The sequence below is a fragment of the Nicotiana sylvestris genome, chromosome 11 (assembly GCF_000393655.2).
Source record: "Nicotiana sylvestris chromosome 11, ASM39365v2, whole genome shotgun sequence".
NCBI classification, from domain to species: Eukaryota; Viridiplantae; Streptophyta; class Magnoliopsida; order Solanales; family Solanaceae; genus Nicotiana; species Nicotiana sylvestris.
The window spans coordinates 88,549,458-88,837,815 of NC_091067.1; the positions used below are offsets into that span (position 1 = coordinate 88,549,458).

At 40.6% G+C, this 288,358-nt stretch overlaps 2 protein-coding genes across 2 annotated transcripts; both read right to left on the bottom strand.

The window, feature by feature from the left end:
• Positions 1 to 157,275: 157,275 nt before the first annotated feature.
• LOC138881303 (uncharacterized) lies at positions 157,276 to 158,247 on the bottom strand. The gene has a single exon (XM_070161516.1). The coding sequence runs from the start codon at positions 158,245 to 158,247 to the stop codon at positions 157,276 to 157,278; it is 972 nt and encodes a 323-aa protein (XP_070017617.1).
• An 84,652-nt stretch (positions 158,248 to 242,899) lies between these two features.
• Positions 242,900 to 244,059, bottom strand: LOC138881304 (uncharacterized). The gene is made up of 3 exons (XM_070161517.1): positions 243,829 to 244,059; positions 243,502 to 243,568; positions 242,900 to 243,282 (listed from the first exon to the last, which is right to left on the bottom strand). Exons 1-3 carry the CDS (start codon positions 244,057 to 244,059, stop codon positions 242,900 to 242,902), a joined length of 681 nt encoding a protein of 226 aa, XP_070017618.1.
• Positions 244,060 to 288,358: the final 44,299 nt, after the last annotated feature.

Consider the following 288,358-nt stretch of genomic DNA (forward strand, 5'->3'; position numbering starts at 1 on the left):
TGATCACTAATGATATGCCTTGGTAAGCCCAATACTTCGCCACATTCTTAAAGAATAGCTTGGCGGCTTCCTTGGTTGTGTAACCCAGTAAGGCGGGCATGAAGGTGGCATATTTAGAAAATCTATCTACGACCACTATAATAGTACCATAACCATCGGACTTCGGTAGGCAAGTGATAAAGTACACAATCATTCTCTTCATGGACGCTCTGCAATTGGTAGTGGCTCCAAAAGTCCTCTATGTTGTTGCTGCTAAACCTTGTCCTGCTGGCATACAAGACAAGTCTGCACATAACACTCTATGTCATCTTACATGCATGGCCAATAGTAGACTGACTCAACCAAGGCCCTAGTGCAACGTTGGCCTGGATGACTAGCCCACATTTTGTCATGACTCTCCCTTATGATCCACAATCTAATGTCTCCAAACGTAGGTACATAGACCCGCCGACCCTGGTAAGTAATATGCCGTCTTCGACCCAAAACATCTCATTTTGCCCTGTTGGCTAAATCAATAAGTTGTTTGGCTACTAGATCATGCTACATGCCTTCTTTTATAGCCTCGCGAATGTCCCAACTTGCTGAAGTGATGGAAGATAGCTCGACTTTCCGGCTCAAAGCATCGGCTACAACGTTACCTTTGCCAGGCTTATACTCCAGCATATAATCAAACTCGGCCAAGAAATCCTCCCACCTAGCCTTTTTTCGTGTGAGCTTCTTCTGCGTTTGAAAGTAGCTAGTAGCCACATTGTCATTCTTGACCATGAACCTTGATCCAAACAAATAATGTCTCCATGTATGAAGGCAATCCACAATGGCAGTTATTTCCTTCTCTTACACTGTGTAACGCCGCTCCATCTCATTTAACTTGTAGCTCTAAAATGCTATGCGATTTTTATCCTGCATTAGAAGACTCCAATGGAAACGTCTTAGGCATCCGTATGCACCTCAAATGTCTTGGAAAATTCAGGTAACGCCAAGACTGTCTCCTCTATTACAACTACCTTAAGGTCATCAAATGCCTTTTGACAATGTTCCGTCCAAACCCATGGCTTGTTCTTCTTTAGCAACTCAATCAATAGTACGGCCTTTGCTGAGTAGCCAGTGATGAACTGACGATAGTAGTTAACAAGGCCAAGGAAGGATCTCAACTCGGTTACCTTTGTAGGTGCCTCCCACTCCTGGATAATAGGTACCTTTGCCTCATCCATGTGTAGCTCTCCATTGCTAATAACATGGCCTACGAAGTGCACTTTTGATTGTGCAAACTCGCATTTCTCCCTCTTGATATAGAACTCGTTCTCCCGCAAGATATGAAAAACCTTCCTTAAGTGCTCCATGTGATCCTCCAAGGTGTTATTGTAGATGACTATGTCGTCTAGGTAGACTACCACGAACTGATCAAGGTAGGTATAGAAAATCTTGTTCATAAGGGTGCAAAATGTGGTCGATGCATTGGTTAAGCCGAAGGGCATCACCAGCCACTCACAGGCTCCATATCTTGTCACACATGTCGTCTTTGGCTCATCCCCTTCTGCAATGCAAACCTGGTAGTAGCCTTTGCAAATATCCACATTGGTAAAGTACTTGTCTTGCTCAAGTCTATTGAACAAGTCAGCAATGAGTGGGATCGGGTACTTATTTTTCACTGTGACCGTTTTAAGTGCTCGGTAGTCTATGCACAAGCGTAGTTGTGGAATAATATTTGTGCGCCGAAAGGTGCCTTTGATGGGCGAATGTGACCAACATCCAGCAACAATTTCAATTGTTCCTGAGCTCCTCTAGCTCAGGAGGTGCCATATGAAATGGGGTGAATGCGGGTGGCTTAGCCCCTGGCTCCAACTCAATCTTGTGATCTACCATTCACTGAGGCGACAAGTTCTTAGGCAACTCGTCGGGTATTACGTCTTTGTTTTCCTCAAGAAACTCCTCTATTCAAGGCAGCATTGTCTCTGGAAAACTCTTGACTTCCTCTAGACTTGCAATGGTTTCCATGAACGTCGGCTACCCCTTCTTGATCCCCTTGACAACCTGCATAGCTAAGAGTTGTGCTTGGATCTGTCCATGTGGCATAGTCACTACAAGTACCATGCAAGCTCTTTCTCGCTCCATAACCAAGAGACGTTATAGGTAGGGGTCGATCAAAGTATGACAATGCGTAAAGAACTCTTTCCTCAGTATGATGTCAAAGATATCCATAGCGGTTATGGTAAAGTTTGTCCTGCCTTTACAAGTTCCCAATTTGACACCAACTCCATTAGCTACCCCACAAATATTTTGTACCCCGGCATTCGCGATCTTGATGCAAGAGTTGGTTGGACCAAGCTTCAATTCTAGTCTATTTACAGTAGCCTCAGTCACGAAATTATGAATTTCTCCAGTATCTACCATTACACGAGCGGGCTTGTTGTTGATGGTGAGATCCATATACTGATTGCCATTCTCGGTAGGTTGGATAGCTTGCTTTGTCATAGCACCACATAATCTGATCATATCCAACTGTGCGGTTCCCGAACTCTCTCCTTACGGCTTCTCCTTTCGTTCATGGACCATGGTGCTGAGGCTCTTTAGGTTGGGACAATTCCTGAAGTCGTGCGGCCCACCGCATATGCAGCATCCCTTCTTCTCGACTTGTGCCTCCTGTCACACCTCATTTTTACATACCCGAAGGTAGTATAAGGGAGTTTTTCCACTTTAAGTGACATTATTCAAAATGGAATTATTTTATTATCAGAGTCACCACTTGGAATTTTTTATTGGTGTCCCAAGTCACCGGTTTATTTTTAAATCCCGAATCGAGGAAATTCAACTTTCCTTTTGAAGTTTGCGAACTAGAAATTTTGAATAAGGAATTCTGTTAACCCGAGGGAAGGTGTTAGGCACCCCCGAATTCTGTGGTTCTAGCACGGTCGCTTAATCTATTATAACTGGCCTATTATCTGATTTTAGTACATGTTTTAGCCTATGGTAAACATTTAACTTATTAGCCGCTTTTAATTAATTTTAGGAAGATTCAACGTTATCTAAAACACGTCTTGAACCACGCCACATGAAATGCACCCACGGTCCACGACATATTTTATTTAACATTGTTGGGATTTGGATTTGGGTCACATGAAATGCACACCTGGTTTTAGGAAAGTAATATTTAAAATAGCGCGCCTAAAGCAACTACGCACTTTTAAATTTGCGAGGGCCATGAAAAATTCAACTAAATGGCCCGCCTTGATTTCTAAGGATTCAAATTAATTAAGTGAGGGCCATGCATAATGAAATTTTTACTTGGCACGACATGCCTTAATTTATTCTAACCAAAAAGGTTTCTATTAGCTCATGAGGGCCATAAATTATACATTTGGCTAATATGGCACACCTTAACCCATTTTAAAGAGTCTAGTTAATTAAGGAAAAACCTAAAGGAATTCAAAATACCTTCTATGCTTAAAGTTCGAACTTAATTATCTACCAATAGGCGTCTTATCAAACAAGCAATTACCTAAAGAGACATTACTTCCTCAACAACCAACAAACAAAGGAACTGGGCCAACGGAGCAAAATAGGCCCAAATGATACAAATTACATAATTTCAATTTTTGCAGGTCTCTTCAGACTTAGGCTCAAGATGAGCCCAAATCTTTCAGGATCCTTTGAATAGTGAGTACGAGACTCGACTTCGAATCCCTAAAGCACCCAAGCTGTGTTTGAAAAATCACAGGGTGCCGATGTGAACCTAAATTACTATCAACAAAACACCAATGTATATGCAATCGATTTTCAAATTAGCTTTTAACTACTTAATAGACAATTTCATGAGATTTTTAATAGTGACATGATTTTGAAAACAATTGAAAGTTCAACTTTGATAGCTATACAATATGCAACTTTAAATCTCAAGGCCTCAAGCTAACTTGAAGTAATGACATGGGAATTTAAACCTCAACTAAGTCTCATATTAACAAAACTTATAAGATTGACATTGAATAGCCATGACCTTAAAACAAATCAAGTCTAACCACATAGCATTCAGACAACATCAGACAATCCGATATTGGCCTAAAGGTTATTGTAAATACACCCAAAGCAATTCTTTCACCTAAACCAAATTCAAACAAAACTGATAACTGAAAAGAGAAATAAATCACTTGAAGTTTCAATCTCACTCTATCCATGATTAGTGTACTAGTCAAAACAGTTCAAGAGCTAAATATTACAGCTATTTTGAGATTAAAAGAAGAAGAAATGAGATTCAGACTACAAATAACATCAACTTTTCATATTTCTAAATCCAAACTTCATGCTACACTTAAGTGAAGTCCATGGTTCCAAAAATAGCTAGAAAATGCCAAAAGAAAACAAGAGAGTGGGGGAGTTATCAGCAGCAACAAGAGCAGCAATGGAACAGTGCTGGAATCAGCAAACTAAGCCCCAAAGAACCCAGCTAAAATAGCAAATAAGTAGTAACCCAAACCAGCAATTCCAACCAAACTTTTGGATTCCCAAAATCAAACCATCTTCTACCCAAGTGCAAAATTTTGAGGTTTTCAGAAGTTCAAACTAATGAAGAGGATCAAAAAATCAAAACTGAGTAGGGTTTTGAGCAATTTCCACAAAGAAATGCAGGAAAATCAATGTTGTTTCAAGAGTTTTCAGCCGTTTCAGTGTTTTGCAGAATTTTTACCTCTTAATTTCTAACTTGAGCTTGAAGAAAAGGTGCCTTTATAGGCAAGGTTTTAGGGAAGCATAAAAGAATTCAGATTTGTACTTCTACCCTTTTGATATTTTCATTCTTGCTTAGATATCCCTAAGTTAAAAAAATGGGTTTTCACATTAATCCCCACCCCATCTTCCAGGAAGCTTCCTCAATCAGTTATTCAGAGATTCTCTACCTAGACTTCCTAATTTACCCTTCAATACCCCGGTTATCACCCCTAAAGCCAGATAGAATATGGGTCAAATTGACCCAACTCAATTTGGTATGGGTCTGTATAACCCAGGTCGAATCCCCTATTGGGCTCTCTGACTTCAAAACATAATTCGAGCCCCAATCAACAATCAAAATTTAATGGGCTAAACAAAATTTCCAACAAGAAAAAAAACTAGCAAGCTTTTAAAAAATAGACCAAAACAAAAGAAAAAGGGACATGAACTGATTAAGAAAACCATTAAGCTAAGCTCGTCATTAGGCTAATTATGCAACCAGAACAAACGAAAGATGAACACATTCACGGGGTGTAATGACTCATTTCCTTTTCGGGAATTGGGTATTTGAAGAGTCTCCACCTAACGGATTATGATGCGTTAGGACACCTAGAGCGATTAACGCTTGGGTTGGTTTACATTACTAGAGATTAGGGTAAGGGATTGAAGTAACCTCGAGGGGAAGGTGATAGGCACCCCTCTTAGTCCACAACTATGGGTCCCGACCGAACTTATATTCACAAATTAGCCCATATAAATAGTTGAATCAGATAAACTAAAAATAAAGCACATTGGATAATTCAAGTAGTAAGATAAAGGTTTGAAAAAGTTGTAAAACAAAGGTTTAAATAAAGAAAGGATTTGGCAAGGAGGGGTCCTAGGTTGGTTATTTTATAAGATCACCCCACGCGATTTTTGGTAAATACTCCTCAATGAGTGGCTACATGTGAAATTAATGCGTAGTCATCATATCCCATGTCTACCCTTCACATTCCCTTATTGGTCATGCAAAGCGAGTGTTCAGTCAACGATTCCTATTGCGTGCTGCTACCCGTTCCTCCTTAATGGTCCTGGAGGGAGTTAGGACCTCTACCTATAGGTAGTTCTAGACGTACTCCTAAGGTTTAGAAAGGCAAAAATTCTAAGGAGATAGTCAAAAACATTTAGGACTTTCACACATAATGGGAACAATTAAGAGGCTAAGAGTTTCCTCCTCAAACAAGCACACAAGCAGCACGACTCAAACACAGTTAAGGTCTTTTATTAGACAAATGTCCTAAAGCAAGATATCTAAGTGAATATGCAGAAACTGACAAACCCCTTTTTAGACTCAGAAGTTACACCCTAGTAGTTGCTTAGGGACTCTTTTAAAAGCCTGTTAGGATCAGAAAATGTTAAGCGATAAAGACAGTTTCAAAGAATGCAGTTTTAAAAACACCCTAAAGGCTTGCCTATACGCAGAATACTGATGTCTATATTAGTGTAGAAACAAATAGACTCCTTTAATACCTATAGGCATGATATCTACTGCGACAGTTTGAAGGAACTCGTTTCAGGAAATACTTAACGCTTAAGAAAACCAATTCAGAAATGAACTAGGCGTGGTTAAGTTGATTTATTAGATTAGATTAAACTATCAGACAGTATTGCGAGTAGAGGTCCCTATAGGCATGATATCTAGGCGTATTACTAATTTTAATCAATTTGTAGCAACATATAGAAATACTTGTTATAACTGAATCGGAATTAAGTCCTATAGGCATGACATCTATTATTGAACTAATTTAAGACATGATTGATTGGAACCTATATGCATGGTTTCTAAATATGACAGAATGTAAAATCTTATAGACATGGTTTCTACTTTATGAGTAAACAAACATAAAAGTAAAGCCCTATGGACATGATTTCTATTAGGCAAAGCAAACAGATTGAAGAGTAAAGCCCTGTGAGCATGTTTTCTATTTAGGCAAGCAATCAGACTTTAAAGAAAGGTCCTAAGAGCAGGATTTCTACCCGTATTATCCCATAAAGTATGCATCTACCCACCCATTTTTACTAAATACCCAATATCTGTTTACAACATATTACAGGCCAATGAATGAATTACATAAGTAAAAATAGAAAATTAAGAAACTATTCTATAGGGAGCCTTCAATTATGCCCAGATTTCCCAAAGCCTCCAATGGCCTCAAACACCTCAATTCCATAGATAAATCGGAGTCTTGGTGCATCAAAGTTCCATAAGGATCTCATGGATCCCGGGCAGTACTTACACCTAGACTTAGTAACCAAAGATTGAACAATTGTAGTATGGAAAGGCCAGCCTCAGTATGCCAGATTTCAGAGGGTTCTCAAAAGAATCTCAAGACAGTACACATACTAGAGGGGGCAAAACTTATTGACTAAGAGTAGAGTGAGAAGTGATGGATGCAGGTTGAAAAGGTTTTAGTAAGAAACTGTATTTAACCAAAGTCTTTTCCTTTGAAAATAATGTAGTGAAACAATAGAGACTTGTTTGAAGAGATGAACAGATGTCAAAACACCTTAGGACAAGTTTACACATAGCTAGTTCACAAAACCAAGTAAATTCAGTAATCACACTCAGGGGTCAAGGGGTTTGGGACACATAGAGCATTTGACTGCAAACACACAACCCAGCAAGGGTTTAGGACTGATTTAGACATGCTCAGAAGCAACTGACACTAACATTGTCACAAAACCAGGCATGAAAAACACAACCACATAGAGGGGTGATAGGGATTTGGGGATTCATGGGATATAGGATGGTAAGTACACAACCAGTAAGAGATAAGACATGCTCAGAAACACACATAAAGGGGAACACACTGACCTAAAGGGAAGAGGAATGCATAATATCATGCTGATAATGTAACTCTTAATTACAAGTTTCACAACTGAACCACAATAGAAGCAAACCAGAATCAAGAGAAACTGAAACAATAAGAGAAGCATGTTGTTGTTGGAACTTTGAATTGAAACTAGGACATACCAGTGAAGAGGAGAGTAAGCAGAATGAAAGAACAAGAGAGGACAAATGGTTAGCCTTGGCTTGCAGCCGGCTAACAGTAGCAAATAGCACAAGAGAGAGCAGAGATTTTTAAAGTATAAGAGATAGTTTTTGAACCCAAGTGTTCATGTCAATGCTAATGAAAGACTAGAGTATTTATAGTTTGAAAACATGTAGTAAAATAAGGTAAGAATCAAAGTAGTATGGTAATTAAGGAACTCAGAATCAGTCAGTCAGAAAATCAAGGCAAGTACTCTCTTAAGTTAAGGGAATTAATTCAAATGGTAAGAACCAATATATAAGGCAAGAAAAATTAGTGCATGATTACTAAGGAAAGAATCAAAGTTCAGGAAGCATAGAGTAGTCAATTAGGACTAAATTCAGAAAATTCTAATTAAGGAAAGGATTCAGTAAGAATAAAGTACCACAGCAAATAAGAAAATGGAATCAGTCAATATAAACAGACAAGGTAAAATTTTAGGGTTTCAAAAGAAAATCTTTCAATCAAACCATCAAATAAGGAAATCAGAATCAATCAAGAGGGAGTCATGATTCTATACTTCAGCATATAAATAGAGAAGAACAAACAGACGTAGCAAACAGGCAAAGTCAGCAATATCGACAGAAATAGGCAAGAGATGAACAATCAAGATGAATACAATCACACAGAGGTGATATAAGCAGGCTAAGGACTCAGTAAAACCCATTCGAAGAATGGTAACCACAGAACTTAATAGGAATCGAGTGGTCATGATAACACACAGAACCAAAACAAAGAAGATCTAAAAAATTAGGGCTTTTAACATAGGCGAGTTGAAAAAGCAGTAAGAACATAGAATCAGTCAAGATATGCAAGGAAAGAGGTTTAAACATAAAGAAAAATCAATTTAAACAAGTGTAGAAGAAACTCTAAGAACCCCTAACTTTAAAGAAAGTAAAAACGACTTAAAGTTGATGATTTTTCAAAAGAAGTTTGAGAATAGTGTAAAACATAGAAAGAAATAGACTTAAATCGTTAAAAAGAGCATAGATCTGAGAGATACAAACGAAAGTTAGGGTTTCAAAGGAAACCCAAATGGAAACGGAAGAACCTGCTATAAACTTCAAAGATTGTAACATATATGGTGTGACTTTGCCCAAAATCACACAAGAAAAGCTATGAACAACCAAAACAGCAACTCTAGATACAAGTCGGCATGGCCCAGGGTCCTTGAAGGCCTCAGAGATGATGAGCAAGGCGATGGAGGAACCATTAGAGGCTTGGGGTTGAAAGGTGGTCGCCGGAAATGACCGGAGAGAGAGGCGGAGGTTGAAGAGGGATTAGGGTTAGGTTGAGAGAAGAGAAGAGACGAGAGCATCTGAAGGCGGCGGGGGTATGGAAATGATTAGGGTTAGGGGGCCGTTTGTAATTAAAAAGGAAAGAACAAATGTGGGTCGTTGATCTTTTAGATCAACGACCAGGATCTGATGGGTTCTTGGTCGGGTAGGAAGTGTTTGGGGCCTGGGTCGAGTTATTTAATAGGAAATTGGGCTGGGGAGTGAGTTCAATTTGGCTAAAATTGAAAGCCAAATCTGGCTATAATTTAAATAGCCAATTTTCCCTATTTTAATTTATAATAAATAATAAATAGTTTTTTGAAAATAATTTTTCTATAATAAAATGATTTAAAATATATAATTATAAATTTAAAAATATTGGGACCAATTTCACACATATAAAATATAATTATACATTAAAATGAGCTAACATTTTAATTATGTGCAATTTAGCTTAAAAAATACTAAATGTAATTATAAAAATGCATGAAAAATATATTAGTCATATTGTGGCATAAATATAGAAATTAGATGAATAAATCATGGTAACGATAAATTTGGAAATAATTATTGGGGATTTTGTAAATAAAATGAGAGAAAATAAATCAATTTAAACCCTTAAAATTATGGAAAAAATTATAAAAATCTTGTGTATACTTATATATGCATATATATTCTATTTTGAAGGTATTTATGCATATTTAAAATATATAGGGCAAAATTATGTATCAACAACTCTATCTTTACCTTCATAGCATCGATAGTACTCAAAGCCTTTGTGAGTCTGCACTCTAAAGCAGTGATTGTTTCCCTTCGTTCCATATAGGTCTGTGTACGTCCCTCCAAGTCATTTCGGATACCCTCAATCTCTTCAAAAGTGTGCCCCTCAAGAACCCTATGGGTGCCCTCCACCTTCCCAAAGCGTTGGCCAAAGATGTCCACGGCGTCCATCCCACAGAACTTAACAGGAATCAAGTGGTCATGCTAACACACAGAAACAAAACAAAGAAGATCTAAAAAATTAGGGCTTTTAACATAGGCAAGTTGAAAAGCAGTAAGAACATAGAATCAATCAAGATATACAAGGAAAGAGGTTTAAACATAAAGAAAAATCAGTTTAAACAAGTGTAGAAGAAACTCTAAGAAACCCTAACTTTAAAGAAAGTAAAAACGGCTTAAAGTTGATGATTTTTCAAAAGAAATTTGAGAATAGTGTAAAACATAGAAAGAAACAGACTTAAATCGTTAAAAAGAGCACAGATCTGAGAGATACAAACGAAAGTTAGGGTTTCAAAGGAAAACCAAATAGAAACGGAAGAACCTGCTATAAACTTCAAAGATCGTAACATATATGGTGTAACTTTGCCCAAAATCACACCAGAAAAGCCATGAACAACCAAAACAACAACTCTAGATACAAGTCGGCATGGCTTAGGGTCCTTGAAGGCCTCAGAGATGATGAGCAAGGCGATGGAGGAACCATTAGAGGCTTGAGGTTGAAAGGTGGTCGCCGGAAATGACCGGAGAGAGAGGCGGAGGTTGAAGAGGGATTAGGGTTAGGTTGAGAGAAGAGAAGAGACGAGAGAATCTGAAGGCGGCGGGGGTATGGAAATGATTAGGGTTAGGGGGTCGTTTGTAATTAAAAAGGAAAGAACAAATGTGGGTCGTTGATCTTTTAGATCAACGGCCAGGATCTGATGGGTTCTTGGTCGGGTAGGAAGTGTTTGGGGCCTGGGTCGAGTTATTTAATAGGAAATTGGGCTGGGGAGTGGGTTCAATTTGGCTAAAATTGAAAGCCAAATCTGGCTATAATTTAAATAGCCAATTTTCCCTATTTTAATTTATAATAAATAATAAATAGTTTTTTGAAAATCATTTTTCTATACTAAAATGATTTAAATATATAATTATAAATTTAAAAATATTGGGACCAATTTCACACATATAAAATATAATTATACATTAAAATGGGCTAACATTGCAATTATATGCAATTTAGCTTAAAAAAATACTAAATGTAATTATAAAAATGCATGAAAAATATATTAGTCATATTTTAGCATAAATATAGAAATTAGATGAATAAATCATGGTAACGATAAATTTGGAAATAATTATTGGGGATTTTGTAAATAAAAGGAGAGAAAATAAATCAATTTAAACCCTTAAAATTATGGGAAAATTATAAAAACCTTGTGTATGCTTATATATACTTATATATGCTATTTTGAAGGTATTTATGCATATTTAAAATATATAGGGAAAAATTAGGTATCAACAGCTGCCCCTCTTTACCCGGGAAGGATGAAAGAGTTTTCGGGTAAAGAAATGATGGTCAATTTTGACTAGATGGGATGTTTTGAAAGACAGAGACCGAGCTCCAGTTTTCGAGTTGTCTACATATCCCTGGTTTTATAGGTATGAGGCCATGTGTAGTTCTGGATTCACCTGCGGAGTATGCCGATGAAATTATTGTAAGAACGGACACGAGATGTGGAAGCGGCTACGATGAGTGGTTAAGGCTCGGGACGGTTGGAGGGATCTTGGAGCGAGATCGCTCCTGCTAGGTTAGCGGTTTCTTTCTGGTTACCTGCAGATAAAAGATGCTACAAATGTATTCGTGAAAATTTAAACATGATGCAAATTCCCTTTGGACCATAAAGGTTGTCTTCGGATGGTTAAAGATGACGTCCTTAGACCATGACGTCCTGGGCCATGAATTGTTTAGTAAGGGATTCGCAGGCCATGAAATGGTATTCTCGGGCCATGAAAATGGTGCCTCCGAACCATGACGCCTTTGAATAATGATACGCAAGTTCGAGAGATCCTCAGGCCATGGCATGGTGTCTTCCGGCTATGAGGATGGTTCCTTTGGACAAATTGGCGATATTTCAGCCCATGAGATGCAATAATATGATGTAACAATACATGTCTTAGTCTTGTGAAATGGAGGACAGAGCTTAGCCCGATTGAAAAGCAAATAGATAGTAGTAGAATTGGAGCAATATCTGTGCAAAGAAGGGACAATGCTTAGTCCCATGCAAGCGGGGAGGCAAGGACTAGCCTTATGCAAGTGGGGAGGCAAGGATTAGCCTTGTGCAAATATGGAGCCAAGGGCTAGGCTCGTGCAAATATGGAAGCAAGTATTAGCCTCATACAAGTATGAAGTCAGATATTAGACTCATGCAAGTATGGAGTCAAAGATTAGACTCATGCAAATGGGAGGAAGGGGTTAGCCTCATGCAAGTATGGAGGTAGAGCTTAACCTCATGAAAGATTTAGGACAGGGCTTAGTCTCATGCAAATAGAAGGCAAACTTAGCCTTATGCAGCTATGGAGTCGGGGATTAGACTCATGCAAGCATGGAGACAGGGCTCATGCAGAGAGAAGGCAGTGCTTAGCCTTGTGCAAATATGGAGGTAGAACATAACCTCATGCAAGATTTGGGATAGGGCTTAGTCCCATGCAAATGTATGGCAATGCTTAGCCTTATGCAGATATGGAGTCAGGGATTAGACTCATGCAAGTGTGGAGATAGAGCTTAGTCTTATGCAAATGTGGAGTCAGAGATTAGACTCATGCAAATGTGAAATAAGAGATTAGACTCATGCAAATGTGAAGTCAGAGATTAGACTCATGCAAATGTGGAGTCAAGGATTAGACTCATGCAAAGAGCGAATAACAGATAAGGGTAGGGTATGTCTTAGCTGGAGGTATATTCAGTGTCTGAAGGCCGAATGGATGGTGAATATGCTTTGCGTACAAATGCTACTGTTACGTCAAATGTTCCTGCATTCAAAGAAAAAATCATAAGTTTTATGAGGGGAGGTTGGTTTTTGCTTCCATCTGCCGGCCTTGCTCTGCTCCACTCTGGAAGCCCCCCTTCAAGTTCCCCTAGGTAGCACCTGACCGTTATAAAAAATAGAATTTTCGAAAAATATGCATTCATTGATAAAAAAGAATTATTTTGGAAGCGTATCGATATATCAAATAATTTTGATGAGCTAGCGACTGTGACACATTTCAAAGGCATTGCAGCTCTCTTATGTTAGAATTTTGAGGGTCCTCCTCAAAATTTTGCCCCAGTTTGGTAGATGATTTTTAACTGTTTGCGGATGGCGGACCCTGCTGAATCTTCTTCAGAATTTTGAGAATCCTTCTCAAAATTCTGCCCCAGTCCTTGACTGATTACTAACTTCCTGGCATGTGGTGGCGCTGGCTAGACTTGCTCAGGAATTTTGAGGACCCTCCTCAAAATTCTGCCCCAGTTTTTGATTTTGGGGAAAATGAAAATTTTATTATGATATGACCGAACCCATAAGGCTGCTTACGTACCCCCTCTTAAACGGGAATTAGGTCAAGCATAGTTCAATTACATCAGAAAAGAAACATGAGATAATCTAGGCATAGTATCTCTTGACTACGTCTGAATTGATTGGTTTTGGCCAGATTTCTCCATCCATTTCTGCAAGTATGAGTACTTCTCCTGTTAGGACCCTGTGAACCATGTATGTACATTGCCAGTTGGGAGAGAATTTCCCTTTGGCTTCGTCTTGGTATGGTAAGATTTTTTTCAATACCAGCTGCCCTGGTGTGAATTGTCTTGGTTTGACATTTTTGTTGAAAGCTCTAGACATTCTGTTATGATAAGGTTGGCCGTGACATACTATGTTGATTCTTTTTCCATCGATAAAGGCCAATTATTCATAGCGGCTCCTTACCTATTCTGCATCGCTGAGTTCAGCTTCCTATATGACTCTTAAAGAAAATATCTCTACCTCGGCCAGGATGATAGCCTCAGTACCATAAACCAACATGTAGGAGGTTGACTCGGTTAACGTGCGAACTGTGGTACGGTACCCTAACAGAGCAAAGGGTAACTTCTCGTGCCACTACTTGTGATTTTCTACCATTTTCCCTAGTATCTTCTTAATGTTTTCGTTGGCGACTTCTATGGCTCCATTCATCTGAGGTCTGTAGGCGGTGGAATTCTTGTGCTTGATTTTGAAATTTTCACATATAGCTTTCATCAAATCACTGTTGAGGTTGGCGGCATGGTCAGTAATAATGGACTCAGGAACCCCGAATCGGCAGACAATATGATCCTTGACAAAATCTGCGACGACTTTCTTGGTTATAGCTTTGTAAGATGCAGCTTCTACCCATTTTGTGAAGTAATCAATGGCTACCAGAATAAACTGGTGTCTGCTTGAAGCAGTAGGCTCAGTCGGACCAATAACATCCATTCCCCAGGCGACGAATGGCCAAGGTGATCTTGTTGCGTTGAGCTCGTTTGGCGGCACTTTTATCATGTCGGCATTCACTTGACATTGAAAGCATTTGTAGACATACTGAATACAATCCGTCTCCATGGTCATCCAAAAGTAACCTGCCCTAAGTATCTTCTTGGCCAGAACAAAGCCATTCATGTGCGGACCACATGTCCCAGCATGCACATCCTCAAGTAGCTTAGAAACTTCCTTCGTATTGATACACCTTAGTAAACCCAAATCCGGGGTTATTATGTACAAGTTCCCTCCGCTGTGGAAGAAGTGATTTGACAATCTCTGGAGCGTGTGCTTCTGAGTGTGATTTGCATAATCCGGGTATTCTTCTTTTGATAAGTACTCCTTGATATCATGAAACCAAGGTTTTCCATCTACTTCATCCTCGACATGTGCACAATATGCCAACTGATTACGGATCCTCACCGGAATGGGATCGATATAGTTCTTATCTGGATGTTGTATCATGGATGACAAAGTGGCTAATGCATCGACAAACTCATTCTGGATCTTGGGCACATGCCGAAATTCTATCTTTGTGAACCTCTTTTTCAATTCCTGCACATGGTGCAAATATGGCAATATCGCGGAATTCTTGGTGGCCCACTCTCCTTGTACCTGGTTCACAAGCAAATCTGAATCACCAATCACCAGCAACTCCTGAATGTTCATGTCGACTGCCATGTTGAGCCCTAGTATACAGGCTTTGTATTCCACCATGTTGTTGGTGTAGGGAAATCTGAGTTTAGCAGATATGGAATAATGCTGACCCATTTCTGACACCAAAACTGCTCCAATGCCTACTCCTTTGAAATTTGCAGCTCTATCAAAGAACATCCTCCAACCATCATATGCTTCAGTAATGTCTTCTCCTATGAATGATACTTCTTCATCAGGAAAATACGTTTTCAAGGGTTCGTATTCTCCTTCTACCGGATTTTCAATGAGGTGATCTACCAATGCTTGTCCCTTGACTGCCTTTTGAGTTATATAGATGATGTCGAACTCACTCAGTAGTATCTGCCATTTAGCCAACTTCTCGGTAGGCATAGGCTTCTGAAATATGTACTTTAAGGGATCCATACTAGATATGAGGTATGTAGTGTAGGCACATAAATAATGCCTCAATTTATGGGATGTCCAGGTCAAAGCACAGCAAGTGCGTTCAAGCGGAGAATACTGTGCTTCATAAGGTGTGAATTTCTTACTCAGGTAATATATGAATTGCTCCTTTCTTCCTGTCTCATCATGTTGTCCTAAAACACATCCAAAGGTTCCATCTAACATGGATAGATAAAGTAACAAAGGTCATCATGGTTCTGACGGGACTAGATTTGGCGGTGTGGACAGGTATTCCTTGATCTTGTCGAAAGCTTTCTGACAATCCTCGGTCCAACTTGTCTCAGCATCCTTTCTCAGCATCTTGAAGATGGGTTCACATATTACTGTGGACTGTGCTATGAATCGACTGGTGTAGTTGAGCCGTCCTAGGAAGCTCATCATGTCCTTTTTGCTTTTAGGTGGTGGTAACTCCTGAATAGCTCTGACTTTAGTTGGATCTAGCTCGATCCCTCGGCAACTGACGATGAATCCCAATAACTTTCCTGTAGGAACCCCAAATGTACACTTCGTGGGGTTCAACTTCAAATTGTACCTCCTGATCCTGTCAAAGAATTTCATAGAATCTGCTATGTGATCTACAGCCCTCTTGGATTTGATAATGACGTCGTCTACCTACACCTCTATTTTTTGTGTATCATATTATGGAAAATGGTTGTCATTGCTCTCATGTAAGTGGCCCCAACATTCTTCAGACCGAATGGCATCATCTTGTAACACTATACACCCCAAGGCGTAATAAAAGTTGTCTTCTCAGCATCTTCCTCATCCATCCAGATCTGGTGATAACCTGCGAAGCAATCTACAAAGGATTGGCGCAGTTATCGATTAGGATGTGTATAATTGGTAGTGGAAATCATCCTTGGGACTTGCTCTGTTTAAATCCCGATAATCAACACATACCCTGACCTTCCCGTCTTTCTTCGGAACTGGCACAATGTTAGCTAACCAGGTTGGGTACTCAACCACCCTGAGAACTTTGGCTTTGATCTGCTTGGTAACCTTCTCCTTGATTTTCAGGCTCATGTCTGGTTTGAACTTTCTGAGTTTGTGTTTTACTGGCGTATACATGGGATTAGTAGGCAACTTGTGAGCCACTATGGAAGTGATCAACCCGGTTATATCATCATACGACCATGCGAAGATGTCCTCATATTCCTTTATAAAATGGATGTATTCTTCCTTCTCTATTGGCGATAAGTGAATGCTGATGCAGGTTTCTTTGACGGTCTCGGCGTCTCCTAAATTTACTGCTTCTGTTTCGTCCAAGTTAGATTTAGGCTTGTTCTCAAAATTCTCAACTTCTCGGACAATTTCCTCAAGTATCTCGTCTTCTTCCTCTGAGTCACTATTCTCATGTTGCGTTGCCTCATTACCTGTCACAGTCAGTGGTTCATGAGGAAACGTAATAATAACACTGTAGAAGGAAAAGTATAAAAATAGTAATGAATAATGATAAAGGATGAATGCATTTGATTAAAAATGAGAAAATTGTTCAAACAAAGCTTGGCTCGGTGGATCGAGAATTTAATTGAAGCAAAGAAATCTTAAAACAAAATTGCTAGAAATTTATAATGCCTAGAACGGCTATAAATTCTGCCAGGCTACCCAAGGACTCAGCGGGCTCGGGATGGTGTGGCGGTCCAGTTTCTGAGAATAGCTCCCTCTACCGCAGTCTGATTGGTGAAGCCTTCTTCCTCCTCCTCCTCAATTATGGCACAACAATCTATGTCCTCGTCTTCCAAGAGCAGATCCTTCAGCCCAACTAGTGCTTCTTCTTCTGCAGTTCCCCATATTGTGTCAGCCTGATGGAAAGCTTCTTCCAAACGTGGTACCGGTTGCTCAAGAGGGTAATACGGTCTATGCCATGGAGGCGACCACTCCCTGTACTCTTGCCATGTTTACTGGTATCCTAGCCCAAAGGTGGTACTATGATTTTTCAGCCATATCAGTTTGGTGATACCTTGGAGGTTCTTTCCCAACCCTTTGCCGGGTTCATATCCGGACCATGCTAGTATACTTTCTATTTTGTTACTCCGTCACTTATCCTTCTCGACAACATTGACCCATTCAATATGATGATAGGTTTCCCCTCCTAGCCTCCTTCTATGCCTAATGGCCGGGATGGGTTGACTGGTGTAGATGGGATTACTCCCATCTCCATGAATGATTACCTCCTGACGGTTCCATTCGAAATTTACGGCTTGATATAGTGTGGAGGGCACGGCTCCAGCAGCATGGATCCATGGGCGGACCAACAAAAGATTATATACGGCTGGTATGTCAAGCACTTGGAATTCAACATCGAACCAAGTTGGTCCCATCTGTAAGCAAAGGTTGATCTCCCCGATCGTGGCCCTCTAGGTCATCGAAAGTCTTCACATTCATGCTTCCGGTCTGTATTTCATGGAAACCTTTGTCCAACCTTTTCAGGGTATCTAGTGGACAAATATTTAGACTCTAACCTATATCAACTAGGACCCTGAAGATGAACTTGTCTTCAAATTGTACCGTAATATGCAGTGCTCGATTGTGATTCAGACCTTCGGGTGGAAGCTCATCTTCGTGGAAGATAATCTTATGGCTCTCCAGCACCTGACCGACCACATTGGCCATTTCTCCACCAGTGATATTATTGGGTACATAAGCCTCGCTTAGTACTTTCATCAAGGCGTTCTTGTGTGCCTTTGAATTCTGTAATAGTGACATGATAGATATCTGAGCAGGGACTTTGTTCAAGTTGTTAACAACAAAATACTCTTTTGCCTGTACTTTCCGCCATAGATCATCCGGCCCAGTCTCAATGACAGGCTGGCTAGCAGTGGAATCATTACTTGAACCTCCCAAGTGTTCAGGTGTGTAGACTCTTCCATTTCTAGTCATTCCCTGTGTGGCGTCTTATTCCTCTATCTTAGTCTTTACTTTTCGCCGAGCCTCGGCAACATAATCCCAAGGTATTGCTTTTGAGTTGAATAGGGGTGTGGTTGACACCGACACAGTAAAAGGTGTGACCACTTCTACTTCAAATGGAGCAAAGGTGACTGCGGGCGGAGCTACTTCTACCTCGAATGGAACTGATGCAGTTACCTCAACATAAATCGGTGCCTGAGTCTAAACCACAATAAGAGTAAGTGTAACTGCAACCTTAAAGTCATCGCCTTCTTGGATAAGCTCGATTGTCCCCTTAGGGTCCTATTCCTCATTTGTTTCTATAACATGTACACTATCACCTCTATGATCAGGGAGTGGATTGTTGCAGACATTAGGTGCGACTTCCTTCGCTTGTATGACCTTGTTGTCAATGAGTGTCTGGATCTTATCCTTCAATGTTCGACACTCAGCAATGGTGTGCCCTTTCATACCGGAGTGGTATGCACAGGTTTTGTTCGGATTGACCCATTGGGATGGATTTTCTAGTGCCACAGCGGGAACAGGGGTGATGTAACATACGACCTTTAAACTTTCATACAAATGGTCGATGGGCTCAATAATGGCGGTGTATTGTCTGGGCGGCTTGCGGTCAAAGTTGGGCCTTGGTATTGGATAATTTTGGCGATTTGGTAGTGATTGGAAGTGGGGTGGTTGGGAATTATAGGTGTGATAGACAGTGGCTGGTTGGGAATATATGGGAGATGAAGGTTGATATGTAGGTGGTGATGCTTGGTATATGGGTGGAGGTGTTTGATATATGGGTGGAGGTGTTTGATAGGTGGGTGGAGGTGTTTGATATGTGAGTAGAGTTTTTGGGCCCTGGGCCACCATTTCTACCCCGACATCTCTCTTCTTTGATATGCCGCCAGATTGTATTGCCTTATTTGTGGCTTGTAGTGCCTCAAAATTCATTACCATTCTGCTCTTGATTTCTTCCTCGATCCTTTCCACGAGCTTGATGATATCAGAGAATTTATAATTTTTGATGACCATCAACCTCTCATAATATTGTGGATCTTGTGCCCTTACTAAGAATTTATTCATTTATTCTTCGTCCAAAGCGGGCCTGACCTTGGCGGCTTCCGACCTCAAACGAGTAGCATATTTGCAGAAGTCTCAGTAGGTTTCTTCTTGAGATTCTGAATGTAGAAGACATCCGGTGCATTCTCCTTGTTGAACCTGAACCGGTCCATGAAATCCGATGCCATTCTTACCCAATTGGGCCATTTCTTGGGATTCTAGCTGATATACCAAGACAAAGCGTCCGCAGTAAGGCTCCTCATAAAGAGCTTTATTCGAATCTTTTAATCCTTTCCAACCTCGACAAGCTTGTCATAGTAGGTCATTAGGTGCACCCTGGGATCACCTGTACCATCAAACATTTCGAACATGGGAGCTTTGTACCCCTCTGGCAATTCCACATCGGGCTGTATGCACAGATCTTCATAGTTCTAACCTTCTATTCCTCTATCACCTTCAACACCTTGAACTCGGCTTATTAACTTCTTGAGTTCTTTGGCCATGTTATTAATGATCAGGTCCTTTTCGGAGGGTTCCGGTGCACAGAAGGTGGGTTGGGTAGAATGTGGTATAGTTTCCACGTATATGGGGTTACTTTGATGGGTGCCAGGGACTTGGGTATAGTGATGGTCGTTGGTGGAGTTTTGTGGATCGGGAATGAGTGGTAGCGTATTTTGGGGAGTGTGGTAAGTGGTGGTTGGTGGGTACAGGATTGGTTGATGATGATGTTGTGGTGGAGTTGGTGCTGGCAACAGATTGATATTTTGGGGTGGAGTTGTATATTGAATTGGTACGACAGGATTTTGTGGCTGTTGGTTTTGTGTGTTCTGAGGAGGTGTTGGGTTCTTTGTGTTCTGTTGGTGGATATTAGGGACAATGAGGGTGAGTGACAAATTTTCCAAATTGCGAACCTGTTTAAGTTCTCCTTGCAGTTCTAGTATCTTTTGTTCCAGTCTCAAAACCAGGTCATTCAGGGCCGGAGTACTATGGTCGTTGGAAGTCTCTACGTTCCCACCATTTTCCTTTTGTAATCCACTTAAGTCGTCCATATTTGCTTTCCCTCTGCTTTTTGTGTTGCTTGGAGGAGGAGGATGTGGAGGGCCTCTAGATCTGGTATGATATGCTGATGAGCCCAGTATGGATGAACCAACCTAAGGGGATGGGAATAATAATAATAATAAACAAAAACAAAAAGGTAACAAGTTAGTGAGGATTCTAAAATGTTTGCAGTATTTAAACACATATTGCAAAATATAAACTTGTATTCTAATTTAGGAGCCTCGTTGTACCCGAGGTAGGCCCAGCGACAAATAAATTTGGACAACTTCAAATTCCAATAAATGCTTCATTTCATAATATAAAAGTAGACGAACCCAAAAATGACACTAACATAATAATAAAACAAGTCGCTACTAGCACTTGGCCTTATTACATTTTAAGAAAAGCAAGTAAACCTAATCTATTTGGTCGCAAAAGTACCTTCCCCAGATTCGATCTTCCGGACTCCATCAAACAGATCTCCCAGCTCGCGTAGTCCCAGCAGCAAGTAGACTCAGGTCAGATGTCCTCCCTCAGCTCCTTCAGCATTCTGGCAGTTTTCAATCCTCTTTATGACTTTGCCCTCCAGCTCCACTATTCCTCGCTCCAGATATTCCAATTTCTTGTTAGAAGTGACTGCCATCTCCTTCCATTCCTCAATCAACCTCACGTTCCTCTCATGTATTTCCCGATGCTCATTCTCAAAGTCGTGGACCCACTTGCGCAGCCTGTTGTATTTGACTTGGTTTTCAGCTTCCTCGTCTACGATTCTGTTCCCTCGACCAGTCCATGGTGTCACCATTCCTTTCATATTATCCTCCAACCATGCCAGGTAATGAGGCTCGCACCCCACATGATATCTGTCTGGCTCAACAATGCTTTTCTTCACAATGATTTTGCAGTGCCACATGTGCTGAGCTTGACACTTGTAAAGCATGTCGTCATCTTGGAAATCCGCCCTGAAATGACTCATCTTGACGACCCTTGGTACAACCTGTTTTCTGCCTGCTTGCCTCATAACTCGCATAGGGACATATGGATATATCTCTCTCAACCCGATCAACACTAAGTGCGGAGCATCCCTAGACCTGATAATAAACTCGTCTGTTTAGAACCATTCAACCATCCACTACACCTATCCCTCGGTCAGATTGTCGAAGAACTCTACCCATTCGCTGGCACTTTCCAGCTGAGCAAATCTGTCCGGAATGTAGGTCATCTGCTTAGGGTGATGGAAGGCGATATGGTCGTTCCAAGCCCTTCGCGGAAATTCTTGACGATAGCGACCCTTTTGGAGATACTCCAACAACCATAACTGCAGCAATAAATTACAACCCTCGAAATGCTTGATCCCTCTTTCACAGCGCTCCAGGGCCCTGCAGATGTCAGTTATGATCATGGGGACTATGGTATATGTCTGTCTATTAATCCCTTCCATCAGAGTTATGGCTATCATGGCCAACCTAGTGTGGATTCTTCCCTTTTTTATTGGGAACACTATCAGCCCTAAAAAGTACACAATGAACACTAACACTCTGCGGTGGATGTGACCCAGTGAAGTGAGGGCGATCTCATCATAGTGAGTGCGGAAAGACTTGCTATGGTCATACCTCTCGTATAGATATTCGAAAGGTATGTAGGAGTCCTTTAAGCACACTAGGTCGACATTCTTTTTCAGCCCCATCCTCTTCAAAAATCCTCTGCCTGCACGGTTTTCTGGCACCAAAAGCCCAGGACTGTCCCAAGCCAAACCTGCAAGTCCTCCTATTTCCTCTAGAAGCGGTGTCATCTCTATGTCACCGAAACGGAACACAGCTCTTTCACTATCCCAGAATAGGGTGGCAGCCTCAATCAATTTGTTGTTTGGTTCAATATCTAGCAGGGAAGGCAAGTTACCCAGGTACTTTTTCACATGCTTCTTGTCACTTGAGGAAAGATCCTTCTACCAATCTAGCAACAATGGAGGGATGTTGCTAACCATACCGAATATGGGGACCTCGTGCCTCATTTTCTACAAAACAAAAGGGTTAGACCTTACCCCCACCGGACTCGACTATTTATACATTTGTGATCAACATATAAGCATTTAGTTCTCCAAATTAATGCACAGAACGTGGCTGCGTCCGTTGGGATTGTGGAAAACCCGATAAACTTTGGATAAGGCTTATCTTAAAGGATCATTATGTGGACAACATAGCTGATCCGACTAGGTTTGACCATGATGCATGCACAATTTAAATAGAGTAAGGTTTCTATAGGGTTTTAGACTGGTACCCTCAAGAGAACAACTTGAGGGGAAAGGCACGAAATTGTCAACTGCACCACTGATCGACTGGTTTTACCACAAATAAGCATTTCTGAATTTAAGGGCAGTAAATAGGAAGAGCGCAACCACTCATTAAAATGTTGCTATAGGATTTTATATGCACGAGTGGCATATGATGTGGAGCATAATTTATGCAGTAATTAATAACATGTAGGCAAGTATTTTCACATAGAAAAAATAAATACAACATTTAAATGATTGAAAGATAGTTACAGAAAAAAAAAAAAAAACAAAGAGACAAGTCAGTTTCAGGGCAATAAAGAAATCATAAATGCTTGAAAAAATAGATAGTTAAATCCAAATAAGGGAGAAAGGTACGGGATAAGCATGCCTGGACTAATTAGTAAAAGACAAGTTCGTTATGATAAGATCCTAACTATATCCCCGGCAGAGTCGCCAGACTGTTGCGCCCCCTTTTTTACCTCCCCTTTTTGATGGGGAAGAGGTTCGGGTTTCGACATTCATGGGGTATAATGACTCATTCCTTTTTGGGAATTGGGAATTTAAAGAGTCGCCACCTAACGGATTATGGTGTGTTAGGGCACCTTGAGCGATTAACTCTTGGGTTGGTTTGCATTACCAGAGATTAGGGTAAGGGCTCGAAGTAACCTTGAGGGGAAGGTGTTAGGCACCCCTCTTGGTCCACAACTGTGGGTCCCGACCGAACTTATATTCACAAATTAGTCCATATAAATAGTTAAATCAAATAAATTGCAAGTAAAGCACATTGGATAATTCAAGTAGTAAGATAAAGGTTTGAACAAGTTGTAAAACAAAGGTTTAAATAAAGAAAGGATTTGGTAAGGAGGGTTCCTAGGTTGGTTTTCCTATAGGATCACCCCACGCGATGCCCGGTAAACCCTCCTCAATGAGGGGCTACACGTGACATTACCGCGTAGTCATCATATCCCATGTCTACCCTTTCCATCCCCTTATTAGTCATGCAAAGCGAGTGTTCGGTCAACAATTTCTATTGCGTGCTGCTACCCGTCCCTCTTTAATGGTCCTGGAGGGAGTTAGGACCTGTACCTATAGGTTGTTCTAGACGTACCCCTAAGGTTTAGAAAGGCGAAAATTCTAAGGCGACAGACAAAAACATTTAGGACTTTCACACATAATGGGAATAATTAAGAGGCTCAGAGTTTCCTCCTCAAACAAGCACACAAGCAGCACGACTCAAACACAGTTAAGGTCTTTTATTAGGCAAATGTCCTAAAGTAGGATATCTAAGTGAATATGCAGAAACTGACAAACCCCTTTTTAGACTCAGAAGTTACACCCTAGTAGTTTCCTAAGGACTCTTTTAAAATCCTATTAGGATCAGAAAACATTAAGTGATGGAGACAGTTTCAAAGAATGCAGTTTTGAAAAGGCCTTAAAGGCTTGCCTATACGCAGAATATTGATGTCTATATTAGTGCAAAAACAAACAGATTTTGAAATAGACTCCTTTAATACCTATAGGCATGATATCTAATAAGACAGTTTGAAGGAACTCATTTCAGGAAATACTTAACGCTTAAGAAAACCAATTCATGAATGAACTAGGCGTGGTTAAGTTGATTTATTAGACTAGATTAAACTATCAGACAATATTGCGAGTAGAGCTCCCTATAGGCATGATATCTCGACGTATTACTGATTTTAATCGATTTGTAGCAACATACAGAAATACTTGTTATAACTGAATCGAAATTAAGTCCTATAGGCATGACATCTATTATTTAACTAATTTAAAACATGATTGTTTGGAACCTATATACATGGTTTCTAAATATAACAGAATGTAAAACCTTATAGACATGGTTTCTATTTGATGAGTAAACAAACTTAAAAGTAAAGCCCTATGGACATGATTTCTATTAGGCAAAGCAAACAGATTGAAGAGTAAAGTCCTATGAGCATGCTTTCTATTTAGGCAAGCAATCAGACTTTAAAAGCAAGGTCCTAAGAGCAGAATTTCTACTCGTATTACCCCATGAAGTATGCATCTACCCACCCTTTTTTACTAAATACCCAATATCTGTTTACAACATATTATAGGACAATGAATGAATTACATAAGTAAAAATAGAAAATTAAGAAACTATTCTATAGGGAGCCTTCAATTAGGTCCAGATTTTCCAAAGCCTCCAATGGCCTCATACACCTCAGTTCCATAGACAAATTGGAGTCTGAATGCATCAAAGTTCCCTAAGGATCTCAAGGATCCCGACAGTGATTACACCTAGACTTAGTAACCAAAGATTGAACAAGTGCAGTATGGAAAGACCGACCTCAGTATGCCTGAGTTCAGAGGGTTCATAAAAGGATCCCAAGGCAGTACACATACTACAGGGGGCAGAACGTATTGACTAAAACTAGAGTGAGAAGTGATGGACGCATGTTGAAAAGGTTTTAGTAAGAAACTGTATTTAACCAAAGTCTTTTCCTTTGAAAATAATGTAGTAAAAGAACAGAGACTTGTCTGAAGAGATGAACAGATGTCAAAACACCTTAGGACAAGTTTACACATAGCTAGTTCACAAAACCTAGTAAATTCAGTAATCACACTCAGGGGTCAAGGGGTTTGGGACACATAGAGCATTTGACTGCAAACACACAACCCAGCAAGGGTCTAGGACTAGTTTAGACATGCTCAGAAACAGCTGACACTGGCATAGTCACAAAACCAGGCATGAAAAACACAACCACCTAGAGGGGTAATAGGATTTGGGGATTCATGGGATATAGGATGGTAAGTACATAATAAGTAAGAGATAAGACATGCTCAGAAACACACATAAAGGGGAACACACTGACCTAAAGGGAAGAGGAATGCATAATAACATGCTGATAATGTAACTCTTAATTACAAGTTTCACAACTGAACCAGAAATAGAAGCAAACCAGAAACAAGAGAAACTGAAACAATAGGAGAAGCATGTTGTTGTTGGAACTTTGAATTGAAACTAGGACATACCAGTGAAGAGGAGAGTAAGCAAATTGAAAGAACAAGAGAGCACAAATGGTTAGCCTTGGCTTGCAACTGGCTAACAGTAGCAAATAGCACAAGAGAGAGCAGAAATTTTTAAAGTATAAGAGATAATTTTTGAACCCAAGTGTTCATGTCTATGCTAACGAAAGACTAGAGTATTTATAGTTTGAAAACATGTAGTAAAATAAGGTAAGAATCATAGTAGCATGGTAATTAAGGAACTCAAAATCAACCAGTCACAAAATCAAGGCAAGTACTCCCTTAAGTTAAGGGAATTAATTCAAATGGTAAGAACCAGTATATAAGGCAAGAAAAATCACTGCATGATTAATAAGGAAAGAATCAAAGTTCAACAAGCATAGAGTAGTCAATTAGGACTAAATTCAGAAAATTCCAATTAAGGAAAGAATTCAGTAAGAATAAAGTACCACAGCAAATAAGGAAATGGAATCAGTCAATATAAACAGACAAGGTAAAATTTTAGGGTTTCAAAAGAAAATCTTTCAATCAAACCATCAAATAAGGAAATCAGAATCAATCAAGAGGGACTCATGATTCTATACTTCAGCATATAAATAGAGAAGAACAAACAGACGTAGCAAACAGGCAAAGTCAGCAATATCGACAGAAAGAGGCAAGAGATGAACAATCAAGATGAATACAATCACACAGAGGTGATATAAGCAGGCTAAGGACTCAGTAAAACCCATTCGAAGAATGGTAACCACAGAACTTAACAGGAATCGAGTGGTCATGCTAACACACAGAACCAAAACAAAGAAGATCTAAAAAATTAGGGCTTTTAACATAGGCGAGTTGAAAAAGCAGTAAGAACATAGAATCAGTCAAGATATGCAAGGAAAGAGGTTTAAACATAAAGAAAAATCAATTTAAACAAGTGTAGAAGAAACTTTGAGAACCCCTAACTTTAAAGAAAGTAAAAACGGCTTAAAGTTGATGATTTTTCAAAAGAAGTTTGAGAATAGTGTAAAACATAGAAAGAAACAGACTTAAATCGTTTAAAAGAGCACAGATCTGAGAGATACAAATGAAAGTTAGGGTTTCAAAAGAAACCCATATAGAAACGGAAGAACCTGCTATAAACTTCAAAGATCGTAACATATATGGTGTGACTTTGCCCAAAATCACACTGGAGAAGCCATGAACAACCAAAACAGCAACCCTAGATACAAGTCGGCATAACCCAGGGTCCTTGAAGGCCTCAGAGATGATGAGCAAGGCGATGGAGGAACCATTAGAGGCTTGGGGTTGAAAGGTGGTCGCCGAAGATGACCGGAGAGAGAGGCGGCGGTTGAAAAGGGATTAGGGCTAGGTTGAGAGAAGAGAAGAGACAAGAGCATCTGAAGGCAGCGGGGGTTTGGAAATGATTACGGTTAGGGGGTCGTTTGGAATTAAAAAAGAACAAATGTGGGCCATTGATCTTCTAGATCAACGACCAGGATCTGATGGTTTCTTGGTCAGGTAGGAAGTGTTTGGGGCCTGGGTCAGGTTATGTAATAGGAAATTGGGATGGGGAGTGAGTTCGATTTGGCTAAAATTGAAAGCCAAATCTGGCTATAATTTAAATAGCCAATTTTCCTTTTTTTTAATTTATAATAAATAATAAATAGTTTTCTGAAAATAATTTTTCTATACTAAAATGATTTAAAATATATAATTATCATTTTAAAAATATAGGGACCAATTTCGCGCATATAAAATATAATTATACATTAAAATGGGCTAACATTGCAATTATATGCAATTCAGCTTAAAAAATACTAAATGTAATTATAAAAATGCAAGAAAAATATATTAGTCATATTTTGGCATAAATACAGAAATTAGATGAATAAATCATCATAAAGATAATTTTGGAAATAATTATTGAGGATTTTGTAAATAAAGGGGGAGAACTATCTTTGCCTTCATAGCATCGATAGTACTCAAAGCCTTTGTTAGTCTGCACTCTAAAGCAGTGATTGTTTCCCTTCGTTCCATATCGGTCTGTGTACGTCCCTCCAAGTCATTTCGGATACCCTCAATCTCTTCAAAAGTGTGCCCCTCAAGAACCTTATGGGTGTCCTCCACCTTCCCCAAGCGTTGGCCAAAGATGTCCACTGCGTCCATCCCTGCGTTCATTTTCATCACCCACACTTTACCAAGCGAGACGTCCTCGGGCAGGACCTCCACTTCATCCTCGCTCTCCTGGCAAATGGTTCTTGGGATGTAAGTCCTTCGTTGGACACAACTTCGGGTGGCACATCTTGGCTCTTGTTGGCGTCATTCCTCTTTTTGTTATGGCCCTTCTTGCTAGCAGCATCCCGGATGACATTGGCTTGGGTGTTGGCAGCGTTAATTTTTCCATCGTTCGGCATTCCCTTAGTTATAACCTGGTTGTCACATCCTTAGTCGTTAACTAAGTACACGTGCGACACTTGACAACTCTCTCACGATTTTGCACAACTTGCTCACGTTCTTCCTATGCCAAGTCAACCTTACTATACTCAAGGTCGCTAAGAGAATGGTAGGAAGAACACAAGAGAATTGTTAAGGGAAGCTTTATATTAGAGAGAACTTGAATTGTTTTCTTGGTGAATTATAAATGAATGACCCCCTTCATATACTAGTTACCTAGGGCCTAGTGTGTAAATATTAATTGTTACACAAGTCCCTTATTATTTATAAGTAAGTCCTTCTCTAGAATTTTCTATATAGTTAGAATCTTTTAAGGACTTTCTAAGCAAATCTATAGGAATATAGGGTCTTTCTTCCTAAGGAAATGTCAAACTTCTCTAGAATCTTCTCATAAAAGCTAGACTCCTCTTATGTAAGCTTCCACATGACATTAATATATGCCAAATAGCGTCTATGTGGCATGATGACATAGCGGGTCATCACACTAAACTGTCATTTCCCATTGTAATAAGACAAATCGTTAAATTCAAACCCATGACTGTTAAAAGCATACACATTATTCGAAATGGAAAGGTAGAATTATACTGGCAGTAATTGAATCCTGACGTAGAAAATCTCGTGCTGGAATTTGCTTCGACTCTTCACTAAGGGTTCTGAAATTTGACATAACTTACCTTCCTTCAAGAATGTCGTGGCGCCCAAGACTATGATTGTTGCACGATTCTGATAAAAATTTGTCCGCCCTGATATTTACTTCAAGCCGAGTTAAATTAATCATAGAAAATAAATTAATACACCTTAATTAAGCACGATTCCTTCCCTTAGAAATTATTCATCACACATAAATTTTGGGGGATCTGGTGAAGACTAGTTTTGGTATAAGTACGAGGTGTTGGTACTGGGGCGGCTCTAAAGGTTAGGCCAGTGAGGCCACTGCCTTAGTCCCCGAAACTTGAAGGCCCTAAATTTGCTTATTCTCTTATTATTATGATTACTATATACTATAAAATTTATATAAATAATTATTATAATTAAAGTGTTACAGTACATTTTTTTGTTATTTGATTGAGGTTATTTTGTACCAAAAAATTTATAAATTATAATAAATTTTCACTCATTAATTAGTATATTTAATTTGCTTCACTTTTCAATTTTAATTTTACCTCTTTTATTTAGGAATTAAGATATATATCAACAACAACATTATGAATTTCTTTTAAAATCTTCTTTGAAACTGCATGAACACGAGCATTCATGCACCGATTTTCTTTTCGTGTAACTCAACATATTATATTAGGCTATTCTCAATTTATTTTAGATATTCATCAATAAGTGCTACTAATTAATTCAATGAACTACAATTATCGTTTAATTAAATTGATTAGGAGTAAATATTTTTGGCGCTGGCAATGCTCAAAGTTAAGCTATTACGTTATGTACGTTTATTTCTTTTTCTGGATGGTGATGATAGACAATTCAAAATTTTCGTTTTGAGTTCTGGACCTCAACATCCCATAATCCACCACTTTATTTTTTATGCTCTTCTTCCTTTTTTCTTTAAAAAAAAAATCATTATTTTTTGTCATAAATGATTAATTTATTGTTTAGAAAGTAAATTTTATTGTTAGTGTAAAAATTTTGTAAAATAAATTTAAGGGCCACTCAATATGGTTTTGCTTTGGGCCCCAAGATCTGTTGATCCCCTGCTCGGAGATAAAAGAGAGATCATTTTATCTGAACCATTACCTAGTGAAAATAATAAATTAGTCAGAATAATTTGGTAGACTATGCTTTGAACCATTTATTCTTTCTAACAGTTTGTATATTCGTTCAAAGACTTATTTTTATCACCATGTGTATGTCTTTTTTTATGTGTGTTTTTATGTGTCAAGCCCCTGACTCTTTTAGAAGCAGTCGCACCTCACGCTCATATATATGATGGACTTTCTAATTTTTGCCGGGTGATAACCGCTTTAACTAATACTACAACAAAAAAGAGTCATTTGATATGATGAATATTAAAAGTGGGAGCTGGTAGGAAATTGACGCCACGTTAATGTTCAGATAAATGCCTGGAGATAAAAAAGACCACTTTGTTGTCAATTAAAAAATTGTATAGACTCAAAAAAGAAAATTCACTATCAATCCGGACAGATACACAATTTCATAGAATAACTAGGACATATTTTTGATAAAGTCCAGAAGAGACAGATCGCATTGAGGTATAACCCACCCCGCACCCGCCTCACATAGTTTTGGAAAAACTGAAGTTTCATCCCGCCCCACCCTGTCTAGTCCAGCACCCGCATAAGCACATCTCCGCCCCATACCGCCCCATACCATCCCTACTGTATTTAATGGCGGAGGCAGAGTATTTGCGAAGGGGGTTCAAAAATTTTAAAAATCAAATACACAATGAAGCTAACCAACCAAAACCAAAAAATAAAAAAGATGCTAACATATTTCATTAATAGAAAGAGAAGTTCTCACCACAAAGATAGTGTTAAGATAAACAAATCATAGTAACGAGACTTTCAAAAGAGAAAATACAAAAAACAAGTCTTGTGTTAGTTACAAGGACCTAATGACTAATGAGATCAACAAAAAACAACTAAGTACATTATTACAACTGCACTCGACGAGGTTTCATATCTTGAAATATTTTAATAATAGTATCATTAGAAATACTATCAAACACATTTTTTTCTACATAAGGCACCAAACAACCGCTAAAGAACTCATCATTTATTCGACTTCATAAGTCATTCTTGATAAACTTCTTCAACAGATGCAGTGGCAACGGGCAGAAGCAAAGCAAGTTTCACTAAGAGAAATACAAGAGCATAATTTGAATGCTTCTTTGTCTGAACTAATCTTTTTGAAAGATCACAAAGCCCATGTAGATCGGAGAATCTTTCATCAACATCACGAACATCAATAATAAAACTTGCAAGCTGATTCTCAAGAGTACCCATACTAAATTCATCAAAGTCATCAGGATATAACTCAACCATTCCCATTATTTTCCTGATGTCAAAACTTGAAAATGAGTTAATTGGATTCAAACAAGCAACTCCATGAAGCAAATAAGTTGTCTCTTCGTCAAAAATTTCATTAAGTTCTTGAATTTTCCAATCAATAATTTTGCAAAATACATCAATCCGATAATGATGTAAGACTGTACAATCAGAAGGTTTACAACGTGATCTTAAAGAACTAACATATGGCTCATCAAAGCGAGGTATCAAAATATCATATTTGATACAAAATGCAGATATCTTAGCAATAAGAGATTCTCATTCCTCTTTCCTTAACTTTTGCAACCTTTTCTTTGCTACTTCAACAAGTAGCATGGCATTTGCAATATCTTGCTCTTTTTTTGTAAGCATTTATTGAGCTCATTTGTGATTGCTAAAATATCCCTTATCAAATGTAACATGAATGCAACCTCAAATGTTTGACAAGCCCTGAGATATTCCATTGCCTTGGCTGTTTCATCTCTAGAATGTGCATCAAGAACAGGTGATTCAAGAACATCAAGAATAGAGCCAAACATCAGAATAAAATTATTAAAAGATTTAAAGTGAGATCCCCAACGAGTATCACATGCTCTTGAAAGACCAAGTTATTGATTCAAGCCCCCTACTGGTTGTAAGCTCACCCATATCTAATGCCTCTTGAATTCATTCTTTTTGAGATTCTCGAAATTCATCCATACGCTTAAAAGAAGATCCCAATATATTCAAAATATTTGAAACCAACACTACAAGTTCCCCCACTTGAAGACATTTCTTAGAAACCGCAACAAGGGTAAGTTGGAGTTGATGAGCAAAACAATGAATGGAATTAGCCGATCTACTTTCTTGCTTAATCAACATTTTTAAGACCATTAATTTCACCTTGCATATTGCTTGCCCCATCGTAACATTATCCACGCACATATGATAGACTTAAGGAGTGTTGAGCAAGTAAATTAACAATTGCACTCTTCAAAGATGAAGCACTAGTATTTTGGACATGAACAACATCAATAAGTCGCTCCATCACAAATCACATTCTATCAACATACTGTAAGACAATAGCCATTTGCTCCTTGCAGGACGTATCAAAAGATTCATCAACTAGCAAGGCAAAGTAATCACTATTTAGTTCCTCAATTATAGCTTTAGTTGTTTCTATCTTACATGCAGTAACAATGTCTTTCTGAATCATTGGAGAAGTCATTTGATCATTTTGCGGAGCATGTTCCAGTACATAATCACGAATGTTATCACACACTTTTGCATACCATGAGAGAGTTTGAAGAAAATTACCCATACTAAGTGAAGACTTAGATTCATCATGACCTCGAAATGCTAATCCTTGAGTTATAAGAAGTCTTACTACATTAACTGAAGCAGTTAAGCGGATCCAATACTCATGCTTAAGTTGACTAGATTGCCTCTCAAATAAAGATTGAATAGACCGTTGTTGCCACAAATCTTGACATTTCTTTTTTGACTCATTGTGAATGCCACTTGACCCATGTTTATCAAAACTATTCTTTTTATGTCAATTCTTAAACCTTATACTTGAAAATACATCACCTCCACCTTGAATGAATATTATTTTCTTTAAATAGATAACAATACAAACAATAGGCTGCATCTTTATTTACACCGTACTCCAACCAATCATGATATTCATCATCAAACCATTTAGGGTTAAATCGACGCATTGATCCAGTAAAATTTGTTTTAGGAAAGTTATGAAGCCGAGGTTGACAAGGACCTTGTTGAAGGAATTCTCTTCTAATAACATCGCGATGATTTGGATGGAAGTCCAAGATTTGAGTTCTTTCCCCCGAGTCAAACTTTAAAGAATCCAAATCAAATTCATCCGAAGATGGTACTTCTAAATGGTTGATATTCTCTTTCCGGATAGGTTGAGTATGGGAAGCCAAATTTGGTTTTGGTGCTTTGGTAAAATACCTCTTGTTTGAGACTGAATTATAAAGTAGGAACATAGTTAGAAAAATTGATATATGAATGTTGTATCGAACTAAACTTAAAGAAGAATTAGTTTAGTGTATACTTGTCACACCTCCTTTTTACATACCCGCGAGGGCGCAAGGGAGTTTTTTCCAATTAAAGGACAATCGAAACGAGATTTGTTTATTTATTTCAGAGTCGCCACTTGGGAGGTTTAGGGTGTCCCAAGTCACCAATTTTGATCCCGAATCGAGGAAATGAATGACTCCATATTACAGTCTGCGTACCAGAAATCCGGATAAGGAATTCTGTTAACCCGGGAGAAGGTGTTAGGCATTCCCGAGTTCCGTGGTTCTAGCACGGTCGCTCAACTATTATATTCGGCTTGATTATCTGATTTTATACAAATATGAACTTATGTGCCAATTTTATCTTTTAACCGCTTTCATAATTATTATTATTTTTTACAAGGAATTGCAACGTTGTGAAAACATACCTCGAATCACGTTACATCAATGTACACGTGATTGTTGACATATCTCAACTCGGTTGAGATTTGGATTTTGGTCACATAAATGTGCACCCGAGTTAAGGAAAATAAATTATTAAAGGCGCGCTTAAAGCAACTAGCGTATTGTTATTTTTGGGAAAAAGCCATGAAATTCGCTAAACGACATGTCCCGAATTCTAAGTATTTTTATATATATACATTTAGAGAGCCCCGCACTTTGTACATCTTTGTTTGTCGAGGCTCGTCTCATTCCTTATGAAAAGAATTTGCAACGTCATGGAAATGCATCTCAGACCACGCCACAATCAATGTACCCGTGGTTAGAGACACATTTCGATTCCGTTGGGATTTGGATTTGGGTCACATAAATGTGCACCCGAGTTTAAGAAGATAACATTATTAAGTACGCGCTTAAAGAGACTATCGCGTTATTATTCTGGGAGGGCCGTGAGATTTGCTAAACGACCCGTCCTGGAAACTGAATGCTTCGATAATATACATTTAACGAGGGCCCCGCAGCTTGTGCGTTTTATTTGTCGAGGCTCATCTCGTCTTTATTTTAAAAGGATATCCTCTAGCAACTACGTTTTTTGTCGCATTTGTCTCTACTAATTGAAAGCGGAGATAGTCCTAGTTAATTATATGCTTGCAGGTTTATTTATAGCAGGATTCAAAATGCTTTTACAGAATAAGTAAACGTCATTGCGCACACGGACAACTGATTGAACATTACGAGCCCAAATAAAGCTCATGCGTGATGGGCCAGACCTGGGCCACTGCTTGTTCGATGCGGGCCTGCTTGGTCTGTTTTGACCTGGGCTCGACCTTCATGAGGTTGAGATTGCAAGTTTTGTGTTCTTTGTCTTAACATGTGGTTTACTAGTTATATGAGACCATTAATCAGAAGAGGAAGAACTTAGCCAATGATGTACAGTTTTCATGCTTGGCATACATTACGGCACATATTACAAAGTAAAACTAAGTCTGAGATGCAACCTATTTCATTGAGAATATTTTCACCTATCAGCATACATATGTAAACTACCATTTAGCTAATCTATATTGATATACACTGGGCATACAGGCTGCTTCTATTGTCAACACAGGAATGAAAATTATCATACAGTACATGATATCTAATATAACAATCTATGTATGAAAGTCAACTTCAGGTCTTTTCTTTTTGCATTCATGCTCAATGTTCCAATTACATTTGATAGTGCAATGGTTGTGTACCTGGTATAGAGGACAAAGAAGAAAGGAATGATCAGCTGGGCAGTATGCAGTAAACACAGCAACATCAGATACACAGCAACAACACAACAACAAACCAACAATCACAAGTGTTTTCCACAGTCCACAGACAACCAGCAACAATTTCCAGAACAAAGAAAACCAGCAGATGGTCGAGCACCAAACAAGTAATCCCAGAAAGAGTAATGAAACAAACAGAAGTAACAGAGTGTTCTATGCAGCAACACCAGCAGTCCAACAATCACAAACAGCTCAATCAGTGCAAACAACAGAACTTGGCCCAGACAGCTTGACCAATACGAACCCTTATATAGCTTTCAGACAATGTTTGATTACAGTACTTACTAGAAATTTCCTTATGTTTTCAGTTTTCTTTAAACTCATAAGACCTCCCTTAAGACTCAATTTTCCAGCCCTTTTTTAAGTTATGAAATGGCCTATTTATAAGCCAAACGACCCAGTGCAGCTAAGCTGCCTGGATCCCCCACTTGCAGACTGCCCATTCCCTTTAAGCCCATGCCTAAACATCTTTTGGTGCCAGCCATTTGTTCCCCACGCCTGATTTATTCTTTAATCAAGGATTATGGGCTCATTTTAGTATTCATTTTAAACCCATACTCTTGTGTCTTGTTCCCCATTGGCATTAGTTTAATCCTAATTTAGTACCCTACTTGTCAGCTCATTTAAACTAAGCTTTTTCTGTCCTTTTCAAACCCCAGACTACCCCTGTTAAACCCTGATTATTACTGCCCTAAACCCATCGTAGCATCAGGGCATTTTGAACTTCTGAAAGTTCAATTTCAGAATTGCCCTAGCCTGATTCTTTTAATTGTTTTTACAATGCAGTTACAAACTAGCATTCACAGATAATGTCCAATATTCATTTCACAATACAGGTTTGTTCAGTCATGTGAGGTTGTACGTATTAGCATATCTGAACATTCAGTCGTAGGGAGTTAATCGACGACATTTATCAAGTCGACTATACTAATTATAATAGGTAATAATCAATCGCTCATATAAACTACACATACAGGGTCCCGAATGACTTCAAATATCTTTGTTCAATTACTGGGAACCTATATGAGTTAACTTATTTGACGATTAATCTAATTGACGAGCATGTATATCACAGAGTACATTCAGAACACACATAGAAAATCAAACGACCAAATAAAAGGTCTTTGACAGAGACGGAAGAAATTAAGAAAAACATCATACAATAACACACAGTCACAACAAAGCATGCTAACAACTCAATCAAAAACTAAAACAAAGAAAGGGAAAACTTACTGAAAAAGTTTAAACTAAACTGAACCAAATTCAACTTAGCTTCGACCATTTGAGGCCGAACAAACTTTAATCAGGGTGTTCTCACACGAGAACACCTTGGTTAAGGTCCATTAGACCTCAAACCCCTGTCAAGATCGGCCGGATTCCCCAGGTGCATGTGTTCTGAGGTCTGGATTTTCAGATCTGGTTTTTTAGAAGTTGTGGGTAGATTCGGACCAAACCAAGCTTGGGTTGGTCACGAGGAGGGTCAGGGGAGTGTCTGGTATGAAGATGGGGTGGTTTGGTATAGGTCCGGGTTCGACTCGAATCTTCAAATGAAGATTCGAGACGAAGGAAGGTGATTCGAGGCTAGGGGGTGACAGATCCATGTTCAGGAGAGTGAGGGGGTCTTAGGGTGTTCAGGAGGTGGTCACCGGCGTTCATGCCGCCGGATTTAATGGCGAGGGAGACTAGGGCGGCTGCTAGGGTTCGGGGGGGGGGGGTTTCAGTGTTTGGTGAAGACGATGAGTGGAGGTGGGGTTTGGATAGGGGGCGTGGGGTGTGAAGGGAAGGCTTATATATGGTCTAGGGGTTTAGATCTGAGCCGTTGGATCAGATGATCTCAACGGCTTGGATCTGATGGTGAGGGGTGAGACGAAGCCGTTTGGTATTAAAACGGTGTCGTTTGGGTTTAAGTGATGGATTGGGTTGGACCGTCTAAACAGGTCAGGTCACGGGTGCGTATGTGGACCGTTGGATCAAGAGGCTTAGACGGCTCAGATCGACTTGCCTAAAACGGCGTCGTTTCGGGAGGTTCCTGGGCAGGCCTGGTCTGGACCGGGTCCTTGGTCGGTTTTGGGCCTATTTTCATTTCATTTTCTGGGCCCAAATCAATCTTTTCTTTGTTTTATTATTTTAAAACAAAAATGAAATAACAAAAATAAATAATGAAACAAAAATGAAATTAAAACAAACAACCATGTGACACTTCAACACAATTATCACACCAAATTAAAATATTTAAGTAAGTTAAATCACAACCTAGAACGAACGACGCCTATATATTTTTTGAATTTTCGTTCTTTTTAACGACCGAATTACGATTTTGACTACACTGACAGACATGCTTTTGTATTTTGATCAGTAAGATTAAATGCAAAATGGGCAGAACCACACATGACTAACAACACCTGTCACGGAAAAACGACAAATTGTACAGTGAGGTCATTTATCACTATTTTTGTTTTCCTTTTGGAGTAATTGCTCGTGAAGCAAAAATCACGTGCTTACAGCTGCCCCTCTTTGCCCGAAGAGACGAAGGGTTTTCGCGCAAAGATAAAGCAAACGATTTTTGCCTGTCCGAATACTCCGTGTGAAGCATTTTTTGAAAAAGATTTGACCGAACCTTTGCTTCAGAGGTTTCCTACATATCCTGGGCTGAGCAGGAATCAGGTCAATGTAGTTCGGGAAGTTTTGGTAGCTGGGACTACCGTATGATTGTAGTGTTTGCTGCTATTGTGTGCTGTTGCACACTGCTGTAGCATGCTACCGCTCACCGATCTCCTTGTTACATTGTTCTAAAAGGAAAAACAAGAATCCAAGCTAGACTATGGATCATGAGATCTCATCCATCTTCAACTCGTTCTTGTTGCCTTGCTTTCTTGTCGGCTAACGCTTTCCTCTGATGCCCTTATTTTGTGAACTTGGGAGATGATGCAGGTCCTTCGCCTTTTCTGAATGCCAGTTTTCATCACTTTGCTTGATTTCCTGGGAACATGGCTTTCTTCTTTAAAACCTTCAATGGTTTCTTCAGTGGTATGACTTTCTTCATCAAAATTGTTATATTGGGCATGCTACAACGTTCCCAAATTGCTTCTTCTAAGACGCGTTCCTTCTTCCTTTTGAATCGCGCGCTTGCTTTTGCAGCCTTCAGCTTCTTGGCGCTGGGGATTTTATTGTTTCCTGCTTGGGGATCTCCGTTGTAACCTTCCGTCTTCAGGTGGGGTTACTGATTCCAAAAGCTAGAGCTGAAATGTATTCCCGCATTATACTGGTGGGTGACCTAGAACTTAAATGTATTCCCGCATTATACTGGTGGGCGACCTAGAACTTAAAAGTATTCCCGCATTATACTGGTGGACGACCTAGAACTTAAAAGTATTCCCGCATTATACTGGTGGGCGACCTAGAACTTAAAAGTATTCCCGCATTATACTGGTGGGCGACCTAGAACTTAAATGTATTCCCGCATTATACTGGTGGGCGACCTAGAACTTAAAAGTATTCCCGCATTATACTGGTGGGCGACCTAGAACTTAAATGTATTCCCGCATTATACTGGTGGGCGACCTAGAACTTACATGTATTCCCGCATTATACTGGTGGGCGACCTAGAACTTAAATGTATTCCCGCATTATACTGGTGGGCGACCTAGAACTTAAATGTATTCCCGCATTATACTGGTGGGCAACCTAAAACTTAAATGTATTCCCGCATTATACTGGTGGGCGACCTAGAACTTACATGTATTCCCGCATTATACTGGTGGGCGACCTAGAACTTAAATGTATTCCCGCATTATACTGGTGGGCGACCTAGAACTTAAATGTATTCCCGCATTATACTGGTGGGCGACCTAGAACTTAAATGTATTCCCGCATTATACTGGTGGGCGACCTAGAACTTAAATGTATTCCCGCATTATACTGGTGGGCGACCTAGAACTTAAATGTATTCCCGCATTATACTGGTGGGCGACCTAGAACTTAAATGTATTCCCGCATTATACTGGTGGGCGACCTAGAACTTAAATGTATTCCCGCATTATACTGGTGGGCAACCTAGAACTTAAATGTATTCCCGCATTATACTGGTGGGCGACCTAGAACTTAAATGTATTCCCGCATTATACTGGTGGGCGACCTAGAACTTAAATGTATTCCCGCATTATACTGGTGGGCGACCTAGAACTTAAATGTATTCCCGCATTATACTGGTGGGCGACCTAGAACTTAAATGTATTCCCGCATTATACTGGTGGGCGACCTAGAACTTAAATGTATTCCCGCATTATACTGGTGGGCGACCTAGAACTTAAATGTATTCCCGCATTATACTGGTGGGCGACCTAGAACTTAAATGTATTCCCGCATTATACTGGTGGGCGACCTAGAACTTAAATGTATTCCCGCATTATACTGGTGGGAGACCTAGAACTTAAATGTATTCCCGCATTATACTGGTGGGCGACCTAGAACTTAAATGTATTCCCGCATTATACTGGGTTCTTTCGAGAAATTTTTTGACAATCGGCAGAAAATTTTATGCCCCGGTTTTTGGTGATTTCCCTGGCGTTGCATCTCGCTGCCATCATCAATCCTTTGTTTTCCTGCAGCAGACAAAAGGATTTAATTAGTTTTAATCGTGGTGGTAGAGGGTGCCTTTCCGGCGGATGATTTTTCCTCTCTTCCCCTTTTCTTGCTCTATGTCCCCATAATTGGTTAGTGGACAAAATTGCCTGCTGGGGGTCTCTAGCCTGCTGGGGCTGGTTTTCAATTTGTTCCCTTTTCTGCTTTCTCTTTAAGCACATGCTGTGGGAATCTGCTTTTACTCCCGAAACCATTCCCTTTGGAGCTTACTTCCTCCAAAACTGCCGGGCACGATCACTGCATTGCCTGGGACCGGCCTTTAAGACTGTTTGTATTATCCTGCATTGGATGAATTCCCCTCCGGTTTCTGGTAGTAAGCTTTGAAAAATCCTTTCAAGACAAATTTTAGGAAAAGAAATAAAAGATAGAAAGGGAGAAAATCTTTCTGAACCAATATTTGGTGGGAGAAGAAACTCAGAAGAACTTATCTGGAGGACATGACTGGTTCCCGTGATCATGACGTGCACCATAGATTCCCGACCCAGTCTATTTGTATCAATCGATTTGCCCGATGGTCTGACTTGATGGGGATGATAAATGAGTGTCCATTTCGTTTCGAATGTGGTAGCTTTTGTTGATCTGTCTTGTCGCCTCATAGTGCCCTTCGAGGGGTTTTCACTAATGAGACTCTCTCTTTTCTCTCATCTCCCGGCGCCTTATGGTGCCTGTGAAGGTTTTCACCAATAAGACTCTCTCATTTCATATCCCTCATCTTACATCGCCTCTCGGTGCCTGTGAAGGTTTTCACCGATAAGACTCTCTCATTTTATTTCTTTCGAGGAATCGGGGTGTTGTAGTTACGACCCTCTTTTCTGGAGATTCCTTTGACCATCAATTCATTCCCAGTCTTACGATCCTCTTCTTTGCTGGGGATCGGTGTACTATTCTCGGCCTTATTTGCCTGACTTGGCATCTCTTGGACATTGATCGGGAGGTCTTTTGGACGTTGATATTGGTTTTGGTGTGGGGTTAAAGAAAGGCTATAAAAATGAAAATAATTTGATGGGTGATGTGCTACAACTTTTGGAATCAAACCTTTGTTGGAACTTAAAACATAACCTCTGCCCCAGTTTTCTTGCTTGGGGAATTTATTTTTTACACTTATGTTGCGCTATGTGCGTTACGCACACTGTGCCTATTATGCACACTATGTACATTATGCATCCTATATTCACTATGATGCATACTATGACCGAGCCGTGAGGCGCCTACGTATCCTCTTTGAGGAATCAGGTCAAACGTAGTTCCTCTTCGAGGAATCAGGTCAAACGTAGTTCCCAGATTTTGGTATTTCTTATGATTTTATCTTCCTTTTTTCTTTTTCCTTCTTTTCATTTTTCTTTTTCTTTTCTTTTCTCTTCTTTTTTTTTCCACGTCTTTTCCATTAGTGATTCCAAAAGAGGGGTATGAAAGAATAACTTAAGGCTCAAAGGGAGAAGCAAGGGTTAAAAGTGTTTGGATAGAAGAAAGAATTGCCTCCGTCATCTCATTATCCAATAAATGCCAAATACAAACAAATGAACCAAAAATTGCCATAATTAAAGAAATTACGCATAATATCTCTTGACTGCATCTGAATTGATAGCCATGTCGACGCATCTACCTTCGACATCTGTCAAACACAAAGCACCGTTGGACAATACTCTGGTCACGATATACGGCCCTTGCCAATTTGGTGCGAATTTGCCTTTTGCCTCGACCTGATGTGGGAGGATCTTCTTCAATACCTGCTGCCCTACTTCAAACTTCCTGGGGCGCACCTTCTTATTATATGTTCTTTCCATTCTCTTTTGGTATAGCTGACCATGGCACACTGCTGCCAATCTTTTCTCATCTATCAAGCTCAACTGTTCCAATCGAGCTTTGACCCATTCATCATCATTAATCTCGGCTTCAGCGACAATCCGGAGGGACGAAATTTCGACTTCTGCTGGTATTACGGCCTTAGTTCCGTACACCAACAAATAAGGAGTTGTGCCTATGGAAGTTCGGACGGTAGTGCGGTAACCTAACAAAGCAAAGGGTAATCTCTCGTGCCATTGTCTGGACCCTTCCACCATCTTTCGCAGTATCTTCTTGATATTCTTATTGGCTACTTCGACCGCTCCATTCGCCCTGGGATGATATGGGGTGGAATTGCGGTGTGTAATCTTGAATTGTTGGCATACCTCTCTCATCAGGCTGCTATTAAGATTCGCACCATTATCCGTGATGATCACTTTTGGGATCCCAAATCTGCAGATGATATGGGAATGCACAAAATCCACCACTGCCTTTTTAGTTACTGACTTGAAGGTTTTAGCCTCAACCCATTTGGTGAAGTAATCAATGGTCACTAGAATGAATCTATGGCCGTTGGATGCTGCTGGTTCGATAGGTCCAATGACATCCATGCCCCATGCTACAAACGGCCAGGGTGCTGACATCGTATGTAACTCTGTTGGCGGAGAATGAATCAGATCTCCATGTATCTGGCACTGATGGCATTTCCTCACGAAAGTGATACAGTCGTGTTCCATGGTGAGCCAATAACACCCTGTTCGAAGGATCTTTCTTGCCAATACATATCCGCTCATGTGTGGCCCACAAACTCCAGCATGTACCTCTGCCATAACCGTCGTTGCTTGACTGGCATCTATGCATCTCAACAATCCCAAATCCGGGGTTCTTTTGTACAATACTCCTCCGCTGAAGAAGAAACCATTCGACAAACGCCGAAGGGCTCTTTTTTGGTCTCCAGTGGCATGTTCTGGATATATCCCCATTCTGAGGTATTCCTTGATATCATGAAACCAGGGTTCGCCATCTACTTCTTCTTCTATGGCATTGCAGTAGGCGTGCTGATCACAGACCTGGATGTGCAGAGGATCAACATACATTTTGTCAGGGTGGTGCAGCATTGATGCTAAGGTGGCCAAGGCATCCGCAACCTCATTGTGAACTCTCGGGATGTGTTTGAACTTCACCGATCGAAATTGCTTGCTCAGATCATGCAAGCATTGTCGGTATGGTATGAGTTTTAGATCTCGTGTTTCCCATTCACCCTGAATTTGATGTACCAAGAGGTCCGAGTCTCCCAAGACCAAGACGTCTTGGACATCCATGTCAGCAGCTAAGCGCAGACCCAAGATGCAAGCTTCATACTCGGCCATATTATTGGTGCAATAGAAGCGTAGTTGAGCCGTAACAGGATAATGGCGTCCTGTTTCAGAAATGAGTACTGCTCCTATTCCAACCCCTTTTGCGTTTGCAGCTCCATCTAAGAAAAGCTTCCAACCCGGTTCCTCAATTAATTCCATCTCATTAGTATGCATTACCTCCTCGTCGGGAAAGTATGTTCTTAAAGGCTCGTACTTTTCATCAACGGGGTTCTCTGCCAAATGATCGGTCAGCGCCTGGGCTTTCATGGCTGTCCTCGTCACATAGACGATATCAAACTCTGTGAGCGGAATTTGCCATTTTGCCAACCTTCCCGTGGGCATAGGTTTCTGAAAGATATATTTCAATGGGTCCAAACGGGATATAAGATAAGTAGTATATGAAGACAGGTAGTGTTTCAACTTCTGAGCTACCCAAGTCAGGGCGCAGCATGTTTTCTCGAGTTGAGTGTACTTGACCTCATGCACTGTGAATTTCTTGCTAAGATAGTAGATGGCCTGCTCCTTCCTTCCTGTGTCATCATGTTGCCCCAGTACACAACCAAATGAATTTTCCAAGACTGTCAGGTAAAGGATTAGGGGTTTCCCGGGCTTAGGCGGGACCAACACGGGTGGATTAGACAGATACCCTTTGATTTGGTCGAAAGCCTCTTGACACTCTGTCGTCCAACCTTCTGCAGCATCCTTTCTCAGTAGCCGAAATATGGGCTCACAAGTTGCTGTGAGTTGAGCGATGAACCTGCTGATGTAATTGAGTCTACCCAGCAAACTCATTACCTCTGTTTTGTTCCTTGGCGGTGGCAAATCTCGGATGGATTCAATTTTGGATGGGTCTAACTCAATCCCCCGTCGACTGACGATGAATCCTAGCAGCTTTCCTGATGGAACCCCGAATGCGCATTTGGCCGGGTTAAGCTTGATATCATACCTCCGGAGTCTTTGGAAAAATCTCCTTAGGTCTGCTACATGGTCCTCCTGACGCCAAGATTTGATGATCACATCATCGACGTACACCTCGATTTCTTTGTGTATCATGTCATGAAACACAGCAGTCATTGCTCGCATGTACATTGCCCCGACGTTCTTCAATCCGAACGGCATTACCCGATAGCAGTAAGTTCCCCATGGCATAATAAACGCTGTCTTTTCCGCATCCTCCTCGTCCATTAGGATCTGATGATAACCCGCATAGCAATCTACAAAGGATCCGATCTCGCGCCCAGCGCAATTATCGATCAAGATATGGATGTTGGGCAATGGAAAATTGTCCTTGGGACTTGCTTTGTTGAGGTTGCGGTAGTCGACGCACACCCTGATTTTTCCATCCTTCTTTGGGACTGGTACCACATTGGCCAACCACTCGGGATATCGAGTGACCCGAATGACCTTTGCCTGCAACTGCTTAATCACTTCTTCTTTGATCTTTACACTCATTTCTGTTTTAAATTTCCTTAGTTTTTGCTTGACCGGAGGGTATGCCGGGTCAGTGGGCAATTTGTGAACCACTAAATTGGTGCTTAATCCAGGCATATCGTCATATGACCATGCAAAAACATCTTTGAATTCCACGAGGGTTTTGACCAATTCTTCCCTGACATTCGGCTCAATGTGGATGCTGATTTTGGTTTCTTGGACGTTATCAGCGTCTCCTAGATTTACAGCCTCAGTGTCATTTAGGTTAGGCTTGGGTTTTTCTTCAAATTGGCATAGTTCTCGGTTTATCTCTTCGAAGGCTTCACCTTCATCGCATTCAGATTCGTCATCACAAACGACCTCTTGCATCATTGAGTCAGATTCAGATTGATTTATTAGACTAGGTCGAAGATCCGCTGTGCATGCCATGTCGTTAGAACCAGTAAAAAGAGAACTGTTCAGAAAGAAAAGAACAAAACAAAATTAAAATGGGACAAAAGAAGAGAACTTTATTAAACTTGCGGGATAAAAAGGTTCACACTTTTACAAAACGAAAGTAAAATTTGGATTACACCCTTGAATAATCCGAACAAACAAGCAAACAAAACATAAATCAAAGCCTACTACCATGACTCCCATCGGACAGGAAGAGGAGTAACTGTCCAATTGTTGGTCTTGGCCTCAGGCCCCAGAAACTGTATCTCTGTTCCGCTGGAACCTTCTCCAGCTTCCACCATACTGACATCAGCGAATAGCCTCTCAAAACTCTGATTCAGGTCCTCATTTATACCGATCAATGGTCCTAGAATCTTCGGGACCGGTGACCCCCTGGCACTTGCTTTGACAAAAGACCTTGAGAGACGTGGCACTGGTTTGGGTAGAAACCAAACCCTCTTCTTCATTTTTCGTGCTTGCTTCCTATCTGCTGCGGTTGGTTTGAACCCCAATACGAAAGTTTCCAGATTTTTAGGTAAGGGAGACAGGTTGGACAATCCCTTGAAGCTCGACTCCCAGGCCTTTTCCTGGCACAAATCCATTACCCAGCATTTCTGAGACCATCATGACTGTTGCGGCAGCTACCCTAGGGTGCGGGATGATTTCTCCTTCAGAAATTTTGTTGGCCGACCCTGTATCGAAAATCTGGTAGACCCAAGGACCTTTGTCATCAGCGGTCTCTATGAAAGGTACAATGGCTCCGCCCGTGGTGCACGTTGTATCCTCGCCATGTAACACGACCTCTTGTCTTTCCCACTCGAACTTCACCATCTGATGTAGGGTGGAGGGCACTGCTTTGGCTGCGTGAATCCATGGTCGTCCCAACAGCATGTTGTAAGATACTGTGGCGTCTAACACCTGGAATTCCATGGTAAACAGGACTGGACCAATGGTCAGTTCAAGTGCAACATCCCCTACAGTGGCTGTTCCGTTTCCGTCAAACCCTCGGACACAGATACTATTCTTGTGGATCCTTCCGTGGTCGATCTTTAACTGGTTCAAGGTAGATAGTGGGCAAATATTGGCGCTTGAGCCGTTATCCACCAATACTCGAGTTACCACCGAGTCTTCATATTTGACAGCCAGGTATAAAGCTTTATTATGCTCCGTACCTTCCGTCGGTAGGTCATCATCTGATAACGTTACCCTGTTCACCTCGAAAATCTTGTTGGCAATGGTTTCCAGGTGGTTTACAGAAATCTCATTGAGTACATGAGCTTCGTTCAATATCTTCAACAGCGCCCGACGATGCTCCTCAGAATGGATCAGTAATGACAACAGTGAGATCTGGGCCGGTGTTTTTCTCAGCTGTTCGACCACGGAGTAGTCCTGCACTTTCATCTTCCTCAGGAACTCCTCAGCCTCTTCTTCGGACACAGGTTTCTTGGTTGCAACTGGGTTGGTTCTTCTTAGCTCCACCGGAGCAAAACATCGACCTGATCGAGTCAGCCCTTGCGCTTCACAACTGACTTCTTCCACCTGTTTTCCTTTGTACATCACCACCGCCTTTTCATATTTCCAAGGCACAGCCCTGCTGTCAATCATCGGCAGCTGGACCACAGGCTTTATGGTCACCCGTTCTCTACATACCCCTTTCAACACAACTGCAGGTGTGGGCGGAATACCTGATATTACCAACTTGTTTGGCTTGGGTTTTCTTGTTATAGCGGACAGGCTCTTTCCCAATATCACTACTGGCTTAACGCCTTCTCCCTGCGACTGTACCCTCGTTCCTCCACTGGTTGAGACTTCTTTCGGGGCGGCCTGGATCATCATCACTGTTTGTGAGGGTTTTCTCAACTCTCCTCCCTCACACACCAACTCAATCATGTGAGTTTCGTGGTGCGCTGGCAGTGGGTTTTGGTTGATGTTAGGAGCTTCTGGTGTCTGGACCTCGATCTTATTGGTGTCGATAAGATCCTGTATGGCATGCCTTAACTTCCAACACTTCTCGGTGTCATGCCCGAGCATCCCTGAGCAGTATTCACAACTTATTGATCGATCCAAATTCTGAGGTGGGGGATTTGGTTCTCGAGTCTGGACAGGACTAACCAAACCCAATTGCCTCAGCTTGTGGAACAAAGCGGTGTAGGTTTCTCCCAACTCCGTGAAAGTTCTCTGTTTCCGCAACCTGTCATTCCTAGCATCTGGATTTCCCCGAAAACCTGCCCCTGGAGGGTTTCTATACGCCCTTGGTGGAGGATAGGTGTTTTGTGGTGGTGCATATATGTTCTGGGGAGCCGGCGCGCGCCATTGCGGGCGAACCGGAGGCTGGGTGTATGCTTGGGCCTGGTGTACGGAACAATGTGGTTCTCGAGGTGGATAGAAATTTTATGGTGGGTTGTACGGGTAGTTTGACCTGTGAGGTCTGGGTTGGTTGTAGTGCGGCCTGCCAGCCCTGGTCCAACTGCCTGCCTTGATCGTGGCAACCTCTTCTTTCTTTCTTCTCAGCGCACCTCCCGTGCCGCTTTGAATAGCCTGGGTTGTGGCCTTGAGTGCCGAATAGTTCAAGATCTTGTCAGACCTCAGACCCTCTTCTATCATGACCCCTATCTTGACCACCTCGTTGAAAGATTTTCCAACCGTTGTCACCAAGTGACCAAAGTAGGTTGGATCCAATGTCTGCAAGAAATAGTCCACCATCTCTCCCTCTCTCATGGGAGGATCGACTCTAGCTGCTTGTTCTCTCCAACGGAATCCGAACTCGCGAAAGCTTTCCCCTGGTTTCTTCCCAGTTCTCAATAATGTGAGACGGTCAGGGACTATCTCGAGATTGTACTGGAAATGACCTGCAAAAGCCTGCGCCAGATCATCCCACGTGTACCACCTGCTGGAATCCTGCCTGGTATACCATTCTAGTGCAGATCCGCTCAGACTTTGGCCGAAATAAGCTATCAGCAGCTCATCCTTGCCGCCTGCCCCTCTCATTTTGCTACAGAATCCCCGCAAATGTGCCATGGGATCACCGTGCCCTTCATATAAATCAAACTTAGGCATCTTGAACCCAGCCGGGAGTTGGACGTCTGGGAAAGGGCACAGATCTTTGTATGCTACGCTGACCTGGTTGCCCAAACCGTGCAGGTTCCTGAAGGACTGCTCCAGGCTTTTGAACTTTCTCAATACTTCATCCTATTCAGGGGCCTTGACATGCTTCTCAATCTCTGCTGGCACTTCCAAGTGTGGATTGTAAGTCTGTGGCTCGGGAGCATGAAACGTAGGCTCGGGGGGATAGTATTGCGTATTGTGATCCTGAAACAATGGCTCACTGGTCGTTCTTTGCAAAGGGGCTGATGTTGGTCCCACAAAAATGGGAATATTGGGTGTTGGGAGAGGTTGATGGGGTGGTGGAGCTTGGGAATCATGAGGGCTTCTTTCTTGATGATAAAGGGGATTTGGGCGGCTTGTGGAAGGGCCGGAGTGAGGGTATTCTGGCATGTGTCCCAGTGTTTCAGGGCTCTTTTGTGTTTTGGCTATGGCTAGCTGCATTGCATTCATCTCTAGTCCCATCCTTTCAATCTTTTCCATCGCTTCTTTTAACAACTGGCTCATCGGCCTCTCTTCCTCATTACTATTATCTGAAGTAGTCATGCTTGTTGCTATCGGTCCTTTGGATATGGTTTGATAGGAGTGTGTTGCCAGAGTTCTTTAACAACTAACTTGTCTGGTATCAGACAACAACAAACTTTGTTAGCGTTAGAGTTTAACAGATTTGATCATAACACATAAAAGGATGCCATGCTCCTAGGCAGTTAACCGTTTCTACATGCTTTGCTTCGAACAAACATGCGTCATCCCGGCTTGCTCATTTGTCCTTTTATTGTTATTTTTGTTTTTTCTTTCTTTATTTATTAAAGCGGTCGAATCTTATGGGGATTGCCTACGTATCACGTCCCCGCGTGAATCAGACCAGGCGTAGTTCTGCCTTAAGGCTAACATTTATAAAAAAAAGATGAACAAACATTACATTTGAAAACTTTGTAAAAACAATGTCTTGAAATACACACATTCAAATTGAAATAAAAAGATACAATTCTTAACATCTCATAACGTGCCCCACTTTCCACTTGTGTTGTAAATTATTAGATCATTTGCTCAAGGCGGGGCTTGACCCGGATGACCTCCCAATGTTCGATACATCCTTTCCAACTCCACTGCTAGATGAAGGGCAAAGGTGGGTGCATGCTCTATAAACCTTTCATAATCCATTCCTTGGCAGTTTACATAACTTTGGGAGGTGTAGACCGCCAGGTCGTGGATCTGTGCCCTGAAATCTTGGAGATGTTGGCCTTGATTCTGCAGTTGCTGCTGGCGAGTGGTGGCTATATCTCGGATACGGCCTTCACGATCTAGGGCTGACTCTAATAGAGCTCGGAGTCTGGCCTGCTCTAATCTCATCTGCGCTCTTTCTCTATCAGTGTCCGCTTGTTGATGCTCTCTGTACCTTCTTGCCTCTTCTAGTTGTGCACGAAGTTGGTCTTCTGATCGTATCCAATGGTCTTTTTCCTTCTTGAATTGTGCCCTGTCTTTCTCGGATTGCCTATCTTGGCGTTCCTTATCAGATCTGGCTTCTTCGTTTAATTGTTGGATCCTTTCTTTTGCTTTGCTCAACGCCCTTTCTTTTGCAGCAAGAACGGAATCATAATCTTGCATTTTTTCAAAAAGATTGGCGATGGTTTTTTGATCCTTCCAATTCCTCATTGGCGTTTCAGAAGCCTTTTTCATTCTCAGAAATCGAGCATGAAGACTTTCATTCTCACAGGCTAGACTCTTCTTCTCGCCTTCAGCTTCTTGTGCTTGCAAATTTTTCTCCAGACTGAGGTTCCTTAGATTTTCCTTTAGGGCATGGATAGTTGCTTTGTACCCCTTTTCTTTTTCTCCCCAGATCAACCGCTCTTGGATTTTATCATTAAAGTTTTGAATATGGGGTCTTTTGGTTGGCCTTCTTAGCTCAGGTTCTGGTACATCATCCACGCGAGACCGTTTCTCGAACCACCTTGCATATCCAGGATTTATCTCGCCCTTTGTAGTGTCTGGGACTTGAGTATCACTTTTCAAGTATCGACATCCATTCCACATCTGCTGAAGTAGAGCCTCAGGAATAGTGGCTTCTGGATGTAATTCGATTTCTTGCGTACTCAAATCTTCATCATCAGGAACTACTTGATATCTCCCTAGTTGTCTTAGGACTCTCAATGCCGCATACGGCTGGATGCTTCTTAATCCCAATAGTAGCAGATAACTATTTGAGGTTGACAAGTGTATCACTTCCCTCATCGAGAGCCATCCCAAAGTCCATTCAATTTGATTTGCCGTTAAAGCCCTTAGATGAGATACCCATGCTTCTATCCCTTCTGGAACCTGATAATTTTTTACTCTTTCCTCATAACCCTCGATGCGATTATCGTTGCTTGGCCCATACTGTATGATCTTGGGCTGTTGTTGGAGATGTTCCATCACCCATATTTGCAACAAAATTTTGCATCCTTCGAAGACTTTCGCTCCTGCTTTACATAAAGTTAAAGCCCGATAAATGTCTGAGAGAATGATGGGGACAAGGGTGTGGTTTTCTTTGGTGGTGAGGATTTGCACAACCTTTGCGGTGCGAATATCGATTGTTCGCTCTTTGTTTGGGAAGACCATGATTCCTAGAAAAGCCACCATGAAGGCGAAGCGACGGTGAACCTGCCATGCGTCTTTGTCTTGCTTGTTAGTAAGGCCTTTCTCATGAATTTCGAACCCATCTGACTTTCCGAACCTTGAATACAAAAAGTTGAAAGAACAACATCCATTGATGACATTGCTTTTCCTGATTTGACTGCTGATGTTCAGAAGACCGAAGAATCGATGTACCGAGGGAGCCTTTGTGAATATCAAACTTTGATTCCTTAAACTTCTGTCAAAACCAACATATCCAGCTATCTCCTCTAATGTAGGAGTGAGCTCGAAGTCAGAGAAACGAAAGACATTGTGAACAGGGTCCCAAAAAGTTACTAATGCCGCAATCAGATCATCACGGGGTTTAACTTTCATAATATCCGGGAGATTTCCCAAATGCTTGATGACCCACTTTTGACCATCTTCGCCTAATTCACACCACCACATTTGAAGCTGGAATAGAAACTCTTCTGTATTTGTGGATGAGGGGTTTTGTGTGGTGCTCATTTTGTATCTGAAATTTAATTTAATAAAGTCAAGACTCATTTTGAAAATATACTCTAATCATTTTCAGTTAAAACTATTTTCAAGATTTAAAACTATTTTGGGAATTTTTCAAACTATTTTCAAAATTAAATACCTTTCAAGATTAAATACCTTTATTTCAAGATTTGAAACTATATTTTCTTTTTTTATTTTACTTTTTTTTTTAAAACAACCCATTTTATTCCTCGGTTCTCACAATGATTTCAATTAAGCTGGTCAACAAGCATGTTCGAGGCAAATGAATGCACAGGTAGCAAGTAGGATGCATCAGGATGGTCTTTTTATTTCGGGTTCACCTGTCCTAGACAGACCCAACCCCTGTGTTGAGTCTCCAAGGTCAGATGTACATGATGCAAATAGACGTTCCTACTAGGGATCCGGTACATGGCTGAGTTATTCTAGGTAAAAACCCGAGGCGTATTGTTCCAAACCTGGCTTACTCAAACGGACAGTTTGAGCCGAAGCGGGGGCAACGTACCGGGAGCACGAAAGTCTACCCGGCCTAGTTACTTGTCCCAACTTCATCTTATTTGGTATGACTTTAACAGAAAGGTGGGTCACGTGCACGTGTACACCATAAATTCAGAAGACTCAGAAAGAAGGGGTTTCGTAACAGTTGTATATATTCACAATTCAAATAATATTAAAGCGGTAAAAGCATCATTTAGCACATTAGGCATATATCGTGTCAAAATCAGATAATAAATAAAGCCAACTATAACAATTATTCTAAGCTCGAATTCTTAAACCTGAACCAGTGGTTCTGGGTGTAAGATCCCCAGCAGAGTCGCCAGAGCTGTCACACCTCCTTTTTACATACCCGCGAGGGCGCAAGGGAGTTTTTTCTAATTAAAGGATAATCGAAACGGGATTTGTTTATTTATTTCAGAGTCGCCACTTGGGAGGTTTAGGGTGTCCCAAGTCACCAATTTTGATCCCGAATCGAGGAAATGAATGACTCCATATTACAGTCTGCGTACCAGAAATCCGGATAAGGAATTCTGTTAACCCGGGAGAAGGTGTTAGGCATTCCCGAGTTCCGTGGTTCTAGCACGGTCGCTCAACTGTTATATTCGGCTTGATTATCTGATTTTATACAAATATGAACTTATGTGCCAATTTTATCTTTTAACCGCTTTCATAATTATTATTATTTTTTACAAAGAATTGCAACGTCGTGAAAACATACCTCGAATCACGTTACATCAATGTACACGTGATTGTTGACATATCTCGACTCGGTTGAGATTTGGATTTTGGTCACATAAATGTGCACCCGAGTTAAGGAAAATAAATTATTAAAGGCGCGCTTAAAGCAACTAGCGTATTGTTATTTTTGGGAAAAAGCCATGAAATTCGCTAAATGGCATGTCCCGAATTCTAAGTATTTTTATATATATACATTTAGAGAGCCCCGCACTTTGTACATCTTTTTTTTGTCGAGGCTCGTCTCATTCCTTATGAAAAGAATTTGCAACGTCATGGAAATGCATCTCAGACCACGCCACAATCAATGTACTCGTGGTTAGAGACACATTTCGATTCCGTTGGAATTTGGATTTGGGTCACATAAATGTGCACCCGAGTTTAAGAAGATAACATTATTAAGTACGCGCTTAAAGAGACTATCGCGTTATTATTCTTGGAGGGCCGTGAGATTTGCTAAACGACCCGTCCTAGAAACTGAATGCTTCGATAATATACATTTAACGAGGGCCCTGCAGCTTGTGCGTTTTATTTGTCGAGGCTCATCTCGTCTTTATTTTAAAAGGATATCCTCTAGCAACTACGTTTCTTGTCGCATTTGTCTCTACTAATTGAAAGCGGAGATAGTCCTAGTTAATTATATGCTTGCAGGTTTATTTATAGCAGGATTCAAAATGCTTTTACAGAATAAGTAAACGTCATTGCGCACACGGACAGCTGATTGAACATTACGAGCCCAAATCCAGCTCATGCGGGATGGGCCAGACCTGGGCCACTGCTTGTTCGATGCGGGCCTGCTTGGTCTGTTTTGACCTAGGCTCGACCTTCATGAGGTTGAGATTGCAAGTTTTGTGTTCTTTGTCTTAACATGTGGTTTACTAGTTATATGAGACCATTAATCAGAAAAGGAAGAACTTAGCCAATGATGTACAGTTTTCATGCTTGGCATACATTACGGAACATATTACAAAGTAAAACTAAGTTTGAGATGCAACCTATTTCATTGAGAATATTTTCACCTATCAGCATACATATGTAAACTACCATTTAGCTAATCTATATTGATATACACTGGGCATACAGGCTGCTTCTATTGTCAACACAGGAATGAAAATTATCATACAGTACATGATATCTAATATAACAATCTATGTATGAAAATCAACTTCAGGTCTTTTCTTTTTGCATTCATGCTCAATGTGCCAATTACATTTGATAGTGCAATGGTTGTGTACCTGGTATAGAGGACAAAGAAGAAAGGAATGATCAGCTGGGCAGTATGCAGTAAACACAGCAACAGCAGATACACAGCAACAACACAGCAACAAACCAACAATCACAAGTGTTTTCCACAGTCCACAGACAACCAGCAACAATTTCCAGAACAAAGAAAACCAGCAGATGGTCGAGCACCAAACAAGTAATCCCAGAAAGAGTAATGAAACAAACAGAAGTAACAGAGTGTTCTATGCAGCAACACCAGCAGTCCAACAATCACAAACAGCTCAATCAGTGCAAACAACAGAACTTGGCCCAGACAGCTTGACCAATACGAACTCTTATGTAGCTTTCAGACAGTGTTTGATTACAGTACTTACTAGAAATTTCCTTATGTTTTCAGTTTTCTTTAAACTCACAAGACCTCCCTTAAGACTCAATTTTCCAGCCCTTTTTAAAGTTATGAAATGGCCTATTTATAAGCCAAACGACCCAGTGCAGCTAAGCTGCCTGGATCCCCCCACTCGACAAATTGTACAGTGAGGCCATTTATCACTATTTTTGTTTTCCTTTTGGAGTAATTGCTCGTGAAGCAAAAATCACGTGCTTACAATACTTTCTCATAATTCTTCAACAAAAGGCTAGGATATGCAGATTCACGAGCTTCATTTTAAACCATAACACAAATGTATATCGGGAAATAGAACACAAGTACGTAGTTATCAATCTGAGAATCCCTAAACAAAGTTGTATATCGGGAAATAATGCTTATCATGTTCATTTCCTTGCTTTTAACAAGCAAATGATTGTTAACAAGCAGAAAATGGTTGAGCCAGAGATACATTCTTTAAACTGCAGCAATTAAAAAGATAAGCTTAGACATGTTAATAGAATCGCAAGGGGGTTTGGATAAGCACATAAGCTTTTTGAGTTATATTCAATAGTAACAAAGGTATATACAATTGGTCGCACCCCTTCCAGATATGCCCTATGGGGGTTAACAAAAGTAGTATAAGAAGATATGACAGATGAATTGATTGCGTCAGTTGACATTTTCGAAGGATATTGCAAATGTGCTAATAGATCTCTTTATGAGACACCTAGATGGCGCACTCTAAAATAGTGCAGCTAGATATGAGTACTACAAAGACATGCAATATAAACCTTGAAGGGATAAATATTACCTTAGTGTGGCACGTGTCCCTAGTAAAGCGAGAACGTTAAGCAACTTGAAGAGCCACTGGATGGAGCAAAGGAAAGCTAAAAGCGAAAGAATGTCGTATAGAAGTTTTCACAAGAAAAGGGATATGCAAAAATATTATTAAAGTAATGAGAAGGGAGATAAGGAGGCATTATGAATAAGGTGTGATACATGGATGAAAACGGTAGAGTGTTATAGAACCTATAGTCAAATGAAGGAAGAGACGAAAGGTGATGGACCTTAAGACAACAAAAGAGTATATTCCATAAGGTTATATCCTCATTCGAGAAATAAGTTTGTGACTCCAACACGACTACCTGAGGGGAGAGTTAATCCCCAGAGTAACAGAGATTAGTATGGACTGCTAAACAAGATAAACTAAATTTGAATTAGGGATTGAATGATTGGAAAATACTCGGTATCATGGTAATTTAAGAGTCTATTCCGGCGGTAATAGAATGGACCACGGAAGAAGATTCATGATGAATTCAGAGAATGGTCATTCTGGGAGACGCTTCCCTAAAGCAAGCAATGTGAGCAAAGTTAAGCTTAAGAGACTATATGTGCCAGTTAAGCTAAGTGTCACCCTCGCGACTAAGGGAATTTGTCCTCCTTGGTATAGAAGGATTGTCGCAAGGCAAGTAAGGATAATTGATGTTGAGAAAACGATGCCAAAAATGAAGAGGTAAAACATCTATAGGTAGATCCTCGTGGCTTCAACTTTTAGTACACCTCTAAAGGGAGGAATATGGAGTGATGTGGCATTAAGTCAGAATTAAGTGGTTCTAGTGACTATGGAATGGGAAAGAAAGAATGCGATAAATGAAAGAGGAATGAGATGGCACTTATCCAAATCTTACAGATATGCTACGATTCAAGAATATTTTGCAAGCATGACAACAAGGAAAAGAAGTAAAGGTTCCTGCCTGAGCTGTTATTAATAAATAAGGAGACAATGCGAGATGTAAGTTAAGACAAAGGAATAACCCAAGGAAGATTACGAGGAATATTGATATGAGAATGGGCCAACGAGTAGTTAGTTATTAGTTAGGAAGATCCTAGTTATGGCTATACAAGAGGTTACAGATGAGTCATCAGATCGTGTAAGGTAAACATAGTAGAACCCAACATGGAGAATTCAGCCTAAAAAAATATCATTATAAAACTTGAAATATATTCAAACACGAGTCGGGGTAATTAATGGTACCGTATGAGTGTTACGAGGATAAAAGAAAGTGTCACTGGGAAGGCAGTCAAAATATCAGTTCAGAAGCAACCATACAAGCACAAGGGCATGGAAGTAAGCAACTACGGATGATTATTGGCAAGTAAGGATATCAAAAAGGTCCGTAATAAGCTCACAACTTTATGAGAGTCAAGGGTTCTCCCTAAGTACTACAACGAAAGGCTAGTTGAGGAGATAAGAAAGAAGGCGTCAACCTAAGCACAACGACCTAAAGAGAAAATGGTCGTGTAACAACAATCTCGCAACAACATTGTAAGCATTTCAAAGGAAAGTGGCACCTACCGTGGCTAATGAATGGAAGTAAGAATTAAAAGTAATATTCAAGATCAGATGAGTTGTATGAAGACTCTGGCAAGTGTGGGCACTAAGATAAGCTAAGTATGGACGCAACAAGGGGCAGAAAGACCAGGAAAAGTAATAGCTTACGTTGAAAGAAAGCTAAGATGGAACGAAAGAATTATTTGATCAATGATCCAGAGTTAGTACGTTATGGATACACTCAAGGTTTTGGAGCATTATCCGGGCAGCATATTTGTTGTCAATCATACAACCATAGAAGATTCTGGTATAAGTTAAAAGAAAGAATTGAGCCCAGGGCATAGACAAAGAATTGAATTGTTAAAAAAATTGTATCATGATATTTCATAACTCCCATGAAAGGCTAAGGTAATAACTGATACCATGAGATACAGACCGGAAGATAGCTTAAGCCTATGTAAAGGCTGATCAGAAGGAAGAGGAAACTAAAGAATTACATCACCCAAGTAAATCAGGAGTCTAATTATTGGACCTAGAAAAATTATAGAAGTTGTGCTTGAGAACATGACCGAATCACTCTTAATATCAGATGTTCAAGAGAAATCACAACAACCATAATCTATAATGGCTCTACAAGGAAGCCAATTAGAAAAAGTACCAACCTCATAATAAGTCAGTACGAAGCTCCCACCGGATTTTGTATGTACTAGAGGTGCTAGTTTTATAATAGAGCTTTAAGTTATGGGCGTGAATTATACCAAGATGGAAGGGAGGTTATGAAGGAGATAAAACGTATGATATGAGATTTTAAGTATGTAAGGTAAAAGTGAATATCGTACGAGATACTCAAAGGCAGAATATGCGAATAGTCCATACTTCGGATAGAAGGCTAGAAGTGTCGTGATTCAATATCCAGGAATGATAGCGGCATAGACAGTGGCATATCTCATAGCCTATGGTTTCTAGGTATCGAGGAGGCTAATTAAGACAGTAAATAATAGTTAGGGACGATGTGATATCTCGCTTGATGTCCTAGAATGACAAAAGGAAATCTATGATGCAAACAAGTTTAAAGGTCACAAGTAATATAAATAGAGATGTGTAGGTCACAAGTTATTATATGGTGAAGCGACAAGGTTCTAGAAGACAGGAGAAAGGATAAGAATATGCGAATGGGAAAGTAACAAAATGGATAAGTCCTCAGGATTAAGCCCATGAGAACAAGAAGAGCAGATGGTTTCTCTAAATTATACAAAGTTCACTATAGCCTAAATGAACTCAAAGGAGTCTAAGACTAATACCATTTAGAATGTCACTGTTATAATAGAATGATGGTGTAATTGTGATAGATAAAAGATGACGTTTGGGCCTTCGATTGAGTAATGATTCAACGAAGAAAAGAAATGGATCTTATGAATTGGACAGGATTAAAGTACCCACGCAAGGTGAATCGCATTGGGATGCTATGAGGTACGGTTATGAAAGTGCTGGGTATCGCCCCGGGTGGATCAATCTAATTATTTCAGACATTCCCCGATAAAACGTGAATCCTAGAAGTAATATTACATAAAAGGTTAAGTTATCAGTGGTATATTGTAGATCAATATTAAGGTGAATCAACAATGGATGGACAAAAGTTACAAAGTATGAGATAAGATTAGGCCGTCATTCTAAAGATGGATAGTAATAAGGAAACATTAAAGGACTTAAATATATACATATGGAATGAGCAATGAGAGTGAGTTGGGATTTGGTAGCAGACCACAACAACGATAACTTAAAGTAAGAGTTATGGCAGTAAATTCATACGGATGGTTAAACGGACCTATGCGATGAGATATAACAATATTCGTGAATTCAACCAAGTACCGAGTGAAGAACTTCAGTATACTCATAAATGACCAAAGGGACATGTTATCAAGCTCTACATGTAAATCTTAGAGATTAGACACATTTACAAGATCAAAACTATACAGGCTGCATGATGAAAGGTAGCAACAGTTACGGGATTGGAATGATTCTGACTACAAGTTATGGTGTGAGAAGGAGGCCTAAGGAGGGATGCCCTAGACTTTGGACCTATTCATAGAACAGTCGCCTAGATGGCAAGGAAAGTTCTAAACCATTCGGAAGATATAAGTTAAGAAAATGATAAGTGCATTGGCCAACATTTGGTGACGAATGTTCCAAAGGGGAGAATGATGTTACACACTGCAATATTACGTCAATATTATGTCCCGCAGCATTATATTACGATAATGTCACCCTCTGCAGTATTACATTACAGTGATGTTACGTTTCGCAATAATAAGTTGCGACAGAGTTGCACCCTGTAGTATTATATTACGGTGATGTTATGCTTCGCAGTAATAATTTACGACGATGTTGCACCCTGCAGTAATGTACGTTGAATTTATCGTAAGGTAATTGACATCAGTCCAAGGAAAAGATTATTTGGTGATTATAAGGATTATAAGTGATGAGTAAATTCGTGAAGGTAAGAGGGTAAGTAATATCGAAGAAAACGAATTTTGTCAAAGTTTGGCATGGTGGGGTAAACTACAACCTGAGCTAAAATACCCGATATTTATGGATTAGTGCGATACAAGGTACTACATGATCGTAAGGTGTACAAGGTATGTTATAAGAGAGTAGTATTTAATTAAGTTGGGATAAGTTTTTTAATTATACGGGTAATTGGTTAATTACCGGATAGCGGTATACTACCTAATTGATTATTGGATAAAGTTTAAATTTTCCCACAAAAGAATTATGTGGCAGCAATATATTTCATAGTGGATGACTCTTAAGCATTTAGAGCAAGGTGGCAAGATGTAAAGAGATGAGCATCTCATTACATTTGATTAAAAGAATCTTATCAAAACAAAAAGTGAATTTATGAAAACTAAACCTCCGAAAATTTTGAACCCTTTTTCTCTTGCCTTTGAATGTTTATATTATCAATTCGGTAAGTCAATATATGCAAGTTTTTTCTGAATTTTGAAGAATATGAGATTAAACCCCTTTTCCCTTTTTCCTTCATTATGGAGCTTTATGATATAGTAAAGGAGTTGGGTCCTTGTAATTTTGGGGTAGCCAAGCTTGTTAGTGACAAGAAAATCAATGAGCTCTTTGCTGTCAAGTTTATTGAAATAGGCCAAAAGATAGATGAACATGTGCAAAGAGAAATTATGAATCACAAATCATTGAAACATCCAAATATAGTTAGATTTAAAGAGGAGCAGAAGCAAAGTTTATTACGCAAAAGCTTCCAACGAGAATCGGTTGGAATTGTAGCAACGTAAAATTTTACGGTTCTAAAGGAGTACGGTATAATCTTCTACAGGAATATTATACGGAGTTTTCCCTTCTCTAGATATATTATGGTTATCCCTTCTTTCTTTTGGCATGGTCCATATGATACGAACAAAACGTGCAAATGCACAAATTCCATGAATGATTCTATTCATAGAAGTATTAGAGATATCTATGTTCTTGAATTTCCATCTGTCATAATATTTTATCATCTGTTCACGGGTCTAATAAAAATACAAAAGTTGAAAAGAGTTTACTTTATGATATTACTTAAAGGCATAATGGTCTTAACACATTCCGAAAGATTTTATTAACGTACTTTTTATGCATTGCATTCTTGTGCATTGACCCATGACCAGATGGCATTATATATGCGTTTATATGTATGTATATGTATATATGGGATATGGGAAAAGATTACGGCGTTATATACGCACCATCACCTGATCAGCTGGTATATGATGATGATGTTGCCCACAGTGGCTGAAATATGATTCAAACGGCATTATATACACGTATATATGTAAATATGATTCAAACGGCGTTATATATGCATATATATGTATGTATGTATGTATATATATGTATATGGGATATGGGAAATGTTATGGCGTTATATACGCACCACCACCTGATCAGCTGGTATACATTGATGATTTTGCCCACAATTGTTGATATGATATGATGGGATGCCCTCAGAGGCTGATGATGTTATGAGACATGTACCTATGCACGACATGACATTCATACGCATATGCATGACGTTAAAAGTATTTCATGATTTACAAAGTTATTCAAACTTACAGGTTGAGTCAAGTACTCTATATTTCCGTTATGTCTGTTATGTAGTTATTTATGTGCCTTACATACTCGGTACATTACTCGTACTGACATCCCTTTTGCCTGGGGACGCTACGTTTCATGCCCGCAGGTCCCGATAGACAGATTGAGAGCCCTCTAAGTAGGCTATCAGCTTAGTGGAAGATGTTGGTGCGCTCCATTTGCTTCGGAGATGCTCGCTTGGTTAGTATGATTTAGACGTGTATTGTTTGGTAAAGCGGGACTTTGTCCCAACCTTTACGATATTTATGTACTCTTAGAGGCTTGTAGACATATGTCGTGTATATAAAAGATTGTATGGCCTGGTCGGCCTATGTTTTGAGTTTATAAATGATCATGTTGGCCTATTAAGCCCGTATGTCATGTGTATATAATGATGTAATAAGAAAGATACGTTACGTTGGTACTCGGTTGAGTAAGGTACCGGGTGCCCTTCGCGGCCTATCGGTTTCAGTCGTGACAGAGTTATTGCTTATGCTTCTCGTCAGTTGAAGCCCCATGAGAAGACCTACCCTGTTCATAATTTGGAGTTGGCTGCCATAGTTCATGCATTGAAGATTTGGAGGCATTACTTGTATACCGTATCTTGTGAGGTGTTCACTGATCATCACAGTCTTCAGCATTTGTTCAAGTAGAAGGATCTCAATTTGAGGCAGCGGAGATGGTTGGAGTTGCTTAAGGATTATGATATCACTATATTGTACCATCCGGGAAAGGCCAATATGGTAGCCGATGCCTTGTGGCAAAAGGCAGTGAGTATGGGTAGTTTGGCATATATTCCAGTTGGGGAGAGACCTCTCGTATGTGATGTTCAGGCTTCGGCCAATCGGTTTGTGAGATTAGATGTTTCGGAGCCCAGTCGGGTATTGGCTTGTGTAGTGTCTCTGTTTTCCTTATATGATCGCATCAGAGAGCGCCAGTATGATGATCACGCCCTATGTTGTTCTCTCAGTATCCTTACTATTTCAACGACGTGCTCATCTTCAGCACCGTCAGGGGTTGCCTCCTGAACTTGTCAAGGATATTTCTTGATGTGAACTGGCGTGGCCTCATTTCCCTCGTTGTGGGTACCACTGATGGAATCTTCGTGCTGAGGCTGGTTTCCTTGGGCTACAACGTATATGTGTTGTTGACACCATTATCTGCAATTTTTATTGATTTTTGCTCGGAACAAAGAATAAAAAAGTTAGTAATAGATGCAGGGATAAATTCAATTGCACGATTGTCTATGCCCCACGGTGGGCGCCAAACTGTTTACCCGTAAAAGTAAAGTTAAATTTATACGTCGTTTATAGACAATTGAATCGATTTGATCAAAAAATAATAAATGAATTAGATACAAATTTAAGACTTAGCATTGAAATTAAAGTAAAACGGAAGATATCTTAGTCCCGGGCGCAAAGCATCCGAAGGACGTAAGAACAATATAAATAATCAAGAAGGTCAAATGCTATTGAGCTTTTGATAGAATATAGTGTATGCTTGCTAGAAAATTTATATCCCTTTCGATGATAATTGAGTTCACTATTTATGGTTGTACTTAGGGAATAAAGTCGTAGGATCAAGCCCCTCTTAAATGACAATTATGAGAGTCATTGATGAATGTGTAATGGTGGGTAGTGAATGTCATATTCTCTCTAACAGATCATGCACTTAATGCTATAGAATATTCTTCATTGAATTCTACCGGATGACAGACATTTATTTAGCCTTTATGAATATTATTCTTCCCGATCACAAGCGAGATCATTGCATTCAGATCCGACTATCTTCTGTCTTCGGCTCCACATATTGCTTTCTCATGTAATTATTAAATGAGCAAATTTTACCCCATACAACTACAACCAAAAAGAGTCATTTGATATGATCAATATAAATGTGGGAGATGGTAGGAAGATGAGGCCACGTAGTGGACATCGTATAATGTTTAGATAAATATGACAAATATATATATATATATATATATATATATATATATATATATATATATATATATTACGATATAGATACAACAACAACATCAACCTAGTTAAACCCCACTAGTGGGGTCTGAGGATGATATAATGTACGTAGACCTTACCCCTACCCAGGGGGTAGAAAGGCTATTTGCGGGAGATTCTCAGTTCAGACACAATAGATCCATAACAACAAAGGAAACCAGACAAATAATATCAGCACCGTAAGAGACAACAAATAAGTGGATGAGCATTAATAATGATAATAATAAAAAATAAAAATAAAAATAATGTGATGAAACAAAAACTGCTAGCAGTCCTAGACAAAACACCATCAAACTAGTCGGTACAAAGAGAAAAAATGTTCGACTACCTCCTAACCTACAACCCTAATTCTCGAGCTCCACACCTTCTTATCAAGGGCCATGTCCTCAGAAATCTGAAGTCGCGCTATGTCCTGCCTGATCATCTCGCCCTAATACTTCTTAGGCCGCCCTATACGTCTTCCATAACTACCAAAGCCAACTGCTCACACCTCTTAACCGGGATATCTAGGCTCCTCTTTCGCACGTGCTCGAACCATCTAAGTCCCGCTCCCGCATGTTGTCATCCACGGGAGACACGCCCACCCTCTCCCGAATATTCTCATTCCTAATCTTATCCAGCCCAGTGTTCCCGCATATCCATCTCAACATCCTCATTTCTGCTACTTCCATCTTCTGGATATGTGAATTCTTGACTGGATTGGCAACACTCAGCTTCATACAACATGGCCGGTCTAACCACCGCTCTATAGAACTTACCTTTAAGTTTCAGGTGACACCTTTTTGTCACACAGGACTCTATATGCTAACCTCCATTTCACCCACACCATCCCAACATGATGTGTGACATCCCCGTCGATCTACCCATCTCCTCTGATAGTTGACCCTAGGTAGTTGATGCTCTCTCTCTAAGGGATGACTTATGAGCCAAGCTTCACCTCCACGTCCGCTTTTCCCGACACGTCGCTGAACTTGCACTCTAAATATTCCACTTACATTAGTCAATATCGGGAATTCTTTCACTTAAAAAAGAAATTGGGGAAATTTTACAATGAAAAAGGACATCCCACGTGATTGAAGTTATTTAATATCAATGAATAATGTGATTTATCTTCAATTGTAATATCAATTTATTAACTTACATTGGTCAATATCGCAATATATCATAACTTTTCATCAACCCATAACTGATAGACAACTTCAATCAGCTTTTCATCGATTCTGTTAAATAAACAGTATAGATTCTTTTTTTAATATTATAATATACAGCAAATGATCATGAATGCTGTTATACTATTAGAAATAGATCACTTTTATCCTCCGTCAAATTTTGGTATAAAAAAATATCCTCGCTGCTACATTGTTGGACCACACCTAAATATCAAAAGTTTTGTAATGTTCATGGCGTGAGAAAAGGATAGGCACAGTGAAGGATGGCATACAAACAAATAGTTCAAATTTGAAAATCTGATGTCCTAATCTCAAAATCGGAATGATCATTTTAAACAAGGAAAAGCGATTATTGTATGTGGTAATTACCATATAGTAACATTTACACATGGCGGAATACTTTCACTCTGGTTTTGCTCCAAATATTTAAGAGATCAATAGTTTCACTTTGTAATAATGACCCGACTAGTTGTATTGAATATTTACATTCAGTTCGGTAATCTGAGGTCATGAATAGCTCCATGCGGTATATTATGACTTGAGTGTACTATCGGTTCTGATATTCGAGTGGTTCGTGATTAAATTGTAAAAATAATTCTCATTCTAGAAGCTTTATGTTGGAATAGTTGACCAAGTTAAACTTTTGTCAATTTGATCTCGGATCGGAGTTTTATCATTCAGTTACGTTCGGATGGTAATTTTGAACGTGAGCGTAAGCTCGAATTTGCATTTGGATGTTTCTAAAAGGTGTCAGCACTATTTCGCTAAAGTTGCCAATTTGAAAGTTTGGAAAGTTCATAGGTTTGACCGGAAATTAACTTCGATGTTATTGGGTTCATATTGTTATTCCGGTAGTTGGAATAGGTTCTTTATGTTACTTGAAACTTGTGTGCAAAATTTGGGTTCATTCCGGGATGGTTAGGCTTGAATCGAGCGTTTGATTCGAAGTTTGAAGTTTATGAACTTAATTAAGAGATTGATCTTGATCGATGATTCGTGGTTTAGATGTTATTATGTGTAATTTGAGTCCTCGAATAGGACCTTGTTATGTTTTGGGACTTGTTGGTATGTTCGGACGCAGTCCTGAGGGGCTCAAGTGAGTTTCGCGGTGATTTCGGATCATTTGGGATGGGTTTATGTTGCTGATTTCTGATGCTTCAGGCGGTCTTCGCGATCCTGAAGGAGAGGACGCGATCGCAATGTGTAATCTGGATCAAAGTTTTTTCCTCTACGCGTTCGTGATTGAAGGATCGTGTTCGCGGAGCTTGAGTGGTTAAACCATCGTGTTCGTGGAGCTTGAGTGGTTAGATCATCACGTTCACAGTAGAAGGTTCGCGATCGCGTTTCAGTGTAGTAGTTGGGGGAATTCCTCATCGTGTTGGCATGAGCAAGGTCGCGTTCGCAAAGACTGGTCGTTGTGTTTATCGGGTGTTGATTTGCGAATGCGACGTATATTTTTCTGGAAATATATTTTTCTTGTACGCAATTGCGAGGGCTATGCCACGATCGCGATGTATATAACTGGGCAGTGCTTATAAGTACTCTATTTCGAAGTTTTTGGTTATTTGATCAGATTTTGAATTATAAAGCTCAGATTTGAGTGATCTTGGAGGGAATTTTTACGATTTGGGTTGGGCTAATTACTTTTGACTCTAATTTAATTACATTACATAATTCCATCATTAATTTTGGCATCTGCTTGATGAATCTAATAGAGATATTCGGGATTTTTGTCTAAACTTTCTAAAAGTGAATAATTGGGTTTTGAACGTTGATTCAGAGTCGAAATTGGATGAAATTAGTATGGTTGGACTCGAATTCGGATGGATTATTAAAATTTATGAGTTTTGTCGGATTTCGGGGTGTGGACCAAGGTTGACGTTTTTGTTGAGTTTGAGTGTTTTATTAAAGATCTGACATTTATTGTTTGGGTTAGATTCTTGTGGTATTAATTTATGATTTTGAGTTGCTTTTGGCTAGTTTCGAGCCGTTCGAAAGTCGATTCACGCGGGATGACTCTTCTGGTCTATCGATTTCGCTTGTTTGAGGTAAGTGTCTTGCCTAGATTTGTTGAGGGAATTTTTCCTACTAAATAATATTGTTTGTTACATGTGGGGGTGAATAATAGACGAAGTGATGAGCGTATATGCATGTTCCAGGGTTTCCATGCTCGAGAGGAGGAATTATATGCTTCTTTATGCCTGTATTAAAATTGGTGATCCTTAAACTTATGCCTAATTTAATTCGATAACTAATAAACTCAATTCACTGTGTTGGAAACTATGCTAGAATATACAACATCTTAAAAAGGATTTAATGTGATGTTTTGAGATTCGTTTTCATAATTAACTGGATTGTAGTAGCACGAAGATATATCTATACCTGTTATCTTTATGCTACTTGAGCTTCTTTATCTGTAGTAAGAGATGATGATTGGAGCCTTAAGGCTATGTTTAGCACGAGGAGTATTTGCGTGCGGTTGATATGATGTTGGCACGATGGGTATTGTTGTGCAGTGTAAAATAAGATTGGCCGGTTAGTTGTTACTGTGTGAGAAGAATGAGAGTTAGATTCTAGTTATGATTACTCATCCGTTAAAACTGATGACCATCGCAAAAAACAACACGAAATTGATGCTCACTAGCCAAAGATAGCATAGTTTAATTATCATCTTCACGAAGATTAGATTTAAATAATATTCAAGTAATTTCTGATTTAACGCTATTTAGGATGATTAACACTTTGATTGGAATGATTATGAAGTAAAATTAACTATTACAATTAAAGCAATCTACAAATAATCATAGAGAACTAAAGAGTAAAACAATGGGTTATTATCAAAACGAAGAATAAGGGTTCTGACATGATAGCTGCAAGACTGATATTCTAAATATGACACAATTATGTTTCACTATTGAGATTCTATCGATTCTCACGGATTATATAGGTGATTAGCTTATATTTCCAATTAAAACTCCTCCCTGATTAAATCTTGATCTTTCAAATAAACTAATGTGAAATGCGATGAAACATACAAGAATATATTGATAGGAATGATCCAAGAGAAATTTCTGGTGAATATTTCTCAATCTTAATTTAAACAGAAATTCAAAAAGCTCTCTCGATTACTTCAAAGAATCACCAAAATAAATGAATATTCAATATGATATTCCTCTTTAGATTAAGCACTATACAGAATAAAATCACAACTAAAATTAAAGATCCTCAAATAATTTCAAGCAATTAAACAGTAGTCAAATTCATAAACAATAACCAAGTCACCAAATCATGTCAAACCCTAAGGTAAACTACTCCTTATATATGGAGAAAGTCATCGCAAAAAGAGTTAAAGAATAAGAAAGCATTAATCCAACGTTACAATCCAAAATCGCGTATTGAATTGGTAGAAGGATGATAATTCTAGTGTCTTTAAGTCTCCAATGCTTTCCAAAAGCCCCCAAGGTCAAAACTCCCATAAAATCATATTTTTGGTGTATTTATACCATGCAGGAATGAGCCCAGGTAAATACCCTTTCCTAGTCGAAACAGGAAAATACTCTATAAATATTGCACAGGCGTGACGCACGGTGCACCGCCATACGCGGTGTGTCAGTAGAGAAGTTCAAAGAGCGATTTCTGATGGACAAGAGAAGAATACCCATTCGGCGCGACTATATAAAATTTCCAAAGTTATTCGCTTTCTTCAATTTTTGATATCCATTCTCGGCTCTTGACCACTAAATGCGATCTCAATTTAATTTTTTGCACTTTTACTCAGACCTCAAAGCTCTAAGTCATTCAATTTAGCTCCATATTATCTTCTTAACTAGGAATAACTTTCCGCAAAGCATAAAACATATAATAAGTGCAATTCATTATCATTTGAGCTCAAATACATGTAAAATATAGTAATTAGAGTGCAAAACTATGACTAAAATACAGATTTCTCTCCTACCATTTATACCCCACACTTAAACCATTACTCGTCCCTAAACAATCAAACTGTACTTCGTATAGAGATGACCTTCTTATCAAGCAACTTCCCTAACACATATGCCAAGAATATTTAAAATAGACCAAGCAACACATCATAACATCCTAGCCTCAAGACTTGACTCAAAAGCACCATGCATTTTTCACAACCTGCTCACTTACTATAATACAGAGGTCAAATACTTTACCTTACATTCACAAATCATATGCCTTCACACAAAGAATAGAGAGTATTTCAACATATAATAAATTTCAAGAACAATTAGGAACTCAAGATAGAAATAATTAACTCACTCTGAGAAATAAAATTCAAGTACCACAAGAAGACGTACCATAAGCTTACCCGTAGTGTAATACTCTACTAATTGAGCTCCTTCGGTCCAGGATCAAGTAGGACATAATTTGATTGTAATGTAGACTACGCTCCGGGTAAAATACATTTGGATATAGCGACTACACCTCCCTAAGTACTTTAGCACTTTAAACCCCACACTTATGTTGAACCAAAACCCAACCTTCACACATTATAACATCAAGCTCCCAATATCTTTAAGCACAAATAAGATGAGAACTGACACTAGAAATGACTCAATTTTTTTCTATTCTAATACATACATAACTTTCTCTTCTGTTTTTTTTTCAATTTCTTACGTGTGGCTCTCACAAATTTTCAACTAGTACACCTTTCTCCATTATTTTTAGTTCCACCCAAAAGCCAACCATACTTCAACTTAACTTTTAACAAGCTCATAACAAATTCATATGCTCAAGAGAGGTAAAAGGTTTAAATATATAGTTAATTCAAACAAAAAGGGGTCAAGCTTGTAGTGTGGTTTCCAAAGAAAAAAGATTACAGTCTCAACAAGGTTAACTAAGATATATCACACTTAGGCGGGTCACAGACATATTATTGGCTCAATAAAGAAGTGTCTTTATCACTTCCAAGACTAACAAGACTGGTATTTTATTTTTGCAAACACATAGGGAAAGTTCTATACATCAACTAATATGCACAGAATATCATAAAACCTCACACAAACCATGACACATAATTTACTTAGGATCGGATCTATCTCGACTCTCTAATTAAAGCAGTTAAGCCAAGTTTAAATCAAACAATTTAATGCACTACAATATAGGAGTCAAAAACTGAGCCTAAAAGTCACAACAAAGGCACTCACTACTCTCAAGGCACAACAAAGTCAAGAAAAGTCATCTCCATTTAATATCAATCACAAGAATTCAAATTTCCTGACAAAAGAAAATCTAACTACACCTAGTTCAAGAAAAACCCTTGAAAAAAAACCGTGACACAAATAAAAACCAATGAAAATTTTTACATTACCTATGAAAAACAAAATATTATTTTTCTTCAACTTTGATCCCTCAAGAAGACAATCGATGAAATCCATCGTCGGGAAAATTCAAAATTTGTTTTCAAACAAAAGAAAGAAAGAAAACACACATGTACATATATACATTCCCCACCCCACACTTTAAATTGTGGCATATCCTCATGACACACAAATTAAAAGCAAAAAGTAAAAGAAACTCCCTTAATTCATTTAGTCGGGGTCTGAATCGAAATCAGGATCTCATTTGCACGCCCGACACAATGCACACATCCATACTGAGAGCTTCTTCTCTGTCTTCTTGGGTGTTACACCCCACACTTATCAGGCTAGCTTTCTCCGGTTCACTCTTTAGGGTCCCATTGCTCTTTCTATCTTGAATATCACTCTTTCTTCCCTACTCTAAACATGAGCTGCCTTTCCTGAATATCCTGAATTGCTCTACCAGTAGCCAAGAATGGTCTCCCGAAAATCAGAGGGACCTCTCTATTCTCTTTCATGTTCACCACAATAATATCCATATGAAACACAGATTTATCCATCCGAACTAGCATATTTTCCACTATTCCTCCGAATATGATTGTGGTATCATTCGCCAGCTACAAGGACACATGGATAGGCATGATTTCTCCAATCCCTCCCTCCAATTTTCTAAAAATAGACAAAGGCATAATATTAATAGAAGCATCCGAATCACACAATGATTTTTCAAATTTATCACATCTTAAAGAGCAAGTTACAGTAAAACTCCTTGGATCTCCACACTTTTGAGAGAGCTTATTTTGCAGAATGGCACTATAATGCTCTGTGAGCTTGACAACCGATGTCTCTTTCACTTTTCTCTTGTTGGACAATATCTCTTTTAAGAACTTAGGATAAGCTGGCATCTAAGAGAACACCTCTGCGAATGGTAGACTAATATGTACCTGCTTGAGCGTATCTAGGAAACACCCAAATTGTTTGTCAAACTTCTCTCGTCTCTGCTTCTGAGGGAAATGTAAAACATGCATATATTAACTCCATTCAGTCACCTCATTCATTGAATTTCCATCTTTCTTCTTCTTCTGGCTCTAGTCTTTCCCTTCTTCTTCAGACCATAATCTACCATCAGCTCACTTTCTTGAGTTTTGCTATTTTTATGTTCCTCTACAATTTCTACATGTCCTTCAATCAACATCTCTTTGCTTTGCCCTGGGATCCTCCAATACTTTCCAACTCCTTAAAGACACTACATTTATTGTCTCTTTTGAATTTCTCTTAGTATCAACAGGGAGTGTTCCTGGAACCCTCTCAGACAATAAATTTGCAAGTTATCCCACCCTTATCTCCAAGTTCTGGATAGCGGTGCCATGAAGTTCAAGTCTCTCATCTATTTTAATAATCATTCGATCTTCCATGGTAGATTGATTGGACTGTTAAGACTGGTATTGCTGTCGATGCTGAACTAGATAACCTGGGGTTTGGAGTTATTATTTTGCTATGCATTTGACTACAACTGGGTAAGCTCAAAGAAAAGCTTGGGTGCTTCTTCCCCTTGGAGTTAAAATTATTGCCACTTTGGTAGTTGCCTCTATTAAAAATCCCCACAACATTTACCGTTTTATAAATAGTTAAGGCTAGACACTCATGCGTTAGATGACCCATTCCACAAAAATCATAGACTGGTGAAGGCTGGATCTGGACCTCGGCTAAGGTTAAATTTCTTATATATCTAGCCATAATGTCTATTTGGGTTCGAACTGATGTGTTAGAGTCCACCTGGTAAACCCCAATTGATTTTCTTCTATCATTACTCTTAGTTGGCCATTGGTTAGCATCTTCAGAGAGCTCATCAAGAATTGCAATCCCCTCAAGAGTCTTCTTCATTAAAGGACCTCCAACTACAATATTGAGAGTTCATTGTGAGGAAGGTGTCAGTCCATCCCAAAAGTCCTGTAGTTGCATCCACAATTCGATTCTATTGTGCTAACACTCACGATCTTTTTAACTATTTCATAAGCTTTGAAGACCGTTTCAGCATCATTCTGGCAGAAATTGTGGATTTTCCTTCCGAATTTCAATATTTTTGTAGCTGAGAAGTATTTGTCAAGAAATGAAGCTTACCAAAAGTATTCGAAGCTAGTGGTTTGCATCATCCTTGAGTTAGAAGGGGAATGCCCTTAAGTTGACTACATCTTTTGACACTCTGTTGCACTGAAATGTGTTCATGATTTCACCAAATCCCATCAAATGAGTGTTCGGATCGTCATTCATCTTCCATTTGAAAACACAAATGTTATTGATGGTTTGAAGAAAGCCTTGCTTCAAAAATTATTTGTTGCTGCGGTTGCAGGTCAGACACTTGACAGTCCCTGATGCATAATCAACTAATGCTCTTCGAGGCCTAGGCATATTATATTCAAATTCATTTTCGACCAGAAGTTGGTTTGGGTTGAATCTTCGTTGTCCATTCCCGACAACTGTTTCATTAGCTCTAAGAGCTTTCTCAGAAGTTGCATGTGCGGATACTTCCAGTTGGACTGCTTCTCATGCAACCAAATCAACTACCTGCTCACCATTTTTAGCCATGTTCTCTTGAGTTGAAGATTTCTCTAAGAATTTTCTGGTGAGTTCTCTCTCTTTCCTCAACTATCGCAAAAACTTTTCCACCTCAGGATTGTATGGAATCAATTATTTTGAAGAAGATTGAGTCACACACCACAAAACCTAATATGTTTCCTGCACATGGATGATAAAAACTGTTTAGAATAAATAAAATTGGTTCCTAATTTAGCACCAAAATATAATTTTAACACTATTGATCACCAAGCCACGAGACGACGCAAATATTTTACGAGCGCAAAACACAACAGAAAATTGATGCTCGCTAGCCAAATATTGTATAGTTTAATTATCGTTTCCACGGGGATTGGATTTAAATAATATTCAAGTAATTTTCGATTTAACACGATTCATGATGACTAACACTTTTATTAGAATGATTTTGAACTAAAATTAACTATTAAAATTAAAACAATTAATAATTTATCACAAGGAACTAGAGAGTAAAGCAATGGGTTATTACCAAGACAAAGAATAAGGGTTTTGACTTGATAGCTGCAAGACTGCTATCCTGAAAATGACACTGGTATGTTTCACTCTTGTGGTTCTATTGATTCTCACGAATTCAATAGCTGATTAGCTTATACTTTCAATTAAGACTCCTCCCTCGATTAAATCTAAATCTTTCAAATAAACTAATGTGAAGTGCGATGAAACTTCTAAGAATATATTGGTAGGAATGATCTAAGAGAAACTTTTCATGAATATTTCTCAATATTAATTTAAATAGTAACTCAAACAGCTCTCTTGATTAATTCAAATAATCACCAAAATAAAAAAAGATATACGCTGTAATAATATTTAATAATATGCTCCTCTTCCTATTAAACACTATAAAGAATAAAATTGCAACTAATAGCAAAGTTTTTCCAATAATTTCAAGCAATTAAACAGTAGTCAAATCCATCAACAACAACCAAGTCATAAAATCATGTCAAATCCTAAGGTAAGCTATTCATAGATATAGATAAGTCATCACAAAAAGAGTTAAATAATAAGAAAACATTAATCCAACATTACAATCCAAACTCGCGTACTGAATTGGTAGAAGGAAGAATGATTCTTGTGTCTTTAAGCCTCCGATGTTCTCCCAAATCTCCCAAGATCAAAAGTCCCATAAGAATCGTATTTTGGTGTATTTATAATACGCAGAAATGGGCTCGGGCAAAACTACCATTTCCCAGTTGAAATAGGAAAATACTCTATAAAAATTGTACAAACGTTGCACACGGCGAGCAGCCCCATGCGGTGTGCCTTTGGAGAAGTTTAGAGAGAGATTTCTGTCAAACAGTAGCAGAATACATTGCTGCGTCGCCCGACCCGGTGCAACTGTGTAAAATTTCTAGAGTAATTCATTTTCTTCAATTTTTGATATCCAGACTCGGCTCTCGACCCCCGAACGCGATCCTGGTTTAATTTCATGGACTTTTACTTAGACTTTAAAGCTCCAAATCATTCGATTTAGCTTTAGATCATCTTTTTTCATGACCAAAAATCTCCCCACCTTCAGGATCTTGATGACACCTAATATTTCACTTGCTAGGCAAACCAACGTTAGCTATATATGTTACCTAGTTTTAACAATCCAAATTAAATGATGACACAAAAACAACTGAATAGTCTAAACTAATGTGATAAGATACTGAATGACGTAATCCAAATACAACCCAGAACTGGATTCACGAATATATGAACGTCTAGAATAGTATAGATAATAGTCTGAATAAAACACAACTATTTGAATCATAATAAAATGTAATCGTGACATAGAAGGAGACTTTAAGGTTGCAAACACTATGCAGCTCTACCTCAAATCTCTGCCTGTAGCTAAATCCAAGAAATCTCACTAATCGCTGATTGGACTAGCCTTGATGAAGTAGTGACGAGGTTAGTCCTACCCCATGTACTCTTTAAGTGCCGATCCTAACCTTGATGAAGTAGTGACGAGGCTAAAGCGACACTTACAATAACCTGTATGCAATAATAATGATAATAACAGGAAAAGAAACAAGAATTAGAAGTAAATTAATTAACTCATTAAAATGAACTTAAACCTCATTATCAGATAGAACGGAATAACACGTCTTATAATATCATATAAAAATGCCGAGGCCAACTCAACTATAACAACAAGCACAACATATGCAAATTGTTGCGGCGTGCAACCTGATCCCACCATATCATAATTTATTAATGTCAAGTACAACATATATAATCTGTTTCGGTGTGCAACTCGATCCTATCGTATCTTCATTTATCAATGTCAAAATCCATCCTTATTCATCCATTTTAATTCATTACCTTTCAATTTCTGTTGCTGCGTGCAACTCGCTTCCCTAAAAATTTCAATTAACATAAACAATCTGATAGCCCAATTTACAAGAATTTCTACCTCAAGAGAGTAAAGGTACACTAAAGGACCACATAATAATGAAAGGGTATCTAACAATTCAAAGGTTCAACTTTACAAGTTTATCGGTATCAAACAAACTAAATAAACTCACGCAAATAAAACTACAGTATAGAATGCAATAAATATTACAAAAATAATAGAACAAGTAGAACATGTGACAATCAAGAAGTAAAAGTAAAGCAGTTAAAGGTAAGTAGCAAATAAGCATGGAGTTATGGAAGGGACGAACAATTTCGTACGAGAATAATTAAATGACAAATAACACTCATGGCATAGAAGTCAAATAAATCATGTAATAATTAAGGCATGGAATAAAATAATTCATTAAATAATGAAAAACCTGGAAACCAAATATCTTGATGGCTTATATACACTCGTAACCTCACAAATACAATGTTTTCTCACATAGTCTAAACAACACATAGTTCAAAAATTTCTAATTCCCTCAAATCAAGGTTAGATCCAACACTTACCTCACTCAGCAATCAAATCAAATCAAATCTCAACTGGGGTCTTTCCTCTGGAATTAGCCTCCAAACCAATCAAATCTAACCAAATATAGTTCAAACAATTCAAAATAAGCTTTAAAAACTAGCCACGATGTAACGATCATGCCGGTTGTTTTGAGTGTTGTAGCCTCGTTCCCCATTTATTGCTCATTTTATGCCTAATGGTTGTTACGTGACTTTCCGGGGTAGTTGGTTTGGTCCTGGGGATGTTTCGGAATAAGATGAGACACTTAGTCTCAAGATTGGAAGCTTAAGTTGAAAATGTTGAGCGAATGTTGACCTATATGAAAACATCTCCGGAATGGAGTTTCACCGATTTCGATAGCTGCGTAGGGTGATTTTGGACTTAGGAGTGATTCTGGATAGTGGTTTGGAGGTCCGTAGTTGATTTAGGCTTGATATGGCGAAAGTTGGAAAATTAGAAGTTTGACCGAGAGTTGACTTTGTAGTTACCGGGCTCATATTTTCGTTTCGGGAGTTGGAGTAGGTCCGTTGTGTTATTTATGACTTGTGTAAAAAATTTATGGTAAATCGGACGTGATTTGATAAGTTTCAACATTGATTGTAGAAGTTGGAATTTCCTAGTTTTCGTTAGGCTTGAATTGACGTGCGATTCATTTTTTTGATGTTGTTTGATGTGATTTGAGGGCTCGACTAAGTTTGTATTGTGTTTTAGGACTTGTTAATAAATTTGGTTGAGGTCCCGGGGCCTCGGGTGGGTTTCTAATGGTTAACGGATGAAATTTCAGACTTGGAAGACTGTTGAAGATTGCTGGTGCTCAGTTCCGATTTCCTTATACACGATTGTGCGGGAAGGTCCGCGATCACATAGGCTAATTTAGGCAGCTGAGGGTTTTGTACTATGCAGTCGCCAGGGTTAGTACGTGATCGCGCAAGCTGGTAACACAATGGACTGCGAGCGCGTGGGCTAGGCCTCGTTCGCAAAGAGCAAGTGAGGTAGCAGCTGAGGTCACGCGTTTGTTCTTCACGATCACATGAAGAGTGAAGCAAGCGCGTTGGTTTAAGGAATAAGTTCTTTGTGTTTGCGTGAATTTTGACGCGTTCGTGTAGGGTTAAGTTATTGGGGAGTTTAGTTGTTTCGTGATCGCGATTAAGGATGTCTAGGTAGAACTTAAATATTTCGAAAATGAGGGTTTGAGTTCATTTCACAAGTTTGATTATGGGAGCTCGGTTGGAGGCAATGTTTTTGAGAGATTTTTTAAGGGACTGATTAGGGTATGTGATTCTTACTTAGTTTTGGTTAAATTCCATGATTATATCTTTGATTCATCATTTAATTAGTGCTTTGGATTGGAAAATTGGGGAAAATGAAGAAAACTTCTTAGGCCGAATTTTGGGGATTTGAGCGAGATTTTGGTATCGAATTTGAGAAATTTTGGTATGAGTGGATTTGTGGTTGAATGGGTGTCCTAATTTTATAACTTTTATCCGATTCCAAGACATGGGCCCGGGGGGTTGACTTTTTGACATTTGATTTAGAACTTATCATTTTTATATAGAATTGATTCCTATAGCTTGAGTTGATTGTATCGAATTATTTGTTGCTAGATTCGAGGCGTTCAGAGGCCGATTCGCAAGGCAAGGGCTTGTTGCTAGATTATTTGGGTGCGTACATGCGTGGGGATGATACCATGTGCGAGCACCAAGATTGTATATTCATGTTTGGGTTGTGCTCGGGCTCTTATAAACACAGAAATGATTGTTAAGCTTCAAAATTTGATATTTAACATGTTGTACCAGTTTATGTGATCTAATTGAGCTGTGATGAGACTACTTAGAGGTTTAATCCCTGAACGAACTTGATAAATGCTTTTCATTGATGAAATTTCCGGTTTGGGCTACGATAGCCTACTTTTCACATGCCTGCACTTTAGCATGTTATTTACATCCGTCCAGGGACATGCGAATCTTATTTCATTCATCATATACATGTATACTTGCTTTATTGCTTTTATATGATATTTTGGACTGAGCCTGCGGCTATGATGGGCGTATTATGTTATTGGCACTTGACTTGTCTGTACAACATGTGAGTTATCCGTGTGGATCCATGTATTGATATTATTTGCACGTGTGTTGTCCGTGCAGATCCATATATTGATATTATTTACACGTGAGTTATCCGTGTAGCACATGAGTTATCCGTGCAGGTTCCATTTGATAGTACGTGAGTTGTCCGTGCAGTGTGTGGAACTTGTATTTCCCTAATCATTTATCTGATATACCCGTTTATTCCCTCTAAATTCCATAATATTGTTTAAGCAGGGTATTTGAGAAATAGTGCACATGCACACACGGATATTCTTCTCACGAAGCCTGATGAGTTAACTTTAAATATTGTGTTGAGTTTGTCAATAAGGGCAGAATTACACTAAAACAACTAACATCCTCAATAATTTAAGCTTCTCTTACCTTGCCTTGTTTATTTGAGATACTTATTGAGTTTGTTGTACTCAAACTACACAACGCACTTCGTGTGCAGATCCAGGCATTTTCGGGCACGTCGGTTGTTGATCGTGGAGTCTTACCTATTCGGAGATCATTGAGGTAGCTGCTTTGGCGTCCGCAAACCGTGACTCTCCTTTCCCTGTCTTTGAGTTTTATTTATTTAGTCATACTTTCTAGACAATGTATTAGACTATGTCATCACATATAGATTCTCATGTACTCAGTGACACCCATGTTTTGGGGATATTCTATATTGAGTTGCGACATTTCATCTGGTTCTATGAGATTTGTTTTATTTATTTAAACCTGTTTTAGTATATATTTCCATTTGAAATGTTGGAATATGTGAGTTGTCATCTTTCCTAGTGTCATGATAGGCGCCATCACGACATGTTGAGTTTGGGGTCGTGACACACGAGTGAAAAAGATTCAATCATTAATAATTTTGGGAGAAGTCAACATCAGTCTTACTTGGTTAAAACCCGAGATTTGAACTAAAAAGAATTACCCATTCACCCCTGAGTCTGGTTATGTGATTAGTTTCGAAATCCGACCACAATTTGAAGTCTAAATCTCAAAATCCCAAATTTCTACATAAATTTCTAATTTCTACCATAGAAAAACATAGATTAAATGTTAAAAATCAATGGATGTTTATGGAAATGGAAGAAAACAAATTAAAATATATTAACCTATGAAGTTGGGATGAAAAACTTCTTCAAATTTGCCTCTAGGCCGAGCTCAAACATGAAAATGGTAAAAAAGGGGATAAATCCCAACATTGGGAGATTTAAATCACTGGGCGTTAGGCCTTCTTCGCTTTCGCGAAGGGCCTGGCGCGATCGCGAAGAGCAGCGACCCAAATGGTCTTCTCTTTCGAGATGGCCTGCCCCCTGGCCTTTGCATTTATCATCCTGGGCTCGCGTTTGCATAAAGCATCTGACAAACTACCTCGTATAATCCCATAAACCTAAGCGTTCGCGAGAGGCTCGTCAAGTTCGCGAAGGGTAAACACCCTAGTGCTTCGCATTCACGAACAAGCCATCGCTTTCGCGAGGAAGGATATCCTCCCTTGTCCCCTTTTAGTTCCTCCCTTGTTCCAGTTTCCCTTTCTCGATCGCGGGATAACCCTCGCGATCGCGAAGCACAAAATGACAGACACCATCAACAACAAAACCTATAGATTTCTTAAGTCCAAAATCGATTCGCAGCCTACGAGCCCCTCAAGCTCCAAACCAAATATGCACTCAAGTGTAATAACATCCTACGACCTCGCTTGCACGATCAAAACATCAAAATAACACCTAGAACTACGAATCAAACATCAAAATGCATGAACTTTTCGAAGAAACTTACAAACTTTCAAATTCAAAATCGAGCGTCCAAATTATATCAAATCAACTCCGTTTTACATCAAATTTTGAAGACATGTTGTAAATGGAAAATGAACCTATACCAAGTTCCGAAACCAAAATCCGAACACGGTAGCAACAAAGTCAACCTATGGTCAAACTTAAAAGTTTTTGAAACCTTCAAATTACTACTTTTCGACAAATCACGTTAAATCAAGTTAAGGACTTCCAAATTCAATTTCAGGCATACACCTAAGTCCAAAATCATGATACAGTTCCACAGGATCGGTAAAATATCAATCCGGGTCTATTTATATAAAGTGTTGACCGTAGTCAACCAAAATCAATAAGGCTAAAATTCACATTACTTTCAATTTTTCGCATAAGGTCTTTCTAGAAAAAGACACGGATTGTGCACGGAAATAAAGAAACACTAAATTGAGATAATCGAGGTCTCGAATCATTGTAATAAAGGATAAAACATAAATGACCTATCAGGTCATCACATTATCCACCTCTAAAATAAACGTTCGTCATTGAACGAACATAGGATGGTACCTGAACTGGTGAAAAGGTAAGGGTATCTAATCCGCATATCAGACTCGGACTCCCAAGCAGCTTCTTTGATCCGTTGACCTCTCCACTGCACTCTAATAGATAGATAACTCTTAGACCTTAACTTCCGGACCTACCATGCTAGAATGACCATCGACTTCTCCTCGTTAGTCAAATCCTTGTCCAATTGGACTGAGCTAAAATCTAATACATGGGATGGATTACCGTGATACTTTCAGAGCATGAAGACATGTAACACCGGGTGAATTATTGTTAATCTAGGTGGAAATGCAAGCTTGTAAGCTACCTCACCAACTCTCTCAAGAATCTCAAAGGACACTATATACCTAGGGTTGAACTTGCCTTTCTTTCCGAACCTCATCACACCCTTCATGGATGAAATTCAAAGCAAAACCTTATCTCCAACATGAATGCAACATCACAAACTTTACTATTAGCATAACTTTTCTGCCTAGACTGAGCGGTCATAAATCATCTTGACATTTCCAAGGCATCCTAAACCAAATCGGTATCTAATAACTGATCCTCTCTCATCTCAAACCAACAAACTGGCGAACGACACCGCCTCCCTTATAATGCCTCATAGGGAGCCATCTGAATACTCTATTGATAGTTGTTGTTGTAGGCAAACTCCACAAGTGGAAAGAATTGATCCCAAGAACCTCTAAAATCCATAACACAGGCGCAAAACATATCCTCCAATATCTAAATGGTGTGCTCGAACTATCCTCCCTCTGGGGTGAAATATTTTACTCCACTCAACCCATAAACCTAACCCACAATGTACGAACCTGTAGAAGTGCGACGAAATTGTATACCCCGATTAGAAATAATGGACACTGGCACACCGTGAAGACGAATGATCTAGCGGATATAGATATCAACCAACCACTCTGAAGAATAGGTATGTGCTACTGGAATGAAATGTGACAACTTGGTCAACCTGTCCATAATGACCCATACTACACGTTAAATTTCTCTGAAGTCTGTGGGAGCCCAATAATAAAATCCATAGTAATACGCTCCCACTTCCAATCAGGAATCTCAAGCCTCTAAAGCAAACAGCCAGGCCTCTAATGCTCATGCTTTACCTGTTGGCAATTCAAACACCGAGCCACATATGCAACTTTATCCTTCTTCATTCTTCTCTACCAATAATGTTGCCTCAAATCCTGACACATCTTGGCGGCATCAGGATTAATGGAATACCACAAATTGTGGGCCTCCTCAATAATCAACCCATGAAGCCCATCCACATTGAGCCCAAAAATTCGACCCTACATCCGCAACACCCATCTTCTCCAATAGTAACCTTCTTGGCACCACCGTGTCGCACCATGTCCTTAAGGACAAGCAAAATGGGGGTCGTCATACTGATGCTCTCTGATGCACTCTTACAAAGAAGTTTGTAAGACCATGTAATCCAGAACCCAGGTAGGCTCCAAAATATCTAACTTCATGAATTGATTGTCCAAGGCTAGAACATCTGATGTTGACGGTCTTTCACAAACTAGAGTATATGCAAGGCTACCCACACTCACACCCTTTCTACTCAAGGCATCGTCCATCACATTGGCCTTCCCAAGATTATATAAAATGGTAATATCATAGTCTTTCTATAGCTCCAACTATTTTCGCTGCCTCAAGTTGAGATATTTTGTCTTGAACAAATACTATAGACTATGATGATCCGTGAATACCTCATACGACATGCCGTAGAGGTAATGCCTCCAAATCTTCAATGCATGAATAATGGCTGCTAACTCTAAGTCATGAACATGGTAATTCTTCTAACGAACCTTCAATTGTCGCGATGCGTATGCAATTATGCTACCATCCCGCATCAATACTGCACCGAGCCCAATACACGATGCATCACAATACACTATGTAGGATTGTGAACATGTGGGAAACACCAACACCGGGTTGTAGTTAAAGGAGTCTTGAGCTTTTGAAAGCTCGACTCACACTCATCGGGCCACCTAAATGGGGCATCTTTCTCGGTCAATATAGTCAATGGTGTTGGTATGGATGAGAACCCTTCCACGAACCGGCGATAATAACCCACTAAACCCAGGAAACTCTGAATCTCTGTAGTTGAAGTAGGTCTAGGCCAAATCTCAACTGCCTCAAATGGAATTGAAGCATCTCTATGGCAACCTGGAATAATACCTGTGATGAATTCAATTCGATTTTCTTACCTATTTATAATGGCAACAAAGAATCAAATTATCACTATATCTATTCCTTTTTCTACTTCTTCTTCCAAGTGCAGAACAACCCAAGGGGTTGTGGGTTTTTTTTCTACCAATTGGGTCTCTTCCATAACCACCCCTATAGAGATGGTCTAAAGGTTTCATAACTACTCCTCTTACTAAAGGACGCTTACCTAGCCAACGCACATAAGATGATTGGACCTCAGGTCTATTTGGGAGTGCACAAAAATGCGGTTGGGCGCCACCACTCTAACCTCCGCCTCTTAGACGACCTCTAGATGTATGGCCTCCATATCTAATGGTCTGACCTCCACATTTATTAGCTTGACCTCCACCTCTGCAGTCTGACCCCTGCCTTTACTGGCTGAGCAGGTGGTGAAGAAATTAGTGCCGGAACCATGGCACGAGAACTCTATTGCGGCATGCTACTCAACAATCTAGGGCAATACCTCCTGATATGATCGGTACCCCTACACTCAAAATACCCTCTCAGCTGTTGTGGCTGTTGAAGCCGAGAGTGACCTGGACGGACTGGATAACCACTATGGTTGCTCTAGACCGAGGCACACTAATATGAGCTGATGGAGCACTATAGGCTAGCTGCTCAGTATGAGATACATAAGGACCATGACTACACAAAGAATTATGGGATGCCTGAAGCGCTCACAAGAATGGCCTAGGAGGATGGCCTCTACCAAAAGTACCCCTGCCTCCAGATGAGGCACCACTAAAACAACAGAAATGACGAGGCCTCTTGTCAGACACCAGCCCCCTCTGCTGACCATGAACCATCACGATCCGTCTAGCAATCTCTATGTCCCTCTAAAAAGAAATATCATCTCAAGTCTCCTTGGACATCTATAGTCTGATACTGAAAGTGAGTCCATCAATGAATTACCTTACTCTATCCCTCTTAGTAAAGAGTAAGACAATGGCATAGCAAAATAGGTTGAGAAATCGAGTCTCACACTAGCTGACGGTCATGCCACTTTGATGAAGGTGCTCAAACTGCGTGCGATACTCCTCTCTCAAAGTAAAAGGAATACACTTCTTTAGAAATAACTGCGAAAACTGGTCCCAAGTAAGTGACAGTGAACTAGTTAGTTTGGTCAATACATAATCTCTCTACCACCTCTTGGCAAAATCGGTCATCTAGAATACTAAAAAGTCGACTCCATTGGTCTCGACAATACCCATGTTGCACAACACCTCGTTGCAATGGTCCAAGTAATCTTGTGGGTCCTTTGAAGGTGTACCACTGAAATAAACAGGAAAAAGCTTGGTAAATTTATCCAACCTTATCAAAGCCTCAAAAGACATGGCGGTCCTCTCCCCGACCTGTGCCGCATCACCTTGTTGAACTACTCCAACTAACATGGCTGGTGGAGTCTGATATAGAGGAGCCATATACTCCAGAGTGTGAGTAGCGGGAGTCTGTGCACCTCCCCTAGCCTGAGGGATGGCTGGTGCCATTGGAAATGGTCGGTCTTGGCCACACTCTTCATCAAACCCACTAAATGGACTAGAGTGTCCGTAAGTACTAGAGTGGCTATAAATCCCTCTGAAACCTAAGTTGGCGCAATTGGTATTGTAGGAGCTGGGATATCCTCCTCATGATCAATCACGTGCTCCTTAGGAGGTGTTGCTACACGAGCCCTAGGCTGAGCCCTTCCCCTGCCTCGGCCTCTAGCTCAACCTCAGGCTCTGTCCCTGGTAGTATCTACAACAGGGGCTCCTGCTTAACTGTAGATGTTGTGCATGTCCTCACCATCTGTGAGAAAACAAGAATGGATTGATTGAAACATTGATGATAGAACAAAATTGCACGATAGAAAGAAAAAAGTGAAATTTTTCCTAATACTTCATAGCCTCTAGAAGATAAGTACAGACGTCTCCGTATCTATCCTCCAGACTTTACTAAACTTGTTCATGAATCGTGAGACCCAAGCAGCCTAGTGCTCTGATACCAACTTGCCACGACTCAGATTTTTCTCACTTTAGGACCGTGATGGCACCTAACATTTCACTTGCTAATCAATCCAGTGTTAGCTATACGCGTTACCCAGTTTTAACAATCCAAATTAAATGATAACAAAAAAAAGAACTGATTAGTCTGAAATAATGTGATAAGCTACTGAATGACGTAATCCAAATACAACTGAGAAACTGAAGTCACGAGTACATAAGCATCTAGAATAATATAGATAATAGTATAAATAAAACACAACTATTTTAATCACAATAAATAGTAATGGTTACATAGAAGGGGACTTCAAGGCTGCAAATCTGTGCAACTATACCTCAAGTCTCTGCTAGTAGCTAGATCTATGCAATCTGACTACACACTGGTGGTACCAACTCCGACATCTAAGAAGAAATGCAGAGTGTAGCATGAGTACAACCAACCCCATGTACTCTGTAAGTGTCGAGCCTAACCTTGACAGAGTAGTGACGAGGTTAAAGCGGGTCACTTATAATAATACGTATGTAATAATAATGACAATATAAGAAAAAGGCAACTAGAATTGGGAGTAAAGCAATTAACGCATAGAAATGGACTTAAACCTCATTATCAGAAAGCACAGAATAACATGTCTCAAAATTTCACATAAAAATACCCAAGCCAACTCAACAACAACAACAAGTACAATATATGCAAACCGTTGCCTCCCACAATCCTAATCCACTACTTCATAATTTATCAATGTCAAGTACCACATATACAATCAGTTGTGGTACGTAACCCGATCCCACTATATCATCATTTATCAATGTCAAAATTCGTCCTTATTCCACCATTTTAATTCATTGCCTTTTAATTTCCATTGTTGTGTGCAACCCGCTCCCCAAACCATTTCAATTAACATAAACAATCCGATAACCCAATTTAAAATAATTTCTACATCAAGAGAGTTAATATACAAGGCAATAAAAGTGACGAGCGCAAAACACAACACAAAATTAATGCTCGCTAGTCAAAGATAGTATAGTTTAATTATTTTCTCCACATGGATTGGATTTAAACAGTGTTCGAATATTCTTTAGTTGATTACAATTCAGTAAAATTAACACTTGATTTGATGATTATCAATTACGATTAAATACTAAATATTAAGCAATTAATAATTGATCACAAAAGATAGCAGATGAGCAATGAAGAAATATCAATGACAGAAATAAGGGTAGTTGACTAGACATGTGCAAGATAATTGACTCGAGATCCAATTCCTGAGTTAGTTCACTCTATAATAATGTTGATTTTCATGAATTCAACAGATAATTAGATTACGCTAGAAGTTAATCTTCCTCTTTCGATTAGACATTAATTTAAGTAATTAATCTATTTTAAGCACGGTAAACAATTTCAATGAATAAAATGATGGTTATGGTCTATGGGTAACTCCCCACAAATATTTTCCTATTTTTTTTGTTTCATTAGCAATTCAAGAGGCTCTTTCGATTACCTATTTGAATAACGAATTTAAACTATAGCATAAGATGTAAAGAAAGTCAATATCAAGCTCCTCTATCGATTAAGAAAAATAAGAAATAGCTTCAAATATGAATTAAAACTCCATCAATTAATTCCAAAAATTATCAAGAATTGAATCCCTAATCAAATTATTAAAATGTCGAATCTGTCAACACCCTAATGGAAATTGCTCCATAGCAATGGAAAAAGTCATAGCAATAAGGTTTAAAAACAAAGAAATTATCAATACTACAGCTAAAACACGTAAAATGCAGTAAATAGAGTGCAATACTGCAGCTAAAACACGGATTTCTAGCCTACCATCAACACCCCACACTTAGACCATTGCTCGTCCTGGAGCAATCAAACTACACTTCACGTAGGGATGACCTCTTCATCAAACAACTTCCCTAACACATCATTCCAAGAATTCTTAAAGCATACTAAACACCCTATCATAACATTCTAGCCTTAAAGATCGGCTCAAAAGCACCGCACATCTTTTACAACATGCTTACTTACTCTAACACAAAGGTCAACGTCATTACCTTTCTTTCAAATGTCATGTGCCCTCACACTAAAAAATAAAGAGTAGTTTCATACATAATAAAATTTATGAACAAATAGGAACTCAATATAGAAAAAATTCACTCACTCTCAGAATAAAAAATTCAAGCGCAACAAATGATATACCATACACTTGCTCGTAGTGTAGTACTCTACTAATTGAGCTTATTCAATCAAAGATCAAGTAGTACTTAATTTTGGTTACAATATAGGTTGTGGGATGGGTATGATAAAATTTGGATAATAGTGGCTACACCTCCCTGGTCACATTAATACATACAATTTAACAAATTCAAACCCCGCACTTACGTTGAACCAAATTCACATCATACTAACATCAAGCTCCTAGTTTCTCTAAGCACAGACAAAGCGAGATTTACCAGTAGCAAGGAATAATTTTCTTTATAATATACACAACCTTAACTTTATCCTTTTTTTCTCTGTTCTGAATTTCTTTTCTCTTGTTTTCTTTTTCCAATTCCCTACAAGTGACTCTCACAATTTTTTACCTTTCTCCTTTTTCAATAGTTCCATTCAAAGATCCGACCATACCTCAACTTGGCTTTTACAAGCTCATAACAAATTCAAGTGCTTAATAGAGTTAAAAGGTTCAAACATATAGTCAATTCAAATAAAATATATCGGGCATGTAGTGTGGTTGCTAAAGAAGTAGGATTACATGATCAAATGGGCTATTAGAAAACACAACAATTAGGCAGGTTATAAACATATAATTGGCTCAACAAAGAAATGACTAGATCACTTCCTAGACTAAACAAAGCTACTATTTCGCTTTGCAAACACACGGAGCAAGTTCTAGACATCAACCGGTATGCACAGAATATCAACAAAAACCTCACTCACACATTGGTACATAACTCACTTAGGATCGGGTCTATCTTGACTCTCCAGTCAAAGCAATTAAGTGAAGTCACAGTCAACCAATTTAAGGCATTTATCTATGAGTCAAGACTGAGCCTAGGCATTACAACTAAGGCACTCACCACTCTCAAGGCATATGCAATCAAGGGAAATTGTTTTGAATTAGCAATGTAACTCAAGATTCTTTATTCCTATAAAACTACCAAAAAACTAACTACACTCAGTTCAAGTAAAGCCCTTGAAAAAGAACCACTATACAAAGAAAAACTAAGCGGGAAATATTATACCACCTAAGAAAGCAAAATAAAATAAAAGATATTTTTTTGAATTTTTATATATTGTTTTTTGATATTTTTGTATTTTTCTCATTCAACTTCAAATCCCTCAAGAAGCTAGTCAACGAAATCCATCGTCGGGAAGAGTCGAAACTAAACAGTTATGATTACTAACTATTATAGGACGATATAATTTAGAGTTATAATTACAGACCGCATTGTCTAATAATGCAAGAAATAAATCAAATAAAACCAATTGGAAAATACAAAACAAACAAATACAACCAAATAGGAGCACCCTGCCCCACACTTAAGAAATTACATTGTCCCCAATGTAAAACAATAGAAACAAGAGTTAAAAATTAACTCCTTGAGGCCATTGGCCTAATCATCATCAACACCCTCAAAGGTGCGCAAATACTGCTCATCATCGGAGTGAACAGAGTTTATGTCCTCATCCGATCACATCTATTCTCCATCTACCAATCCTAACCACTGTTGAGTGACCACGGAGAAGGGGTGATCCTTTTGCAGCTCCGCCAAGCCAGTCTCCCCCTCCTCCCCGGAGCAGCGCGAAGGCGCATATCAGCAAATAACAGCTTTATTGTCTCATTGACATGAAGCAATCTATGATCCACAAGAACAACATCAGAAGGGGAGTCTGTCACAACTGTTACATAAAAGTCCTTAGGAGGCTGCGTCACCGGAATCGTCCGATCATAATGGAACTCCTCCTCCACATGGTGCGTCCGCAGAAGCTGAGTGATCATGCTCGAAAAATACAGGTGGCGAGCCCTAAGTGGTCGTACTCGAGCCATGTGCTCAAGAATAATATCGCAGAGATCGAACTTCAATCGAGTCAAGATGGCATAAATGAGACACACCTTCAACCTGGTGACATCAGTGTCACTCTAGGTAGGCATATCTTTGCAATAATAAACCGGAGAAGAACCCTGGCGGGACGCAGGAAATTGCTCTTCTTCTTGCCTTTTTGGAACTCATTAGCATCCCACGTCCATGTAGGAAGAGATTCAGCTCCACACAGTTGGCGCCTAATATCAGGATAGTTGGGCCAACACAGCAACCTCTGGACAACTTATGATAGTGCTTTGTAAACCCCATGTTTAATTAATCAGCCGCAAGTAAAAGGGGATCAGCTTGCCTCTCATTAGCAGCTCATACATTATCTTGCCAAAAATCACACCACAATTATAGGTAGTGAGGCGGTCAAAGCAATAATAAAACCCAAGGCAAGTAGGGGTCGATTCCTCAGGGAGTTAGAAATGAGATTAGGTATACACCTAGTGTAATTGTATAATGTGCCTCACTTTGTATTTCCACATTCTTGTTAGTTGTTTCTATTTCTACTTTTAACTAATGATTGCAAATAATAAACTAGAGACAATGTTTTTGGTTTTGGGTGTTTTTCAAATGGTAAATGATCAAGGGTTGTGACTTTTACCTAGGTGACTATCTAACGGTTTGTAAACTATAGGGCAAGTTTAATTAATCGGGATCACAATACAACAATTACATGCAATTGCTCACTGTATACCTCTTAGTAGTTTGAGTGATTTTTCCCAATTTGGTTTCTCAAGTCCAAATGAGTATTGCACAAATCAAGTGATATATACTCAAGTAAGGTCTTACTATCTCTAGATTTGACCCTTTAATTGGGGCTATCAATTTCTTGACTTCACCCCAATTCCTTATTAGACAAGCTTTCCTAAACTTAGTCTTTCTTTCTCAAATAAAGACTAGGTCAAATAGGCATGAATCAAAGTTTGCAACCATTAATTCTAGAATTCAAGCATCAACAAGGCTAAATATCACTAATCCAATCACAAACTTGCCCTAAAATTAAATACCCATTAAGTACCCACATTAGGTTTGAGCCACTACCCTAGCTAAAGATTTAGCTACTTATAAAAAATAAAGAAATACAAGAAGAAATTATTTACCGTGAAAATGGTAATAACAATTAGATTTGATTTTGTGGTTCTAAAAATATGTGATCTATTCTTATGCTAGTTGTTAGGTAATAGATGCTAAGCGAGGGATTGGAAAAATAATATAGTAGCTTGTAAATAGTGAAATAATCAAACCGAATGGCGGGAAACTGGGGCCTCGAGCTTGTGTATTTTGGGCCTCGAGGTCGAGTTGGGCGCCCAGTTAAGGGTCGTCGATGGAGGATTAACAGTTATGAAAAATTCCATGGAAGCTCTCTATGATCAATAATGAGCAATAAATAAGAACAATAAATAGAACACAATAAGTATAAGCAATAAATGTAAGTAGTGAGATCAAGAAAATATGTTGAGTTAAGAAGCATAGAGAATATTCTTGTATTTTCCATATTGAGTATCAGATCCCTTTAGAAAATGACAAGGATCCCCTTTCTATATGTGAGGGGAATCTCAACATAGTACAAATGCATTTATTACAAAGATATATGGTTGGTACAACTATTTAATGCCACGATATGAGCTCATGCTAGCCTAATAGACCTAGGTCAACTTTAATCTTGTCTTTTGGGAACCTACCGCCTGTCAATCATAGCCTTTGATTTGTACTGCCTTGTGGTCGACCATTGAGAACCCTCTGGGCGAACTCCGAGCTAAACTTCGAGCCTTCCGGGGCTGGTCTCTACGAGGCGCCCTAATGATCATAAAATCGAGCTCTCCGATTTTACCGTATACAGATAATCCCCATATTTCCTAGAATAAAATGATAGGAAACGGTTTTGAACTCCTACTCCTTAGGCACTATCATCATGACGTCAGCCTATCGGAGCATTAAATGCCATAACTCAAAAAGCCGGGCAAGGGTCACTATCAAACGCGACTATCGAGAAGCCCACGAACCATTATTGGTTCGTCCTTTTCGCTACTCATACGGCTTCTATAAATACCCCAGTCATTTAATAATTCACACTTTTACAACATATTTAGACTTTTAGAGCCAAGTCCATCCCCTTTCACATTCCTCGTTCTTCCGTTCTTGGTTCCTTAGTTACTTTCTCAGAAAGGCCTTTCCACCACCATGGCTAGAACCTCTAAGACAGTGCCTCGAAAAGAGGATGCTACCTATATGTCTCAAACATCCAAGGGAAAATCAAAATTGGCACCCACCATTGAATAGTGTACCCCTACCGAGTTCGATATTGTGAACGATTTTTCTATTGCGAGACCCTCATCTACACCGGGCCGATGTGAACATGTGTCCCGGTATATCGACATTGTGACTAATATACAAAAAGTGAGGGATGACTGTCGATGGAAGAGGACAGTACTGGTTGAGATTCCCAGTTCTAACAAAAGCATAATAGATCACAAGGCCGGCTTTCTTCATGCATATACATACCCATTCACTTTGGGCCCCATCGATTCTTTAGATCCTTTTTCTCCGGCGATAGATCCAATTATTCTTAACTTCTGCCATAATTTTAAAGTGACGCTTGTCCAGGACCTGTCGAGGTGGATTAGGCGGTTGGATACTTCTTTCCCATATCTCGAATATTCTTGGCCCAACTTGGCTAATATGCGGTGGTCGGCAAAGAATCACGATAAGCCTTTTTGTTGTCGTCTCTACCAAGTTTCAATATCTCTTTCGTGTGGACAAGCTTGGATTACTATGCTTGCGCAGGCCTTGGCGATGGAGTGCTGATGAAACCGCCTCCCAATGGCGAGGAAGAGGCCTCGAAGCCTTATAATGGAAAGAAGAGGAAGAAAAAGGCGGCTGCTAAATCTCATGTGGCTAAAAAGCCCAAATCACGCAGGCGTTGAGCTAATGCCAAGGCCTCGGCCTCAGCTTCTGGAGCAAGTCCCAGTACTGGGGATGAATATGACGATGATGATTAGTGCCGTTTGGTACAAAGCATAAAGTCGTGCACAGATGTCCCGCAGGTAGCTGGGCTGAGGGCCACTGAATTAGGAACAGTCGATTCGGTTCGAGCTCATGTTATAGAGACCCTCGAAGAGGGATGGATACGATCCCCGAGTTCCCAACCAGACGTGGCATAGTCCTTATTGAGGAACCCGTTGCTGATGACTCCGAAAGGCCTGGGCCCGGAGCTTTTTGAGGATAGGATTTGCCCTTTGGAGATATCGATATCCAAGGTGGCCTTAATTTGGGTCATCGATTCTCACTCGGGGAATTCAAGGATGCACAAGACCCAAGTGTCACCAATTTGGGGGGCCCTCATGATGGAGGAGACGTGCTTGAGAACTTTCTCGATGATGTTTGTGAGGACATTGATATCAATGCTCCCAACATTATCGAGGAAGTAGAGAAGCTCTAGCAGTAGGTGATACCTTTTTACGTATAGTTTTCATGTCTCAAGTATTTTTCCTCGTTTTTCTGACACATCTGTTTTGTTGTAGGCTAAGAAGATGTATGATCATGCCTTCTCTAGGATCCAAGATGAGCTTTCATGTCGCGGAAAGGAGCTCGAGAAGCTTACTTCAGGGCTGAAGTAGTCGGAGGCCCCCTCTGCCTGAAAGGAGGAGGAATTAAGAGGGCTTCGGGCAAATTTGGAGTGAGTGCTCCAAGAAAGGGCTGGCCTCGCTGAGCTGGTAACTCGGTACTCATAAACTCTTTCATCATCCACACAATTCGATGCTTACCGACATATCTTTTCCTTTGCAGATCAGGCAGAAAGATGCTCTTGCGGGGCGACTTAAGGAAGAAGTTGCTGCTATGAATGTGGAGATCCTCGGGCTGAGGAGATGAAACGAGGTTTTGACCTCGGAGTTGACATCAGCCCATGGTCTTCTCCGAAATGCTCGGGAAGAGGCTACTGCACTATCCGCGGCCAAGTCTGAGGCTGAAGAGAATGCCGCTACATACCTGAAAGACGCCTCTACTGCGAACAAACTAGCTCGAGATATATCAGAGAAGGCCGAGCAGAAGCTTGCTCGGACCGTAACTTATGCTCATCCAAAGGCAAGGAGGCAGGCCCTAGAGGAAGCCAGCAGGAAAGGTGCCGATCTCTCGGCCGAGATCAAGAAGGCCCGAGATTTGGAGGAAGAATTGGCATTCTCGGCCACTTCGGATGAGGATCTCGGAGATTGTTCAGAGCAGTGGTGGGGAAGTGTAGACCTACGTCGTCTTTCTTTTTTTTTTAATTTCTTTTTGTGTATATATTTCCCTAGAAAGAAAGTCTTGTAAAGATGCCCCTTATTAACATATTTTTTGGTAATGTAACAGAATTTTTCTGCTTCCAGTCTTGAATTCTTTATTTTTCATCGATCACGCGAAGTTTAGCCTTTGAATTTTGATGTCGACTCTTAGGAGTCCATGTTTGGGGCAATTGGGACCCTCGATATCGGGAACCATCTCGAGATTAGGTCCATAGCCTTTTGGAGTCGATGCTTATAATAGTAGAAATCCTCGGGGCCTCAATATCTCCCGAGCGCTGTGTGATAGCATCATTTATACGACACAGTTGTGAGGCGACTGGGGTGGTCCCACTGGTACATTTCCCAAAAAGGTGGCACTGACATGGTTAGAATTAATTGATCTTAAGGATAGGCAAACAATCGCTGCTTGTCCCTATATATGCATGTGCTTATTTCTTAACTGAGGATTCCGCTACTTTGACTAACTATCTCTCTTATAGAACTCTTATTCTTTGTGCTAGTTCTCTTATCATTTCAACTCAAAGCTTTCAGCAAAGACTTCATCCTCCTCTTCCTATTTTACTGTAACCATTTTTGCTGCATCAAAATCCGTTCATCAAGGAGAGGAGTGTTCTGCCTCTATTTCGCGCTCGGTCGGTGATACACCGTTGGTGTCTCGTGACCTGACCTCGAGGTGCTTTGTATTGAGGAGAAACTTTACACCGTAGTAACCTCCTAACGTTCAAGGCCATTGGGAGCATGTATTGAGGTTCATCTCATTAATATGGGAGGAACATCTCGAGATGGTTAGGAAGGATTGCGGATGGGGAGAAGAAGTGGTACTGCAGGTACCATCCCCAGAAGAGAGCGTAATGGCTCATGTCGAGGGGTTTTTGAATGTATATACGAATACCTTTACTTTGGGCCCTATCGACTAGGTTGTGCTTGAATTTTGCTGAAGATACCAGGTTACTTTGGCTCAGATCCACCCATCGTTCTGGAGGATAGTGTTGATGATAAGATATTTTGTAGATAAGGTCGGACTTGAGTTCACCTTCAGCCATCGTATTAGGTTGTATCGGCCTCTGTATTATCGAGGCCTGATTGATCTACAACATCAATCCACCAGGCTCTTTATTGCTTGCAATAAAGAGGATGGGGACCGTGGGTGGATGAGCTGTTTCGTCCGTGTGTGGACTGGCAACATTATCCCTGCAGAGTTTCTTCCATTTCCAGAGAAATGGAACCTTACACGTAAGTGGTATATGCGTGTTCTTACTGCTTCCCTCCATGGCGGATGTGGACCTAGTAAAGATGATTTCCTTTCCTTTTTTGAAGTGGTCCCGTGGATGCCACATGAGGTTTCTGACCTGGCTGATTGTCTCGGAAACTGGCAGCTTGCTCGACTTACGACGATCGTACATGGCTAAATCTGGCCAAGGGTAGATGGGAGGCAAAACATCTTGGTATGTGGCGTGTAGGTTGCTTTATTTGAAAGGTACTTTCTTTTACGCATGCTAACTCTATCACCACAAACGTTGGAGATTTTTCTAAGATGAGGCTGTGCCCCCTTGGGGAGGAGGAAGAATCGTCATCCTTGAGGTTGAGGACTGTAAATAAATGGAAGGAGTCGTCGAAGAACGAGGGTGATTATAGCGAGGCAGGATCTACTCAAAGGCTTAAAAGAATTGTATCTGCCGAGCTTGTGACTTCCGAGGCTTCTCTCTTTGGAGAGGTTGTTCCTCCCTTGCCGTCGTCTTCATTTCCCGATGAAGACACTTTTGGGGATACAGGTGCTTAGCCATTGTCCTCGACCCCCATCAAAGGTACTTCGAGGGCTGATCGAGATTAGGGACTGCCTAAATCAAGCGGGGTCTCGAGCGACCATATCACCATCGAGATCAGTTCAACTTGGGCCTATAAGACCGGGCCGGTGGATGCTCACTTAACCTTTGAGGAGGCTTAGTGTATTTGTTCGGTGGTGAGTTTGGGTTGACTTTGTAGATCTTTTGATCTTGTTATTTTCGTTTTCTCATTGAGCTTTATTTTCATAGGCCTTTGATAAGCTTAAGTCTGAGTTACTTCGCTGTCAAACTCGGTTGAGGAAAGCCTTGGATGGGTGGAAATCCCTCAGCCTTCTTTATGACCAAAGGGGGAAAGATTTGAGGCAACTTCGATACAAGGCGAATCGGAGCCTGAACTATGAAAGCCTCCTCGAGAAACAGGTAACCTTCGCTTGGAGGGGATGCATGCTTCTTTTTCTTTCCTTAGAGATTAACATTTTGATACTTCAGTTGCAGAACAAGGGAAAAGATCTGAAACGCCTTTGGGGAGAGGTTGGCTAGGCTTGCATGAGTGTGATGAACTAAGGGCTCAGATGGACGTCCACATTGCGGCCAAAGAGGATGCTTTGGCCAAGGCTTCCACGCTCGAAGTGCAGCTCCGTAACGCTCGTGAAAATAGCTTGGTCCAGACTAGAATGATTGTGAGGCTCGAGTATTAACTTCAAAAAATGAAGGCCGAGGTTGTAGATGCTCGAGCTACGGACGAGGAGATATGGACCAAGGCTGATAAGAAAGTGGCCATCTTTTTGCAAGACGCTATCGACAATCGAGCAGAGCTGAGAGGGGCTCTCGGCCAGGAAAGTAGGAGCAAGGAGTATGTTAGGTGTAAATCTTGGAAGGAAACCCTCGAGGAGATCCACGCCAAGGGCTTCGATCTCTCGAAAGAGATAAAGCAGGTGAAGGCGGACGAATATGACGCTAAGTTCCTTCTGTCGAATGCCAAAGGTAGCGAGAAAGAAACCGATAGGCCGTAGTCCCCGAGGGGGACATAGATTAGGTTTTTCTTTTCTAATTTCGTGTATAGTGCTTTCAAAGAGCATTGCAAATGGAGCTTTGTATTTTTTCGCATATACGTATAAAAGGAAACTTTGTGGTTTCATTTTTCATGTTCACCCCTTTAGTTTGATGTTTGTCAATCATTGGTCAGATGAACTGGTCTCCGAGTAAAAAGAACCCTCAGGTTTACAGTACGACCCAAGGGCTCGTTAGGCTGGCCCGTAGGCTCTTATGCGTTTGGTCGGCATGACCTTTTAGTGTAAGCCGGCGTTTAAGCTCTTGTGCTTTAGTTCCTAGGCATATTCAATTAACTATTTCGGGTTCAGTCTCCGAGTCAGGTTTCGACTCGAGCTTATTGACCCTTAAGTTTTCGAATTTAAAGCTGGCCCTTAGGTTCTTATGCATCGGGTCGGTACAACCTCTCATAGGGGCTAACGGAAATGGCTCTTACGCATTAGGTCAATGCGACCTTTATATGGGCTGGCGGTAGTGGCTCTTATGCAAGGGGTCGATGGGACCTTTAATAGGCTTTATTTTTCTCTCGTTAAAGACTTTTTGAAATTGTGTTTGCCTGACTCTTCGATGGTTTTATAAAAACCTCGATTGCGAGTCATTGTGCGGCGATGCACGAGCACCTCAGGAGGTTTTGCTCGGTGGCTAAGTGTTTCGAAGCCTATGGTCAAAGTTCTTCTGCCTATGTCGAGGGTAGCCTGTTTAATCAGTTTTTATAAAGTACTTTCGAAGTATTTGAAGGCCTGTGATTTTATAGCGACGGTCGGGCATCCCCGAGTCATGTTGGTTTGGTTGGTACAGCCTTGTGAACGTAGTCCCTGTGTTTGGCCGGAGCCATTCAGTCCCTGAGTGAAATAGTTTAGGTGTCTATATCAATGGTATGCCTTTTTAGGGGTCTTACAAGTTCGAATATATAGCCTTAACTTTAAGGTCAGGATAGTGCCTTTTTGTAAGGCTTATAATTTTTACATGCCTTTAAGGTCTTATAGTTTTGGTTACTTGGTACAAGTATAGTTCGTGCCTTGCTTGAGGTCTTATATTTTTTGGTGTTGTCTTATAAAGGTCTTACGGGGTCGAGGTTGCCCTTATGGGGTCATATGGCCTTGGGAGTCCCCGGGATATTGAAAGTTTTGTTGGCCCTAGAGCTGTTTTTGTAGACTTAACGTTGCCCCATTGAGGGCTTACGAGTTTGAAGCTTCTAAGCCTGGGGTCATGCGGTTTTGATTTTTTGATGCCAGTCCCCGAGTGTTCAGGACATTTTTGGCTCTGGAGCCGTTTTTTGTACAAAATACTGAACTCCTTCTAAATGATTTGATGGAAGGGAAAGTATTCTTTGATTTACTTGGTACAAGTATACATGTTTTTTGCTGTCAAGGGCTCCGTTGTTCTATACAGACACGGTTCATTCGGCCATGTGGCCTGGTACATTGATTTCTTATCAAGACCCTATTTACCATATCTTGGCTTATCCGAAGAGGTGACCTTCTGTAGGGATGCCCCTAGTATTCGAGGTTGATTGAAGAGAAGTCTTGAATACCTGTTGAGCCTTCCTTAGGTAGTATATGGACGTTGCCTCGTGAAAAACATTGCCGGCAAAAACCCTTTTCGGGATAAAAACCCGGTTGAAGGAAAATAGTGAAATGTATGCTTTGAAGCCTTAAGGTCTTCGAGCTGGATAGCACTTTGACTATCCTGGCCGGAAACCTGCATGAAGGTTAGTGTAAGATGTAAACAAAAATGAGGAATGGCCATACTTTTGTGGTGACGGTGCTTTGAGTTTGCTTAGGGGATGCGGTACGGTCCTTTGCTTTGTTTGGTCGGGTGTAGCCGAGAATAAAGCTTGTTATTGCTACTTTACTGTTTGCTTATCCATTGGATCCCTCGATGATGGTGGTATTGGCGTTGGTGCCACATCATGCACTACAAACATCTTTTTTATTGCATGTTGTTCCTCGTAGATGGTTTTTATTCCGTCCTTTGTCGGAAATTTCATCATTTGATAGAGGGTGGATGGTACTGCTCTCATGCAGTGTATTCATGGCCTTCTAAGCAATGCGTTGTACCTCATGTCTCCTTCGATGACATGGAATTTGGCATTTTGGATGGTGCCGGCCACATTGACCAGGAGGGTGATTTCCCCTTTCATTGTTTCGCTCACAATGTTGAACCCGTTGAGGACTCGAGAGGTGGGCATGATTTGGTTAAGCAGTCCGAGCTGCTCCACCACCCTTAACCTAATAATATTGGTCGAGCTACCTAGATCAAAAAGTACACGTTTAATTTGAAATGTATTTACAAGGAAAGAGATTATCAATGTGTCGTTATGAGGCTGAGACAAGGTCTCGATGTCTTTGTTGTTAAAGGTGAGAGCGTCCTTGGGTATGTAACCTCGAGTTCACTTTTCCGTGGTGATAGATATCTTTGTTCTACTGACTATGGGTTCTTGTAGATCATCGATGCCTCCTAAGATCATGTGGATGACATGTTATGGCTCATCTCTTTCTCGGAGTTATCGGTAGTCCTCGGTTTTGTGACCGTGTGTGCCATGAAATTCACACACTAAGTTATGGTTCTTTTGCGAGGGATCTGATTGTACAGGCCTCGGCCATCCGTTGTCTCTGATTTTACTGATGGCAAACACGATATCTGAAATAACAATGTTGAAGTTATATTCCGACAAGCAAGGTGTCTCCGTCATCCCATGTGCATATCGAACCCAGCTCTGTTAATGATTCACCGAGGATTCTGGCCTTGATCCATCCTTCGGTCATTGCAGGGTATGTTGCACCTTGAGGTGTATCTTCTATCTTCAGTGTATGGTTGGGATCTTTCTTTGTTTGGCTTTGGCTCATTTGCCGAAAGCCTACTAGGATATACCGAGCCCGAGGGGGCTCCTAGTTGGTCGTCTTTGAATCTGATCTTTGATTGGTATCGGTTGTGGACGTCTAACCAAGTTACGACGGGATATTCGACTAAGTTCTGCTTCAGTTGCTTCGAAGCTACCGAACTTCGCTCGTTCAAACCTTGAGTGAAGGCCTGCACTGCCCAGTCATTGAAGACTGGTGGTAGTTCCATTAGTTCCATTTGAAAGTAAGATACAAACTCACGCAGTGTCTCGTTCTTCCTTTTCCTGATTTTGAAGACGTCGGATTTCCTTGTAGCTACCTTGATGGAACTAGCATGTGCCTTTATAAAGGAATCTGGGAACAGGCAAATGAATCTATCGAGTTTGGGGCCAGGTTTTAATACCACATCATCGCCCCTTTCGAAAGCGTCTCTGCGAAACATTTTTAGTAGGACAGATTCGATCTCGTCGTCCTTTAGGTGATTGCCCTTCACTGCACAAGTGCAAGCAGTGATGTGCTCATTGTGGTCCGAGGTTCTGTTTTACTTCGGAAGGTCTAGCATTCTGAACTTCTTTGGAATAGTTTTTGGAGCCGCTTCCTATGGGAACGGCTTATGTACGAACTTCGTGGAATCCACACCCTTCAGGATCGAGGTTGCGCCCGGGATTTGGTCGACCCTGGAATTGTACGTCTCTACCTTCTGTCGTTGGCTTTATCTTCTTCTTGCCCGACTCGATCCTCTTTGTGAAGTCCTCGAGCATCTTTAAGATGGCGGGATTGGCTGCCGACCCATTGTTGCTTGATCTTTTTGGTACCTGCTCGGCTTGGGGAGCCGTTTCCGATGCTACAGTACTAGGAGTTTTCTGGTGGCTTTGTAGCTAAGCAATGCTAGCTGTTGTGCCTGTAACATTTCAAAAATAACGTGAAGGCTACCGTCTCATTCTTCCCTAGCTGGGGGTTTTCTGAGCTTCTTGTTGGTCTCCTTGGCGTACGCTCCTGTTAGTATGGGAGCTTACATCGACGTATTGGGCATCGCGTGAGACCACTTCTGCAGGGATTGGCTCCGGCACGCCATTAGGCTTCAGCAGTGGTGCGCCAACACCTGGAATAGCTATACCATTCTCTCCATGATCCTCAAGACCGTTGTTTTCATATGCATTTACTGAGTAAGACATTTTGACCTGAAATCGAAGATTCTTGGACAAGAAGAAGCGTGAAAGATAACTTGTGTTATGTAGTAAACCAACAAGAAAACAATTACTATTATTTTTAGCCCCACGGTGGGCGCCAAACTGTTTATCGTGAAAATGGTAAAAACTATTAGATTTAATTTTGTGGTTCTAAAAATATGTGATCTATTTTTATGCTAGTTGTTAGGCAATAAATTCTAAGTGAGAGATTGGAAAAATAATATGTAGCTTGTAAATAGTGGAATAATCAAACCGAATGGCTGGAAACCGGGGCCTCGAGCTTGCGTATTCTGGGCCTCGAGGTCGAGTCGGGCGCTCGGTTAAGGGTCGTCGATGGAGGATTAACAATTATGACAAATTCGATGGCAGCTATTTATGACCAATAATGAGCAATAAATAGAACACAATAAGTATAAGCAATAAATGTAAGTAGTGAGATCAAAAGAATATGTTAAGTTAAGAAGTAGAGAGAATGTTCTTGTATATTCAATATTGAGTATCAGATCCCCTTACAAAATGACAAGGATCCCCTTTATATATGTGAGGGGAATCCCAACATAGTACAAATGCATTTATTACAAAGATTTATGGCTGGTACAACCATTTAATGCCATGGTACGGGCTCATGCTAGCCTAATAGACCTAGGTCAGCTTTAATCACATGCTTTAGGAACCTACCGCCTGTCCATCATAGCCTTCGATTTGTACTGCCTCGGGGTCGACCTTTGAGAACCCTCGGGGGCGAACTCCGAGCTAATCTTCGAGCCTTCTGGGGGTGGTCTCTATGAGGCACCCTAACGATCATAAAATCGAGCCCTCCGATTTTACCGTATACAAAAATTAAGATAGAATGCATAATAATCGATTAGACAAAAAAAATCTAGTGTTTAGAAGTTAATCTAGTACAAAATTACTCAAATAAGTAAAGAAAATGGTTTAGTGCACTTCTGAAAATCGAACATAACCTAAAAATGACAAAAAGTTTTATTTATACTAAGAAGAAAATATCGAACAAAAATTTCCCTGCGAAGGTTGTGCGGCCATATAATTCTAGTGCGGTCCACACAATGGGCTTCTGCGGTCACATAATTCTTGTGCGGTCCGCACAATATGCTTCTGCGGCCTCATTATTATCGTGCGGTCCGCACTTCTGATTATGCGGCCGCACAAAAGTGATACGGTCCGCACTCTTCTGCTTTTGGACTTGAAACAGCTCTCTGATTCTTCAATCTTGCGGACCATATAATAATGAATTCGGCAGCACAATTTTGGTGTGGTCCACACTCCTTGAGCTGGCCAAAACACTACTCTCTGAAACTCCCTTCTACGGCCGCACTAGAATTGTGCAGTCCGCACTGCTAGCCTTTTTGCCCTGTTTTGGTTCTTGTTCCCTTTTGACTCTTTTATGAGTTGATTTTGACTTCTTTGGCTCGTTTTCCGATATTCCTGCAAGTAACCACATTTCATTAGATTATGAGAATACCATTAAGCAGTTTTGAGCTAAAACGCAAGTAAAAGAGAGCAAATAAGCAGTCAAAATCCCTACTTATGAACTCCCCAAACTTAAGTTTTTGCTTGTCCTCAAGCAAATAAGGCAATTCCCACCTCCATTAGAAAAAGCAATATTTCTTCTAGCCTAAGGTTAATCAATTATACATCAATTGGGACCAATAATTACCCACAATACATATGAATTATCAACAATGCAATGATTTGACTTTTTGAGTACAATCGTTCTAGTGTGACACTAGAGCATAAAGAGTTGACTTTATTCATCAAGGAAACTCACTCTTTCATGTAGGTCATTGTGGATCCCAAACTCCTCCTCTTCTACTCTCCATTACCAAATCTCACTTTCGAATGTAACACTCAAGGCAAGGATTGTGAAAAGTTCGTTCATCTCTCACGAAAAAATGTCACAAGTCCGTCTTTAAGTACCATAATCTTGCCCTTCATGTAAATCACCACTAACGCAAGCTCATTCAACCTTAAATCATGTAGGGATTTTACGGGATGTAATGAAGGCTTTCGGATCAAGGTAGGACTTGTTGGATAGAATGGTTTCATCTTTCCGTAAACACTCCATTTTCTCGTTTCGACACATACTTTCTCGACTCTTTGAGTCATTTTCTTCTTCCTCGGGGGAACTAGAGAGACGTAACGTCACTCTTTCTTGAGCATGACATTCATTTTTTCTCCTTTTCTATCTACTTCAGCCTTTCCCCCTTATTTTCTTTTGAATTACCTTCAACTTTTTACTTTATTCACTTTCATTTTGGCATTTTTATTTTTATTATTCTTTTCTTCGCCTTCCCTTTTCTTCTTTTATTTCCCTTATTTGTACCTTTCATCACTTTTAAACTCCTCTTCTCTTCCCCAAAATTATGTTTTTGCCAATTGTTCCTCCAGAATACTAAGGAAAGATTGGGTGCCAAGGGATGGTCACTACAAATTGGATGAAGGCTTGTAACGTGGTTATTGAAAGAAAAAGGGCTTCAGATCAAAGGGTTTGACTAGGTATATCACATTGGTAGGATATGAAAGATTTTAAATTTCAATTTGGATTAAGGAGAGCCTACAATTATTTCTTAAGCCAAGCTACACTTCGAATTTTGCCTAGAAAAATCATTTAGGGCAAGTTCTAGCCCAATAGCACGGTACGTGGACTTGTAACTAAACATCTCACCTCTCATGCTTCTCGATTGCTAAAGATAACAGATTCAAGGGCCCACAACAAATCCTAGCTAAGATTAAGAATCACAAATGGTTCAGTTTGAACTAATCGATGACCTCTTAGGTCAACACAAGAATCAAAATAGTCACAACTAAAGCTATTTTTAGCCAACAACTTATTTTTAACCATACGATCATAGGTATATATGTTGGTACCAAGTGAAGCATGCTTGAGTCCCCTTTTATTCATTAATACTATTTTTGCCAAAACATAAAAGAAACGGACACAATCCCTTAAGAAGGTTGTCACGCTATCCATCATTGGGAAGAGCTACCCAGTTCATACATAATCCACCTTTGGAAAGAATCGTGGCATTAAGATAACCAAAGGCTTATTGTTAACTTAAAACGTAAAAAAATCTAGAAAATTAAAAAGAAGCTACTAAAGTAAATAAGAAGTAAGGAAAAACAAACTAAACAAGGTATGAAAAAAACTACGAAAAGCGAGATAAATGAATATACAAACCGAAGTCAAATGAATATATACATAATGGAATATATATATATATATATATATATATATATATATATATATAAGGAAAATGAATATTTACATCAAATGGAGAGAATATATACATACCAAAGGAAAATAAAGATGACAGACAAATAGTATCAGAGTTATTACAACCCAAATATCAATTAATCAAAATAGACCACCATCCCCCTTAATGAAAACAAGCATTGTCCCCAATACTTAACAAAAATAACAGCAGGGAAAGGGTAGAGAGTTAAGAGAACTCCCTATGTGGTCTCAGTCTGCATAGGATCATTAAAAACCTTGGCCTCAAATTGTATCTCATCATCACCTAGATGATGGACAACTAGGTTTCTAAGAATTTGGATCATCTCCTCAGTAGTGTGGGAAGTGGCAACTGGCTCCTCAGACTGGCTGGTTGCTGCCTCTGGTGCTGTGTGTGTTGATGGTGGTGCCTGTGATACTTGGGGTGCTGTATCCAAGAGCAAGTCCAATGGTAAATCAACAGAAGATGTAATCTTCTCAATCTCTTTTCTCAGCTTATCCACTGACTTCTTTGATGCCTGAGATCTCCGCATCTTCTTGACATGTTTGCCCAAATCCTCAATAACTTTCCCTTTGGCCTCCACTTTATCTATGATAGTCTTCTGGTCTACCATAATCTTCTTCAATGCTTCCTCCAATAATAGAGATACTTGTAGCTATGGTGGGGTTGAGGACTATGCTGCAACAACACTGGATATATAAGTCAGCTTTGTAGTAGTTGCCTGCATCCAGTTGTTGAGACTTGCCAATGATTGGGAGAGTTGCAGCGTAGTCTGAGGATAAGTAGAAGAAGCTGGCACTGGTAATGACACTAATAATCTAGCAGAAGCTAGTGGTCCGGAGGATGAAGGTAGCATGGCTACTATCTCGACAGAAATATCGGCTGCTATGGAAGGCTCGACAGCTGAATCAGTAACTACTACCACTGGCTCCTCAGACTGGCCAGCAGAGGTAGTAGCTTTACCCTTGAACTTCGGGTTGTCAGCTCCCTGGAAATGATACCATGAGAAAGGCTTCTTGGCCTTTACCTTAGTGTCATAATGCTTTTGGCTCCACCCCTTGTTCCTTGAAGTATTCTGTGAGGAAGTTCAGGTACAAATAAGATTTCTTACCCTTCTGGACAACTAAGGTGATGTTGTTTGACATGATGACACGAAAATTTATCGGATACCCAACCATAATTGGAGCCACCAAAATTGCACGGGGAAGTAGGAGCATATTTTCATTGAGGCATGGGCCAATATGGCTACACAGGAACGTTTTCCACCCTTTTGCTTCAAAGTTTAGGGTGGACCGGACAATTGGAACCCATGTTGTGAGCCACAGAGGTGTTGACACTAGGATTTCCAGAATACTAGCCACGGGCTAGCTACATCACCCATAGCTAGCTTCTCCAAATACTGCACTGCCTCCGCTTCTTCAAACCCCACATACGAATTCAGTGCAAAGAAATCAATACAGATTTTCAGATTGCGGACTTTGGTCACCTTTGTTACCTTTTTGATGTGAGCAATGATTGCATAAATTTCTTTGACCAAGTGCTCATTTTCATCTAGAATGTTGTTGGTGAACCGTTTCCATCCTTTCTGCTCTTGTAATTGCCTAAAGGCATTGGGGTTGTGTTTGCTCAAATTATTCATCAAAAATTATCGCTCAAGAGTGAGTGACCTCTGTGTCCAAAATTTCCTAAACTTTGCAAAGGCCTTGGTACTAACAAATCTGTCCTCCCATATCTCCGGCCTCCTCGACCTCTCTAAACCTCCATGTGCGGTATCTCCCCCTCTTCCATCGTCTGGGACATCATTATCATCATCTAGCTTGATTGGAGCAAGTGGAGCATGTGAGGAAGAGGGTTCAGAATCTTGACTACCCTCTTCCGAGCCTTCAGATGAACTGCCAACTGAAGAAGACTAATAAATTAAATGGAATTTCATCAGGATTTGTTGTGATTGGGCTTCGGGCTGTGCTTCCATGGAGTTACCCTCAGAAGCTTGCTCAGATGGGACATACTCACTGGTCTCCAAGGTATCAGGGGCTATATTGGCTATGGCTTTTTTGCTTATGACCTTTTGGATTGCTAGAGGGAGATTGCTTTTGCCTCGACCCCAGCCTCAGGAGGGTTCTGGCCTACCTTTTGACACATCTCTTTTTCCACGTGAGCGTGCCATTGTCTGCAACACATAAGAATTAGAAATCAGTTACAATTGAAGGTCATAATGTATTAATAAGCATGATTAAAGGTTGCAGCAAAACAGTCTCAGAAGGGCAGTGCGGACCGCACAAAAGTGAATGTAGCTGCAAAACCAAGAGTGCAAATCGCACAATTCTGACTGCGCCTTCACAGCCCCAAGTTAAGACTACCAGGGTTTCTGAAGTTTTATCACTGCGGACCGCATAAAAATGAGTGCGGCCGCATAATTTTTACTGCGGCCATACAAGTCAAGCACACCATTTTCCTAACTCAGAGGGCTGCAGACTGCACAAAAGTATGTGTGGCCGCATAGCCTCTACTGCGGACCGCACAAAATTGTGTGCGGACACATAATTCAAATTTCACGAGCATTGTCCTAGGGTTTATGCAATTTTGTTCTCAAATCATCATGGTTTTAGCAATTAAACATCATTAGCTACATATCAAGACCCTAATTAACATTTAACAAGCTACCCACATGATTTTAAGCAAAAACAACTAAACAATGACATTTTTAGGCATGGAAGTAACCCTAAATCTAAGAACAAAAGAAAAGATGAAAAATTTAGAGATGAAATTAACATACCCGTAACAAAGATACAGGAGAGAATCTAAGTTGATGAAATGAGAGAAGATTGAAAACAAATGGGGTGCAATGTAGTTGTTTGGGCATTTTGAGTTCAAGGTCGTAAAGTGTAAACATATATGAAAAGATCTATTTATAGTTTTGACCCATCGGGCCCACAGTTTTACCTGAGTGTGGCCGCATAATTTTGATACAGTCCGCACTCCTTACCTACTCTTGTGAGAAGTCCTGCTGCTGACCGCACAAAAATAAGTGCAGCTGCAGTATCACTGCGGTCCGCAAAAAAATGTGTGTGGCCGCAATTCCTTAAGCATTTTTGACAGGCTAACTTCAGAGACCATGCGTTTTGACACTTAGCCAATTTTTTCATGCACAGTCTCTACAATGCACACCCATTCCTGCATACACTTCAAAACTGGTTAGCACACAACAAAGCCTATCTAATTTAAAGAAGAAAAATGAAAGAAATAAAAAGGCATGGGTTGCCTCTCAAGAAGCACCTGATTTAACGTCGCGGCACAACGTCAATTACCAATCACTTGAAATGAAGAACCGCCACAATGTGGCCATCATCAACTTTGCCAAGATAATGTTTAACCCGGTGTTCATTGACTCTAAAAACCTCATCATTCTGATATTTCAAATCTAGAGCACCAAAGGGGGTTAGATTCACTACTTTAAAGGGCCCACTCCATTTTGATTTCAACTTTCCCGGGAACATCCTTAACCGGGAATTGGACAATAGCACAAGATCACCTTCTTTGAACTCCTTGTTGTGGATGTATTTGTCATGGAGGTACTTCATCTTCTCTTTGTAAAGGGATGAACTTGTGTAGGCATGGTACCGAAATTCATCAAGCTCATTCAAATGTGCCACTCTTAAGTTTGCAGTGACATCCCACTCAAGGTTTAACTTTTTCAAAGCCCACAAGGCCTTATGTTGAAGTTCTAATGGAAAATTAGATGCCTTCCCAAACACCAATCAATATGGAGACATCCCAATCGGCGTCTTGTAGGACGTCAAGCCCAAGGAGCATCATCAAGTATTCTTAATCAATCCGTCCGGCTGGCATTCACAGTCTTTGACAAAATACTCTTGATCTTCCTATTAGGGACTTCAACCTATCCACTTGAGGATGGTAAGGGTTTGTGACATTATAAGTGACACCATACTTGCTGAGTAAGGTATCAAAAGCCCGATTGCAAAAATTCAAACCACCATCACTAATAATCGCCCTCGGAGTATCAAACCTTGTGAATATGTTCTTTTTCAAAAATGCCAACACACTTCGAGCTTCGTTGTTGGGTAAAACCATGGATTCAACCCATTTTGACACATAGTCCACATCAACCTAAATGTATGTATGTCACACCTCCTTTTTACACACCCGAAGGTAGTTCAAGGGAGTTTTTCCAATTTAAGTGACATTATTCGAAATGGGATTATTTATTCATTTTTATTCAGAGTCGCCACTTGGGATGGTTTGTTTTCTGGTGTCCCAAGTCACCGGTTTATTTTAATACATGTCTTAGCCTATGGTATAATATTAAATCAATAACCGCTTTTAATTGATTTTAGAGACATTCAATGTTATATAAAACATGTCTTTGAACCACGCCACATGAAATTCACCTGCGGTCCACGACACATTTTTTTAGCGTTGTTGAGATTGGGATTTGGGTCACATGAAATGCCAACCCGAGTTTATAAAAGTAATTTTTAAAATAGCACTCCTAAAGCAACTACACACTTTTAAGTTTGTGAGGGCCATGGAAAATTTGACTAAACAACACACATCGATTTCTAAAGGATTAAAATTAATTAAGTGAAGGCCATGCGTTTGAGATTTTATTTGGCACGACTCACCTCATTTCAAATTTTTAAGGGAAACTCAAACTATGCTTTTGAGGGTCATAAACTATATCTTACTTGATATTGAATGCCTCAACTAATTGATGGAATCTAATTAATTAAACACTAGATGAATTGGGATTTTACCTCTTTTTTTTAATCTAACGTTAATTCTAGCTTAAAAGAAAACTTTTCGTTTAAAAAAAACAAGCAAATCTATTTGTTTATTGAATGGCTCGCGCTATCTCCAGCAATAAAAAAGTGAACTTAAAGAAGGCAGGCCCAATATGATGAGGCCTGCAACTCCATTTCAAGTGGCCTCAGAGTCTATGACCCAACACATGACTGATTTTCAACTCAATCAAATAGCCTCAACTCTTTCAATTCAATCATGTCAATGGAGTTCAGTGAATACCTGATTAATAGCCACAAGAACAACAAATGAAAATGAGCACAAGATTAAGAAGAAGTCAGCAGTAGAGTATCAGCAACACAACAATATGGAATCAGCAGAGCATGCTTCAAATTCTCATCTCCATTCCAACATTCAGAAACCCAGATGCACTATTTCTACTAAACCTTCTAACTTCTGACTTACCCCAAAAATTAAAACTCAAACTCATGCAGAAATTCTAGCCATTTTTCAGTACTTTTTCTTGAAAGAAAGAACTCAGCCATTTTTAATTTTTAGGATTTTTTAGTCTCTGATTTTCTGACTTGTGATTGAAGAAAGAGTGCCTTTTTAGGCAAGCCTTAGGGCAGCAGAAAATGATTTTAGTTTTTCACTTTAAACCTTTTGGAATTTTCATTTTTGCTCTAATGTCCTCAGTTTAAAAGCTCAACTTTCAAATTAGTCCTAATCCCAGCTTCTAGGAAGCTTCCTTATTCAGTTATTGAAGATCTCCTAACTTACAATTCCTAAAATAACCCTTAACACCCCTGTTTTTACTTCATCATACCAAGCAGATATGGGTGAAATTTAACCCAGGTTCAGCCGGACATGGGCTCAATCTCGACCCAATAACCTAAACCACTTTCCTGAAGTGGGGTCTAAAAGGGCCTCAAAACCCAAACAGCAAACATGACCCAAATTAAATCAGTGTTTTATGACAAAGAGGAAAACAAAACTTAAATGATTTCCAAAAACTAAAACCTAAACTAAGTGACTAATTAATAACACAAGTAGGCATGGAATTAACTAATTTATTAAATCAAAATGACCTAACAAAATTAAACTGTGTGATCAAAACAGAAGGCGAAATCAGAGGTTTAAAAGATGACATTAATAAAACTAAAAAGATCACTGAAAATCAGAGAACAAACTTTTAAGATTTGAAAAAGAAAACTAAATGGAACAAACGAACACTATTCAATCTAGGCTCAGAAAAATTTGTCGAATTTCAACCAAAGAAAAAGGAGAAGAAAAGAAGAGGAATAAAAGGTGAAGTAAAACTAAAATGAACAAAAAAAAAATGAAGGGAACTCACCGACTAGGCTCGAAGTCGATACTGGCATTCTGAGTTAGCCCAAAACAATGTCAATCGCTTGTTCTTGGTCAAGTACAAACGAACGTCATTATTTTGAGATAAAACAGCCTTGAACAAACAGGGAATTCGGAGGAGTAACCTTGCATGCACAGGTTCAATTTTAAGCTTTTAGGGCTTGAACTCAGACTCAAGATTTGACGAGTTCCGAACAGATTCGAAGAAAAAGGAGTGAGGATTCAGAACGGGGAGGTGAAGGAGAGTCTGTGGTGTAGATTTGGGGTTGATTGGGAGCAGAGCCGCCGTCTGAAGGCGGTGGAAAATGGGGGCGACGCTCTAGGGTTAAATTCAGTCTCTGAAGATGGGAGACGAAGATTGAGGATGTAACCGGGGGGGGGGACTTTAGGACAGTTATCTAGTAACAAGGACCCCAGTTCCGGACCGTTCGATCAAATAAGATCAACGGTCCTGATCGAAGGCTATTAAAACAGGGTCGTTTGGTCCCTACGTGGGGCAGACCGATTTGGGGTGGAAATTGGGCCGGTTTTGACCCGGTTATGGGGTGTTTTATCAATTGGGCTTGGGGATTTAAAAGATTTGGCCCAAAATCCGAATCTTTTCATTTCTTTTCTTTTTTCTTTTATTTCAAAATTCTTTTTCTTTTCAAAATTATAAATAAAACCTAAATTAATCCCTAAATCAAATTATCCTACCAAATTAAATGAATTAGCTCTAAATAATAATTACCACAACTAATTAAATACCAAATTAAAAGAAAACTACCCAAAATTCGAAGCTAAAAATAAAAAATGCAAAAATAAGTTATTTTTTGTGATTTTTTAATTTTTGTAAAACACTAAATTACTTATTAATCTAAAAATGTAAAATTAAATCCTAAATTCAAATGCAATGTATTTTTGTATTTTTTATGAACTAAACAAGATCAAACATGCACGCAAAGAATGCAAATAATTAAAAAAATTCTACAATAATTCCTAAAATAACAAATAATTAAAAGAAAAAAAATCTAATTTTTGGAATTCTGTAAGAGTAATTCATGTGAGGCAAAAATCACGTGCTCAAAGCTGCTCCTCTTTGCTCGGAGACATGAAGGGTTTTCGGGCAAAGATAAAATGAGCAGTTACGAGGGATTTTTGCCTATCTGAAACTCTATGAGAAGCATTTTTGAAAAGAAACTAACCGAATCTTACTTCAAAGGTTGCCTACATATTCTTGGCTATAAAGGAATCAGGTCAGTGTAGTTCTGGATGTTTTGGTAGCTGGGACTATCGGAAAGTTGTGATTTCACTGTTGCTGCTGCTACTGCTACTGCTTGCTGAACTCCTTATTACACCAAAAAATGAAAAATAAAAAGCTAAGCTAGCTAATCCTATCAGCTACGAGTTACAAGATTCCTATCTACAAATCTCTTGAAACTTGATCTTGAGTCTTGACTAGTTGTCGCTACAGACTCTAATCTGAATCTTGATGCTCGTCAGTAGTAGATGCTGGTTCTTTCTTCAGCTTTAGATCAAGGCGAGACATGCGAAGCCCGTGATTTCAATCAAATCTTGGGCAGTCCGCGTCTTTCTCCAGGCGACTAGGGAATGGAGGCCCTATGTCTAAAAATTCTCAACTAGGGAATGGAGGCCTATGTTGGCAAATGCGACTAGGGAATGGAGGCCATATGTCTAAAAATCTAAACTCAGAGATTGGAGCCCTAATATTGGCAAAAAAGCGACTAGGGAATGAAAGCCTTATGTCTAAAATCTCAACTCAGGGATTGGAGCCCTAATGTTGGCCAAAGGCGACTAGGGAATGGAGGCCCTATGTCTAAAAATCTCAACTCAAGGATTGAAGCCCTAATGTTGGCAAAAAGGCGACTAGTGAATGGAGGCCCTATGTCTACAAATCTCAACTCGGGGATTGGATCCCTAATATTGGCAAAAAGACGACTAGGGAATGGAGGCCCTATGTCTAAAAATCTCAACTCAGAGATTGGAGCCCTAATGTTGGCAAAAAGGCGACCAGGGAATGGAGGCCCTATGTCTAAAATCTCAACTCAGGGATTGGAGCCCTAATGATGGCAAAACGTCAGTAGGGAATGGAGGCCTTATGCCAAAAAATCTCAACTTAGGGATTAGAGCCCTAATGTTGGCAAAAAAGCGACTAGGGAATGGAGGCCCTATGTCTAAAAATCTCAACTTAAGGATTGGAACCCTAATGTTGGCAAAACGGTGACTAGGGAGTGGAGGCCTTATGTCTAAAAATCTCAACTTAGGAATTGGAGCCCCAATGCTGTCAAAAGGCGACTAGGGAGTGGAGGCCCTATGTCTAAAAATCTCAACTCAAGGATTGGAGCCCTAATGTTGGTAAAAGATGACTAGGGAATGGAGGCCCTATGTCTAAAAATCTCAACTTAGGTATTGGAGCCCTAATGTAGGCAAAAAGGCGACTAGGGGATGGAGGCCTTATGTCTAAAATCTCAATTCAGGGATTGGAGCCCTGATGTTGGCAAAAGGTGACCAGGGAATGGAGGCCCTATGTCTAAAAATCTCAACTCAAGGATTGGAGCCCTAATGTTGGCCAAAAGGCGACTAGGGAATGGAGGCCCTATGTCTAAAAATCTCAACTCAGGGATTGGAGCCCTAATGTTGGCAAAAAGACGACTAGGTAATGGAGGCCATATGTCTAAAAATCTCAACTCAAGGATTAGAGACCTAATGTTGGCAAAAGGCGATTAGGGAATGGAGGCCCTATGTCTAAAAATCTCAACTCAGGGATTGGAGCCCTAATGTTGGCAAAAAGGCGACTAGGGGATGAAGGCCTTATGTCTAAACTCTCAACTCAGGGATTGGAGCCCTAATTTTGACAAAAGGTGACTAGGGAATGGAGGCCCTATATCTAAAAATCTCAACTCAACGATTGGAGCCCAAATGTTGGCAAAAAGGCGACTAGGGAATGGAGGCCCTATGTCTAAAAATCTCAACTCAGGGATTGGAGCCCTAATGTTGGCAAAAAAGTGACTAGGGAATGGAGGCCCTATGTCTAAAATCTCAACTCAGGGATTGGAGCCCTAATGTTGGCAAAACGTCAGTAGGAAATGGAGGCCCTATGCCAAAAAATCTCAACATAGGGTTTGGAGCCCTAATGTTTTCAAAAAGGCGACTAGGGAATGGAGGGCCTATGTCTAAAAATCTCAACTTAAGGATTGGAGCCCTAATGTTAGAAAAACGGTGACTAGGGAATGGATGCCCTATGTCTAAAATCTCAACTTAGGTATTGAAGCCCTAAAGTGGGCAAAAGGCGACTAAGGAATGGAGGCCCTATGTCTAAAAATCTCAACTCAGGGATTGGAGCCCTAATGTTGGCAAAAGGCGACTAGGGAATGGAGGCCCTATGTCTAAAAGTCTCAACTCAAGGATTGGAGCCGTAATGTTGGCAAAAGATGACTAGGGAATGGAGGCCATATATCTAAAAATCTCAACTCAGGGATTGGAGCCCTAATGTTGGCAAAAAGGCGACTAGGGAATGGAAGCCCTATGTCTAAAAATCTCAACTCAGGGATTGAAGCCCTAATGTTGGCAAAAAGACTACTAGGTAATAGAGGCCCTATATCTAACAATCTCAACTCACGGATTAGAGCCCTAATGTTGGCATAAAGCGATTAGGGAATAGAGGCCCTATGTCTAAAAATCTCAACTCAGGAATTGGAGCCCTAATATTGGCAAAAAAGGCGACTAGGGAATGGAGGCCCTATGTCTAGAATATCAACTCAAGGATTGGAGCCCTAATGTTGGCAAAAAGGGCGACCAGGGAATGGAGGCCCTATGTCTAAAAATCTTAACTCAAGGATTGGAGCCCTAATGTTTGCAAAAGGCGATTAAGGAATGGAGGCCCTATGTCTAAAAATCTCAACTCAGGGATTGAAGCCCTAATGTTGGTAAAAGGCGACTAAGGAATGGAAGCCTTATGTCTAAAGTCTCAACTCAGGGATTGGAGCCCTGATGTTGGCAAAAGGTGACTAGGGAATGGAGGCCCTATATCTAAAAATCTCAATTCAAGGATTGGAGCCCTAATGTTGGCAAAAAGGCGACTAGGGAATGGAGACCCTATGTCTAAAAATCTCAACTCAGGAATTTGAGCCCTAATGTTGGCAAAAAGACGACTAGGGAATGGAGGCCCTATGTTTAAAAATCTCAAATCAAGGATTAGAGCCCTAATGTTTGCAAAAGGCCATTAGGGAATGGATGTCCTATGTCTAAAAATCTTAACTCAGGGATTGGAGCCCTAATGTTGGCAAAAAGGCGACTAGGGAATGGAGGCCCTATGTATAAAATCTCAACTCAAGAATTGGAGCCCTAATGTTGGCAAAAGGCGACTAGGGAATGGAGGCCCTATGTCTAAAAATCTCAACTCAAGGATTGGAGCCCTAATGTTGGCAAAAGGCGATTAGGGAATGAAGGCCCTATGTCTAAAAATCTCAACTCAGGGATTGGAGCCCTAATGTTGGAAAAAAGGCGACTAGGGAATGGAGGCCCTATGTCTAAAAATATCAACTCAGGGATTGGATCCCTAATGTTGGCAAAAGACGACTACGTAATGGAGGCCCTATATTTAAAAATATCAACTCAAGGATTAGAGCCCTAATGTTGGCAAAAGGCGATTAGGGAATGGATGTCCTATGTCTAAAAATCTTAACTCAGGGATTGGAGCCCTAATGTTGGCAAAAAGGCGACTAGGGAATGGAGGCCTTATGTATAAAATCTCAACTCAAGAATTGGAGCCCTAATGTTGGCAAAAGGCGACTAGGGAATGGAGGCCCTATGTCTAAAAATCTCAACTCAAGGATTGGAGCCCTAATGTTGGTAAAAGATGACTAGGGAATGGAGGCCCTATGTCTAAAAATCTCAACTCAGGTATTGGAGCCCTAATGTTGGCAAAAATGCGACTAGGGAATAGAGGCCCTATGTCTAAAAATATCAACTCATGGATTGGAGCCCTAATGTTGGCAAAAAGACGACTAGGTAATGGAGGCCTGATGTTGGCAAAAGATGACTAGGGAATGGAGGCCCTATGTCTAAAAATCTCAATTCAAGGATTGGAGCCCTAATGTTGGCAAAAAGGCGACTAGGGAATGGAGGCCCTATGTCTAAAAATCTCAACTCAGGAATTGGAGCCCTAATGTTGGCAAAAGGACGACTAGGGAATGGAGGCCCTATGTTTAAAAATCTCAACTCAAGGATTAGAGCCCTAATGTTGGCAAAAGGCGATTAGGGAATGGATGTCCTATGTCTAAAAATCTTAACTTAGGGATTGGAGCTTTAATGTTGGCAAAAAGGCGACTAGGGAATGGAGGACTTATGTATAAAATCTCAACTCAAGAATTGGAGCCCTAATGTTGGCAAAAGGCGACTAGGGAATGGAGGCCCTATGTCTAAAAATCTCAACTCAAGGATTGGAGCCCTAATGTTGGCAAAAAGGCGACCAGGGAATGGAGTCCCTATGTCTAAAAATATCAACTCAGGGATTGGAGCCCTAATGTTGGCAAAAAGACGACTAGGTAATGGAGGCCCTATATCTAAAAATCTCAACTCAAGGATTAGAGCCCTAATGTTGGCAAAGGCGATTAGGGAATGGAGGCCCTATGTCTAAAAATCTCAACTCAGGGATTGAAGCCCTAATGTTGGCAAAAAGACGACTAGGTAATAGAGGCCCTATATCTAACAATCTCAACTCACGGATTAGAGCCCTAATGTTGGCAAAAGGCGATTAGGGAACGGAGGCCCTATGTCTAAAAATCTCAACTCAGGGATAGGAGCCCTAATATTGGCAAAAAAAGCGACTAGGGAATGGAGGCCCTATGTCTAGAATATCAACACAAGGATTGGAGCCCTAATGTTGGCAAAAAGGGCGACCAGGGAATGGAGGCCCTATGTCTAAAAATCTCAACTCAAGGATTGGGGCCCTAATGTTGGCTAAAGGCGATTAAGAAATGTAGGCCCTATGTCTAAAAATCTCAACTCAGGGATTGGAGCCCTAATGTTGGTAAAAGGCGACTAGGGGATGGAGGCCTTATGTCTAAAGTCTCAACTCAGGGATTGGAGCCCTGATGTTGGCAAAAGATGACTAGGGAATGGAGGCCCTATGTCTAAAAATCTCAATTCAAGGATTGGAGCCCTAATGTTGGCAAAAAGGCGACTAGGGAATGGAGGCCCTATGTCTAAAAATCTCAACTCAGGAATTTGAGCCCTAATGTTGGCAAAAAGACGACTAGGGAATGGAGGCCCTATGTTTAAAAATCTCAACTCAAGGATTAGAGCCCTAATGTTGGCAAAAGGCCATTAGAGAATGGATGTCCTATGTCTAAAAATCTTAACTCAGGGATTGGAGCCCTAATGTTGGCAAAAAGGCGACTAGGGAATGGAGGCCTTATGTATAAAATCTCAACTCAAGAATTGGATCCCTAATGTTGGAAAAAGGCGACTAGGGAATGGAGGCCCTATGTCTAAAAATCTCAACTCAAGGGTTGGAGCCCTAATATTGGTAAAAGATGACTAGGGAATGGAGGCCCTATGTCTAAAAATCTCAACTCAGGTATTGGAGCCCTAATGTTGGCAAAATGCGACTAGGGAATGGATGCCCTATGTCTAAAAATATCAACTCGGGGATTGGAGCCCTAATGATGGCAAAAAGACGACTAGGTAATGGAGGCCTGATGTTGGCAAAAGGTGACTAGGGAATGGAGGCCCTATGTCTAAAAATATCAATTCAAGGATTGGAGCCCTAATGTTGGCAAAAAGGCGACTAGGGAATGGAGGCCCTATGTCTAAAAATCTCATCTCAGGAATTGGAGCCCTAATGTTGGCAAAAAGACGACTAGGGAATGGAGGCCCTATGTTTAAAAATCTCAACTCAAGGATAAGAGCTCTAATGTTGGCAAAAGGCGATTAGGGAATGGATGTCCTATGTCTAAAAATCTTAACTCAGGGATTGGAGCCCTAATGTTGGCAAAAAGGCGACTAGGGAATGGAGGCCTTATGTATAAAATCTCAACTCAAGAATTGGAGCCCTAATGTTGGCAAAAGGCGACTAGGGAATGGAGGCCCTATGTCTAAAAATCTCAACTCAAGGATTGGAGCCCTAATGTTGGTAAAAGATGACTAGGGAATGGAGGCCCTATGTCTAAAAATCTCAACTCAGGTATTGGAGCCCTAATGTTGGCAAAAAGGCGACTAGGGAATGGAGGCCCTATGTCTAAAAATATCAACTCAGGGATTGGAGCCCTAATGTTGGCAAAAAGACGACTAGGTAATGGAGGCCCTATATCTAAAAATCTCAACTCAAGGATTAGAGCCCTAATGTTGGCAAAGACGATTAGGGAATGGAGGCTCAATGTCTAAAAATCTCAACTCAGGGATTGAAGCCCTAATATTGACAAAAAAGGCGACTAGGGAATGGAGGCCCATTGTCTAAAATATCAACTCAGGGATTGGAGCCCTAATGTTGGCAAAAAGGGCGACTAGGGAATGGAGGCCCTATGTCTAAAAATCTCAACTCAAGGATTGGAGCCCTAATGTTGGAAAACGGCGATTAGGGAATGAAGGCCCTATGTCTAAAAATCACAACTCAGGGATTGGAGCCCTAATGTTGGCAAAAAGGCGACTAGGGGATGGAGGCCTTATGTCTAAAATCTCAACTCAGGGATTGGAGCCCTGATGTTGGCAAAAGGTGACCAGGGAATGGAGGCCCTATGTCTAAAAATCTCAACTCAGGTATTGGAGCCCTAATGTTGGCAAAAAGGCGACTAGGGAATGGAGGCCCTATGTCTAAAAATATCAACTCAGGGATTGGAGCCCTAATGTTGGCAAAAAGACGACTAGGTAATGGAGGCCTGATGTTGGCAAAAGGTGACTAGGGAATGGAGGCCCTATGTCTAAAAATCTCAATTCAAGGATTGGAGCCCTAATGTTGGCAAAAAGGCGACTAGAGAATGGAGGCCCTATGTCTAAAAATCTCAACTCAGGAATTGGAGCCCTAATGTTGGCAAAAAGACGACTAGGGAATGGAGGCCCTATGTTTAAAAATCTCAAGTCAAGGATTAGAGCCCTAATGTTGGCAAAAGGCGATTAAGGAATGGATGTCCTATGTCTAAAAATCTTAACTCAGGGATTGGAGCCCTAATGTTGGCAAAAAGGCGACTAGGGAATGGCGGCCTTATGTATAAAATCTCAACTCAAGAATTGGAGCCCTAATGTTGGCAAAAGGCGACTAGGGAATGGAGGCCCTATGTCTAAAAATCTCAACTCAAGGATTGGAGCCCTAATGTTGGTAAAAGATGACTAGGGAATGGAGGCCCTATGTCTAAAAATCTCAACTCAGGTATTGGAGCCCTAATGTTGACAAAACGGCGACTAGGGAATGGAGGCCCTATGTCTAAAAATATCAACTCAGGGATTGGAGCCCTAATGTTGGCCAAAAGACGACTAGGTAATGGAGGCCCTATATCTAAAAATATCAACTCAAGGATTAGAGCTCTAATGTTGGCAAAGACGATTAGGGAATGGAGGCTCAATGTCTAAAAATCTCAACTCAGGGATTGAAGCCCTAATATTGACAAAAAAGGCGACTAGGGAATGGAGGCCCATTGTCTAAAATATCAACTCAGGGATTGGAGCCCTAATGTTGGCAAAAAGGGCGACTAGGGAATGGAGGCCCTATGTCTAAAAATCTCAACTCAAGGATTGGAGCCCTAATGTTGGAAAACGGCGATTAGGGAATGAAGGCCCTATGTCTAAAAATCACAACTCAGGGATTGGAGCCCTAATGTTGGCAAAAAGGCGACTAGGGAATGGATGTCCTATGTCTAAAAATCTTAACTCAGGGATTGGAGCCCTAATGTTGGCAAAAAGGCGACTAGGGAATGGAGGCCTTATGTATAAAATCTCAACTCAAGAATTGGAGCCCTAATGTTGGCAAAAGGCGACTAGGGAATGGAGGCCCTATGTCTAAAAATCTCAACTCAAGGATTGGAGCCCTAATGTTGGTAAAAGATGACTAGGGAATGGAGGCCCTATGTCTAAAAATCTCAACTCAGGTATTGGAGCCCTAATGTTGGCAAAAAGGCGACTAGGGAATGGAGGCCCTATGTCTAAAAATATCAACTCAGGGATTGGAGCCCTAATGTTGGCAAAAAGACGACTAGGTAATGGAGGCCCTATATCTAAAAATCTCAAGTCAAGGATTAGAGCCCTAATGTTGGCAAAAGGCGATTAAGGAATGGATGTCCTATGTCTAAAAATCTTAACTCAGGGATTGGAGCCCTAATGTTGGCAAAAAGGCGACTAGGGAATGGCGGCCTTATGTATAAAATCTCAACTCAAGAATTGGAGCCCTAATGTTGGCAAAAGGCGACTAGGGAATGGAGGCCCTATGTCTAAAAATCTCAACTCAAGGATTGGAGCCCTAATGTTGGTAAAAGATGACTAGGGAATGGAGGCCCTATGTCTAAAAATCTCAACTCAGGTATTGGAGCCCTAATGTTGACAAAACGGCGACTAGGGAATGGAGGCCCTATGTCTAAAAATATCAACTCAGGGATTGGAGCCCTAATGTTGGCCAAAAGACGACTAGGTAATGGAGGCCCTATATCTAAAAATATCAACTCAAGGATTAGAGCTCTAATGTTGGCAAAGACGATTAGGGAATGGAGGCTCAATGTCTAAAAATCTCAACTCAGGGATTGAAGCCCTAATATTGACAAAAAAGGCGACTAGGGAATGGAGGCCCATTGTCTAAAATCTCAACTCAGGGATTGGAGCCCTGATGTTGGCAAAAGGTGACCAGGGAATGGAGGCCCTATGTCTAAAAATCTCAACTCAAGGATTGGAGCCCTAATGTTGGCCAAAAGGCGACTAGGGAATGGAGGCCCTATGTCTAAAAATCTCAACTCAGGGATTGGAGCCCTAATGTTGGCAAAAAGACGACTAGGTAATGGAGGCCATATGTCTAAAAATATCAACTCAAGGATTAGAGACCTAATGCTGGCAAAAGGCGATTAGGGAATGGAGGCCCTATGTCTAAAAATCTCAACTCAGGGATTGGAGCCCTAATGTTGGCAAAAAGGCGACTAGGGTATGGAGGCCTTATATCTAAACTCTCAACTCAAGGATTGGAGCCCAAATGTTGGCAAAAAGGCGACTAGGGAATGGAGGCCCTATGTCTAAAAATCTCAACTCAGGGATTGGAGCCCTAATGTTGGCAAAAAGGCGACTAGGGAATGGAGGCCATATGTCTAAAATCTCAACTCAGGGATAGGAGCCCTAATGTTGGCAAAACGTCAGTAGGAAATGGAGGCCCTATGCCAAAAAATCTCAACTTAGGGTTTGGAGCCCTAATGTTGGCAAAAAGGCGACTAGGGAATGGAGGGCCTATGTCTAAAAATCTCAACTTAAGGATTGGAGCCCTAATATTGGAAAAACGGTGACTAGGGAATGGATGCCCTATGTCTAAAATCTCAACTTAGGTATTGGAGCCCTAAAGTGGGCAAAAGGCGACTAAGGAATGGAGGCCCTATGTCTAAAAATCTCAACTCAAGAATTGGAGCCCTAATGTTGGCAAAAAGCGACTAGGAAATGGAGGCCCTATGTCTAAAAATCTCAACTCAAGGATTGGAGCCCTAATGATGGTAAAAGATGACTAGGGAATGGAGGCCCTATGTCTAAAAATATCAACTCAGGGATTGGAGCCCTAATGTTGGCAAAAAGACGACTAGTTATTGGAGGCCCTATATCTAAAAATCTCAACTCAAGGATTAGAGCCCTAATGTTGGCAAAGGCGATTAGGGAATGGAGGCCCAATGTCTAAAAATCTCAACTCAGGGATTGAAGCCCTAATATTGACAAAAAAGGCGACTAGGGAATGGAGTCCCTATGTCTAAAATATCAACTCAGGGATTGGAGCCCTAATGTTGGCAAAAAGGGCGACTAGGGAATGGAGGCCCTATGTCTAAAAATCTCAACTCAAGGATTGGAGCCCTAATGTTGGCAAAAGGCGATTAGGGAATGAAGGCCCTATGTCTAAAAATCACAACTCAGGGATTGGAGCCCTAATGTTGGCAAAAAGGCGACTAGGGGATGGAGGCCTTATGTCTAAAATCTCAACTCAGGGATTGGAGCCCTGATGTTGGCAAAAGGTGATCAGGGAATGGAGGCCCTATATCTAAAAATCTCAATTCAAGGATTGGAGCCCTAATGTTGGCAAAAAGGCGACTAGGGAATGGAGGCCCTATGTCTAAAAATGTCAACTCAGGAATTGGAGCCCTAATGTTGGCAAAAAGACGACTAGGGAATGGAGGCCCTATGTTTAAAAATCTCAACTCAAGGATTAGAGTCCTAATGTTGGAAAAAGGCGATTAGGGAATGGATGTCCTATGTCTAAAAATCTTAACTCAAGGATTGTAGCTCTAATGTTGGCAAAAAGGCGACTAGGGAATGGAGGCCTTATGTATAAAATCTCAACTCAAGAATTGGAGCCCTAATGTTGGCAAAAGGCGACTAGGGAATGGAGGCCCTATGTCTAAAAATCTCAACTCAAGGATTGGAGACCTAATGTTGGCAAAAGGCGATTAGGGAATGAAGGCCCTATGTCTAAAAATCTCAACTCAGGGATTGGAGCCCTAATGTTGGCAAAAAGACGACTAGGGAATGGAGGCCTTATGTCTAAAATCTCAACTCAGGGATTGGAGCCCTGATGTTGGCAAAAGGTGACCAGGGAATGGAAGCCCTGTGTCTAAAAATCTCAACTCAAGGATTGGAGCCCTAATGTTGGCCAAAAGGCGACTAGGGAATGGAGGCCCTATGTCTAAAAATCTCAACTCAGGGATTGGAGCCCTAATGTTGGCAAAAAGGCGACTAGGGAATGGAGGCCTTATGTATAAAATCTCAACTCAAGAATTGGAGCCCTAATGTTGGCAAAAGGCGACTAGGGAATGGAGGCCCTATGTCTAAAAATCTTAACTCAAGGATTGTAGCTCTAATGTTGGCAAAAATGCGACTAAGGAATGGAGGCCTTATGTATAAAATCTCAACTCAAGAATTGGAGCCCTAATGTTGGCAAAAAGGGCGACTAGGGAATGGAGGCCCTATGTCTAAAAATCTCAACTCAAGGATTGGAGCCCTAATGTTGGAAAACGGCGATTAGGGAATGAAGGCCATATGTCTAAAAATCACAACTCAGGGATTAGAGCCCTAACGTTGGCAAAAAGACGACTAGGTAATGGAGGCCATATGTCTAAAAATATCAACTCAAGGATTAGAGACCTAATGCTGGCAAAAGGCGATTAGGGAATGGAGGCCCTATGTCTAAAAATCTCAACTCAGGGATTGGAGCCCTAATGTTGGCAAAAAGGCGACTAGGGAATGGAGGCCATATGTCTAAAATCTCAAATAAGGGATTGGAGCCCTAATGTTGGCAAAACGTCAGTAGGAAATTGAGGCCCTATGCCAAAAAATCTCAACTTAGGGTTTGGAGCCCTAATGTTGGCAAAAAGGCGACTAGGGAATGGAGGGCCTATGTCTAAAAATCTCAACTTAAGGATTGGAGCCCTAATATTGGAAAAACGGTGACTAGGGAATGGATGCCCTATGTCTAAAATCTCAACTTAGGTATTGGAGCCCTAAAGTGGGCAAAAGGCGACTAAGGAATGGAGGCCCTATGTCTAAAAATCTCAACTCAAGAATTGGAGCCCTAATGTTGGCAAAAGGCGACTAGGGAATGGAGGCCCTATGTCTAAAAATCTCAACTCAAGGATTGGAGCCCTAATGTTGGTAAAAGATGACTAGGGAATGGAGGCCCTATGTCTAAAAATCTCAACTCAGGTATTGGAGCCCTAATGTTGGCAAAAAGGCGACTAGGGAATGGAGGACCTATGTCTAAAAATATCAACTCAGGGATTGGAGCCCTAATGTTGGCAAAAAGACGACTAGTTATTGGAGGCCCTATATCTAAAAATCTCAACTCAAGGATTAGAGCCCTAATGTTGGCAAAGACGATTAGGGAATGGAGGCCCAATGTCTAAAAATCTCAACTCAGGGATTGAAGCCCTAATATTGACAAAAAAGGCGACTAGGGAATGGAGTCCCTATGTCTAAAATATCAACTCAGGGATTGGAGCCCTAATGTTGGAAAAAAGGGCAACTAGGGAATGGAGGCCCTATGTCTAAAAATCTCAACTCAAGGATTGGAGCCCTAATGTTGGCAAAAGGCGATTAGGGAATGAAGGCCCTATGTCTAAAAATCTCAACTCAGGGATTGGAGCCCTAATGTTGGCAAAAAGGCGACTAGGGAATGGAGGCCTTATGTATAAAATCTCAACTCAAGAATTGGAGCCCTAATGTTGGCAAAAGGCGACTAGGGAATGGAGGCCCTATGTCTAAAAATCTTAACTCAAGGATTGTAGCTCTAATGTTGGCAAAAATGCGACTAAGGAATGGAGGCCTTATGTATAAAATCTCAACTCAAGAATTGGAGCCCTAATGTTGGCAAAAAGGGCGACTAGGGAATGGAGGCCCTATGTCTAAAAATCTCAACTCAAGGATTGGAGCCCTAATGTTGGAAAACGACGATTAGGGAATGAAGGCCCTATGTCTAAAAATCACAACTCAGGGATTAGAGCCCTAACGTTGGCAAAATGACGACTAGGTAATGGAGGCCATATGTCTAAAAATATCAACTCAAGGATTAGAGACCTAATGCTGGCAAAAGGCGATTAGGGAATGGAGGCCCTATGTCTAAAAATCTCAACTCAGGGATTGGAGCCCTAATGTTGGCAAAAAGGCGACTAGGGGATGGAGGCCTTATGTCTAAACTCTCAACTCAAGGATTGGAGCCCAAATGTTGGCAAAAAGGCGACTAGGGAATGGAGGCCCTATGTCTAAAAATCTCAACTCAGGGATTGGAGCCCTAATGTTGGCAAAAAGGCGACTAGGAAATGGAGGCCATATGTCTAAAATCTCAAATCAGGGATTGGAGCCCTAATGTTGGCAAAACGTCAGTAGGAAATTGAGGCCCTATGCCAAAAAATCTCAACTTAGGGTTTGGAGCCCTAATGTTGGCAAAAAGGCGACTAGGGAATGGAGGGCATATGTCTAAAAATCTCAACTTAAGGATTGGAGCCCTAATATTGGAAAAACGGTGACTAGGGAATGGATGCCCTATGTCTAAAATCTCAACTTAGGTATTGGAGCCCTAAAGTGGGCAAAAGGCGACTAAGGAATGGAGGCCCTATGTCTAAAAATCTCAACTCAAGAATTGGAGTCCTAATGTTGGCAAAAGGCGACTAGGGAATGGAGGCCCTATGTCTAAAAATCTCAACTCAAGGATTGGAGCCCTAATGTTGGTAAAAGATGACTAGGGAATGGAGGCCCTATGTATAAAAATCTCAACTCAGGTATTGGAGCCCTAATGTTGGCAAAAAGGCGACTAGGGAATGGAGGACCTATGTCTAAAAATATCAACTCAGGGATTGGAGCCCTAATGTTGGCAAAAAGACGACTAGTTATTGGAGGCCCTATATCTAAAAATCTCAACTCAAGGATTAGAGCCCTAATGTTGGCAAAGGCGATTAGGGAATGGAGGCCCAATGTCTAAAAATCTCAACTCAGGGATTGAAGCCCTAATATTGACATAAAGGCGACTAGGGAATGGAGTCCCTATGTCTAAAATATCAACTCAGGGATTGGAGCCCTAATGTTGGCAAAAAGGGCAACTAGGGAATGGAGGCCCTATGTCTAAAAATCTCAACTCAAGGATTGGAGCCCTAATGTTGGCAAAAGGCGATTAGGGAATGAAGGCCCTATGTCTAAAAATCACAACTCAGGGATTGGAGCCCTAATGTTGGCAAAAAGGCGACTAGGGGATGGAGGCCTTATGTCTAAAATCTCAACTCAGGGATTGGAGCCCTGATGTTGGCAAAAGGTGATCAGGGAATGGAGGCCCTATATCTAAAAATCTCAATTCAAGGATTGGAGCCCTAATGTTGGCAAAAAGGCGACTAGTGAATGGAGGCCCTATGTCTAAAAATGTCAACTCAGGAATTGGAGCCCTAATGTTGGCAAAAAGACGACTAGGGAATGGAGGCCCTATGTTTAAAAATGTCAACTCAAGGATTAGAGCCCTAATGTTGGCAAAAGGCGATTAGGGAATGGATGTCCTATGTCTAAAAATCTTAACTCAAGGATTGTAGCTCTAATGTTGGCAAAAAGGCGACTAGGGAATGGAGGCCTTATGTATAAAATCTCAACTCAAGAATTGGAGCCCTAATGTTGGCAAAAGGCGACTAGGGAATGGAGGCCCTATGTCTAAAAATCTCAACTCAAGGATTGGAGCCCTAATGTTGGCAAAAGGCGATTAGGGAATGAAGGCCCTATGTCTAAAAATCTCAACTCAGGGATTGGAGCCCTAATGTTGGCAAAAAGACGACTAGGGGATGGAGGCCTTATGTCTAAAATCTCAACTCAGGGATTGGAGCCCTGATGTTGGCAAAAGGTGACCAGGGAATGGAGGCCCTGTGTCTAAAAATCTCAACTCAAGGATTGGAGCCCTAATGTTGGCCAAAAGGCGACTAGGGAATGGAGGCCCTATGTCTAAAAATCTCAACTCAGGGATTGGAGCCCTAATGTTGGCAAAAAGACGACTAGGTAATGGAGGCCCTATGTCTAAAAATCTCAACTCAAGGATTAGAGACCTAATGTTGGCAAAAGGCGATTAGGGTATTGAGGCCCTATGTCTAAAAATCTCAACTCAGGGATTGGAACCCTAATGTTGGCAAAAAGGCGACTTGGGGATGGAGGCCTTATGTCTAAACTCTCAACTCAGGGATTGGAGCCCTGATGTTGACAAAAGGTGACTAGGGAATGGAGGCCCTATATCTAAAAATCTCAACTCAAGGATTGGAGCCCAAATGTTGGAAAAAAGGCGACTAGGGAATGGATGCCCTATGTCTAAAAATCTCAACTCAGGGATTGGAGCCCTAATGTTGGCAAAAAGGCGACTAGGAAATAGAGGCCCTATGTCTAAAATCTCAACTCAGGGATTGGAGACCTAATGTTGGCAAAACGTCAGTAGGAAATGGAGGCCCTATGCTAAAACATCTCAACTTAGGGTTTGGAGCCGTAATGTTGGCAAAAAGGCGACTAGGGAATGGAGGGCCTATGTCTAAAAATCTCAACTTAAGGATTGGAGCCTTATTGTTGGAAAAACGGTGACTAGGGAATGGATGCCCTATGTCTAAAAACTCAACTTAGGTATTGGAGCCCTAAAGTGGGCAAAAGGTGACTAAGGAATGGAGGTCCTATGTCTAATAATCTCAACTCAGGGATTGGAGCCCTAATGTTGGAAAAAGGCGACTAGGGAATGGAGGCCCTATGTCTAAAAATCTCAACTCAAGGATTGGAGCCCTATTGTTGGCAAAAGATGACTAGGGAATGGAGGCCCTATATCTAAAAATCTCAACTCAGGGATTGGAGCCCTAAGGTTGGCGAAAAGGCGACCAGGGAATGGAGACCCTATGTCTAAAAATCTCAACTCAGGGATTGGAGCCCTAATGTTGGCAAAAAGGCGACTAGGGAATGGAGGCCCTATGTCTAAAATCTCAACTCAGGGATTGGAGCCCTAATGTTGGCAAAAAGGGCGACTAGGGAATGGAGGCCCTATGTCTAAAAATCTCAACTCAAGGATTGGAGCCCTAATGTTGGCAAAAAGCGATTAGGAATGGAGGCCCTATGTCTAAAAATCTCAACTCAAGGATTGGAGCCCTAATATTGGCCAAAAGGCAACTAGGGAATGGAGGCCCTATGTCTAAAAATCTCAACTCAAAGATTGGAGCCCTAATGTTGGCAAAAGATGACTAGGGAATGGAGGCCCTATGTCTAAAAATCTCAACTCAGGAATTGGAGCCCTAATGTTGGCAAAAAGACGACTAGGGAATGGAGGCCCTATGTTTAATAATCTCAACTCAAGGATTAGAGCCCTAATGTTGGCAAAAGGCGATTAGGGAATGGATGTCCTATGTCTAAAAATCTTAACCAGGGATTGGAGCCCTAATGTTGGCAAAAATGCTACTAAGGAATGGAGGCCTTATGTATAAAATCTCAACTCAAGAATTGGAGCCCTAATGTTGGCAAAAGGCGACTAGGGAATGGAGGCCCTATGTCTAAAAATCTCAACTCAAGGATTGGAGCCCTAATGTTGGCAAAAGATGACTAGGGATTGGAGGCCCTATGTCTAAAAATCTCAACTCAAGGATTGAAGCCCTAATGTTGGCAAAAAGGCGACTAGGGAATTGAGGCCCTATGTCTAAAAATCTCAACTCAGGTATTGAAGCCCTAATGTTGGCAAAAAGACGACTAGGTAATGGAGGCCCTATATCTAACAATCTCAACTCACGGATTAGAGCCCTAATGTTGGCAAAAGGCGATTAGGGAATGGAGGCCCTATGTCTAAAAATCTCAACTCAGGGATTGGAGCCCTAATATTTGCAAAAAAGGCGACTAGGGAATGGAGGCCCTATGTCTAAAATCTCAACTCAGGGATTGGAGCCCTAATGTTGGCAAAAAGGGCGACTAGGGAAGGGAGGCCCTATGTCTAAAAATATCAACTCAAGGATGGGAGCCCTAATGTTGGCAAAAGGCGATTAAGGAATGGAGGCCCTATGTCTAAAAATCTCAACTCAAGGATTGGAGCCCTAATGTTGGCCAAAAGGCAACTAGGGAATGGAGGCCCTATGTCTAAAAATCTCAACTCAGGGATTGGAACCCTAATGTTGGCAAAAAGGCGACTAGGGAATGGAGGCCCTATGTCTAAAAATCTTAACTCACGGATTAAAGCCCTAATGTTGGCAAAAAGACGACTAGGGAATGGAGGCCCTATGTCTAAAAATCTCCACTCAGGGATTGTAGCCCTAATGTTGGCAAAAAGACGACTAGGGAATGGAGGCCCTATATTTAAAAATATCAACTCAAGGATTAGAGCCCTAATATTGGCAAAAGGCGATTAGGGAATGGGGGCCCTATGTCTAAAAATATTAACTCAAAGATTGGAACCCTAATGTTGGCAAAAGATGACTAGGGAATGGAGGCCCTATGTCTAAAAATCTCAACTCAGGAATTGAAGCCCTAATGTTGGCAAAAAGACGACTAGGGAATGGAGGCCCTATGTTTAATAATCTCAACTCAAGGATTAGAGCCCTAATGTTGGCAAAAGGCGATTAGGGAATGGATGTCCTATGTCTAAAAATCTTAACCAGGGATTGGAGCCCTAATGTTGGCAAAAATGCTACTAAGGAATGGAGGCCTTATGTATAAAATCTCAACTCAAGAATTGGAGCCCTAATGTTGGCAAAATGTGACTAGGGAATGGAGGCCCTATGTCTAAAAATCTCAACTCAAGGATTGGAGCCCTAATGTTGGCAAAAGATGACTAGGGATTGGAGGCCCTATGTCTAAAAATCTCAACTCAAGGATTGAAGCCCTAATGTTGGCAAAAAGGCGACTAGGGAATGGAGGCCCTATGTCTAAAAATCTCAACTCAGGTATTGAAGCCCTAATGTTGGCAAAAAGACGACTAGGTAATGGAGGCCCTATATATAACAATCTCAACTCACGGATTAGAGCCCTAATGTTGGCAAAAGGCGATTAGGGAATGGAGGCCCTATGTCTAAAAATCTCAACTCAGGGATTGGAGCCCTAATATTGGCAAAAAGGCGACTAGGGAATGGAGGCCCTATGTCTAAAATCTCAACTCAGGGATTGGAGCCCTAATGTTGGCAAAAAGGGCGACTAGGGAAGGGAGGCCCTATGTCTAAAAATATCAACTCAAGGATGGGAGCCCTAATGTTGGCAAAAGGCGATTAAGGAATGGAGGCCCTATGTCTAAAAATCTCAACTCAAGGATTGGAGCCCTAATGTTGGCCAAAAGGCAACTAGGGAATGGAGGCCCTATGTCTAAAAATCTCAACTCAGGGATTGGAGCCCTAATGTTGGCAAAAAGGCGACTAGGGAATGGAGGCCCTATGTCTAAAAATCTCAACTCAGGAATTGGAGCCCTAATGTTGGAAAAAGGACGACTAGGGAATGGAGGCCCTATGTCTAAAAATCTCAACTCAGGAATTGTAGCCCTAATGTTGGCAAAAAGACGACTAGGGAATGGAGGCCCTATATTTAAAAATCTCAACTCAAGGATTAGAGCCCTAATGTTGGCAAAAGGCGATTAGGGAATGGATGTCCTATGTCTAAAAATCTTAACCAGGGATTGGAACCCTAATGTTGGCAAAAATGAGACTAAGGAATGGAGGCCTTATGTATAAAATCTCAACTCAAGAATTGGAGCCCTAATGTTGGCAAAAGGCGACTAGGGAATGGAGGCCCTATGTCTAAAAATCTCAACTCAAGGATTGGAGCCCTAATGTTGGCAAAAGATGACTAGGGATTGGAGGCCCTATGTCTAAAAATCTCAACTCAAGGATTGAAGCCCTAATGTTGGCAAAAAGGCGACTAGGGAATGGAGGCCCTATATCTAAAAATCTCAACTCAGGGATTGGAGCCCTAAGGTTGGCGAAAAGGCGACCAGGGAATGGAGGCCCTATGTCTAAAAATCTCAACTCAGGGATTGGAGCCCTAATGTTGGCAAAAAGGCGACTAGGGAATGGAGGCCCTATGTCTAAAATCTCAACTCAGGGATTGGAGCCCTAATGTTGGCAAAAAGGGCGACTAGGGAATGGAGGCCCTATGTCTAAAAATCTCAACTCAAGGATTGGAGCCCTAATGTTGGCAAAAAGCGATTAGGAATGGAGGCCCTATGTCTAAAAATCTCAACTCAAGGATTGGAGCCCTAATGTTGGCCAAAAGGCAACTAGGGAATGGAGGCCCTATGTCTAAAAATCTCAACTCAAAGATTGGAGCCCTAATGTTGGCAAAAGATGACTAGGGAATGGAGGCCCTATGTCTAAAAATCTCAACTCAGGAATTGGAGCCCTAATGTTGGCAAAAAGACGACTAGGGAATGGAGGCCCTATGTTTAATAATCTCAACTCAAGGATTAGAGCCCTAATGTTGGCAAAAGGCGATTAGGGAATGGATGTCCTATGTCTAAAAATCTTAACCAGGGATTGGAGCCCTAATGTTGGCAAAAATGCTACTAAGGAATGGAGGCCTTATGTATAAAATCTCAACTCAAGAATTGGAGCCCTAATGTTGGCAAAAGGCGACTAGGGAATGGAGGCCCTATGTCTAAAAATCTCAACTCAAGGATTGGAGCCCTAATGTTGGCAAAAGATGACTAGGGATTGGAGGCCCTATGTCTAAAAATCTCAACTCAAGGATTGAAGCCCTAATGTTGGCAAAAAGGCGACTAGGGAATGGAGGACCTATGTCTAAAAATCTCAACTCAGGTATTGAAGCCCTAATGTTGGCAAAAAGACGACTAGGTAATGGAGGCCCTATATCTAACAATATCAACTCACGGATTAGAGCCCTAATGTTGGCAAAAGGCGATTAGGGAATGGAGGCCCTATGTCTAAAAATCTCAACTCAGGGATTGGAGCCCTAATATTTGCAAAAAAGGCGACTAGGGAATGGAGGCCCTATGTCTAAAATCTCAACTCAGGGATTGGAGCCCTAATGTTGGCAAAAAGGGCGACTAGGGAAGGGAGGCCCTATGTCTAAAAATATCAACTCAAGGATGGGAGCCCTAATGTTGGCAAAAGGCGATTAAGGAATGGAGGCCCTATGTCTAAAAATCTCAACTCAAGGATTGGAGCCCTAATGTTGGCCAAAAGGCAACTAGGGAATGGAGGCCCTATGTCTAAAAATCTCAACTCAGGGATTGGAACCCTAATGTTGGCAAAAAGGCGACTAGGGAATGGAGGCCCTATGTCTAAAAATCTTAACTCACGGATTAAAGCCCTAATGTTGGCAAAAAGACGACTAGGGAATGGAGGCCCTATGTCTAAAAATCTCCACTCAGGGATTGTAGCCCTAATGTTGGCAAAAAGACGACTAGGGAATGGAGGCCCTATATTTAAAAATATCAACTCAAGGATTAGAGCCCTAATATTGGCAAAAGGCGATTAGGGAATGGGGGCCCTATGTCTAAAAATCTTAACTCAAAGATTGGAACCCTAATGTTGGCAAAAGATGACTAGGGAATGGAGGCCCTATGTCTAAAAATCTCAACTCAGGAATTGAAGCCCTAATGTTGGCAAAAAGACGACTAGGGAATGGAGGCCCTATGTTTAATAATCTCAACTCAAGGATTAGAGCCCTAATGTTGGCAAAAATGCTACTAAGGAATGGAGGCCTTATGTATAAAATCTCAACTCAAGAATTGGAGCCCTAATGTTGGCAAAATGTGACTAGGGAATGGAGGCCCTATGTCTAAAAATCTCAACTCAAGGATTGGAGCCCTAATGTTGGCAAAAGATGACTAGGGATTGGAGGCCCTATGTCTAAAAATCTCAACTCAAGGATTGAAGCCCTAATGTTGGCAAAAAGGCGACTAGGGAATGGAGGCCCTATGTCTAAAAATCTCAACTCAGGTATTGAAGCCCTAATGTTGGCAAAAAGACGACTAGGTAATGGAGGCCCTATATCTAACAATCTCAACTCACGGATTAGAGCCCTAATGTTGGCAAAAGGCGATTAGGGAATGGAGGCCCTATGTCTAAAAATCTCAACTCAGGGATTGGAGCCCTAATATTGGCAAAAAGGCGACTAGGGAATGGAGGCCCTATGTCTAAAATCTCAACTCAGGGATTGGAGCCCTAATGTTGGCAAAAAGGGCGACTAGGGAAGGGAGGCCCTATGTCTAAAAATATCAACTCAAGGATGGGAGCCCTAATGTTGGCAAAAGGCGATTAAGGAATGGAGGCCCTATGTCTAAAAATCTCAACTCAAGGATTGGAGCCCTAATGTTGGCCAAAAGGCAACTAGGGAATGGAGGCCCTATGTCTAAAAATCTCAACTCAGGGATTGGAGCCCTAATGTTGGAAAAAAGGCGACTAGGGAATGGAGGCCCTATGTCTAAAAATCTCAACTCAGGAATTGGAGCCCTAATGTTGGCAAAAGGACGACTAGGGAATGGAGGCCCTATGTCTAAAAATCTCAACTCAGGAATTGTAGCCCTAATGTTGGCAAAAAGACGACTAGGGAATGGAGGCCCTATATTTAAAAATCTCAACTCAAGGATTAGAGCCCTAATGTTGGCAAAAGGCGATTAGGGAATGGATGTCCTATGTCTAAAAATCTTAACCAGGGATTGGAACCCTAATGTTGGCAAAAATGAGACTAAGGAATGGAGGCCTTATGTATAAAATCTCAACTCAAGAATTGGAGCCCTAATGTTGGCAAAAGGCGACTAGGGAATGGAGGCCCTATGTCTAAAAATCTCAACTCAAGGATTGGAGCCCTAATGTTGGCAAAAGATGACTAGGGATTGGAGGCCCTATGTCTAAAAATCTCAACTCAAGGATTGAAGCCCTAATGTTGGCAAAAAAGCGACTAGGGAATGGAGGCCCTATGTCTAAAAATTTCAACTTAGGTATTGAAGCCCTAATGTTGGCAAAAAGACGACTAGGTAACGGAGGCCCTATATCTAACAATCTCAACTCACGGATTAGAGCCCTAATGTTGGCAAAAAGGCGACTAGGGAATGGAGGCCCTATGTCTAAAAATCTCAACTCAGGAATTGGAGCCCTAATGTTGGCAAAAGGACGACTAGGGAATGGAGGCCCTATGTCAAAAATCTCAACTCAGGGATTGGAGCCCTAATGTTGGCAAAAAGGGCGACTAGGGAATTGAGGCCCTATGTCTAAAAATATCAACTCAAGGATGGGAGCCCTAATGTTGGCAAAAGGCGATTAAGGAATGGAGGCGCTATGTCTAAAAATCTCAACTCAAGGATTGGAGCCCTAATGTTGGCAAAAGATGACTAGGGATTGGAGGCCCTATGTCTAAAAATCTCAACTCAAGGATTGAAGCCCTAATGTTGGCAAAAAGGCGACTAGGGAATGGAGGCCCTATGTCTAAAAATCTCAACTCAGGTATTGAAGCCCTAATGTTGGCAAAAAGACGACTAGGTAATGGAGGCCCTATATCTAACAATCTCAACTCACGGATTAGAGCCCTAATGTTGGCAAAAGGCGATTAGGGAATGGAGGCCCTATGTCTAAAAATCTCAACTCAGGGATTGGAGCCCTAATATTGGCAAAAAAGGCGACTAGGGAATGGAGGCCCTATGTCTAAAATCTCAACTCAGGGATTGGAGCCCTAATGTTGGCAAAAAGGGCGACTAGGGAAGGGAGGCCCTATGTCTAAAAATATCAACTCAAGGATGGGAGCCCTAATGTTGGCAAAAGGCGATTAAGGAATGGAGGCCCTATGTCTAAAAATCTCAACTCAAGGATTGGAGCCCTAATGTTGGCCAAAAGGCAACTAGGGAATGGAGGCCCTATGTCTAAAAATCTCAACTCAGGGATTGGAGCCCTAATGTTGGCAAAAAGGCGACTAGGGAATGGAGGCCCTATGTCTAAAAATCTCAACTCAGGAATTGGAGCCCTAATGTTGGCAAAAGGACGACTAGGGAATGGAGGCCCTATGTCTAAAAATCTCAACTCAGGAATTGTAGCCCTAATGTTGGCAAAAAGACGACTAGGGAATGGAGGCCCTATATTTAAAAATCTCAACTCAAGGATTAGAGCCCTAATGTTGGCAAAAGGCGATTAGGGAATGGATGTCCTATGTCTAAAAATCTTAACCAGGGATTGGAACCCTAATGTTGGCAAAAATGCGACTAAGGAATGGAGGCCTTATGTATAAAATCTCAACTCAAGAATTGGAGCCCTAATGTTGGCAAAAGGCGACTAGGGAATGGAGGCCCTATGTCTAAAAATCTCAACTCAAGGATTGGAGCCCTAATGTTGGCAAAAAATGACTAGGGATTGGAGGCCCTATGTCTAAAAATCTCAACTCAAGGATTGAAGCCCTAATGTTGGCAAAAAGACGACTAGGGAATGGAGGCCCTATATCTAACAATCTCAACTCACGGATTAGAGCCCTAATGTTGGCAAAAGGCGATTAGGGAATGGAGGCCCTATGTCTAAAATCTCAACTCAGGGATTGGAGCCCTAATGTTGGCAAAAAGGCCGACTAGGGAATGGAAGCCCTATGTCTAAAAATCTCAACTCAAGGATTGGAGCCCTAATGTTGACAAAAGGCGATTATGGAATGGAGGCCCTATGTCTAAAAATCTCAACTCAGGGATAGGAGCCCTAATGTTGGTAAAAGGAAACTAGGGGATGGAGGCCTTATGTCTAAAATCTCAACCCAGGGATTGGAGCCCTGATGTTGGCAAAAGGTGACTAGGGAATGGAGGCCCTATGTCTAAAAATCTCAACTCAAGAATTGGAGCCCTAATGTTGGCAAAAAGACGACTAGGGAATGGAGGCCCTATGTTTAAAAATCTCAACTCAAGGATTAGAGCCCTAATGTTGGCAAAAGGCGATTAGGGAATGGAGGCCCTATGTCTAAAAATCTGAACTCAGGGATTGGAGCCCTAATGTTGGCAAAAAGGCGACTAGGGAATGGAGGCCTTATGTCTAAAATTTCAACTCAGGGATTGGAGCCCTAATGTTGGCAAAAGGCGACTAGGGAATGGAGGCCCTATGTCTAAAAATCTCAACTCAAGGATTGGAGCCCTAATGTTGGCAAAAGATGACTAGGGAATGGAGGCCCTATGTCGAAAAATCTCAACTCAGGGATTGAAGCCCTAATGTTGGCAAAAAGGCGACTAGAGAATGGAGGCCCTATGTCTAAAAATCTCAACTCAGGGATGGACGCCCTAATGTTGGTAAAAAGACGACTAGGTAATGGAGGCCCTATATCTAACAATCTCAACTCACGGATTAGAGCCCTAATGTTGGCAAAAGGCGATTAGGGAATGGAGGCCCTATGTCTAAAAATCTCAACTCAGGGATTGAAGCCCTAATATTGACAAAAAAGGCGACTAGGGAATGGAGGCCCTATGTCTAAAATCTCAACTCAGGTATTGGAGCCCTAATGTTGGCATAAAGGGCGACTAGGGAATGGAGGCCCTATGTTGAAAAATCTCAACTCAAGGATTGGAGCCCTAATATTGGCAAAAGGCGATTAAGGAATGGAGGCCCTATGTCTAAAAATCTCAATTCAAGGATTGGAGCCCTAATGTTGGCCAAAAGGCAACTAGGGAATGGAGGCCCTATGTCTAAAAATCTCAACTCAAGGATTGGAGCCCTAATGTTAGCCAAAAGGTGACTAGGGAATGGATGCCCTATGTCTAAAAATCTCAACTCAGGGATTGGAGCCCTAATGTGTGCAAAAAGGCGACTAGGGAATGGAGGCCCTATATCTAAAATCTCAACTCGGGGATTGGAGCCCTAATGTTGGCAAAACGTTAGTAGGAAATGGAGGCCCTATCCCAAAAAATCTCAACTCAGGGATTGGAGCCCTAATGTTGGCAAAAAGGCGACTAGGGAATGGAGGGCCTATGTCTAAAAATCTCAACTTAATGATTGGAGCCCTAATGTTGGCAAACGGTGACTAGGGAATGGAGGCCCTATGTCGAAAAATCTCAACTCAGGGATTGAAGCCCTAATGTTGGCAAAAAGGCGACTAGAGAATGGAGGCCCTATGTCTAAAAATCTCAACTCAGGGATGGACGCCCTAATGTTGGTAAAAAGACGACTAGGTAATGGAGGCCCTATATCTAACAATCTCAACTCACGGATTAGAGCCCTAATGTTGGCAAAAGGCGATTAGGGAATGGAGGCCCTATGTCTAAAAATCTCAACTCAGGGATTGAAGCCCTAATATTGACAAAAAAGGCGACTAGGGAATGGAGGCCCTATGTCTAAAATCTCAACTCAGGTATTGGAGCCCTAATGTTGGCATAAAGGGCGACTAGGGAATGGAGGCCCTATGTTGAAAAATCTCAACTCAAGGATTGGAGCCCTAATATTGGCAAAAGGCGATTAAGGAATGGAGGCCCTATGTCTAAAAATCTCAATTCAAGGATTGGAGCCCTAATGTTGGCCAAAAGGCAACTAGGGAATGGAGGCCCTATGTCTAAAAATCTCAACTCAAGGATTGGAGCCCTAATGTTAGCCAAAAGGTGACTAGGGAATGGATGCCCTATGTCTAAAAATCTCAACTCAGGGATTGGAGCCCTAATGTGTGCAAAAAGGCGACTAGGGAATGGAGGCCCTATATCTAAAATCTCAACTCGGGGATTGGAGCCCTAATGTTGGCAAAACGTTAGTAGGAAATGGAGGCCCTATCCCAAAAAATCTCAACTTAGGGATTGGAGCCCTAATGTTGGCAAAAAGGCGACTAGGGAATGGAGGGCCTATGTCTAAAAATGTCAACTTAATGATTGGAGCCCTAATGTTGGCAAACGGTGACTAGGGAATGGAGGCCCTATGTCTAAAATCTCAACTTAGGTATTGGAGCCCTAAAGTGGGAAAAAGGAGACTAAGGAATGGAGGCCCTATGTCTAAAAATCTCAACTCAGGGATTGGAGCCCTTATATTGGCAAAAGGCGACTAGGGAATGGAGGCCCTATGTCTAAAATCTCAATTCAGGGATTGGAGCCCTAATGTTGGCAAAACAGTGACTAGGGAATGGAGGCCCTATGTCTAAAATCTCAACTCAAGGATTGGATCCCTAATGTTGGCAAAAGGCGATTAAGGAATGGAGGCCATATGTCTAAAAATCTCAACTCAAGCATTGGAGCCCTAATGTTGGTAAAAGGCGACTAGGGGATGGAGGCCTTATGTCTAAAATCTCAATTCAGGGATTGGAGCCCTAATGTTGGCAAAACGGTGACTAGGGAATGGAGGCCCTATGTCTAAAAATCTCAATTCAAGGATTGGACCCCTAATGTTGGCAAAAAGGCGACTAGGGAATGGAGGATCTATGTCTAAAAATCTCAACTCAGGGATTGGAGCCCTAATGTTGGCAAAAAGACGACTAGATAATGGAGGCCCTATGTCTAAAAATCTCAACTCAAGGATTAGAGACCTAATGTTGGTAAAAGGCGATTAGGGAATGGAGGCCCTATGTCTAAAAATATCAACTCAGGGATTGGAGCCCTAATGTTGGCAAAAAGGCGACTAGGGGATGGAGGCCTTATGTCTAAAATCTCAACTCATGGATTGGAGCCCTAATGTTGGCAAAAGGCGTCTAGGGAATGGAGGCCCTATGTCTAAAAATCTCAACTCAAGGATTGGATCCCTAATGTTGGCAAAAGATGACTAGGGAATGGAGGCCCTATATCTAAAAATCTCAACTCAGGTATTGGAGCCCTAATGTTGGCAAAAAGGCGACTAGGGAATGGAAGCCCTATGTCTAAAAATCTCAACTCAGGGATTGAAGCCCTAATGTTGGCAAAAAGACGACTAGGTAATGGAGGCCCTATATCTAACAATCTCAACTCACGGATTAGAGCCCTAATGTTGGCAAAAGGCGATTAGGGAATGGAGGCCCTATGTCTAAAAATATCAACTCAGGGATTGGAGCCCTAATATTGTCAAAAAAGGCGACTAGGGAATGGTGGCCCTATGTCTAAAATCTCAATTCAGGGATTGGAGCCCTAATGTTGGCAAAAAGGGCGACTAGGGAATGGAGTCCCTATGTCTAAAAATATCAACTCAAGGATTGAAACCCTAATGTTGGCAAAAGGCGATTAAGGAATGGAGGCACTATGTCTAAAAATCTCAACTCAGGGATTGGAGCCCTAATGTTGGTAAAAGGCGACTAGGGGATGGAGGCCTTATGTCTAAAATCTCAACTCAGGGATTGGAGCCCTGATGTTGGCAAAAGGTGACTAGGGAATGGAGGCCCTATGTCAAAAAATCTCAACTCAGGGATTGAAGCCCTAATGTTGGCAAAAAGACGACTAGGTAATGGAGGCCCTATATCTAACAATCTCAACTCACGGATTAGAGCCCTAATGTTGGCAAAAGACGATTAGAGAATGGAGGCCCTATGTCTAAAAATCTCAACTCAGGGATTGGAGCCCTAATATTGGCAAAAAAGGCGACTAGGGAATGGAGGCCCTATGTCTAAAATCTCAATTCAGGGATTGAAGCCCTAATGTTGGCAAAAAGGGCGACTAGGGAATGGAGGCCCTATGTCTAAAGATCTCAACTCAAGGATTGGAGCCCTAATGTTGGCAAAAGGCGATTAAGGAATGGAGGCCATATGTCTAAAAATCTCAACTCAAGGATTGGAGCCCTAATGTTGGTAAAAGGCGACTAGGGGATGGAGGCCTTATGTCTAAAATCTCAACTCAGGGATTGGAGCCCTGATGTTGGCAAAAGGTGACTAGGGAATGGAGGCCCTATGTCTAAAAATCTTAATTCAAGGATTGGAGCCCTAATGTTGACAAAAAGGCGACTAGGGAATGGAGGCCCTATGTCTAAAATCTTAACTCAGGGATTGGAGCCCTAATATTAGCAAAAAAGGCGACTATGGAATGGAGGCCCTATGTCTAAAAATCTCAACTCAGGGATTGGAGCCCTAATGTTGGTAAAAGGCGACTAGGGGATGGAGGCCTTATGTCTAAAATCTCAACTCAGGGATTGGAGCCCTGATGTTGGCAAAAGGTGACTAGGGAATGGAGGCCCTATGTCTAAAAATCTCAACTCAGAGATTGGAGCCCTAATGTTGCCAAAAAGGCGACTAGGGGATGGAGGACTTATGTCTAAACTCTCAACTCAGGGATTGGAGCCCTGATGTTGACAAAAGGTGACTAGGGAATGGAGGCCCTATATCGAAAAATCTCAACTCAAGGATTGGAGCCCAAATGTTGGCAAAAAGGCGACTAGGGAATGGAGGCCCTATGTATAAAAATCTCAACTCAGGGATTGGAGCCCTAATGTTGGCAAAAAGGCGACTAGGGAATGGAGGCCCTATGTCTAAAATCTCAACTTAGGGATTGGAGCCCTAATGTTGGCAAAACGTCAGTAGGAAATGGAGGCCCTATGCCAAAAAATCTCAACTTAGGGATTGAAGCCCTAATGTTGGCAAAAAGGTGACTAGGGAATGGAGGGCCTATGTCTAAAAATCTCAACTTAAGGATTGGAGCCCTAATGTTGGCAAAACGGTGACTAGGGAATGGATGCCCTATGTCTAAAATCTCAACTTAGGTATTGGAGCCGTAAAGTGGGCAAAAGACGACTAAGGAATTGAGGCCCTATGTCTAAAAATCTCAACTCAGGGATTGGAGCCCTAATGTTGGCAAAAGGCGTCTAGGGAATGGAGGCCCTATGTCTAAAAATCTCAACTCAAGTATTGGAGCCCTAATGTTGGCAAAAGATGACTAGGGAATGGAGGCCCTATATCTAAAAATCTCAACTCAGGGATTGGAGCCCTAATGTTGGCAAAAAGGCGACTAGGGAATGGAAGCCCTATGTCTAAAAATCTCAACTCAGGGATTGAAGCCCTAATGTTGGCAAAAAGACGACTAGGTAATGGAGGCCCTATATCTAACAATCTCTACTCACGGAGTAGAGCCCTAATGTTGGCAAAAGGCGATTAGGGAATGGAGGCCCTATGTCTAAAAATCTCAACTCAGGGATTGGAGCCCTAATATTGGCAAAAAAGGCGACTAGGGAATGGAGGCCCTATGTCTAAAATCTCAATTCAGGGATTGGAGCCCTAATGTTGGCAAAAAGGGCGACTAGGGAATGGAGGCCCTATGTCTAAAAATCTCAACTCAAGGATTGGAGCCCTAATGTTGGCAAAAGGCGATTAAGGAATGGAGGCCCTATGTCTAAAAATCTCAACTCAAGGATTGGAGACCTATTGTTGGCCAAAAGGCGACTAGGGAATGGAGGCCCTATGTCTAAAAATCTCAACTCAGGGATTGGAGCCCTAATGTTGGCAAAAAGGCGACTAGGAAATGGAGGCCCTATGTCTAAAAATCTCAACTCAGGAATTGGATCCCTAATGTTGGCAAAAAGACGACTAGGGAATGGAGGCCCTATGTCTAAAAATCTCAACTCATGAATTGGAGCCCTAATGTTGGCAAAAAGACGACTAGGGAATGGAGGCCCTATGTTTAAAAATCTCAACTCAAGGATAAGAGCCCTAATGTTGGCAAAAGGCGATTAGGTAATGGAGGCCCTATGTCTAAAAATCTTAACTCAGGGATTGGAGCCCTAATGTTGGCCAAAAGGCGACTAGGAAATGGAGGCCTTTTGTCTAAAATCTCAACTCAGGGATTGGAGCCCTAATGTTGGCAAAAAGGCGACTAGGGAATGGAGGCCCTATGTCTAAAAATCTCAACTCACGGATTAAAGCCCTAATGTTGGCAAAAAGACGACTAGGGAATGGAGGCCCTATGTCTAAAAATCTCCACTCAGGGATTGGAGCCCTAATGTTGGCAAAAAGACGACTAGGGAATGGAGGCCCTATGTTTAAAAATATCAACTCAAGGATTAGAGCCCTAATATTGGCAAAAGGCGATTAGGGAATGGGTGCCCTATGTCTAAAAATCTTAACTCAGGGATTGGAGCCCTAATGTTGGCAAAAAGGCGACTAGGGAATGGAGGCCTTATGTCTAAAATCTCAACTCATGGATTGGAGCCCTAATGTTGGCAAAAGGCGACTAGGGAATGGAGGCCCTATGTCTAAAAATCTCAACTCAAGGATTGGAGCCCTAATGTTGGCAAAAAGGCGACTAGGGAATGGAGGCCCTATGTCTAAAAATCTCAACTCAGGGATTGAAGCCCTAATGTTGGCAAAAAGATGACTAGGTAATGGAGGCCCTATATCTAACAATCTCAACTCACGGATTAGAGCCCTAATGTTGGCAAAAGGCGATTAGGGAATGGAGGCCCTATGTCTAAAAATCTCAACTCCGGGATTGGAGCCCTAATATTGGCAAAAATGGCGACTAGGGAATGGAGACCCTATGTCTAAAATCTCAACTCAGGGATTGGAGCCCTAATGTTGGCAAAAAGGGTGACTAGGGAATGGAGTCCCTATGTCTGAAAATCTCAACTCAAGGATTGGAGCCCTAATGTTGGAAAACGATGACTAGGGATTGGAGGTCCTATGTCTCAAAGTCTCAACTCAGGGATTGGAGCCCTAATGTTGGCAAAAAGGCGACTAGGGAATGGAGGCCTTATGTCTAAAAATCTCAACTCAAGGATTGGAGCCCTAATGTTGGCAAAAGATGACTAGGGAATGGAGGCCCTATGTTTAAAAATCTCAACTCAAGGATTGGAGCCCAAATGTTGGCAAAAAGGCGACTAGGGAATGGTGGCCCTATGTCTAAAAATCTCAACTCACGGATTGAAGCCCTAATGTTGGCAAAAGGATGACTAGGTAATGGAGGCCCTATATCTAACAATCTCAACTCACGGATTAGATCCCTAATGTTGGCAAAAGGCGATTAGGGAATGGAGGCCCTATGTCTAAAAATCTCAACTCAGGGATTGGAGCCCTAATATTGGCAAAAATGGCGACTAGGGAATGGAGGCTCTATGTCTAAAATCTCAACTCAAGGATTGGAGCCCTAATGTTGGCAAAAGGCGATTAAGGAATGGAGGCCCTATGTCTAAAAATCTCAACTCAAGGATTGGAGCCCTATTGTTGGCCAAAAGGCGACTAGGGATTGGAGGTCCTATGTCTCAAAGTCTCAACTCAGGGATTGGAGCCCTAATGTTGGCAAAAAGGCGACTAGGGAATGGAGGCCCTATGTCTAAAAATCTCAACTCAAGGTTTGGAGCCCTAATGTTGGCAAAAGAGGACTAGGGAATGGAGGCCCTATGTTTAAAAATCTCAACTCAAGGATTGGAGCCCAAATGTTGGCAAAAAGGCGACTAGGGAATGGTGGCCCTATGTCTAAAAATCTCAACTCAGGGATTGAAGCCCTAATGTTGGCAAAAAGACGACTAGGTAATGGAGGCCCTATATCTAACAATCTCAACTCACGGATTAGAGCCCTAATGTTGGCAAAAGGCGATTAGGGAATGGAGGCCCTATGTCTAAAAATCTCAACTCAGGGATTGGAGCCCTAATATTGGCAAAAAAGGCGACTAGGGAATGGAGGCCCTATGTCTAAAATCTCAACTCAAGGATTGGAGCCCTAATGTTGGCAAAAGGCGGTTAAGGAATGGAGGCCCTATGTCTAAAAATCTCAACTCAAGGATTGGAGCCCTATTGTTGGCAAAAAGGCGACTAGGGAATGGAGGCCCTATGTTTAAAAATATCAACTCAAGGATTAGAGCTCTAATATTGGCAAAAGGCGATTAGGGAATGGAGGCCCTATGTCTCAAAATCTTAACTCAGGGATTGGAGCCCTAATGTTGGCAAAAAGGCGACTAGGGAATGGAGGCCTTATGTCTAAAATCTCAACTCAGGGATTGGAGCCCTAATGTTGGCAAAAGGCGACTAGGGAATGGAGGCCCTATGTCTAAAAATCTCAACTCAAGGATTGGAGCCCTAATGTTGGCAAAAGATGACTAAGGAATGGAGGCCCTATGTCTAAAAGTCTCAACTCAGGGATTGGAGCCCTAATGTTGGCAAAAAGGCGACTAGGGAATGGAGGCCCTATGTCTAAAAATCTCAACTCAGGGATTGAAGCCCTAATGTTGGCAAAAAGACGACTAGGTAATGGAGGCCCTATATCTAACAATCTCAACTCACGGATTAAAGCCCTAATGTTGGCAAAAGGCGATTAGGGAATGGAGGCCCTATGTCTAAAAATCTCAACTCAGGGATTGGAGCCCTAATATTGGTAAAAAGGCGACTAGGGAATGGAGGCCCAATGTCTAAAAATCGTAACTCAGGGATTAGAGCCCTAATGTTGGCAAAAGGCGATTAGGGAATGGAGGCCCTATGTCAAAAAATCTTAACTCAGGGATTGGAGCCCAAATGTTGGCAAAAAGACGACTAGGGAATGGAGGCCTTATGTCTTAAATCTCAACTTAAGGATTGGAGCCCTAATGTTGGCAAAAGGCGATTAAGGAATGGAGGCCCTATGTCTAAAAATCTCATCTGAAGGATTGAATCCCTAATGTTGGCCAAAAGGCGACTAGGGAATGGAGGCCCTATGTCTAAAAATCTCAACTCAGGGATTGGATCCCTAATGTTGGCAAAAAGGCGACTAGGGAATGGAGGCCCTATGTCTAAAAATCTCAACTCAGGAATTGTAGCCCTAATGTTGGCAAAAAGACGACTACGGAATGGAGGCCCTATGTCTAAAAATCTCAACTCAGGAATTGGAACCCTAATGTTGGCAAAAAGACGACTAGGGAATGGAGGCCCAATGTCTAAAAATCGTAACTCAGGGATTAGAGCCCTAATGTTGGCAAAAGGCGATTAGGGAATGGACGCCCTATGTCTAAAAATCTTAACTCAGGGATTTGAGCCCTAATATTGGCAAAAAGACGACTAGGGAATGGAGGCCTTATGTCTTAAATCTCAACTCAGGGATTGGAGCCCTAATGTTGGCAAAAGGCGACTAGGGAATGGAGGCCCTATGTCTAAAAATCTTAACTCAAGGATTGGAGCCCTAATGTTGGCAAAAGATGACTAGGGAATGGAGGCCCTATGTCTAAAAATCTCAACTCAGGGATTGGAGCCATAATGTTGGCAAAAAGCGACTAGGGAATGGAGGATCTATGTCTAAAAATCTCAACTCAGGGATTGGAGCCCTAATGTTGGCAAAAAGGTGACTAGGGAATGGATGCCCTATGTCTAAAAATCTCAACTCAGGGGTTGAAGCCCTAATGTTGGAAAAAAGACGACCAGGTAATGGAGGTCCTATATCTTACAATCTGAACTCACGGATTAGAGCTCTAATGTTGGCAAAAATCGATTAGGGAATGGAGGCCCTATGTCTAAAAAACTCAACTCAGGGATTGGAGCCCTAATATTTGCAAAAAAGGAGACTAGGGAATGGAGGCTCTATGTCTAAAATCTCAACTCAGGGATTGGAACCCTAATGTTGGCAAAAAGGGCGACTAGGGAATGGAGGCCCTATGTCTAAAAATCTCAACTCAAGGATTGGAGCCCTAATGTTGGCAAAAGGCGATAATGGAATGGAGGCCCTATGTCTAAAAATCTCAACTCAAGGATTGGAGCCCTAATTTTGGCCAAAAGGCGACTAGGGAATGGAGGCCCTATGTGTAAAAATCTCAACTCAGGGATTGGAGCCCTAATGTTGGCAAAAAGGCGACTAGGGAATGGAGACCCTATGTCTAAAAATCTCAACTCAGGAATTGGAGCCCTAATGTTGGCAAAAAGACGACTAGGGAATGGAGGCACTATGTCTAAAAATCTCAACTCATGAATTGGAGCCCTAATGTTGGCAAAAAGACGACTAGGGAATGGAGGCCCTATGTTTAAAAATCTCAACTCAAGGATAAGAGCCCTAATTTTGGCAAAGGCGATTAGGGAATGTAGGCCCTATGTCTAAAAATCTTAACTTAGGGATTGGAGCCCTAATGTTGGCAAAAAGGCGACTAGGGAATGAAGGCCTTATGTCTAAAATCTCAACTCAGGGATTGGAGCCCTAATGTTGGCAAAAAGGCGACTAGGGAATGGAGGCCCTATGTCTAAAAATCTCAACTCAGGAATTGGATCCCTAATGTTGGCAAAAAGACGACTAGGGAATGGAGGCCCTATGTCTAAAAATCTCAACTCATGAATTGGAGCCCTAATGTTGGCAAAAAGACGACTAGGGAATGGAGGCCCTATGTTTAAAAATCTCCACTCAAGGATAAGAGCCCTAATGTTGGCAAAAGGCGATTAGGAAATGGAGGCCCTATGTCTAAAAATCTTAACTCAGGGATTGGAGCCCTAATGTTGGCCAAAAGGCGACTAGGAAATGGAGGCGTTATGTCTTAAATCTCAACTCAGGGATTGGAGCCCTAATGTTGGCAAAAAGGCGACTAGGGAATGGAGGCCCTATGTCTAAAAATCTCAACTCAGGAATTGGAGCCCTAATGTTGGCAAAAAGACGACTAGGGAATGGAGGCCCTATGTCTAAAAATCTCAACTCATGAATTGGAGCCCTAATGTTGGCAAAAAGACGACTAGGGAATGGAGGACCTATGTTTAAAAATCTCCACTCAAGGATAAGAGCCCTAATGTTGGCAAAAGGCGATTAGGAAATGGAGGCCCTATGTCTAAAAATCTTAACTAAGGGATTGGAGCCCTAATGTTGGCCAAAAGGCGACTAGGAAATGGAGGCGTTATGTCTTAAATCTCAACTCAGGGATTGGAGCCCTAATGTTGGCAAAAGGCGACTAGGGAATGGAGGATCTATGTATAAAAATCTCAACTCAGGGATTGGAGCCTTAATGTTGACAAAAAATGACTAGGGAATGGAGGCCCTATGTCTAAAAATCTCAACTAAGGGATTGGAGCCCTAATGTTGGCAAAAAGGCGACTAGGGAATGGAGGCCCTATGTCTAAAAATCTCAACTCAGGGATTGAAGCCCTAATGTTGGCAAAAAGACGACTAGGTAATGGAGGCCCTATATCTAACAATCTCAACTCACGTATTAAAGCCCTAATGTTGGCAAAAGGCGATTAGGGAATGGAGGCCCTATGTCTAAAAATCTCAACTCAGGGATTGGAGCCCTAATATTGGTAAAAAGGCGACTAGGGAATGGAGGCCCTATGTCTAAAATCTCAACTCAGGGATTGGAGCCCTAATATTGGCAAAAAAGGCGACTAGGGAATGGAGGCCCTATGTCTAAAAATCTCAACTCAGGGATTGGAGACCTAATGTTGGAAAAAGGGCGACTAGGGAATGGAGGCCTTATGTCTAAAATCTCAACTCAGGGATTGGAGCCCTAATGTTGGCAAAAGGCGACTAGGGAATGGAGGCCCTATGTCTAAAAATCTCAACTCAAGGATTGGAGCCCTAATGTTGGCAAAAGATGACTAAGGAATGGAGGCCCTATGTCTAAAAGTCTCAACTCAGGGATTGGAGCCCTAATGTTGGCAAAAAGGCGACTAGGGAATGGAGGCCCTATGTCTAAAAATCTCAACTCAGGGATTGAAGCCCTAATGTTGGCAAAAAGACGACTAGGTAATGGAGGCCCTATATCTAACAATCTCAACTCACGGATTAAAGCCCTAATGTTGGCAAAAGGCGATTAGGGAATGGAGGCCCTATGTCTAAAAATCTCAACTCAGGGATTGGAGCCCTAATATTGGTAAAAAGGCGACTAGGGAATGGAGGCCCAATGTCTAAAAATCGTAACTCAGGGATTAGAGCCCTAATGTTGGCAAAAGGCGATTAGGGAATGGAGGCCCTATGTCAAAAAATCTTAACTCAGGGATTGGAGCCCAAATGTTGGCAAAAAGACGACTAGGGAATGGAGGCCTTATGTCTTAAATCTTAACTCAGGGATTGGAGCCCTAATGTTGGCAAAAGGCGACTAGGGAATGGAGGCCCTATGTCTAAAAATCTTAACTCAAGGATTGGAGCCCAAATGTTGGCAAAAAGACGACTAGGGAATGGAGGCCTTATGTCTTAAATCTCAACTTAAGGATTGGAGCCCTAATGTTGGCAAAAGGCGATTAAGGAATGGAGGCCCTATGTCTAAAAATCTCAACTAAAGGATTGAAGCCCTAATGTTGGCCAAAAGGTGACTAGGGAATGGAGGCCCTATGTCTAAAAATCTCAACTCAGGGATTGGATCCCTAATGTTGGCAAAAAGGCGACTAGGGAATGGAGGCCCTATGTCTAAAAATCTCAACTCAGGAATTGTAGCCCTAATGTTGGCAAAAAGACGACTACGGAATGGAGGCCCTATGTCTAAAAATCTCAACTCAGGAATTGGAACCCTAATGTTGGCAAAAAGACGACTAGGGAATGGAGGCCCAATGTCTAAAAATCGTAACTCAGGGATTAGAGCCCTAATGTTGGCAAAAGGCGATTAGGGAATGGACGCCCTATGTCTAAAAATCTTAACTCAGGGATTTGAGCCCTAATGTTGGCAAAAAGACGACTAGGGAATGGAGGCCTTATGTCTTAAATCTCAACTCAGGGATTGGAGCCCTAATGTTGGCAAAAGGCGACTAGGGAATGGAGGCCCTATGTCTAAAAATCTTAACTCAAGGATTGGAGCCCTAATGTTGGCAAAAGATGACTAGGGAATGGAGGCCCTATGTCTAAAAATCTCAACTCAGGGATTGGAGCCATAATGTTGGCAAAAAAGCGACTAGGGAATGGAGGATCTATGTCTAAAAATCTCAACTCAGGGATTGGAGCCCTAATGTTGGCAAAAAGGCGACTAGGGAATGGATGCCCTATGTCTAAAAATCTCAACTCAGGGGTTGAAGCCCTAATGTTGGCAAAAAGACGACTAGGTAATGGAGGTCCTATATCTTACAATCTGAACTCACGGATTAGAGCTCTAATGTTGGCAAAAATCGATTAGGGAATGGAGGCCCTATGTCTAAAAAACTCAACTCAGGGATTGGAGCCCTAATATTGGCAAAAAAGGAGACTAGGGAATGGAGGCTCTATGTCTAAAATCTCAACTCAGGGATTGGAACCCTAATGTTGGCAAAAAGGGCGACAAGGGAATGGAGGCCCTATGTCTAAAAATCTCAACTCAAGGATTGGAGCCCTAATGTTGGCAAAAGGCGATAATCGAATGGAGGCCCTATGTCTAAAAATCTCAATCAAGGATTGGAGCCCTAATGTTGGCCAAAAGGCGACTAGGGAATGGAGGCCCTATGTGTAAAAATCTCAACTCAGGGATTGGAGCCCTAATGTTGGCAAAAAGGCGACTAGGGAATGGAGACCCTATGTCTAAAAATCTCAACTCAGGAATTGGAGCCCTAATGTTGGCAAAAAGACGACTAGGGAATGGAGGCACTATGTCTAAAAATCTCAACTCATGAATTGGAGCCCTAATGTTGGCAAAAAGACGACTAGGGAATGGAGGCCCTATGTTTAAAAATCTCAACTCAAGGATAAGAGCCCTAATGTTGGCAAAGACGATTAGGGAATGGAGGCCCTATGTCTAAAAATCTTAACTCAGGGATTGGAGCCCTAATGTTGGCAAAAAGGCGACTAGGGAATGGAGGCCTTATGTCTAAAATCTCAACTCAGGGATTGGAGCCCTAATGTTGGCAAAAAGGCGACTAGGGAATGGAGGCCCTATGTCTAAAAATCTCAACTCAGGAATTGGATCCCTAATGTTGGCAAAAAGACGACTAGGGAATGGAGGCCCTATGTCTAAAAATCTCAACTCATGAATTGGAGCCCTAATGTTGGCAAAAAGACGACTAGGGAATGGAGGCCCTATGTTTAAAAATCTCCACTCAAGGATAAGAGCCCTAATGTTGGCAAAAGGCGATTAGGAAATGGAGGCCCTATGTCTAAAAATCTTAACTCAGGGATTGGAGCCCTAATGTTGGCCAAAAGGCGACTAGGAAATGGAGGCGTTATGTCTTAAATCTCAACTCAGGGATTGGAGCCCTAATGTTGGCAAAAGGCGACTAGGGAATGGAGGCCCTATGTCTAAAAATCTTAACTCAAGGATTGGAGCCCTAATGTTGGCAAAAGATGACTAGGGAATGGAGGCCCTATGTCTAAAAATCTCAACTCAGGGATTGGAGCCCTAATGTTGGCAAAAAGGCGACTAGGGAATGGAGGCCCTATGTCTAAAAATCTCAACTCAGGAATTGGAGCCCTAATTTTGGCAAAAAGACGACTAGGGAATGGAGGCCCTATGTCTAAAAATCTCAACTCAGGAATTGGAGCCCTAATGTTGGCAAAAAGACGACTAGGGAATGGAGGCCCTATGTTTAAAAATATCAACTCAAGGATTAGAGCCCTAATATTGGCAAAAGGCGATTAGGGAATGGAGGCCCTATGTCTAAAAATCTTAACTCAGGGATTGGAGCCCTAATGTTGGCAAAAGGCGACTAGGGAATGGAGGCCTTATGTCTAAAAATCTCAACTCAAGGATTGGAGCCCTACTATTGGCAAAAGATGACTAAGGAATGGAGGCCCTATGTCTAAAAGTCTCAACTCAGGGATTGGAGCCCTAATGTTGGCAAAAAGGCGACTAGGGAATGGAGGCCCTATGTCTAAAAATCTCAACTCAGGGATTGAAGCCCTAATGTTGGCAAAAAGACGACTAGGTAATGGAGGCCCTATATCTAACAATCTCAACTCACGGATTAAAGCCCTAATGTTGGCAAAAGGCGATTAGGGAATGGAGGCCCTATGTCTAAAAATCTCAACTCAGGGATTGGAGCCCTAATATTGGTAAAAAAGGCGACTAGGGAATGGAGGCCCTATGTCTAAAATCTCAACTCAGGGATTGGAGCCCTAATATTGGCAAAAAAGGCGACTAGGGAATGGAGGCCCTATGTCTAAAAATCTCAACTCAGGGATTGGAGACCTAATGTTGGAAAAAGGGCGACTAGGGAATGAGGCCCTATGTCTAAAAATCGTAACTCAGGGATTAGAGCCCTAATGTTGGCAAAAGGCGATTAGGGAATGGAGGCCCTATGTCTAAAAATCTTAACTCAGGGATTGGAGCCCTAATATTGGCAAAAAGACGACTAGGGAATGGAGGCCTTATGTCTTAAATCTCAACTCAGGGATTGGAGCCCTAATGTTGGCAAAAGGCGACTAGGGAATGGAGGCCCTATATCTAAAAATCTTAACTTAAGGATTGGAGCCCTAATGTTGGCAAAAGATGACTAGGGAATGGAGGCCCTATGTCTAAAAATCTCAACACAGGGATTGGAGCCCTAATGTTGGCAAAAAAGCGACTAGGGAATGGAGGCTCTATGTCTAAAAATCTCAACTCAGGGATTGGAGCCCTAATGTTGGCAAAAAGGCGACTAGGGAATGGATGCCCTATGTCTAAAAATCTCAACTCAGGGGTTGAAGCACTAATGTTGGCAAAAAGACGACTAGGTAATGGAGGTCCTATATCTTACAATCTCAACTCACGGATTAGAGCCCTAATGTTGTCAAAAATTGATTAGGGAATGGAGGCCCTATGTCTAAAAATCTCAATTCAGGGATTGGAGCCCTAATATTGGCAAAAAAGGCGACTAGGGAATGGAGGCTCTATGTCTAAAATCTCAACTCAGGGATTGGAACCCTAATGTTGGCAAAAAGGGCGACTAGGAAATGGAGGCCCTATGTCTAAAAATCTCAACTCAAGGATTGGAGCCCTAATGTTGGCAAAAGGCGATTAAGGAATGGAGGCCCTATGTCTAAAAATCTCAACTCAAGGATTGGAGCCCTAATGTTGGCCAAAAGGCGACTAGGGAATGGAGGCCCTATGTCTAAAAATCTCAACTCAGGGATTGGAGCCCTAATGTTGGCAAAAAGGCGACTAGGGAATGGAGACCCTATGTCTAAAAATGTCAACTCAGGAATTGGAGCCCAAATGTTGGCAAAAAGACGACTAGGGAATGGAGGCCCTATGTCTAAAAATCTCAACTCATGAATTGGAGCCCTAATGTTGGCAGAAGGACGACTAGGGAATGGAGGCCCTATGTTTAAAAATCTCAACTCAAGGATAAGAGCCCTAATGTTGGCAAAAGGCAATTAGGGAATGGAGGCCCTATGTCTAAAAATCTTAACTCAGGTATTGGAGCCCTAATGTTGGCAAAAAAGCGACTAGGGAATGGAGGCCTTATGTCTAAAATCTCAACTCAGGGATTGGAGCCCTAATGTTGGCAAAACGCGACTAGGGAATGGAGGCCCTATGTCTAAAAATCTCAACTCAAGGATTGAAGCCCTAATGTTGGCAAAAGATGACTAGGGAATGGAGGACCTATGTCTAAAAGTCTCAACTTAGGGATTGGAGCCCTAATGTTGGCAAAAAGGCGACTAGGGAATGGAGGCGCTATGTCTAAAAATCTCAACTCAAGGATTGGAGCCCTAATGTTGGCAAAAGTTGACTAGGGAATGGAGGCCCTATGTTTAAAAATATCAACTCAAGGATTGGAGCCCTAATGTTGGCAAAAAGGCGAATAGGGAATGGAGGCCCTATGTCTAAAAATCTCAACTCAGGGATTGAAGCCCTAATGTTGGCAAAAAGACGACTAGGTAATGGAGGCCCTATATCTAATAATCTCAACTCACGGATTAGAGCCCTAATGTTGGCAAAAGGCGATTAGGGAATGGAGGCCCTATGTCTAAAAATCTCAACTCAGGGATTGGAGCCCTAATATTGGCAAAAATGGCGACTAGGGAATGGAGGCCCTATGTCTAAAATCTCAACTCAGGGATTGGAGCCCTAATGTTGGCAAAAAGGGCGACTAGGGATTGGAGTCCCTATGTCTGAAAATCTCAACTCAAGGATTGGAGCCCTAATGATGGCAAAAGGCGATTAAGGAATGGAGGCCCTATGTCTAAAAATCTCAGCTCAAGGATTGGAGCCCTAATGTTGGCCAAAAGGCGACTAGGGAATGGAGGCCCTATGTCTAAAAATCTCAACTCAGGAATTGGAGCCCTAATATTGGCAAAAAGACGACTAGGGAATGGAGGCCCTATGTTTAAAAATCTCAACTCAAGGATTAGAGCCCTAATGTTGGTAAAAGGCGATTAGGGAATGGAGGCCCTATGTCTAAAAATCTTAACTCAGGGATTGGAGCCCTAATGTTGGCAAAACGGCGACTAGGGGATGGAGGCCTTATGTCTAAAAATCTCAACTCAATTATTGGAGCCATATTGTTGGCAAAAAGGCGACTAGGGAATGAAGGTCGTATGTCTAAAAATTTCAACTCAGGGATTGGAGCCCTAATGTTGGCAAAAAGGCGACTAGGGAATGGAGGCCGTATGTCTAAAATCTCAACTCAGAGATTGGAGCCCTAATGTTGGCAAAACGTCAATAGGGAATGGAGGCCCTATGCCAAAAAATCTCAACTTAGGGATTGGAGCCCTAATGTTGGCAAAAAGGCAAAAAGGGAATGCAGGCCCTATGTCTAAAAATCTCAACTTAAGGATTGGAGCCCTAATGTTGGAAAAACGGTGACTAGGGAATGAAGGACCTATGTCTTGAACCTCAACTTAGGGATTGGAGCCCTAAAGTGGGAAAAAGGCGACTAGGGAATGGAGGCCCTATGTCTAAAAATCTCAACTCAGGGATTGAACCCCTAATGTTGGCAAAAGGCGACTAGGGAATGGAGGCCCTATGTCTAAACATCTCAACTCAAGGATTGAAGCTCTAATGTTGGCAAAAGATGACTAGGGAATGGAGGCCTTATGTCTAAAAATCTCAACTCAGGGATTAGAGCCCTAATGTTGGCAAAAAGGCGACTAGGGAATGTAGACCCTATGTCTAAAAATCTCAACTCAGGGATTGGAGCCCTAATGTTGGCAAAAAGACGACTAGGTAACGGAGGCCTAATATCTAAAAATCTCAACTTAGGGATTGAAGCCCTAAATTTGGCAAAAGCATAAAAGATTGAGGTTGGGAGTCCTAAGCTATCATTTTTTTGAATTTTCTTCTTATCTTTTTTTTTTCAGTTCAATTCATTTTTCGTTTCATTTTGTTTTAGTAAAAATGCAGGAAAAATTTGGAGGAAACTTCCCTTTCGGGTTGACTATTGCTGTGAAACTATTTCTAGCTCTTGCGCATCTTTTCCCTTTTGGTTGCACCTGCTTTTTGCATGGTTACTTTGGATTGCACCTGTTTCAATTTTTCAAACAAAGAACAATTGTTAGTTTGAAACGGTGGTTGGTTTTGTGGCCTTTATTGTTTTTGATCACTTTATCTCGGTCCAACTCTTTTGGTGAGAACCTCTGCTACTTGTTGGCTTTTCTGAAGATTAATCTCTCTCCTAAAACCGAGGAACTCAACTTTCCAAACTTTCCAGATGATGGTTCAACTATGTGGGGATTTTGGCCCTTTCACCTTATTTTGCCTCTAGGGGCTTTTGACCTTGTAGTCTTTTTCATTTTTAATAACTCTGATTTTAGAGCATCGGACATCATTGCTACTCGGGATCGACTTGATGCACCCGCTGAGGCTAGGTACTTTTCTTTGGGCTTGGCTTTTATTAAGCAGAACCCTGTAAAACCAATCTTGCAACCTTTACTTTGTATTAATTTCGGAACAGAGGTAGACCGAAAGGGATTCAAGGAAAAATAAACAAAGGACAAGAAGATGAATTTAAGGATAAGTGTCCCTTTCGGGGAGGAAAGAAGGACTTATCCGGGGTGCATGCAGACTTCAATAGGCATGACATGCTTCTTGGACTAGATACCCGATTTGCATAACTATCCAACTTCTCATAAACCCATTGCGACCCGTGCTTTAAGACCGAGAAACCTTGCCAGGACTCTTTCAATACCAATGGTGGTGAGTTTCTTCTTTTCGATCAATGGCGCCCTTTGCGGGTTTTTGCCAATCGACCTCTCTCATTTCTCTTCTCATTGTCGCCTTATAGTGCTCTCTACGAGTTTCCACTGACAAGACTCTCTCATTTTCAATTTCTCTTCTCACCATCGACTTATGGTTCCCGTGGATTTTCACCAATAAGACTCTATTTTTATTTCTCTAATCTTGATTGTATCGGATCCAAACAGCTGCGTTCTCCAATTTTGAAAACGCTTCGCCGATTGATCAGAAGGACTTGAACAAGGTTTGGGTAAAAAGAGTTGGATCAAATTACAATTCTAGAATCGTTCAGGCAGGATCATCACCGAACCATTATAACATCTGCCCCAGTTTCACTTTTGGGGAAAATTGGATTTTTGTTTTGGTGTGACTGAACCCCAGGAGAGAGGCTGCCTACGTATCCTTTCGGAATCAAGTCGAACGTAGTTCAGGGAAATACTTGTTTAGTTGTTTTCTTTTGTTTGTTTTTGTTTTGTTTTCTCTTCTTTTTTTCCATCATTTCATTTGTTTCATTCTTTTTTTTTTGTTACAAGCATCATCGAGTTCCAAAGAGGGTAATGAAAGAAAGGTAACCAACCAAAAGGTTAGCAAAAGTTTGGAGTGTTTGGGGTAGCGAGAATGAAAGCCTTCGTCATCCCAATCGGATAATGCTATTGTTTCAGAAGGATTAAACATAATTCCTTTTGACTGCATCTACATTCACAGTTGTTTCAGGGTCATTCCCTTCTATGTCTCCCAGATACAATGCCCCTTTTGGCAACAATTTTCATATAATGTATAGGCCTTTCCAATTAGGAGTAAAATTTCCTTTTGCTTCTTGATGATGGGGGATAATACACCTTAAGACGAGTCGCCCCACTTCAAAATTTCTAGGTCGCACTTTCTTGTTATAGGCATAGGCCATTCTTTGTTGATACAACTGCCCGTGGCAGATTGCGGCCATTTGCTTTTCATCAATCAGGGTTAACTGTTCCAAACGGATTTTAACCCACTCACTGTCTTCAATTTCAGCTTCAACAATAATCTGGAGAGAAGGGATTTCAACTTCTGCGGGTATTTCTGCTTTAGTGCCGTAAACCAAAAGATACGGGGTTGCTCCGACCGATGTACGCATAGTGGTGCGATACCCCAACAATGCAAAAGGCAACTTTTCATGTCACTGCCTAGAACTTTGAATCATCTTTCTCAAAATCTTTTTGATGTTCTTGTTTGCTGCTTCGACGGCACCATTGGCTTTGGGACGATAAGGAGTAGAGTTTCGATGCATTATCTTGAAATGTTCGCATATTGCCCTCATCAAATGACTATTCAAATTTGTAGCATTATCCGTAATGATAGTTGCAGGAATACGAAAACGGCAGATGAGGTCGGAATGCACGAAATCTACTACAGCTTTCTTGGTGACAGACTTGAGAGTAATTGGTTCAACCCACTTTGTGAAGTAGTTGATAGCGATCAATATGAATCTATGTCCATTTGAAGCTATTAGCTCAATCGGCCCAATGACGTCCATGCCCCAAGCAACAAATAGCCAAGGTGCTGACATGAGATGCAGTTCTATAAGCGGTGCATGAATCAAATCACTGTTCACCTGACATTGATGGCATCTCCGGACGAAACTGAAACAGTCTTTTTCTATGGTCATCCAATAATAGCCAGCTCGAAGGATTTTCTTTGCTATGTTCATGTGGGGCCCACACACTCCTGCATGCATTTCATACATGATCCTTCTGGCCTCTTCGGTGTTAACACATCTTAACAGGTTGAGGTTCGGAGTCCTTTTGTACATGACATCACCGCTCAGGAAGAAACCACTTGCGTGTCGTCTAATGGTTCTCTTTCATTCCTTGCTAGCTTGCCCAGGATACTCTTTAGTTTTCAAAAATCTTCTTATATCATGATACCATGGTTGAATACTTGGTTCTGCCTCAACCGTATTACAGTAACCGTGCCTTTCTCGGATTTGAATTTCCAAGGGATCAATGTGGGCATTGCCTGGGTATGGAAGCATCGAGGCCAAAGTAGCAAGTGCATCAACTAGTTCATTGTGACAGCGAGGGATGTACCTGAACTCTATTGACTTGAATTGGCTGCTAAGATCTTCCACGTGTTACCTATATGGAATAAGTTTGACATCTCGAGTCTCCCATTCTCCTTGGGCTTGTCGGATAATCAGATCCGAATTTCCCATGATTAACAATTCTTCGACATCTTGGTCAATTATCATGTTCATGCCCATAATGTAGGCTTCATACTAGGCAATGTTGTTTATGCAAAAAAACTGAAGCCGTGTTGTGGCTGGATAATGCTGAACAGTGGGTGAGATCAAGATTGCCCCAATAACAACACCTTTTGCGTTTACCGCTCCATCAAAGAACATTTTCCAAGCATTAGTATCTTCGGATATTGCCGCAACTGAATTTACCTCTTCATTCGAGAAGTAGGTTCTCAAAGGTTGGTATTTATCATCAACTGGGTTATCCTCCAGTTGATCTGCTAACGCATGGGCTTTCATTGTCGTGCGAGTGACATAGACTATATCAAATTCAATGAGTAGGATCTACCACTTCGCTAACCTCCCTATGGGCATTGGCTTCTGGAATATGTACTTTAAAGGGTCCAACCTGGTAATGAGGTAAGAGGTGTAGGCCAACTAGAAATGCCTCAGCTTCTGAGCAACCCAAGTCAGAGCGCAACAAGTCCTTTCCAACAAGGTACATTTAGCTTCGTAACTTGTGAACTTTTTGCTCAAATAGTAAATTGCTTGTTCTTTCCTCCCGGTCACAACATGTTGCCCGAGGAAACATCCAAAAGAATTCTCCAAGACTATCAAATACAAGGATAGAGGCCTTCCCGATTCTGGTGGGACCAAGACTGGCATGTTCGACAAGTATTCTTTGATTTTGTCAAAAGCTTCTTGGCACTCGTCTGTCCATTTATTTGCTGCATCTTTCTTTAGCAACTTGAAGATGGGTTTACATGTAGACGTCAACTGGGCAATGAATCGGCTGATGTAGTTCAATCTTCCTAGGAAGCTCATAACATCTTTCTTGGTTCTTGGAGGAAGCAGATCTCGAATGGACTTTATATTTATTGGGTCTAACTCGATGCCTCTATGACTGAATATGAATCCCAAGAGTTTGCCAGACGGTATCCCAAATGCACATTTGGCTGGGTTTAACTTCAAATCATATTTACGCAGCCGCTTAAAGAATTTTCTCAAATCCCGAACATGGGCATCCTGGGTCTTGGACATGATGATCATGTCGTCCACATAAACCTCTATCTCTTGGTGCATCATATCATGAAAAATAACAGTCATGGCCCTCATGTAGATTGCCCCGACATTCTTCAGACCAAAAGGCATGACCCTATTGCAGTATGTGCCCCAGGGTGTGGTAAAAGCTGTGTTTTCAACAACCTCTTCATCCATCAACACCTGGTGATATCCTACATAACAATCCACGAAGGACTGTATCTCATGTTTGGCACAGTTATCAACAAGGATGTGGATGTTCGGCAAAGGGAAATTATCCTTAGGACTTGCTTTGTTCAGATCTTTGTAATCCATACACACTTGTGTTTTCCCATCCTTCTTTGGCACTGGAACTACATTGGCTAACCATGTGGTGTACCGAACCACTCGGATCACCCCCGCTTTCAACTATTTCGTGACCTCTTCTTTAATATTGTCATTGATATCAATTTTAAACTTTCTTTGCTTTTGCTGGACAGGGGGATAATCGGGGTAAGTTGGAAACTTGTGAACCACCAAATCGACACTCAGTCCTGGCATGTCGTTGTATGACAAAGCAAACACATCTTTGAATTCAAACAAGAGTTGGATCAATGCGTCCTGGTTTTTTCATCTGTGTGAATGTTTATCTTGGTTTCCCTGACTTTTTCAGAAATACCTAAATTAACTGACTCAGTATCATTTAAGTATGGCTTAGGTTTATTCTCAAATTGTTTCAATTCTTGATTTATTTCCCTAAAAGCCTCTTTTTCATCATATTTCGGTTCTTGGTTCATTATTTCACAGTTAGACAGTGTGTTTGAATCTAGGCATGAAGTCCGCAGGCATGTCATGTTATTTAAAGCCGCATTATTAGAGCTGAAAGAAGAAATAAGAAATGGTAAAAATTAGAAAGTGTAAAGAAAGATGAACGATGAAATATTGATTTCATTTCATTGGATTTGAAGATAGTAGGGTTTACATTGGAAGTTAAAGACAGTAGCTAAAGAAAACACCCGAGTTACACCCTGAAATATCTCGTGAAGCAGAAAAAGTGGCAGGACTGGACTACCGGGATTCCCGCCTCATTGGGAATGGAGTAGCCTTCCAATTTTGCAGTTTGCCACTGGGTCCCATGTATAGCACCTCAGCGATGCTTGAGCCTTCCCCTGGTTGGACCATGTGGGTTTCATACAGCATCTGCCTTATAGCCCCATAGATTTTTTCAATTTCTTCGGCCGTGAAGGCCTCATCATCCTCTTCCTCATTGTAGTTAGGCTTGACAAATGTTCTATAAAGATACGAAATCGGCTGAGGCAAGACCCAACTATTGTTCTTTCTTTCATCCGCCCATTTTCCATTAGGTGATGTGGTTTGGAAACCTACCCCAAAGAACTTCTCACTAAAAGTCAAGGTGATAGGTTCAGTAATTCCTTTCAATGAAGTTCCAAGACCCTTCCCGAGTTTGTAATCATGTCTGATCATTTCTTGGCAACCATAATTGACGTATTTGAAAGAAAGGTTGAGGGCACGAGTTTCATTCTTCGCATTGGTCTGCGACCATAATCTCAAAATCTTGATAGACTATATGTTCACTTCCTTCTCTAGCTTCGAGACATGGGATCAATGGGTCCCGATAAATCGATTGCTCATCTTCCTCGTGAACTACAATCTCCTGATCTTCATGTTCGAATTTGACCATCTGGTGGAGAGTAGAAGGCACAGTCCCTGCTACGTGAATCCACGGCCGTCCCAAGAGAATATTATAGGAAGTATCCATGTCCAAGACCTGAAATGTCACCTCAAAGTCCACCTGGACGATAGTTAGGATCAGATCAATCTAGTCTATTGTATCTCTCTTTATGCCGTCAAAAACACGCATACAGATGTTGTTGGGTCTGATTCTCTCAATACTGATTTCCATACACTGCAGAGTTGAGAGAGGAAAAATATCTACCCTAGAACCACCATCTAGTATGACCCTTTTCACATAATAACCCTCGTATTTAACTGTCAGGTGAAGGGCTTTTTTGTGTGTGGCCTCTTCCGGGGGCAAATCATTCTTGCTGAAAGAGATTTGATTGACTGCAAAAATCCTTTACACCATCCTCTCTAACTATTCTACAGTGAATTCAATGGGTACATATGCTTCGTTGAGAGTTTTGATCAACACTTTTTGATGTTCAGTTGAGTTCATTAGCAGAGACAACAGAGAGACTTGAGCAGGAGACTTTCTGAGCTCGTCGATTATCTCATAGTCTGCCATTTTCATTTTCTGGAAGAACGCTTCTGCTTCTTCAGCACTCACTGGCTTATTAGGTGGGAAATGCTTCTTTGTGGCCTTATTCACTTCCTCCAAATTGAGGTACTTCTCAGCAGGGTTATTTTCCTTAACTTCTCCCGAGATCTCTTTATCTTTGTAAGTTACTACCGCTTTGTTATAGTTCCATGGAATGGTAGTGGGATCTATCATGGGCATTTGTGGTGCGCGGCCAATAACCACGAGCTCATTAAGCCTTGGTGGAATTATCGTCCCCTGAACCACGTAGGTCCCCTTGGGCACATACATTGTAGCTTCTTATTTAGCTCAAACCTTCTAGGAGGACTCATTGACATATGATCTTCCTTTCAGCCTCAGGGGACATAGATAACATCATTTTTCGAGGGCGCTGCCCCGATTTTAATTCCCACTTTCTTTTCTGTATTGTGGGGGGTAGGTTTGCTCTTTTTCTCCCCTTTGTCTTGTTTCGCAAAAGCTTTTGGCTACTTTTCCACATCGGCTATGGCAATGATGGATTTTAGAGCTGGATCAAATTCTCTATCTTCAAAGATCATTCCAATAACCAGCCCGTTGTTGTGAGCCGGTAATGGATTGTTAGTTATATTAGGAACGTTTTCGTCCTTTAACACTATTCTCTTTTGTTCTATCAGATTTTCCACAGCCCTCTTCAGGGTCCAACAGTCATCTGTATCATGCCCTCCTGCCCTTGAATGGTAGGCACATCGAGTACCAGCTCTATAAGCGGGCGACCTTGGGTTCTACCCGGTTTGGGTACAGGCTGCAACAAACCCATCTGGATAAGTTTGGGGAAAAGGCTGGAATAAGACTCGCCAATGGGTGTGAAATTTGCCATCTTACGTGGTTCCCGAGCACGGTAGTTGTTCTGTGGAGGTCGGGTATTGTACTGAGCTTGGTGAGGAGGTTGATTTCTAGGAAATGGAGCTCGGTTCTAATTGAATTGTTGTTGTGGCCTGACGTAGGGTTGGGCATTCATCACTGCGTATGGCTGAGGAACCATAGCATAAGCCACATCTTGGTGGGGATAATAATGTTGTGGGGTTCTTTCAAAGAAAAGAGGTCTGGGTAGACGGGGTTTTCTTGCACTTGAAGTTCCCATTGTTGTTTCTTCCTTCTTCTTTCGGTTTGCTACTCCTCCAGACCTACCTTGGATTGCTTGAGGGGTAGCCCTTATAGTAGACTGACTCATGATTCGCCCTATTTTCAACCCATTTTCAACCATTTCACCGATTTTGATGGCTTCGGCAAACGGCTTACCCATCACAAACATCATGTTTTGGTAATAATCAGCCTCTTGGGCTTGAAGGAAGACACTGACCATCTCTGTTTCGTCCATTGGAGGTTTGACTCTGGTCGTTTGTTTGTGCCATTTGACAGCATACTCTCGGAAGCTCCCCGAGGACTTTTTCTTTTGGTTTGACAATGAATTCTTGTAAGTGGCAATGTCAATGTTATATTGAAATAGCCTGACAAAGTCCCAAGCTAGGTCGTCCCAAATATGCCAGCGAGATATATCCTGATTCATATACCATTCCGAAGCAATGCCGACCAAGCTCTCTCTAAAGTAGGCCATGAGAAGTTCTTCTTTTTCGCCCGCTCCCCATAGTTGGTTGCAGTACCTTTTGAGGTGGGCAATGGGATCCCCATGCCCGTCATATTTTTCAAACTTCGGGGTTTTGTAACCCAAGGGTAGATGTACGTGTGGGAACATGCACAGGTCAGCATAAGATACGCTCTTTTGCTCACTCAGACCCTGTATATTTTTGAGACTTTGCTCCATGCTTCTTATCTTTCTGGTAATCTCCTCTTGTTCAGGGCTTTTTGCGGTATTATCCTGCCCTGTGGTAAACTTGTACCGAGGTGGCTGAGGGTAAGCATTGGTAGTAAACTGGGTTGGTTCCATTGGGAAAGATGGTGCTTAAAATGTTAAGGAAGATGGATCGAAGCTAGGCATGGGTAAAGTAGCTTGTGTCGTGGCTGAACAAGGTGGCACGCTGAATATATTTGAAGTCGCACCTTAAGTTAACACCAGGGGGCGGGCCTCAAAAGGTGTTCCAGCAAAGTGGGCTGAAATGGTAGGATATCCCAGTGAGGTATTTGGATAACTTATGGGGATGTTGGAGGTCCCACTTGCCCTGGGAAACAGCTCAGGGAATCCGGGTATTGCACTTGGTGGTTCTTTTCCGTTTGCCCAGGCGTCCCACATTTCCATCATGCGGAGACACATAATTCTATTTTCCTCAGTAGTTGCTGACTCAGAAGTTGGGGTGGCCGAGATCGGACTATCCTCCAGAATAGGAACTGTTGGCAGAGGAATTTTCGAAGACATTTCAATACTTCCTTTTGACCTCGTGAAGTATGGATGTGAAGCCAGACTACCACAAAACTAACCACCTTACTATAGAACCTGGACTTAACAGTGGACAACAAACCGGTCAGTTTGGAGCAGTTAACACATAGGTAATCGCACGTTAAGGGTGTGATGCACCTATACAGTTAAATGTGTTTCTACATGTTTCGCCATAGTTGCATGTTTCATCCCAGCTTTGCTTACTTTTTCCCTAATTTTCTTTTCTTCCACTTTGGCTTTTTAGGCTTCTATTCCCATTTCCGCTCTTTTCTTCCGTCTTATTCCTCCCTTTTTTTGTTTTTCTTTTGCTATTTTTTCTATCTTTTGGGGTTTTCTTTCGGTTATTTCCTTTCGCATCCCTCTCTTATTTGAGTTATTTACAAAAATCATGACCGGATCCGATGAGGATTTCCTACGTATCACGACGCCACGTGAATCAGATCATTACATAGTTCAAGAAAATAAATGTGAAAAATAAAGAAATAATTTTTGGGAATTTTCAATTTTCATTAATAAAAACTCCTAAACCTTTCTATTACAAAAAACTTCAAACTACTCAATTTCTTGGAATTTTAAAACTACAAACAGACTCAAAAATAAATTCTATACTAAAAACTGAAATACAGACTTGATAAATGAAAAATCATGAGTACATAAGTGCTTCGACTCCTGGGGCCCGCTGGACATCATTCGGTTTTGTCACGGGCCTACGTGCGAGATCCCCTTGAAGCCGCTCCAAATCGCTCATTATCTGGCGGACAAATGTCATTACTGCAGCGAACAAAGTGGTCTGAGTCATGTCCTCACATGAGTGGCATTTCATGACGAAGTAGTCAGCAATGGCTCTAACCCTCTCTCGGATAATACCCTTTTCCTGAAGCAGGCGCCCGATTTGCTGATTCCGAGCTTCTAGCACCTGAGTGTCATGATGGCTTTGATTCTGCAACTGTTGCATATCTTCCTCCATCTGGGCCATCAAAGCATAACAATGTTCCCTATCGGCTTTAAAGTTCCTAGCCTGTTTGTCCGCCTCATTTTCAAGGGTGGTTAGCTTTCCCTTCAGATTAGTGATTGTCCCCTCATATTTTCTTTTCATTGTTGATACCCAATTTTTTATGTATTTTTATACTCCAAAAAACTTTCAAAATAGCATGTGTATGCATATATAAGCATGCCCAAGTGTTTTTATATTTTTCCAAAATTTTTAAAGATTTTGAAAACCAATTTATTTTCTATTTCGGTAGTACAAAATCCAATAATTATTCCCAAAATCATCAATTTTGGTGAATAATTTATTTTATTCCCATATTTATATCAAAATATAGTTAAGGTAATTTTTTTACATTTTTTACAAATTCATTGGGTATTTTGAAAGTTAAATTGCATATAATTGCAATTATAGCCTACTTTAAGATTAATAGCATTTTATAATTGTAAAATTGGTTCCAATATTTTAAATTAATATTTATATATTATTAATTATGTCAGTACTTTTAATTTGCTTTTAAAATTATTTTTACTATTTTTTATAAAATAAAAGGGAAGAAATGATTGTTTAACATTTAGCCTTATTTATTTCAATTACAGCCCTTTATATATTTCAATTTTAACCACCATTTGACCCAACCCATAACTCAATCTAAATGACCCTACCCGATTCCACTTACCCTGTCAAATCTGGATCGTTGATCATTCAAGATCAACGGCCATAACTCACCCTTCCATAATTAAACCAAACGACCTACCCTAACTCCTTCATTTTAACCTGACCCGCCGCCTTTGAATCCCAAACGCTCTCAGACTCTCTCAAGGTTCTTCGGAACCCTAGCCTCCTCCTACCTTATTCCACCGTGTTTTCACCGGAGTCCATGGTTTCTCAGACCATGGAGAGCCTATACTCACCTCCTCCGGCTCTTGCATGCCTGATGCTCGAAGGTTCGAGGCCAGACCTCGAAGGTCTTCACTCAGAACTTCACCGATTCGAAGATTTCGGCCATCTCCGACCTTGCTCCGGTGGCTCTTGGTCTTCTGAGCCTATTTCTGACCTCATCCGACTTAGATCGGACCTTCTTCCAAACCTTTCTCTTTTCTAGGGTTTCTCTGAAACCCTAAGCTATTTCTGACCTCATCCGACTTAGTATTTTGTCCTTTTGAAACTCCACAAAATCCCCAACTCCCGCCCCTTTAGGATTAGTAGTCCCATATGCCTCCGGGATTGATAGGATTGGGACGGGTAATAGCATGCAATAAGTAACGATACCATTTCGCGCTTTTACACCTTAACGGGGTGGGAAGGGTAGATATGGATATGATGACCGGTGCTCTAATATAACGTGCGACCCCTCTTCTGAGGAGTGATCGCTGGGTATTGCATTGAAGTGATCCATATTAATTATAAACTTAGGACCCCCCTCCCTTTATTTGCTTTCATCTTTTATTGTAAAATTATTCAAATCTCTTTTTTTATTTCTGCCCTCTCAATATACTTTCAAAAGTTTTCAACCTAATTGCAATGTTATATGCGAATCCTTATTTGAGCTTTGATTGTTTACTTGTAGGTCACAATTGCAACATGGCCGGGAACCACACTAGTGGATCTTGAAGGGTGCCTGACACCTTCCCATCGAGATAATTTCTAGCCCTTACCCGAACTCTGGTTTTTCAACTCAAACTCTTCTAAAAAAGTGTCCTAATGCACTATAATCATTAGGTGGCGACTAATCAACTTCTAAACCCAATTCTCGAAAGGGAATAGAGTTATCCTCCCAATATCGTATACCCGATTTCTGACCCCACGGTTAGAGAAAAAGGGGGCGTCGACAGCATGGCGACTCTGATGGGGAAATTCTTTAGGCTTTTATCATTGAAAGTTTCTTGCGACTTTACTATCTCATTAATTGCTTTATTTACTGTCTTTTATTCGCTACGAAACTGACTTGGCTCTTCATGTCTTTTCATTCCTTTAGCTGCTTTCCTTTACTACTTTATTTCAATGCTGTTGTAATTACTGCAATTATTGTAATCATTTATCTTATGAACGTGAAAATACATGTCAATTTGTTTCATTCTTGTAAACTGCATCTTCAACATCATATTCCACTCATGCCAAACAAACACCATAGCAACGCTTATAATGAGTGGTTGCGCTCTTCCAATATTATCACGCTTTAAATTTGGCAAAGGCATATTTGTGGTAAAACCAGTCAATCAGCGGTGCAGTCGACGGTTCCGTGCCTTTCCCTCTTGAGTTGTCCGCTCAAGGGTACCTGTCTAATACCCCAATAGAAACCTTACTCTGTCTAACTGTGCATGCATCATGGTCAAACCTAGCCGAGTCAGTTATGTTGTCCACATAATGACTCATTAAGATAACATTGTCCAAAGTCCATTGGGTTTCCCTGAAACCTAAACGGACACCTACATGTTCTGTGCATTTATTTGGTGAACTAAATGCTTTTTATGCTAATTATTAGTTTAAATAGTCGAGTCTGGCGGGGTAAGGGTCTAACACTCTGTTTTGCAGAAAATGAGGTACGAAGTCCCCAGATTTGGCATGGTAACCAAAATTCATCCAAGGCTGCTGAATTGGTGGGAAGATCTCCACTCCAGTGATCAGACACTCGTCCGCAAATACTGCACGGGTTAAGTACAATCAACTGCACAAGAGAATTCGAGAGTGTGAAAGTGAGCATCGGGAAATACAAGAAACTCATCAAAAGTTGATCGAAGAATGGAAGGATATGGCTGTCAGCGCCAACAAACGACTAAGGTATTTGGAGCGGGGTCTAGTGGAGCTAGCAGGAAAGTTCCTCAAGAGGATTGAAGATTGTCGAAACGCTGAAGGGAATGCAGGCGGACATTTGGCCCAAGTGTATTTGCTGCTAGGACTGCGCGAGCTGGTGAAGCCGTTCGAGGGGGATAAAGATGCCAAATCTGGGGAAGGTCCTTCTAGGACCAAGTAGTTAGGAGTCTTTTATTTTGCTTTTAATGATGTAATAAGGCCAATGGCCACTAGTGACATTTTATTTTCTGTTATTTAGCATCGTTGTGAATTGGTCTTATTTTTATCAATAAAATGAGGCATTTAGCATTATAAGTTCTCCAAATTAATTTGTCGCTAGGCCTACCTCAGGCACAACGAGGCACCCAAATTAGGACGCGATTTATATTCTTGCACAATGTGTTTAAATATAGCAACATTTTCTTCTCATAACCCGCACTAACTTGTTACCTTTTTTGTTTTTCTTTATTTTTATTCTCCTCCCCAAAGGTTAGTTCGTTTATTCTGGCACCATCATCATACAGTACGAGATCCAAGGGTCCTCCTCCGAGTCCTATCCGGAACAAGAACAAAGGTAGAATGGGAGGTTCAAGCGCCAGAAAGGAAATTGAAAGAATTGAGATTCCTCAGGGTACCCCGGTTGCTAAGGAAACTGCTGCCCAACTTGAGCAGAAACTGTTGAAGTTCTAAGAAGAACTGGATCAAGTTCGGAACTTGGCAAATTTATCATTCACTCTCACCGCTCCTGATGTCAACTTTTCAAATGCTCAAAATCCCGCACCTCCATAGAACACCCCACAACCACAGATGCAACCCACTCATGCTCAATATTACAACACATGCCACACTCCACTACCCATTCCTGAACCACTGAACACCACAAACGACCACCCCCACAACACTCCCATCTACGTAGATACCATACCCCACTACACTCAACCAATCTTAAGAGCACCTGAGTCTGATGAAAAGGACTCTCTTATCAGAAACTTGGCAGCAGAACTCAAGAGATTGACCAGCCGAGTCCAGGGCATAGAAAGAAACAAAGGAACAGAGGGGCTGAATGAGGACCTTTGCATTCAGCCAGATACTGAACTTCCGGAGGGATACAAACCTCCCAAGTTTGAAATGTTTGATGGCACGGGAGATCCTAGAGTCCATTTGAGGACATATTGTGATAAGCTGGTCGAAGTCGGAAGGAATGAGAAAATTCGTATGAAACTCTTCATGAGAAGCCTGAAGGGGGTGCTTTATCCTGGTACATCAGTCAGGACCCCGAGAAATGGACAAGCTGGGTAGGTATGGCATCGGATTTCATGGATAGGCTCCGTTTCAATACTGAGAATGCACCGAATGCATTTTACATCTAGAATCTGAAGAAGAAGCCTACCGAGACATTCCGCGAGTATGCTACTCGTTGGAGATCAGAGGCTGCTAAGGTCAGGCCGGCCTTAGAAGAGGAACATATGAACAGATTCTTCGTCCGGGCTCAGGACCCACAATATTATGAGAGGTTGATGTTGATCGAGGGCCAAAAATTCTCCGATATCATCAAGCTGGGAGAAAGAATTGAGGAAGGCATTAAGAATGGTATGGTTACTAATCTTGAAGCATTGCAGGCCACCAACAAGGCTTTATAGTCTGGTGGCACGTCCAAGAAGAAGGACGTCAATGCCGTGATGGTCGCACAAGGAGCCAAATCACCACTAAAATACCACACTTACCCGTCACCTTCACTTACATATCAGCCTGTCCCAAATTACCAAGCACCTGCACCCTCTTACCAAAATCCATCACCCATTTACCAATCATCTCCACCTCCCGTATATCAACCCACTTCACCTAGATGCTCTCAACCTACACCTATTTACCAAGCCTATAATGCCCAACCCTCTCACTACCAAGCACCTCCCACTCGATAAAATCTCCCTAGACCCAGACCAAAATTTGACCGCAGACCTCCCAGACAGTATACAACCATCGCTGAGCCAATTGACCAGCTGTATGAGAAACTTAAAGCTGCTGGTTATGTCTCCCCTATCCCTGCCATAACTCCAGAAAATCCTTCCTATTAGGTCAACCCTAATAAGACCTGTGCGTACCACTCCAGCATGAAGGGATATACCATTGATGAGTGCCGCTTGTTGAAGGACAAGATTCAAACTCTGATCGACAATAAGGTTATCGTAGCAAATGAGCCTACTCCCAATGTCCGCAACAATCCTCTGCCTGATCACAGAGGTGGGGACATTCACATGATGGAGATCGAAGATGACTGGGACCCCAAGGGATCGATAGGATTGATTGCAGATGATGATAAGCCAAAGAAACCGATAGTCACACTTAACCCAATTGTTGTACAGAACCAGCCCTCCAAGGGCGATGAAGTCAACATGTCTACACCTCTCGAATTTGAAGCACCTTCTTCTGCGAAGGAAGTCGGGGCAATTGAGGTTGAGTTTGGGGCTCCAGAGGCACTTGTATTCTTTGAAGTTGTTACGTTACCACCGAGGGTACCCATTCCTGTAGCAATGTCAGACATAATACCGTTCCACTCAAATGTCATACCATGGGATTACACAGCTGAAGCAAGGAGGAAAGGAAAGACCAAAACGGGAGAAGCAATTGCTGCGCAGGGTATGACCAGAACAGGTAGGGTTTACACTCTAGAGCACCTAGCTGAGTCCAGTAAGCAAGCCTCGGGACGGACTACTGAAACTGGTCCCGATGATCTTTGGAGGAAAATACAAGCTAAGGAGTATTCGGTCGTTGAGCAGTTGAACAAAACACCAACACAGATCTCCATCTTAACTCTTCTTTACAGCTCTGACGCACACAAAAATGCCTTGATGAAAATATTGAGCGAAGCTTATGTGCCCAGCAACATAACTGGGGGCTAAATGGCAAATATGGTAGGACAAATACTGGAAAGCCACAAAATCACCTTCCACGAAGATGAACTGCCGCCGGAAGGACTGAGTCACAACATGGACCTACATATCACCGTGCAATGCGAGGATTACTTCATCACTAGAGTCTTTATTGATGGAGGCTCCAGCCTCAACATCTGTCCATTGATAACTCTCAGAACATTGGGAAAGAGCCTGCACGAGATCAAAGATGGGGCCGTCAATGTCAAAGCCTTTGATGGGTCCCAAAGGTCTACTATCGGAGAGATCAGCCTATGCTTGCAAATGGGGCCAACCTGGTTCGATGTTGACTTTCAAGTGATAGATGTCCCAGCATCCTATTATTTGCTATTGGGACGACCATGGATCCATGCCGATGGAGCTGTAGCATTAACCCTGCATCAGGCAGTGAAGTTTGAATGGAATCACCAAGAGGTGATCATTCATGGCGATGGTAGCAACCCCATATATAGTCGCCAGACCATCCCGATGATTGGAGGCAGAAGGAGAATAGGCGGAGAAACATACCACCACATTGAAAGAGTCAACGTTGTAGACAAAGATAAATGGTGGGATAACAAGATTGAAAGTATCCTGAATTGGTGTGGATACAAACCTGGAAAGGGACTCGGCAAAAACCTCCAGGGAATCGCCAAACCCATCAAGCTGAAGAAACATGGCACTACATTTGGTTTGGGGTATGAGTACACTTGGGAGGAGTTCAATCACTGGTCGCCACCATGGCGCGGTCCCTACTACCCACTGGAGCACTCGATACCTTACCTGGGGCAGACTTTCCAGCCGGCAGATACTATATATGGGTCGGAGGAAGATGAAGCATTGGCAGCCGTGAAGAATCTGTTTCTGGAGGATGATGATATGGATTGTCGTGTTATTTTTTAGGAGGAAGGGGAGGAAGGCCCTTCTATACAAGTTGTGAACCGAGGAGAGTGCCTCAGTAATTGGTTAATCAGAATCACCAGGGTCCGGAAGGCTTCGGGATAGCAAGGCTAAACAAAAGCACCATGCATCAAATTTTACTTTTTACCAGTTGATTTTATTTACGCATTGTCTTTAATTCTGAAAAGAGCTCTGATATTCAAAATAATTATGAATTTAATCGAAGCATTTTAGTTTATTATATATCTCGCTCTTATTATTCTTCTATCATTTACTTTATTTTACACAGCATTACTATTACTTGCCTTGATGATGAACCAACGATTGTGACTTGCAACGAAATAACGCAACAAACGGATATGGACTCAGAAGAGGATGATATACCAGAGGAGGTCGTCAGAGGAGTTGAGAATTTTGAAAATAGGCCTAAGTCTAACTTGGATGAAACTGCGGTCGTTAATCTGGGAGATGCAGAGAATGTCAAAGAAACGCGCATCAGTGTTCACATGTCACCATCAGAAAAGAAAGAGTACACGGAGTTCCTAAAGGAATATGAAGACATATTTGTCACACCTCCTTTTTGCGCGCCCGCCCCGAAGGGTTAAATGCGCGAGGGGAGTTTTTCCAATTTAAGTAACAATATTCGAAATGAGATTATTTATTTAATTAAGAGTCGCCACTTAGGAAAGGTTTGGTTTTTGATGTCCCAAGTCACCGATTTATCTTGAATCACAAATCGAGGAAATTTTCGACTTTTCCAAATGAAGTCTGCGAACCAGAAATTCTTAGTAAGGAATTTTGTTCACCCGAGGGAAGGTGTTAGGAACCCTTGAATCCCGTGGTTCTAGCACGGTCGCTTAAATTGTTATAATGGCTAAATATCTGATTTAAATACATGTTGTGACTTATGTGCTTTTATTGAATTTAAAACCGCTTTTATTATTATCATTTATTTTTATAGAATTGCAACGTCGTGAAAATGCATCTCGAACCACGTCACAATCAATGCACCCGTAGTTGTTAACACATTTCGACTCCGTTGAGATTTGAATTTGGGTCACATAAATGCGCACCCGAATTTAAGAATGTAATTTAATTAAGTCGCGCCTAAAGAGTCTAACGCGTTATTATCTTTGGGGAAGGCAGTGAAATTCACTAAACAGTCCGTCCCAATTTTAAGTATTCGATATATGCACATTTATGAGGGCCCCGCAATTTTTGCATTTTTTACTTGGCGAGGCTCGTCTCATTTTATTTTTTTTAAAAGGGCGAACCTGCAGCGACTACATTTTCTATTATATTTGTCTCTAGAATGAATGAGAGAAAATCCTAACTCGTTACAAACCTAAAAGAGGCCTACCATATCAAATGCTAGATTGAGGCGCACATTTCCTGAAGGGAACATTACTAGAAATTATATGCAAAATTGAGAATGATGAAATAATATATCCGAACATGATTAATTATCCTATAGCTAGATTAACTCCTCACAATTATGTGAACAAACGAATAATCGTCCGCGACTATTAGTACTGAGATTAACCTCAATTATTGATGTCTATTCGGAAGTTTATTTGATCTAAGCGCCAGACCATCTTACCCAACTCATGCCTATTAAATTAGTGTTTCTTAAAATTGTTGCGTTATTTCGTGCTTCAAAAATAGGTAAAGACCTACTGATCCTATTAATAGCTACTTTGTTTAAATGGCGGGCCGATGCCAATAACAGTTATTATCAAACCTATATCGAAATAGGGAATCCAATAAGAGAACTAGCGTACATGGCTAACTTAAGTACGTTTTCTTGAAATCAAATTGGACCGGATATAACAAGTTTGACAGTTCAAAGGTCCATACAGGAATACATACAGATGTTTGCCATGATTCTTATGTTATACTAAATCAAACTAAATTGTTGTGCACGTGGAGATACACCTGATCTAACAACATGTTATTTTGCAGTTCATCTCAGTTGGGATATGTATCCATTTATATAGAACCACTGCAGTTGGAATGAGCTTAACAAATACAGGCTAACTATCATTCAAACTATTGTTATGCCTTGAACATGAATATTGTGAAGCAAATGACGTTCATTATTTCTACTTCAAAACTTCAAGATTTCAACAACACATGGTTTTAGAAGTATGTACCTTGAAGTGCTTACAATTGAAGAAGAAGAGAGGTCAGTAGAGTAACAGTAGCAAACGAACAGCAGCAGTAACAAACAAGTAACAGCAGAACAAGTTCCAGGGCAAGATGCAGTTATGGCCGATGAAAAAAAAGTAGCAAATGACAGCAGTAATCAGTGGCGTAGGATCAGAACTCAGACAGACCCAATCCAGGAATAAGCTAATGCAACACACAACCAATAACCTCAATTAGGACTTGGAAGAATCAGTATTGATTAAACAGGTTGAAACAAGTGAAATCAAAACAACAATAGGAAGAACAGTTTCTGATTTTGTCTGTATGTTTTCTATCTCTTGCTCTCTATCTATCTGTGTGTTTTTCTAACTGTCTCCTGTATATATAATTCTCTCAATGTGTATCTGTATATGCCTGTCTCTCCTTCCTCCTCTCAAAATGTTCTCTATCTCTATCTCAATTCCTCCCTTTACTAAGTGGCAGCTCCTCCCTCTTTATACCTAACATCAGGCCAATTTACAGCCTGTTAAAACAATCAGAAACCCCTCCTTTTCTGCTGTTTTTCCACTCAAACATTTAAAAGTAGAAACCCTCCCATGAGATTCCCTGACAGCCCTTTTATCACCTTATTAAACTAAAACCAGACATGGGCAGCAAGAATATAATCTGACAGCACATGCTGTCCAATTATTTTAATTCCTTAATAGCTGACCATACACATGCTGCCCAAAATCTAAACCAAGTGAACATGATATCCATTTAAAACCAAAGTCTGAATTGCAACTATAACACCACCCTTAAATGTTTTCTGATTCAAATTGAACAAATCACAGTCAACATACTCAGTTCCTAATTGAATTCAAACAAAATTTTAGCAGACAAACCAATGACAGGGATCAGATTATCACCATTCCAAGCTGAACTAATTGACGACGTATATCGACTCGACTATACTAATTGTAATACATACAATCAAAGCCAGTGATCAGAAATCCAAAAGTTTCAACATGTGATTCAAATTGTACTAACTAAACAAAGTTGTACTAGGGACTAATTAATCAATCAAATTTAAATTCAATTGATTGTACAGCTTACACACATACACATGATCAATAAATGGAGAAAACTTGTCCAAATACAGAGGTCCGGGCAAGGTGGACAACACAGTCGACAAAAATTCAAAACATAAATTAAACAAAACATTTGGACATATGAACAGATATTCAATTACAACAGGCAAGATGAACTGATAAAGAAAAAGAAAATAAAAATTACCTTAAAGCCTTGAAAAATCATAAAGCCCTAGCTCGGATTTGAATCGACCTTTCTTGGGGTTGAACGGACTTTAATCGAAGTGTTCTCTACTAAGAACACTTCGATTAAGGTCCATTAGACCCTAATCATTTAGTTCAAACAGACACAGATCGGGCTCAAGAACTTCTAGGGTTCCTAAGGGCAGATTTGGGATTTATGTTTCCCTGGTTAGATTCGGACCAAACCAAACCTGGTTTGGTCATGAGTGAGGTCCGGGGAGTGTCTAGTGTGAACCTGGGGTAGGTCGGTGTAGATCGGAGTTTTACTCGAATCTTCAAATGAAGATTCGAGAACCTAGGGGTTGATTCGAAGCAAAGGTATAACAAATCCATGTTCAGGGTGGTGAGGTGGTCATATGGTGTTAAGGTGGTGGTCACCGGCATCCTTGCCGCCGGGTTTAATGGTAAGGGGAAAGGAGGCGACGTTAGGGTTTCGTGGGATTGGGGTTTGGTGAGAACGACCTAAGGGCAGGGGGTCTTGTATAGGGGGGCAGGGTATGATATGGAGGCTTTTATACGGGGTAGATGGTTGGGTCTTGGCCGTTAGATCACTCGAGATCAACGACTTGGATCCAAAGGTTTATCCAAACGGTGTCGTTTGGTTTAGTATTGGGGTCGGGTTGGTCCGGGTGGAATGGGTCGGGTTCAAACAACGGGTAGGTGTATGTGATATTGGCCGTTGATCATTCTGAGATCAACGGCCTAGAGCAAGCAAGATCGAAACTACGTCGTTTGGACGCCCCTGAGGTCAGCTAGTCTGGACCGGGCAAGACACACATTTTGGGATCGATTTGGTTCAATTGAGCCGGCCCAATTCTAAATTCAAACCCATTTTCTTCTTTTAATTTGATTAAAAAAATGAAATTCCTAATAAAAATTTAAAAACCAAAAACTAAAAATCACACAAATATTAATTAATACTCAAACCACAATTATCACTCACATTAAACATCCAATTGAAATAAAATCACTTAACGACAAAAATAGAATAAAAGATGCATATTTTGTGATTTTTCTTTTATAACCGAATTATGGTCTAACTACACACAACACATATTTTATATTTTGTTTGAATAAAAATAAAAAATGGACAAGGTCACAAATAGAAAAAATGCCACGTAAAATCCGAAAATTGTACAGCAAGACCGTTTGCTATATTTTTTTTCTTTTGGAGTAGTTGTCGCGTAAACAAAAATCACGTGCTCACAGCTGCCCCCTCTTTGTGCGAAAAATACGAAGAGTTTTCGTGCAAAGATAAAGTGAGCGGATATGAGCGATTTTTGCCTATTGGAATACTCCGTGTGAAGCACATTTTGAAAGATTTGACCGAATCTTTGCTTCAACGATTTCCTACATACCCTGGGCTAAACAGGAATCAGGTCAATGTAGTTCGGGAAACTTTGGTAGCTGGGACTACCATGGGATTACAATGCTTGTCGTTACTGCTGTTGCTGTTGCCGATGCTGCTTACCGGCTCCCTTATTACAACCAAAGGAAAATTAAAACTGAACTAACTATGTATGCATGTCAACCGCTAGTTACAAGATTCCTATCTATGATTCTTTTGCGACTTGATCTTGGGTCTTAGCTGATTCTGCTTGTAGACTTCGATCCGGATCTTGATGCTTGCAAGTTGTAGGTGCCTGTTTATTTATGGGATACTGAGTAAGACGGGATTGGCAGAGCTCGGGACCTTGATCAAATCTTGGAGCGATGCGCCCTTCGTTTTCTCCAGTATCTCGGGGCATCTTCTTTTTTGTCTTTTTCTTCTTTTCTCTATTCTGGGTTGGGACTCATCGCGTGGGTCGTCTTGATCCATGCGTCTCGAGGTCAGACCTGCGGGGAAAACAAACGGACGAAATTTTCTGCCCCAGTTTTACTAGGAAAATTTCGTGAGTTAATTGCCAGGAAGTTTATAGAATTGATGAAGGGATCGGAAAATTTTAGTCTACTAAATGCAACTCCGGGATTGGAGCCCTAATGTCGCCATAAGGTAAAAATGCTCAGTTCACGGCTGAAACCCTAATGCTGGCCAAATAGAAAAAGTTCAGTTCAGGGTTGGAGCCCTAATGCCGACTAACAGACAATGCTCAGTTCAGGGTTGGAGCCCTAATGTTGGCCAAATGAAAAAGTTCAGTTCAGGGTTGGAGCCCTAATGCTGACTAAATGGAAAAGTTCAGTTCAGGGTTGGAACCCCAATGCTGACTAAATGGAAAAAGTTCAGTTCAGGGTTGGAGCCCTAATGCTGACTAACAGACAATGCTCAGTTCAAGGCTGGAGCCTTAATGCTGGCCAAATGGAAAAAGTTCAATTCAGGGTTGGAACCCCAATGCTGACTAAATGGAAAAGTTCAGTTCAGGGTTGGAACCCCAATGCTGGCTAAATGGAAAAAGTTCAGTTCAGGGTTAGAGCCTTAATGCTGACTAACAGACAATGCTCAGTTCAAGGCTGGAGCCCTAATGCTGGCCAAATGGAAAAAGTTCAGTTCAGGGTTGGAGCCCTAATGCTGACTAACAGACAATGCTCAGTTCAGGGTTGGAGCCCTAATGCTGGCCAAATGAAAAAGTTCAGTTCAGGGTTGGAACCCCAATGCTGACTAACAGACAATGCTCAGTTCAGGGTTGGGGCCCTAATACTGGCTAAATGAAAAAAGTTCAGTTTAGGGTTGGGGCCTTAATGCTGACTAAATGGAAAAGTTCAGTTCAGGGTTGGAACCCCAATGCTGACTAAATGGAAAAAGTTCAGTTCAGGGTTGGAGCCCTAATGCTGACTAACAGACAATGCTAAGTTCAAGGTTAGAGCCCTAATGCTGGCCAAATGGAAAATGTTCAGTTCAGGGTTGGAGCCCTAATGCTGACTAACAGACAATGCTCAGTTCAAGGTTGGAGCCCTAATGCTGGCCAAATGAAAAAGTTCAGTTCAGGGTTGGAACCCTAATGCTGACTAACAAATAATGCTCAGTTCAGGGTTGGGGCCCTAATGCTGGCTAAATGAAAAAAGTTCAGTTTAGTGTCGGAGCCCTAATACTGACTAACAGACAAAGTTCAGTTTAGGGTTGGAGCCCTAATGCTGACTAAAGGGAAAAGTTCAGTTTAGGGTTGGGGCCCTAATGCTGGCTAAATAAAAAAAGTTCAGTTTAGGGTTGGGGCCTTAATGCTGACTAAATGGAAAAGTTCAGTTCAGGGTTGGAACCCCAATGCTGACTAAATGGAAAAAGTTCAGTTCAGGGTTGGAGCCCTAATGCTGACTAATAGACAATGCTCAGTTCAAGGCTGGAGCCCTAATGCTGGCCAAATGGAAAAAGTTCAGTTCAGGGTTGGAGCCCTAATGCTGACTAACAGACAATGCTCAGTTCAAGGTTGGAGCCCAAATGCTGGCCAAATGAAAAAGTTCAGTTCAGGGTTGGAACCCCAATGCTGACTAACAGATAATGCTCAGTTCAGGGTTGGGGCCCTAATGCTGGCTAAATGAAAAAAGTTCAGTTTAGGGTTGGGGCCCTAATGCTAACTAAAGAGAAAAGTTCAGTTTAGTGTCGGAGCCCTAATGCTGACTAACAGACAAAGTTTAGTTTAGGATTGGAGCCCTAATGCTGACTAAAGGGAAAAGTTCAGTTTAGGGTTGGAGTCTTAATGCTGACTAACTGGGGAAAGTTCAATTTAGGGTTAGAGCCTTAATGCTGACTAACAGACAATGCTCAGTTCAAGGCTGGAGCTTTAATGCTGGCCAAATGGAAAAAGTTCAGTTCAGGGTTGGAACCCCAACGCTGACTAAATGGAAAAGTTCAGTTCAGAGTTGGAACCCCAATGCTGAATAAATGGAAAAAGTTCAGTTCAGGGTAGGAGCCCTAATACTGACTAACAGACAATGCTCAGTTCAAGGCGAGAGCCCTAATGTTGGCCAAATGGAAAAAGTTCAGTTCAGGGTTAGAGCCCTAATGCTCACTAACAGACAATGCTCATTTCAGGGTTGGAGCCCTAATGCTGGCCAAATAAAAAAGTTCAGTTCAGGGTTGGAACCCCAATGCTGACTAACAGACAATGCTCAGTTCAGGGTTGGTGCCCTAATGCTGGCTAAATGAAAAAAGTTCAGTTTAGGGTTGTGGCCCTAATGCTGACTAAAGGGAAAAGTTCAATTTAGGGTCGGAGCCCTAATGCTGACTGACAGACAAAGTTCAGTTTAGGGTTGGGGCCTTAATGCTGACTAAAGGGAAAAGTTCAGTTTAGGGTTGGAGCCCTAATGCTGACTAACTAGGGAAAGTTCAGTTTAGGGTCGGAGCCCTAATGCTGACTAACAAACAAAGTTCAGTTTAGGGTTGGAGCCCTTATGCTGACTAAAGGAAAAAAGTTCAGTTCAGGGTTGGAACCCCAATGCTGACTAAATGGAAAAGTTCAGTTCAGGGTTGGAACCCCAATGTTGACTAACAGACAATGCTCAGTTCAGGGTTGGAGCCCTAATGCTGGCTAACAGAAAAATGCTCAGTTCAGGGTTGGAGCCCTAATGCTGGCTGAATGTAAAAGTTCGAGGATACTAACTGACCCCTTTTTTTTGGATTTTCTTGTTTTAGTAAAATGTAAAAGAGAATTTCGTGGAAACTTACCTTTCGAGTGGATTCCTTATTGCCAAACTGTTTCTTGTACTCATGTACTTTCTTCTTTGGGTGACACCTACTTCTTGCACGGTTGTCTTAGATTATACCTGTTTCAACTTTTCAAACAAAGAACAATTGTTAGCTCGGAAATGGCGGTTGGTTCGGTGACCTTGATTGTTCCAGTTGCTTTGTTGCGTCCTTATTTCTGTTGAGAAACTCTGCCATTAATTGGATTCAAATGGCGAAACCCTTTTAGACTGCTCAGGCTTGCATTTCCAGATTCTATGATGATTTGCCTTGCAAGGCTTTGGTTTTTTCCACCCCGTTTTGCTTGGGGATTTTCAATGGGGATTTTATTGTGGAGACTCTATGGGGGTTTGCACAAGGGGAAACCCTGCGGGGATTTGTCTGAAAGCGGTTCTGTGGGGATTTTTACAAAGCGGACTTGCCGGGGATTTGTTGGGGTAGGCTCGCTGGGGAATTTTACAAAGCGGATTTGCCTGGGATTTTTTTTTTTTTTTTTTTTACAAAGGGAGACCCTGTGGGGATCTGTGCAAAGGGAAAATCTGTGGGGATTTTGTTGGGGCGGACTCTTTGGGGAATTTTTACAAAGGGAGGCTTTGCGGTGACTTGTACAAAGGGGAAACCTGTGGGGATTTTTCTTCTCTCTTCTCTCTCTCTCTTTTTTTTATATATTTTTTGTTTTCGTGACTTCACTTAGAATGCAGTCAACATCATGAACCATTACAGGTTCGGACAAACGTACCAACGAAGCAGGGCATTTCCCTTGCGAAACGGAATTCCGTGAAACCAATCCTGCCACTTATCTTTCCGGTATATCTGGAACTTAGGGTTAAAATGAAAGGGATTCGAAGAAAAATAAAGAACGGAGAAAGCAAATTTCAGAAAAGAAGTGTCCCTTTCGGGACAAGAAAGACTTATCTGAGGAAAACAATGCTGACTTTAAATGGACATGACATGCTCTTTGGACTGGACGCCTGACCTTCAATGAACTCGCATTTCCTCCCGAACCAAAAATGGATCTGTGTTTCCAAACCGGTGGAACTTTGCCAAGACTTCCTGGGGTGGAGTCATCCTTTCGGCCAACAGCGCCCTTTGCGGGTTTTCGCTAGCTGACCTCTCTCATTTCCTTCCTTGTTGTCGCTCGATAGCACTCTTTGCGAGTTTTTACTAAACAAGCTCTCTCATTTTGGTTTCTCTACTCCCGTCGCCTCGCGGTGCCCCGAAGGTTTTCACTGACGAGACTCTCTCATTTTATTTCTCTCAATTTAGAGTGTACCGGCCTCCATTCGTGTCACTTCTTGGCTTCCCCTACCTTTGGTAATTGATCCGAAGGGCTAGTGCTTGGTAAAGAAAAGTAGATGATACTATGATTTTTAAGCCGTTTGGTGCTTCCCGACTTCAATTTCAGGGTAAATGGGATTTTATTGCTGGTGTGACTGAACCTCAGAAGAGGCTGCCAACGTATCCTTCCGGAATCAAGTCAGACGTAGTTCAGGCCTCGATCAATGTTTGTTTTGTTTGTTTTCTTTCTCTTTCTTTTTTTTTTCTTCTTCTTTCTTTTTTTTTTATTGGTAACCAAATAACTGTAACCGGCTCAAAGGCTTGTAGAGAGAGTTGATAGTGTTTGGGGTAGTGGGAATAAAACCTCCATCATTTCAAATGTGTCAGGATCGCTGGGGTGTCACTCAGACATAGTATCTTTTGACTGCATCCGCATTCACTGCTGTTTCGGGATCATTTCCTTCAATATCACCTAGGTACAATGCTCCTCTCGGCAATATCTTCCTGATGATGTATGGGTCTTTCTAGTTTGGAGCAAATTTCCCTTTTGCTTCCTGGTGATGTGGCAGAATGCGACTCAGTACCAGTTGACCCACTTCGAAATTCCTGGGTCGGACTTTCTTGTTGTAAGCACGGGCCATTCTTCTTTGGTATAGCTGCCCGTGACAAACCGCAGCCATTCGTTTCTCGTTAATCAGAGTCAACTGCTCCAATTGAGTCTTAACCCACTTGCTGTCTTCGATTTCTACTTCGACAATGGTTCGAAGTGAAGGAATTTCTACCTCTGCTAGTATTACAGCCTCGGTCCCATAAACCAAAAGATAAGGGGTTACCCCTACTGACGTGCGTACCGTAGTGCGATATCCCAACAATGCAAAAGGTAACTGCTCATGCCACTGTCAGGAACTCTGGATCGTCTTCCTCAAAATCTTCTTGATGTTCTTGTTTGCTGCTTCTACAGTGCCATTGGCCTTGGGCCGGTAAGGAGTGGAATTCCTATGCGTTATTTTGAACTGCTCGCATACATCTCCCATCAAGTGACTATTCAAGTTTGCTGCGTTATCTGTGATGATAGTTGCAGGAATGCCGAAACGACAGATAAGATTTGAATGTACAAAATCCACTACAGCTTTTTTAGTGACCGACTTGAGAGTGACAACCTCTACCCATTTTGTGAAGTAGTCGATGGCAACTAGTATAAATCTATGTCCATTTGAGGCCTTCGGCTCGATTGGACCAGTGACGTCCATGCCCCAAGCAACAAATGGCCAAGGTACAGACATGGGATGCAATTCCGTGGGAGGTGCATGAATCAAATCACCGTGCACCTGACACTGATGACACTTCTGAACGAAGCTAAAGCAGTCCTTTTCCATGGTCATCCAGTAATAACCTGCTCGAAGGGTTTTCTTTGCTAAAACATACCCGTTCATGTGAGGTCCGCACACTCCTACGTGTACTTCGTGCATGATCCTTCTTGCCTCCTCGGCGTCAACACATCTTAGCAGATTGAGGTCCGGGGTCCTTTTATACAACGAATCGCAGCTCAGAAAGAAACCACTTGCATGCCGCCTGATGGTTCTCTTTTGATCTCCGGTAGCATGCTCGGGGTATTCTTGTGTCTTCAAGAACATCTTGATATCATGGGACCATGGTTGTATGCACGATCCTGCCTTGATTACGTTACAGTAACTGTGTCTCTCTCTGATTTGGATTTCCAAGGGATCGACATGGGCGTTGCCTGGGTAGGGTAACATAGAAGCCAAGGTAGCAAGTGCATCTGCTGGTTCATTGTGACATCGCAGGATATACCTGAACTCTATTGATTTAAAACGCTTGCCGAGGTCCTTCACGTGCTGTCGGTAAGGGATAAGCTTGAAATCCCGAGTTTCCCATTCACCTTGGGCTTGCCGGATAATCAGGTCAGAATCTCCCATAATCAGTAAGTCTTCGACATCCTGATCGATCACCATATGCATGCCCATGATGTAGGCTTCATACTCAGCTGTATTGTTCGTGCAAAAGAAACGCAGTCTAGCTGTGGCAGGATAATGCTGACCGGAAGGCGAAATCAAAATTGCCCCGATTCCTACACCTTTGGCGTTTACGGCCCCATCAAAGAAAATCTTCCAAACATGGGTGTTTTCCAAGACCACTTCTATAGTGTTTATTTCTTCGTCCGGAAAATAAGTGCTCAATGGTTGGTATTCATCATCAACCGGGTTTTCGGCCAAATGATCGGCTAACGCCTGAAATATATACTTCAAAGGATCCAGCCTGCTTATGAGGAAAGTAGTGTGAGCTTGGAGATAATGTCTCAGCTTTTGAGCAACCCACGTCAGAGCGCAAGACGTTCTTTCTAGCAGAGTATACTTGGCCTCGTAGCCGGTGAATTTCTTGCTCAAGTAGTAGATCGCTTGTTCTTTCTTCCCGGTTATGTCATGTTGCCCGAGGACGCAACCGAAAGAATTTTCCAAGACTGTCAGATACAAGAACAGTGGTCTCTCTGGCTCTGGTGGGACCAAAATTGGGGGATTTGAAAGGTATTCTTTGACTTTGTCAAAAGCTTCTTGACACTCAGCCGTCCATTTGATCGCCGCATCTTTCCTCAACAGCTTAAATATGGGCTCACACGTGCTCGTCAGCTGGGCAATAAATCGATTGATATAGTTTAACCTGCCCAACAAACTCATCACGTCTTTCTTCATTCTTGGGGGAGGTAGATCTCTGATAGATTTTATCTTTGTTGGATCTAATTAGATACCTCTCCTGCTTACTATGAAGCCCAAAAGCTTGCCCGATGGGACTCCGAAAGCACATTTGGCTGGGTTCAGCTTCAAGTCGTACTTCCTCAGTCTCTCGAAGAACTTCCTCAAGTCTTGGATGTGATTATCCTACGTCCTGGACTTGACTATCACGTCGTCCACATACACGTCTATTTCTTGATGCATCATGTCATGAAAAATGGCAGTCATGGCCTTCATGTAAGTTGCCCCTGCATTCTTCAGACCAAATGGCATAACCCGATAACAGTAAGTGCCCCAAGGTGTAGTGAAGGCCGTCTTCTCGGCGTCTTCTTCATCCATCAATACCTGATGATACCCAGCGTAGCAATCTACGAAAGAATGTATCTCATGTTTGGCGCAATTATCAACAAGGATGTGGATGTTGGTCAATGGGAAATTATCTTTGGGACTTGCTCTATTCAAATCTCAGTAATCCACACATACCCGAGTTTTCCCGTCTTTTTTCGGTACTGGAACTACGTTCGCCAACCATGTTGTATACTGGACTACCCGAATCACTCCCGTTTTCAGCTGCTTGGTGATCTCCTCTTTAATTTTGTCACTGACCTCAGTTTTGAACTTTCTTTGCTTTTGTTGAACTGGAGGACAATCAGGGTGAATCGGCAATTTATGAACCACTAGATCAACACCTAGTCCTGGCATGTCATCGTATGACCAAGCAAACACATCTTTAAATTCAAAAAGGAGTTGAATTGTCGCGTCTCGCCTTTTCTCGTCCGTGTGAATGCTTATTTTGGTCTCTCAGATTTCTTCAGGAGTTCCTAAATTAACTGGTTCGGTGTCATTCAGATTTGGCTTAGGTTTATTCTCAAAGTGTTCCAATTCTCGGTTTATTTCCCTAAAAGCCTCTTCTTCATCATATTCTGGTTCTGGGTTCATTATTTCACAATTAAATAGCTCATCATGATCTGGGCGTGAAGTCCGCAAGCATGTCATATTTAAAGCCACATTATTATAACTGAAAGAAAAGATAAAGAAAAAATAACAAAAATCAGAACAAAGGGAAAAATGAGAAAACAATGATGATTTTTTTTATTTTTATTTTTCTTGGAATTTTTGGAATACAACAATGTTTACAACTCAGGAATTCAAAACAACAATTGAAGGGAAGAAAACATCCAAGTTATATCCTGGAGATAACTTGTGATGCAGGAAAGGTGGCAGGACAGGTCTACCCGGACTTCTGCCTAGTTGGGAATGGCGTGGCCTCCAGTTTCGAAGTTTGGCGTCTGGCCCCACATATAGCATCTCAGCGGTGCTTGTGCCTTCTCCTGGTTGAACCATGTGAGCCTCGTAGAGCATTTCTCTCATCGCCCCACATATCTCCTCGATTTCCTCAGCCATGAAGACCTCATCGTCTTCTTCTTCGGTGTACCTTGGCCTAATAAAAGTTTCATATAAATCCGGCAATGGCCGAGGTAGTTTCCAGCCCTCATTTTTCCTCTTCTTTGCCCACTCTTCGTCTTCTGGAGTGGGTTGGAAACCCAATCCAAAAGGTTTCTTGGTGGCAGACAAGGTGATGGGTTCTGTTATTCCTTGTAGGGTTCGTCCGAGCCCTTTCCCTGGCCTGAACCCATGTCGGATCATTTCTTTGGCCACATAGATCGAGGCGTTGGACAAGAAAGGTTGGGGGAAAGGTCTTCCCTCTTCATACTGCTCCGCCAACACAACTTCGAAAGCCTAATAGACCGTGTGCTCGCTCCCTTCCCTTGGTTCAAGATATGGGATGGATGGGTCCCGATAAATAGACTGCTCGTCTTCTCCGTGGACCACAATTTCCCGGTCTTCGTACTCAAACTTCACCATTTGGTGAAGAGTGTAAGGCACAGCTCCTGCCGTATGAATCCAAGGTCTGCCGAGGAGGAAATTGTAGGACGTGTCCATGTCAAGCACCTGGAACGTTATTTCGAACTCCACTGGCCCTATGGTCAACACCAAGTCTATTTCCCCAAGGGTGTCTCTCTTGACGCCGTCAAAAGCCCATACGCAGACATTATTGGGGCGGATCCTTCCGGTCCCAATTTCCATTCTCTGTAGCGTGGAGAGCGGGAAAATGTCAACACCTGAATCTCCATCCAACATTACCCGCTTGACGTAGTAGTCTTCGCATTTAACTGTTAGATGCAGGGCTTTGTTGTGTGTCGCTCCCTGTGGGGGTAAATCGTTCTTGCTGAAGGAGACCTGATTAACGGCGAAGAACCTCTCTGTCATCCGTTCCAGTTGTTCAACTGAGGTTTCAACTGGTACGTATGCTTCGTTCAGGGTCTTAAGCAAGATCTTTTGGTGCTCGGCCGACGTCATCAGTAGTGATAGCATTGACACTTGCTCGGGGCATTTGCGTAGTTGATCTACTACTTCATAGTCTGGCATTTTCATTTGTTGGAAGAAAACTTCCGCTTCTTCAACGCTTACAGGCTTCTTTGGTGGGAAGCGTCTCCGTGTTGCGTTGTTTAGCTCTTGAGTGTTCGAATACGTTCCAATGAAAGTATTTTCCGGAATTTCTCCCATGACTTCTCTACCTTTGTATTTAACCAACGTTCTTTGATAATTCCACGGCACTGTGGACGGGTCGGTTATCGGCTTCTGTGGCACGCGTCCGATAACCATTGGCTCGTTCAGCCGAGGTGGTTGAATCGTCCCCCGGACCACATAGGCCCCTTTTGGTACATACATTGGCCTTGCCCTTTTGACTTCAAAACTCTGCGGCTTCTCTGCTCGACCCCATGGGACGTAAATAACTTCATTCCTTACGGGCACCACCGTCACTGTCTTTTCCTCCACCGTCTTTTCAGGCTCGTTTTTCACAGTACTGACCTTCTTTTCCCCTTTTTCTAACTTCAGGGTTGTTCCAGGTCTTTTCCCTGTGTCGACGATGGCGATTATGGCTTTTAAAGCAGGATCAAATTCTTTGTCCTCGCAGATCATTCCAATTAGCGGCCCGTTGTTATGAGCAGGCAACGGATTGTTAGTCACTTTTGGGACCTCCTCGTCCCTTAGCACTATTTTCCCCTGTTCTATTAAATTCTCGACTACCCTTCTCAAAGCCTAGCAGTCATTTGTATTGTTCCCTTCCGCTCCTGAATGAAAGGCGCACCTAACACCGACTTTGTAAGAAGGTGATGCCGGATTGTGCCTTGTCTGAGGGACTGGCTGCAAGAAACCCAAGTGGACTAGTTTCTGGAACAAAGTAGAGTATGGTTCACCGATGGGTGTGTAGGTTCGCCTTCTAGGTGGTTCCTGAGGGCGGAAGTTATTTTGAGGAGGCTGTGGGTTATAGTGGTTGCGGTAGGGAGGCTGATTTCTGGGAGGTGGAGTTTGGCCTCGATTGGGTTGCTGCGGAGGATGGACATAAGGCTGGGTGTTCATGACCATGTAAGGTTGAGGAGCATATGCCACATTTTTGTGGGGGTAGTAGTGTTGTGGGGTCCTTTCTGGAAAACGGGGCCTGGGATTGCGATATTCCCTTGCTTCTGATGCTGCCATGGTCGTTTCTTCCTTTTTCTTCCCTCTTGTCATTCCTCCGGACCCGCTTTGGACGGCTTGGGAGGTTGCCCTTATGGCTACTTGACTCAAAATCCTACCCGTTTTCAGACCATTCTCCACCATCTCTCAAATCTTAATCGCTTCTGCGAACGGCTTTCCCATGGCTGACATCATGTTTTGGAAATAGTCAGACTCTTGAGCCTGGAGAAAAGTAGTGACCATTTCTATCTCGTCCATGGGAGGCTTTACCCTCGACGCCTGCTCGCGCCACTTAATAGCATATTCTCTGAAGCTTTCTGAAGGTTTCTTATTCAAGTTTGACAGAGAATTTCGGTCTGGTGCAATGTCGATGTTATAATAGAATTGTCTCACAAAGTCTCTGGCGAGATCATCCCATTTATGCCATCGGGATATGTCCTGGTCCATATACCATTCTGAGGCTATTCCTACCATACCTTCCCCGAAATATGCCATTAGCAATTCCTCTTTTCCGCCGGCTCCCCTCAATTGGTTGCAGTATTTCTTGAGATGAGCAATGGGGTCACCGTGCCCGTCGTATTTCTCAAACTTTGGGGTCTTGAAACCCACTGGGAGGTGCACATGAGGTAACATGCATAGATCGGTATATGAGACGCTCTTTTGTCCGCTCAAACCTTGCATGTTCTTCAAACTCTGCTCAAGGCTTCTCATCCTTTTGGCCATCTCATCATGTTCAGCAATTTTGGGGTTCTGATCCTGCCCAGGTGCAAACTCGCACTGAGGCTGTGGAGGATGAGTGCTAGTGGCGAGCCGAGTTGGTTCCATTGAGAAAGATGGTGCTTGGAAAGTAAACGAGGATGAGTCAAAATTTGGCTTGTACGTAGCAGGTGGTGTCGTGATCGGGCAGGGTGGTGCAGTAAAGATGTTTGTGTTTACATCTGTTGTTGACACCCGGGGATAAGAATCAGAGGGCGATCCAGCAGAGAAGGCCGAAACGGCTGGGTATCCGAATGGGGCAGCCGGATAGCTTATGGGGACGTTAGAAGTCCCTCTTGTCCTGGAGAACAACTCAGGGAATCCAGGGACGACACTTGGTGGCTCTTTTCCGTTATTCCAGTCATCCAGCATTTCCAACATGCGTAGCCGCAGGATTCTATTTTCCTCCGCAGTTGCGGACTCGGGCGTGAGGATGGCCGAAATCGAACTCTCCTCGGAAACAGGTAATGTCGGCAAAGGAATTTCTGAAAACATTTCTATGCTTCCTTTTGACCTTTTGAAATAAGTGTGAGCACGGCCTCCTGACTTAACAACAGGTAATTGAACACTCCCTTTCGACCTCGTGAAGTATGAGTGTGAGGCCAGACTTTCACTAAACCAACCGCCTTTTCTAAAACCTGGAGGAACTCAACGACAAACGAACGGTTAATTCGAAACAAATAACAGATAGGCAATCTCACGTTGGGGCATGATGCACCTATACAGTCAAGTGGATTCCTACATGTTTGCGATGAAAGCATGCGTCATTCCAGCTTCCTTTTTAGGATTCTCTTTTTTATTATTATTATATTATATTTTTTATTTTTCTTTCTTTCTTCTTTTGTTACTGTTTTGAATTTTTGTGGTTAAAATGCGACCGGATCCGACGAGGATTGCCTACGTATCACGATGCCACGTGAAACAGATCATTATGTAGTTCAAAAACAGATGAATGTAAAAGAAACATACATTTTATTACTGAAACGATCTATTACAAGCAATATTTTCAAAAAAGGAAAAACAAAAATTGAAAATAAACATAGACTCAAACAGACTAATGCACCCTGATGCGAAAAAGGCCGACAGAAGATGTTAAGATACAGACTCGACCTATGAATACATTATGGTTTCGAAAATTGGTGCTCGCGGGGCATCGTTCGGCCTCGCCGCGGTCCTAGGTGTGAGATCCCTTTCAAGTTGTTCCAGTTCATGCATGGTTTGCTTGACATAACCCATCACTGCCGAGAGAACGGTAATGCTGGTCATGTTCTCACACCGTAGACATCGTCTGATGATGGCGTGGGCAATGGTCCTGATCCTATCTCTGGTTTGTTTCTTCTCTATGAGCAGGCGTTTTATCTGATCACTGCACGTTTTTAAAACCTAAGAATCTTGTATATGCTGATTCTTCAGTTGCCGCACTTCTGCCTTCATTTGGGCCAACAGGTCGTAACAGTATCTGCTCTCAAATTGGAAATCCTCGGCCCGCTTAACTGCTTTAGCCTCAAATGTAGCCATCTCTCTTTTCATTTTAGCGACAGTTTTCTCGTGGTCGCGTCTCAATTGGTTCAAGTATCGGCGATGCTTATCTGCTCTTGTACCCCACTGTGCTTTGAGCTTTGCCATGACATTTTCAGACTCTTCTAAACCATCTCGCCATTCTCTGACTTCTCTTTTCAGCCCTCTTATCAACTGCTCGTCTGATCGACTTCTGGGCTGTTCATCAAGAGCCAATCTCAATTTCTGGATTTGGGCCTTAAGTTCTTCATTTTTTTGGATCAATCTATTCTTTTCGCTTCGATCAGCAGCGATTTGTATGCTGTTATTGAATTTCAGACTGTCAATCTGTAGCTTCAAATCACCGATCTCTACCCGACTCATAAGTTAAAATTCTGTCATTTTGGCTATTTCTGAAAATGGGGAGGTTAGACCCGATGAGGATAGCCTACGTATCTCATAACCTGTGAGAATCAAACCGACGTAGTTCGGTCGGATCAGAAATAGGGGAAACAAATAAAATCTTTTAAAGAAAAAGAGGAATAACTATTTTTCTGGAATTTTATATATTTTTATTTTATTATATTTTTTTTTTGAAAAGAGACTAAGGAAATATTTATACATTTTAAACTTCTTTTTCATTTTTTTTTTTGAAATTTCGAAATCTTTTAAAGAGATACTACAAAAAAAAAATTGAATTTTTCCCCTTTTTTTTATTTATATATATTTTGGATTTTGAAAGTGATTAAAAGGAATAAATCAAACTAAAAGATAAACTTTGTTTTCATTTTTCGTTTTCTTTTTTTTTTAAGAAAATTCCGGCGAGGTTTTGACATTACTTGGACATTGGTTTTATTTTTCCAAAAATAAGTAATTATCTCCCTACCCTGCTATTCTTTTTTTTTTTGAAATTTTTTTAGGAAACCGGTCAGCATGCAGATCCGAAGCAAATAGATGCGCAAAACAAATGGGATGCAGCATGACGGTCTTTTCATTTCAGGTTGCCTGTCCTAGACGGACCCAACCCCTTTGTTGAGTCCCCTATGTCAAATGCAACATGATGCAGATAAGCGTTCCTACTAGGGATCCGGCATGAGGTTTCGTTATACTAGGTTTATAACCTGGGTATATGTTCTAAACTGTGTACCCGAGCGGACAACTCGAGTCGAGGAGGGGGCAACTTACCGGGAACCAAAAGGCCATCCGGCTTCGTAACTTATCCGTCCTCTTTCTTATTTCAGGTATTGACACTAACAGAATAGGGAGCCTCGACCAGCGAGCTTCTCCCCGGAGGTAAGAAGAGAAGGGTTTCGGCACAGTTTATATACAGTTCAGATAATATCAAAGCGGTAAAAGACAACATTTAGCACGTTATGCCAAAACATGTAATAAAGATCAGATAATAAAGTCAAATATAACAATTATTCTAAGCTCGAATTCTTGAACCCTGAACCAGAGGTTCCGGGTTAATTTAATCCCCAGCAGAGTCGCCAGAGCTGTCACACCTCCTTTTTGCGCGCCCGCCCCGAAGGGTTAAATGCGCGAGGGGAGTTTTTCCAATTTAAGTGACAATATTCGAAATGAGATTATTTATTTAATTCAGAGTCGCCACTTGGGAAAGGTTTGGCTTTTGGTGTCCCAAGTCACCGGTTTATCTTGAATCCCAAATCGAGGAAATTTTCGACTTTTCCAAATGAAGTCTGCGAACCAGAAATTCTAAGTAAGGAATTTTGTTGACCCGAGGGAAGGTGTTAGGCACCCTCGAATCCCGTGGTTCTAGCACGGTCGCTTAAATTGTTATAATGGCTAAATATCTGATTTAAATACATGTTGTGACTTATGTGCTTTTATTAAGTTTAAACCGCTTTTATTATTATCATTTATTTTATAGAATTGCAACGTCGTGAAAATGCATCTCGAACCACGTCACAATCAATGCACCCGTAGTTGTTAACACATTTCGACTCCGTTGAGATTTGAATTTGGGTCACATAAATGCGCACCCGAAATGTAATTTAATTAAGTCGTTCCTAAATAGTCTAACGCGTTATTATCTTTGGGGAAGGCAGTGAAATTCACTAAACAGTCCGTCCCAATTTTAAGTATCGATATATGCACATTTATGAGGGCCCCGCAATTTTTGCATTTTTTACTGGGCGAGGCTCATCTCATTTTATTTTTTTTAAAAGGGCGAACCTGCAGCGACTACATTTTCTATTATATTTGTCTCTAGAATGAATGAGAGAAAATCCTAACTCGTTACAAACCTAAAAGAGGCCTACCATATCAAATGCTAGATTGAGGCGCACATTTCCTGAAGGGAACATTACTAGAAATTATAAGCAAAATTGAGAATGATGAAATAATATATCCGAACATGATTAATTATCCTATAGCTAGATTAACTCCTCACAATTATGTGAACAAATGAATAATCGTCCGCGACTATTAGTGCTGAGATTAACCTCAATTATTGATGTCTATTCGGAAGTTTATTTGATCTAAGCGCCAGACCATCTTACCCAACTCATGCCTATTAAATTAGTGTTTCTTAAAATTGTTGCGTTATTTCGTGCTTCAAAAATAGGTAAAGACCTGCTGATCCTATTAATAGCTACTTTGTTTAAATGGTGGGCCGATGCCAATAACAGTTATTATCAAACCTATATCGAAACAGGGAATCCAACAAGAGAACTGGCGTACATGGCTAACTTAAGTACGTTTTCTTGAAATCAAATTGGACCGGATATAACAAGTTTGACAGTTCAAAGGTCCATACAGGAATACATACAGATTCTTGCCATGATTCTTATGTTATACTAAATCAAACTAAATTGTTGTGCACGTGGAGATACACCTGATCTAACAACATGTTATTTTGCAGTTCATCTCAGTTGGGATATGTATCCATTTATACAGAACCAATGCAGTTGGAATGAGCTTAACAAATACAGGCTAACTATCATTCAAACTATTGTTATGCCTTGAACATGAGTACTGTGAAGCAAATGACGTTCATTATTTCTACTTCAAAACTTCAGGCCTTCAACAACACATGGTTTTAGAAGTATGTACCTAGAAGTGCTTACAATTGAAGAAGAAGAGAGGTCAATAGAGTAACAGTAGCAAACGAACAGCAGTAGTAACAAACTAGTAACAGCAGAACAAGTTCCAAGGCAAGATATAGTTATGGCCGATGAAAAAAAGTAGCAAATGACAGCAGTAATCAGTGGCGTAGGATTAGAACTCAGACAGACCCAATCCAGGAATAAGCTAATGCAACACACAACCAGTAACCTCAGTTAGGACTTGGAAGAATCAGTATTGATTAAACAGGTTGAAACAAGTGAAATCAAAACAACAATAGGAAGAACAGTTTCTGATTTTGTCTGTATGTTTTCTATCTCTTGCTCTCTATCTATCTGTGTGTTTTTCTAACTGTCTCATGTATATATACTTCTCTCAATGTGTATCTGTATATGCCTGTCTCTCCTTCCTCCTCTCAAAATGTTCTCTATCTCTCTCAATTCCTCTCTTTACTAAGTGGCAGCTCCTCCCTCTTTATACCTAACATCAGGCCAATTTACAGCTTGTTAAAACAATCAGAAACCCCTTCTTTTCTGCTGTTTTTCCACTCAAACATTTAAAAGTAGAAACCCTCCCATGAGATTCCCTGACAGCCCTTTTATCACCTTATTAAACTAAAACCAGACATGGGCAGCAAGAATATAATCTGACAGCACATGTTGTCCAATTATTTTAATTCCTTAACAGATGACCATACACATGCTGCCCAAAATCAAAACCAAGTGAACATGCTATCCATTTAAAACCAAAGTCTGAATTGCAACTATAACACCACCCTTAAATGTTTTCTGATTCAAATTGGACAAATCACAGGCAACATACTCAGTTCCTAATTGAATTCAAACAAAATTTCAGCAGACAAACCAATGACAGGGATCAGATTATCACCATTCCAAGATGAACTAATTGACGACGTATATCGACTCGACTATACTAATTGTAATACATACAATCGAAGCCAATGATCCGAAATCCAAAAGTATCAACATGTGATTCAAATTGTACTGACTAAACAAAGTTGTACTGGGACTAATTAATCAATCAAATTTAAATTCAATTGATTTTACAACTTACACACATACACATGATCAGTAAATGGAGAAAACTTGGCCAAATACAGAGGTCTGGGAAAGGTGGACAACACAGTCGACAAAAATTCAAAACATAAATTAAACAAAACATTTGGACATATGAACAGACATTCAATTACAACAGGAAAGATGAACTGATAAAGAAAAAGAAAACAAAATTACCTTAAAGCCTTGAAAAATCCGAAAGCCCTAGCTCGGATTTGAATCGACCTTTCTTGGGGTTGAACGGACTTTAATCGAAGTGTTCTCTACTGAGAACACTTCGATTAAAGTCCATTATACCCTAATCATTTAGTTCAAACAGACACAGATCGGGCTCAAGAACTTCTAGGGTTCCTAAGGGCATATTTGGGATTTATGTTTCCCTGGTTAGATTCGGACCAAACCAAACATGGTTTGGTCATGAGGGAGGTCCGGGGAGTGTCTAGTGTGAACCTGGGGTAGGTCGGTGTAGATCAGAGTTTTACTCGATCTTCAAATGAAGATTCGAGAACCTAGGGGTTGATTCGAAGCAAAGGGATAACAGATCCATGTTCAGGGTGGTGAGGTGGTCCTATGGTGTTAAGGTGGTGGTCACCGGCATCCTTGCCGTCGGGTTTAATGGTAAGGGGAAAGGAGGCGGCGTTAGGGTTTCGTGGGATTGGGGTTTGGTGAGGATGACCTAAGGGCAGGGGGTCTTGGATAGGGGGCAGGGTATGATATGAAGGCTTTTATACGGGGTGGATGGTTGGGTCTTGGTCGTTAGATCACTCGAGATCAACTGCCTGGATCCAAAGGTTAATCCAAACGTTGTCGTTTGGTTTAGTATTGGGGTCAGGTTGGTCCGGGTGGAATGGGTCGGGTTCAAACAACGGGTAGGTGTATGTGATATTGGCCGTTGATCATTCTGAGATCAACGGCCCAGAGCAAGCAAGATCGAAACTACGTCGTTTGGACGCCCCTGAGGTCAGTTGGTCTGGACCGGGCAAGACACACGTTTTGGGCTCGATTTGGGTCAATTAAGCCGGCCCAATTCTAAATTCAAACCCATTTTCTTCTTTTAATTTGATTAAAAAAATGAAATTCCTAATAAAAATGTAAAAACCAAAAACTAAAAATCACACAAATATTAATTAATACTCAAACCACAATTATCACTCACATTAAACATCCAATTGAAATAAAATCACTTAACGACAAAAATAGAATAAAAGATGCATATTTTGTGATTTTTCTTTTATAACCGAATTATGGTCTAACTACACACGACATATATTTTATATTCTGTTTGAATAGAAATAAAAAATGGACAAGGTCACAAATAGAAAAAATGCCACGTAAAATCTGAAAATTGTACAGCAAGACTGTTTGCTATATTTCTTTTTCTTTTGGAGTAGTTGTCGCGTAAACAAAAATCACGTGCTCACAATATTCGCCTGGTCATATGATGATATGACTGGTCTCAGCACATCCATAGTAGCTCACAAACTGCCAACAGATCCAACATGCCCGCTGGTAAAGCAAAAGCTCAGGAAATTCAAACCCGACATGAGTTTGAAAATCAAAGAAGAGGTTACCAAGCAAGTCAAAGACAAGGTTCTCAGGGTAGTAGAGTATCCGACATGGTTATCCAACATCGTGCCAGTACCAAAAAAGGATGGGAAATTTAGAGTTTGTGTTGACTACCGGGATCTTAATCGTTCCAGTCCCAAAGACGACTTCCCCTTGCCTAACATACACATTCTTATCGACAACTGCGCCAAGCATGAGTTGCAGTCTTTTGTTGATTGTTTCGCTGGGTATCATCATATATGGATGGAAGAGGAAGATGCAGAGAAAACGGCTTTCATTACGCCATGGGGAATGTACTGTTACAAAATGACGTCGTTCGGTTTGAAGAACGTTGGTGCCACCTACATGAGAGCCATGACTACCATCTTTCATGACATGATACACAAGGAGATCGAGGTATATGTGTATGGCGTCATTATCAAATCCAAGAAAGCCAGGGATCACATGGAAGACACTAAGGAAGATGGTCGAAAGGCACAAACAATGGCATGAGAAGTTATCATTCGCCTTATTGGGATACCGCACTACAGTCCGCATATCGACCGGAGCAACTCCCTACATGTTGGTTTATGGTACAGAGGCGGTAATCCCCGCCGAGGTAGAAATTCCCTCCTTAAGGATCATACAAGAAGTAGAGTTGGATGATGCAGAATGGGTAAAAGGTCGCTACGAGCAGTTAGCGCTTATAGATGGGAAAAGGATGAATGCAGTTTGCCACGGTCAGTTGTATCAGAAAAGAATGTCTAGAGCCTTCAACAAAAGGGTTAAGCTAAGGAAGTTTACGCCGGGGCAGCTGGTGTTGAAGAAAATATTCCCGCATAAAGATGAAGCCAAGGGGAAGTTCTCTCCCAATTGTGAGCACGTGATTTTTGCCTCACGAAACTACTCCAAAATAAATCAATAATATAAAACAATTTTTTTTTAGTGTGCAATTTTTAGAATTTATGTGGCATTTATTAATTATTTGTATTATGTCCGTAAATGGTAACTTTGTTGTAGTTAAAATGAAAAATAAAATAAAAATACATGTTTCATGCATATCTAGGTTTTAATTATGCATTTAATAATTGATTAAAAAAATAAAATCACAAAAATATGCATTTGTTCTAGTTTTAATGTTTCACTGTGTGATTAACGTTTTGTCTATGTTTTAAATAGTTGTTAAAAAGTAATTAATATTTTTGTAAGGTTAATTTTGTTTTTATAATTTTAATTAGGATTTTTATAATTAGGATTAAAATTAGGAAATATAAAATAAGTTATAAAAGTAAAAATCGGACCTGGACTAAAATCTAGGCCCAAACAAAACTAATTTCCCCACAGCCCAATCCAAATACCCATGTCCGGTCCAATTCGACCAAATCAAACGACGTCGTTTGGCCATCTTTTATCAAGGCCGTTGGATTAAATCAATCCAACGGCTAATATTCCATACCCTTACCCGTAACCCCCTACCCGACCCATAGCCTGGTTCAACACGTCCCCCCAACTTAAACCAAACGACATCGTTTGTTTAAGTGAATTAATCCAGGCCTTTGATCTCGGCTAATCCGACGGTCATTATCAATCCACCCCATCCCAGTATAAATCCAAATCCCTACCTCGGCCCCCTAACTAAACACCCCCCCTCCTCTCCTGTTCATCGTCATCTCCGAAACACACCCCTAACCCTAGCTGCCCTAATTCCCCATTGCCTGAAACCCGGTGGCAACAATGCCGCCGGTCACCACCTGAACACCCTCGACTCCTCACAACCCCCTCTTCACGGATCTGGTGTCAGTTTCTTTCGAATCAGGCCCCAACTCTTCGAATCTTAAATCGAAGGTTGGCCTGAAAACCTTATCTTCTCCGATGGCCTCCAAATTAACACCACAGTCTCCCCTGTCCATCCACATCACGGATCTGTTAGTGGCATGGTTCGAATCCGCCTGGAACTGCTGGAATCTTCATTTGAAGATTCAAGTGAAACCTGACCCTATCCCAACCTACCTCAAACTCACACCAGTTATCCACCTCACCCCCTCGTGCCTAGAACACCATTGCTTTGATTCGAATATACCTAGAAATGTTCGGATTTGAGATCGAAGAATTTGAAACCCTAAAAAATTCCAGTCATGGAATCTATTCAATTCAAGTGAGGGATTGAGGTCTAAGAGACTTTAATCGAAGTATTCTCAATTGAGAATACTTCGAATAAAGTCTGTTTAGCCTCAAAAAGGTCCGAATTCAAAGTTAAGCTTGGGTCCGTATTCATTTGAAGATTCAGAGGTATTTTCTTATTTCTTTCTGTATTTTATGTGTATATTGTTGCCTGTTTCAATAGCCTGTGTGCTTTTCATATTTGTTTATTTATTTTTGTGATTCTGTCTCATACCCGTTCCTGTGATCAAATAATGGCATTTGTCTCTGTATGTTATGTTTGTTTACAATGTGTGTAATCGACTCGATTAAGTTCGTCGATTAGTTATATTATAAAATCATGTTTCTGATAATACTAATTGAAACAATATGTTTACCTATTGTTTGTTGACAATTGTTATAGATAGTCAGTTGATTAGTCTTTTAAATCATGCTTGTTTGTAAATCAATGAGTCTGTCAAATGGATGTTGTGTGTATATTGATTTCTGGGCAGTTAGTTTCAGGTAATGCCAATACTGACAATGCCCCTGCATTCATGCCAACTTCAATTTCGATTCAAATTTTGTTCTGTTGAGTTGTTATTTGTTAATATGTTTGTATGCAAGTTCAGTGTTGAATCTGAATTTAGCTTTTGTACATTAACTATTGCATTTCCCTATTTAGCATAGTCTGTAAGGACAGAATGTTTGTTCGATTTAGGAATTGGTTATTAGCTGCTAAACAGTTTAATTCAGATAAATCTATTAAGGTTTAGGCAGTCTTTGGTCTGGGGCAGTAATAACAGTAATATTAAGGGATTTTCAAGGGTATTTCTGGGATAGAAACAGTAGGGTAATGTGATAATAGTAGTGTACTGATAGTGGTTTAATAATGGCTATTATTTAATGAAGTAATAGGAAACAAAGGGTAACGGGAATGCTGAAAATCAGGAAAAGATCACTTAATGGGATTTAAAGTAGTAAAAGCAGATTTTAATGGGATTTTCTGATTTTTTAAAGAAGAAGGGGGTCCAGGCAGCACTGAAAAGAAAAGGGGCAGACCTGTATAAGATAGAAGGGATTGGGACTGATTGAAGGACCCAGATTTTAATACACACAGATATAGACATTAAGAGATATACAGAAAGAGACAGAGAGAAAATCTGGACAGAAATTAAGAGAGGAAAAACACACAGAAGCAGAAACAGAAATCTGAAAAGAAAGAAGAAAATATAGAAAAAGAAACAGAAAATAGAACACTCATATACACATAGAGTCTGAAACAGATAATAGAAAAGGAAAAGGAAAATCTGAAACATTGTTTTCTGGAATCTGTCCGGGTCTGTTTGTTGATACTGCTTGGTTTTAAAATCTGATATTCTTTAAGAAGCTTTGCTCTTGTGCATCTGGGGTTCCTCGGGTCCTGTTTGTTGCTCAAATCTGTGGAAATACTAGTATATTTTGTTGTTTTGTTGCTGCTGTCACTGCTGAAATTTACTTCTTCTACCCTTATTTCCAGGTACATATTTTTAAGACTCATGTTGTGAAAAGAACATTGGAAGAAAATGAAGTTTGGGATTATAATTATGTCTTTTACTCGTTTAAAGCTATTAGTTTAAATTTCAGTTTTGTTTTAGTTATTTAACATGGTAGTATGCTTGACACAACGACTATAGTTAATCATTCCCATTGGAAGTTCGCATAAGTGTTGTAATAATGTTATATATTTCAGAATTTCATTATGTATAGTTGTGATTGAATTATCAAGAAATAGGAAATATGGTATAAAATTGGCCATTAATTAAGTCTTGTGGCATTGTTAGTTAAGTAAAGAGTAGTATGGAAATGGCAAAAACTATATCGCTAGCCTATTTTGTCAACCATCCGATTTAGTTGTAGATCAGATGATGTTAGTTTTATTATGTTCATATATGGCACAATAATGGTTATGTTTATAATCAATAGTTGAAAGATGCATTAGTACAAACCGCCGTTATGTTCATAATGTTGAAATATGGTGAATAATGTTATATGTAATGTCATCTTATTAAGTCAACAAGTAGATTTATTCTCTTTCTTAATAACAAATGGCCTAGGAATTTATACAATGCGAAAGTTAGTATTTAGCATTAGCTCACATAGATTGAGAATCAAATTGGTTTGATTATATATATATATGTACCAAACTCAATTATAAGCAGAATTAATCAAAAATAATTTTGCCTATTGGATTAAGAATAAACGATGTAGAAGTAGATTAGATTTATAATGTGTAACAATTTTAAGAGTGCAAAAAATAGTATTCGTTACAAATAGAATAATGAAAATTCTTCAAAAATAGCACCCCCTGTCATGAGTGGATTTTTAGTTTCATATACATTCGCATTTGAATATACATATACCGTATTTACGAGAAAAATGGTAGTATTAATCATCGCGTTGTTTATTTTATTCTTTAAATTAGAAGGGCTTGGAGGAATATAATTTATACGCGAAAAAAATATGTAATTTGCGATCAACGAGGAATTTAGAGACTAGAAAAAAAATATTGATTTCTCATGACTTTCACATAAAAATGCATGGACGTAATAAACAATTTTGTGGAAAATCTATACTACTATTAAGAATATTTTGTGTGATTAGGGATGCGTTCGCGTAACCTGATTATATTTCTAAAAGCAATTCAGATTATGCGTTCGCGCAACTTCGAGCAAATATTTAATAAAAAGGGATTTTTCGGAGAATATCAAATTAATTTCATAAAAACCCGAGATGTGCGGTTCACTATTTAATCAATACAAGAGCGACAAACGTCCTTAATTTTATTCTACGCACGATTTCAAACATATGATTTTTATAATAAAAAAAAAATATTGTCAACCTTATTGTGTACACGTATGCGTGGCACGATGCTCTACATTTATAAAAGGTACATAATACGAATATACGTACGCGTGATTCGTTTATATAATTGTAAACAATCTAAACAAAAGCGGTAATAAAATCGGGCAACAAGAAAAAAGGTATTTAGTAAATCAAGATAATTAAGCCAAATATAAAAATGGTTAAGCGACCGTGCTAGAACCACGGAATTCGGGAATGCCTAACACCTTCTCCCGAATTAACAGAATTCCTTACTCAGGATTTCTGGTTCGCAGAATAACAAACAGAGTCATATTCTCCTCGATTCAGGGATTAAAATCGGTGACTTGGGACGCCTTAAAATTCCCAAGTGGCGACTCTGAAACAAACAAACAAATCCCGTTTCGACTGTCCTTTAGTTGGAGAAAACTCCCACGCGCCCTCGCGGGTGCGGTAAAAAGGAGGTGCGACAGCTCTGGCGACTCTGCTGGGGATAATCCTGAAAACTGTAACCCAGAACCGATGGTTCAGGGTTTAAAGAATTCGAGCTTAAAATAACTGTTATAGTTGGCTTTATTTATTATATGATTTTCACACGTTTATGCTTAATATGCTAAATGTTGCTTTTACCGCTTTAATATTATTTGACTTGAGAATATATACAATTGCTACGAAACCCCCTTCTTTCTGAGTCTTCTGAATTTATGGTGCACACGTGCGCGTGGCCCACCTTTCTGTTAAAGGTCATACCAAATAAGACGAAGTTGGGACAAGTAACTAGGCCGGGTAGACTTTCGTGCTCCCGGTACATTGCCCCCACTTCGGCTCAAACTGTCCGTTTGGGTGAGCTAGGTTTAGAACAATATGCCTCAGGTTTTTCACCTAGAATAACTCAGCCATGTACCGGATCCCTAGTAGGAACGTCTATTTGCATCATGTACATTGGGCCTTGGAGACTCAACACAAGGGTTGAGTCTGTCTAGGACAGGTGAACCCAAAATGGAAAGGCTATCCTGATGCATCCTACTTGCTACCTGTGCATTCATTTGCCTCGGATTTGCTTGTTGACCAGCTTAATTGAAATCATTGTGAGAGCCGAGAAATAAAATGGGTTGTTTTAGAAAATTATCAAAAATAGTTTTAAATCTTGAAAAAAAAAGTGTTAAATAAATAAAAATGATTTTTTTTATTTTGAGTGTATATTTTCAAAATGAGTCTTGATTTTGTTAAAATTAAATTTCAGATACAAAATGAGCACCACACAAAAGTCCACGAATACAGACGAGTTTCTATTTCAGCTTCAAATGTGGTAGTATGAGTTAGGCGAAGATGGTCAAAAGTGGGTCATTAAGCATTTGGGAAATATCACAGATATTATGAAAGTTAAACCACATGATGATCTGATTGCGGCGTTAGTAACTTTTTGGGACCCTGTTCACGATGTCTTTCGTTTCTCTGATTTCGAGCTTACTCCTACATTAAAAGAGATAGCTGGATATGCTGGTTTTGACGGAAGTCTAAGAAATCAAAACCTGATATTCACAAAGTCTCCCTCGGTACACCGATTCTTCAGTCTTCTGAACATCAGTAATCAAATCAGGAAAAGCAATGTCATCAACGGATGTTGTTCTTTCAACTTCTTGTATTCAAGATTCGGAAAGCCAAATGGATTTGAAATTCATGAGAAAGGCCTTACTAACAAGCAAAACAAAGACACCTGGCAGATTCACCGTCGCTTCGCCTTCATGGTGGCTTTTCTAGGAATCATGGTCTTCCCAAACAAAGAGCGAACAATTGATATTCGCACAGCGAAAGTTGTACAGGTCCTCACCACCAAGGAAAATCACACTCTTGTCCCGATCATTCTCTCAGACATTTATCGGGCGTTGACTTTATGTAAATCAGGGGCAAAAGTCTTCGAAGGATGCAAAATTTTGTTGCAAATGTGGGTGATTGAACATCTCCAACATCAGCCCAAGATCATACAGTATGGGCCAAGAAATGATAATTTCATCGAGAGTTATGAGGAAAGAATAAAAGATTATAAATCCCCAGAAGGGATAGAAGCCTGGGTATCTCATCTAAGGGCTTTAACAACAAATCAAATTAAGTGGACTTTGGGATGGCTCCCGATGAGGGAAGTGATACACATGTCAACCTCAAATAGTTATTTGCTACTATTTAGATTGAGAAGCATCCAGCCATATGCGCCACTAAGAGTTCTAAGACAACTAGGGAGATACCAAGTAGTTCTTGATGATGAAGATTTGAGTATGCAAGTAATCGAATTACACCCTGAAGCCACTATTACCGAGGCTCTAATTCAGTAGATGTGGAATGGATGTCGATACTTGAAAAGTGATACTCAAGTCCCAGACACTACAAGGGGCGAGATAAATCCAGGATATGCAAGGTGGTTTGAGAATCGGTCTCGCGTGGATGATGTACCAGAACCCGAGCTAAGAAGGCCAACAAAAAGACCCCATGTTCAAACCTTTAATGATAAAATCCAAGAGCGATTGATTTAGGGAGAAAAGGAAAAAGGGTACAAAGCAACTATCCATGCCCTAAAGGAAAATCTGAGGAGCCTCAGTCTGGAGAAAGATTTGCAAGCACAAGAAGCCGAAGGCGAGAAGAAGAGTCTAGCTTGTGAGAATGAAAATCTTCACGCTCGATTTCAAAAAATGAAAAAAGCTTCTGAAACACCAATGAGGAGTTGGAAGGATCAAAAAACCATCGCCAATCTTTTTGAAAGAATGCAAGATTATGATTCCATTCTTGCAAAAAACGAAAGGGCGTTGAGCAAAGCTAAAGAAAGAATCCAACAATTAAACGAAGAAGCCAGATCTAATAAGGAACGTCAAGTAAGGCAATCCGAAGAAGACATGGCACAATTCAAGAAGGAAAAAGACCATTGGATACGTTCAGAAGACCAACTTCGTGCACAACTGGAAGAGGCGAGAAGATACAATAGAGAACATCAACATGAGGACATCGACAGAGAAAGGGCACAGGGAAGACTCGATCTGGCCAGACTCCGAGCTCAGTTAGAGTCAGCTTTAGATCGTGAGGACCGTATCAGAGATATAGCCACCACTCGCCAACAGCAACTGCAAAACCAAGACCAAAGTCTCCAAGATTTCAGGGCACAAATCCATGATTTAGCGGTTTACACCTCTCAAAGTTATGTGAACTGCCAAGGGATGGATTATGAAAGGTTTATAGAACATGCACCTATTTTTGCCCGTCATCTGTCAATGGAGTTAGAAAGGATGTATCGTACGCTGGGAGGTCATCCAGGTCAAGCCCCACATTGAGCAGATAATCCAATGATTGACAATAAAAGTGGAAAGTGGAGCATGATGAGAGATGTTAAGAGTTGTGTCTTTTATTTTGATTTGGGTGTGTGTGTTTCAGACCATTTTCTTATAAGGTTTTCAAAAGTAATGACTGTTCCATCTTTGTATTATTTTCAAGAATAAATAAAAATGTTTGCCTTACGTCCGAACTACGCAAGGTCTGATTCATGCGGGGGCATGATACGTAGGCAATCTCTATAAGATTCAACCACAATAAAAAATATATATACAAAATAAAATAAAATAAGAGTGAACAACAATAAAAGACCAAGAAAAGCTGGGATGACACAAGCAGCCGAGCAAATGCATAATAGAAATGGGTTATTTGTCTAAGAGCATTGCATCTCAACGTGTAATTATATATGTGTTAAACTCTCAAAACTAACAAGTTTGCTCATTTCCATAATTCAAGCAGTTAGTTTATCTAAAGAGTATACTGGCATATTATCATTATCACACGAGATCAAAAGGACCAATACCCGAAAGTATGTCTATCCCAGATGTTGACACAGGTATTGAGCTAGAGGAGATGGATGTTGGGAAAATGAAAGAAGAGATGTTTAAACTCAAGCAGCAAATGGCTGAGATGTACCGGGCCTGGTCTACAGGGCAGTCACCCCCATCTTACCCAACTAACCCTGCTCCATCAATGGCCCAAACTCAGGATAATCTTACCACTGAATTATCCCCAAATTTCCCCATCTACCAACACTACCGAGGCACCACCTCTCAGACACCGCAGTCTCCCCCTCCTAAACCAGTTCCATACTTTCCTCCACCTGTAACTCCTGTCTTTGTGACACCTCCCACAGCTACACTCCACAAATCTCCTAGTGAGCCTACATTCCAGGCTCAGGACAACCAATATTACCCCCCGGAACCCACCCTCAAAGCCTCCAAAATCCATTCAACTACTCCTCGTTTTGATATCCCAACCGAAATTGACAAGCCAGCCAAAAATGTTGAACAAGAAGAGATGTTCAGGAAGGTTAAAAGCCTAGAACAATCGTTCCGAGACATGCGAGGGTTAGGTGGGCAAGTCAGTGTAGCATACAAGGATTTGTGCTTGTTCCCAAATGTACAATTACCAGTTGGCTTCAAGATGCCTAAATTTGACCTATACAATGGGCACGGCGACCCAGTAGCCCACTTAAGGGGTTTCTGCAGCAAGATGCGAGGAGCTGGGGGAAAGGACGAATTATTGATGGCTTACTTCAGTCAAAGTTTAAGCGGATCAGCTTTGGAGTGGTATACACGCCAGGACCATGGGAGATGGTACACCTGGGATGACCTGGCACAGGCATTTGCATACCATTTCCAATACAATCTGGAAATCATCCCAAATCGACTATCCTTGACAAAATTTGAGAAAAAACACCAAGAAAGTTTCAGAGAGTATGGCTTCCGGTGGAGAGAACAGGCAGCAAGAGTGGATCCTCCTATGAAAGAGAGTGAAATGGTAGACTACTTCCTTCAAGCCTTGGAACCAACTTACTATGCCCATTTGGTTTCAGCGGTAGGAAAATCATTCAACGAAGTAGTGAAGATGGGAGGTATGGTGGAAGAAGGCCTCAAGACAAATAAAATCATGAGCTATTCGGCTATTAAGGCGACTACTCAAGCTATTCAAGGCGGGTAGGAGGAATTGGAAGAAAGAAGAGGGAGGAAGCAGCGGTAGTTGATTCAGGAACTTGGTCGGGATCCAGAAGTTCACCTCCTTACTATAATCAACATCGACCTCACCAATCAACTCACCACCACAATTCACCTCAATACTACTATCACCCTTCGGAACCTCATTTTTCCATCAACCATGCACAAGCATACAATCATCCACCTACTCACGCTAATTGGCGTACTCCTGTCATACCAAGTACCTAACCTTATTCGCGAGCCCACTTCGGACCAGGTTTCAGACCTAGTCCAGTATTCAGGGGTGAAAGGGGGCAGAAAAAGAAAACCTACACTCCGTTGGGAGAGTCCTACACTAGTCTGTTCCACAGGCTGAGACAGCTGACATGCTAACACCAATACAATCTAAGCTACCCAATCCTCCTCCAAAGAATTTGGACTACACCATTAGCTGTGAGTATTATTCCGGTACACCAGGCCATGATACGGAAAAATGCTGGCATTTAAAAAATGCAATACAAGAGCTGATTGATACTAATAAAATCGAGGTTCAAACCCCCGAAGCTCCCAATATCAACAGAAATCCAATGCCAGCCCATCAGGAGGCTAATATGATAGAAATAGTACAGGTTGATGGGGAAACAAAGAAGCCGTCACAAACCATCATGATGATCAGGTCTCATGAAGTCAAGCCGGATAAGCAGTTAACAGAGGAGAAGTCGGTACCTAAGCATAACAGAAATGGTGATGAACCATCTGTGGTAGTTGAGAAGGGATCTTCGAGCAAAGTAGCCACAAAGCAAGAAAGGCCGAAAGTGATAGTACCAGGGATTGCCAGCAAACCCATTGTAGTCGTGGAAGGAGCCCGTGTAGATCGGATTATTATCAAACCTGTAACCCAGCTACCAGTGATCAACAACAAGGCCATTCCATGGAACTATGAACGGGTGACTGTAATGTACAAGGGAAAAGAAGTCAAGGAAGAAGTCTGTGAGGTGCAAGGCTTGACTCGTTCGGGAAGATGTTTTACTCCCGAAGAGTTAAGAAAAACTAAAAATAATCCAACACCAATAAAGAGAGCTGTGACGGAAGAAGAAGCGGAAGAGTTTTTAAGAAAAATGAAGCTCCATGACTATTCTGTTGTGGATCAACTGAAGAAGACGCCCGCTCAAATTTCATTATTGTCATTACTGATCCATTCAGAGGAGCACCGTCTGGCTTTGATGAAAATCCTGAATGAGGCTCACGTTCCCGATAAAATCTCTGTAAATCATTTGGGAAGAATAGCCAACAGAATCTTTGAGGCGAACAGATTTACATTTTCTGATGATGAATTGCCTGTGGAAGGGACTGAGCACAACAGAGCTCTTTACCTCACCGTGAAATGTGAAAACTCCGTAGTAACCCGGGTATTGGTTGACAACGGGTCAAGTGCAAACATCTGCCCTCTCTCCACTTTAAGCAAATTGAAAATCAAAGAGGAGAGGATCCAGAAGAATAGCATTTGCGTACGGGGGTTTGACGGTGGAAGCAGAGATTCATTTGGCGACATAGTGTTGGAACTGACAATAGGTCCAGTTGAATTCACGATGGAGTTTCAAGTACTGGAAATAACTGTTTCTTATAATCTGTTGTTGGGTCGACCATGGATCCATGCTGCTAAAGCAGTCCCGTCAACACTACACCAGGCGGCCAAGTTTGATGTGATCATCAAGAAATAGTTGTGCATGGGGAAGAAAGTTTAAATGCTCACAGCAGTGCCATTGTACCGGTCGAGGGAATAGAAAATGACCAGGGACCATGGGTATACCAAGTATCCGACACAGTGTCGGTAGAGAAAATTCCAGAGGGGAAGTACCTTCCGAATCCAAAGATAACTTCTGCATCAGTCATGGTAGCCTATGAAATGTTAAAAAATGATTTTATACCCGGCAAAGGTTTGGGCTCATCTTTGCAAGGAATTATACAACCAGTATGTCTCCCCGAGAACTGGGGAACATTTGGGTTGGGATTCATACCCACTGTCACAGACGTGAGAAAGGCCAGAAAGCTGAAACAAAAGGCATGGGTTCTTTCAAAACCAGTCTCACATCTATCAAAGTCTTTTGTCAAGACCGGTGCTAAAAATCGCCCAATAACAACAATTCCTAAATCACTGGTCAATCCTGAGGAGGAATTAATTGAAAGATTCAAGAAATTGTTTGACGATGTGAATATGGTAGAAAGCGGGGAAAGTTGTAGCAACGCAGAAGTTCAATTCGTTGGACCAGAAACAAAGCTTAATAATTGGAAAGCCACTCCTCTCCCCATTCGAAAGGAGTCTTGGTAGTTTATTTTGATTTTCCTTCAGTTTGTTTGGGTTACCTCAGGGTTGTAATCCCAATGCTTATCTTACAGTTTGTTTGAAGTGTGCAAACCTTGTTATCTTTCATCATCCAATAAAATACAGTTTCCTTTTTCATTATCATTCCTGATAGTTTTCTTTTCCTTTTCTTCTTTTTCTGTACAGTTCTTTTTACGCTGGCTCTAGTGATATGGCATGCATGAGGAATCCTCAGCCCAGTCTTAAAAATCAATCTGGTTCCGAAATAATAATTCAAGAAATATATTGTGATTATGAATCAGAATATGATGAAGATGAGGCTTTTGAAGAGATTAGTAAAGAGTTAATTCACTTTGAGGAAAAAACCAAACCTAACCTGAGTGATACCGAAGACATCAACATAGGGGACACGAATAATATCCGGGAAACTAAAATAAGTGTCCATCTCGAACCAAGGATCCGAGAAGAGTTAATTAAAGCACTCATAGAATTCAAAGATGTTTTTGCATGGTCATATGACGACATGCCGGGCTTGAGCACTGATTTAGTGGTTCACAAATTGCCCACCGATCCAATGGTGCCTCCTGTCAAGCAGAGGCTGAGAAAATTCAAGCCTGATATGAGTGTGAGAATTAAGGAAGAAATCACCAAACAGTTGGAAGCAAAGGTCATTCGAGTCACTCGATATCCTGTTTGGTTAGCTAATATCGTTCCTGTACCAAAGAAAGACGGCAAAATTAGAGTATGCGTCGACTACCGCAATCTCAACAAAGCAAGTCCAAAGGATAATTTCCCATTACCCAATATCCATATTTTGATCGATAATTGTGCCAAGCATGAGATAGGATCTTTCGTGGATTGTTATGACGGGTATCATCAAATTCTAATGGATGAAGAAGATACAGAAAAGACGGCATTCATCACACCATGGGGAACTTATTGCTACCGGGTAATGCCATTCGGTTTAAAGAACGCCGGGGCAACTTACATGAGAGCAATGACCACAGTGTTTCATGATATGATACACAAGGAGATTGAGGTATACGTGGACGATGTGATCATAAAATCAAAGCATCAGGACAACCACGTTGGGGATTTGAGGAAATTCTTCTTAAGACTTCGCAGGTACAACCTCAAGCTTAACCCTGCCAAATGCGCATTTGGAGTTCCATCTGGAAAGTTGCTGGGATTCATAGTCAGTCGGCGAGGCATCGAGCTAGACCCATCAAAAATCAAAGCCATCCAAGAATTGCCACCTCCAAGGAACAAAACTGAAGTAATGAGTTTGTTGGGAAGGTTGAATTACATCAGCAGGTTTATTGCTCAGCTTACGACAACCTGTGAGCCTATTTTCAAATTGTTGAAAAAGGATGATGCGGTCAAATGGACCGATGAGTGTCAAGAAGCATTTGATAAGATAAAAGGATACCTGTCGAACCCACCCGTGCTGGTCCCGCCGGAGCTAGGAAGACCTCTTATTCTTTACTTAACGTTCTTGGAAAATTCATTTGGTTGTGTATTGGGGCAACATGACCTCACCGGTAGAAAAGAACAGGCCATCTACTACCTTAGCAAGAAATTCACAGCTTATGAGGTTAAGTATACTCATCTGGAGAAGACATGTTGCGCCTTAACGTGGGTAGCTCAGAAGTTGAAACACTATTTGTCGTCCTACACTACTTACCTCATTTCGCGTCTGGATCCATTGAAATATATTTTTCAAAAGCCTATGCCAATAGGGAGACTTGAAAAGTGGCAGATATTGCTCACAGAATTTGACATTATCTATGTGACTCGGACTGCAATGAAAGCCCAAGCATTGGCCGATCATTTAGCTGAAAACCCGGTCGATGAGGAGTACGAGCCATTGAAAACCTATTTTCCCGATGAAGAAATAATGCATATCGATGAGATGGAGCAAATTGAAAAACCTGGCTGGAAACTTTTCTTTGATGGGGCCGCTAACATGAAAGGAGTCGGGATAAGGAGCTGTAATCATTTCTGAAACAGGGCATCACTATCCTGTTACGGCTCAACTACGATTTTATTGCACCAATAATATGGCTGAATATGAAGCTTGTATTTTGGGGTTAAGGCTAGCCGCAGACATGGGTATCCAAGAAATCTTAGTCATGGGAGATTCAGATCTTCTGGTACATCAAATTCAAGGAGAATGGGAAACCCGAGACTTGAAGCTCATACCATACCGACAATGTCTACATGATCTTTGTCAGCGGTTTCAATCAGTAGAGTTCCGACATATTCCAAGGATCCATAATGAGGTTGCCGATGCATTGGCTACCCTGGAATCAATGTTGCACCATCCGGACAAAGCTTATGTGGATCCACTACATATTCAAGTCCACGATCAACACGCTTACTGCAATATGGTTGAAGAGGAATTTGACGGTGAACCATGGTTTCACGACATCAAGGAATATATCAGAATGGGGATATATCCAGCACAAGCCACAGGGGATCAAAAGAGAACCATTAGGCGATTGGCAAATGGATTCTTCTTGAGCGGAGGAGTTTTGTATAAAAGAACACCAGACCTTGGATTATTAAGATGCATAGATGCCCGACAAGCTACGGCTGTCATGTCTGAAGTACATTCGGGAGTTTGCGGACCCCACATGAGCGGATATGTGTTGGCAAAGAAAATCCTCCGAGCTGGTTACTATTGGCTTACAATGGAGTGAGATTGTATCAGTTTTGTGCGCAAGTGTCATCAATGCCAGATACACGGAAATTTGATTCATTCTCCACCATCCGAGTTGCACACAATGTCGGCACCATGGCCCTTCGTCGCCTGGGGCATGGATGTGATTGGACCAATTGAGCCAGCAGCATCCAATGGGCACAGGTTCATTCTGGTAGCCATTGATTATTTTACCAAATGGGTTGAGGCCAAAACATTCAAATCAGTGACCAAGAAAGCTGTGGTCGATTTTGTCCACTCAAATATCATATGTCGATTCGGAATCCCAAAGGTGATCATCACAGATAACGGTGCTAATCTTAACAGTAACTTAATGAAGGAAGTATGTCAACAGTTTAAGATTACACATCGCAACTCTACCCCATATCGGCCCAAGGCGAATGGAGCAGTCGAGGCAGCCAACAAAAACATAAAGAAGATACTTCGGAAAATGGTAGAAGGTTCAAGACAATGGCATGAAAAATTACCATTTGCGTTGTTGGGATTCCGCACTACTGTTCGCACTTCAGTAGGAGAAACTCCTTATTTGTTGGTATATGGCACTGAGGCAGTAATTCCTGCAGAAGTTGAAATTCCTTCCCTTCGGATCATCGCCGAAGCTAAGATTGATGATGATGAATGGGTCAAAACCCGTCTGGAACAGTTAAACTTGATTGATGAAAAACGATTGGCCGCAGTATGTCATGGCCAATTGTATCAAAGAAGAATAGCAAGAGCATACAACAAAAAGGTGCGTCCCCGAAAGTTTGAAGTGGGTCAACATGTGCTGAAACGTATTCTTCCACATCAGGTTGAGACAAAAGGTAAATTTGCCCCGAATTGGCAAGGACCATTCATTGTGACCAGAGTATTATCTAATGGTGCACTATGTTTAACAAATATCGAAGGAAAATGCATAGACATGGCTATCAATTCTGATGCGGTAAAGAGATATTATGCATAACTTTTTGAATGTTTGTATTTGGCATTATTTCGAAGATTCGAATGACAAAGGAAATTTGTTCTGCTATCCAAACATTATACCCTTTGCTTCCCCTTTGAGCCACATTTGTTTTTTTTCCTACCCTCTCTTTGAATCAATGAAAATCAAATATGAAAAATAAAAGGGAGAAAAATAGAAAATCACTATTATTGTAATGAACTACGTTTGAACTGATTCCTCAAAGAAGGATACGTAGGCGTCTCACGGCTCGGTCATAGGGTGCACGATATGCATAATGTGCACAAAAAGAAACATCAAGAGACCCCAATCAAGAAACTGGGGTAAGAATTGTATTGGAAATAAGAAAAAGATTCCAAGAGTTGTAATTTTAAACCCATATCAAAACTGTTTAACTTTTGATACCTTTCCATTCCAACCACATACCAAAAAGACCTTTCGATCAATCTTAGAAAAATGCCGAGTCGAGCAAATGAAGATGGTTCATAACACTCTGGTCCAAACAAGAAAACAAAGTAAAAGTGAGAGAGTCTTATAGGTGAAAACCCACACAGGCACCATGAGACGACGGAAGTTGAGAGATAGTAAAATGAGAGAGTCTTATAGGTGAAAACCCACACGGGCACCATGAGACGACGGAAGTTGAAAGATAGTAAAATGAGAGAGTCTTATTGGTGAAAACCTTCGCAGGCACCATAAGGCGAAAAGGAATGAAGAAATAAACAAATAAGGAAGGTTTGCCGGTGAAAACTCTTTTAGATACGGCAACCCAAATAAGGTTTGTAAATTGGCAAAAGAAAATTGGGTTATGGAAATTTTGGGAAAACAAAATGAAACAATTGAAAGGAGATTGATTAAAAGACTGGGTCGATTAATCCAAAATGCATATCATGATCATTGGTGCCAGTGACTCCAATCAGATAAGTCCTTTATTCTTTCTCCAACAGTCATCCAAATTTGGATTTTTCTTTTCATTTTAGATTGTCGAAATCATCATGTTTTCCTCACTAATAATCTTACTCTTCTAAAGCTTTTGAGATGAGCTTTGTTCCAAATAAGGAGGAATGTCAAGGTATACTACCAAGATTCAAGATTGCATAGGACAAAATACGGCCATGATGGGCAGGAGGTAATAGGATAAAAATAAGATTTGGGTGTAAGAAAAGTGGAATCAAATATGGTTCAGCAATGTCAGGAGAAACATATAATTACAGTTGAAATGGTTTGAAGTGAAAACAACAGTTGGTGATCCTATAGTTAAGGATCAATTACAATGACAAAACAGTTTTCTCAACCATTCCAAGGCAATAAAACGAGATGAAGAGAAGCCCACCGTCGGCAAGAATGCCCCAGTTAACCACCCTGCTTTAAACTAACGAAGTTTTCTATGATTTGAAACAGGGGCAAAAACAACATTTGTGTCAGGAAACACCCGGTGAAGAATTAAAGAAGAAATCAGGCGTCCACCTGGAGAATAAGGATGAAGAATTTAAGAAGAAGTCAGGCGTCCACCTGGAGAATGAGGATGAAGAATTGAAGAAGAAATCAGGCGTCCACCTGGAGAATAAGGATGAAGAATTAAAGAAGAAATCAGGCGTCCACCTGGAGAATGAGGATGAAGAATTTAAGAAGAAGTCAGGCGTCCACCTGGAGAATGAGGATGAAGAATTGAAGAAGAAATCAGGCGTCCACCTGGAGAATAAGGATGAAGAGTTAAAGAAGAAATCAGGCGTCCACCCGGAGAATGAGGATGAAGAATTTAAGAAGAAGTCAGGCGTCCACCTGGAGAATGAGGATGAAGAATTCAAAAAGAAGTCAGGCGTCCACCTGGAGAATAAGGACGAAGAATTTAAGAAGAAGTCAGGCGTCCACCTGGAGAATGAGGATGAAGAATTGAAGAAGAAGTCAAACATCCACCTGGAGAATAAGGACGAAGAATTTAAGAAGAAGTCAGGCGTCCACCTGGAGAATGAGGATGAAGAATTGAAGAAGAAGTCAGGCGTCCACCTAGAGAATAAGGATGAAGAATTAAAGAAGAAATCAGGCATCCACCTGGAAAATGAGGATGAAGAATTAAAGAAGAAATCAGGCGTCCACCTGGAGAATAAGGATGAAGAATTTAAGAAGAAGTCAGGCGTCCACCTGGAGAATGAGGATGAAGAATTAAAGAAGAAATCAGGCGTCCACCTAGAGAATGAGGATGAAGAATTTAAGAAGAAGTCAGGTGTCCACCTGGAGAATGAGGATGAAGAATTGAAGAAGAAATCAGGCGTCCACCTGGAGAATGAGGATGAAGAATTGAAGAAGAAATCAGGCGTCCACCTGGAGAATGAGGATGAAGAATTTAAGAAGAAGTCAGGCGTCCACCTGGAGAATGAGGATGAAGAAATTGAAGAAGAAATCAGGCGTCCACCTGGAAAATGAGGATGAAAAATTAAAGAAGAAGTCAGGCGTCCACCTGGAGAATGAGGATGAAGAAATTGAAGAAGAAATCAAGCGTCCACCTGGAAAATGAGGATGAAGAATTGAAGAAGAAATCAGGCGTCCACCTGGAGAATGAGGATGAAGAATCGAAGAGGCAATCAGGCGTCCACCTGGAGAATAAGGGAATACAATTGAAGGATCAGCAGTCAGGCGCCCACCTGAAGAACAGAATGGCAATGTAGTTTGACATTACGGGTTGAAGTCAAAAGCTCGCCCATATGAGAAAGGAGCACACGTAAAGTCAATAAAGCAGAGGAGTCCAACCAAATCCCCAGCAAGAAACAACAAGAGTCCCAAACAAATAAAGGAAATACGAGGCACAATGAAAGGAAATGCGGAACAAGTCAGAAGAAAAAGATGCCCAAAAATCACCAAGACATCAAAACAACAAGAAACGCAAGGGCATGATCTAGATAAGATTCTGTAATTCATATACCATAGTCTAGTTTAGCTTTTTGTATTACCTTTGAAGTAAGGTGTAATAAGGAGGTCAGCAAGCAGTAAAAACAGCACGAAGCAGCAGTAACATCACAGTCCCACGGTAGTCCCAGCTACCCAAAACTTCCCGAACTACATTGACCTGATTCCTTTATAGCCAAGGATATGTAGGAAACCTTTGAAGCAGAGGTTCGGTCAAATCTTTCAAAAAATGCTTCCCACGGAGTATTTGAACGGGCAAAAATCGCTCGTATCCGCTCACTTTATCTTTGCACGAAAACTCTTCGAGTTTCCGCACAAAGAGGGGCAGCTGTGAGCACGTGATTTTTGCCTCACGAAACTACTCCAAAATAAATCAATAATATAAAACAATTTTTTTTAGTGTGCAATTTTTAGAATTTATGTGGCGTTTATTAATTATTTGTATTATGTCCGTAAATGGTAACTTTGTTGTAGTTAAAATGAAAAATAAAATAAAAATACATGTTTCATGCATATCTAGGTTTTAATTATGCATTTAATAATTGATTAAAAAAATAAAATCACAAAAATATACATTTGTTCTAGTTTTAATGTTTCACTGTGTGATTAACGTTTTGTCTATGTGTTAAATAGTTGTTAAAAAGTAATTAATATTTTTGTAAGGTTAATTTTATTTTTATAATTTTAATAAGGATTTTTATAATTAATATTAAAATTAGGAAATATAAAATAAGTTATAAAAGTAAAAATCGGACCTGGACTGAAATCCAGACCCAAACAAAACTAATTTCCCCACAGCCCAATCCAAATACCCCTGTCCGGTCCAATTCGACCAAATCAAACGACGTTGTTTGGCCATCTTTCATCAAGGCCATTGGATTAAATCAATCCAACGGCTAGTATTCCATACCCTTACCCGTAACCCCCCTACCCGACCCATAGCCCGGTTCAACCCATCCCCCCAACATAAACCAAACGACATCGTTTGGTTAAGTGAATTAATCCAGGCCTTTGATCTCGGCTAATCCGACGGTCATTATCAATCCACCCCATCCCTATATAAATCCAAATCCCTACCCCGGCCCCCTAACTAAACACCCCCCCTCCTCTCCTGTTCATCGTCATCTCTGAAACACACCCCTAACCCTATCCTCCCTAATTCCCCATTGCCTGAAACCCGGAGGCAACAACGCCGCCGGTCACCACCTGAACACCCTCGACTCCTCACAACCCCCTCTTCACGGATCTGGTGTCAGTTTCTTTCGAATCAGGCCCCAACTCTTCGAATCTTAAATCGAAGGTTGGCTTGAAAACCTTATCTTCTCCGATGGCCTCCAAATTAACACCACAGTCTCCCCTGTCCATCCACATCACGAATCTGTTAGTGGCATGGTTCGAATCCGCCTGGAACTGCTCGAATCTTCATTTGAAGATTCGAGTGAAACCTGACCCTATCCCAACCTACCTCAAACTCACACCAGTTATCCACCTCACCCCCTCGTGCCTAGAACACCATTGCTTTGATTCGAATATACCTAGAAATGTTCGGATTTGAGATCGAAGAATTTGAAACCCTAAAAATTTCCAGTCATGGAATCTGTTCAATTCAAGTGAGGGATTGAGGTCTAAGAGACTTTAATGAAAGTATTCTCAATTGAGAATACTTCGAATAAAGTTTGTTTAGCCTCAAAAAGGTCCGAATTCAAAGTTAAGCTTGGGTCCGTATTCATTTGAAGATTCAGAGGTATTTTCTTATTTCTTTCTGTATTTTATGTGTATATTGTTGCCTGTTTCAATAGCCTGTGTACTTTTCATATTTGTTTATTTAGTTTTGTAATTTTGTCTCATACCCGTTCCTGTGATCAAATAATGGCATTTGTCTTTGTATGTTATGTTTGTTTACAATGTGTGGAATCGACTCGATTAAGTTCGTCGATTAGTTATATTATAAAATCCTATTTCTGATAATACTAATTGAAACAATCTGTTTACCTATTGTTTGTTGACAATTGTTATAGATAGTCAGTTGATTAGTCTTTTAAATCATGCTTGTTTGTAAATCAATGAGTCTGTCAAATGGATGTTGTGTGTATATTGATTTCTGGGCAGTTAGTTTCAGGTAATGCCAATACTGACAATGCCCCTGCATTCATGCCAACTTCAATTTCGATTAAAATTTTGTTCTGTTGAGTTGTTATTTGTTAATATGTTTGTATGCAAGTTCAGTGTTCAATCTGAATTTAGCTTTTGTACATTAACTATTGCATTTCCCTATTTAGCATAGTCTGTAAGGACAGAATGTTTGTTCGATTTAGGAATTGGTTATTAGCTGCTAAATAATTTAATTCAGATAAATCTATTAAGGTTTAGGCAGTCTTTGGTCTGGGGCAGTAATAACAGTAATATTAAGGGATTTTCAAGGGTATTTCTGGGATAGAAACAGTAGGGTAATGTGATAATAGTAGTGTACTGATAGTGGTTTGATAATGGCTATTATTTAATGAAGTAATGGGAAACAAAGGGTAATGGGAATGCTGAAAATCAGGAAAAGATCACTTAATGGGATTTAAAGTAGTAAAAGCAGATTTTAATGGGATTTTCTGATTTTTAAAAGAAGAAGGGGGTCTAGGCAGCACTGAAAAGAAAAGGGGCAGACCTGTATAAGATAGAAGGGATTGGGACTGATTAAAGGACCCAGATTTTAATACACACAGATATAGACCTTAAGAGATACACAGAAAGAGGCAGAGAGAAAATCTGGACAGAAATTAAGAGACGAAAAACACACAGAAGCAGAAACAGAAATCTGAAAAGAAAGAAGAAAAAATAGAAAAAGAAACAGAAAATAGAACACTCAAATACACATAGAGTCTGAAACAGATAATAGAAAAGGAAAAGGAAAATCTGAAACATTGTTTTCTGGAATCTGTCCAGGTCTGTTTGTTGATACTGCTTGGTTTTAAAATCTGAAATTCTTTTAGAAGCTTTGCTCCTGTGCATCTGGGTTCCTCGGGTCCTGTTTGTTGCTCAAATCTGTGGAAATACTGGTATATTTTGCTGTTTTGTTGCTGCTGTCACTGCTGAAATTTACTTCTTCTACCCTTATTTCCAGGTACATATTTTTAAGACTCATGTTGTGAAAAGAACATTGGAAGAAAATGAAGTTTGGGATTATAATTATGTCTTTTACTCGTTTAAAGCTAATAGTTTAAATTTCAGTTTTGTTTTAGTTATTTAACATGGTAGTATGCTTGACATAACGACTATAGTTAATCATTCCCATTGGAAGTTCGCATAAGTGTTGTAATAATGTTATATATTTCAGAATTTCATTATGTATAGTTGTGATTGAATTATCAAGAATGGTAGTATTAATCATCACGTTGTTTATTTTATTCTTTAAATTAGAAGGGCTTGGAGGAATATAATTTATACGCGAAAAAAAATATATAATTTGCGATCAACGAGGAATTTAGAGACTAGAAAAAAAAATTGATTTCTCATGACTTTCACATAAAAATGCATGGACGTAATAAACAATTTTGTGGAAAATCTATACTACTATTAAGAATATTTTGTGTGATTAGGGATGCGTTCGCGTAACCTGATTATATTTCTAAAAGCAATTCAGATTATGCGTTCGCGCAACTTCGAGCAAATATTTAATAAAAAGGGATTTTTCGGAGAATATCAAATTAATTTCATAAAAACCCGAGATGTGCGGTTCACTATTTAATCAATACAAGAGCGACAAACGTCCTTAATTTTATTCTACGCACGATTTCAAACATATGATTTTTATAGTAAAAATATAAAAAAAATATATTATCAACCTTATTGTGTACACGTATGCGTGGCACGATGCTCTACATTTATAAAAGGTACATAATACGAATATACGTACGCGTGATTCGTTTATATAATTGTAAACAATCTAAACAAAAAGCGGTAATAAAACCAAGCAACAAGAAAAAGGTATTTATTGAATCAAGATAATTAAGCCAAATATAAAATGGTTAAGCGACCGTGCTAGAACCACGGAATTCGGGAATGCCTAACACCTTCTCCTGAATTAACAGAATTCCTTACTCAGGATTTCTGGTTCGCAGAATAACAAACAGAGTCATATTCTCCTCGATTCAGGGATTAAAATCGGTGACTTGGGACGCCTTAAAATTCCAAGGTGGCGACTCTGAAACAAACAAACAAATCCCGTTTCGACTGTCCTTTAATTGGAGAAAACTCCCACGCGCCCCCGCGGGTGCGGTAAAAAGGAGGTGCGACACCAATTGGCAGGATTCGTACATGGTTCACCGAGTTCTAACTGGAGGAGCCCTTATTCTTGCAGAGATGGATGGAGAAGTCTTGCCGAAGCCAATCAATTCAGATGCAGTGAAGCGATATTATGTGTAACCACTTATGATTCCATTAATGATGTAATTTGAACTACGCCTAACCTGATTCCCGTTTAAGAGGGGATACGTAGGCAGCCCTATGGGTTTGGTCATAATTTAATAAAAATTCCATTCTCCCCTGCTATTGGAACTGGGGCAGAATTTTGAGGAGGACCCTCAAAATTCCGAAGTTAATTTTAGTTCATGCATCGCCAGAAGTGCCAGCCCAATAAACTGGGGCAGAATTTTGAGGAGGACCCTCAAAATTCCAAAGATGTTTTTAGTCATTCAGCACAGCCGTCAGAAATGTCCGCTTAGCAAACTGGGGCAGAATTTTGAGGAGGACCCTCAAATTCCTGAGAAAGAGAGGTTGCAATGTCTTGAACCACGTCGCAGTCGTTGGATCATCTAAAGAAAACTATTTTCGATTATATACTTACGTTATATTTACTAAATCATGCATAACTATTATCCGGATTAATGTTGTTTAGTGACGCTACCCCAATGACACACAACATCAAGAGCCTGGAGACGAACTAACCTTTCCCCTCACAGAACTCACAATTTTCTTTGGATGAAGGCACTCGACTCGCAATATTTTCAAGTATATTTATGTACGCATACTTTCCCAAGAATGCAACTTCTCAGAATCATCACTTGCCTGCAATTGCTATCCATACACAATCTCCCTGCAGTCATATTGTCGTAATTAGCTAAGAGATCTTACTACTAATCGCCCTTTTACATTCTTGCACTGCATAAGGCTACCTTTCTGCCTTCTGAGGTTATGCTCTACCTCCATCTGCATTTATCTGCATTGCATAAGGCTACCTTTCTGCCTTCCGAGGTTAAGCTCTACCTCCATCTGCATTTCTCTGCATTGCATAAGGCTACCTTTCTGCCTTCCGAGGTTAAGCTCTACCTCCATCTGCATTTTTTTGCATAAGGCTACCTTTCTGCCTTCCGAGGTTAAGCTCTACCTCCATCTACATTTTGCATCAGGCTACCTTTCTGCCTTCCGAGACTAAGCTTTGTCTCCATCTACATTTTGCATAAGGCTACTTTTATGCCTTCCAAGGTTAAGCTCTACCTCCATCATCATCTGCATAAGGCTACCTTTTTGCCTTCCGAGACTAAGCATTGTCTCCATCTTGCATTTTTCTGCATTTTGCATAAGGCTACCTTTCTGCCTTCCGAGGTTAAGCTCTACCTCCATCTGCATTCTGAATAAGGCTACCTTTTTGCCTTTCGAGGTTAAGCTCTACCTCCATCTGCATTTCTCTGCATTGCATAAGGCTACCTTTCTGCCTTCCGAGGTTAAGCTCTACCTCCATCTGCATTTCTCTGCATTGCATAAGGCTACCTTTCTGCCTTTCGAGGTTAAGCTCTACCTCCATCTGCATTTTTTTTGCATAAGGCTACCTTTCTGCCTTCCGAGGTTAAGCTCTACCTCCATCTACATTTTGCATCAGTGTACCTTTCTGCCTTCCAAGACTAAGCTCTGTCTCCATCTACATTTTGCATAAGGCTACTTTTCTGCCTTCCGAGGTTATGCTCTACCTCCATCGTCATCTGCATAAGGCTACCTTTCTGTCTTCCGAAACTAAGCATTGTCTCCATCCTGCATTTTTCTGCATTTTGCATAAAGCTACCTTTATGACTTCCGAGGTTAAGCTCTACCTCCATCTGCATTCTGAATAAGGCTACCTTTCTGCCTTCCGAGGTTAAGCTCTACCTCCATCTGCATTCTGCATAAGGCTACGTTTCTGACTTCCGAGGTTAAGCTCTACCTCCATCTGCATTTCTCTCCATTGCATAAGGCTACCTTTCTGCCTTTCGAGACTAAGCTCTATCTCCATTTGCATTTTGCATAAGGCTACCTTTCTGCCTTCCGAGACTAAGCATTGTCTCCATCCTGCATTTTTCTGCATTTTGTATAAGGCTACCTTTCTACCTTCCGAGACTAAGCTCTGTCTCCATCCTGCATCGGCTGAAAGATGCCACCTTATCATTCTCGCATCGGCTGAAAGATCGCCACCTTCTACATTTTATGGGCTGAAAGATCGCCACCTTCTACATTTCATGGGCTGAAAGATCGCCAAATTGTCCAAAGGCATCATTGTTTGGAGGCACCATTTTCATAGCCCGAGAACGCCATGCCATGGCTTGAGGACCCCATTTTATCTTTTGCATATCATTATTCAAAGGATCATTGTTCGGAGGCACCATTCTCATAACCCGAGAACATCATTTCATGGCCTACAAATTTTTTACGCTCTTCATAGCCCGGGATGTCATGGTCCGAGGACGTCATCCTAACCGTCCAAAGACAACAGTCATGGTCCAATGGGAATTTGCATCACGTTTAAATTTATGCACAATATATGTTCGTATTGCTCATTTGCAGGTAAACCGACTAGCAACGGCCGTCTCATTAGGAGCGATCCCGCTCCAGTTCACGCAGCTTATCGGACTCTGACCATCCTTCCCAATCTAAACATCGCGTTCGTCCGTTTCAAATCTCCATCGGCATATTCCACCGATGGATCCTGAACTACATATGGCCTGATTCTTGTAAAACTAGGGATATGTAGGTAGCTCAGGAACCAGAGCTCGGTCAAAATTCTTCAAATCGTTTGGTCAAAATTGGCCATCATATCTTTACCCATCAACTCTTTCATCCTTCCCGGGTAAAGAGGGGCAGCTGTTGATACCCAATTTTTTCCTATATATTTTTATACTCCAAAATACTTTCAAAATAGCATGTTTATGCATATATAAGCATGCCCAAGTGTTTTGATATTTTTCCAAAATTTCTAAAGATTTTTAAAACCAATTTATTATCTATTTTGGCAGAACAAAATCCAATAATTATTCCCAAAATCATCAATTTTGGTGAATAATTTATTTTATTCCCATATTTATACCAAAATATAGTTAAGATAATTTTTGTACATTTTTTACAAATTTATTTGGTATTTTAAAAGTTAAATTGCATATAATTGCAATTATAGCCTACTTTAAGATTAATAGCATTTTATAATTGTAAAATTGGTTCCAATATTTTTAAATTGATATTTATATATTATTATTGGTTTATTACTTTTAATTTGCTTTTAAAATTATTTTACTATTTTTTATAAAATAAAAGGGAAGAAATGGTTGTTTAACATTTAGCCTCATTTATTTCAATTACAGCCCTTTATATATTTCAATTTTAACCACCATTTGACCCAACCCATAACCCAATCTAAATGACCCTACCCGATTCCCACTTACCCTTTTAAATCTAGACCGTTGATCATTCAAGATCATTGGCCATAACCCACCCTTCCATAATTAAACCAAACGACCTACCCTAATTCCCTCATTTCCACCTGACCCACCGCCTTTGAATCCCAAACGCTCTCAGACTCTCTCAAGGTTCTTCGAAACCCTAGCCTCCTCCTACCTTGTTCCACCGTGTTTTCACCGGAGTCCATGGCTTCTCAGGCCATGGAGAGCCTATACTCACCCCCTCCGGCTCTTGCATGACTGATGCTCGAAGGTTCGAGGCCAGACCTCGAATGTCTTCACTCAGACCTTCACCAATTTGAAGATTTCGGCCATCTCCGACCTTGCTCCAGTGGCTCTTGGTCTTCTGAGCCTGTTTCTGACCTCATCCGACTTAGATCGGACCTTCTTCCAAGCCTTTCTCATTTCTAGGGTTTCTCCGAAGCCCTAAGCTATTCGAAGTTCTTTCTCTGTTTGTTTGCTTAGATCTATGTTGTATCTATGCTTTACTTGTCATTTAAAAGGTTTTCCCCAGATTTTCTTTTTAAAATCATTTACCTTCGATTTAGGGTTTCTGAAGGTTTTCAAAAGCATCTTTTTGATTCTTTCTATTCTTTCTTTATGTGTGTTTGTCTGTGTTAGGCTCGTATGACTTCTTTTACTACGCATGTACTGTTCTTCCACTTTCTATTTCTACTATGAATATTACTCGAGTACTCACATGTTAATCCGTGTTATGTTTTCCTTACTCTTTTACTATATATGATTACCGTTGAGTTCTTTGATTTTTTCTTTACTAAACTCTATTTGTGTTCTTGCTAAGCATGTTTCATCTACTTTTATTTAAGGTCGTATCCTCTCTTCTCTTCTGAACTTGCTTAAGCCCCGACTTTTCTAAAACATGTTCTTTTATGCTCTTAAATCGGCTTTCTTGCTTTGCGTTTCAAACCTGCAATCATCACTGTTTCAATGACTTATTTAATTTTGAAACCCTGGGATTTGGGGGCTTCCTGTGACGATTTTTATTTTTGTGTTCAAGTTAAGGCTCCACTTTGGGACCCTGAACTCTCAGACTCACTATGAGTCTGCAAATTGAACCTGTATCTCTTTACTTATGATTCTGAACTTCTCTTCGATTAAACTCTCTTCTAAATAATTTGACAGCCTCTTCTTAATTCACATATTTGTGTGCTTTATTTATGAGAACTCTACTTTCAAAGGTTTTTACTAACTAATTGATTGATTCTGAAATCCTCAAATGGGGTTTGATTGATTTTCACTGATTTTCTTTGATTGAACCTCCTTTACCTTTTCCTGACTTGGTTCATTCGAATTGAGCTTGTAATTTTGATTTCCCTGGCTGTTTGATTGATTCCCTTTCCTTATTTTTCACAAACCGTGTACCACTGAGCTTTTCCTTAAATAACTTTTATGTATTTACCCCTTTTGTGCTACTTTGAAAAGGTTTTAATCAAAATTTATTTCCTTAAATGTCTCCTATCCGTTTGAAATCAAATCCCTTAGCTGAAGGGAAATTCTATGTGATTGATTGCAAGTTATTTTCTTACCTTTCTTACTTGCTTCTCTGCACTATAAAAAGGGACTACCCTTCTGCACTTTGGACACACGAGGAATTGAATACTCTTACACACATTACTGCTTTCAAAACCTGCATTCCCTCTTGCTCTTTTCTCTACTGTTGTTCTCTGCTCCTGCTTATTATTAGTCGGCTGAAAGTTAAGGCTAATATACTGCTACTACTTTGTCTTTGCATCCTGCTCTTGCTCTTTTACTGGCATGTCTTGATTCAGTTCCTAGCAATCATCCTAATGTGTTTACTTCGAACCTTTACATCTATGCCTATTACCTGCAAAGTTTGACATGTTCGTATGCTGCTGTTTGCTTTACTTTCTTGCGAATGCTTGATCCCTATACCTTTACCCTCTATGTGTTTGTAAATGGGGATTCAGGGCATGGCAACATGAATTGTTGTTCATGAACTAAATTTTGACCCCAAGTAAAGAGTGTGTCACTATGTTTCATTGCTGATCATGCCATTTGACCCCTCTTCCTTTGTTTACTGTTTCTGTTATGAATCCCCTATCCCTACCTCTTATGTATGCTGAGTTAAAGTATATGGTCTGGTAGCCTTTGAATGGCTATCCAGGCCTGAACCTGGCTTTCAATAAGTCATAACTCCTCAATTTGAAAATGACAAATTGATCAGGGGTGTGCCAGAACTTTAAATTGCTTGGCATGACCACCAGTTTATCATTTCCCCTCCCCTACACTTGCACTTACTCTTATACTTTAAGTTCTGCCCCTCTCATATGAGCCTTGCCTTGGGACCTTGAGTTCCCTCTAAACTTGGACATTTGAGGGCTGGCTTTTCCGCACTGCGCTTTACTGTAATTCTGGAATGATGTTTGGGGTGTAAGCACTGCATGGAGCTCTTGAAGCTCCTTGAAACTTTGACACATCCCAAATAAGAGAGGGCTTCGGAACCTGGATCCTTGAAAGTTGATTTACTACATATGTTAGACTGGGAGTCTGAATTAGGCCCTCCTTGGTTGGAATTCTGATTACGGATGTATTTTATTTATTTTTTGATTAATTTTGGTCTGTAATAATCTTGTAATAAACATTTAGGGTTGGCTAGTGGAAAATGGGAGGGAACTATGCATGTAAGGGGTAGATATCATGCCTATAGGGGTTATCATTTCTGAATCTGTATCCCATCTAGAGAGCATTCTTGTAGGAATTACTGTCTCTAAAAGTTCTGCATTTTACAAATCACTGAAACTCTGCATTTTTATATAGATGCCATGTCCGTAGGAACACTGCATTTTCATACTATGCCTATAGAATTTTCTACACTTTCGTATAGATACCATGTCTATAGGACTTTCGGTATTCTGCATATGCATCTATCATTAGGCAAACGTGTATATAGGTTTAAATAACAATTAGCATTTTAGACACCAGGCCTATAGGACTTCTGCACTTCTATAAACGTTCAAAATCAATAACGCCTAGATATCATGTCTATAGGATTCTTGCAACTGTTTAAAATCAGTGACACTTAGAAAGCATACCTATAGGAGTTGTTAACTAACTTGAATTGCCAATTCGTCTCTAATCAGTAGCAATAATGCGTAAGCACCTGCAGAACTTATGTTTTTGTAACTAACAAATCTTTTCTGCAATCAGTTTACTCTCTTTGTTTTTCCTGAAATTGATAGATATCATGCCTATAGGTTCTGTTTAACGCCTAGAAAAGCCTTAGGGTAAAATTTTATAATTGCATCAGTCTTTGATAATTACAACCAGCAGGCGGGCCTAATTCGGACTTCTTATCTGAATATATGTGATAAATCAACCTGTCTTAATGTTTAAGTTTAATACATACCAAACCAGTATGTGCAAGACATGCTAAACTCTATGGCTTATCTGATTTAAGGAGGTTTACTTGAGCCTTACTTGCTTATTTGCCCTCCCATTTATTGCATTATGTGTTTTGATTGACGCCTTAGTATTTTGTCCTTTGAAACTCCCCAAAAGCCCCAACTCCCGCCCCTTTAGGATTAGTAGTCCCATATGCCTCTGGGATTGATAGGATTGGTACGGGTAATAGCATGCAATAAGTAACGATGCCATTTCGCGCTTTAACACCTTAACGAGGAGGGAAGGGTGGATATGGATATGATGACCGGTGCGCTAATATCACGTGTGACCCCTCTTCTGAGGAGTGATCGCTAGGATTAGTAGTCTCTTTTTTTATTTCTTCCCTCTCTATATACTTTCAAAAGTTTTCAACCTAATTGCAATGTTATATGCGAATCCTTATTTGAGCTTTGATTGTTTACTTGTAAAGTCACAATTGCTACATGGTCGGGAACCACACTAGTGGATCTTGACGGGTGCCTAACACCTTCCCCTCGAGATAATTTTTAACCCTTACCCGAACTCTGGTTTTCCAACTCAAACTCTTCTAAAAAAGTGTCCTAATGCATTATAATCATTAGGTGGCGACTTTTCAACTTCTAAACCCAATTCTCGAAAGGGAATAGAGTTGTCCTCCCAATGTCATATACTCGATTTCTAACCCCACGGTTAGAGAAAAGGTGGTGTCGACATTCATTTGTCGCACAAACTCTGCCCGCCCTTCTGCATTCTTTGCCAATTGTGCTCGGACTTTTGCTAGACTGGCCTCAGATTTTTCTAGGTCGTCTTGACACTCAAGTACTTTCTTCCTCAGACCGCTTATAAGCCTTTCATCTGCTCGGCTTCTTTCGGGGTTTCTAGCAGCTATTCTCATTTTCTGGATTTGAGCTTTGAGGGCTTCATTTTCCTGAGTTAGCTTCTTCTTTTCCCCTTCATCTGTGGCAGCTTGGATACTATTGCCAAATTTGAGGTCCCTGATTTGTCCCACTAATTTACTTATCTTGGCCCTATAGCTTTCTTCTTTTGCCAACCAACCCCATTGCTCCTGCGAGTCACTAGTGAATTGTTGGACATGGGGTCGCTTAGCATGTCTATCGGGAATCTGAAACCTTTTACCAAACCAAATCATGTAATTAGGGTCTACCTCACCTTTAGCTAGATCCCGCACTATAGTCTTAGTTTCGAGAAATCTGCACTAATTCCAAACTTGGCGAACTCCCTCTTCTCGAAATACAACCTTTGGGCCTTATTCGACGACATGTCTACTCAAATATTCGTCATGGGGGGCTGTTTGAAACCTACTCAGTTGGCGCGTGAGGAGCATATGGCTGAATGCTCTGGATGCCCATTAGGAGAAGGTAGCACACTTCGCTGACATGTATATGACTTCGGTGGCAGGGAGCCATCCGAGCGTCCACACAATTTTATCCATAGTTAAAGAACTCAAGTGTGCAAACCAAGTCTCGGTACCCTCTGGAAACTCAACCCCCACCACTCGGCTTTCAAATTCTTCGATGCAATCTAAACCGGTCATGTCGTAGTTCATATACACGACATGGTGGTAGAGATGTTCCTGTATCCACAATTGTAGTAGTAGGTTACAGCCTTGGAAGAATTTTCCCCCTTCTCGACATATGGTCAAAGCTCGGTAAATCTCAGATAAGATCAGGGGAACCAAAGTGCCATTAGCTTTCTTGATTGCGACATCAACCATTCCCACGAGGCCCAATTCTATGTTGTCGTCTTTTCCCGGACAGATTGTAACACCCAAGAATGCTACTATAAAAACAAGACCCCGTTGTGCTTCCCATTTACCGTTATTTCCGGCATGGGTCAAACCAGTATTCAGTGCTTCAAAACCTTGAGGATTGCCATAGCGTTGGTACAAGAACTGGAAAGTGCAAAACCCTTCAGATAAATTCCCATCCTGAATATCCTGGCTTACACTCAACATATCCAGAAACTTGTGAGGGGACATTGGTCTCGGTGACACCAGGTACCGACTTCTAAGGTTTCCGTTTAGGCCGGCGTAACCCGCAATTTCCTCTAGCGTGGGTGTGAGCTCAAAATCATAAAAGCAAAACACATTGTGAGTCAGATCCCAAAAAGGTATCAAGACTTCAATCACGTCCAATCTTGGCTTGATGTTCAAAAGTCCGACAAGACCACCCAAAATTTTTACCATGGTTCCTCGGCTAACTTTTCCTAAGTCGTTCCACCACATGTGGAACTGTAAGGGGATCTCTTTAAGAGTTGTGAAGTGTTCATTTTCATCTGTGCTCATCCTGCACATTTATTAGGGTGATTTAATTAAAAACAAAGATTATGACTCATTTTGACTCAAGAAAAAGTTATCACTATTATTTATTTTTCAAAATTTTCATAAAAATCTGGTTTCGCAAACACGGCATTTCAGCACTTCGGGGTAGAAGATTTTAAGGTTGTGTTTGCTAACCAGCCAAAATTTTGAAAAAGACACCATAGGTGGCTGTTCTTGCAAAAGCAGCCTTTTGGCGCCCTTTTGGGGGACATTCGCCTATTTAGACAAGAATGGCATCACCTTACTTATTTATAATAAACAATAAAAATTTTATTCTTTTTGGGGTTATTTTTTGCAAAAATGAAGTTGGACCTGATGGGGTTGCCTACGGATCCCACATCCGGTGAGAATTAAACTGGCGTAGTTCGGGCAGATTTGACAAAATAAAAACAAAACCAACTATTTTTGTAAAAAAACAAGATTTTCTCTCTTTTTTTATCAAAATTTCGGCAGAGTTTCAGCATATTGTTTTTTGGACATTGGTATTTTCAAAAAACTGGCAATTATCTCTCTTAGTCCCCGCATTGACTTTTCTTTATTTCCAACTTTCTCCTATTATTAATAAATCGGTCAACATGCAAATCCGAAGCAAATAAATGCACAAGTAGGAAGTAGGATGTATCAGGATGGTCTTTTCATTTCGGGTACACCTGTCCTAGACAGACCCAACCTCTGTGTTGAGTCTCCAAAGTCAAATGCACATGATGCAAACAAACGTTCCTACAAGGGATCTGGCATGAGGTTTTGTTATACTAGGTTTAAAACCTAGGTGTATTGTTCTAGACCTGGTTTACCCGAACGAACAACTCGAGCCGAGGGGGGCAGCGTACCAGGAATACAGAAGCTTCACCGGCTTTGCAATTTGTCCGAACCTCGTTCTAAATTTGGGATAAGACTAATAGAAAAGAAGTCACACGAAGTGCACACTTCCCAGATGATTTATAAGACTCAGAGAGAGGAGGGTTTTGTAGCAATTTATATACAGTCCAAACAATATCAAAGCGGTAAAAGCGGCATTTAGCACATTAGGTTAAACATGTAAAAATCAGATAAAACAAGTCAACTATACCAATTATTCTAAGCTCGAATTCTTGAACCCTGAACCAGAGATTTTGGGTTCGTTCCCCAGCAGAATCGCCAGAGCTGTCACACCTCCTTTTTACACACTCGAAGGTAGTATAAGGGAGTTTTTCCAATTTAAGTGACATTATTCAAAATGGGATTATTTATTCATTTTTATTCAGAGTCGCCACTTGGGATGGTTTGTTTTCTGGTTTCCCAAGTCACCGGTTTTTTTTAAATCCCAAATCGAGGAAAATTCAACTTTCCTTTTTGAAGTTTGCGAACCAGAAATTCTGAATAAGGAATTCTATTAACCCGAGGGAAGGTGTTAAGCACCCCCGGATTCCATGGTTCTAGCACGGTCGCTTAAACTATCATAATTGGCCTATTATCTGATTTTAATACATGTCTTATCCTATGGTATAATATTAAATTAATAATCGCTTTTAATTAATTTTAGGAAGATTCAACGTTATCTAAAACACGTCTTTGAATCACGCCACATGAAATGCACCCGTGGTCCACGACATATTCAATTTTGCAAGGGTCATGGAAAATTTGAAATTTTGAACCACACCACATGAATTGGGATTTGGGTCACATGAAATGCACACCCGAGTTTAGGAAAGTAATTTAAAATAGCACGCCTAAAGCAACTACGCACTTTCAATTTTGCAAGGGTCATGGAAAATTTGACTAAACGGCAAACCTCGATTTCTTAAGAATTAAAATTAATTAAGTGAAGGCCATGCGTTTTAGGTTTTATTTAGCACGTCTCACCTCGCTTCCAATTTTTAAGGGAAACTCAAACTAAGCTTTTGAGGGTCATAAACTATATCTTACTTGATATGTCACGCCTCAACTAATTGATGGAATCCAATTAATTAAACACTAGATGAATTGGGATTTTACCTCTCTTTTTTTAATCTAACGTTCATTCTAGCTTAAAAGAAAACTTTGCGTTTTAAAAAAAAAAGCGGATCTATTTGTTTTATGAATGGCTTGCGCCATCTCCAGCAATAAAAAAGGGAACTTAAAGAAGGCAGGCCCAATATGATGTGGCCTGCAGCTCTATTTCAAGTGGCCTCAGAGTCTATGGCCCAAGACATGACGCAAATCCGTTTGAGAGCTAAGGATCTGATAGTGCAGGACTCGAGATCGAGTCTTCAGACACGTGAAAAACATTAAAACATCAAAAATGTGGATGTGAGCCCAACCTGGATTTCAACAACACATAACCATTTGGCGATCATGCTCACATAAATCTTCAGCAAACTCAAAGGACAATTATGCGAGATTTCAAATCTAATTGAACTTCTTTTCAACACATACAATAGCAGATCAAAGACTCATAAGCTTGTCAAGTGAACATATTTGGATTTAAACTTAAACATGCTTATAAATGACCAGGGCAATTCTGCACAGGGCTAGTCCCTTTAAGTAATCAACCAAACCATTTTTCTCATTCAAAATGACTATAAGCTAACTAACTTGGAAGCCATTCAATCAACAATTCATGAAGTAAAACACTACATGGTTTTTCAGATAGCAGAACACAACATTAGATAAACTCCAACATGAAAGTTTCTGATTTCAAACTTAGGGACATCAACTTAAACAAATTCAAGCAAATTCACACAACAGCATTGGTTTAAACAGGCCAAAACAGACCTGAAACATGCTTAAATCTACTGAAATTTCTATAGCACTGATTCTCTACCACTTACACATGTGATCAGAAACTTCAAACTCATTTTAACTAAGCAAATGGAAGATATCACTTGTCCAACACTGTAACAGGATCTATAACTATAATAGACAAAAACTAAAATACATATGAGGATAAATGATTAATTACAGAGACAAAATGATGTAAAATAAAATCTAAATGAACAAAACATCACTGATTTTCAACTCAATCAAATAGCCTCAACTCTTTCAACTCAATCATGTCAATGGAGTTCAGTGAATACCTGATTAATATCCACAAGAATAACAAATGGAAATGAGCTCAAGATTAAGAAGAAGTCAGCTGCAAAGTATCAGCAACACAACAATATGAAATCAGCAGAGCAGGCTTCAAATTCTCATCTCCATTCTAACATTCAGAAACCCAGATGCACTATTTCTACTAAACCTTCTAACTTCTGACTTATCCTAGGAAATTAAAACTCAAACTCAAGCAGAAATTCTAGCCATTTTTAGTACTTTTTCTTGAAAGAAAGAACTCAGTCGTGTTTAATTTTTCAGGATTTGTTTAGTCTCTAATTTTCTGACTTGTGAATGAACAAAGAGTGCCTTTATAGGCAAGCCTTAGGGCAGCAGAAAATAATTTTAGTTTTGCACTTTAAACCTTTTGGAATTTTCATTTTTGCTCTCATGTCCTCAGTTTAAAAACTCAATTTTTAAATTAGTCTCAATCCCAGCTTCTAGGAAGTTTCCTTATTCAGTTATTGAAGATTCTCTAACTTAGAATTCCTAAAATAACCCTTAACACTCCTTTTTTCACTTCATCATACCAAGCAGATATGGGTGAAATTTAACCCAGGTTCAGCCGGACATGGGCTCAATCCCGACCCAATAACCTAAACCACTCTCCTGAAGTGGGGTCCAAAAGGGCCTCAAAAACCAAACAGCAAACATGACCCAAACCAAATTAGTATTTTATGACAAAGAGGAAAATAAAGCTTAAAATGATTTCCAAAAACTAAAACCTAAACTACGTGACTAATTAATAACACAAGTAGGCATGGAATTAACTAATTTATTAAATCAAAATGACCTAACTTAATTAAACTATGTGATCAAAACAGAAGGCAAAATCGGAGGTTTAAAACATGACATTAATAAAACTAAACAGATCACTGAAAATCAGAGAACAACCTGTTAAGATTTGAAAAAGAAAACTAAATGGAACAAACGAACACTACTCAATCTAGGCTCAGAAAATTTGGTCAAGTTTCAATTAAAGAAAAAGGAGAAGAAAAGAAGAGGAATAAAAGGTGAAGTAAAACTAAAATGAACAGAAAAAAATGAAGGGAACTCACCGACTAGGCTCGAAGTCGATACTGGAATTCTGAGTTAGCCTAAAACAATGTCAATAGCTTGTTCTTGGTCAAGAGAAAATGAACGTCATTATTTTGTGATAAAAACAGCCTTGAATAAACAAAGAATTCAGAGGATTAACCTTTCATGCATAGGTTCGATTTTAAGCTTTTAGGGCTTGAACTCAAATTCAAGATTCGACAAGTTCCGGACAGAGTCGAAGGAAAAGGAGTGAGGATTCGGAACGGGGAGGTGAAAGGGAGTTTGTGGTGTAGATATGGGGTTGATTGGTAGCGGTGCCACCGGCTGAAGGCGGTGGAAAATGGGGGCGGTGCTCTAGGGTTAAATCCAGTGTCTGAAGATGGGAGACGAAGATTAAGGATGTAACAGGGGGGTAGGGGACTTTAGGACAGTTATATAGTAACAAAGACCCCAGTTTCGGACCGTTCGATCAAATAAGATCAACGGTCCTGATAGAAGGTTATTAAAACGGGATCGTTTGGTCCCTACGTGGGGCAGACCGAGTTGGGGCAGAAATTGGGCCGGTTTTGACCGGGTTATGGGGTGTTTTTAGGCTTGGGGATTTAAAGGATTTTACCCAAAAATCCGAATCTTTTCAATTCTTTTCCTTTTTCTTTTATTTCAAAATTCTTTTTCTTTTCAAAATTAAAAATAAAATCTAAATTAATCCCTAAATCAAATTATCCTTCCAAATTAAATTAATTAGCTCTAAATAATAATTACCACAACTAATTAAATACCAAATTAAAAGGAAACTCCCCAAAATTCGAAGCTAAAAATTAAAAATGCAAAAATAAGTAATTTTTTTGTGATTTTTTCATTTTTGTAAAATACTAAATTACTAATTACTCTAAAAAATGTAAAATTAAATCCTAAATGCAAATGCAATGTATTTTTGTATTTTTTATGAACTAAACAAGATTAAACATGCACGCAAAGAATGCAAAAAATTTAAAAAAATTCTACAATAATTCCTAAAATAACAAATAATTAAAAGAAAAAAATCTAATTTTTGGAATTATGTAGGAGTAATTGTGAGGTAAAAATCACGTGTTCACAATGTATTACCACAAGTGTCACGAACAGTCCCGTGAAATCAATACCCCAAACATCAAAGATATCAATCTCTAAAATGGTGGTAAGAGGCATCTTATTCTTCTTAGAAATCCCATCGTCCCTTTGGCACTCATCACAACGCTTGAGAAGCTCACTAGAATCCTTGTAGAGGGTTGGCCAATAGAATCCACAAGTCAAAACATTTGTAGCCGTTCGAGCTCCACTATGGTGACCTACCATACAGTGAAGAGTGGAAACCCTCAAGAATCCCCATTTGTTCTTCTTTATGAACACATCACTGGATCACGCCATCGGTACACATCCGAAAAAATTATAGCGCATCGCAATAATAGTCCAAACAATCCCATTTGAGCTTATTCCTTTGGTTTGAAGAGAACTCATTCGATACAATGCCGCTCACAGGATAATTGGCTAGATCGGCGAACCATGGCATCCCGGTCATTGAAATGGTTGACAATTGCTTGTCGGAGAAGAAATTATTGATCTCAAGGCCATCATTTGGTCTCCCCTCCTCCTCCAATTCTGGCAAGTGGTCTGCCACTTGATTCTCACTGCCCTTGCGGTCTTGAATCTCTAAATCAAACTCTTGCAATAGTAGCACCCACCGCATCAACCTTTCTTTAGAATCTTTCTTGCTCATCAAATACTAAAGCACCGCATTGTCAGTGTGAACAATCACCTTAGTACCCATCAAATACGGCCAGAACTTCTCCATGGCAAAAACAATAGCAAGTAACTCCTTTTTGGTCACTGTATAGTTGACCTGGGCATCATTCATGGTCTTGCTAGCATAGTAGACCGGATGCAAGAATTTATTGATTCTTTGCCCCAACATCGCTCCAACTGCAACATCACTAGCATCACACATGAGCTCCAAAGGCAATATCCAATCCGGTGCGGTGACAATAGGAGTAGTAGTCAACATGAACTTAAGCAACTCAAATGCCTTCATACAATCTTCATTGAAATGGAACTTGGTATCCTTCTCCAAAATTATGCACAATAGGTTCACCACCTTGGAAAATCCCATGATGAATCGGCGATAGAATCCCGCATGACCCAAGAAGCTCCTCACTCCCTTCACGGATTTAGGAGGAGGGAGTTTGGAGATCACCTCAATTTTGGCTTGGTCAACCTCAATAACATGTATTGAAATTTTATGGCCGAGGATAATGCCTTCCTCGACCATGAAGTGACACTTCTCCCAATTCAACACCAAATTTGTCTCCTCACATCAAGCCAATACCCTATCCAAGTTGTTCAAACAATCTTCAAACGAATTCCTAACCACAGAAAAATCATCCATAAAGACCTCAAGAATATCCTCCACCATGTCGGTGAAAATAGTCATCATACACCGTTGAAAAGTCGTTGCTGCATTTCACAACCCAAAAGGCATCCTTGAAAACGAGAAAGTACCTTAAGGACATTTGAAAGTGGTCTTCTCTTGGTCCTTGGGAGCAATAAGAATTTGATTGTAGCCAGAGTATCCATCAAGTAAGTCATAAAAAGCACGTCCGGTCAACCTATCAAGCATTTGGTCAAGAAATGGAAGAGGGAAATGATCTTTCCGAGTGACTTTGTTGAGTTTCCTATAGTCCATTCACACTTTCCACCCGATAACAATTCTTGTTGGGATCAATTCATTCTTGTCATTTGTTACCACAGTCTTTCCCCCTTTCTTTCGGACACATTGCACCGGAGAGGTCCATGAGCTATCCGAAATGAGGTAAACAACCCCGACATCTAACCACTTGATTATATCCTTCTTCACCACCTCTTCTATTGCTTTATTAAGCCTTCTTTGATGTTCAATGGAGGGCTTGGCACCATCCTGCAACAAAAATCTTGTGCATGCAAAAGGCGGGGCTTATGCCCCGAATATGCACCAAAGTCCTTCCAATTGCTCTTTTCCTCCTTTGTAGAACCTCCAATATGGACTCTACCTGCATGTCAGTTAAGCAAGAAGAAAGGATAACCGGTAAAGTAGAATAAGGTCCAAGGAATTCATACCTGATATGCGGGGGGCGATGGCTTTAACTCCAAGGTAGGAGGTTCCTCGATTAAGGGCTTTGTTGGAGGAGTCTTCTAGTTTTCAAGATGCAAAAATAGCTTTCAGGGTTCATAAGTGCACGACCCCATGCCTTGCAATGCATTTATACACTCCACGTAGCCATCACTCTCCTTATCACCATCAAGGTTGAGCAAAACTGCTTCCAATTTGTCTTCAACATTCATTGTGGCACTAGCATCATCAACAATCACGTCCGTCACTAAATCCACGAACGAACATACTTCATTACTATTCGGTTGCCTCATTGATTTGCACACATGGAAGACCACATTTTCGTCACCCACCCGGAAAGTGAGCTCGCCGGCTTCCATATTAACAAGATCCTTCCCTGTAGCAAGGAAAGGTCTACCCAAAATGATAGGCACCTCATAGTCCACTTCATAATCAAGGATAACAAAGTCTGCTGGGAGTATGAACTTGTCAACTCGAACCAATACATCATCAATAATACCCAAAGGCCTCTTCATTGTTTTATCTGCCATTTGCAACCTCATAGATGTGGGTCTTGGTTGCCCAATTTCCAAAGTTTTGAACATCGAGTAGGGCATTAAGTTGATACTTGCCCCAAGATCAAATAATGCCTTGGCAAAATCGGCGCTCCCCATAGAGCAAGGTATTGTGAAAGCACCCGGATCTTCCAATTTCGGAGCCATTGAGTGCACAATAACACACACTTGATGAGTCATTTTGATGGTGTCACAATTCATTGATCTTTTTTTGGTTACAAAATCATTCATGAATTTTGTATATCCCGGCATTTGTTCCAATGCCTCAACCAACGGAACATTAATTGACAAACTCTTCATCATATCAATAAACTTTTTGAATTGGTTTTCACTGTTTTGTTTTGCAAGCGTTTGAGGGCATGGAGAAGGAGGCCTTGGAATTGGTGCCTTAGCCTTTGGCACTACTAGTTCCGGCATGTCAATCACTTGTTCCCTAGATGGGTTCACCTCTTCTTGTGTCTCATCCACACTTTCATCTATATAAATTCTCACTTCTTCACTAGCTTGAACTACATTGCTCGGGGTTTCATCTTCTTGAACCACAACTTTTTCATACGCAATCCTTCTTTGATTTGAGGTGGTTGAATCTCCACCTTTTCCACTTCTAGTAGTCATGGTCATAGCATGTCCCGTATTATTCCCACACTTCGGGTTTACCACCGTATCACTAGGTAGGGCCCCCTTAGGACGAGTATCCAAAGTTTGTGAAATTTGGCCTAATTGAACCTCCAAATTCCGAATAGAAGTGTTGTGCGAGGCTAATTGAGCATCGTAGTTGGCATTCTTCTACATCATCTGTTTAAACATGTTTTCAATTCTACCCATTTTTTTGGAAGAAGAGCTCGGGTCTTGAGAAGGATAGGGAGGTGGATTGCTCGAGTGTTGGAACATCAGGGGCCTTTGAAAAACCAACCCCTGATTGTTGTTATTGTTCCACGCTCCTTGTTATTTCCACCTCAATTGCCTTGATTACTCCAATTGCCTTGATTTCCTTGATTGTTCCAATTGCCTTGATTAGGATTGCCACCGCTCTAATTGCCTTGGTTGTTTTGGTTGTTCCAATTACCTTGGTTCCCTTGTGACCTCCATTGTTATTGATTTTCCCCTTGAGCATTGTTTCTTAGACCTTGATAATTGTTGACATATTGAAATTCTTTGTCCTGTTCATTGTATGAATCACCTTGATCATAACTATTATCATCTTGCATAAATTGTTACAGACGTTTTTCATTATCATCTTGCACAAATTGTTGACCATGTTTCCGTCTTTTGTTTACCATTATATTCACACTTTCCATTACATGCACTTGTTTCAGCCCTTGAACTTATTGCAACTGAGCTTTGGCCAATTGGTTCATTGTAGTTGTTAACTCAGCAATAGCTTGCCCATGATCAAGTAGCTATTTGTGTAGGTGAATAACATTAGGGCCACCTTACGTAACTTTGGCTCTACTTTGGCAAGCCGAACAGGTATCCTCCATCTCATCAAGAATTTCACAAGCTTCGGCATATGGCGTGTTCATGAAGCTCCCCACAGAATGTTGGTTAACCGCACATTGATTAGTTGTGTTGATCCCCATGTAGAAGGATAATTGGATCGTGGCCTCAGTCATATCATTGTTCGGGCACTCTCTATCCATGGTACGATATCTTTCAAAAATCTCATGCAATGGCTCATTGGGTTCTTGCTTGAAAGTAAGAACCTCATCCCGAAGTGTTGCCATATGTCCTAGAGAGAAGAATTTGGAGATGAACTTCTCTACCAACTCATCCCAAGTGTGGATGGAATGATTGAGCAACCTCTCTAACCAGTCCAATGCTTTTCCCGATAGAGAAATAGGAAATAGCCTCAACCTCAGGGCGTCCTCAGACACATTTGTTTGCTTACTCCCACAAAAAGTATCAACAAACCCCTTGAGATTCTTGTAGGCATTTTGATTTGGATCTCTGGTGAAGAATCCTCGTTGCTCAATTAGTGTAAGCATCACGATGGTGATTTGGAAGTTGCCTTCCCTAATGTGAGGCAGGACTATAGGACTCGTCTAACCCTCATTTGGTAATTGTCGGTGGGCTTCCGCTCTTGGTGGCGGGCAGCCTCGTCTATTAGCTTGAGGTTCAAGAGGAACATCATCCATGGCATCATCCTCCACTTCTTCCCCCATTGGCATACTTTCGATGGGCTTGTTGTTGAGTGCAATATTCGTACCTAAAATCAATTTAAACACAAAATTAGTGACTCATAAGGAAAAGAAGACAAAGCACGCAAAACCCTAGATATATAGCTAAATCCGTTTAACTCCCCGGCAATGGCGCCAGAAATTGATCTCCCCCAAACTCACACCATAATTATAGGTATTGAGGCGGTCGAAGCAATAATAAAACCCAACACGAGTCGGGGTCGATTCCTCAGGGAGTTAGAAATGGGATTAGGTATACACCTAGTGTAATTGTATAATGTGCCTCACTTTTCACTTCCACATTCTTGTTGGTTGTTTCTATTTCTATTTTTAACTAATGATTGCAAATAATAAACTAGAAGATAATGTTTTTGGTATTGGGTTTTTTTCAAATGGTAAAGGATCTAGGGTCGCGACTTCCACCTAGGTGGATACCTTGTGGGTTGTAAACTTTAGTGAGTTTGATTAATCAGGATCATAATATAGAAATCTCATGCAATTGCTCACTCTATACCTCTCAGTAGTTTGAGTGATTTTGCCCAATTTTTCTTTCTCAAACCCAAATGGATATTGCACAAATCAAGTGATATATGCTCAAGTCGGGTCTTACTATCTCTAGTTTGACCCTTTAATTGGGGCTATCAATTTCTTGAGTTCACCCCAATTCCTTGTTAGCCAAGCTTTCCTAAACTTAGTCTCTCTTTATCAAGTAAAGACTAGGTCAAATAGGCATAAATCAATGTTTGCAACCATTAATTCTAGAGTTCAAGCATAAACAAGGCTAACTATCACTAACCGAATCACAAACAAGCCCTAAAATTAAATACACATTAAGTACCCACACTAGGGTTGAGCCACCTAGCTAAAGATTTAGCTACTCATGAAAAAAAAAAGAAATACAAGAAGAAATTAAGATATAATGCATAATAATTGATTAGACAAAGAAAATCTAATGTTTAGAAGTTAATCTAGTACAAAATTACTCAAAGAAGTAAAGAAAATGGCTCAGGTGCACTTTTGAAAATCAAACTTAACCTAAAAATGACAAAACGTTCTATTCATACTAAGCAAAAAATATCAGACAAAAATGCCCCTACGCAGGTTGTGCGGCCGCATAATTCTGGTGCGGTCCGCACAATGGGCTTTTGTGGCTGCACTATTCTTCAATCTCTCGGACCGCATAATAATGACTGGGGCCGCACTTGACCTCCTGCGACCACACAATTTCGGTGCGGTCTGCACTCCTTGACCTGGCCAAAACACTACTCTCTGAATCTCCCTTTTGCAGCCGCACTAGAATTGTGCAGTCCGTGCTGCTAGCCTTTTTGCCCTGTTTTAGTTCTTGTTATCTTTTGACTCCTTTACGAATTGATTTTCACTTCTTTGGCTCATTTTCCAATATTCCTGCAAGTAAGCTTATCGGGGATATTCTTGGAAAAGATTGCACCGTACTCTTTTAGAACCGCAAAATTTTTATGTTGCTAAGACTTCAATAATTTTCGTTGGATTTTCTTTGGTATTAATTGGTAGAAATTTTGTAAGAAGTCACATACTAATTTTTGCAAGATCTTCACATTAGATTTGTTGAAAATGTTATAAGGGAAAATGATATATTTATCAATCCTACTCTGCATATTGATTTTGAAAGTTAATTTTCTTTTTTACTTTAGTAGTCACAAAGTATATATTTTCGTCAAGAGTGTTCATTTATTTATCAATTAAGAAGAAAGTCCTTGAAGGGCAGAAATAAGAAAGGCTGCTTGTTGTTCTGTCTTGAAGTCATTATATTATGTTGCCACCTAACCCCAAATGAGCAAGAGTCTTTTGTTTGGTTAGGGGTTTGCTGCCACGTCGGGGTGGGGTGAGGGTGGGGATTTCTAATCTTATCCAATTAATTAATTAACTAATTAGGTAATATTCTGCTACCTGGTAATTAATCAATTACCCTCATAATTAAAAATTATCTCAAATTACTTAAAATTCTACTCATTTTCAATATACTTTATGCATCCTACTATCATGGTCATATGGTACCTTATATGGTACTAGTCTATAAATATCGGATACTATTGTTCGGCCCGCATTTTACCGCCTTATGCCAAAGTTAAACGAAAATTTATTTTCTTTGACTTGCTTCCCCTCTCACCTTCACGAATTTACTCGTCACTTGTTTGAAATAGTATGATACTTATAATCTCAAAATTATCTCATTCTTGAACTTATGTCGATTAACTTACGACGAAACTTTAACATATAAAAATGCGGATTTAACATCATTCTCCCCTTTGGAACAATCATCCTCGAATGTTGACTGATGCACTTATCATTCTCATAACCTATAGATCTTATGAATACTTTAGTGCTCCTCTTGCCATCTAGGCAATTGTTCTTTGAATAAGTCCAAAGGCTAGGTCATTCCTCCCTTTAGTCCTCTTCCCATACCACGACTTGTGGTCGGGATCTTTCCAACCTCGCAACTGTTGCTACCTTATATCATGCAGCCTGTACGACATTGACCTTGTAAGTGCGCCTATGCGACTCTTCTCCCCTTTTTCCTCTAGACATATACAGAGCTTGATGAATTGTCCCTTTGGGCATTTGTAGGTATACTAAAGTTCTTTGCTCGGTATTTTATTGAAATTACATTTATTGCTACATCTTATTTCATAGAGCTGGTTATCTAACCACATGATTTTACTGCATCTAGATAGGTCATACTGTACCAGAACTCTTACTTTGATTTATCGTTATTGAGGTCTACTTCTAACTCCAGGTTACTCTCATTGCTCATCTCATATGTATAAGTCTAAGTCATTTAATGCTTCCTCATTACTGTTCATCTTAAGAATGATAGCATGATCTCATCTCATACTATTGAACTTATATCCATCTATTGTTGATTCACCCTAATGTTGATCCATCATCTACAACTGATAACTTGACCTCTTATGTAACACTGCCGCTAGGGCTCATGTCTCATCGGGGAACATCTGAAGTAACTAGACTGATCCACTTGGGGCGATACCATGCTTCCATAATCTTATAGCATCCCAATGTGATTCACCTTACATGGGTACTTTACTCTTGTACAATTCATGAAATCCCTTTTTTCAAATGATTACTCAATTGAAGGACCAAACATCATCCTTATTTATCAAAATTATACCCTTATTCCATTATCAGGATAGTATTTCATTGTTTTCTAAATGCTATTAATCTTAGTCTCCTTTGAGTTCATTCAGGATATACTGAACTTTCTGTAACTTAGATAAATCATTAGCTCTCTTGTTCTCGTGGGCTTAATCCCAATGACTTATCTATTCTCGTCATCTTCTCATTCCCCCTTTCTTATCCTTATCATGTCTTCCTAGAACTATGTCGCTTTACCATACTTTAGCTCGGGACTTACACGTAGCTATTTATACTACTCGCAACCTTCCTTCAACTTGTTTGCAACATAGATTTTCTTGTGCTATTCCGGAACAACAAGAGAAATGTCACATCGTCTCTAACTCTTCTTCACTCTCCTGACTAGGCCTCTCGATACCTACAACCATAGGTTGGAAGATATGCGACTGACGATGTTGCTATCATTCCTGGATACTGAATCCTAGCATTTTTAGCCTTCTATCTGAAGTATATATTATTCACCACCTTCTGCACCTGAGTATCTCATACGTTGTTCACCTTTAGCTTACTTACCTTAAAATCTCACATCACATCTTCTATCTCTTTCATGACATCCCTTCCACATAGGTATAATTCACATCCATAACTTGAAGCTCTATTATAATACTTGCACCTCTGGTGTATACACAATCTGATGGAAGCTTCATACTGACTTCTGATGAGGCTGGTACTCTTCTAACTGACTTTATCATAGAGCCTCTATAAAATATGATTGTTGTACTATCTCCCTTGTACCTTTGATATTAAGAGTGATCCTGCAATATTCTCAATCACGAGGTCTATAATTTTCTGGGTCCAATAATCGGACTCCTGATTTACTTCGTTGAAGTAACTCTTTATTTTCTTCTTCCTTATGATCAGTCTTTAGGCTTAAGCTATCTTCCAATTTTTGTCTCACAGTATTAGTTATTACTTTTGCCTTTCATGGACGCTCTCGAATATCCATGATACAATCCTCTAACACCAAATCCTCTGTCTATGATCTGGGTTCAATTCTTTCTTTTAACTTATACCGGAATCTTCTACATATGTATGATTGTAAACATATATGCTGCATGGATAATACTCTGATCTCTTAAATGTGTTCATAACATTACTAACTCTAGATAATTGGCCAAATAATTCATTTTGTTGCTTCTCAACTTACTTAAAAGGTAAGTTATTTCTTTTCCTGGTCTTTCTACCCCCTTGTTACGTGCATACATGGCTTATCTTGGCACACACGAATACTAGAATCCCATATGACCCATATAATCTCAAATATCACTTACTTCCTGTTCATTAATCACGGTAGATGCCACTTTCTTATGGAGTGCATACAATGTTTATAGTGAGACTGTTTTTACATAACCAGTTCTTCTTCAAGTTACTATGTTTAGGTAGAAGTCTTCTTCCTTATTTCCTCAGCTAATTTTTCATTATAGTATTTAGAGAGGACCCTCTGACTCTTGTAAACCTGCGAGCTTATTACATCGTATACCCAATAAATTTTTTGATCTCCTTCCTCGCCTATAATTATCTGTAGTTACTTACCGACACGCCCTTGTGCTTGTAGGGTTGCTTCTGAACTGATATTTTGACAGTCTTCCCAGTGGAACTCTCTTTTATTCCCATAATACTCATACGATACCTTTAACAATCCCAATTCCTACTTGAATATTTCTTAAATATTACAGTGACATTACTGCGAGGCTAAATTCACTATATTTGGCTTTACTATGTTTATCTTTTACAATCTACTAACTCGTTTGTAACCTCCTGCTTAGCCATAACTAGGTTCTTCCATAATTAACTACCAACTACTCGTTGGCCCATTCTCATAACAATGTTCTACATAATCTTTCTTGGGTTATTTCTTTTGTTTTAACTTACCTATCGCAATGGCTCCTTCTCTATTAATAACATTTCGGACAGGAACCCTTACTTCCTCTCCTTAATGCCATGTTTGCATATTGTTCTGGAATCGTAGCATATATGTAGGCTTTGAATATTTGTAATCTCATCCCTTTTTCATTTTTTCGCATTCTTCCTTTACCATTCTATAATTACTAGAACCACTTAATTCTGACTTAATGCCACATCATTCCATAAACCCTTCCTGTTTAGGGGAGTACAAAGAATTGGAGCTACGATGACCTACCTATAGATGTTTTACCTTTTCATCTTTGGCATCCTTTCACATCATCGATGACCCTTACTTGCCTTGCGGTAAACCTTTCTGTACCAAGGATAACAAAATTCCTTACTCACGATGGTGACACTTAGTGTAACTGGCACAGGTAGTCCCTTGAGCTTAACTTCACTCACATTGCTTCCTTTAGGGAAGCGTCTTCCTGAATGACCATCCTCTAAATTCATCATGAATCTTCTTTTGTTGTCCATTCTATTATCGCCATAACATAATTTAAAATTCTCATGTTGCTGACTATTATCAAATCACTCAGTCCCTATTTCATGTTTAGTTTATCTTGTTCACCATACCATACTGATTTCTATTACTTTGGGGTTTAACTCTCCCTTCTAGTAGTCATGTTGGAGTCATGAACTTATCATTCGAAATGAAGATATGACTTTATGGCCTATATTCTTTTGTTGTCTCAAGGCCTATTGCCTCTCGTCTTTTCCTTTACATAACTACAAATTATGTAACACTCTACCGTTGTCATCTAGATATCACATCTCACTCATAATTCTTCATTATCCCTCTTCATACTTCCCTGCTAATGTTTCTATCTATCACTTTATTATGAAAATTTTAACAAGACATTCTTTTGCTTTTACCTCCACTTGCTCCATCTACTGGCTCTTTGGTCTGCCTAACATTCTCCCTCTACTAGGGATAATAGCCACACTAAGGTAATATTTATCCTTTTAAGGCTTCCCGTGCTTATCTTTGTAGTGTTCATATCAAAATGTACTATTTTAGAGTGTAACATCTTGGTATCTCACGAGGAGATGTATTAGCATATTTGCAATATCCTTCAGAAACGTCAACTGATGCAAACAATCCATTCATTATTTTGGGTTACTCTAACCCCAACCAGATCCTGATATCTCGTCCTTCTCTTATACTATTTTTGTTAACCCCTATAGGGCATAACTAGAATGGGTGTGACCAATTGTACATACCACTGTTACTATTGAAGGTAAATCAAAATGCTTATATCTCTCTTCCTGAATAGTAAATAAGGATAATCTTCATTAGCTAGTACCTCGTACCATCTTTCACCTTACTTCCTTTACTTGTTGAAACTTGTAATTATCTTCTAAATCTCTCATTGTCTTTCATCATAAAGGTGGATAGATATTCTAGCCTTAAGGCTCCTTTTCCAAAAGCTCACCAGTTCTTCTGACTCAACTTTTTCACAACCGCATTCAATCCCTTACCAACCATCTTTCTAAATGTAGGCATCATCGTATTATGAATAAGGTCGAGTTTAGGAAATTGTGTTCTTACAACTAAGCTCAACCACACGATCTAGAGTAAAAAGAAAGAGTGACACTCCTAAATGCCATGTAGCGTCCTACTTATAAGTATGGTGCATTACACACCCATAAACAAGACTCTACTAGACATGGCTTGTAGACTCCCTAGGACAGAACTGCTCTGATACCACTTTTGTCATGCCCCGAACCGGGAGGTGAGACTGGCACCTGGTGCCTCACCTATCCTTGCGTACCAACTTGTGACTAAGGGACTGAACATATGATGTCATTGGCCATGGGCCACATTGCAAGACAACTGTGAATGCTGACTAAATATCAATATAAAGCTGGACCGACAAGGCCCTCATAATTAGTACAGTTGACAAACCAACCAAATATACATACAAGGCCTACAAGCCCAAAATGTTGCACTAACTGACAGGATATGTCTACAAACCTCTACTAGTAGATATACTGTGATCGGAACAACTCCCGGACCTACTCACACCATATATACATATATACACAAGATATACATAAAGCTCTAGACCTGGCAAATCGGAAAGACATGGAGCTTACCGATCAAGATGAACTCGAGAAACACTTAATGAGGAGGTATACTCGTCTGTTTATTTGAACGTGCACGCATAAAATGCAACGCCCCCAGGAAAAGGGACGTCAGTACGAAATAATGTACTGAGTATGGAAGGCAATATACTGAAAACTGAGCTGATAATATAATAACTGAAAGTAACTGGGAGTCAAAGATAATCTGAAGATAAGCTTACCTAACTCAACTCTCTCAATATAGTAATTAAAATAGTTGTCTAGCCCTATAAGGCTTTGGAATATATATATATATATATATATATATATATATATATATATATATATATATATATATATATATATATATATGCTCTGTCGTAGTAGGCTTGCTCATAGGCGCTCGACCATACGAGTTTCTGTATCTCGGCCATGCTGGGTTCGTTCATTGGCGCTCGGCCATAGTAGGCTCGGTATATAATTTACCACTGATCAGAGGTTGTCCAATAGGGGCCTACCCATCGATTATAGATCGATAGTAATGAAAATATTGTAATAATGAATATATAAACTCTCTACTCTCTTGACTGGAAGAGGAAATACTCAAATGAATATGAAATCCCTATAAAGAGAATATTGTAACTTAACAAACTAGAAAAAATATACGTAAATTTCGCGATATGAATTTTTCTTTATGCCTCGTTATCAAACTCGTATAATTACGAGATCATACCAAAATGAAGGAAAAGCTTAGCCTTAACATATCTGGAGTAGGAAAAAATCAGTATGATATTCTTGGAAAAGGTTGCACCGTACTATTTTAGAACCGCAAAATTTTTACGTTGCTAAGACTTTAATAATTTTCGTTGGATTTCTCTTGTAGTGATTGGTAGGAATTTTGTAAGAAGTCGCATACTAATTTTTGCAAGATCTTCACGTCAGATTTGTTTGAAAATGTTAGAAGGGGAAATGATATACTACTACTCCCATTGTTGGGAGTGGTACTGTGAAAGAAAACCATCTCGTCCCAGATTTGTTTGAAAATGTTAGAAGGGGAAATGATATATTTATTAATCCTACTCTACATATTGATTTTGAAGGTTGATTTCCTTCCTTACTCTAGTAGTCACCAAGTATATATTTTGATCAAGAGTGTTCATTTAATTATCAATTAAAAAGACAGTCCTTGAAGGGAAGCAATAAGAAAGGCTGCTTGTTATTGTGTCTTGAAGTCATTATATTATGTTGTCACTTAAACCCAAATGACCAAGAGTCATTTATTTGGTTAGGGGCTTGCTTCCACGTGGGGGTGGGGTGGGGTGGGGGTGGGGTGGGAATTTCTAATCTTGTTCAATTAATTAATTAACTAATTAGGTAATATATCGCTACCCAGTAATTAACCAACTACTCGCATAATTAAGAATTGTCTCAAATTACTTAAAATTTTACTCATTTTCAATATACTTTATACATCCTACTGTCATGGTCATATGGTACCTTGTATGGTACTAGTCTATAAATATCGAGTATGACCGTTCGGCCTGCATTGTACCCCACTATGCCAAACTTAGATGAAAATTCATTTTCTTTGACTTGCTTCCCCTCTCACCTTCACGAATTTACTCGTCACTTGTTTAAAATAGCATGATACTTATACTCTTAAAATTTTCACATTCCTGAACATACGTGGATTAACTTACGACAAAACTTTAACGTACGAAAATGTGAGATGTAAGACCTGTGTTAGCACGTTTGCTAGTAGAGAGACATTGTACCTACACAAGACGAGCACAATTAGCCACAACACTTAAAACATAAAAGCAAGACCAAATGAGGTAACCACCCCACACCTATGTTATTGTCATGTTCATGAGTACAATGTATATCGGGGACACAAACTAACCCATTGAAAGCACACCTCAAGTATCAACAACTTATCCAACCACCAACATATCATTACAACAACATAACCACAAACTATACTAGTGTAAAATACAAAATCAAGAAGCTACACTAGCAACTAAGAAAAGAAAAATAAGAAGTTATACTAATTTACTACTAACAAAATTAAGAGGTTACAATACAACACTACACAAGTACTTAGCATGAATCGGACACCCCAATTAGCATCTAGCAATACATTAGCATGGGATGGTCAATCAATTAGCACTTGGGGCTAACACGTTAAAGTTTCACAACATAAGAACATGACCTCCCACCCCTCACTTATCATCAAGCATCACATTATCTCATAACAATTATCCTCCAATTAAGCAACAACTACACCTTCTATGTCATTGAGGCATTTTACCAAATATGTGGTAGTTACAACATTTAACTTATAATTTAAACTTCAATTGGGCTAAGATCACTACACAAACACACCAATCAACCACCTAACAACAACCAAAATGCCACCACATTGTAACAATAGCACAAAGTGTTCCAATTTTGCACCAAATAATAATAAATTTCAGCCATATAGGTATCCCCACCAAGATTCATCACAAAACAATTCCAACACCATCAAGACACACGAAATATCATCCACAAGTATAATAATAATGAAAATTCCACAACTTTAAGTATAAATTCGGTCATACTAAGCAAAGTAACTAAAATATTATCAAAACTACAACTACCTAGGTTTAGGTTGAACTAAACTAAAACTACCTAAATACTACAATTAAATACTAAAAGAAACAAAATAGATGAGAGGAGGAACTTACCTTGAAGGTGGATGGGAGTGATAGGGGTGTGTAAGAAATTGGAGAAGAAGAAGAAGAAGAAGAAGAAGAAGAAGAAGAAGAAGAGGAAGAAGAAGAATGGGGGATTTGGGGGCGAATTAGAGAGGAGTATTTGAGAAGAGAGAGCAATTGGAGAGGAGTAATAGAAACGGGGCGGGTGTTATTTTTTTGTTTGCAAATTTTTTGAGTTTTTTCTATCAAATTTTTATACAGCGGTGTCGCGAGGTGCGTCGCCCCATACGGTGAGGCAGTGAGGATTTACTGCGGCTTGTGTTTTCTGTTAGAAGGGGCCTGTTTGGCCTAGCGTGATGCCCCATACGATGCGAAAAGCAAATTTCCTCAGAGTTCTGGAATTTTTTTGCTTTTTAGCAAATGGGTTGCACCCCGACTTTGTGATGTATTTATTTTGTGTTCATTTCATCCTTATACATGTCCAAACAAGTACTAAAACTCCTAAACTCTAATAAGCTTAATGTACAATTATCTTAATTATTCTACAAAAGCAAGAACAAGTGTTAGAAGTAGTTCAGAGTTATAGTCATCAGCTTTAATCCGTCACTTAGGCTCATTTGATCACGATGCTAAAGGATTGCTTATGAAATCGTCCAACATGTTACGGTTTCAAATGTGCTCATTCACCTTAAAGCTTTCATTCCCTTCCTCGTCTTGTATTTAATGGCGCTATACTATGAGACATGATTAACCATGTATGGACCTATCCATCTTGACTTGAATTTTCCGGAGGAACAACCCGAGTCTACTATTGTATAGTAAGACTCCGTCTCCTTCATGAAAATCCTTTATGTTAATTAGACGATCATGCCAACTCTTCGTCTTTTACTTAAAAATTCATGCATTTTCATATGTGTCTTGTCTAAACTCCTCCAATTCGTTCATCTGCGCCAACATGTGTTCACCTGCACGACTAACAACAAGATTAAGCATCTTAATTGCCCAATAAGCCTTATGTTCTATCTCAACAAGTAGATAAAATGATTTTTCATACACTAATTTGAACAGTGAAATCCCTACGGTTGTTTTTAACGCAGTTTTGTATGCCCATAGAGCTTCATCCAACTTCACAGAACAATCTTTACGAGAAGTACTAGCTGTTTTTTCAAGAATTCGTTTAAACTTACGGTTAGCCACTTCAACTTTCCCACTAGTTTGAGCATGGTACGTGGTTCTAATTTGTGTGTTATCATATACTTGGACAGCAGTGCAGCAAATTGCTTGTTCAAAAAGTGTGACCCATTGTCACTTATAATCACTCGTGGTGTCCTAAAGTGGGTGAAGATGTTCTTCCGTAAAAACTCACACACCACCTGAGCATCACTGGCCCTAGTAGGGAATGCTTGCCATCAATCCTTCTGGCACACATCTTTGAATCACACCATCTGCATACAATTTAAACAAGAAATGGTCATTCCAAAAATAACTTTTCATCTCACCTTGAAGCTTCCTACTTTGATTACGAGAGAGATCACGAGGCAACTTATCCACTAGAAAAAAAGTTGGCTACATAAGCATACCAAGGAGGGCATTTGGAGACCGAAAAAAGGGAGAAAATCTACTCATCAGGGAACTCTGCCCTTATTTTAATAGTTTCAACGTGACGTCTCTCAAGTCGAGATAGATGATCTATGACTTGATTTTTTCTTCCCTTCCTATCTTTGATCTCCAAGTCAAATTCTTGGAGTAACAATGCCCACCGCATCAGACGCGGTTTAGACTCCTTCTTACTCAACAAGTATTTTAAGCCTAAGTGATCAGTGTACAATCACTTTACTCCCCATCAAATATGATCTAAACTTGTCAAAAGCAAATACCACAGCAAATAACTCATTCTCAGTAGTGGCATAGTTGACTTGAGCGTTATTCAACGTCCTCCTTTCATAGTAGAGGTGCCTAAACATCTTATCTTTTCTTTGCCCCATAATTGCCCCCACAGCTACATTACTAGCATTACACATTATCTCAAATGGCTGGCTCCAATCGGGTGTCACCATAATTGTCACGACCCAAATTCCATTATAGATCGTGATGGCGCCCAACACCGTTGTCAGGCAAGCCAAAACTAACAAACTAGTGAGTTCTCATTTATTTTACCAAAACAATTCCAATATTTTCTTAATCTTAATTTTATGAACAGTTGACAATTAACAAGTTTTTAATAATAGAAATACATCCCAAAATAATAGTCTACAATGTGTGTGCCAGGAACTAGTGTAACAAGTACTAGGGCAACTAGTAGAATGTACCAAAAAAATACCACTATTCCACTACCTGAAATAAAATAGACGGTAAATAACAATAAGCCAAAGAAGTGCTCTGGAAAGCTGCTGAACGGCTCAGAAGGGGCAGCTCATCATGAGATCTCGATGAAGAATCAAGAACACACACCGAAGGGGTAGCTAGATGCACCTGCCTCAGATCTTGTATAGTTAAGTACAAAAGCATAGTATGAGTACATAAATAACATGTACCCAACCAGTATCCAGTCTAATCTCGAAGAAGTAGTGACGAGGGATCAACTTGACACTTACTAAGGTCAATATCAATAATATTTAAGTGTTAAGCTAAGCATGAATATGATGACAGCCCCAAAACAAAGAGAAATGGGATATTACTTCTTAACAATATATCAACTTCACTCATGTCATGTAATAAGTACATTTCAAAGCCTTTAAGCAGAGTATATCATGGAAGGACTCCACATAAATATCATGCGCACATTTTGCCGAGGTCGTGCGGCCCGATCCACATAATAATAAAATGTGCACTGCCAGAGGGTCAAATGGCGCGAACCATATATGCATCTATTATCTACCGAAGCGATCATCCCGATCCACAAATAGAAATTTATTATCAAGTAAGCATACATTGCTCATTTATAGTCAAATATATTCATACAAGTTCTCAAGTAAGTAGGCATATCCATCTATATTTACTTACAAATTTTTAGCATGGCCTAAATGATCTTAGTAGCAAGCAAGGACGTAAGCGTTTGCAAGTATGACATGATACGGGACCTAAACTATCTGGACAATTAGCATAATAGTAGCTACGTATGGACTCTCGTCACCATGTACGTACGTAGCCCACACAGATAGTCACATACATTAATTTAATTCACCTATAGGGTTATTTCCCTCTTACGAGGTTAGAAAGGAGACTCACCTTGCTCCAAAGCTTACTTCCAAATTCAAAAATGTTCTCAAACCCTAAATTCAGAGCCGAATGATCCAAAACTATTCAAACTGGATAAGAACTAGCCAATACATGCTCAAGAGTTCATATCTTGGCTATTAAAGTAATTTCCCAACCCAGAATGCAAGGTTCCTAAAATTCATCCCTGGGCCCACATACCAGGATTCCGGAAATTTTGAATAAAGTTGTTACCCATAACTCAAGGATCAAGAACATATGATTTTTACTTCATTCCATAACAAATTTCGTGATTAAATCTTGTTTTTATCAAAACCCTAGGTTTTACTCTACACCCACAATTTTTACTAATTTATATGCAGTAATCTACCCCTAAACTATGTATTAAACCCACATTAAGTAGAAATAACTTACCTCAGAATGCTAGGCTAAAACCCCCCCTTTGGAAGCTCCCAAATCGCCCAAGAAATAAATGAAAATGTGTCAAAAATGAACATTTCCCGTATTAAATGAAAGCACTGCCTTTAGCGATTACCGCACCTGCAGTTATGGCACCGCATCTGCGGTCTCGCTTCTGTGATGGAAGGTTCGCATCTACGGAAATGGGCCGGACTAGCTGGGGCCGCATCTGCAGTCTGAGGACCGCTTTTGTGGTTCCGCTTTTGCGGAAGAGGGGCCACACCTGCAGTTCCTGGGCTCCTCCCCTTGGGCCGCACCTGCGGCTGGCCAACGGAGGTGCGGTTATGACAGAACTGGAGCTTCAGCTCCTTCTAAAATTTTCTAACTCAACTCTAGCCTTGTCTTATTGACGCTCGGGGCCCCCGAGGCCCTGCCCGAACATACCGACAAGTTCAAAATCATAAAACGGACTGGTTCGAACCGTCGGAATTCCCGAAAGAATGCTAAATCTATGAATCACCCCCTAAAACCAATTGAATCAAACTTATAAACTTCAAGTTCTTCAAATCTACCTCAAATGTAATGAAACACACTTAAACTAATCGGATTGACACCAAATTTTGCGTGCAAGTCTTATATGACAATACATAACTATTCTCTACCTCAAAATTCCATTCGAGTCTCAATATCACAAAATCCCTCTCCAAACCAAATTCAAAGAACTTCAAAATCCTTAAGAAATCAACTTTCATCATTAGACGCCAAAACGCTCCCGGGTCATCAAAAACTCGATCTGATCATATGCCCAAGTCTGAAATCATCATACAAACCTATTGGAACCCTCAAATCCTGATTCCGAGGCATTTTACTCAAAAGATTGACTAAAGTCAAACATGGCCTGTTAAGCCAACCTTATGGAACTAATTGTTCCTATTTTAACCCAAACTCTTCCAAATCCCGAACCAACCATCCCCGCAAATCATAAATCAGTAAAAGCAAGTACGGGAAGTCTTATTTAGGGGAACAGGGTTCTAAAAAGCAAAACGACCAGTCGGGTCGTTACATTCTCCACCTCTTAAACAAACGTTCGTCCTTGAACGAGTTTAGATTCATACCTAAATTGCTAAATAAGCATGGATATCTGCTCTGCATGTCCTCCTCGGACTCCCAGGTCGCCTCCTCAACTGGTTTGCCCCTCCACTGGACCATTACTGCCAAAATCCTCTTGGATCTCAACTGTCGATCATGTCTATCGACAAAGGCAACTGGCACTTCCTCGTAACCCAAGCTCTCATCTAGCTGAATAGTACTAAAGTCTAATACATGAGACAAGTCGGCGTGATACCTCTAAAGCATAGATACGTGAAAAACCTGATGAACTCCCAATAAGCTGGGGGTAAAGCAAGCTCATAGGTAAGCTCCCCAACTCGCCTCAACACCTCAAATGGGCCTATAAACATGGGGCTCAACTTGCCCTTCTTTTCGAATCTCATAATACCCTTCATCGGCAAGACTTTCAAGAGAACCTTCTCACCGACCATGAATGATACATCCTGTGCCTTCAGATCTGCATAACTCTTCTGTCTGAATTGAGTTGTACGAAGTCTTTCCTGAATTAACTTTACCTTTTCCAAGGCATCTTTAACCAAATATGTACCGTACAACATAGCCTCACCGAGCTCAAACCACCCAATAGGAGAATGACATCACCGACCATATAAAGCCTCAAATGGATCCATCTCGATGTTGGACCGATAATTGTTGTTGTAAGAAAACTCAGCCAAAGGCAAGAACTGATCTCATTGCCCTCCTAAGTCAATCGCACATGCTCTAAGCATGTCCTCCAGAATCTAAATTGTCCGCTCCGACAGCCCGTTGGTCTGTAGGTGAAATGTTGTGCTAAGCTCTACACGGGTCCCCAACTCACTCTGTATGGCTCTCCAGAAATGGGAAGTGAACTGAGGGCCTCTATCCGATATGATAGAAATAGGCACACCATGCAACCGAACTATCTCCCGAATGTAGATCTGAGCCAACCTCTCTGAAGAATAGGTAGTCACAGCCGGAATAAAGTGTGCTGACTTGGTCAACATGTCGACAATGACCCAAAATGCATCAAACTTTCGAAATATCCGTGGCAACCCAACTAAAAAGTGTATAGTAATGCGCTCCCACTTCCACTCAAGTGTAGGCATCTGCTGAAGTAGGTCACCTGGCCTCTGGTGCTCATACTTAACTTGCTGGAAATTCAAACTCCTAGCCACATACTCAACTATGTCTTTCTTCATTCTCCACCACCAATAATGCTACCTCATGTCACGATACATCTTTATAGCACCTGAATGATTGGAATACTGTGAACTTTGTGCCTCCTCTAGAATCCTCTCCCTCAAGCCATCCACATTAGGAACACATAGGTGACCCTGGAGTCACAGAACATCAACCTTGCCAATAGAAACCTCCTTGGCACAACCCTGTAGCACCGTCTCTCTGAGAACTGCCAAATGCAGATCATCAAACTACTGAGCCTTGATCTGTCCCGATAATGAAGACTGATACACAAGGACTCGGCTGGGCTCTAAAATGCCTAGCCTCAAATGTCTGTTAGCCAAGGACTAAATGTCCAAAGCTAGTGGCCTCTCCTATGCTTAAATGAATACCAAGCTACACATACTCTCTACTTTCCTGCACAAGGCATCCGTGACCACATCTGCCTTACCCGGATGATAAAGAATGGTGATGTCATAATCCTTTAGTAACTCAAGTCATCTACGCTGCCTCAAATTGAGTTCCCTCTGCTTGAACAAATGCTGTAAGAAAGGATGATCGGTATAAACCTCACATGACACACCATACAGATAATGCCTCCATATCTTAAGAGCATCAACAATCGCTGTAACTCTAGGTCATGCACTGGGTAATTCTTTTCATGAATCTTCAGCTGATGCGAAGCATATGCAATAACTCGCCCCTCTTGCATCAAAAACACATCCCTGATGCGAAGCATATGCGAAGTGTTGCAATATACCGTATACATCCCTGAACCGAAAGGCAATACTAAAACCGGTGTTGTAGTCAATGCCGTCTTGAGCTTTTGAAAGCTCGCCTCACAATCATCGGACCAATAGAAAGGAGCACTCTTTTGGATCAATCTAGTCATAGGTGATGCAATAGATGAAACGTCCTACACAAATTGGCAATAATAAACTACTAACCCCAGGAAACTTCTGATCTCAGTCACTGAAGTAGGATGTGGCCAACTCTGAACTACCTCAATCTTTTTGGGATCCACCTTAATACCCTATCCTGATACAATATGCCCCAAGAATGCTATTGACTCTAGCCAAAACTCACACTTGGAGAACTTAGCATATAGCTTCTGCTCTCGAAAAGTCTAAAGCACTACTCTCAAATGTTGCTCGTGCTCCCCCAGGCTACATGAATATCTCAAGAGGTCATCAACAAAGACAATAATAAAGGATCAATATAAGGCCTGAACACCATGTTCATCAAGTCCATAAACGTTGTTGGGGCATTAGTCAAGCCAAAGGACATAACCAGAAACTCGTAATGGCCATATCTAGTACGAAAAACAGTCTTCGGGGCATCTAAGTCCCTAATCCTCAGCTGATGATACCCTGATCTCAAGTCGATCTTAGAGAACACCCTAGCACTCTGCAGCTGGTCGAACAAATCATCAATGCACGGCAATGGGTACTTGTTCTTGATGGTAGCCTTGTTCAACTGGCGGTAATCAATGCACATCTACATAGTCCCATCTTTCTTCTTCACAAACAACACCGGTGCACCCCAAGGAGACACGCTTGGTACGGTGGGATAGATATAGGCTGGGTACCTGGAGCCAAATCAATATAGAAATCAATATCACGATCCGGTGGCATGCTAGGAAGGTCAAAAGGGAACACATCCGCGAACTCCCGGACTACTGGAACTGGATCAATTGTCGAAGACTCCATAGTGGATTCCCAAACATTAGCTAGATAAGCCAAAAAACCCTTCTCGACCATATGTTGAGCCTTCAAGAAAGAGATAACCCGATTGTATGTACTAACTGAGGAACCCTTCCACTATAACCTTGGAAACTCTAGCATTGCTAAAGTAATAGTCTCGACATGGAAATCTAGGACAGCGTGGTATGGGGATAACCAATCCATGCCCAGGATGACCTCAAAGTCAGTCATATCAAGCAATAAAAGGTCTTCCCTAGTCTCAAAATCATAGATTGTGACCACACAGGACCGGTAGATCCAATCCACAACCACAAAATCGCCAATAGGAGTGAACTCATGAACATGAGTGCCCAAGGACTCACGAGGAATATCCAGAAAATGAGCAAACATAGATGATACATATGAATAGGTAGACCCTAGATCAAATAGCACTGAAGCATCCCTACCGCAGACGAAAATAATACCTATGATAACGGCATCTGAGGCCAATGCATCTGATATGGCCAGAAAAGCATAGAATTTGGCTGGAGCACCGGCTGGCTGGCCTCCACCTAATTGAGTAGTACCTGGCTAACCTCTCTGTTACAACCCATATCCATACACGTTAGTTCATGCCATATATTAGTTAACATAAATTCAAGAAGGAATTACCTTTGAGATGATAAGAAGTTAATCATATTGGTCTTAAGTGATACAAGGGTGTATAAGGGTGATTAACAAGTATTAGAAGTTAAACAAATCAAGGATGTTGTAACTCGTATTTTCAGGTAAACCTAGAGGTTCTTAATACACTCAAGGTCATGTATTAAAGTTTTTGAATCATATAATATCCATATCATAAGTCTTGAAGTCAAACGAGTTATGAAACAAAAGTCGACAAACGTTGTCGCAACTTAGGTTCATAATTTTACTTAAACATTAGGTTAAATGTTTCTAAGCTTTTCTCCTAATTTACAAGGAATTACGGGGTGATCTAACCACCATATTAAATATCTACGAGTCTAATTTCCAACGCATTAAACCATTTTTCAATACAATCTCGGCGTATAGAGTTATTCATATTTTCGCAAGCGTGCGCAGATTGGTAGATGACAAGTAGGTGCATCACCTACTTGCCAAAATGATAGGACAAAATTAAAAGACCTAAGTCGGACAAGATAGTACTTTTAAGGGGTTATGAACTCAGTTATTTCATCCATATTTCAGACCCTCAAAACCAAAGTTAACCCCTGCAACTCCTCCCCAAAAATCCCACACAAACCCTAATCGATTTTCTCTCTCTTTCAAGTTCTATTTGAAGGTAAAACCTAGAGTTTGAGGAACCAAGGGAAGGGCTAAGTTATCCAACAAGTAAGGTAAGTTACTGCCATCTTTAATACATTTTTCTCTGTTGTGAATTCATGGCAATTCGTTCTATACATGTAAGAACTCACGGGACGGTGATCGGAAACCGTGAGTTCGAGTTATTCACTTGTAGCGGACTGTTTTGTGGACTGTTTTGTGTTGCTATTGGGCTGCGTGTTTTACTACTATTTTGTGAAGTTTTGGAGGTGTAAGGGTGTGGAGGAACACCATATATATGTAGGGTTGTGGGCTGATAGAGATTCGTAACATTTCCGGGTCGTTTGACACGACTACGGTAGTTGTCGTATGTATGATGTAATAAGGTTATGCGTGGACTGTTTTGGGAGGCTCAATATGTTTATTATTGATGTTGTTTGGGCTGTTTGGTGATTGTTTGGAATGGTGTGAAGTCATATATATATAGGGGAGGTGCTGTCTGTTTCAACGTAAAATAGGTTGTTGTCGATATATAATAGTTATGATGCTTAAATGATAACGATAGTATCGTTTCTCTTATTGTAGACTAAGGAGTTGTGACAATTGCATAGCTTGTGATTGGGGCAGTATATACAAGGTATGTGAGGCTATCCCTTTTCTTCTTTTGCACGACTCCGATTGTACATAATGTAATGAACGAGCTTCCAAAGATACTCTACTCTTAGAAGCTAGCAGTACTTACATTGCTTTCCCTCTTATGGAACGATTGATGTTAATGTTGCTTCTCTTATTCTTATGTTATCAATGTTGTTGGTACTTCCTGATTCTTATAAGGTTCGTAATGAAGAGTTGGTCCTAATAACGTGTACAGAGGATACCGACCTTACGTCACTCCGAAAGGTTTAGAATGTGATTCCATGAGTCGAGCATGCATTATATATATGTATCTATTTTACTCTACCGAGCCGCGCTATAGTCGGCCAGGTATGGCACATATTGTGCAACCACTAATCAGTTGGGTATTACCAAGCTCCACGTGGTCGAGTACGATTCTACCGAGCCTTATGACGGTCGAGTACGTTTTTACCAAGCCGATTATGGATGGGTACGATATGATGATGATGATGCCCACAGAGGCGTTTGTTTTAAAAGTTTATGTATACATACATATGTATCATGCATTTCATGTCAGTAGCCCTCAGAGGTACTCAGATGTTCCAGGTTGTATATTCTCTATCCCTGCTTACATTACTGTTCATATTTATGGTTCCCTGCCTTACATACTCAGTACTTTATTCGTACTGACATCCTTTTGTTTGTGGACGCTGCATGTCGTGCTGCAGGCCCTAATAGATAGGCATTTGCAGCTCCCCCACCACATTAGGTTGTCCAGTTTAGCAGTGATTGGCGAGATCCCTTCTCCGAACTTTCGGTGGTCTTGGTATGCATTTTTGTTATAGACATTATGGGTATGACGGGGCCCTGTTTCGGCTATGTTGCAGCACTTATGTTCATTTAGAGGCTCATAGACAAGTGTCGACTCATGTATAGTTTGGTATGCCTTGTCGGCTGGTTTTTGTTGTATAGGTTTCATGGTAGCGTGGTAGCTCGTACCTTATATATAGTTTATTAATTGTCTGGTCATCCCCTGCTATGTATGTTCCTGCCATCATATTTTAGTGCTGGTTGTCCATGATCCAAGTCTACCGTTTATTTTGATCTCATCAACCCTAAAAGATAATAAAAAAAAGGTTAGATAAAATGTACGTTGGTGCTCGGCAAGTATGGTCGGGTGCTAGTCATGGCCCTCCAGTTTGGGTCGTGACAAACTTGGTATCAGAGCAAGTCTGTCCTAGGGATTGTCTATGAGCCATGTCTAGTAGAGTCTTGATTATGGATGTGTAGCGCGCCACATTTATAATCAGGAGGCTACATGACATCTAGGGTTGTTACCTTCTTCCTGAATCTAGATCGTGCGTAGAGTTGAGTCGTAAGTGTTTGTCTCTAATATTCACCTTGTTTTTTTTCAGTGATGCCTTCGACTAGGAAGCAAACGATTAGTAGACGGCTTGATACAGCAGCGGGAGAGGGTACCAGTCAGGTGCCCCAAGTCAGAGCAGGACAAAGTGAGGCTCAAAGTGAGATGCCCTCTCATACCTCATCTACTCCATCTCCTCCAGAGGATATTAGAAGGCACCCAGCGCCTCCAGTTCCTCCGTCTGGCACTCCAGACCAGGATATGCAGAGTGCTTTGCAGTTATTGACTAGCTTGGTAGCTGCTCAGGCTCAGAGGCAGAATACAGGTGCTGCTGAGAAACCAGTTAGTACAAGAGTTCGTGATTTTATTAATTTAGACCCTCCAGTGTTTACCGGATCAGACCCCAAGGAGGACCCACAGACTTTTATTGACCAGGTTCATCGTACACTTCGGGTTATGCATGTTAGTGATACAGAGGCAGTAGAGTTGGCTTCTTATCGGCTACGGGATTTAGCGGTTCTCTGGTATGATAGTTGGGAGAGATCCAGGGGTCCGAACCCTCCTCCAGCTGTGTGGAAGGAATTTTCTGAGGCCTTTCTTCGTCACTACTTGCCAGTTGAGATACGACGAGCTAGAGCTGATAAGTTCTTGAACCTTAGACAAGGTAATATGAGTGTGCGAGAGTACAGTATGCAGTTTGATTCTTTGGCAAGGTATGCTCCCCATATGGTGGCCGAGATGAGTGATAGGGTGCATATGTTCGTGAATGGGTTGGGACCACATCTGATAAATGAGTGTACGACAGCCTCCTTGGTGGAGGGCATGGATATTTCCCGTATTCAAGCTTATGCCCAGACCCTAGAGGATCGTAAGCGCCAGCAGAGGGCAGTTAGGGAGCAGGATAGGGGCCAGCATAAGAGGGCGAGATTTGCAGGGTATTCTGATGACTTCAGAGGCCGCATCAGGCCACAGTTTTCGAGGAGTTCGGCGCCACCTGTAGCTAGTGCTCCTCCACAGTTTCAGAGGCCTCGATATGATCGATCCTATTCTGGTCCAGGTCAGAGTTCGCGGGCATCTGGCTCGCAACATCACAGGGATACTAGTCAGATGAGACCCCCAACACCACATTGTGATCAGTGCGGCAAGGCCCACTTTGGACTGTGTCGTCGAGGTTCTGATGCATGCTATTCGTGCGGGCAGCCTGGCCATATGATGCGGGATTGTCCTAATAGAGGAGGTGATGGTATGGCTCAGCCGACTGGATCTGTGTCTGGTTCTTCCTCATCAGTTCGACCTCCAGCACGGGGTTTTCAGCAGTCGACAGGTCGTGGTAGGGGTAGAGGTGCAGTGCCGAGTTCGAGTGGTGCTCAAAATCGAACCTATGCTCTAGTAGGTCGACAGGATCTCGAGTCGTCTCCAGATGTTGTTACAGGTATTATATCTGTGTTTTCTTATGATGTATATGCGCTGATTGATCCGGGATCTACATTATCATATGTTACACCCTTTGTGGCTAATAAGTTTGGCATTGAACCTGAATTGATAAGTAAACCCCTTGCGGTATCTACTCCGATAGGAGATTCTGTGATTGCTAGAAGGGTATATAGAGGTTGCACTGTGATGATTTGTAGTCGTCAAACCTCGGCAAATTTATTTGAGTTAGAAATGATTGATTTTGATGTGATAATGGGAATGGACTGGTTGGCCTCATGCTATGCAAATGTTGACTGTCGTACGAAGATGGTTAGGTTTCAATTTCCTGGTGAACCCATCATTGAATGGAAAGGGAATATTGCTACACCAAAAGGTAGGTTTATTTCCTATCTTAAGGCAAGGAAAATGATCTCAAAAGGTTACATTTATCATTTCGTTCGCATTAGGGATGCGGGAGGCGAAACCGCCTACTTTATAATCAATCCTCGTGGTCAGCGAATTCCCAGATGTTTTCCCAGATGAACTCCCAGGCCTTCCTCCTGAAAGGGAGATTGAGTTTAGCATTGATGTGTTGCCTGACACTCAACCGATCTCTATTCCTCCATACAGAATGGCCCCGGCAGAGTTGCGAGAGTTGAAGGTGCAGTTGAAGGACTTGCTGGATAAGGGCTTTATTAGGCCTAGCACTTCACCTTGGGGTGCACCAGTCCTATTCGTGCGGAAGAAAGACGGGTCGTTACGGATGTGTATCGACTATCGACAGTTGAATAAGTCTACTATAAAGAACAAGTATCCACTTCCAAGAATTGATGACCTGTTTGACCAACTCCAGGGTGCCAAGTATTTCTCCAAGATTGATTTACGTTCAGGGTATCATCAGGTGAGGGTTAGGGAGAAGGATATTCCAAAGACGGCCTTCCGGACAAGATATGGGCACTTTGAGTTCTTGGTGATGTCGTTCGGGCTAACAAATGCCCCAGCAGCTTTTATGGATCTCATGAATACTATATTCAGGCCCTATCTTGATGTGTTCGTGATTGTATTCATTGATGACATTCTAGTATATTCTCGTTCGGAGGCGGAACATGCGGGCCACTTGCGGATAGTATTACAGACGCTTCAGGATCGTAAGTTATATGCTAAGCTCTCCAAATGTGAATTTTGGCTGAACTCAGTAGCGTTCCTTGGCCATGTGATATCTGACGAGGGTATTAGTGTCGACACTCAGAAGATCGATGCAGTAAAGAATTGGCCGAGACCTACAACACCATCAGAAGTCCGCAGCTTCCTAGGGCTAGCAGGATATTATAGGCGGTTTGTGGAAGGGTTTTCCTCTATATCATCACCATTGACTAAGTTAACACAGAAAGCTACCAAGTTCCAGTGGTCTGACACTTGTGAACGTAGTTTTCAGGAGCTGAAGAATCGATTGACATCCGCACCAGTGCTCACTCTTCCTGAAGGAACAGAAGGTTATGTGGTATATTGTGATGCCTCAGGTATAGGTTTGGGGTGCGTATTGATGCAGCGTGGGAAGGTGATTGCTTATGCATCAAGACAATTGAAGAAGCATGAAAAGAATTATCCAACCCATGATTTGGAATTGGCTGCAGTAATATATGCTTTGAAGATATGGCGGCACTACTTATACGGCGTCCATGTTGACATCTACACAGATCACAAGAGTTTACAATACATCTTCAAGCAGAAAGAGTTGAATTTGAGGCAGCGTAGGTGGCTTGAATTATTGAAAGACTACGACGTCGAGATATTGTATCATCCCGGTAAAGCCAATGTTGTGGCAGACGCTCTCAGCCGTAAATCAATGGGAAGCTTAGTACATATTGAGGCAGGTAGATGGGGGTTGATTAAAGAGCTTCATCAGCTAGCCAATATGAGAATCAGATTGTTAGACTCTGATGACGGAGGTGTTACTGTACAGAATACATCAGAATCATCTTTGGTAGCCGAGGTAAAAGCACGACAATATGAAGATCCTATCTTAGTACGATTAAGAGAAAGCATTCAACAGTGTAAAAGTATGGCTTTTGGGATCGGAAAAGATGGGGCACTGAGATACCAGAGCCGATTGTGTGTGCCTAATGTGGCAGGGTTGCGAGAGAAGATTATGAATGAGATTCATCAATCCCGATATTCCATCCATCCCGGCTCGACAAAGATGTATCATGATGTCAAGGAGCAGTATTGGTGGGATAATATGAAGAAGTCTATTGCAGAATTTGTAGCCCAGTGTCCCAATTGTCAACAAGTAAAGATAGAACATCAGAAACCCGGTGGATTGCTTCAAAATATAGAGATTCCGACCTGGAAGTGGGAGGTGATTAATATGGACTTCATTATTGGATTACCTCGCTCTTATCATAAGTTTGACTCCATCTGGGTGATAATTGATCGACTTACAAAATGTGCCCATTTTCTGCCAGTGAAGACAACTTACACGGCTGAAGATTATGCGAAGTTGTATATCAAGGAGATTGTTAGGCTTCATGGTGTGCCCATATCTATTATATCAGATCGAGGAGCTCAATTTACAGCTAACTTTTGGAGGTCTTTTCAGAAAGGTTTAGGCATACAAGTGAATCTCACCACTGTATTTCATCCGCAGACTGACGGACAGGTTGAACGTACCATTCAGACACTGGAAGATATGCTACGAGCATGTTTTCTAGATTTTATGGGAAACTGGGATGACCATCTTCCACTTATAGAATTCGCCTACAATAATAGCTACCATTCCAATATTAAAATGGCCCCATACGAGGCACTATACGGGAGAAGATGTAGATCACCAGTTGGATGGTTCGAAGTCGGTGAAACAGAATTATATGGGCCAGATTTGATTCACCAAGCTATTGAGAAGGTGAAAGTGATACAGGAGCGATTGAGGATGGCACAAAGCAGGCAAAAATCTTATTCTGATGTCCGACGTCGTGATCTAGAGTTTGAGGTTGGTGATTGGGTTTTCCTGAGGATCTCACCAATGAAGGGTATTATGCGTTTTGGGAAGAAAGGTAAGCTGAGTCCAAGGTATATCGGGTCGTATAAAATTCTTCGACGGATTGGACAGGTTGCTTATGAGTTAGAATTGTCATCCGAATTGGAATTTGTCCATCCGGTATTCCATGTATCTATGTTGAGGAAATGTATTGGAGACCCTTCTCGAGTCGTCCCTATCAAAGATGTACATGTTACAGAGGACCTATCATATGAAGAAGTGCTAGTGGCTATATTAGATCGACAAGTTCGCAAGCTGAGAACAAAAGATGTAGCTTCCATCAAAGTATTGTGGAGGAACAAGAATATGGAAGAAATAACATGGGAAGCAGAAGAGGAGATGAAGTCTAAATACCCGTACCTATTCCAGAATGAAGATAACAAGGATGCTGGTGGAACACATGATACATTGGAAGGTGAAATGGCTCTATGAGGTAAGCAATAACTTGAGAATACTCTTCCTTAATACAAAATGGCGATATGCAGATAATGTACATGTCCATAATACTTTGCATACTCTTGTAAGGCCATACGTTGAGTTAGTCGCTTGCAAGTTTGTCCTCTATTTATGGGAGACACTTGACCGGAATCCACGATGATTTAAACTCCCCATGAACCCTTACATTCGAGGACGAATGTTCCTAAGGAGGGAAGGGTGTTACAACCCATATCCACACGCGTTAGTTCATGCCATATATCAGTTAACATAAATTCAAGAAGGAATTACCTTATAGATGATAAGAAGTTAATCCTATTGGTCTTAAGTGACACAAGGGTGTATAAGGGTGATTAACAAATATTAGAAGTTAAACGAATCAAGGATGTTGTAACTCATATTTTCAGGTAAACCTAGAGGTTCTTAATACACTCAAGGTCATGTATTAAAATGTTTGAATCATATAATATCCATATCATAAGTCTTGAAGTCAAACGAGTTATGAAACAAAAGTCGGCAAACGTTGTCGCAACTTAGGTTCATAATTTTACTTAAACATTAGGTTAAATGTTTCTAAGCTTTTCTCCTAATTTACAAGGAATTACGGGGTGATCTACCCACCAAATTATAGATCTACGAGTCTAGTTTCCAACGCATTAAACCATTTGTCAATACAATCTAGGAGTATAGAGTTATTCATATTTTTGCAAGCCTGCACAGATTGGTAGATGACAAGTAGGTACATCACCTACTTGCCAAAATGATAGGACACAATTAAAAGACCTAAGTCGGCCAAGAGAGGACTTTTAAGGGGTTATGAACTCAGTTATTCATCCATATTTCAGACCCTCAAAACCAAAGTTAACCCCTACAACTCCTCCCCAAAAATCCCACACAAGCCCTAATCGATTTTCCCTCTCTTTCAAGTTCTATTTGAAGGTAAAACCTAGAGTTTGAAGAACCAAGGGAAGGGCTGAGTTATCCAACAAGTAAGGTAAGTTATTGCCATCTTTCATACATTTTTATCTGCTGTTAATTCATGGTAATTCGTTCTATACATGTAAGAACTCACGGGACGGTGATCGGAAGCCGTGAGTTCGAGTTATTCACTTGTAGCGGACTGTTTTGTGTTGCTATTGGTCTGCGTGTTTTACTACTATTTTGTGGAGTTTTGGAGGTGGAAGGGTGTGGAGGAACACCATATATATGTAGGGTTGTGGTCTGATAGTGATTTGTAACATTTCCGGGTCGTTTGACACGACTACGGTAGTCGTCGTATGTATGATGTAATAAGGTTGTGCGTGGACTGTTTTGGGAGGCTCAATATGTTTATTATTGATATTGTTTGGGTTGTTTACTGATTGTTTGGAATGGTGTGAAGTCATATATATATAGGGGAGGTGTTGTCCATTTCAACGTAAAATAGGTTGTGGTCGATACATAATAGTTATGACGCTTAAATGATAACGATAGTATCGTTTCTCTTATTGTAGACTAAGGAGTTGTGACAATTGCATAGCTTGTGATTGGGGAAGTATATACAAGGTATGTGAGGCTATCCCTTTTCTTCTTTTGCACGACTCCGATTGTACATAATGTAATGAACGAGCTTCCAAAGATACTCTACTCTTAGAAGCTAGCAGTACTTACATTGCTTTCCCTCTTATGGAACGATTGATGTTAATGTTGCTTCTCTTATTCTTATGTTATCAATGTTGTTGGTACTTCCTGATTCTTATAAGGTTCGTAATGAAGAGTTGGTCCTAATAACGTGTACAGAGGATACCGACCTTACGTCACTCCGAAAGGTTTAGAATGTGATTCCATGAGTCGAGCATGCATTATATATATGTATCTATTTTACTCTACCGAGTCGCGCTATAGTCGGCCGGGTACGGTACATATTGTGCAACCACTGATCAGTTGGATTTTACCGAGCTCCACGTGGCCGGGTACGATTCTACCGAGCATTATGACGGCCGGGTACATTTTTACCAAGCCTATTATGGTTGGGTACGATATGATGATGATGATGCCCACAGAGGCATATGTTTTAAAAGTTTATGTATACATACATATGTATCAGGCATTTCATGTCAGTAGCCCTCAGAGGTACTCAGATGTTCCTGGTTGTATATTCTTTATCCCTGCTTACATTACTATTCATATTTATGGTTCCCTGCCTTACATACTCAGTACTTTATTCGTACTGACATCCTTTTGTTTGTGGACGCTGCATGTCGTGCTGCAGGCCCTAATAGACAGGCAGGTGCAGCTCCCCTACCATATTAGGTTGTCCAGTTCAGCAGTGATTGGCGAGATCCCTTCTCCGGACTTGACGTGGTCTTGGTATGCATTTTTGTTATAGACATTATGGGTATGTCGGGGCCCTGTTCTGGCTATGTTGCAGCACTTATGTTCATTTAGAGGCTCATAGACAAGTGTCGACTCATGTATAGTTTGGTATGCCTTGTCGACTGGTGTTTGTTCATGGTAGCGTGGTAGCTCGTACCTTATATGTAGTTTCTTGATTGTCTGGTCATCCTCTGATATGTATGTTCATGCCATCATATTTTATTGCTGGTTGTCCATGATCCAGGTCTACCATTTATATTGATCTCGTCAACCCTAAAAGATAATAAAAAAGGTTAGATAAAATGTACGTTGGTTCTCGGCAAGTATGGTCGGGTGCTAGTCATGGCCCTCCAGTTTGGGTTGTGACACTCTCCCTGCCTGGCCCCCACTCTAGGACGGCCCCTACCAGTCTGTCCTCCACCTCTGGGTGGCTAGACAACTGGTGTTGTAATCATGGACTGTTGATCTTTTTGCACTGCCTTGCCCCGAAGTCTAAGGCAGTATCTCCTCATATTCTAAGGTCTCCGCATTCAAAACAATGTCTCGGTGTGGTGACTTGCTGCCCTGATGTGTGACCCTGATGGAATGTAGACCCACTAGATGAAGCCTGGATAGCCGGTGAGCGGTATGAAATCTCTGGTGTAGCACTAAAGTAGGAGCTAGAAGAACCGTGGGGACCTGAATACGCACTGGAAGAACCCTGGATAGCTGGCAGGCGGTAAGAACTCTTTGGTTTGGCGCTGAAATAGGGTCGCGCTGGAGCACCTCAAGGAGGTAGTGGTGCTCAATTTGTCGGTGGTGCAACTGGGGTAGCTCTGGGATGCCCTCGTCCCCTACCTCAGGTCGGTTCTCTCCCACAGCCTCTACCTCGGCCTCTAGCAATAGGGGGAGCAGCTCCTCCCGGGTCTGGAACATATACCGTGCGCGTCCTCACCATCTGTGAGAGAATAGAAGAAGGAAATGTAGTATACCATCAACTGCACGATAGAAAATGAATAAAGAGTAGTTTCCTAAAATACTATAGCCTCTCGGAGATAAGTACAGACGTCTATGTACCAATCTGCAAGACTCTATTTGGTTTGCCCATGACTTATGAGACCTATGTGAACCAAATGCTTTGATACCATGTTGTCACGATCCAAATTCCATTATAGGTCGTGATGGCGCCCAACACCGTTGTCAGGCAAGCCAAGCCTAACCAACTAGTGAGTTCTCATTTATTTTACCAAAACAATCCCAATATTTTCTACAATGTGTGTGCCAGGAACTAGTGTCACAATTACTAGGGCAACTAGTAGAATGTACAAAAATACCACTATCCTACTGCCTAAAAAAGAATAGACATTAAATAACAATAAACCAAAGAAGAGACTCTGGCATGCTGCTGAACGGCTCAGAAGGGGCAGCTCACTGTGAGATCTCAATCAAGAATTAGGAACACGCGCCAGACGGGTAGCTAGATGCACCTACTTCAGATCCTATACAGTTAAGTACAAAAGCGTAGTATGATGACATAAACAACATGTACCCAGCAAGTATCAGTATAAACCTCGAAGAAGTGGTGACGAGGGGTTGACTTGACACATACTAAGGCCAATATCAATAATATTTAAGTGTTACGCTAAGCATGAATACCATGAATATGATGACAACCCCAAAACAAAGAAAAAGAGGATATTACTCTTAAAGTATATCAATTTCAGCCATGTCATGTAATAAGTACATTTCAAAGCATTAAAGCAGAGTATATCACGGAAGGATTCCACATAAATATCATGCGCACATTATGCCGAGGTCATACGGCACGGTCTGACATAATAATAAATTGTGCACTGCTAGAGGGTCGAATGGCACGAACCATAGATGCATTTGCTATCTACCGAGGTGATCGGCCCGATCCACAAATAGCAATTTATTATTAGATAAGTATACATTGCTCAATTATAGTCAAATAAATTCATACAATTTCTCAAGTAAGTGAGCATATCCGTCTATATTTATTTAAAAATTTCTATCATTGCCTAAGTGATCTTAGTAGCAAGCAAGGAGATAAGCATTTGCATGTATGGCATGATACGGGACCTAAACTACATGGACTCTTAGCATAATATGTTACATCCCGCATTTTCGTATGTTAAAGTTTCGTCGTAAGTTAATCGATGTAAACTTGGGGACGGAATTATTTTGAGATTTTAAAGCATTATGCTATTTCAAACAAGTGATAAGTAAATTCGGGAAGGTGAGAGTGGAAGCAACTCAAAGAGAATGAATTTTCGTCCAATTTTAGCTAAAATACTCGATTATTATGGACTAGTGTCATGCAAGGTACCACATGACCATGATAATAAGGTATATAAGGTATGTAAAAAGTGAGTAGTATTTTAAGTAAGTGGAAAAATCTCAATTATGTAGGTAATTGGTTAATTATTGGATAATGGGGCATTACCTAGTTAATAAAAAACTAGTGGTGGATTAATTACAAACTTTGGATAAGGATAACACCTCCCACGTGGCAGCAAAGGGAGAAAGGCCTAATGACTATTAACTTAGGCTACTAATTTATAAAGACACTTGGACAATACTTTTGCCATTAAAACACGTAGAAAGAAAGTTAGGTTAGTCATCTTTAAAAATTATGATCAAGTGAAATCAATGCATTTTTGGACGAGATTTTGGAAGTCATATGAGACTTCATGTCACAATAGCAACGTCAATTCTTAGTTTAGTAAAGAAATTCATACGAAATTGCATTGCGTAATAACAACGGGATTTTGCGATTCTAAGGGAGGGCGGTGCAACCTTTTCCAAGAACATCATATGGATTTTTTCCTATTCCAGGTATGTTAAGGCTAAGTTCTTCTTTTTTTTGGCATGATCTCGTAATTACACAAGTTTGATAGCGAGGCATAAAGAAAAATTCATACCCCGAAATTTACGTGTATTTACCTAGTCTTGTAAGTTACAATATTCTCCTTATCAAGACTTTATATTCAATTGAGTATTTCCTTCTTCCAGTCAAGAGAGCAGAGAGTTTGTATATATAGTATTACAGTATTTTCATTACAATCGAGCTATAATTAATGGGCAGGCCCCTATTGGGCAACCTCTGATCAGATGGTAAATTATATACCGAGTCTGCTGTGGTCAAGCGCCTTTGAGTGAGCCCAGTTGGTCGAGATATGGAGCCTAGTATGGTAGAGCGCCTATGAGCGAGCCTACTATGGTAGAGTAGATATATATATATATACCGAGCCTTATAGGGCTAGACAACTATTTTACTCACTATATTGAGAGAGTTGAGTCAGTATCAGCAAGTAAGCATATCTTTAGATTATCTTTGACTTCCAGTTGCCTGCAGTTATTATATTATTAGTTCAATTTCAGCTTTCAGTATATTGCCTTACATACTCGGTACATTATTTCGTACTGACGTCCCTTTTCTGGGGGCGCTGCATTTCATGCGTGCAGGTTCAGACAGACAAACGGGTAGACCTCATCATTAAGTGTTGCCCTAGTTCAGCTGGATCGATAAGCTCCATGCCTTTCGAAGTTGTTGGGTCTAAATCTTTATGTACATCTTGTGTATATATGTATATATGGTATGAGTAGGTCGGGGAGCTGTTCCGATCACAGTATATCTACTAGTAGAGGCTTGTAGACATATTCTATTAGTTAGTGTGATATGTTGGGCTTGTACGCCTCTTATGTATATTTTATTGATTTGTCAGTTGTAGTAGTTATGACAGCCTTGTCGGCCCAGCATTATTTTGATGTTTAGTCAGCATTCGCAATTGTCCTGCAATGTGTCCCAAGGCCAAAGTATGACGTTATATGTTCAAAATCCTTAGTCGCAAGTTAATACCTAAGGTCAAATGAGGCACCGGGTGCTGGTCTTGCCCCTCTCCCCCCCAAGTTTGGGGTGTGACAAAAGTTGTATCAGAGCAGCTCTGTCCTAAGGAGTCTACAAGCCGTGTCTAGTAGTGTCTTGTTTATGTGTGTGTTGTACACCACACTTATAAGCAGGAGGCTACAGGGCATTTGGGATTGTCACTCTTTCTTCTTACTCTAGATCGTATGGTAGAGATCAATTGTAAGAACTCAATTTCCTAAACTCTGTTTTATTCATAATACGGCAGTGCCTACATTCAGAAAGACGATCGATAAGAGATATAGTTGTGGAAGTGTTGAGTTAGTGGAACTCAATTTTGCATCTTGCTTATAATGAGTAAATGAGAGGTCTTCAGCAGATCATGCGTGTACTAAAAGGTGTACAGTTATTGATAAGGAGCTTTTAGGAAAGAATACTTATCCATTCTTACAGTAAAAAGGAATAACGGAATTGGAAGTTAGACACGAGTTGCAGCAAGTAAAAGAAGCAAGGTGAAGAAGGGTACGAGATACCCAGTTAATAAATATTATCATTATTTACCATTCATGAAGGGAGATATAAGCATTTTGAATTACCTTCAACAGTAATAGATGTACGTATAGTCGGCCACACCTATCTCAGTCATGCCATATGGGAGCTAATGGATATGGTTTAAGAGAAGGACAGGATATCAGGATCCGGCTGGGGTTAGAGTAACCCAAAATGATGGATGGATTGTTTGAGTTAGTTGACATTTCTAAAGGATATTACAAAGGTTCTAATAAACCTCCTTGTAAAGAACATTACAATTAAATATTTATACTAGCATGATCAACAAAATTCAGAAGATAGGCACTGAAAGCCTGGAAGGGATAAATACTACCTTAGTGTGGCTCACATCCCTAGTGGAGCGAAAATGTTGAGCAAACCGAAGAGCCAATTAATGAAGCAAGGGGAGCAAAAAGCAAAAGAATGTCTTGTTGAAATTTTCAAAAGAAGGAGATAAGCATAAATATTAGCAGGGAAATAAAAAGAGAGGTAGAAAGCATTATGAGTAAGATGTGATATAATGATGACAATGGTAGATCAAAAGATAACAATATCACCAAGTCTATAGTCAAGTGAAGGAAAACACGAGAGATGACAGACCTTGGAGCAACAAAAGGATAGGTCATAAAGTCACATCTTCATTTTGAGAAATAAATTCGCAACTCTAACGCGATTACCAAAAGGAAAAGTTAGACCATAGAGTAATAAAAAACCAGTATGGATTGGTGAACAAGATAACCTAAACATGAATTAGGGATGGGGTGATTTGATAATAGTTGGCATCATGGGAATTTCATATTTTGTTCCGGTAATAATAGAATGGACAACAGAAGAAGATTCATGAAAAATTTAGAGAATGGTCATTCAAAGAGACGCTTCCCTAAAGCAAGCAATGTGAGGAAAGTTAAGCTTAAATAAATATGTGTGCCAGTTACACTAGGTGTCACCCTCGTAAGTAAGGAATTTTGTTATTCTTGTACAGAAGGATTACCGCAAGATGAGTAAATGTCATCGATAATGTGAAAAGATGCCAAATATGCAGAGATAAAAACACCTATAAGTAGATCGTCATAGTGCCAAATCTTAGTACTCCCCTAAAGGGGGGAATATGGAGCATTGTGACATTAAGTCAGAATTAAGCAGTTCTAGTAATTACAGAATGGTAAAGGAAGAATACGAAAAAATGAATGAAAAAGGATGAGATTGCACTTATTCAAAGCCTACAGATATGCTACTATTCTGGAACATTATGTAAGCACGACGACAAGAAAAGGAAATAAGGGTTCCTGCCCGGGATGATGTTGATAGATAAGGAGTCAGTACGTGAGGTAAGTTAAGATAAGGAAATAACCCAAGAAGGATTACGCGGAATATGGATATGATAATGGGACGACGAGTAGTTAGTAGTTGATTTAGGAAGAGCCTAGTCATGACTAGACAAGAAGTTACAGACAAATCAGCATATCATGCAAGATAAATGTAGTAAACCCCAACATGGAGAATTCAGCATCACAGTAATGTCATTATAACACTTGAGATATATTCAAATAGGAGTCGGGGTAGTTAAAAGTACCGTATAAGTGTTACGGGGATAAAAGAAAGTACCACTGGGAAGGCAATCAAATTATCAATTCAGAAGTAAACCTACAAGCACAAGGGCATGAAGGTAAGCAACTACGGATGATTATAGGCAAGGAATGACATCAAAGGGTCTGTAATAAGCTCACAGCTTTACGAGAGTCTAGGGTTTTCCCTAAGTACTACAACGAAAGAATAGCTTAGAAAATAAGGAAGAAGGGTTCAACATAAGCACAACGACCTAAAGAGGAAATGGTCGTGTAACAACAGTCTCAGAACATCATTCCAGAGGAAAGTGCCACCTACTGTGGCTAATGAACGGGAAATAAAATTAAAAGTAATATTCAAGATCATATGAGTTGCACAAAAACTCTAGCATGTGTGGGAACTAAGATAAGCTAAGTATGGACACAACACGGGGGTAGAAAGACTAGGGAAAGTAATATCTTATCTTGAAAGAAAGCTAAGATGGAACGATAGAAATTGTTCGATCAATAATCCAGAGTTGGTTACGTTATGAATGCATTTAAGGGTTCAGAGTTTTATACATGCAGCATATACAGCCGTAGAAGATTCTGGTATACGTTAAAAGAAAGAATTGAGCCCAAGTCATAGACGAAGGATTATATTGTTAAAGGATTGTATCATGCATATTCCTTAGTGCCCATGAAAGGCTAAACAGAATAACTAATACCATGAACCACAGATCGGGAAATAACTTAAGCCTACATAAAGGTCGATCAGAAGAAGGAAGAAACTAAAGAGTTACATCAACGAAGTAAATCAGGAATCTGATTATTGCACCTAGAAAATTATGGACATCATGATTGAGAACATTGTAGAATAAATCTTGATATCAGAAGTGCATGAGAGATAGTACAGTAGCCATATTTTATAATGGCTCTACTATAAAGCTAGTTAGAAAAATACCAGCCTCATAAGAATTCAGTATGGAGCTCCCACCTGATTGTATAGGCACCAGAGGTGCAAGTATTATAATAGAAGTTCAAGTTATAAACGTGAATGATACCTATGTGGAAGGGAGGTCATGAAAGAGATAGAAGATATGATGCAAGATTTTATGGTGGTAAGGTAAAAGTGAACAAAGTACGAGATACTCAAATGTAGAAGATTGTGAATAGTCCATGTCACACCTCCTTTTTCCATACCCGCGAGGGTACAAGGGAGTTTTTTCCAATTAAAGGACAATCGAAACGGGATTTGTTTATTTATTTCAGAGTCGCCACTTGGGAGATTTAGGGTGTCCCAAGTCACCAATTTTAATCCCGAATCGAGGAAAAGAATGACTCCATATTACAGTCTGCATACCAGAAATCCGGATAAGGAATTCTGTTAACCCGGGAGAAGGTGTTAGGCATTCCCGAGTTCCGTGGTTCTAGCACGGTCGCTCAACTGTTATATTCGGCTTGATTATCTGATTTTATACAAATATGAACTTATGTGCAAATTTTATCTTTTAACCGCTTTATTATTATTGTTTTTAAAAGAAATGTGAACATCGCTTAAAACACGTCTTTGGACTGCGTCACATGAAATGCACCCACAATCCGGAACACGTTTTATTTGATGTTTTGGGATTTGGATACGGGTCGCATGAAATGCACACCCAGGCTTAAGAAAGTAAAATATTAAACACGCGCCTAAAGAGACTATCGCGTTATTATTTTGGGAAGACCGTGAAATTCGCTAAACGGTCCTTCCGAATTCTAATTAAACCATACATTTTGTGAGGGCCCCGCAATCTATACGTTTTATTTGGCGAGGCTCGTCTCATTTTTATTTTAAAGGATAAACCTACAATGACTATATTTTCTATTAAGTTCGTCTCTAAAATAAAAGAAAATCTCTTAATTATTTACATGTTGAAAAACGTAACTTATTAGTTATTAGTTTACGGCTAATGCGAATGGAAAATTGCGATCGAGTTTGTGCAAAGAAAAACTGCTTTCATTTTATATTCTGTTATTCAATAATACTAGAACATGAGATTGACCATAATATCAAAACAGATTAATTATTCTCCGATTAATTTAAACTAACATTATTAGATGAAGAAAGTATACATATGCAACCTCATTATTCATTAATCATTCAACTACATCTTTATACGAAGAAAGAAAAATTATATTCAACCACAAATCTAAACAGGAGGAATTCAACAGGAACAAAGCCTGATTAATATTTCATTTTTGCTTCAAGCCGAGATTGTACAAATGTGTACCTGGAAACAGCAGTACAAGAACAAAAGAAGTAGGAGTCAGCAGCAATAATACTACAGCAACAGCAGGTTCAGCAACACCGCAAACCAGTAACAACCAATAGAATAACCCAATAACAGATTGAAAACTCAGCAATACCAAAGTGCAATTGTAGTCAAAGCAGAAGAGAGACGGATACAAGATGCAGTAGTTTACTGATTTTCAATAACACTCGAGAAAAGACAAACGGAATTTATTCAAGTAGAAGTTCAAGTTGTCTTTCTCTTTTACTCTCTAACACTCTTGAAATTTTCCAGAATGTATTACTCTCAAAAATATTCTCCCAATAATCTCTAAGTCTTCCTTAATGTTTCAAGTCCTAAAAACTCTCCTAAAAAAAATCCTCTCCAAAATGTGTCAAAATGACCTTATATATATAGCAAGACAAGTCTTCAATTCCCAACCCCAAATTATTCCCCCAATGGCATGTTTTGTCCCACTATTAAATGTCTTCTTTATTTTAAACTTTGTCCCCCATGCCTACATTAAATAAATACCACATTCCCAACCCATTACAATATGTCCCCCATGCCCACATTAAACAAGTACAAGATTCCTCCCCATTATATTAAACAAGTACATCAAAACTCCAACCCATTATATTTTGTCCCACATGGTTAACATAAAGAATCAAAATAATGTTCAATTACAAAAATACCCCTCCGACCTTATTGCATTTACCATTCTACCCCTGAATGCAATGCAATTTACCAAATTACCCACATCAGCTCTAAACACTCAATTAATCATAACTTGACCAAAATATAGTCAAGATGACCAATTTCTCAACAATCTTCAACAACAAATCACATGAACACGATGAACAACACAACTCAAAATTAATGGAACGAATCAACCATATCAGGAACCAATCTTGGTTAATTTAGACCATGAATGTATGAGCAAGGATACAACAATACAAACAACAAAAAAATATGATTCAAATTAAATCAACAAATCAAAAACAAACATAAACTCACATTAAATCACTGGATTTAAACATGAACTTCAAACAAAGATGAACATGAACTAAATCTATTTTTCAAACAACAAAACATGACGGATTCACATGACTCAAACAACATTAATAATTTCTGGAAAATTACAACAACACATGAAACAAATTGAAGAAATAACTAATTAAATTTCAATTTGAATCTAACAAACATTAAACTAACAAATTTTTACCTAAACAATAATACAAACATGAAATAAACATGAAAAACAACTAATTAACTTCCATTTGAAATCTGAAAATTAATTTAACAAAACATATGAACATGAACAAAACCAAAAATCAAATATCTAACCATAGACATGAACAAAACAAACATTTGCCGCTTTTAGATTCGAAAAATATCAAAACAAGATACGGACAAAATAAAACTCAAAAAATCTACTAACCGAATCGAACAACATACATATGGACTGTTTCGACGACCCTCGACCAAAGCTCGACCACACGACGACGAACGAACTTAAGAAGCCAACTGAAGCCGCGCCGAAGCAGCAGTAGCAGTTGTCGCGGCAGAAGTGAAGGAACAAGGCAGCTGGGGGTTCGTTTGGTTACGTGAAGGAGCTGGGGTGCGTTCAGCTGTTCGCGCGAAGACGAAGAAGATGAAGGTGAGGCAGTAACTCGTCGATGAAGCAGAAACAACTAACGACGACTGAGCAGCAGCAGTTCGCCGGGGAAGAAGATGATGGCGGACAGCAGTAGCTTGGAGGTGACGCAGAAACTGTGCACGCGTGGGGCTGCTGGAGGTCGACGACGGACTGTTTTGACGTGAGGTTGAGGACTGGCTCAGCAGTAGGAGCGACGATGATGAAAGGGAGTCGACGGACTGGTTGTTGGAAGGTCGGAGAAGAAGAACCAACCATGTTCAATTGGAGCTCGACGAAGACGCAACAATGGGTTTTCTTCGGAAACCAGCCATGGTTGCTCCAATCGTCAAGTTTTCCGGCAATTGGAGGGGTCATTTTGGAGACGAGGAAGAAGATGGAGACGTGAGGTGAGGAGTTGGTTGTCGATGGGGCTGGTGAAGGGCAGCCATGGACGTTGCTTGGAGTTTTAGTTGTGGAGAAGAAGAAGATGGAGGGGGCGGATGGTTTTCTTAGTTTTTAGGGTTTTGGGGTTTTTTTATTTTTTGTTTTGTTTTGTATTTTGACAAAATGAAGAAAGGGTGTTGGGTTAATGGGTCAATGGTGCGGACCGGGTCGACCCGGTCTGAAGTGGACTGGGTCATAGAGAAGATTGAGCAATCATTTGGGCCTGAAGCTGAAATTTGAAGATGTGGCCCAATCCGATTTTTCTTTGTATTTTTGTTCTCTTTTCTTCTTTTATTTTTCTAAAACTAAATTATAAAAGTACTTAAATTATTATTAAGAACTAAATTAAGTTACAAAAGCGCGAATTAACTCCCAATAACAATTAACGCACAATTAAATAATAATTAAGCAGAAATTGTTCGTTTGGACATTAAATGCTAAAAATGCAAAAGATGCCTATTTTTGTAATTTTTAATTTTTGTAAAACTCATTTAATTACTAACAATTGTAGAATTAAATCCTACATGCAAAATGCGACATATTTTTATATTTTTTATTAATTTAACAAATAAGCGAACACAGACAAATACAAATAATTATCCAAAAATATCACAAAAATACTCAAAATTGCACACCAAGGAAAATCATTTTATTTTGCATTTTTGGGAGTATTTCTCATATAGGGCAAAAATCACGTGCTTACAGCTGCCCCTCTTTGCCCGAAGACACGAAGGGTTTTCGTGCAAAGATAAAGCGAGCGATTTTTGCCCATCCGAGTACTCCGTGTGAAGCATTTTTTGAAAAAGATTTAACCGAACCTTTGCTTCAAAGGTTTCCTACATATCCCTGGCTAAAGGGGAATCAGGTTAATGTAGTTCGGGAAGTTTTGGTAGCTGGGACTACCGTGGGACTGCAATGTTACTGTTGTTGCATGCTGTTATCACTGCTTACCGATCTCCTTGTTACACCGTGTTTAAAAGAAAACAAGAAGCTAGGCTAGACTGTAACTTGTTCTTGTTGCCTTGCTTTCTTGTCGGCTTGTGTTTCTTCCGGTGCTTTTCTTCCATGGATTTGGGAATGACACTGGCCCTCTGCTTTTCTGAATACCAGTTTTCATCATTTTGCTCGGTCCGCTAGGGACGTGGTTTTCTTCATTAAGCTTTTTGGCGGTTCCTCCGGGGGGCACGGCTCTCTTCATCAGATTTGTTATGCTGGGCACGTTTTAATGTTCACAAGTCGCTTCCCTCAAGACGCGTCTTTTCTTCCCTTTGACTCATGCTCCTGAATTTGTGCTGGGACCTGACTCATGCGCCTGAATTTGTTCTGTTTCCCGGTGCTGGGGATTTTATTGTTTACTACTGGGGATTCCTGTTGTAACCCTCTGTTTTATTGTCTTCTGACTTGATACTGAAATGTATGCCTCTGTTCTATGGGAGGGCTCCCAACTTCAACACTTGAAAGTAAAGACTGAAATGTATGCCTCTGTTATTATGGGCGGGCTCCCAACTTCAACACTTGAAATGAAAAGACTGAATGTATGCATCTGTTATATGGGCGGGCTCCCAACTTCAACACTTGAAAGTAAAGACTGAATGTATTCCTCTCGTTATACAGGTGGGCGCCTGGCTTCAAACAACAACTTAGGAGGAAATGCCTCTCCTATGGGTAAAATAAACATAGGAGGAAATGCGTCTCCTATGGGTAAAACTAAACTTAGGAAGTGTGTCTCCTATTGGTAAAGACGTGGAATGTATTCCCTTGTTATACAGGTGGGCGCCTAATATATGAAATGAACAGACAAAAAGTATTCCTCTCGTTATTCAGGTGGGCGCCTGTCTTCAACAACAATTTAGAAAATAAAATCCTATTCGAGGGCGGATGAACCCAAAATATCCTATTCGAGGGCGGATGAACCCAAAATATCCTATTCGAGGGCGGATGAACCCAAAATATCCTATTCGAGGGCGGATGAACCCAAAATATCCTATTCGAGGGCGGATGAACCCAAAATATCCTATTCGAGGGCGGATGAACCCAAAATATCCTATTCGAGGGCGGATGAACCCAAAATATCCTATTCGAGGGCGAATGAACCCAAAATATCCTATTCGAGGGCGGATGAACCCAAAATATCCTATTCGAGGGCGGATGAACCCAAAATATCCTATTCGAGGGCGGATGAACCCAAAATATCCTATTCGAGGTCGGATGAACCCAAAATATCCTATTCGAGGGCGGATGAACCCAAAATAACCTATTCGAGGGCGGATGAACCCAAAATATCCTATTCGAGGACGGATGAACCCAAAATATCCTATTCGAGGGCGGATAAACCCAAAATATCCTATTCGGGGGCGGATGAACCCAAAATATCCTATTCGAGGGCGGATGAACCCAAAATATCCTATTCGAGGGCGAATGAACCCAAAATATCCTATTCGAGGGCGGATGAACCCAAAATATCCTATTCGAGGGCGGATGAACCCAAAATATCCTATTCGAGGGCGGATGAACCCAAAATATCCTATTCGAGGGCGGATGAACCCAAAATATCCTATTCGAGGGCGGATGAACCCAAAATATCCTATTCGAGGGCGGATGAACCCAAAATATCCTATTCGAGGGCGGATAAACCCAAAATATCCTATTTGAGGGCGGATGAACCCAAAATATCCTATTTGAGGGCGGATGAACCCAAAATATCCTATTCGAGGGCGGATGAACCCAAAATATCCTATTCGAGGGCGGATGAACCCAAAATATCTTCAAAAACTTGGAATTGTTTTACCTCCGACTGTTTTTCTTAGAATCGTGTTGTCTTGCTATCTCTTAAAACTTGAATTGATTTCCTCGTTCCTTCGAGAAAATTTTCGACAAATGGCAGAAAATTTTCTGCCCCAGTTTTGGTGCTTTTTCTTGTGGCATGTTTTTTCGCCATTAACAAGATTTCCTTTTCCTGCTTCAAATCAAAGAAAATTTGTTAGTTTTAACACATGGTGAGTGGTCGTGCCACTCCTGCTAGGGATGGTTTTTCCCTTTCCCTCTTCCCCGCTCTGTGCTTCATTACGCTATCAAAACTTGCTGGGGATTATTTTGCTGGGAATGAATTTTCTTTTTTTTTCTTTTTTTATTTTCCTTCCCCACATCTTGATGATCTGTTGGGGCCAATCTTGGAATTAGGTCCACAATTTTTCTCAACTGTTGTTTTCCTGTTTTTCTCCAACTTCCCTTGGAAATTTGGTCCTCTTGGGATCTAGACCCATTCAACATTTGGTCTTGCGACCAACTTCTTTTCGCTTTATCGCCTTATCTTTGGCATGTCCTATTCGCATTTTGCTTTGCATCATTTTGGCAACTGGTAGTAAGCTCTGAAAATCCTTTTCAAAAACAAACTGCTGGGGAGGTAAAGTCTTTAAACCAAAAAATGAAAAAGTGATGATTTCAAAAAATAGAAAAACAAAAGAAATCTTCCTGAACAAATGCTGGGGAAAAGGAAAGAAAAGAACTTATCTGAATGATATAACCGATCCCAACGATCATGTCGCGCATTCCGGATTAATCAACCCAGTCTATTTGTATCAATCAACCTTTCGGACGGCCTCATGTTGCTGGGGATAAACAGGTACTCAACTCTTTGCCAAATGCGGATTCTTTCCGCCAATCTTGTCTTCTCACCTCATAGTGCCCTTCGAGGGGTTTTCGCTAATAAGACTTTCTCATTTTATTTTTCTCATCTTCCGTCGCCTTATGGTGCCTGTGAAGGTTTTTACCGATAAGACTTTCTCATTTTATTTTTCTCATCTTTCGTCGCCTTATGGTGCCTGTGAAGGTTTTCACCGATAAGACTCTCTCATTTTATTTCTCTCATCTTTCGTCGCCTTATGGTGCCTGTGAAGGCTTTCACCGATAAGACTCTCTCATTTTATTTTCCAGCTGGGGATTGGAGTGCTGCCGATATGACTCTCTCTGCTGGGGATTCTCTCGGCTATCAATTCATTTCCAGCTTATGATCTTCTTCCCTGCTGGGGATCAAAGTGTTATTCCCGACTTCCATTTGCATTGATTTAACACTTCTCGGATACTGATCGGGAGGTCTTTTTTGGACGTCAATATGGGTTTTCGTGTATGGTTAAAAGAAAAGGGGTAACAAGAGGTTCAAAATGATTTTGATGGGTAAAACATTACAACTCTCGGAATCAACTTCTGCCCCAGTTTTTCTTGCTTGGGGATTTTTGATTTTTTTGTTACACTATAACCGAGCCGTGAGGCGCCTAAGTATCCTTCTTTGAGGAATCAGGTCAAACGTAGTTCCCAATTCCTTTGTTTTTCTTGTGACTTTTCTTTTGTCTTTATTATCATTATTTTTCTCTTCTCTTTTTCTTTCATTTTCATTACTGATTCCAAAAGAGGGGTATGAAAGAATAAATAAGGCTCAAAAGGGGAAGCAAAGGTTAAAGTGTTTGGATAGAAGAAAGAATTGCCTCCGTCATTTCATTCTCTGATAAATGCTAAATACAAACAAACAACAATTACAATCAAACATAATATCTCTTAACTGCGTCAGAATTGATAGCCATGTCGACGCAGTTCCCTTCGATATTTGTTGATCACAAAGCATCATTGGGCTTGCTCTGTTTAGATTGCAATAATCAACACACACCCGGATTTTCCATCTCCCCCCTTTTTTTTTACACTGGCACCACATTAGCCAACCAATCAGGATATCGAGCGACCCGAATAACCTTAGCATTCAGCTGTTTGGTTACTTCTTCCTTAATCTTCACACTTACGTCGGTTTTGGACTTCCTCAATTTTGCTTGACGGGGGAAATGCCGGGTCAGTGGGCAATTTTTGAACCACTAAATTGGTGCTTCAACCCGGCATGTCGTCGTATGACCATGAAAAATGTTTTGAATTCAGTAAGCGCTTTGATTAGTTCTTCCCTGATGTTTGGTTCCATATGGACGCTTATCTTAGCTTCCCTGATGTCATCCGCATCCCCTAGATTGACGGCTTTCGTGTCAGTTGGGCTCTTTTTTTCAAATTGGCTCAACTCTCTGTTAATTTCTTCGGAGGCTTCATCCTTATCGTATTCCGACTTATCATCACAATCTTGTACTATAAGTTCGAAATCAGATTGATTTTTTTAGACTAGGTTGAAGATCCATCGTGCATGCCATGTCATTAGAACCAGTATAAAGAGAACTGTTCAGAAGAGAAAAATAAGAAGAAAAATTAAAACAAAATAAGGAATGAGGAAAAAAACTTTCACTTTATTAAAATACGGGATAGCAAGTTTCACACTTTGGCGAGCACAAGAAAAATCTGGATTACAACCCTGGAATAATCCAGACAACAAAAAGAAAATCAGAGCCCACTACCAAGACTCCCTTCGTATAGGAAGAGGAGTAACCATTCAATTGTTGATTTTTGCTTTCAACCCCACAAACTGCACATCTGCCTCGTTGGACCCTTTTCCAACACCATAACTGGCTTGTCATCCACCTTTTCCCACTATACTACTGCTTTTCCACTGGTTAACATTTCTTTTGAACCGACACGGATCATCATCACTGTTTGTGAGGGTTTCTTTAGCTCCCCTCCTTCGTGCACTAGCTCAATCATGTGGGTTTCAAGGTGTGCCGGCAACGGGTTCTGATCGATGTTGGGTGCCTCTGGTGTCTGAACCTCAATCTTGTTGGTGTCAATAAGATTTTGTAATGCATGTTTCAACTTCCAACACTTCTCGGTATCATGTCCGGAATCCCCCGAACAATACTCACAGCTTACCGAGTGGTCCATATTTTTGGGAAGGGGATTTGGCAATCTGGGCTCAACAGGACTCAACAAGCCTAACTGCCTTAATTTGTGGAACACGGCAGTATAGGTTTCTCCCAACTCAGTGAATGTTCTTTGTATTCTTTCATTTCTGAAAGCCTGATTTCCCCGGAAACCTGCCCCTTGAGGGTTCCTGTAAGCTCTTGGCGGTGGATAGGTGTTTTGCGATGGTGTATGTGTGTTCTGGGGAGCCGGCGCGCGCCATTGCGGGTGAACCGGAGGCTGAGTGTATGTTTGGGCTTGGTGCACGGAGAAGTGTGGTTCTTGAGGTGGATAGTAGTGTTGTGGTGGGCTGTATGGGTAGTTTGGTCTGTGGGGTCTGGGTTGGTTGTAGTATGGTTTACCAGACCTGGACCAACTGCTTTCCTCAATCGTGGCAATTTCTTCTTTCTTCTTTCTTCCCAGCGCACCTCCTGTGCCGCTCTGAATAGCCTGGGTTGTTGCCTTGAGTGCTGAGTAATTCAGGATTTTGTCAGACCTCAGACCCTCCTCTATCATGACCCCTATCTTTACTACTTCATTGAAGGATTTCCCAACCGTCGTCACCAAGTGACCAAAGTAAGTTGGATCCAGTGTCTGCAAGAAGTAGTCCACCATTTCTCCCTCTCTCATGGGAGGATCAACTCTGGCTGCTTGCTCTCTCCAGCGGAACCCGAACTCGCGAAAACTTTCCCCGGGCTTCTTCCCGGTCCTCAACAATGTGAGACGGTCAGGGACTATCTCGAGATTGTATTGGAAATGACCTGCGAAAGCCTGCGCCAGATCATCCCAAGTGTACCATCTGCTGGAATCCTGCCTGGTATACCATTCGAGTGCCGATCCGCTCAGACTTTGGCCAAAATAGGCTATCAGCAGTTCATCTTTACCGCCTGCCCCTCTCATTTTGCTACAGAAACCCCGCAAATGTGCCATGGGGTCACCGTGCCCTTCATATAAATCAAACTTAGGCATCTTGAACCCAGCCGGGAGTTGGACGTCCGGGAAAGGGCATAGATCTTTGTAGGCCACACTGACCTGGTTGCCCAATCCGTGCAGGTTCCTGAAGGACTGCTCCAGGCTTTTGAACTTCCTCAATACCTCCTCTTGTTCTGGGACTTTAACCGGCTTTCCAATCCCTGCCGGTACCTCCAAGTGCGGATTGTAGGCATGTGGTTCGGGGGCATGGAATGTGGGCTCAGGGGGATAGTATTGCGTATCGTGAGCCTGAAACAACGGCTCGCTGGAGGATCTTTGCAACGTGGCTGGCAGAGGTGCCCCGACGACGGGGACGATTGGCGGAGGAGGGTTTTGTTTGGGTGGTGGAGCTTGGGGATTATAGGAAGTATCCCCTTGGTAGTATTGGGCAACGGGGAAGCTCATTGAAGGGCCGGGTAAAGGGTATTCCGGTGTGTGTCCCGGTGGGGAAGTAGGAGTGACGAGTGGTTCGGGCCCCTTTTGCGCCTTAGCCATGGCTAGTTGTATTTCATGCATTTCCAATCTCATTTTTTCTATATTGGCCATCGCCTCCTTCAGCATCTGATGTGCCGTCCCTCCCGACTCAACACTATTTTCTGAGCCAGTCATGCTTTCTAGTATAATCCCTTTTGATCTTGTTTGATAATGGTATGGTGCCAGTACGCTTTAACAACTAACTGTTTGGATTTGGACAAACAACAAACTTGTTAGCGTTAAAGTTTTAACAGATATTGCAATTGCATGTTGGGGAACGCAATATTCTTAGGCAGTTAACCATTTCTAACATGTTTTTTTCTACCGCGTGCATCCTCCCGCGTGAAACCCTTCATTCTACCCTTTTTTATTTATTCTTTGTGCCTTTTTTATTTATTCACTTTCTTTTTCTTTTTTTTCTTTTTTTGTTGTGGTCGAATCTTATGGAGATTGCATACGTATTATGCCCCCGCATGAATCAGACCTTGCGTAGTTCGGACCAATAAAAGATAAACAATAATAAACACATTTTTTCAATTTTCATATTAAAATAAACTGGGTTTCAAATGTTTGAAGATGACTTACAAACTCGAAAATCAAACGACCCACGTATTCTAATCAAAATACTTGCAAACTTCAAAAACAAATGGCCAACTTCCTTCCTCCATTTGCAAATTTTAACCAAATGGTTGTTTTTGCAAACGTGGCCCCTTCCAACTTTCACATGAATTTTGAGGCCGAGGAGGATTATTTTATAACACTTTACAAACTTGTCCGTTTTTTTACGAAAATAACCTTTCGACAACTGAAAGATACTCTAAGGATATTTCGGCAAGAACGGTTTAAAACGCGGCCGAAGCTGGCTCGGCTTATTTTGACTAAAAACCCAAACGGTATACACCTGACCGCTGACTCTTTTTTTTCAAATTACAAAAAAAACTGGTGTTGCAAACACGGCCCTTCAGCACCTCGGGGCGAAGATTTTTAAGGCTATGTGGGTCAACTGGACAAAAATACTACACAAGACCCAAAGGTGGCTGTTTATGTAAAGTCAGCCCTCTGGCGTCCCTTTCGGGAACATTCGGCTATGTCTTGATAAAACAGCGTCACCCGACTTCTTTATGACTATTTTTATCATTTTTCAAATTAGAAAACTCAATATTGTAAGCACGGCCTTTCAACGTCTCGGGGACGAAGATTTTTAAGGCTGTGTGGGTCAACTGGGCCAAATCTTAAAAAAATGACCCCAAAGGTGGCTGTTTATGCAAAGTCAGCCTTCCGGCGTCCCTTTCGGGAACATTCGGCTATTTATGACAAAACAGCATCACCTGACTTCTTTATGACAACATTAAATTTTGACATATATTTTTTTGTTATTATTATTATTATTTATTTGTTTTTGGCTTTTTAGCAAAAGGTGGGGTTGGACCCGATGAGGGTTGCCTACGTATCTCACATTCGGTGAGAATCAAACCCGCGTAGTTCGGGCAATCAAGAATAAGTAGATGAACTAACTTCTTCCTTTTTTATTATTATTTTTTTTTTTGAATTTGTGAAAGAACTACTTTAAAAGAAGAAAGGAAGTATTTTTTTTGGATTTTTGATTGATTTTCTTTTTAAAAGAAAGACTTCTAAGATATTTTTTTGAATTTTCATTAGTTTTTTTTTTCTTATTCTAAAGAAAAAGAAAATATTTTTCGGAATTTTACCTTTAATAAAAGAAATGCTTCTAAAAATGATTTTTGAATTTGGAATTTTGAATTTTTTCAATTTTGAAAGAAGAGTCAAAACATTTTCGGATTTTTATATATATTTTTTTTATATTTTTTTTTTAATAATAAAAAAAACTTTCTAAAGAAGTCGATAATGGAAAATATTTTTAGATTTTTTGTCTGAAAATTGGGGGTCTAAAAAAACTTTTATAGACTTTTGGCAAGACAAATATTTTTTGCAACTAATAAAGATATATATATATATATATTGAAAATAAAGAAAAGCTTTTTGGACTTGTATATATATATATATATATATATATTTGTGACAAATAATGAAAGACTCTTTTTATTTTTTTTTATTTTCATGGCAAGACAAACTATATATTTTTTCTATTTTTTTTTTTTTGAAAAACAAAACAGAACAACGACTTTTTTCGCTTTTAATGAAACAAACTAATAAGATATTTTTTCTCATTTTCTTAAAATTTTGGCGGAGTTTGACAGTATTTAGGCATTTGGTTTTTTTCAAAAATAAACAATCAATTCCCTAACCGCTATTTCTTTTTCTTTTTTTCAATTTCAAAATATTATTCCTGATATTCACAAGTCAGTCAACACACAAGTCCGAATCAAATTGATGCGCAAGTAGTAACAAGTAAGATGCATTAGGATGGTCATTTTCATTTTTGGTGCACCTGTCCTAGACAGACCCAACCCCTGTGTTGAGCCTCCAAAGTCAAATGCACATGATGCAAACAAACGTTCCTACTAAGGATCCGGCATGTGGCTTTGTTATACTAGGTTCAGAACCTGGGTGTTTGTTCTAGACCTGGCTTACCCGAGCGGACAGCTCGAGCCGAGGGGAAGCGTACCGGGAATACAGAAGCTTCACCGGCTTAGCAACTTGTCCAAACCTCGTTCTAAATTGGGATTTGACACTATACAGAAAAGAAGTCGTACGAAGTACACCCTTCTTCATGATTCAGAAGACTCAGAAAGAAGATAGGTATCGGCAAAGTTTATATACAGTTCACGTAATATCAAAGCGGTAAAAGCAGCATTTAGCACATTAGGCTCAAACATGTAAAAATCAGATAAAGCCAAATATAACAATTTATCTAAGCTCGAATTTCTAACCCTGAACCAGTGGTTTTGGGCAAGATATCCCCAGCAGAGTCGCCAGAGCTGTCACACCTCCTTTTTCCGTACCCGTGAGGGTACAAGGGAGTTTTTTCCAATTAAAGGACAATTGAAACAGGATTTGCTTATTTATTTCAGAGTCGCCATTTGGGAGATTTAGGGTGTCCCAAGTCACCAATTTTAATCCCGAATCGAGGAAAAGAATGACTCCATATTACAGTCTGCGTACCAGAAATCCGGATAAGGAATTCTGTTAACCCGGGAGAAGGTGTTAGGCATTCCCGAGTTCCGTGGTTCTAGCACGGTCGCTCAACTGTTATATTCGGCTTGATTATCTGATTTTATACAAATATGAACTTATGTGCAAATTTTATCTTTTAACCGCTTTATTATTATTGTTTTTAAAAGAAATGTGAACATCGCTTAAAACACGTCTTTGGACTGCGTCACATGAAATGCACCCACAATCCGGAACACGTTTTATTTGATGTTTTGGGATTTGGATACGGGTCGCATGAAATGCACACCCAGGCTTAAGAAAGTAAAATATTAAACACGCGCCTAAAGAGACTATCGCGTTATTATTTTGGGAAGACCGTGAAATTCGCTAAACGGTCCTTCCGAATTCTAATTAAACCATACATTTTGTGAGGGCCCCGCAATCTATACGTTTTATTTGGCGAGGCTCGTCTCATTTTTATTTTAAAGGATAAACCTACAATGACTATATTTTCTATTAAGTTCGTCTCTAAAATAAAAGAAAATCTCTTAATTATTTACATGTTGAAAAACGTAACTTATTAGTTATTAGTTTACGGCTAATGCGAATGGAAAATTGCGATCGAGTTTGTGCAAAGAAAAGCTGCTTTCATTTTATATTCTGTTATTCAATAATACTAGAACATGAGATTGACCATAATATCAAAACAGATTAATTATTCTCCGATTAATTTAAACTAACATTATTAGATGGAGAAAGTATACATATGCAACCTCATTATTCATTAATCATTCAACTACATCTTTATACAAAGAAAGAAAAATTATATTCAACCACAAATCTAAACAGGAGGAATTCAACAGGAACAAAGCCTGATTAATATTTCATTTTTGCTTCAAGTCGAGATTGTACAAATGTGTACCTGGAAACAGCAGTACAAGAACAAAAGAAGTAGGAGTCAGCAGCAATAATACTACAGCAACAGCAGGTTCAGCAACACCGCAAACCAGTAACAACCAATAGAATAACCCAATAACAGATTGAAAACTCAGCAATACCAAAGTGCAATTGTAGTCAAAGCAGAAGAGAGACGGATACAAGATGCAGTAGTTTACTGATTTTCAATAACACTCGAGAAAAGACAAACGGAATTTATTCAAGTAGAAGTTCAAGTTGTCTTTCTCTTTTACTCTCTAACACTCTTGAAATTTTCCAGAATGTATTACTCTCAAAAATATTCTCCCAATAATCTCTAAGTCTTCCTCTCCAATTTTCAAGTCCTAAAAACTCTCCTAAAAAAATCCTCTCCAAAATGTGTCAAAATGACCTTATATATATAGCAAGACAAGTCTTCAATTCCCAACCCCAAATTATTCCCCCAATGGCATGCTTTGTCCCACTATTAAATGTCTTCTTTATTTTAAACTTTGTCCCCCATGCCTACATTAAATAAATACCACATTCTCAACCCATTACAATATGTCCCCCATGCCTACATTAAACAAGTACAAGATTCCTCCCCATTATGTTTTGTCTTGTCCCCCATTATATTAAACAAGTACATCAAAAACCCCACCCCATTATATTTGTCCCCCATGCTTAACATAAAGAATCAAAATAATGTTCAATTACCAAACTACCCCTCCGACCTTATTGCAATTACAAATCTACCCCCGAATGCAATGCAATTTACCAAATTACCCCCATCAGCTCTAAACACTCAATTAATCATAACTTGACCAAAATATAGTCAAGATGACCAATTTCTCAACAATCTTCAACAACAAATCACATGAACACGATGAACAACACAACTCAAAATTAATGGAACGAATCAACCATATCGGGAACCAATCCTGGTTAATTTAGACCATGAATGTATGAGCAAGGATACAACAATACAAACAACAAAAATATATGATTCAAATTAAATCAACAAATCAAAAACAAACATAAACTCACATTAAATCACTGGATTTAAACATGAACTTCAAACAAAGATAAACATGAACTAAATCTATTTTTCAAACAACAAAACATGACGGATTCACATGACTCAAACAACATTAATAATTTCTGGAAAATTACAACAACACATGAAACAAATTGAAGAAATAACTAATTAAATTTCAATTTGAATCTAACAAACATTAAACTAACAAATTTTTACCTAAACAATAATACAAACATGAAATAAACATGAAAAACAACTAATTAACTTCCATTTGAAATCTGAAAATTAATTTAACAAAACATATGAACATGAACAAAACCAAAAATCAAATATCTAACCATAGACATGAACAAAACAAATATTTGCCGCTTTTAGATTCGAAAAATATCAAAACAAAATACGGACAAAATAAAACTCAAAAAATCTACTAACTGAATCGAACAACATACATATGGACTGTTTCGACGACCCTCGACCAAAGCTCGACCACACGACGACGAACGAACTTAAGAAGCCAACTGAAGCCGCGCCGAAGCAGCAGCAGCAGTTGTCGCGGCAGAATTGAAGGAACAAGGCAGCTGGGGGTTCGTTTGGTTACGTGAAGGAGCTGGGGTGCGTTCAGCTGTTCGCGCGAAGACGAAGAAGATGAAGGTGAGGCAGCAACTCGTCGATGAAGCAGAAACAACTAACGACGACTGAGCAGCAGCAGTTCGCCGGGGAAGAAGACGATGGCGGACAGCAGTAGCTTGGAGGTGACGCAGAAACTGTGCACGCGTGGGGCTGCTGGAGGTCGACGACGGACTGTTTTGACGTGAGGTTGAGGACTGGCTCAGCAGTAGGAGCGACGATGATGAAAGGGATTCGACGGACTGGTTGTTGGAAGGTCGGAGAAGAAGAACCAACCATGTTCAGTTGGATCTCGACGAAGACGCAACAGTGGGTTTTCTTCGGAAACCAGCCATGGTTGCTCCAATCGTCAAGTTTTCCGGCGATTGGAGGGGTCATTTTGGAGACGAGGAAGAAGAAGGAGACGTGAGGTGAGGATTTGGTTGTCTATGGGGCTGGTGAAGGGCAGCCATGGACGTTGCTTGGAGTTTTAGTTGTGGAGAAGAAGAAGATGGAGGGGGCGGATGGTTTTCTTAGTTTTTAGGGTTTTTGGGTTTTTTTATTTTTTGTTTTGTTTTGTGTTTTGACAAAATGAAGAAAGGGTGTTGGGTTAATGGTTCAATGGGGCGGACCGGGTCGACCCGGTCTGAAGTGGACTGGGTCATGGAGAAGATTGGGCAATCATTTGGGCCTGAAGCTGAAATTTGAAGATGTGGCCCAATCCGATTTTTCTTTGTATTTTTGTTCTCTTTTCTTCTTTTATTTTTCTAAAACTAAATTATAAAAGTACTTAAATTATTATTAAGAACTAAATTAAGTTACAAAAGCGCTAATTAACTCCCAATAACAATTAACGCACAATTAAATAATAATTAAGCAGAAATTGTTCGTTTGGACATTAAATGCTAAAATTGCAAAAGATGCCTATTTTTGTAATTTTTAATTTTTGTAAAACTCATTTAATTACTAAAAATTGTAGAATTAAATCCTACATGCAAAATGCGACATATTTTTATATTTTTTATTAATTTAACAAATAAGCGAACACAGACAAATACAAATAATTATCCAAAAATATCACAAAAATACTCAAAATTGCACACCAAGGAAAATCATTTTATTTTGCATTTTTTGGGAGTATTTCTCATATAGGGCAAAAATCACGTGCTTACAGCTGCCCCTCTTTGCCCGGAGACACGAAGGGTTTTCGTGCAAAGATAAAGCGAGCGATTTTTGCCCATATCTTCTAGCCAATGGTTTCTAGGTATCGAGATGTCTAGTTAAAAGAGTAAAGAAGAGTTTGAGACAATGTGTTGTCTTGCTTAACTTTCTAGAATAACATAAGGAAATCTAGGGTGCAAGCATGTTGAAGGAAGGTTGCGAGCAGTATAAATGGATATGTATGGGTCACAAGCTAAAGCATGGTAGAGCGACAAGATTGTAGGAAGACAGAAGTAAGGATAAGGAAAGGGCGAGTAAGAAGGTGACAAGAATGGTAAGCCTTCGGGATTAAGCCCACGAAAATGAGAGAGAGCTGATTTGTTCTCTAAACTACATAAGGCTCAGTATAGCCAGAATGATCTCAAAGGAATCTAAGACTAGTAGCATTTAGAAGAGATGGAATGCTGCCCTGCTAGTGGAATAAGGGCATAATTGTGATAGATAAAGGATAATATTTAGGCTTTCGATTGAGTAATGACTAGAAGAGTATTTCATGAATTGTAAGGGACTAAAATACCCATATAAGGTGAGTCACATTGGGATGCTATAAAGTACGATTATGGAAGTATGGTATCACCCCTAGGTGGATCAATCTAATTATTCCGGATATCCCCGATGAGACACGAGCCTTAGCAACGTTGTTACACAAGAGATGAAGTTATCAGTGGTAGATGGTGATTCAACTATAAATGTATGAAAGTTCAACAGTATGAGATGAAATTAGACCATCAGTCTTATGGATAAGCAACGAGAGTAAAATGGAGTTGGTTGCAGACCTCAGTAATGATAATTCAAAGTAAGAGTTATGGTTGTCACGACCCCAAATACCCCGGTCGTGATGGCGCCTATCACAGTACTAGGCCAGCCAAAACAACAAGAATCATATGGAAGATCTTTTGTAAAAATTATTTTCTAAACAGATTAAGTCTCAATTCTTTCATTTTAAAATATCAAGAGAAATACGCGGAAACATGTACGAAAAATACAGCAACACAGCCCGAATCCGGTGTCGCTAGTCATGAGCCACTAAGTACACTTAACATTGTCTGCTAAATACAAAATAAGTCTGAAATACAAGGTACTATGATAGGCAGGGATCGAACGTCGTGCAGCTACCTTGCGATCTCCATATAAGACTCTGAGAGTGCTGGAAGCTCTCACTCTGATGCTCGGGCACCTAGATATGCACACAAGGTGTAGGGAGTAACGTGACTATGCCAACTCAGTAAGTTACTAAAGTAAATAAAGTCTGAGTTAAGTGACGAGCATTTAAAAGCATATGCATACTTAATCAGGAATCTCTACAAAAATATCAAAGTCAAAATCTACAATTCAATCACCAAATACCTTGTAAAAACTACAGTTTCAGTGAAAATCCTTTAAAACCTTTATTCAATATTTTCAATAGAGGCTCAGTATAAAAGAAGAGTGAAAACAGAAAATCTCATAAACAAGCCACTCGGGCAAAGTATCACTCATAAGTATAGCCTCTCGGTCAATCCCCTCAGTCACTTGTGACTCAGCTCTAGTCAATCAGTACTCACACTCAGCACTTCGGCTCAATAAATATCTTACAATAATAATAATAATAACTGCTGCAGCGTGTAGCCCGATCCATAATATATAGTCGACTACGCTCAGTGGGGTGTACAGACTCCGGAGGGGCTCCTACAGCCTAAGTGTCATATCGCTGCGGTGCGCAGCCCGATCCAATATATATATATCGCTGCGGCGTGCAGCCCGATCCATATATATTTATATATAAATCTCGCTACGGTATGCAGCCCGATCCATAACATATATATAATCCTCACCATTGGGTCCTCAACCTCTCTCACTCATTAACCTTACGGCCACTCGGGCATATCAGTGAAAATTAGGTAAACTCAGCCCAAATAGTTTTCACATATTAAGAAGTAGAGTAATGAAACCGGATTAATAATAAACAGGTAAAACATGACTGAGGATATGCTTTCAAATCAAACAGTGTGAGGAATGTAGTAAAATTCCCCTAAGGGTCTAAACAATTCGGCACAAAGGCCCCAAACATGGCATTCAGCCTAAATCAACAGATTTATTTCTAAAATACATGGGTATCATATACAGTATATCAAAATATGCAACAATACAATCGTCACGGGACGGGTCAAGTCACAATACCTACGTGTGCACGCCCACACACCCATCACCTAGCATGTGCATCACCTCATTTGTCAAAACAGTATGAAATTCCGGGGTTTCGTACCCTCGGGTCTAGGTTTACAATCGTTACTTACCTCAAACCGGATGGAATCCTACTCTGTGATACCCTTGCCTCTCAACTCGGCCTCAAATCGCGTCGAATCTATCCAAAATCAGAATCTTAACATCAATATATGCTAAGGGAACGAAGCCCATGCTAAAATAATCAATTTACATAAAACAAAACCGAAATTGGTCAAACCCGACCCCGGTCCCACATCTCAAAATCCGATAAAAATCACATCAATAGAATTTTTATCCTCCTACGGGTCCATATATACCAAGAACATCAAAATTGGACCTCAAATGGCCCCTCAAATCCCCAATTTATACTCTCCAATTTCAAGCCCTAATCTCCCAATTTTAGGCTTTAAATCCCACTAATTTCATGTTTAATTAGTTGGAAATCACCATAGAATCGAGTATTGAGTTCACAAGCTTATCTCCAAGTGTTTCCCTTCGAATCCCTCTTCAATCCCTCTCAAAAAGCTTCAAAACCTCTCAACAATGGTGAAAAATGGGCTAAAAATCGCGAAGATGGCCTTATATACATTCTGCCTAGATAATTTTCCTTAATCGCGATAGCGAAACACAAAAATTGACTGACCTCATTTTAACCCTACGCGGTCGCATAAAACTCCAGCGATTGCGAAGCACTGCCTTTGCTAACTCACGCGATCACGGCCTTTCCCACGCGATCGCATAGAACAAACCTTTCCACTGTTTAGTCGCTCCTTCTCTTCTACGCGAACACGACCCTGGCCACTCTTTCGCAAACCATAACATCATAGCCCAACGCGATCGCGTCCTCACCTCCGCGATTGCGTAGAACAAATCTCACCTCTGCCTTACCAAGCATACGCGATCGCGAACACCTCTACGCGATCACATAGAACTAAAAGCCTGCAACAGAATACCAGAAAACTGTTAACTTCTCAAGTCCAAAAATGCCTCGTTGAACATCCGAAACACACCCGAGGCCTTCGAGACCTCAACCAAACATGACAACACATCCCATAACATCATTACAACTTGTTCCAACCTTCGGAACACTCAAAAAAACATCAAATCATCATTGGATTCAAGCCTAAGGATTTTCGAACATCCGAATTCAGCAAACGATCAAAAAGTCTATCAAACCTCACCCGAATGACCTGATATTTTGCACACACATCACAAAATGACATAACGGACCTACCCCAATTTTCGGAATTTCATTCCGACCCCGATATCAAAATTTCCACTGTCGGCCGGAAAATGCCAATTTTCCAATTTCACCAATTCATGCGTAAATCTATCACGGACCTCCAAAATACATTCCAATCTCGCTATTAAGTCCCAAACCACCTAACAAAGCTATCCAAACCATCAGAATTCACATCAGACGTTTTCACATAAGTCAACATCCGATTGACCTTTTCCAAATTAAGCTTACTTAAAAGAGACTAAGTATCTCATTCCTCTACAAAACCACTCTGAACCCGGAACAACCAACCCGATACCACATAATACCACTAAACAGCATATAAAGAAGAAGAAATGGGGGAACCAGAGTGGTAAATCATGAAACGACCGGCCGGGTCTTTGT

Bases quoted from the DNA above. Each gene is read 5' to 3' on its own strand.
- LOC138881303 (XM_070161516.1), bottom strand. From the start codon at position 158,247: ATGGAACCAACCCAGTTTACTACCAATGCTTACCCTCAGCCACCTCGG.
- LOC138881304 (XM_070161517.1), bottom strand. From the start codon at position 244,059: ATGGTGACACCCGATTGGAGCCAGCCATTTGAGATAATGTGTAATGCT. The intron at 243,569-243,828 runs GTACACTGATCA...ATGCTTATGTAG, and splicing joins TGATGGGGAGTAAAGTGATT to CCAACTTTTTTTCTAGTGGA. The intron at 243,283-243,501 runs GTGAGATGAAAA...TTTTTGAACAAG, and splicing joins TCAAAGTAGGAAGCTTCAAG to CAATTTGCTGCACTGCTGTC.